Source organism: Gossypium raimondii, chromosome 1 (genome assembly GCF_025698545.1).
Source record: "Gossypium raimondii isolate GPD5lz chromosome 1, ASM2569854v1, whole genome shotgun sequence".
NCBI lineage: Eukaryota > Viridiplantae > Streptophyta > Magnoliopsida > Malvales > Malvaceae > Gossypium > Gossypium raimondii.
Genome location: NC_068565.1, coordinates 5,620,575 through 5,873,678, shown reverse-complemented (window position 1 = coordinate 5,873,678; position 253,104 = coordinate 5,620,575). Strand labels below are relative to the sequence as shown.

Here is a 253,104-nt window from a genome sequence, read left to right as displayed (position 1 = left end):
AAGTTTATAGTTTGATCACTTAATTTTAAAAAAATTATAACTTTGTCACTAAACTATTCAAAACTATTAGGGTTTTGGAGACATCATTTACAATTGCATTCCAGTAATCTCTCCACTATTAAGAAATACACCGAACTAGAGCTTTCTCCCTTCTCTTTCAACTTTATGATTTACTTGTTCTTACAATTGTCTAAAACCTTATCGGTTCAAACTCGAAACCTATTGAAATTGAGTGATCAAATTGTAAATTTACATATCTCCACATCTAACATCATTTAGCAACTTAACAAGCTTGTGACCAACTTGAAACTTTCAAATAGTTTTGTGATCAATTTGTAACTTTTTGGAATTGAGTGACCATACCATAAACTAACTAATCGTTGAATGACCTTAGGTGTAGTTTATCCATAAACAATATATAACACTCTGTTATGTATTACTCACAAATAAGGAAGCAATTTGACATTGTTAAGGAGAAACCTATTGATAATATAAACACTTTGAGCTTTTCAACCAAGCTCTCGAAGATTGCTTTAGTTTGCATAATTCTTTACCTAACTTTGACACAAGTTTTTAACTTTGACTATGTTGTTAATATTTGAAAAATCTCGGTTTGAAAATGGTTTTCTTGCATAGCGAAAAATTAAATTTTAAAAATAGACCAGCTTTGTTATATTTATAGCAATAAACCTTAACCGAATTCGTACATATGTTTTCGGCTTAGCGGACGTTCATTGTTCTCAATTTTCAACCAAATGATCTTCTTTGCTATTCTCGTACCACAAACAGCTTTGAGTGTGAGCCTGGACCAGTTGAATCGAAACACAAAACTAGAAAAAGTTTTCTCTCTTTTTGGGGTGAAAACAAAAATTCACTCTTCTTAATAGAAACCGGTAGAATTTTTATTTTAGAAAAATATATGTAATAGTTGATAATAAATTCTCTCTATTTTTCAGCATAATAACAATCTTTCAAAAGTTGTTTTAATAGCTCTATCAGTGCCATTTATTTATTGGAAGAGAAAGTAAAACACTTGTTGAGTTGCAGTGGTTTATTTAAAATAGAAAAACAACATTCTACTTAGAATAAGACTAGGGTGGACGGCACACCCTAGTATTCCTACTAGGGTTGCCACCCCCCTTTCATGTCCATAAGGGGTTTTTGGGACACTCTCACATCGGGTCTAATTACAGGTATTTCTTAGACGTTTTTGACCCAATACCTTGTAATATGATTCAACTTGATTCAGTTTTTCTATTTCCAAAATAAAATTTAACATTTATATATAAAACAATTCTCTCATCCCTATTTACCCCTAGTAAAATTTTGACGATTTTGCCCTTGGTAAAATTTTCAGAAAAAATGTTCAATATTTCACAACTCAACATGTTTATTATGACTGAATGATTTATTTTAATTTTCGGGCCTCAAAACAGCCCAAAAGTATAAACTCATTCTTCCAATCATGTTTTAAGTAATTAATATAAGATTCCAAATGGATCATTTCCATTTTCATTTCTATTTCCTTTTTTGAAAACCTACATTCATTTTTAAATGATTCCATTTATCCATTTTAAATGAGGAGAATGGTCTACTATTTATAGGATTTTCTGAAGAGGCAAAATGATAAATACACAATAATAGAAAATATATTTTTGAATTTTCTACAACTGAAAATATTCTAAAAATAATTTAAAACAAAGAAAAATAATTAAATTTTATCCAAAAAGGAACACACGCTATACGTGTTGTAGACACGTGTTAACACGAACACGGACATGAATTATGTTAGGCGGCAACGACGCATGTGTGTTGGGCCTTTACCCCAAATTACTTAATAAAGGTAAGAGACAAGGTTATATTTAAACCCTCTTAGACGCCTTTTATTAACTAATGTGAGATTACCCATTTTGCATTACCAACATTCCCCCACTAATGCAAAAGATTTGGAATTTTTTTGTAAATATGAGAAGAGGTAAAACGTGATAAGAGCAACAGCAAAATTAACAACTCAAGCACTAATATCTTGTGGATTTCAACTAGTACGTAGTGAAATGAGTGATTATTCTCTTTAACAAGTGAATGAATCTTAAACTTGTTAAGATAAGGGTTAACTCATGACACACGACTAATCTCAGATTCAATTGATGTTCCATGATAAATCAATAAATTTTAGCCAATAAACCTTAGGACGTTGGTAAGTGCTCTAGAAAAAATTCGCAATGTCTTTTATAGAAGATATCTAGTTCTTCACGCTTACGTAAGTGATTTCATCAAGTCTATCTCAGTATAGACTACCCGCATCATGACTATGAAATCATTAAGAGCATTTATTAAGCTCATCCTCTCAAATTTAAATTGGGTGAATTCATCAAGCCCGTCTCAATAGGACCACCCTAACCTTGGCATATGAATTCATTAAGAGTATAAACTTAACCTTATGCATGTACATTGTTTAACATAGGGATAGGTAGAATGTACATTATAAGTCTTTCCATGGTTTCGTTTAACCACCTTGAACTTAGAAAACTAAGTTAGGTATCCACCATGAATTCCTCAACTATTAGGCTTAAGACTTATCCTCCTCTACAAATCAATAACCATTTTCCTACTTAACTCTTTGGTCAATGGATCAGTTAGGTTCTTGTCAGACCTTACGTATTCCAAAGCAAGTACTCCATTCTTTATTAAATGTCTTATATATTTTTGCCTTATTCAAATATGCCTCTTTTTACCTTTGTAAGCTTGGCTTTTAGTAATGCAAATTACGACTTATAAGTCACATAATAAATATACGAGAGATGTTGGGTTTTCCCATAAAAGAATCTCTGCAAGTAGATTCTTAAGCCACTCGGCTTCTTGCCCAGCTAAGTTAAAAGCTATAAACTATGATTCCATCGTGGAGCGAGCAATACAGATCTATTTAGTAGACTTTCGAGAAATAACTGCTCCACCAAAAGTAAAGACATACCCTTTTGTAGAGCTAACTTCATCATTATCAATTACCTAATTTGCAACACAATATCCTTCTAGGACTGCAAGGTATCCGAAAAATTCCAACTTCCAAGTTATAATATCATTGTTTTGGAGTTTATTTGAGACCATACAAAGATTTTTTGAGTCTACAAACTTTATCTTCCATACCAGGTGCCACAAATCTTAGAGGTTACTCAATGTAGATCTCTCCATCTAAATCACCATTCAAGAAATCTTTGTTCATATCCATTTGATGTACCAACAAATTGTGAATGGAAGCTAAAAGAAACAAACACAAATGCCTGAGATCTTAGTCACAGAAGAGTATGAATCAAAATAATCTACTCTAAATTTTTGAGTGAACCATTTCGCAACTAGTCTTGCCTTATACCTCTATATTACCCATCTTGTCTAAGTTTCTTTCTAAAGATCCATTTATTTCTAATAGGTCTAAAACCTCTAGGCAAGCCTACTAATTCCTAATAGTGATTAGACATAATAGACTCTAGCTTATTTTTAATGGCATCTCTCCAAAAACTAGCATATATTGATTTTATGGATTCATCATAGGTTTTTGAATCCTCATCTATAAAAAATACATGAAAAATAGAATCACTTATCAAAAGTCTATAACACTAATCTCAGTTACAAAGGAAGTAAGGAAATCAAGTCTGAAACTAACAATATTCCTTTGTCTTTTACTCCTCATAAGTTTAATATCATCATTGAGAACATCTCTATGATGTGCAATAGAAGAAGAAACATGCTCATCTAATTGTATATGAATATTTATGTTGGATTTCTTTAGAGGAAAAAAATTCTTAAACAAAACAACATCTCTAGATTCACATATGGGATGATCATACAAACACATAAATCTACATGTAACACTATTTAGAGCATAACCAACAAATACAACATCAACAATTTTAGATCCAATGATGCTTTTTTTTAAAAGACATAACCTTTCCACAACTCATACGAGATACAGTCTAATTTTTTATGAGGCACTCTATTAAGAATATGGTTTGCAGAAAGTATGACCTCCCCCACATACTATCAAGTAAACTAGAACTTAGTAGTAAAACATTCATCCTTTCTTTTAGAGTTTTGTTTTTCCTTTCAACTATGTCAAATTGTTGTGGGAAATAAGGGGCAGAAAACTCATGTATAATGTTGTCTTTCTCACAGACCTCTTTAAGGAAATTTGTTCCATATTCACCACATTTACCGGATTTAAACGTTTTATTCTCCTATCAAACTAGTTTTCTATTTCTGCTTTATAAAGAAGGGAATTTTTATTTGCTTCATCTTTGAATCTTATAAGATAAAATTTTGTATATCTAGAATAATCAACTACAAATGTGATATAGTAGCATTTTCCATTCTTACTTTTTGTGTTTTTAAAGTCTGCTAGATCAGCATAAACTAACTCTAAAAATTCAATCTTCCTGCTAGTAAGACATTTTAATGAAGGTCTAGCATGGTTGGCTTCAACACAAATTTCGCATTTATAAAGCTACTATCATCTAGATTAGGGAGTAGATTCATTTTTATGAGTTTTTTTAGAGAATAAATATTCACATGACCTAATCTAACCTGCCAAATATAAAGGGATTCAACAATATAAGCAAAAGTGGTGGCTTTATTATTATCATTAAACATAGTCTTAATCACAAATATACTTCCATTCAGATAAACTTTCCGAAAATAACCTCCATTATGGGAAAGTACAAGTTTATTAGATTCAAAGACTAATTTTATACATTTCTTATTCAATAATCCACCACTGATCAAATTTCTACACAGTGTAGGTACATAAAGAACATTATTCAATGTTAATGTTCTGCCAGAAGTAAGTTTAAGTAAGATTTTTCCCTTCCCGAGTTTTTCTGAACTGCTAGAATTACCCATGTAGACTTGTTCACCTTCAGCTACACTTTCAAATTCGGCGAACATTTCTTTGTTGGCGCAGAAATGTTTGGAAGCGCATGTGTCTACAATCCACTTGGTATTGTTTTCAACTAGGTTCACTTTGGAAACCACAATAACTATTATCTCATCTGGATTTTCAACTAAATGTGATTGTGGTTTGTTTTCATTCTAGCGGTCAGAGTGCTGGTAGGATTGGTATGCTTTGTGTCCAACTTTGCCACACACGTGGCAATTCACAGAGTTGTTAGATTTATTCTTCCTTGGTTTCTTGAAGTTGATAACCTTCTTGTTATGGAGTTTTGCATTCTTCTTTGAATTTTTAGTGCTTTTTTACATGTTAAACTTGGGACCAGAACCAGATTCCAAAAGATTAGATTTTAAATGAAATTCACTTGAAGTAACTAAAGTATTATCATTAAGATTATTTTAATTTTTGTTACTTGCTTAGAAATTATTTTTACTACACTAATAAATTTTTATAGTAATTAATATTTTAAAAAATATATAAATTATATAACTGTGTAATTTCAATTTCTAATACCAAACATAACATAGGGAATTACAATATGATTACACTCTGTCAGCACGTTTAAGGAATTATAATTCTTTGTAATTACAAGAGAATGTAATTACTGTAATAGGCCATTTTGCCTGGGGCCTCAATAACAATTGATTAAAATGTCCATAGTTCATTACAGCAGGCCTAATAGGGCCCAAAACAGAAAATAAAAAACCCCAAGCCCAAACCTAACCTTAATAGCCCAAAGCCCAATAGGAACTACAACTTTCAACAAACCCTAAGTCCCCTGGCGCCGCAAGCTTCCATACGTGGCCTCATCGTCTGCCACACCTCCAACGCACACCTCCGTACAGCCTTCACACACTGCCATTGCTCCCGTACGACTGTACCTGCAGTGCCACAAACAATCAACAGAGGAAACAAACGAAAAGAGGGGTAGAAATCAGCAGCAAAAAGAAAAAGAACATAAGAAAAAACAAGATACATCTTTTTTGTAATCTTCATTTATTTTTCGGCTATATAAAGCAGTTTTTTAAAATTTGTAAAGGGTTACAAACCCGCAATATCAATACAAAGAAAAGAAGTAAAAAATATTGAAAAAAAAAGGTGATTATGTTCTTCTTCTTTTTTCTGCTCTTCAATCTATCATTTTTTTTATCTACGACTTGAAAGAAAATAAGAGGCGAGGGTTTACCTTTATGCAGGCGTCGGACTCTTGTTCTCTCTGTTGCAATCGGGGTTCGAATAGGAGGACTGAGAATGGCGAAGTGACCGAACGGCTCGAAAGCTTGGTTGATTCGTTGGAAACGACGCTGTGAATAGAGAGCACTTAGGGTTTTTTTTCTTTTAGATTTGTTTTGGAAATTAAATGGCGTCTGATTTAGGGATTTCAGAATAGGCTATATGGGGCAAAGGAAACGGCACCGTTTAGCGGCCTTTGACCCGCGCGATGACCCGACTCGAGGGCAGGATCCGCGCACTTTCGTTCATTGGTCTATTTGCATGACGAGTCCCTCTGGTTTTGTGGAGTTTCGATTTGATTTTCTTCAATTTTTTGAATTTGTATCACATATTTGTTTTTGTTTTCACTTGGATCCAATTTTAAACGGCGCCGTTTTCTGTGTTAGGTTTTGATAATTTATTTTTTACGTTTAATTGCTAATTTAGTCCCGCAAGATTAAGTCAGATTTCAATTTAGTGCATGTTGGTCTTTCTTTTTTTCTTTTTTTTTTTCATATTAGATTTTAAATATATTTAATCCTATTTTGACATATATATCAAACTTTAGTTTTATTTTAGTATTTAGCTTTTGATAGTTTTTTTATTTTACTATTATCATATAACAAGTTAATATTTTGTATTATTGATCATACCATTTAAATTCATCGTGCAATAGTTTATTATTATTATTTTTGTTATACGTTTTAGGAAAATGTTAATATATTATTATTTAATTTATTATTCATTAATACACATTTTGACGATTTGATATAATTTATATGTATATTTTGTTTTATCTTTGTTTAAAAATTATCTTTTAATATATTATATAACTAATATTTACATAATAATATTTTTTACATATAATACAATTCTTCATACACGTGAATTATTAATTATTTTAAAATATGTGTTAACATTATGATATTAGATATTATTAAGATTATGGATTTCAAGAGTTTATATATATATATATATATATATATATATATATATATATGTATGGTATATTTATATGATTATGTTGTATACTATTTTATGAAATTAATAAATGCATATTAGTTGTTACAAATTGTTTCAAAATATTGTTCTATAATGTTATTATCATTTTATGCCAAGTTTATTTTAAGTTCATGTATAATGTAAGTAAAATTATTGTTGCTACTTTATTTGTATTTATTTACTGTTTATTTGGCTACTCCTCGGTCTAAGTCTGAATTATCATTTCTCTTTTACATTACATATTTCTTTTAAAGAATTTTACTTTTATCATTCTATTTCATATTAAAAAGGCCTAGCGTTTATAATTTTCGAGAGAATTGTGCCCTAACTTATTGGGCTCCAATTTTTCTTGATGAATTTAGATAGCCATGTGCTTATTTCATTAAAACCATACAATTTTAAGACTAAGCATCTAGGATATCAAAATGTTGGATCCTAACTTACTGGATGTGACATGCTGTTATCCCCATTTTATAAGAAAGGCAATGTTTAATGTTTAAGACCTTCGAGAAATCGAAACTTAACTTACTGGATTCTGATTTCTCGTTTGATTTAAATGACCAAACAACCTTTTCAAAACTCATGAATTTCAAAATTCAAAAATACTTAATTTTGACGATTGAATTGTTGCACTTTAACTCACAGAGTGTAGCAATTTATTTCTTCGAAATGAGTGCATCTTGTTATTCAATTTGGTTTATTCAAATTTAAACTTTAAAAGGATCGTATTTTTTAAGTCTTTTCAAAATTTCAACCCTAAGACATTAAACAATCGATTCGGTACCAATTTTGGGCGTTACGAGGGTGCTAAACCTTCCTCGTGCGTAACCGACTCTCGGACCTTTTTTCTCAAATCTCGCAGACCTAAAATTTATTTTTAATGGTGAACTGATCACACCTTAATATAAGATCGATGGCGACTTCATTTTAAAAAAGTCGATCCCCGTTTCTTCAAATATATAAAAGGTGGTTTCGACAACTTGGCGACTCCACTGGGGACATTAGTGAGTCAGGCTGTAAAATTAATTATTTTTGTCTTATTGTCGAAAATTGAAAATTGATTTTAAAAATTACGATCCTCCTTTTGCATGTGTTTGTATGATTATTGTAAATTGTGTTTTTATACCTTGGCATCATATTGCACGAAGACTGTTTAGTCTTACCCCTCTAAGTGGGAGTGAGAAGCTACTCCTTCGTGAGGTTTTCAGCTCCGTGCAGGATAGTGGATCACTTTCGGGATACATCCGTACCTATGTATTCGTGAGATCTTCATCTCCGTGTAGCCATAGGGAGATGTATTCCTCTGAACCGAACTCGGTCTGTATGAGTCTATAATGGGTGAAGATTGAGGAACCTGCTGGTTTGGTTACCTCGACTTTAGAGCCAAACTGCATATAGAAGACCTTAGGAGCCCATCCTAGGTAGAGCCACTCCAAACCCCTAGTGGTCACCCGACTAGGTACTTTTGTTTTCCTTGTTTGCTTCTGTTTTGTACTAACCCATCTTGTTTTGTTTTGATTATGATTGCATTGGATTTGCATCTTAGGAAAGAGATATTGATTCAAATCCAATTACTAAATTAGAAAGGTTGTCATGTAATACGGATTCCTTAATAAAGTGGAAAACAATACGGCTGCCTGAATATATTCTGAGAAATACAAGAGGAGGGATGGCAGAGTTCGTGACCTTGCTTCACGGCCTAAGGATTCAAGGCAATTGTCTAAGAGCCTTCGATGATCCGACTCCCTTAAAGAAGCAAACGAGCCTTGTGAGGATGGGCAGATGATAGATCGCGTCCAAGATCAAGAAAAGGGGCTAGCAGTGGCATCTATTGGAAATTGGTGAAATTATCTCAAGCCTGCGAATGAAGAAAAAGATCGATATTGTCTCTTGGAATATAAGGGCGAGGCCGTACATGCATCTGCTTTATGTAAAGGAATTTGTCTTCTAGAAAAGTTTTCTAAATGTAATTGAATCAGAATCAAAGTCTCTTTAGGCATTCATTTCATGCATTTGCATTACATGACATCACATGCATAAATCCATTGAAAGAGTCTAACTGGGTAAATTTATTTCAGCTAATCTAGAAAACCAACCAACCAAACATCCTTACGGTACTCGTCGTAAAACTAAGGAAATGGATCAAAGATTAGATAAATTGGAGCAAATGCAAAAGGATATGCAAGAACGGTTACAAGTACAGATGCAAGAGCGGCTAGATAAAATCCAAGAAGACATGATGGAAAAATTGATCAAGACTCAAAAAGATGCGATGGCTGAATTGACCCATTTACTGACTAAAGGAGTAAATAAGGGTAAAGGTCCTATGGTAAATGATGATAAAGAAGACAAGGATGGACCTATCTATCCTTTAGGCTTTACGCCTCTGCATGCGCAGGTTCAGACCGAGGTACATCCGCGTAGATCCTCTGTTTCAATTGGGCCTCAGCGGTTTCAAACCGATGTTTCAATACTGATAAACTTTCTGACCGGATCAGGTCCTAACCCTGTTGATAATACGGTTAATCTTGTTGTCCCGAATTTTGATGAAATAGCTGAAGAAGGAAAGACGAACGAGGAATTGCCAAAACAGTGAGAAGATAGGTGTAAATGGTTGGAGGAAAAATTCAAAGCCCTGGAAAGCGCCGATAGTCACCATGGAATCAATGCAAAAGATCTGAGCTTGGTTCCAGACGTAGTACTCCCTCATAAGTTCAAGATGCCTAAATTTGAGAAATATAGTGGGACCAGTTGCCCTGAAGCCCATATCACCATGTTCTGTAGGAGAATGACTGAGTATATTAACAATGATCAGCTATTAATACATTGCTTTCAAGATAACCTCATTGGAGCAGCGTCGAAATGGTACAATCAATTGAGCCGCACCATGATTGGTTTATAGAGGGACCTGGCTCAAGCATTCATGAGGTAATACAGTCATGTGACAGATATGGTGCCTGATAGAATCACCTTGCAAAATTTGGGAAAGAAATTGAATGAAAGCTTTAGACAGTATGCACAGAGGTGGAGAGAGGTTGCAGTCCAAGTCCAGGCACCACTCATTGAGAAAGAAACTACGATGCTCTTTATCAACACATTGAAGGCCCCGTTCATCACTCACATATTGGGAAGCGTTTCGAAGATTTTTTTAGATATAATCATGAATGACGAAATAATTGAAAATGCCATAAAAAACAGAAGGATAGATGGTGGAGAGAGTGACAAAAAATCAGTCGCAAGGAGAAAAGAAGATGAGATGAATAACATAAGTTACTCAAGGTCAGTAAGTCGTCTAGGTAAAGGGGTCGCTAGTCAACAAGGTTCATTAATACAAGAATCTGGAGTGAAACAAAATACTGAGAAGCTCCAGTTCATACCAATTCCGATGTCGTATAAAGAACTGTATCAACGCTTATTCGATGCGCACATTGTTGCCCCTTTCTACTCAAAGCCTTTGCAACCTCCGTACCCCTAGTGGTATGATGCTAAGGCACAGTGTGATTATCATGCGGGGATTGGGGGACATTCAATAGAAAATTGCACCGTCTTTAAAAAGCTTATTGAAAGGCTCGTTAACATGGGTGTTGTCAAGTTTGAGGACTCTAGTGCAGAAAATCTGTTACCCAATAATAATTGATAATGGAGTGAAAACAATGCATGAAGAAGAGTGGGAAATGTTCACATCGACGAAAAGCAACTGAAGAAGGGACCTTGTTTGATACCCCCTTGTAAATTTGGGAGTGTTCTAAGCAATTGGGCTGCGGAAGAAAGCCCTGTAGTTTTTAGAACCTATTTAGAGTAATGTTCAGAACATTTTTGTTGTTTTTAGCCTAAAAATGATGGAAATTTCCTTTGTGAAATAGGCTCATGTCTGAACGTTATTATTTTAATGAAATACATCTTTGCAATTGTTACTGAGCTAATATTTTCATTCTTTACAAACAATTCCAGATTCTTTCATTCTTTTAGATTTTCTTCTAAATTATTATTCATTCATTCATAATCATATGGTACAAATAATTATTCATGAATTTATACATTCTTTTGTATACTCTTCGGTACTTATTATGGGTCCCCAGATATCAATTACGTGAATGACTCTGCTACGGACCCAGATTTTCCTTTTGAGCGGGCCATGTGTTTAGAGGGATCTCATGACTTTGAAAATGACAAAGATTGTAGCTTATCTCTGGACTTGTTGAGGATGGTTGAACAAGAGGATAGACAGATCCTACTTCACAAGAAATCATTAGAAATTGTGAGCTTGGTGAAGATTAGAATTGACTTGACCGCTGAGACGAAACAAGACCTTTCTCGTTGACTCAGCATAGCTTTGCCCATTTAAAGTCGAGTTTTCATGTCTTCAAGTTTTGTTGGATCTTATCCTAATGGAAGAGGAAGATCAAAATTTTTCAGTCGTAGTGTCGCCCCAAAAGGCTCTATGAAGGAAATCCGATATCAAAGAAGATTCTTTGAAAGGGATAACGAGGACTTGCCTAACCCCATGAGTTAAAAGTCAAAAACAAAAAAAATAAAAATAAAAATGATCAAAGTCAAAATAAAAAGTCATCCAAATCAAAAATGAAAAAAGAAGACTTCTAATGGGCATTGCTTCATTTTTGAGATCATTAGAGGTTACTTCATACGCCAATGTCATCATATGCTTATTTCAGAGAAAATGGTATTGGAAAATCCATTGAACTGGAACAATAGCACGATAGCTGAGGTCTGAAATCAATTTAGAAGCAGACACCACGATTCGTCACTGAATTGCCTAGAGATGAACATCAAGAAAATTGAAGAAAAATGACTGAGACTTGCAATGACCGGCGTGGGAAATCACTATTTGCCCTCCTTGCTTGTCGAACATCTGTACTGGGTCAACACCTCTCTCTTTGGTTTACAGAATTGAGGTAGTTTTATTTATTGAAATCCCATCTTTCCAGGTATTAGTTGAACGGTTCCTATCGCGATGTGATCAGTGGGACCTAGGAAAAGGGTTAAAAGCTATTCATCAGGGTCAGATGTACCAAGAATCAAATGATACGAGCCCATAATAAATAGGGTCATCTCAGAGAATTCCACGAGAGGGTTGGATGTTGAAAAAGATCATTCCTCTACAAAAGGATTTTAGAGGGAAATGAATGCCAAACCGGGAATGTTCTTATGTTGTAAAGAATACCTTTTTCAGAGGAGCACTGATCCTGAGCGAGATTGCTAATCCTATAAACACGGATCCAGTCAAGAAATACTTCGTTTAAAGAAGAAGAAATGACCAATTCAAAAAAAAAAGAAAAATGAAAAAGAGAGATGAAAAATGAAAAAGAAAAATGAAAAAATGAAAAAGTAAAAATGGAGAGGCTAAGGGGAAAACCCGCAAATGGCACCTTAGGCCAAAGGGGATTTGAGTTGAAAACTCGAAAAGATCGGCTCAAATATTGATCAGAATGGGGCATGAAGTGATCAGAGCAACTCGTATCTTGATCAGATTGGGGCATGTGGTAATCTTGTTATACTTGAATCAACAGGAAAGGGTAGGCGACATCTTGGGGCATCGACAAAGCACTGTAGATCTCCTAAACACATGTCAAACTCAAAATGGCTTTCAGAAAGTTTGTACAGAGAAGTTCAAGCTGCGATATTTGGGGCACCCAATTCTCATATTATTTATATTGAATTTGTTGTTCTTGGAATACTTTTTTCTTTTCCAAGATATACACTCACAATCAATTTCTTTATTATCCTTCTTTTTTGGATAATTTATTCCCTTCGAGCTATACTCAGAACTAACTTCATGCTTATCCATTATTATTATGATCCTCTTTTGCAAGCATGTTACATTGGAATAATGATTAATGAACTAGTAAAACTTTCACAAGGGAAGTTTTGCATATTACTCTGAAAAGTTTCTAAATAATATAGGAACCTGAAACAGGACTATTGTTTAGAACACACCAAATTTAAATGTTGGAAATTTGAGAAGGAAGAGTCTAAAATTAGACTTTCCCTTTGGATTTTTGTTGTCAAATGCATTGATTGACAATATGCCATGTTGGTGACAAAGCTTAAATAAACAAGCAAGCAATGATCATCAGGAAATAAGAAGAGGTTACCTCGGAGAAGAGAGCCTTCATTTACACATGAGTATGACACCTCGGGAATGGTGTGAGGAACTAGAACGATTTAGGTCCTGTATCCTTGATTTGTGATAAGAGAGGATTGAGATAAAAGCTATATATTTCTACAATTGGATTACAGTGGGAGAATGATGGTACAAATTTTATGCCCCAGTGGATTAAACTTTGAGGTTTACAGTGGGAGGCAACCTGGCTAAATGTTTCTTCAGAAAACGCTAGTCGAGAAGGACGATGTTATAGCACTTCAGTGACAAAGCCTTAATAAGCTTCGAGTAATGATAACCTAAGCGGAGTCATTCTTGGAAAAATAAAATTCTGCATTCATGCAAACACCATTCACACATGTCTAGTTAGGAGCATTTGATTCATTTTGATCATGCCATCCTAATTATTAGGCATAATTCGATTCATCATACAGGTCATATTCCCCAAAGAACAGATCAGTGAATATAGCAGATATTGTCTCCCTAAGCAGTAGCGGAGCAGATCGAAGACGACAAATCTTATCTTCAGGTGTAAGGAAACAGATTTAAGCCACAAGTCCTATCTCCCTGGTTAGCAGTGGAGTAGGTTAAAAATTACAGATCTTGTCTCCCTAAGCAGTAGCGGAGAAGATTAAAGCCACATCGGTGAATCTTACTTCCCCGACATTGCAGTAAACAAGATTAAAGCTACAACAGCTAATCTTATCTCCCCAGGCGATGCAGTGGAGCAGATTAAAGCCACATTAGTGAATCTTGCTTCCCCGACATTGCAATTAAAAATATTAAAGCTACAACGGCTATTGAGGTTCATCAGATATGAACTTTTTGGGAAATTTGTAATTATTAGAAGAAGTACTAATAAGATATAGTTAACGGTTCATATTTTGGTTTGATCTCGATATTAATGAATGTTAAGGTTTAATTATTTAATATTAAGTTAGTAGTTATTTTTCATAGGTTAAATTAACTCATTTACTACAAAGAATTTCGAAATCGATTAGTGGTTGGAGGCTATTGATAATAAAAACCATAATCAATGTCACGGTTGGAACTTATTAAAGTCCATTCCAATAAATACTATCTTGTTCTCTTTATTTTCATAAAAATGGTTGCTTTAGAATTTCAATAACAACATATTGCTTTCCACGTCCTAAATATGATAATGTTATCTAGTTAATTTTTTTAATATTATTAGCGTATAGAATAGCCAAGTTTGAAATGGTGTCAAAATTGTTTGGTGCCGTACTGGAAAGGTGGAGCCTTAAAATGCATGCACTTAGTTTTTCATAGAGGGAAGCGATTATAATATTAAAATATGCTATTTAATCATCTATCTTCCAATCAACATATAGACAATAACCAATGATAGTAACATCGATTTGTTACAATTGTGATCACAATTGTTGGGTGCAAGGCTAGATAAGGAGCAGAAAGAATATGATGGGAATAGGATGGAATTCATTTGGTTAAAGACACTTGTCAAATCGATCCCTCTGGCAAATGAAACTATTGAGCAGATAGACCGACACACCAAAGCTTGAATGATTTGTATGATAGGAGAAATTCTATTTCCAAACAAGTTTGGTAACATGGTTCTCGCAATATATCTAGATCTATTGTCAAATTTTGAGTTGGCTTGTACATTCAGCTAGGAGCAATGACTTTAACATACTTGTATAGGGCACTTTGTAGTGCGACACGACACCTAATCCAGAAATTAAATGGTTATTGTTTACTTCTGCAAACATGAGCATGGATATAAATGTCATAATTAACGCCCATCCCTTTCTAGCCTTGAGAGTTCCCTTTTTTGCAAAAGTAAAAGTATGTTTGTACTGAATATCTTACTATGTTTTCAATGATGAATATTTATAATGTCCATTGCATACTATTTGAAAAAATCTATGGATTGCTTATATCATACCAATTATAAAAGTGACCCTACTTGTTTGCAACAAAAAATCAAACGACTAGTTCATACAGAGGTATGTTGATGTTTTATTTGTATTTAATGGAAGTAATTATTCTTGTAAATGAATATAATTGTATTTATTGTTATTTGTCTGGTTGTATTTGGAGAACAAAACTATTAACGTGCTATAATGTCATAGTATGAGTATGTTGTGCTATGGAGGTTGTCGTTATTGATTTTATGCTTCTATATTGTCAAGCGACAACATCTTGACTAGGTGAAACAATAATCTAAGTTGGTGCAAGATATTTTAGACGACCCTAAGAACCTTGGTGACCTTTGTATTATTAATTTAGGGGCTCACGAGTAGTACTGGCCCAAAGAGCATGTAAAACATATACTTCATTAATCCATGGGTCTCAAGCACTTCCAAATTAAACTCTAAACCTTATAAGCTAAATTGTACTCTAAAACCTTCACCGTTATCTATTAGAAGGACCTTGAAACCCATAGATGTTGAGACCTTTCTAAAAAACTCTAAACCTTATAATAAAGCTTTGATATGGAATACTAACCCTACTTTATTTGAAGGACCTTAGCACCCATAGGTGTCGGATATATTTAAATCATATTCCTTGAACCCTTATTTAAGCATTACAACAACATGAAAATTTAATATTATTTCAAGTATACAAGATAATTGAAAACTTATTGCAATTGTAGGTATTCTGCAACATTTATATTCATTTACAGTATATTTAATTTTTTAGATTTAGGGTTTGTTTTCTTATTTTAATTGTTATTGTCATTTTGCAGTTGGATTACATGAAGAAATGAAAGTAGTTCTGATGCGTACTCTTTGAGTTCCAAGAACTTGAGCCTAATTTCAAGAACAAGAAACACTTATGAAAAAATTGATGAAAATCAAGATGAATGCAAATGATAATGATTTGGTTGCTCTTATAATAAGTTTCAATGGTAAAATGTAGGAAGTAATTTGGAAATGTTACATCGAGACTAGAGATGAGCATCGATATAGAACTTGAAGAAGGTCGAGTGCAACCATTAAACAAAAATGCTATGTGGTATGTTCAATGACTAAAGAAGGATAAAAGGAAAAAAAGTTCTAATATCCTTCTATACTTGAAAAATTTATGAAGATATATTATAATGCGGAGATTACGAGAACGATAATCCTCTAGATTGGTCGAACAACACATGCTAAAAATAACTACTGTTTGATTTTTTTTATGGGTTGCCAAATTTTATATAAGATTAAATGAGAAGATTTTTGACAAAATTCCTCAAAATATTAAAATATGGGTGTAGTTGATCATTTCTTATTGCAACTCGATTTTTTGGTGGTGTCGTAAATAGTGGTTCGAGGCCACCAAATCTGACAAGTAAGTTCGTAAATATTATAATTTTATATTTACGAGTCAAATTTGGTTTTTAAAAGGTTTTTGAATTAGTAATTTGTGTTTTATAATGATTTATTAGGTCAAATAATTGTGTTTTATAATGATTTATTAGGTCAAGTGGTTTTAGAATGAGTGGTAAGGTTTAAAGTTATTTAAAATCTTACTATGCTAGGGATGATATGTATAAGTCATGCTGTGGATTTATTCACCATGTGAGTTGTTAAATATAGCTTCATGAATCTTGTGGTATTAATATTTTTGATTGTTCTTGATATGTATAAATTTTAAATTTGAAAAGAATTTATATGATTCAAGTTTATACGAGCTTACTAAGCATTCATTGCTTACGTTAGAAGCTCAATTGAGTTAGAAGCTTGTCGGAGTTATATCACACCATCCATCAGTTCTATCGCTACTTTCGGATGTTTTAATTTTGGTTATAATGGCATGTATAAGTATTTTGTTTAATGTTGACCTATATGTAATTTGTTGAGATTAGCCACTTATTTTGGCTTGTTTTGGTTGCCTAATTATGGCTTGTTGATATACATAATGTTGATTGTAGGTTGACAAAAAATTAGGTGAAAAATATGGCTTGTAAAATGGCTTATTTCCGTCCATACGGGCTGAGACACGGGCATGTGTCCCCTATGTCTTTTAAAGAGTGCAAGTCAGTAAATTCATATGGCCGTGTGACCCCTGCAGTGTAGAAAATTTTAAATGTTTCTGAAAATTTTGAGTTTTTGATTTAGTCCCGATTTGTTTCTAATGCGTAATTTGAGCCTCGAGGGATCGTTTAGGGGACAATATGTACGATTTTGATTGATTTTTGAAATGAATGCTATGTGATATGAAATGTTTGCATTTTCTGCTTGTTTGATTTCTAAACTCTGGTAATGCTCCATAACCCTGTTCCGGGGACGAATTCAGGTTAGGGGTGTTACATTTCTATTATAAGTTTATTCATGTACCTCAAATGTCATGTTATTTTATTGAAATTTCATTCCTAAATGTACCATAGAGTAAGGTTTAATCACCTCAATAAACAACTTTAAACCGGATGCAAATTCTATAAAATTGGTCATGGCTTTATGGACTCATTTTTTTTAAGAGGGGTAACAATACATTAACCTTGAAATCAATGGGTGTTTAGGTCATTGTACTTTCCAATGCAACTTCAACTCTTTCTAAATAAGAAATAATCTTAAACTAAACTCTTACAAAGCCTAACCAATTTTCCTCAACGCTTAACTGTAAATTTTCCAATACACTGACCTTGAAATCAATGGGTGTTTAGGTCAAAATCGAATTCGAATAACAGGTCTTATAATTGAGGGATAGTTGGTGTATGATACCAAGACTATCCATAAGCACATTATGGATTTCTTTAAACACCTCTTTAGATACGTGAGCGTGAGTTTTCTATCTGATAAATATTCCTTTTACTGTCCTAATTTATTGCCGAAAAGTGCGAGAGACTAACCTTGGAAGTTAGTATGGAGAAAGTTAAATCAGCTTTGTTTTGTATGAAAGCCCTTAAAGCCTAGGAACCAGATGGCATACAACCAATTTTTTTGCAGCGAACTAGGATTGTAACGCCCTGAATATTTGAAGTTTGTTTTGTAAAAATTTACATAAATATCTATTTGTTTTAGTGGTTAAGTGTTCTAAGCGTGTGTGTGAAGTCTTGGGTTCAAGTCTCCCTTTTGCCAAAACTTTGTTATTTCTTGATCCAAGCCTTACTCTTTTTGAGTTAGCTTATATTAAATTTTTTGTTAATCCATATCAGAATGAGTCTGCTGGTTTGAGTAGTAAGGAGTTGGTGTGTAGGAGGTCCTGTGTTTAGGTCCATGTGTGAGTGCGGATGTAACAGCCCGGTTTTATCTAAATCGGAACAGTGGTTTTGGAACCATAAATCCGATGTCGTAAAATTACTTTAATATTATTATTGGTGGTTACAACATGTGGTTATATATGTGTGAAAATTTCGTGATTTAATTTTACCGATTGGTTAGTTAATTTGATAAAAGGACTTAATCGCGTAAGGCGTAAAAGTTGTGTTCAATAAGCTAAAGGTGTCTAATAGCTATAGAACATTAAACTAAAGGTTCTTAAGTGATAAATAGGCCATTTGTGAGTTAGTGGATGATAGTGGCTTTGCAATAGTGCAAATAGTAATGATTTTAAATGTTAATTAAGTAATTAGTAAATAATGTTAATATTAAATAAAACAAAAGTTCAAATTATCATCTTTAACCTTTGTTCAACTGAAACTTCAAAGAGAAAAAGAACCATGGAAGTTTAACATTCGGCCAAGCTTTCATTGTCCTATTAGGTATGATTTTTATTCCATTTGGATGATTTTTACGTTTTCGAGATCGTTGCTTCGTATTCTAGCTAGCCCGTGTCTTAATTTTTGAAATTTTTGATGATTTTGTGAAATTTCATTGATGAATATTCAAGCGTTTTTTTGTTTGATGATGAAAAATAAATATTTGTTGATAGATTATCATATTTTGTTAAGTGATTTTTGACAAAAATGTCAAATAAGGATTTATTTGTGAAAATGTGAAAATGTGTGGTTAAATGTGTGAATAAATGATAAATATGAGCTGATATGTGCACTAGGAAAATTCGGCTAGCTTAGGAAGGTATTGAATTGCATGAATTTTGTGTATTTGTGAAATAGGGACTAAATTGAATAAATGTGGAACTTTATGGGTTAAAGTGTAAAAATACCCAAATATGTGTTTGTGGATTGAATTGAATGATTTGATGAATAAATGAGTTAATTTTAAATATATATATATCAGAAGCGAAAGAAATCGGATTTAGATCGGGGAAAATCAAAGTTTATCGAATAGTCGATCCATTCCGTTTATCCCGAAAACAAGGTAAGTTCATAAGTAAATAAATGTTTTTGAATTTAAATGTATATGTTATATACATGGCTGAATTTGATTAATTATAGATATATATATTGTCGAATTTGATTGTTTGATAAGTTGCCAAATTAATTCGTATATAAATTATACATTGCTGAAATTTATTTGTATATGGTTAAACATTATCAAAATTAATTTGTATATGAAGATAAGTTGCCAAATTGATTCGTATATGATTATTGTCGAAACTATTTTTTGAAAAATAAAATAAAATAGTTGTCGACTTAAAAAAAACAAAAATTGGAGTCGCCACTGATCCTTTTTTGAGGTGTGATTGGCTCACCTTAAAAAACGATTCTGGTCTGCGAATTTTAAGAAAACAAGTTCGGGAGTCAGTTACGCACGAGGAAGGGTTAGCACCCTCGTAACGCCCAAAATCGGTACCGAATTGATTATTTTAATGTCTTGATGTCAAAAGTTTGAAAAGATTTTAAAAAAACTCAAATAATGAAATTTAAAATAATATTCAATGATTTAAGTCAAACAAAGAAATTGAGACCCAATACGTTAGAGTACAATTTCTCAAAATCCCTAAACTTTGAATATTGCTTTTGTTTTATAGGAAAAATCCTAATCTCAAGAAAACGATATGCCATACCCAATACGTTAGGACATCACGTGTTGAATTCCCGAAAATGATTTTTAGATTTGTGCGTTTTAAAAAAGATATTCTCGATTATTTAGATTTAACAAGGAAAATTGGAACCCAATACGTTAGGGCTCAATTTTCTCGAAAATCCCAAATATCGAATATTGCACTATCTTAAAAGCCTTTGAACAAAAATGGTTTTAATGCTTTGACGAACCCCAAATATATTTTCTTTAAAAGTATGATAAAATGTTAATGTATAACATGAAACAATAATTAGTAAACTAAATATATACTAATGATCACCAATAACCTATGAATACGAATAAACAACACCATACATACACGAGTAATAATCTCACATCACATGTTATGCAAACATAAATATCAACATTCAAAAATCATAATCATTAATAATCACTTTAAAAGACATATTAAAAACAAGAGAAGGACTGATAATCAATAAATTATAAGCACAAAATTTTAAAATAAATTTATATGAATTGTAATAGATTTAAAATAAAGTTAATAAAACAAATACTATATAAGTAATAGTTTTAAATACATTTTAGAAGAAAATCAAATTTTATAATCATCTTGATACACATATTAATTTAAATAAGTAATAAATATAGAGTGAACAACTGGATATAAATAATATATATGTACAATAATAACAAAAAAGGTTGAAATAAATAAAATATATGATAAAATAGGATTTAAAAAAACATATTTAAAGGGAATTTAAAGGTAATAACTAGAGTAATATGAAATCAATGATAAAATAGGATTAAATAATTTAATATATATGTATATATATAAAATAATAATATTGTATAAAAACATTTTTCTTTGTATGAATCTTTAAAACAAATAAATATATATAAAAATGTGGATTTCAAAATTATCTTGCAAAATAGAAACATCAAAGAATATATACAAAACCTAAAATATATAAAAAGTGATAAATTTAAATAATACCATAGTAATAATAATAAGAATTATAGTAAAAATAATTAATTTAATAATAAATAACTAATAACAAATAGGGGACTAAATTAGAACAAAAATAGAAAGTGTGATTAAATTTAAAAGAAATAAAAAAATTAAACACATTTTTAAAAACTAGGGGGATCAAACGCAATTAGCCCACCAGAGGCCAAAACGCGCAGATCATGGCCATTAAACGACACATTTTTTCCTTCTATAAAAACCAACCCCAAAACCCTAATTAGGAAGCTTCAATTTTCTTTCAAAATAACAGCCGCAACAAACCCTCTCCTGCTCTCTCACACACCAACCTCCCCCAACTTCGATTTAAACGAAATGAAAGAGTATTTTGACACTCTCAAAGGTAAGTTTCTCTTCTTCTCCTTTGTTATTTTCTTTACATTCAACAAGTAAGACCAAAAAAAAAGAAAGAGAAAGAAAAAAGGAAGAAAATACCTCACTTTCCAAAAACTATTTGATTCTTTGTTTTTTCAATAATTTTTCATACAATATTCGTCCCTCTTTTATAAAAAATCAATTGGCTTTTTATAGCCAATCTTTATAGAGAAAACAAAAAAAATCCAATCTTTTACAATTTGTTCCTGTATATTCGGTCATTGCCACTGTTTGTGGTTTGTTGCAGGTAAGGAACGTGCATGATGGGTGTGGGGATTGCTGAACGTGGGTGGAAACGGTTCCCGAAACGTGGGAAGTTGCTGTGGCGCTGATTTGCTTCAATCTGCTTAGGGTTTCTTTGACTGTTATGAGTTTGGGCCATTAGGGTTAGGTCTAGGTGGGCCTGATGTATTGGGTCATTGTTTTATTTTTTGATGTTTATTTATTTGGTCCCGGGTTAAAATTGGGTATTACAATTATACTTTGCTGAAATTAATTTGTACATGGTTATATATTGTTGAAATTGAATTGTATATGGATATAAGTAGCCAAATTAATTCGTATATGGTTATACATTGCCGAATTTGACTTGCATATGATTATACATTGCCGAACTTGATTCATATATGGTTCTACATTGCCAAATTGATTTTTATATGATTATACATTGTCGAATTTGATTCGTATATGAATATGTATATTGTTAAATTGATTTGACCATTGGATGACTCGTTTCATGTATGACATGATTTAATTACGAAGTCGATAGCTGTGAATGAACCTTAGAAAGTGTATTTGATATTGATGACATGATATTAGTACTTCGGAGGTATGATTTCGTGTAAGACTATGTCTGGGACATTGGCATCGTATATGATTCGTATAAGACCCTATCTCGGACAGTGGCATCGATATGCGTTAACATGTAATACCATATCCAGGATATGGCATTATACGAGCTTTATATGATTTTTGTGTGTTCGTAACAAATCCAAATGTGAATTTGAGCTGAATGGTTCAGGTATGTGTAAAGCTATATTTTTATGAAATATAAAGGTAAGTTTAGTACTTAATGTAGTAATATGAATTTATATGAGTTAGTTAAATGTATATGCGTTTGAGATATATTTGAACTCGACCTAGTTGAATTGAATTATAAATATCATTGAAATGATTTATTTTCTTATAGCCTCCTAAGCTTTCTAAGCTTACTTTTTGCATTCTTCCACTGTTTTATAGATTATCATAGCTAGCTCGGACTTGGGGATCGTCAGGAAATGTCATTACACTATCGACCATCTTATTGATACTTTTGAAGCTTTGTATATATGGTATATGGCATGTATAGGCTAGTGAACTTCTGGTATATTTTGAATTATAATTCTAGCCATGTGTGTTGGTTTCGAAATGGTATATATAATGGAGTTGTGTTTAGGATTATGTTATGAGTTAAATTATGGTAATTGAAGTGTATGTATATTAGCTGTGTGTTTAGCATGCTTATTATGATAGGTGATGTTTCGATGATGAAATTATGGCAAAGAATGAATATGTTTTATGATTGATTGGTTGGTTATTTAGGTACTGTTCTAATTGGTAGATAATGACTATGTGATTCAATTTTATGAATTTGACTAGTAGGAATAAGAGGATGGTTATTAGTTGAGTTCGAAAAAAAATTGTAAAGGAGATTATATTATTTTGTGCTTGAATTGTAATGAATTACTGTTCTGAACCGTGTTTTGATCGATAATGCCTCGTAACCCTAATTCAACGACAGATTCGGGTTAGTGGTGTTACAGTGGATATTAGTTTTTGCTTGGTTGTCTGATAGAGTTTCGGTGGGGCTGGAATACTGAAGTTGTAGGTTTGGGTTAGTGAGGAGTTAGAGAGATTTTAGGCATGTGGCTAATAATGTTAGTTTATTTTATTTTTTGGATTTTAATTTTTTTTGCAAATTTTTGCCTTTTCCTAATTTCACGTTCTTTTTCCCCCATCTCCCACATTGTATTCTTCTTCTTTCTTCTCCTTTAGTTTGGTCAAAAGGCGAAGTGGTAAGTCTTGAATTTTGTTTAATCGTTCGGGTGCTTGTAATTGTTGGTTCTACAGTCGGATTTTTTGTAAGTACCATTTCTTTTTCATTGTGCGTTAAGGTTTTTTTTGTTGTGTGTTTTAGGTTGCAATTTTCATGAATGTGGAGTTAAATGTTTGAGTTTGGCTGATTGTGTAGGAGGAGGCTGGAAACGATCGATTCTTCAACAGATTTGGTTTGAGAAGCGTAGTTCGTCAAAGGTGAGCACTTCGGTGAATTAGGGATTTTAGTGCTATAAATCTTTTTTTTTGATTTAGTGTTTTTAATCGAATTATTAGGTTCTGGTGGTCTCAGGATTACAAGTGCTCTGAAAACATACCAGGTGTGTACTCCTAATATGAAAAACTGAGTTTTGGCGAAAGCCGAGAGTGTTGTCTGTCGACGCCACACGGGTGTGTGCCTGGCCGTGTGGAAAAAATGGTCGTGTGTTTGACGAAGGCGTGGCCATGCGCAAGACACGACCAAGTGATAGTATAAGTGTGGTCGTGTGGACCACACGGACTAGGCCATGTTGAGCTTGTGAACCCATACGAACATCTCACAGGGGCGACTGAGTTTTGGGCCAGGCCGTGTGGGCACACGAGCAAAACCAATCTGGGTGTGTGGGCCACACAGGCGTGTAGGCCACACGGGCATATGGGTCACACAGGCGTGTGGGCTCACACGGGTATGTGGGCCCATAAATCTAAAATTTTTTCTAGGGTCACACAGGTCATTTCGATCGACTGTGGGCCTACTGTAGGGTCAGTATGGGCTAACCAAACCCTAAACTATGTGATATAACATTCTGATAGTTTGCTCTGAGTAGGACACCGTTATGAATATATGACTATTCTGCTAAATTTGTATGTTATTTATATACGAGCATGTTAAGTATGATATTTTTGTATCTATATTCTATATTTATGATTGAGGTGGGAACTGTATATGGGAGGAAGTGTATTGTACGGTGACCTTTCGCCTATATTCTGGCAGCTCGACTACATATTATCTTGATGTGTCGTATCGACATTATGTGGTGTATAGGGATGGATGGATGTTTTTAACCCCACATGGTGTGATGGGATGGTCGAAGTTGGTGTGTAGAGAATGGGGGTAGAATTCTGTTGAACTGTTCTGCTTATTTGATTCTGCTATCTATATCTGTAAAAGTCTTAAGTCCGAATCTGAATTTGACTGTATACGTGATTTCTGTATGTATAGCATGTCTATTTCTGTTGAGTTACACATTGAGTTTACGAAAACTCACTTTTGTTTAATGGTTTTGTACAAGTAATCCACAGACTTAAGCGGATCGGTGCAACCGAGTCTCACGGTGACCACGAGTTCATAAACTATTTTACATATTAGTTTTTTTATTTAAATTAAAGACTATTTTTGAAAGTTTTGTAATTATTGGACTCTCTGAACTTTTGGTTTTTAATTTGGTTTTGGATTTGTTTTAATTCTTTTATTGCGAGGCTTGACTGAAATCACGGTTTTACGAAAACTAAAACTAAACTTCTAAAATATAACGGTTTTAAGACTTCCGTTGTAAATTGTGTTTTGGCAAATGAATTAATTAAATAACGCTTTTAGTAATGGCTATAAAACTTGGTTGGTTTATCAAAATAACACTAATTCAAAATCTTTCTACGTAACATTACCAGAGTCTGTCATAACGTCTAGGCCGGGTTTGGGGTGTTACAAGGATATTGTTAAATATACTCTCTTTCAATTTGTACGAGAGGACTTTTCTACAGGTAAGTTCGATAAGAATATTTTGAATGTATTTATTGTCCTTATCCCTTAGGTTATTAATGTTGATAACATGACTCTGTTCAGTCCTATCAGTCTATCTAATAGTTCTTATAATGTGCTTTCTAAGGTGTTGGTTAATAGACTACATCCTATTTTGCAATATGTTGTTGAACCCTTCCAGAATAGTTTCTTGGCAGGAAGATGTAATCTGGATAATATATTGATTACTCAAGAAGCGATTCATTCGATGATGCATTTGCAAGGCCAATAGGGGGCTATGATTTTTAAAATTGATTTACTCAAAGCATATGATAGTGTGAGTTGGGAATTTTTACAAGAATCTTTGGTGGATTTCGGAGTGTTCAGGGGTATCATAGAACTCATAATGTTTTGTGTATGCTCGAGTAAAATAACACCCATTAACGGTCAATGACTGGATGAATTTCAACCTGTGAGGGGTTTGTGTCAGGGAGACCCCTTTTGGCAATATTTATTTATCCTTGCGATGGAAAAATTGTCTCATATGATATTGAAACGGGAAGTCAATTGTTCTTGGCAACCTTTCAAAATTCAAGGCAAGGACCAACTTTGTCCCATCTTTTCTTTGCTGATGATTTCCTACTTTTTGCAAAGGAGATAGAGACACAAGTGCGAATGGTAAAAATTTATCTTAAAGAGTTCAACTTAGCGTCGGGTCTGACTGTTAATTTGGAAAATTCTAAGCTCTTTATCTTGCCTAATATTCGTGAAGCGGTCGCTTCTCATTTAAGTCAAGTTTGTGGCATTCCTTTAACTGATGACTTGAGAAAATATCTAGGGGTGCCCTTCATTCATAAAAGAGTCTCCAAGGAGATGTATTCTTACATTATTGATCGAGTAATGAGAAAGCTTAATGATTGAAAAGGCAAAATTCTTTCACCTGCTGGAAGGAGAATACTTATACAATCTACAATTAGTGTTATTTCATTATATACAATGCAATCGACTATCTTACCTATCTTAGTGTGTAATCAATTAGATCATATTAACAATAATTTTCTTTGGGGAGGGTCTGTCGAAATTTCAAAGAATCACTTTGAGTTGGTCGTCAGTTTGTTGCTTAAAGGAGAAAGGTGATTTTGGGCTGCGACAAGCATGAAAGGTTGGTCGGTGTCTCTTTAACAAGCTGAATTCCTCGTGGTGTGATGTTTTCAAGAAGAAATATTTGCATGGTGCATCCTTTATGGAGGTGGAACAAAAGTCGAATGCTTCTTCTACTTGGCGTGGGAGTTTGTAGACACAATACGTTATCAAATTTGGTTGCAAATGGAAAATAGAAGATGGTCAAAAGGTTCATTTTTAGAGCGATTTGTGGGTGGGTGATGCTTCTTTGTCACGACGATATCACAATAATGAGTGGGATAATCGGAGGAATAAGATCTCGGAGGATATTGATAGTAATACACAATGTGATTTGTGTGTGGTTGAAAGTGACCTTGATTTGACATCGTTGTTCCTTCACTGATTTCTACTGCTGAAATTCAACCTGATGTTTGTTGCTGGGGTCTTGAAAATGAAGGTCAATCTCGGTAGGTTTTGCCTATAACATGCTAATCTCGACGTCTTCTGCTCTTGTTGATGGTGCTAATTTTGCATGGATTTGAAGGTTGCAATGTCCAGAATGACTTGGTTTGTTTATTTAGTTGGCTTATTTGAATCGTCTTAATACTAGTCAAATATGGTGGTTGCAGCAACGTGTTCACTTTGTGGGCATGATACTGAATCTTTTGACCACATTGAAATTTAGTTTCTTTGTTTCCTTCTTTTGTACAAAAAGAAACACTAATATGACACACATCTAAATTTTTATTTAAATATGATTAAAGTATAGATTTAATGCCATTTTTTTATTTGTGTATACGGAAGTAAGTATGGGTTATTTATGACATGGACTATGCGGATTATGTCCTTCCTGCGAAATCATTGTCACTTTTTATCTAAAAAGAATGAATATTGAAAATCTTAAAGTTTCCAACTGCTGTACCAATGAAGAGATTGCAAAGCAGCAGTAGGATTCTACAGCTTATGAATTTTCTTGATTGATTTATTTAACTGTTCTCATGAATTCTCAAATTTTACAAAAAAGTAAAAATATCCGTTGCCCATCATCTTCACCTATCAATCAAAAATAGCAAAAAAATCTCATTTCGACAGTGTGATTTATTTACTTATTTATTTCTTTAAAAATTCAGAAAGAAAAATGTGCCAAGGACATCCCAATCCTCACCTGTATGTATCTACGTTGAAAACCCTATCATGATCAACAATTACTGAAAGTAGGTACTTCTGTAATAAAATAAAAATAGGAACTAAAGGGAAATTAGAAAAAAGCTGAGTGTAGTTGGTGAAGTAGACTAGTTGAAATTACAGCAAGAAGACACTTCATATATGGACAGCCTCCTTGCTTCTGTCCCTTTCTTATTTTCCTTTCTGATTTTGATTTTCATGTTTTTACTTCAAAAATAGGGTTTTTTTTCCTTAATAATATGAAAAAAAGTTATAAAAATAAGGTGAAAAACATATTATCTACGAGAATAATTGTTTTAAATAAAAGAAAATGGTGTCTTCAATGTGTTTGGTAACATCCTATAAAACAAATGTATATATCATATTTTATTAGTTCTATATTTATATTTTATAATTATAAATTTTTAAATTAATTTTTAGTAAAATCAATATAATAAGTTGTTATTATTTCTCTTGACAAAAAAATCTTACCCTATTATGCTACTCTGAATCTATGGATTTAATAAGTTATTATTATTACTATTATTTATCAAATAGCATATTTATTGATGTGAAGAAAGTAGTACACAAATTTCTATTCGAAATAAGATTAAAATATTTGAAATAAATCAAATAAGTTTTATTTATTAAATTATGAGTTATTATTTTTAGATAAATTCTTTGATTTTTCTCTTCAATGAAGAAGTTTTTACTTAAAAGATCGTTTAACCTTAATATTGGATGTGTGCTCTTCAAGTGTTGTTAAGATTTGATTTTGAACACAAATTTGAAGAGATACTTGCTTGAGAATTTGAGTTAGTTTGGATTTAAAGGTCTGTAGACATGATTTTGTATCACTGAAATCTATTTTAAAGATCATTCAGACTTGATTTTGAAAATGGGTCATTCGCTTCATGCACAATCTAGCGTGTCTCGAAGGTTTTCAATGTCATGGCTCTCAAATTTCTTGGATGTCTTACTCAATCTTAGTCTTCAGTTTCCTCCTTAGCTCTTGGCATTAATTAACCCTAGTGTTGATGTAGAACTAAAATAATAATTAAACTAATTAAATTAATTAACCAAAAATAACCTTCTGGAATGTCCTATTCCTAGTGTCAACGATGCAAGTTCCCGGCCTATGATCAATTACATCCCTAATTATCAATTAAATCGCTAATTACCCTTAACTGAGTTATTTACTACCCTTAGCTAAGAATACCCTTTCAGTCTCATCTTCACTAACTCTTGCTGACTTTTACAATCTCGTTCAAGATAGTTGACGATGATATGGTGGTCCTCATGATCAGAGTTAGGAACATCATGTCCTATCTCTTCTAAAGAACTCTGCACCGCCATTTGTTGTTTTAGTAATTTTGTCATTTCTAATATTTGCACGAGCAGTTCTTTTATTTCCACCAAATCTTCGGTATAGGTTGACGCGGTTGTTTTGCACGAGGCTATCTCATGCAAATTAAAAGAAAGCTCTGTTGAATATTCGAATGTCTTTAACTGGTTTGATTGTTTTTGGACTTTCTTTGTTTTAGATTGGGATTCTAGACTGAAACAAAAACACTTATATTCATCCAACTCCGGAGGAAATTTGAATGAATATTTGTAATCTTTGATCATGACTCTGTTGATTCGTCGAGACTACGTTCGACCAACGTGATTTTTTTATTGTTCCTATGTTACTTATACAAATCCCAAAATACATTATCATCCATCATCAAGTCCAATTCTTACTAGGCTGGATATTTGGGAATACCGTACTCTCTGTCATAACTCACCGAAGCTCCGATTACCCAACTTGGCCATCGCTAATGTACCCTTCATCATCGTACCACCCAGACATCTCATGTTCCTCGTCCTAACTGCTATCATCGTCAAATTCAAGATCAAATTCATCTATGATTAAATTAATTATTCAATAAGGTAGTTAAAAATAAAATAAAATAAAATAAAAAATAATTAAAGATATTAGCACACTATCTAACTTGTTTGTCTTTCGAATAGTATTATTTTACAAAGCAATTAAATTAATAACAATTTTTATTGCGCAATCCCTGACAACGACGTCAATGTAACATCCCAGAATAGGGTTTAGGTGTTTAGGACCTGGCGAGCTTGGGTCACCAGTGAGCCTAGCGAGTTGGGGTCGTCAGTGAGCCTAGCAAGTTGGGGTCGCCAATGGGTCTAGTGAGTTGTGGTAGCTGGTTTGGGTCGAGAGTTAAAATGAGGAGTAGCCAAAAGGCAGTTATACCGAAGTTAGGAAGTCAACTTATTTTCCTCTTAATAACACCACTCATGCACATAACTCTTTCCTATTTCTATTGCAAATAGGGAATCTTAAGAACATGAAAACACTTAGTGTCTACAAATTAAGCTATTTTCATTAAAATTTCATATTCTTTTAAATGACAAAACTCTTTCAAATTTCTTCATCGATCACTTCTTTCTCTTGTTGTCAAGTTTCTACAAAAATAAGAACCCAGAACTTAGCTCTTAGAATTTAAGGTAAGACTCTATTTCTCTATTGGGTTAAGACATTTAGAAGTAGTTAAGAAAGCCTGTAACAAAGGAAACTAGGTTCGTCAAAAGACTAACATGTGCAAACCTAGGTTCGCTTGTGTTTGTGTATGAGTCTTAATGTGTTGTTAGTGACTTATGTATGTTTGTGAAATTGCGAACCTAACAGAACCATCTATAAGCAAAAACAAGGGAAATGTGACGCTTGTTTAAAGCTTTTAACAAACTAGTGAGTGTTTAGGGATCGCCACTTGCATGTGCGAATCATAGTGTTAATCAAGAGCTTAGGGTTTTATCCTAAGTTCCGAGAGTAAGTCTTCTCTAAACTCTATTTTGTGTTTGTCTTAAATATATGTTTTTATGAACTTTGATATGCAAGAGCTATGTATTGCAAGCTAATTATAAACAGTATTTTGCAAGCTCTTCATGAATTGAGGAGCTCTATTTTTAAGTAAATGTATTGACACTATAATTTTTTGTAACCGTTGAATATAATGAGATGTCATAGGATTATGAGTACTCACCCTTATGTTTTATGATTTGGTAAGAGGCCTTGGGACATGTTAGGAGAAATAAGGGAATGTTAAGCCAAGCTCTATTCAATGGGATATGCTAGTGTGATAGAGAGCGTTAGGTTAATGCTACACTTATGGGACATGTTGGACTCTTTGAGTCAAGTGAGGAGTTATAATGAGATCCACTTATCCAATAGAAAAGATCATGTGTATAAGATTATGCTTTCCAAATTATTGTGTTTGACTGTTTAAAGCTAACTGACCGTTCATATCCGCGAACCAAGCTTCGTATAAGTATGGCGAACCCAGTTTGCAGTTCAGTAACTTTGTCAAAGCTTTTGTTTAACTTATATTTTGTGAGTGCTATGTGGTTTTTTTGTACATTCACTGGGCTCATAGGAGCTCACACACTCTTTACTAAACATTGCAGATAGCTAGATCGCACGGTGCGTAGCGGGAAGGCAAGTGATCCAGGAGAGACATAACTATTGAATAGGTGGTACAAACGAACTCTAGACATAGAGGCAATGCGGGATTCTGCTTGAGCGATATCTTTCTATCTGTTGGCTTCGCCGATTATTCTCGGGCTTAGTTTTTTTTATGTCTTTTAATTTCTTTATGTTTTATAAGTACCTTTTGCGAATCGATAAAACTATATATATATATATCTGAACTTTAAGTATATGAATATAGTCCAAGCTAGGCTTGATGTTTCCCTAATTTACAAGTTTATGTTTAAGTATTTAATTCCTAATCAGAGTGTTCGCCATAAGATAAAGAATGAATTAATCAAAATTGACTAATTTTTATAGACTTTGCCAAAGTTGCTACAAAGAAACAGGGTTGTCGAACAGTACAAAGTACGAACCCTAACAATTGGTGACACCCTGTGAAACGTGTTCACAGAACCTAGACGCGTAAGGTCGTTCGCGAGACTTACCCTTGTTAGGGAAACTTACTCTGCGAAGACTTACAATGCGTGAGCTATTCAAGGGAATGGGAAGTTAAGCTTTTGCAAATGGAGTAGGTTCGCATATTCCTACTGTTGTGTACCATGAAACAAGTGATGTGAGTTCGTGGGCTTATGCTTTCTCAAATCTGAACATGTTTTGTGTGGTGTTTTTGAGGTTTGGTTCGTGTTCGGTCAAAGAGTCACTTAGGTGGCTAATGCGGTGTTCCATGGCTAAGGTCTGGTGACTAGACCAGGTATGGAGTGTTACAGCCAACAATTTAACCGCCACCAAACGTGCAAACATTTGGATTGGAAATACTTCAGCAAAAATATATAAAATTAAGTAACGGCATTCGCAAGTATACAGGTCAAATTGTAATACAGTTTGTTTATAACAAAATACTTGGAAAGTATTCCGAGTATTGTACCCAAGGGATTGTGGATTGGAGAAATTTATTATTAAATTAATTACAAAAAATAATTACTAATCTAATTGAGTCACAAATTAGTAGTGTTGATGCAAAATTAAAATATTAATTAAACTAATTAAATTAATTAACTAAAAATAACCTAATGGAATTTTCTATTCCTAGTGTCAACGATGCGAGTTCCCGACCTATGATCGATTAAATCCCTAATTATCAATTAAATCGCTAATTACCCTTAATTGAATTATTTACCACCTTATCTATGGATACCCTTTGGTCTCATCTTCACTAGGCATACAAACACCCTAATTAAAGGGACTAAGTTCTCTATTTTGATAAAGTTGAAGGATGAAATTTAGAATTAGATATATTGATATCAACAAATTATTATTAACTACCCTAATTTAATGAAAACATATTACTTTTGGTAAAATTATAAATCGACAAGTGTTGGCATGATAATAAAGTATAGGGTAAATTACACCAACAGTCACTCAACTTTGATGTAGCAAACAAAACAGTCACTTTGGTTTCAATTCAATCACTCAACTTTTGAAAAATAACAAAATAGTCACTAACGTTATCGAAAAGTGACAAATTAGTCATCCATTAACATTTTTCCTCACAGGTTTAACGGTGCAGCTGACGTGGGCAATTAACTGACCTGGCAGGTTGACTTGGAGTTTACCCAAAATTAGAGCCCATTTAAGGTTTTAAGGGTTAGAGAACTCGAGCCACCAATTCGATGATTCGAGTGGTTAAAAGTCATGGTTGGTTGAAGAAAAGTTATGGTCGAAATATGGTGGTGATCCGATGGTGGACAACAGAGATCTGTTGAAGCCCTGTTTGTAGCTTTGAGGTCTTAATCTTGGGATTTTGAAGGCCTATTGGGAAATATAAAGTGAGATTCAATAAGAGGCAAATAGGAGCCATTGGTGATGATGGTTGGCCAGAGAAGGCCATGAACGATGGCAAACAAAGTTAAGAAAAAAAAAGAGAAAAAGGGGACAGAGATTCAATGAATAGCAGCGAACTGAATAGTGGTTCCACCTTGGAGGAACAAAACGGTGGTAACTAAGGTATGTTTATTGCTTCTTTTTCTTCTTCTTCTTATTCTCTTCTTATTTTCTACTACCCAGCTAGGGCTATGTGGTTGTTTAAATGACAACTAACTTTCCGTTAAATGCCATGTCACTTTTCTGTTACGTCTGTAACAGAAAATAGTTAAAATGACTGCTTTGTTATTTCTTTAAAGTTGAGTGACTGAATTAAAATCAGAATGATTATTTTATCAACTGAATCAAAGTTGAATAATTATTGATATAATTTACCCTAAAGTATATTACACTTTTAAAGAAAGAATGTAAATTCAAATCTTGAACACCGGGATTAAGAAAGAAAATTGAAAAGATTTAAAAATGAAAAAAGAAATTGTGCTGTTGGTGTAATCGATGCAGAGAAGATTAGTAGTTATAAATGGGTAGAAATCAACCCAATCAACATAGATAGATGCACAGAAGAAAAAGGTTTATAGATGACAAAAATAAAAAAGATATTAAAATGTTAAAACAGTGATTTCAAATTTCAAGCATAAGTAAACACGTATTGCATCATTAAAGACTAATTATGTATTAACATATTGACTGTTGGTTGCTAAGTGCATTATCTTACGATTGTGTTTTGGAAAAAAGGAGCATCTGGGTTCTTTGATTTTAAAAATAACGGTAATGTGTTTGTGTGCATACTTTTTTTATCTTCTTTTTGGAATTTCATTTGATGAAATGATTAGATTACCATGCATGCATCAATTCAACCAATCCCATCCATCACCATTCACCAACAAAGAGCTACCAGATTTTGACGCGTCATGCTCGGATTTTGAGATTTTACCTTTGCCCACAGGCTTTACATCAAATCATCTCCTCAATCTGCAATTCTGCATGCTTAGGTCTTTCTTCTTTTCTTTTTTATATTTTCATTTGGGCAGTGTGAGCAGCTCCATGATTCTAGTTGTCAAACCAAAACCCAATGCTTCTTTTCCAACAGTCGTTTCCTAAAAAAGCCAAATAATCCCCCCCTTCTTCTTCTCCTATTTTGGCCATTCCCTCCCTTTCTACTCTCAGTTTTGAAACCCCCATTGCCATTTTACGGCTGTGCTGTGCTGTGCTCTTTTATTTCTCTTCTTCGAAATGCTAACCAAACCTTCCTTTGTTTCTTGAGCATTGGCCCTTAGCAAATCCATGCAAGATCTCACTTTCTTTTCTCAAACGGAAAAACAACATTTCCAATGCTCCCCATATTGGTGAAAAATTTAAGTGTATTTCATTGGAATTTGATTCCTGCTTTTCTTCTTTATTGGTTTTGACCTTTTTTCCTCCATCACGTGCTTTAGCTCTCCTCAATTACTTCACTACTTTAATAATATAAATATAATTGGTGGTGTTGAGCTCTAATCATCTTCCCATGATTAACAACATACCTTTTTTCATTCAAGATTTCTTATTTATTCAGGTTGTTGGCACATAAAATTTATGCTAAAATTGATGGTTTTTTAATACAAAAAATTTAGTCACACTTACTATAAACAAAATATCAAATATTGATACGATTTTAGTTCTCTAATTCCATTCCAACCCAACATTTATAAACATACAATAAAACAAAAGATAAAACAAAGGTGAAGAACCGACAGAGGGATAGCGCGAGTGACGACAAGGTGAAGTCAGCCGCGCCGCCCTCCACCTGTGGCCCCTTGTAGTGCGAGTCAGGGCGTATTGGCCCACCCTTAATCTCTTCCACTAAAATGCTAATGGCGTAATAAATTATTAATATTCTACAATGGGGAACCCGTACGCCTTTGATCTTTGACACGTCAACATCCGTTTTAGGATCAGGTCACGTGGCAATATCTTAGGTGGGGTAGTTTTACAACCTGGGATTTATTTGTTTAACTCAATTATTTGTATAATTTTATTTCTTTAGTTTTTACTAATATTATTTATTTCAAAATTTTCTTAGTATTAAATTAAAAATATTTTCTATTTTAATTAATACATATAATTAATCTAAGCATTGCAACAAAATAGTATATATATTGTACTATAAGATAAATACTTGGAGTATTTAAAATTGCAACAAGTGGTAGCTCTTTCTTTGCGACACATCTGAAATTCAGATATTTTATTTATTCCACTATTAATCACATTATTTAATTTTTAATTTAATAATGAATATATATAACAATCAGTATAAATATATATTTTTATTATATATATTAAAATGTTTAATATTATAATTGTTTTAAAATTTATTTAAAGCTGTTAGAAAAAAATCTGTTTCACTTAAACGTTTAAAACTTTAATAATTTTTTAAAATATGTTAAAACTAAAACATTTTAAAAGTTAAAACTATTTAAAATTTTATTTTAATTTGCCAATATTTTAAAATATTTTTATTTAAAAATTTTAAGTTAAGTTAAGTTAAGTTAAGTTAAATTAAATTTTATTTACATAAAGTTAAAAATAAAAATTATTTACAATAATAAGTATCTTAAATTATCATTAAATTAAAAGTTTTTAGCAAATAGTGGCGAATCAAAAAATTTGTTTAGAGGAGGCCGAGATACGTTATAAAATTTGGGGCCAAAGCTAAAAATTTTGTATTAAAATGCTTAAATTAAATTATTAATTTTTCAAAATAATTGAAGTTATATTTTTTCATTTAATAAAAATTAGAAAAACTGAACTGAATCTTTTAATTTTGGGAGGCACTATAAATGTAATTATCCCATTGAGCCAAGGATATTAACGAACGTGTTTTAAAGCAAATTGTTTAAAACAACTTCAACCTTTTTTGTTTGTTTGTTTGAAATTATTGAAAATTTTGCATAAATATTAAAAAATGATTTAAAACGTATTACAATTTTTAATTAAAAATGTATAAAAATTTAAGACTATTAACAATTATGATAAAATTACGACATTTTCAAACTTTTGAAATTATTTATAAAAATAATTATATTTTATGTCAAAAGTTTACAGTTTTATACTTTAAAACTAAAATTTATTTAAAATAATTGACATAATGATTAAATATATTTTAATTGATATAGTGCAGCTTAAATGTAAATAAATTGTTTTCTTAGGTCGCTGTATAATTACTTTTCTACAAAAAAAAATGGTGTGGGACCTTTGATTGATTTCAATACATCATTTTCCTTTCTTCTTTACTTTTTTGGACTCAATATAATGGGTCTTTCAATCATGTATCTACCTTTCTTTATATATTTTCGTTCATTTTATTAGATTAATATTAGGTTTTTTAACTTTTTTAAATTTAATCGTTAATATTTTTTTGTCAAAATTTACTAACATCATTTATCGATTAGCGTGATATATAATTGACGGGAAATAAATGTTATAAATCTGAAATTTTGATAGAAAATATTAATAATATTAATGATTGTGTTAGAATTTTAGATTAGAAAATAAATATTTTAAAAATTTTAAGTATGAAGATTAAATCTCAAATCTTATAAAAATATAAAGTTTGACCTATTTATTATCATTGGTCTTTTACCAATGTTACAAACTTATTGTAATAGGCCAATTTAGCCCGGGCTCGTAAAAAAATAATAAATCCAAAATAATAAAACAAAGTCCAAAATTATATCATTTGGCCTGATCGGGATGGCCCATTACTTGAAAAGGTTGAAGGTCTATCTACAAGCTTGATGCATATGAAAACATAATCTTCAAGGATATGCAATCTTAGATATGATATGTAATCTTAGATATGATATGCAATCTTAGAAGATATGATTTTATAATATTAGAGATTTAATTTGTAGATACCTTTTAATTTTAGCCGTTTATGTAATTAATCTGTACCGTTGGATTTGGGGAGGCTTAACAATAAATAGATGCCTCTCCCTTCATTGTAAAAAGGGACGGAAGTTGGGAGTAATAATAATTTTTAAGAGTATTTCCTCAAATTTCTCTTTCTCTTGCGTTTTTATTTTCTTTGGCGTATTCAATAGGGTCCTTTCGACTTCATTTATTTGCGGATTTAGGCTCAAAATTTACATCAAAACTCGATTTAGTCTTTTTTTATTTATTATTTATTTTTATTAAATTTGATTTTCTTGTTATTAAGTTATTATTATTATTATTACTATATATATACATACGCATATTGTTTTACAATTATATATATATATATATATATATATATATATATATTATTCTATTTGCATAACTTTTATATACATATATATTTACATTTTATATACATATACATTTTTATTTCCTAACTTTTATATGCATATATATATATATACACTTTTATATTTTTTACTTTGATAAATATATATATGCGTATGTTTTCTTATATTATTCTTCATAATTTTATATATATATATATATTTCTAAATTAATTAATTTCAATATATGTAATTATCTTTTTATAATATATATATGTAGATAATTTTTTATATATGTACATGTATATATATATTTTTTTCTAATGAATATTTTTATATTTATATATATACATATATATCTATATTTTTTTATTTTCGAAAATGCTTAAATACATACTTATATTTTTAATGCATATTTTATAATTTATATGTATATATTTATATATTTTTCTTTATTGTATTATGTATTTTGTTTATATAAATTTATAATCCAAAATTTTATATGTAAATCATATGTATGTCTTTTATTCTTCATAATTTCAATGTATATATATTTTATTTCCTTCATTTGTTTATTGATTTATGTTTTCATTTATATATATCTTGTTCATTTATTTGATACTTTGCATGTCATGAATTATTATTTTTTGTATATTAATTTCGTTTATTTATTTGTTTATATTATTTCTATGCCATTTTGTATTTGTTATCGTGACATTTATACATACTTTCAATATAACATTACGTCATCTTTTACTCGAATTTAAAATGGAAAATTTTTAAAATAGAGATAATACTCGTATTTAGGATTTTCAAGAAAATTTAGCCCTAACGTATTGGGTTCCAATTGTCTTTGTTAAATCTAATAATCGAGAATTGCTCTTTAATCAAACAAAATAAAACTTGTCATCGGGAATTTAATATGTTGTGTCCTAACATATTGGATGTGACACGTTGATTTCTCGAGATAAATATTAAAAAAAAAGGAAATATTGAATGTTTGGGATTTTAAGAAATCGTGCCCTAACGTATTGGGCTACGATTTCTTCATAAATTTTGAACAATTAAATATTTTCTTAAATTTTATTACATGAGTTTTTTGGACTAACTCATCTTGAAGAGAATAAAATGTTGTGCCCTACCGCATTGGGTGTGATATTTTTTTTTCAAAATGAGAAAGTCTTAATAAATAATTTAATTTAACTAAGGATAGTATTTATTAACTCTCGACATTAAGACACGAATTAATCAACTTGGTACCAAATTTTGGGCGTTACAAGGGTGCTAATCCTTCCTCGTACGTAACTGACTCCCGAACCTGTTCTTCTAAAACTCGTAGACCAAAGTTATTTTAGGTAATCCAATCACACCTTAATAAAAGATTGGTGGCGACTCCCGTTTTCATCGACAACTAATTTTTGTTTTTTTCCAAAAATAAAAATGGTTTCGACACTTATATTAGTTTTCTTACCCGACGATGAATGAGTTTGATTGTATGTATCAATTAAAATATATTAAAATTATTAATTATAAAAATTTATATTGTTTATCTACATTTTACTTTAATATTTTATTTGATAAAGATATTGTCTTAAATTATTATTATATGCTATATTTAATTTCCTAGATTAAGCATAGAAGAAAATGTGTTTAGGAAATCTATTAAATTTTTATTTATGAAATCTATTTATATTACATGTTTTAAATTTATTTTAATTTTTCTTGAAAAAATCAATCCTATAAATATTAATATAATATATATAATGAATCACCATTAAAAAATCATTTAGCATGAATTATAATAACTTTATTTATTACTCAAAAATTATTTAAAAATTAAAATTTGAGATTTATCTAATTTTAAAATAATAAAATATTAAAACTTTATTAATTTATAGTAATATTTATATATTTTGCAATTAAATTTCAAATAAAACATTTAAAATTTTATTTAAAGAAACCAATTTTAGCATATTTAAATAATTATTTAATTTTGTCATCCATTATTTAAATAATTTGTATTTGTTATTACTTGCAATATTTAAATTTCTTAATATTAATTTCAAAATTTATGCCCTAGAAATTTATAGCATATTTTAATTTTTAAATTATATTAGTATAAAATTGGAAAAAAACCAAGTAAAAGTTAAACATTTTAATTTATTAACAATATCTTAAACTTTTAAATATGTTTTTAAATTGTTAAAAATATTTTAACACTTTCTTTTTATTTTAAATTATTACTTAAAGAATTTTAGTTAACTATTTAAATTTTGTTTTTAATATTTATATTTTTAAAACTATATTTTTAAGAAGTGAATTTTTTAATTAAAGTGGGTTTGATGTTATAAAAATGTTTTTATTTTTTATTTTTATAGTGTATTTTTAAGTAAGTAAAAACGACTTTTTATTTTTAAATTAAAATTTTAATTTTAAAAATTAAGATTAATTTTAAAATTTTAAAAATATTAAATTTAACTATCAAAATTATCGCTAAAAACTATAAAAATTAAATGAAAAACACAAATACGCCACTTATTACATATATAGCCTACGTAACTTGTTATAATATATATATATATATATATGAAAGTTCATAAACCTTGTCCCTAATGGTCCCATCCCAACTAATGTGATTGTTAAATTAAGGGTTTCCTTAATAAGAAGGATGGAAATAGGAATGAATGTAAAATTTATTAAGCTTCAGGTAAATTATGTAATTAGTCATTAAACTATTGATAAGTTTTTTTGGGTCATTCAATTATTTAATTTTATCTTTTGGGTTACCAATTATTAAATGGTTAACGAAAAAGTGAAGAGAAAGCTTTTAAAATTGGTATAATAGCAATTTTAACTCTCAACATTTATATATTGTGTCAATTTAGTCTTGATTCTAAAAATTAATACTAAACATTTACATATTGTGTAATTTGGGTTTGTTTTGCAATTTTACTTTTCTTTGTTCTCTTTTCACTTAAAAGCTAAAATCAAATTTATTACCTAAATTTGATTAAAATATACCAAAAATGGGAACACCCAAAAAACTAAGATAATAAGTTTCATTTTTTTTTCACTCTTTTAGATTTTACTCTCAGTGTCACAAAGAAAAGTAAATTTGTAAAAACAAAAAAAATCAATCTGCACAATGTATAAATGTTGAGAGTTAATTTTTTAGAATCAATACTAAATTGATACAATGTATAAATATTGACAGTTAAAGCTGCTATTATGTCAATTTGGAAGTTTCCAAGTTATCTTCCCGTTAGTAATTTAACGGCGTGTGACCCAGAAAAGAGTCGAATAGTTGGATGGCTTTTTTGTAACTTTTCATTGTTGGGTGACTACCAATATAGTTTGCCCTTAAATTAATAATTAAAATTTAGGGATAAATCTCAAAACTATACATGAACTTTAGTCTAATGTGTAACTTTATACATCAACTTTGATTTGTACACTTTTATACGTGAAATTTTGATTTGATCCAATTATTACAAATTATTAACACAATTATTGATATATCATCACTTTATGGTTATATATTGCATACACTAATAATTATATTTATCCAATATAAAAATAAAATCATATATTTAGTTCTTTAAATATATACGATAATTAAGGTTTCATATATAAATTTGAATCACAATCAAAATTTTATATGTACAATTACGATAATTCAAAATTCATATGTAATTTTGAGATTTATCCCTAAAATTTATAAACACGTTTCTATTTTATAATTTAATCATTAGATTTACAAGTTCTTTTACCAAGTAAGGATTAGGAATTTTGGGTTGGACAAAAAGTTGAATTGGTATTATGGAAGCCCTTTAGGTTAGGCCGAGATCCAATAGTTTGATTGGGTATTGGGCATTCTTCCGAAGATTTATGTTTTGGGTTTTCGATGATTATAAATATATAACTTTAAAAATATTCTAATTAAATCTTAAAAGTATTAATAACAAATTAATCAAGAACCCCGTGGTCTGATGGTCAAAGATGTTCACTGCTTCAGGTGTGGCTTGGTTTGAGCCGTGCTAGTCGCGTTTGTTGTTCGGGATCAAATCAATCAAGTTTTGTTTTAACATAGCCATTATCTCAGTTGTTAAAATGCAATTCAAATTTGATACACATCATATTTAAATACATGGATTAAACTGTAAATATGTGTGTAACTACTTGAATTTGATGTTTTTAAAATTTAAAAAAAAAAAGAGAAAAGAAATGGCCTTTCTAAAATTTATTGACATAGTTTGTTTTTCATATCCAGTATGTTCATGTGATAAGCGTACTTTTTTATATTATAAATTGATATGCATGTTTTAAATATGCTTCATGTAATATTCAAATTGCCATTAACATTTAAATTAATGACTAAGTTGACATATTCCCATGATTGATACATGATTGAACTAGAATATTTTAGAGTTAAAGGACCATTTATAATCTAACTAATAATGTAGAGACATTTAGTTAAAATAATGAAAAGAAGATCATACCTTATGGTTTCAAGCCAACTTTTCTATTCACGGTGTCATCATCTACTTTATGTCCAATTAAGGCTTTGCTTGATAGAGTGAAAAGATGAAAAATAGAAATAGAGAAAATATAATTTTTCTTTCTATAGTTGTGTTTAGTAGAAAAGATGAAAAAATTGAAAGAAAAGTAATTTTTTTCCATCGGTTACTGGGTAAAATTGAAAACGAAAAGAAAGAAAATAAAAATTTAAAAAAATGTATAATTTTTAACTAGGATCTCTCTCATTTCATAGGGTTATGTTTTGAAACAAGACAAATTTAATTTTTCAATTAATCGGAAGAAAAATCCACCCAACCCACTTCACCTTAAGATAATTATCAAAATATTTTTATAATATAATAATAAAATTTATATTAATGTTTGCTGTAGTATAATTATACCTTAAAAACAATTTATATTTATGTTTCTTCTGTCTCTCCTTTTCATTGTAAGTTATACTTTTATTCATTTCCAGATTATTGGAGAGATGGGGATAGTTAATAATTACTCAAGCCTTTAGGTTAATTAGGACAACATCCAATACTTTGATCTGTGTGTTGTGCTGTCAAAGATTACAAGTCAAGTGTGTTGGTCTAATTCATACTTACACACTGTAAGCTGATGGCCCAATTCCAACGCCACATCTAATAAAAAGTGTGTTGTCGTGGAAATTGGATAATATGTTTCATTGTCTCTCTTTTGATCCTTTGCAAGGAAAACACTTGATTAGTTTAATTTATTTGTTATTCTTTTGCCTTTTTCTTATAGCCTCAACAATGGGGGCAAGAATCCAATTTTCTTGCCTAATACTTTGTTCCACCATGGGAATCACTTAAACATGTTCCAAACAAGAAGTCGATATTTCTAAGAATTTAAGTTATTAGAAAACAAAGTTTTCGTAAGATTATTTGTCTTTGTTCACACACAAAAAAATTTGCAGACTCATGGATTTGTCTGCCGTGTCATCTGTTGTCAAAACAATTGGCAATCTAATTACCGAAGAAGCAAGATTATTGGGCGGGAAGGATCAAGTTGAGAGTTCACTGGGGGAGCTCAAATTGATGAGAAGCTTCTTAAAAGAAGCAGATTCAAGGAAAGTTTATAACGATGTTCTTCGTGAATGTGTTGCTGAAATCAGAGAGCTGGCTTATGATGCTGAAGATGTGATCGAGACATTTGCACCCAAAGTTACGTTGAAAAAGAAAGGTGGTATTTCCAATGCCATCAAAAGATCTGCTTGCTTCCTGAAGGAGGGAAGGGTGCTCCATGAAACCAAGTCCAAGATTGAGAAAATCACAGCCAGAATGAAAGAATTGACTCGAGAATTACGGACTTACAACCTAAGACGATTAGGGGAAAGAGGAGACTCAAGTTCTTCAACCGAAAGGTGAGAGGCAAGGTGGCCTTATCCTCATTTATCAATGATAATGTTGTCGGGTTGGATGATGATATTAAGAAATTGGTGTCAATTCTTGTTGATGCGGAAAGTGATTGCAGGGTTGTCTCTGCGGAATGGGAGGTCTAGGCAAGATCACTCTTGCTAAAAAATTATACGGCCATAGCCAGATTATTGGTTCTTTTGTTATATCATGTGTAGCGAACCTCATAAAACACTTACAGAGAACTTGATGCATCTCTCTCAATGGAATCAAAAATATTACGAACCCACAGCTAGTTCGTGAACCACAACTTGACGAACTTCAAAACCATACACATCTGCTAAGTTATATGAGGACTCCATGGAGGTCTAAATAATTGATTGCTAGTCATCCTAACATGTCTCATCTTAAGATGTCACATCACGTCATTGTCATTGTCAAAGGTTAAGTATTGGGGTGTTATATAAGGTTCTTAAAAAGCTTTTACAAATTTAGAATTATTTTTTGAACTTAAAAAAAAAACTTGATTTTTTTTTGAATTATAAGAATTTAATCTTTTAGGTTTTAGGGTTAATTCCGCAAGCTAACTATATGAAGTAATTATAGAGTATGACCTTATAATTTATATTGCTTCTGTAATATTTCTTTGATGCTATTTGGTTTAAGAGATTAATAAATAAACATTGATTGTTTATTGTCGTATCATCGGTTTTAATGGAGAATCAACAGTTGGGGTAAGATTTGAAGTACAAAAAATAATACACAGTTAAATGTGCCTGACACTGGAAACCAAATAAGAATAGACGTAATGATTAACTTGTTGAGTCTAATTAGGATAATAGTTGAGCACACCTTACTTTGTAAGAAATTACATACAATGATCTTTTTATTTATCCATTCAAAGCAATGGAAAAGATGTACATTGTGGCTAGTGATGAATAGTAATTTGGTGTTCTTACAGTACTGCTTATTTTAAAGAAAACAAAGTTGATGCAAAAATGGAAGAGTTAGGGAAGGTAACGGTTCATCGTTGCGCAGTTGGGAGGCATTTTAGAATGGCAAATGGTGTTCGAAAATGTTAAAACATACTTGAAGAGAGGCAAAGGCCTATGCATCGAGGATGTGTTAGCCTTAAGTTATGATGATTTGCCACCCCTATTTGAGATCATGTTTCCTTTATTTAAGTATTTTTCCTGAAGATTATGAAATACCTGTAGAAAGATTGATTCAATTGTGGGTTGCAGAAGGCCTTGTTTCATCAGCAGAGGGGTGAAGGAAATGGAGGGGAAATGATGGAGGATGTTGCAGAAGGTTGCAGAAGGTTGCTTAGTTGAGCTTGTGGAAAGGTGCATGGTTCAAGTTGGAGAAAGAGGGCCAACCTTAAAGATCAAAACTTACCGCATGCATGATCTCATGAGAGGTCTTTGTTTGTCAGTAGCAAAGAAAGAAAATTTTGTCTGCATCATAGATGATCTCCATCCATTGGTCGCGCAGTTCGCAGAATTGTTGCACATCAATCCATTCTTTTTCAAAGCATTAAAAGTTCCCGTCTGAGATCAATATTGTTATTTGATAACCCCTTCACTAAAGATGCAGTAGTTAAAGCATTTCTAAACTCAAAGATGATAAAATACATGAAGAACATCAGGATAATGACGATTGCAGTTTACTTATGGTGGTCTTGGGTGTTTTTCTACTTTGGAAAAGGCAGGGATGTTGGACATACTTGTTCAACAATTTTAAATTGCTTAGAGTCCTGGAATGTGAAGCTTGTGAAAATGTTGCAGGATGTAAGTTGCCCAATGCTATAGGTAATCTCATCCACTAGAGATTCTTGAATCTAAGAGCTTTTGATTTCATTATTCCAAAAATTCCATCATCTCTAGGCAATTTAAGGTGTCTGCAAACCTTGGATTTAAAATATCCAGCTTATTCTGGTTTTTGTTGTGTACCTGATGTGATATGGAAATTGGAACAGCTATATCTCCCAGAGAAGATGAGCGATAAGACCAAGTTGAAGCTGCACACATTGAAAACTTAGAAAGTTCAACACATACAACTGCTTTCTTGCAGATCGTTCCAAGTTCACAAAACTTAGAAAGTTGGAGATATTTGGGTCCTTACATATTGAAGATTGTAAGGAGGGTTTAGACAAGAATCTGTCGATCATCACAAGCAAATATCTTCAGTCCTTGTCTATTGATGGAGGAGGAATAGATCCGAAACTATTAGTGCGCCTCCTTTCAAGCTGCGTTTATTTGTGTGAGTTGATTTTAGATGGGAAGATGAGGAATTGTTACCAGAGTATCACCGTTTCCCTTCAAGTACAGCTTACATATGTTTGAGAAGGTTCAAGCTTGGGGAAGAGATCCCGTGCCAATACTAGAGAAGCTGCCTAACTTAAGGACTCTCTAACCCTTAAAGAGCTTGTGAATTTGGAAGAGTGGAAGGTAGAAGAAGCAGCTATGCCTGCTCTACATCACTTGAAAATTGAATATTGTGAAACCCTGAAGCTTGAATATTGATACTTCTCATTACAGGCCACCGTGGGCGCCTCAGCAGGGGAAGATTTCCACCTAATAGCTTCTATACGTGTGTGTGAATATAATAAATATGTGTTATTCTTGTATCTTTTTTTTTATGGTAATTAAAAGACCTCCATTGTATTTATCATTTCTGGGTTTTTTTTTTTTTTGTGTTTGTTTTTTGGGTTTTTCAATAAATGCATTTTATGTGATTGTTTTGATATCTTCATATATTAGTTAATATAAAAAAGAATGCTTTTATTTTTCTTATGAAATGGGTCTTGTTTGTTTGGTGAGAAAAATGGAGGGGTAATGAGAAATATGGGGGAATGTGGAGGACAAAGGTTTAACAGTTTAGGGAACATCAAAATGGTTGATGTAACTTGTTTTTGTTTTGTTTCATGTGCAGTTCTGTCGGAATGGGTTGTAACTTGTAAGAGACACAGAACAAAGAATGGATTGAAATGAAGATGACTTGATTTTTTGGTGCTTGGATTTTTTTAAACAAGATAACTTTATGTGAATATGGTTGCGTTCATGTTGAATGATTTTTTATACCATATTTATAATTATTTATAATTTTTAAATAAAAGATAAATATATTTCAACACATTTAAATTTATGTTTTTTTTCCTGTCGAATGATAATTAAAAAAATTAAAATAAATATGGTAATTAGCTCAATTGATTTTAATATTTTATTTCATTGATTTAAAAAAATTGAATGGAGTAGCAAACTTCATTTATATTATATATATATATATATATATATATAATTCATACCATATTCAAAAATGACTTTTCAAACTCAGCAAAGATCATCCATATAAATATGGTGAAATGGACACAAAACATATAATTATTTAATCTTACTTTACTAATTTGGACACAAAACATATATGGAGAATAAGAAATTTGCCCCACAATTTTCACCTTTCTCTCAATCTAATCCACAAAAAGAAAGTAAATTCAATCTCTTCTCTTGTGTTTAGTTCTGTACGCTAGCCTGACTTGATCTGAACTTAGAGAAAAAGATTTGCATTTCGGGTAAATCTAGTCTAAATTAAAATTAAATAATTTAAAATGTTTTTTTTTCTTAAAGTAAACAAGATTCATTAATTAAAAGTCACTTACACAAGAGACTTTGGTGAGGATAAACTAATCCAAGTCATTAGGTTTACCCCATACACCCAATCCTAAGTCCCTCATCCCCATGATGCATCAAAGAATTAGAATCAATAATAATCAAAGTGTGAACATTTGTGGGGAGAATATTTCATTTAGTGTGGTTTGCATGGAATAAGGCTACCTTAGCAAGTGCATGAGCTACCTTATTAGCATCCCGGCAAGTCCATTGGAAGGATAGCAATCCAACAAATGATCACAACATAAAACAATCGTGAAGAATCATACCTAACTCAGTGTCCAGAGTATGAGGAGACAATAGCGCTTCAACAACCAATAAGCAATCCGATTTCACAATAACTTGATCCAATTGAAGAGACTTAAGCCAAGAAAAGGATTCTCTAATGTCGATCGCTTCAACTAGTAAAGGATGAACCATCCCCTCTCTCTGACTGGTAGAGTGTTGAACCATATGCCCGTTGGAATCTCAAATAACCATTGCATACCTAATCTCGTGTTGCATCAAAATTACATTTGACCCACCCTATAAGAGGAGTTGACCAAGTCGTAACAGTACCACTGACCACCAGCCCTGGTGTGTGTGCACTGGGACTAGAAGCAACACTAATACGACAATTAAATCAGAATAACTACGTGCGGTGTTTGCAAGTGTGACAGGTCAATTGTAATATAATTTGTACAACGGGGTACAAGAGTACTCTGATGACATAACCTACAGGAGTCAGCGATTGTGAGAATTTTAGCTAAGAACACGCAATTATATTGGTCTCAATAAGATTACTTCTTGGTCTCAATTATCTTGATTTACCCTTAGGAGCGTCAATCTTAAGTTTTGAATTTTGTTCAATTTAGTCCAATATATTGCAATTTAGTCCTTGACCCAAAAATTAGTTTACTCACATCTCCATCAACCAACCTCCTAGGGTTTAATTACCCATTAACATATCTAAGCTAACTAACATTAAATAAACACTCATGAAAGCCATTAATATAAAACTTGAACAAAAAAGATGAAAGCTTTAGTTTTTACTTTACAAGAGTTAAAAGAAAAGCAACTAACAACAAAATAAATGAACAAGAATAATAAAGATGAGATTTTTAATAGATGAAAAGAAAACCAACTGAAATAACATTAATCTAGAGATGAAAATGTCATTACAAGTAAGTTAGAGCTCATAAACATGTAAATAAACCTAAGCTACAATGTTAACTTACTTAACTAACACTAAGAATGTAAAGGAAAACAAAGAAACAAGTAGAAATTTAAATCTAAAATTATGGAGAAGAACTAAAACTCTAGAAAATGAAATAAACTAAGAAGATGACTAAAAATTGTGCCTAATGCATCTTCTCCCTCTTCAGCCAAATTTTGGCTCTCTTTAGCATCTATTTTGACCCCTTTTTCTTGACCAAAATGCCTCTCAACATGTCTTTTTTATTGGTGCTTCGGTTGGATAAGGGCTGCCCTTGATGTCAATTTTTGTCTCCTCACAACAGTGATATCGCGATACCCAAGGTCTGGATATCGCGGTATCGTCGGCAATTTCAAGATGGGGAGTTCCTTTGGAGGCTAGGTATTGCGATACCATTGTCTATGGTCTTCATTCTTCTCTTCATTTAGGACTGTTGAGGGTATCGCGATACCCAATCTTCGGTATCGCGATGCAGTCTTTCTTGGTCATGTTCTCGCCCAATTTTGGGCCACCATCGAATTCCTACAACACTCAATCAATCATTAGGTTCCAAATGGCGCATTTAGCCAATTTGGGTCTCAAAATGAGCATAACATGCAATAAACACTTATTAAAACGAAAGAACTAAAATAAAGCAAAAACTACAAAAAAAGACATTTAAATTGTTTGAGAATAAGCTCTTTTAAGTGTAATAGAGAGCCTAACTTGACATCCGGTTGGCTTTTTTGTTTTTTTGCATTCTTGAAAATAATAGTTAATTTTCAATTTTAGTCCCTTTACTTTTTAATTATATAAAGATAGTTAAATTTCAATTTTGGTCTCTATACCATGTTAAAATTTGAGATTTAATCTTTATACTTGAATTTTTTTAAATTTTGGTGCTTTAACTTTTATAATGTAGTTTAAATATTTTATTCTAATTAAAATGCTGACATAAATTTAAAGAATTATTACGATCATTAAATTTTGTTGTTAAATTCAAGTCCATTATAATGCCATTTTTATGACATGATTATCGAGTGAGTACTTTTTTTTAATTTTAGAATTTCACACTAACAAATTTAACAGAAAAATTTTAATAGTGTTAACAATTAGACTTAAATTTTTAATTGAAAAATAGAATGACTAAATTTTAAAAATAAAAATCGGAGATTAAATTCTAAATATAAAAATCGTACAAAAACTAGGAGCATTTTATAAGCTTATAGTTTAACTATTAGTCCAATATAATTAACCCAACACAAAACATGAATCGAAAACTATACTAATTTAGTTCAATCACGAAATAATTTAAACCCATTTAATAGAAATGGGTTAATTCAATCCATCTTCCCAAATTATTGTAATGGGTTAATTCAATCAAATATCTCCCAACTATCATCTACAATTTGGTTTTAAATTTAAAACATTTTAATTCATTCTTCAAAGTTTTAGTATTATATCAATCATGCCCTTTATTTACACATCTATCAATTTAAATATTAAATGTATAATATATTTTAAAAATTGTGAATATATGTGTCTCTATGCATATTGCATGAACAATTTAGATATAGTTTATTAAAATAAAAATTATGTTAATAAAATTTACAAGGGTTTATAATTTGATCCATTATTTTAAACATATCCACATCATATTAAAGTTATCATTTGGCTGCTGATTGAGTCTTAGCTCGATTGGCATGTGCATTGTTACCGATGCAGGAGGATATGGGTGTGAGTGCGTTGAAACGTATTATCCTCTTATTTATGGGTTAAGAAGGAGTTATTGATACTTTGATGACTCAATTACAATAAAAGATATAATTTTAAAAAATTCCATTATTTCACTGTCAATAAAAGAAAGGTGGGCCTAAGTGTTACAAAGTACATTGTCATGGACTAGAAATTAAAAACCCAACACCTATTTAAAATGTCTTTTCTTTCAGAAGAGTGAGGGTAGTGATTAATTTGGACAAGTCTTTGTCATCAACAAGCGACACATTTTTGGACAGTGAAATCAACTTGGCCTCAGACACAGCTGCTATCTCTCTCAATCTATCCTTTTCAAAACCTTGTCCAATTTCAACCCACCATTAATGCAATTGGGAAAGAAATTTATGATAACAATTTCTACGACAATGAATATCCACTTCAGTCCAGGCTTTTTTTAGAGTCATCTTCACGACGTCGAGATCTTATTTTATAACTCTTGCTCGTAATTTTTTCCCAAATATTTTATTTTCATTTTATATCCAAATATTTTTTTAGTTACGATTGAAACTCTGATATTAGTAATTAAAGATTTCGAATTCAAATCATATTATTGTCGTTCTTTTTTTAAATTGTGACAAATATATTATCTAATTTACTATTATCTAATTTCCACATCTTATTTAAGTTAGCATTTAACGTCCAAACTAATGGCTAAATTGACAAAAACAACTTGATTGATACAATCGACAAAAGAACTTGATTGATACAATACTAATAGTTTAAAATCTAAATTAAATGTTTTAAAATCTGGGGACCAATATGAAATTAACCCGAAGAAAGGGTCTTAGATGCTTCAGGAAAGGAGGAGGCCCCGCGGGCTAACATCACTAATTAGAGGTGCATGTACAGAGTGTTCAACCACCAAATCATCCAAATGCAACTGCGGGGAACCCTGTCGCCCCACAAAACAACACCTTTTTTCAAAATGATTTAACCCCAAACAATGGGGATTTTATCATGGCTTTTTTTTTTTAATTTTATCAATATTTTCACAACCCTCTAATTTCGTGTTATCATAAAATTTTCACACAACCTTGTTTAGTTAAAAAATTCGATCAAATTATTATAATTATAAGGCAGTTGTCTTGTTGTGTGTTGTTTGGAAGGAAAAAAAAACGCTTGATGTTGTCTTTTTAAGGCGACCAAAAGACCAAATTCATGCACTTAAACTGCTACAATGATCTGGTCCCATAACAGAACAAAAAAAGTTGAGCTTTAGGGATACAAAAGTATTGCAGTGTCTGATTGAAAAGATTTAACAATTTCATGAAATTAAAGTTTGCCATATTCATGCATTTAGTCTTATAATATCTCTCTCTCGATCCTCATCCAAAAAAACAATAAAGGGTGACAAAAATTGTTGGAAAGAACAGAGTTTTTTGGGGTTTGAAAAAACTCTCTGAAAATCCCATGCACATGTTATGTCGGCTGTTAATGAACTTATAATATTTTTGTAGGGGTCTATGGAACCCACAGTTAAAATTGCTGAGGCTTTATGGTTATTACTTATTTTTATTTAAATAAAATAATAACAAGGATTCAAATGTTGACTATATATTGTTTTCTTCTTGAAAGGGACATGATTAGGGTATTGTTAATATTGAAGACAATGGTGTTTTAAGTTAAAATTTATCATATGTTTTTTTTAGATTTCACACAAAGTACAAAATTATAGAAATACACGATCATAGTAATGTTTGGTAGTTTATAAAAGAATGAGTTTTGGTAATTTCTTAACGAGTTGGAACTCGATTGATGGACAATATCAACTCGGTTTACTTGTTAAATAATAGTATAATGAGTTTTTTTCTAGATTTTACACAAAATATAAAATGATATAAATATTTTTATAGTAATGTTTGTTATTTTATAAAAAGAATGAGCTTATGGTAAATCTTTAATTGAGTTGGGATTCGATTAATGGGAAATGTCAACACAATCAACTCTTTAAATAATAGTATAGAACTTCAAATTCAATTATTTATAATCAAGTTCAAGTTCAAACTCAATTTTTATTTAAAATGTTTATTATTAATTAAAATATAAAACTTGTTTTCGCTAACTGAAAATATAAAACCTATCAAGCTTATGAATTATTAGAGTCTAACATTAAAATACTTGAAATCAATTTGCTCAATTCAATTAGATAATTAAGGAATAATATTTGATGTGCACCGTTAGTACATAAATTTCATGCATCACCAATGAATAATAATATGACATCTTGTTATTAAAACAACAAAAATAGTTGAGGCTTATAAATAATTATTAATAGTAAATATTAATAAAGTTATTAAAATTTATTTATAAGTCCTCCATTGTTTTTATTTCATTTAAGGTTGATGTGTCATGTTATTATTCACTAATGATGTATGGAATTTAGAGAAATGATTGTACGGAATAGGATATTATCTATTTTCCAATAGTTTAATACCACATCATAATTTCATCCCGAATTTTAAGATTTTCATTTGGATTTGATTTTTTCATGATAAAGTTCTTGATGTGACATTAAACTATCGAAAATGGATACGAGATGATATGACATATTTGTTTCATACAATCCTTTTCTTGAAACTTATGCACTAACAACACATCAAATATTCGTTTATAATAAAGTGAATTAATATTTTAAAGTGGAATCCATATAACTTTGAAGTGTATATATATTCCTATAAGATCATATTTATAATTAATAAAAATATATAATTTTAGCAAATGTGAACATTTTGGAATAATCTTTACCAATTGAATAAGCTTTGATAATATAACTATAAAGTGATGTTGGTGCTTTCCTTATGTCAATATTTTAATGGAATGCGAATTTTAAGGATGTAATTATCAGAAAAGTAATATTATAATATTTGAGATATATATAAAAAATTGTTAATTAAAATTTTAGGAAAATTACAATGGTTTCATTAAATACTTATAGAAAATGTGGGTATAATTTTCAAAATTACCAACTTCAAATAAAATACAAATGATTAATTTTAATGTGTTTCGATAATTTTATTATTAACAAATTATAGTTTATAAATAATAACATGTGTTGCTTAATCTATTTATTTTCTAAATAATATTTATTTATTTTAAATAAAAATAATGCCGCTGCTTTCTTATTTCATTATTTTAATGGAATGTGGTTTTAAGAATGTAATAATCGAATAAGTAATATTATAATATTTGATATATTATAAAAATAAATCATATTTATTTTCTTAATCTACTTATTTTTAAATAATATTTATTTTATTTAAAAAATTAATATATTTATCTCAACATTTTATATGAGTTAATTCCACCAAACATCTCAAACTATGGTCCTCGTTTTAAATTGCTCCTTAAACTTTAAACATTCTATAATTACATCCTCAAACCATTGACGTTATGTCAATAAGGTCATTCCATTACTAAAATTGTCAATTTAACAATTAAATGAGACGCCATATCCTATGTAACACAATTTAAAAATAAAATTTTAAAGAACAATGAATATTGTGAAAATATGTGCTTTAAAAATCTTAGATTTGAGGTTTTTGAAGTTTTTATGAAAACTATATTTTACTCTATTTTTCTACTTTACTTATATTTTTAGTTTTTAGTTTAAAAATTATGCGGCAACATTTTACTTTTATTTAAAAAATATTTTAAATTAAGTCTCATAAGCTTTTATGTGTCATTTAATGGTTTCAATAATGAAAGGACCTAATTGGTATTATATCGATAGTTTAGGGATGTAATTAGAATATTTTGAAGCTTAGGGTCAATTTAGAATGAGTGTCATAATTTGGGGATGTTTGATGTAATTAACTCTTTAATATACATTTATATTATTAGTATATGATTAAATAGAAAATATATTTAGAATATTGAAAATATATTTGAATTAGAATGTAAACTGATTTAATTTGATAGTACTTAAAATAAATTTAAATAAATTATTTTTTATGAATTTACCGTTAAAAAATTATTTTGTAAAAATAATTAAAAATGATAATTTTGTACTATATCTAATTTGTCGAATAATCACATTCCGGAAAAGTAATTCGAAGAAAAGATATGAACAAAAATCTCTTAAAATAAAGTTACATTCTTAAGAATATGAGATAATTGCACTAAACATCCCTAGACTATGATTTTTATTCTAAATTGGTCCTTAAACTTTAAAATATTCTAATTACATTCTCAAACTATCAATGTGATAGCAATAAGGTTATTCTATTATTGAAATCATTAATTTAACAATTAAATGACACATGAAATTTTATGTGAAATAGTTTAAAATGAAAAATTTTTATTGTCACGTAAGATTTGATGTCTTACGGTTAAATTAACGATTTTAGTAATGGAAGAACCTTTTTGATATAACATCGATAGTTTGAGGATGCAATTAGAATATTTTAAAGTTTGAGGACCAGCTTAGAATAAGGCTAATAATTTGGGGATGTCTGGTGCAATTATCTCTAAAAAAATTAATGATTTTTTAGCAATGAGAATATGATTCCCACCAATTAAACCCAGAAAACACATTTTAAAACCAAGTTATTAATATACTATTTAGTACTTAAATTTTGCTTTAATGTTCAATTTGGTATTTGGTACCACAATTTTTTTAACTTGATACTTAAGTTTCCTTTTAACCTCAATTAAGTATCTGAGTTAAGCTTCAATATTCAATGACTTTTTTTTTTTTTATCTCAATTAAGTGCTTATGTTAAAACTTTTTGTTCTTATAAAAATTGAACTCAAAGAGCAGTGTACAGCATCCAGAATATATTCTTAAAAGGAAACGCTATCATACATTTCATCTTCAATTGAGAGAGCATGCATCTAATGGTTTTCGTACCTTCAAGTCCTTTGCAATATTATTACCTATTTTTTTTATGTTGCAATGTCGGCCGCCAGTTCTGATCAAAATGTGACTCTGATAGTCAAAATATATACATATTTTTTGGTTCAATCTTACAGTCAAATATTAACAACTCCAAAATGCAGGTGTGTATATATATATATATTATCTATTTCCAAATGAAGCAAGTTGGTTTGTATGACTTTTACTTTGTTCTATTTATTTTATTTTTCTTTCTTCTTTGAGAAAGTAAAAGGATTCGGTCCATATATGGACACTTGAGTTTGAAACAATTGCTTATGTATAGCTTTCGTTGTAATGGTATGATGAGACTCTATATGTTCCCATTCACTCACGTAAATTTTCTTACAAGTCGTGCATTAAAATATTTATTAAAATAGAGCCTTTTTTATATATATATATTCAAGGGTTTGATTTAATCAATCATCTTATCAAGAATCGATTAAGTAGCTATATATATGTATTTTATTTATTCCCCACTTTTTCACAATTTTTTAAAAAAGATCAGTGGTATGTTGGAGAGATTTATTTTAGATATGTTTTGGATCGATGCAATGAATTTTAAAAAAAAAAGAAAAACAAATAATTAATTTTAATTTTCACCAAATCATATATCTAATCTTTAATACTATAAGATAACATATTATATATATTTGCATGAGTAGGACCAATCCACGTGAAGACCATACCTATGCATGAGTTGAATGCTATATGTAAGCCGCCTAGCCTACTTACTCTCTCTTCTTCTATTTCTTCTTCACATATCCTTTTCATATTTTGGTAGGACCCCCCTTCTTCAATGGCTTAATCAAAACTTGATACATATATATATTTATGTATATATATAGGGTTATCAAGCCACTAGAAAATTCCCAACCCAAATTTACTTTCTTTAGGTCTCTCAAAATTATGGATTTCCAAAGCCAAAGACTATATTCCCCAAAATACAATAAAAAGAGGCTAAACCAAGAGCAAGTAAGGTTGCTAGAGAGAAGTTTCAGTGCCAACAAGAAGCTTGAACCAGAGCTCAAGCTTCAACTCGCTAACCAGCTGGGTGTTCCACCAAGACAAGTGGCGATTTGGTACCAAAACAAGCGAGCCCGATGGAAGACACAGAGCATGGAACTCGATTGCAACACACTTCAAGTGAAACTCGAGAATGCATTGTCTGAAAAAAGAAGGCTCGAGAAAGATGTCAAGTATCTTCAAGAAGAGTTGAGGAAAGCTCAAGAGACTATGTTTGCCATGAATAATAATCAAAGAGCTAATCATCATCACCATCAACAACAACAAGACCAGCCTCTTAACTACTTTGTTTCTTGCAATTCGACAGGGTCTAGTGAAGAAGGGGGAAGCTCGAGCTTTCATGAAGATCATGAAGTGCTGCAAATTGATGAACTCTATGCTTGTTTGATTGGTGGTGATAGGTCAACTTGGAGTTAAGCTTGGTTTATGGGAAATTTGATCTTTTTTTGTTTATTGTATTGATGGTGCAATAACATGTTCCTTGTTGGGTGTCTTAAATTTATAAGAAAATAGTAGAAAGAGTTTCTAGGGTGTGTTTGGTTAGAAGGAAAAAAAAAAGTGTAAGGCAATTATATATATTATTCAATGGCTAAATTATGCAGTGAATCGAAGCTGTGGGGTTCAAGAATCTTTTTTAGGATTTATTTTTAGTGTTAATTTTGTAGAAACCATGCTATATAGATCATCAAAATGTCATCGATATAATTGACAATTGAATTTTTAATTCCCCACAAGTGAAACTAAAAATTATAAAATGTTTCACATAAATTTTCAATTTAAAAAAAAAAAATCATGAAACAAGATTTGGATTTTTTGGGAATGATGATAAATTTGTCCTACATATTGGCAAAATGATTTTTGACCTTCATAATTGCTTGTTTTCATCCAACTTAATGTTCAATGCAAGTGGCATCTTAGACAAATTAAATCCCTTCGACAGTCATGCATGCATCATTCTTTGGTAGTCAATCATTTTCACCTTATAGCAAAATAAAAATAAAAATCAATCATTTTCTGTCTTTTCTCCGTTCTAACACAGTAGAATCTTTCTCTAAATTATCTCCTTTTCTATTTTATACTTTTGCAAATATATTTATATAAGTATAAGTACAAGTAAAAAGATAATTGTAGTTAGAATCAATACATTCAAATAGTTGTAATCATAATTGTTGAGTAGGACCAATTCCTTCGACAGAAGTCTTTGAAGTGTTGTCTATTAGGTAATTGACATTGCTCTCAATAATCGAAAGTATTATCCCTATGTCGGGATTTTGTCCTCAGCCTTTGCGGAAAGTCATCGTACAATTCATGAAGGGGGGTTCCTTGACTAGTGATATTTGCAAGACTCGAGAGAGGTGTTACTATTGTGTAAAATATAAATTATGGAGAGTGCGAGTGCAAAGATTCAAACCACCGACCAACGCATATGTACCATGGTTGCAATGTAAAGGCTACATATACCTCGGTAGGTGGTTCGAATCCCTGTACTTGTCTTCTCCATGATTAATATTGTGCACAATACTAACGCTTCTCCCCTAAGCTCTTGCAGGTCGTATCTCCACCAATCGAGGCAACCCTCTTTGTGAACCATACAACAACTTTTCATGGAGACCGGAGACAAAACCATGACACGAGGACAATACTTTCCATTGAGGGGTTTGTCATCTCCCAAGTTGACGACCCTTCGAAGACTTTTTTCAAGAAAGTCTGACCTCCACTCAACAATAATCAATCTTTACAATACACAATTAGGCTAATGATTAGAAAAATATCTGAACCTAAATTAGAATAAATCTATTGGAAAAAAAAACTAAAATAAATCTAAATAGAATCCACACATCATGAATTGAGTTGTAATATGTGAGTGGGAATAATTTGCTCTTGCTTAAAAAGTGTTTGATTTATATATATATATATATATATATATATATATATATATATATATATATAAACTGTGTAAACTGTAAAATGCTATAATTAGTTGATTAATAGTGGATTTGGATGGACGATGGGGTGCGGTGCGTTTAGTTTATTTTTTATCTCACGTTACAGTATTTAATCTCATTGTCACCGCTGTTTTTACACTAACCATGGATAAACATACCGCCCATCTAAACTCACCCTAAGAAAAAATAATATTTAAAAGTGAACAATTGATAGGTATTAATTGAAGGTAACCAAGTTGGTGGTTTTTGAAAGCTGTCTTAATTTATGATTTCACATAGGTAGTATATGTATCATGTATGGAATTAAATAACTAAATTCAATTTCTTTTCAATAACTAAAAGCTACTTTAAAATTTATTTATTAGTAGAACATTAAATATCAGCCCATAAGTGATTATGTACCTCTTCAAATTCAACATCAAAATTGAAAACCAATGACCCAAGCATTTTAATTCATCATGTTAGGTAACATAATGTAAATTTAATATTGTTTAAATTCTTGACTGCTTCTTTTTAAGAGAGTTATGATTCTAAAGTTTTGAATTTGTTTAATTATTAAATAATTTAATTTAATCAATTCAATAGATGAAGTGTAATGTAATTTTCAAGTTTATATTAATTGTTTCTATATGAGGTTATTGAATAAAGAAAATACTCCACATTAAATGGTACTTGCATTACAGCCTTACACATTCATTAGCTGTGAATATTAAATAAATACACTCTAATAATTAAAACTCTGATTTGGGATTTGAATTTTATAAATGAAATCTTTTTCTTTTGAGTTCCACTCTAATTTTAATCGAAACACTTATTATTTTTGAATATAGAGAATCATAAAAATTAATTTTCTTGACCCAAATGTTTTAAGCTTAAGCTTAATTTGACCCTAACTTTGTAATAAATAGAATATTAGGTAAGTTCTGAACCTGGTAATGTCAGTTTTAACAAATTCATCTATTCAAATGGGGATTTGAGATAAAATTTTTCATATAATATTTAATATTATTCTATCAAAATCGATATAATAATAATTCTAAAGTTCAAACTTAATTCAAATAGATTAGGGTCACCTTTTTCAAGTCAATTGGTGGTGTCTTCAACAAAGTTGACAAAAAAAATACATAATTATTGCCTCACAATCAACAAATAACATGAGGAAGACAACTATCACTTGCATACTCCAATAAAGGTAGGATGGATTCAAAAGAAGAAATCACACATTTACATTCTCAACTTCACTAACAGCAATACAACATCGCCACCCATCCATTGCACCAAAGTTTCACCGTTTCCAAAACTTTACTGTATCACTTAGGGCCAATTGTTATACACAAGTATCTCAGCAAAAGAAGCAGATCTTGTTCTTATAAAAAGTCGTTTAGACCACCACCAAATCTTGAGGAGATCTACTAAAAATATGTCCCAAGTTACATCTCGCCGCATATCATAATTTTAATTCTGATTACATTCATCACATTACTATGATAAAGCATTCATACTAACCTCCAAGATCCTCTTCAGTCTTATATATAGGATATTCCCATTATTATCACAAGATAGAAATTTGCCCAATACACCAAAGCTCTACTCGATTACTTTTAGTACCACCTGTAACCTGTATAAACAAATATGTAATATGTAGTAGAGCTGATCTTAAGTTAGATTCAAAATAACTTACATTTGAGATTCAAAGCTAGGTTAAGTTTGATTGAGCTTCATATTTGAAGCTCAAGTTTAAATAAAAATCAAATTACTCGAATTCACTTAATTAAACTCATTTATTTAGAAAATAAGCTAAACTTTAAATTTGATTATTTGCTTCAATTGTTAAAATAGTTGAATTTTTTTCCATTAAATTCAAATTCATTACAATATTAATTTTTCATTACATGATAACTTAGTTTTTTTTATTTCAAAATGTCACACCAATAAATTTAATAAAATGATTTTAATGGTGTTAACAATTAAACTTAAGTTTTGAAATTTGAAAAGCTGGAAGATTAAATTCTTAAAAATAAAAATAAAGGGACTCAACTCTAAATATACAAAAGTACAGGGACTAGGTTTAGTTTTCACCAAATAAAAATAGAGACGAACAAACGCAGCATTTATTGGCATCGAAACGCAGCGTTTTTCTGTCTAGAATTATATCTTCGACTTCCCTCTCTTTTTCCCTCTCCCTCCAAATCAGTACTCCAAAAACCTCAGTGCCGGGAACCCGCAGAACACTCCGGTCCGATCCATAACCCTAGATGGCGTCGACGTCGGCATCTCGGTCTGATGGCGTTTCTTCCAGAATCAGACGCGCGGCTTCCACTGTTAACTCTGACAATCAATTGCTTGTATCCGTAAGTTTTTTTTTTTTTCATTAAAGTTGAAAATTGTTTTCTGTTTTACAAAGTAAATTTGAAAGCTTGTTTTTTCTTTTCAGGATATAAGGAAAGCTATGAATTTGATGAAGGACATCGCTGTAGACTTGGAGAGAGATAATCAATCTGACATGGTATTGTTATAATGATTTTATTTTCTATGACAACATTTACCCTTTAAAACATAAATTTATCTTTTCCCCCCTTTTTAGTTACTGGAAGTATGTAAAATATAAATCAAGTTATAACTTTTAGCTTGTTTCTGCTTCTTCTTCTTTTGCTTGGTGCTTGATTAGCCTCATCTAATGTGTTAAAAGAAATGGGGAAATTTGGGATTCAAATGGGTTTAAATTTTACACCCATAAATTTAAAACCATTGTACTTGTTAGGTAATAAGAAATTATTATTATTATTTTTTAAAAAGTATTGAACTTTTGCTCTAGTGAAGCCTGAAAGATGATTTAGATTATTAGAATTATTTTGCAAGCATTCTTTTTCTCAAAATTCCCATTTTGATTGATTAATGAGGATGATGAGCGAGGTGGTCAATTATATAACAGCTATCCAGTTTTTGGTTGGGGTTTTAGTTATAGCATTGTTATGGATTCCGTGTTTTTGGACCAATTGCTTTGCTTGACTTTAGCTCTCGAACTGTTTTGTGTGTTTTAATTTCTCTTGTTACTACAGCTTCTGGATTGTGGATCATCGTGTTCTAGAAAGAGGGTAAAAGTAATATTGAAGAATAAAATGAAATAAGCTAAACCAAACATCTAATGCTTTAGAGATATGCAGACTTGAAAACCAAAAGTTTACAGATAATCAGAATTCAAAGTACTTTTTGATGCAGTACGATATTGGGAATTCATTTTGTAGGTGAAGCAGCTAGAAAATGCTGTTGCTGAGCTGGTAGAAGCTCATGAAAACTGTCTACATTATTCATCAGCAATTCATTCTGTTGCAGACGCATACCGACCAGGGCCTGAGGTGCAAGTTTAATGATATTTCTTCTATGCATAATTTTTTGGTTTAATACTGTTTTAAACAGATGTGCCAATATGTATCTAACTAATATCATCTGTTTCTTGCATGTTTTAACTATAGTTAACTGATTTTAAGAAGTTGCTTGACACCGAGTTTGAAAAAGTCAAAGCTGGTTCATCTTCACATCCACAAAATCATCCACTGATGCATCAGTTCCAGCAAGCTGTCTGGGTAGGTTTTTTAAATTCATCAAATCACTTCTAAAATTATTAAGACGGAAGCTTCAAGTCATATGTTATCTTTTGGACTTTAAATAGGACCAGTGTTCTTGGATTTTAGTCTGAAACATCATAGGTTTTATATTACACATGCATTTATATGCATATGTATGCACATATGTAGACAAAAATATTCATGTTTGTTTGTACAGAAATACAAACTAGTAAGGATAATTCAGTTTTCTGAGAATTAGTTCCTTCTGCATATATCTGCATGTTTCAAGTTGGTGTTTGGTTGATGGCGACAAAAAAAAAAGTTGATGTTTGGTTTATCCTAGAATACTGACAAGGGGGGAGAGAGAGAGGTGGAAGAAAAGGAGTAAGAACCTAACATCTATCAAAATGAATGATGGAAAAAATGAATGATGCTGAGCGTGTCAAGAATTTGCTTACAAATGTTTTCTCCTCGTTGAGGATTGTCTCTTGTTCTGAAAGGTTAAGTTCATTGTGGCATTGGTTATGTACTTAAAGAGTTAGATTATAGAATTCATAAATGCATGATGGCCAAAGGAAGCATGTTGAATAACATAGAGTTCTATTGATATAACATGGACCTTTGGTTTGATCTAATGTTAGTACTGGATATGTTTTTCTTTTTGTTGTTGGAGTTTCATGCTTCTTCAGTATGAAAACACCAGATGTCCTACCCAAGCAAAGCTGTAAGTATGGTCATGTGTTATAGTTTTGATTCCTAGGTAATATGGGATGACTGGTCTTCAAAAATGTTGTGATGATATTGTATTGCCTGGTTTGTTCACTACCTCTCCTGTATGAGTTTACTTGAATGGAAGAGTGAACAAAGTATTATCCTATCATATACATTCTACTGGAACTTAGCATCAATTAGAATAGTGGTAGCTAGGTTAGAATCTAAATCACTATGCCAAGGAGGTGCTAATGCCGTGTCAAGAACCACTAAACTAAAAATCTGGAATTATTAGATGTGGTTCCAATAAGAGGCTATATTCTTTAATGAAAGAGACAGTTGGGGGACCATTGTGAAGGTCTGCCTGAGCTGAATAAATACATGCTATGGGAGATTATGGTAAGGGCTGCTGTTCAGTGCATTTATATTGAAATAGGAGTGATTGGTATTGGCATGCAGTTGGTGGGAACTCTGTTGGTCACTAAATGCATGAGGCCCTGGCTCACAGCTGCTATACTTGTGAACTGAGAAAAATATATTCTCATTTTGTCTTTCTCTCTTATGCTAGAATTAGTGAATACTTGATGCTAATGGATATTACGTATCCCTCTATTTACCAACGGCCATCTTTAAGCTTTTTTAGTTTTACTGGTAACATGATTTATAACTATTGTATATCATCATTCAAGTGGGGCTTCTTACATATCCGTTGTTGTTGAATCTTCCACAGAACGTTCATCATGCTGGACAACCAATGCCAGGTGAAGAGCAGGAGGATATTATTATGACCAGTACAGAGAGCAGTATTAAGAATCTTAAATGTCCATTGACTGGAAAGCATATTACTGAACTAACAGAACCAGTTCGCAGGTATTGCGAAGTTAATTTTAAACAGATCTTTCCGGTGAAAATAATATTTTCTTTATATTTTGAGAGATGTATTTGCTCTTAGTGGAAAATTTTATTAATTCTGTTGCCATTCAAACTTTCGAGAAAAGCAACATACGTGGCCCTTTTTTGATACAAATCTATCACAGTTCTTACACTGCAATGTGAATGATAGTAAGGATGGTAGTTCCAATGGCTTCCTCGGTTCAGTTTAGAAAATCCTGAAAATCTACCTCATAGCAAGGTGGCCTTTTAGAGTTGCCAATATGATTGAATTGTTTAGCAACTTGAGCATGCATTGGGATGCATCTGTCTTTTTCCACACTTTTGTTTCAACCTATACTCAATTTGTTTATTCCTATGATGCAGCATGGACTGCAAGCACATTTACGAAAAGAATGCTATCCTGATCTACATAAAATCTCATCATAACAATGCCAAATGCCCCGAATCAGGTACTCAATAATGGTTTCATTATGGGGTTATTGAATCTAAATTTCACTCTCATTCCTGACTGTTTCTTCTTCTATCAGCTTGCCCTAAGATGGTGCATGCAAAAAGAGTTATTTGCGATCCATTGTTACTCGTTGAGATAGAGGAGCAATGCACATTGAGTAGACAGACTGCTAGAACTGATGTGGTAGAAGATTTCACAGAAATGGAGCCTCATGATGAAGATAGTACGTGATGGAAGCAGTTGCTCATGCCCCATTTGACATCTCAGTTTTGAGTCATTGTAGCCTCTCCTAGCTAATTAGAATCCCTGGTTTATATAGCTTTAATGCATATAATTAGAAGTGCAAGTATGCAAACTAAGGAAACCAGTGAGATATATACAGGAAGGAATGTGTATATTGGGGGTGATTGAAGGAGTTGATTTGGATCTATGTTTATTCCTGAAGTGCTTTGACATCATCTATATGGTTTGGTTGTGATGGTAGAAAAGTGAGGCATCTTCTCAATGGTCTATTTTCAGTTGTTTCTCAGACATGTTCATAAAATGTGTTTTTATGATTAAGGTTAGGATGACCAAAAGAAAGAGAGGAAAATGATGTTAATAAAGTAGATTTTTTTTGTCGATTATAATATGATTTAACTCAAAGGTTATTTTAATATTAGTTAGATATGTCAAACTATTTTAGTTTTAATAAGATATTAGGTGAAATGTTTTTATTTTTAGTTCTTACTAAAATAAACTAAATTGAAAATATAAAATATAAACATAAATTTAAAATCCAATAAAATTTAAGTAAAATAACAAAATTTCAATTATTTCCAATATTTTATAGTTCACCATTCTAAGAAAAATGACAAAAAGGAGGAAAATTACATCAAATATTTTACAAAAGTAAAATAATAAAATATCCATTCATAGTCTTAACAGTAGTGCTAAAAGTACTACTATAAAAATCTTGCTCTTGGAACCGAACCTTAGCCGTTTCCGAAAATGGCTTACCTTACTAGGATTCCTGTCGGTCGAATCTTTGGCTTCTGGAGCCGGTCATTTTCTTCTCCAATCAAAAACCCATTCTTCAGTTCCACTCTATCTCATGTTCCTTCATACAAAATTTCTACAACAGCCCATTACTCATCTCCTTCGCCTTCACCTCCTCCTCCTTTGTCTGCTGCAATGAATACCCAAGTCTTTAGCAGCAGTAGTCGTTGGAGGCCCATGTGTTTGTACTTCACTCAAGGCAAGTGTACCCAGGTTTGCCTGCTAGCTTTTTGACACACCTACCCTTCATTACAATCACTAAGACGATGCTACTATTTATTGATTTTCATGCATTTGATTTCACAATTCATCTCTTGCCTACCATCTGTTTGAATTAATTTTAAATGCCTGATGGTTTTGTTATGTGGGTGAAAATTTAACTTTTTGAATAACTAATTAGACGACTTTAGTTTTGCATGCAATTATTATTATTAGGAAGCATATTGCATTTTTCATAAACTCTCTTTGTTTTTCCTTTTAACAACCCCCAAATGTATATACAAATTGCAGGGAACTAGTAAAATAATGATTTGGGAGTGAAGCCTTATTTTATTAGGATAATGTTGATTTGCTTGGTGTTTATTGGTTTCATAAAGTACTAAAAAGTCAGAAATAGCATCCTTTATAGTCAAGTTGAATACCGGTTTAAAGAAAGGTTAGGTTGCAGAGACTTGCAGGTCCTCAGCTGCATTATTTGAGTCTCAAGGCAATGTTGCCATTTCCAGTATAGGGTTTTGTTTTGTTTCTCATTAACCTTGAAATCAAATTGAACATGTAACTTTGGTTGATTATTGTTCTTGAAGTTGAATGTGGCAAATGCAGGGCTCTTGTTTTGAAATATATATGAAAAAAAATAAGATTATGTATTGTTAGTTCTGATGTCTAATTTAGTTACTTTTTCGATTCAGATGGATGATCCTTCCCATCTAGAGAAATTTAATCATGATTGTTCCAAAGATCTTCAAGTTAATGGCACTGACATTGAGAAAAAATGCTCTCAAAATGTGGATTTTCTTTTGGTGATTGATCTGGAAGGGAAAGTCGAGATACTTGAGTTTCCCGTGCTGCTTATAGATGCAAAATCCTTGAGTTTAGTGGATTTCTTTCACAGGTTTCCATTTTCTTTTCTTTTAAGTATGTTTGACACCAGTGCTATTCAATTTTGGCTTTTTCTTGCTATCATATCCGGATGCTATTTTTTATAGTGGTTTAACTTAGATGCAACTGAGCCACTCATAAGAAAGTTAAAACACTGTTACAGGTTTGTGAGGCCGACTAAAATGAGTGAGCAAGCAGTAAACAAATACATTGAAGGAAAATATGGTGAAATTGGGGTTGATAGGTGATACCGAATCTAATTCTATTCTACTGTATCAGTATTGGTCATTTTCAATCTGCGGGCTGATTACGTACTACAATAATTAAGTAGGATATCTATGGCTAATCAAAGTGTAGTTCCGTTGCTAAAGTTGGACTTGATTGCAGAGTCTGGCATGATACGGCTCAGCCATTTAAGGAAGTTATGCAGCAGTTTGAAGCTTGGCTGAGTCAACATAACCTATGGGAAAAGGAAAAGGGCAGCCGCCTTACTCGTGCAGCATTTGTAACTTGGTGAGTCTTGAAACTCCTCAAAAAGTTATATATATTTTTTGTTTTCGTCTGCTGAAGAGTGTTCGCCTCTTTGATATTAGTGGAAACTGGGATTTGAAGACAAAGATCCCTCAGCAATGTGAAGTTTCTGGGATCAAGCTACCTCCATATTTTATGGAATGGATCAATCTAAAGGATGTATATCTAAACTTTTATGGCCGTGAGGTAACTGCGAGCTTTAATTAAACTGATCCATTGCTTTCATCTTTCTTGCGTTTCATGCATCTTGAAGCTTTAAATGGATAATCCATGGCCAATACTCATTTTTTGAAATGATAAATTTTATTTTCGAGCTTAAATGTTACATGCTCAATACAATCCTGGCTGAACCTGCTTCTGTCCCAATAAGATAAAGGTCTGTTGCTTCCATAACTGGTTGTATAGCCATGTTTTTTCTAAGCCTTGAACAAATAATAAAAGTTCCGAAGTTTGAAAGGGTACTGAAATGCAAGATCAGAACCTGAAATCATAATCATGTTTGTACTTATTTATTATAACTAACCTTGCATTATCACTCCTTTCTTTCAATCTATGTTATCCAGACTCTTCATATTCTTAAAATATCCATATCTGGCACATTTTCAAACATGCATATGAGAGTAAGATCCTTCAAATACATGAAAAAACCTAAAGCAAATTGAGTATGCGCTTGTTGGACAATATCTGTATTCAACACTTATCTTGAGTCTTGGTAACATAGCCCTAAACAACAAGAAGAAGGAGATAGATAGATATATAGAGAGTGATCAAGGTTACATTTGGTTTTATTTCACTGATTACTTAAGGATGTTATTCTTCTTTTTTCTTATCATCTGTGTTATGAATTGTTTGATTATGGATGACAGGCCAGAGGAATGATGTCAATGATGAAACAACTCGAAATCCCATTGTTGGGATGTCACCATCTAGGTATTGATGACTCGAAAAATATAGCAAGGGTACTGCAACGCATGCTTGTCGATGGAGCACTTATGCAAGTTACTGCAAAGAGAAATCCTGGATCTCAAAAAGTTGAATTTCTCTTTGAGAACCGTATCCAACATCCATCAAGACAAAGGCGATAACCAGCGTTAAGCTAAATATAAACCTTTAGGTACTTCATTACACATAAAGTATGATCATTTTGAGAAATAGTTATCTGGAATCCTCTGTTTTGATGTTTTCGAGTTTTAATCCAGTTGATGCCTGGTCGAATTCTTCATCGAACAAGCTTTCAGTAGAACATTTAGATTGACCCTTTTTTCCTTTTTGAACTTGTTTGTCACTTTCCTGTAAGATACACAAAATCATAAGCCTGGCGATTCATATATCAATGTTGCGTATTGATTCATATTCTATTCGTATCATGTAATTGTGTTTTTAATGTTGAAGATACTTATGGAAGCCTTTCAAAGGAGCCGTTGAACTTTCAAACCTTATTCCCATTACGCTTAACAAATGACATCAACATATTTTCCCAACCTTTTATTTTTTAATATTTTTTTCATCAAAAACATATAAATCCATCATATTTGGCGGCAACTTTTGCATTTTTGGTAGCAAAAATGAAGCAATTTAACTAAATATCCCCACTCTTCAATTCAGCGCGTGCATTCATTTGCCAAGTTTGGGCAACAATCTCATGTTAATAACTCCAATTACAATGTGTTTGAACAATGTTTTTTAAAAAAGACAATGTAATATTATTTTTTATATATTTTTAAGAAAATAAATCAATGATTTAATATTATTTAGTTTAACCATTTTTAAGTATATTTTGTATTATTAATTTAGATAATTCATATATAGAGATTTTGAAAATATTTGTTTTTTTATATAATGCTTAGAATTATTATAGTCCTTTCCAACCTATAATCGAACTCACGTATTTTTGCATTGATGATAATGCTCATGTTAATCCAAATAAGAATAATCGGCCTAATGAATATATTTTAATTTTAATTAAAGTTGCATATATAATTAAAAATATAATTGTACCTAAGAAATTAATTTATTTTATAAAATACGATTTTTTATATACATTAAAAGGCATTTGTTGGACAAATTTAAAAATAATATGGATTAAGTTTTAATTTAATTAGTTATTATTATAATAAAATGTAGATTTGAGTTAGGTTTGAAAGGGTTATAACTCATTAAAAACCCTAAATAAACCTTTAATATCCCTTGGACTCCCAATTTTTTAAATTAAAATTTCATTCTAATTCACGTGTTTTATACGCGCGTGAAATGAACATGAAATTTATATCACACAAGAGTGTTTTCTTCTCTAAAATCTTATGCCCTAGTTTTTAACCTGAAAAAAGAAATCCAAAACTTGAAGCCACTCGAAATCCAGACTTTTTTTTTTGTCTAAATTGACTTTTAAACGATTTTAACTTGATGGGTTTCTCTCCATTTTCGATTCCCAAGCCAGAACGATCCGACTCAGCGTCTCCGTGGTGAGTCAAGTCCTGAGTTTGATCGTTTTTATATTTGTTCAAAATTGTATTCAATCACCCATTTAAAAAAAAAAAAACTGAAAGATGGATCGTTAGTTGAATACCATTTGCCTGAATCTTTTGAAAGGATATCGTATGCAATAGTTTATAACTTTGGGAGAAAGTTTTATAAATATAAATCAGAGGTATTTATATATGCGGAGGTTTTGGTCATGCAATTATCACCTACCTCGGTTTCTTCATCAAAGCGGAGTGATTTTAGGCGAAAATCGGGCAGTAGGCTTCGACAGAAACATAAGAGATTAGATGCAATATGTGAGGAAGAGTATAATAGGAACCATGGTGAAGGGAATAAGAGGGATGATGTTGACGGGTCGGGAAGTGCGGATTTCGAGCTCCGTAGGAGCTCACGAGTCAGGAAGGCACCGCTTATTCTGGATGTATCACCTCCGCCTCCGAGGAGAAGGCAGAAGATTAGGAAGAATGAGAGGTTTGTTAGGGGGGGTAGGAATTTAGGGAGTGTGAAGCAGGAAGAAGAGGAGGAGACGATCACGGAGGCGCTGACTTTGGGGAGTTGGAGATCAAGATTGAGGACAAGGAGAAAGAATGTGAATGCCAAAGTGAAGGTGGAGGAGAGAGTTTTATCGAGGAGGAAGCTTTTTGAGGATATAGGTGGCAATGAGGATGAAGATGAGGAGGAGGAGGAGGAGGAGGAGGAGTTGGGCGAATCAGATGGAGGGGAAATGGTAGCTTTGAAATCCAGGAGGCTGGGGAGTATTGAGGCTTCAAGTGGTTCACAGAGTGAAGAGAAGGTTGAGATTTGTGGCATGGAAGAAGAAACGGAGTTGGAAAAAGAAGAAATTAAAGGAGATGGGGTAGTGGAGGCTGCACCTGTTTTAGAAAGCAAAACGAATCCTGGAAATAATAGGGGCGATGAGGTTGTGGAGGGTCCAGTAGTTTTAGAGAGTGAAATGAGTCATGGAAATGGGAAGATAATTGATGGCAATGCGGATGAGGTGGATAAAGATGATAGAGAAGTATCAAACTGTATGCAATCAGAGGAGTGCATTGGCCATGAAATTCTCGAGGTAACTGGAGCAATTGAAAGAGTGGAGCTGACAGAAGAACAAGTACAACAGTTAGAATGTCTGAGTGAAGGAGCAAATGAAGAGGATGCTGTAGAAGTGGATAATGGTCCAGAGGAAGTTGAAGATGTTGGTCTTCATGATGCAAAAGAGGATGGCTTGGTAAATGGTGATAAAAAACATTCGGAATTTAAGAACGATATGAAGGTAGAGAAGTCAAATCAAGCAGCTGCATATATGATTGGCAAGTCACGTATCAAACAAGGGAGAAGGTGTGGTTTGTGCGGTGGTGGGACTGATGGAAAACCACCAAAGAAGCTGGTACATGATGCAGGTGATAGTGAAAATGAAGCATATAGCACTTCAGCATCGGAGGAACCAGACTATGACATTTGGGATGGGTTTGGTGACGAACCTGGGTGGCTTGGTCGTCTCCTAGGTCCTATAAATGATCGTTATGGTATTGCCGGAATCTGGGTTCATCAACAATGTGCTGTATGGAGTCCTGAGGTGCAGTGCTGTTTTCTTCTCCTCTTTCGAACTTGTTAATTGCATTTTCCTGGTATTGGTGGATATGTTTGTCTAAGCATCCATTTATACATATACCCATTGATTTTCATCAACAATTTTTTGGATGTCTACTGTTGTTGTGAAAACTTGTTTTCTGCTTTTGACACACCCTGGTCTTTTCCCACAGCTTCTCAACCATTTATACTCTTCTTCATTCCTAGTATATCTTGAACTTTTGCCATTACAACGTTCACTTTTATGCCAAATATGCTCCTAGTCTTTATCCTATATGATTTTAGGCAGTTCAAGAATTCTCCAGAAGTTTACAGTATATATCACCCATTAAGTTCTCCAGAAGTTCTTTTTTTTTCTTCTGCATATCCCCCTTTCATTGATATTCCTGTCTTCAGGTTTATTTTGCCGGCTTGGGTTGCTTAAAAAAAGTTAGGGCAGCACTTTGTAGAGGAAGAGCATTAAAATGCAGTAGATGTGGGAGGCCAGGAGCAACAATTGGATGCCGTGTTGATCGTTGTCCAAAAACATATCACTTGGTTTGTTTCTTGATATCTATGCCCAAAAAAATTATCTCCTTTAAAGCATCCTCCTGTTCCTGCTGCTTCAGTTTTTGTTTGAGAAAAGGAAGAGGTTCATTATACATTTTAATTGATGACATTCATTTTTTGCAGCCTTGTGCAAGAGCTAATGGCTGTATATTTGATCATCGCAAATTTCTCATAGCCTGCACTGATCATCGGTATCTCTTCCAACCTCATGGAATTAAATATTTAGCCCAGATAAAGAAAATGAAAGCTAAGAAAATGAAGTTGGAAATGAGGAAGTTATCAAATGATGCATGGCGAAAGGATATTGAAGCTGAAGAAAAATGGTTGGAGCATTGTGGTGAAGATGAAGAGTTTTTGAAACGTGAGGGCAAGAGACTTCATCGAGATTTGTTAAGATTGGCACCTGTCTACATTGGAGGCTCTGAGTCTGAGAATGGAAAATCTTTTGAGGGCTGGGAATCTGTTGCTGGCTTGCATGATGTTATCCAATGCATGAAGGAAGTTGTCATCTTACCGTTGTTGTATCCTGAGTTCTTTGACAATCTGGGGCTTACACCTCCCAGAGGTGTTCTTTTGCATGGTTATCCTGGAACAGGTAAAACTCTTGTAGTGCGAGCACTGATAGGTTCTTGTGCTCGTGGGGATAAACGGATTGCATATTTTGCCCGCAAAGGTGCTGACTGCTTAGGAAAATATGTTGGTGACGCTGAACGTCAGCTGAGGCTCTTGTTCCAGGTTGCTGAGAGATGTCAACCTTCCATAATATTCTTTGATGAGATAGATGGTTTAGCACCTAGGCGAACAAGGCAGCAAGATCAGACACATAGTTCAGTTGTGTCCACATTACTTGCACTGTTGGATGGTTTAAAGTCTCGAGGTTCAGTGGTGGTGATAGGGGCAACAAACCGCCCTGATGCCGTTGATCCTGCATTGAGGAGACCAGGGAGATTTGATCGAGAAATTTATTTTCCGCTGCCATCAATGGAAGACAGAGCTGCAATCCTTGAACTTCATACTAAACGATGGCCAAAACCAGTTACTGGATCTTTGCTCAAATGGGTTGCAAGAAAGACAGTAGGCTTTGCTGGTGCAGATTTGCAGGCCCTTTGTACTCAAGCAGCTGTTATTTCTTTGAAGAGGAATTTTCCTTTGCAGGAAATTTTGTCAACTGCTGAAGAGAAAACTCCTAGTGCTAAACGTGTTCCTCTCCCTACTGTTACAGTTGAGGAAAGGGATTGGTTGGAGGCTTTGTCATGTTCCCCACCTCCTTGCTCACGTAGAGAAGCTGGAATGGCTACTCAAGATTTAGTTGCCTCTCCTCTCCCTACTCATCTCATTCCTTGTCTATTGGAACCATTATCCACCTTGCTTGTTTCTCTTCATTTGGATGAACGCCTCTGGTTGCCGCCCCTTCTTTCTAAAGGTGGTGCAGTGATTGAGAGTGTGGTTGTTTCAGTATTGCAGGACAAGAGATTGCCCAAGGATCATTGGTGGTTCCATGTTCATGACCTTCTTCAAGACAGCGAGGTTTCTGGGGAGATAGAGAGAAGATTATCTCATGCTGGAATGTTAATTGGAGAGTTTAGCTTTACTGATTATGATATGGGTGATGTTAGTGACAACGGTGGTACATTTGAACCTTCAATTGTGCGTAATAGTGGTACATGCTCTAGTTTGTCACGAAATACCTATTTTACTTCAACAAGGAAAACTGGGTTTCGAATATTAATTGCTGGAAGTCCCAGATCTGGTCAAAAGCATCTTGCTGCTTGTCTTCTTCACTGTTTCATTGGGAACATAGAAATACAGAAATTTGATATATCTACAATTGCACAAGAAGGAAATGGTGACTTAATCTACGGAGTAACTCAAATTTTAAGTATGCTCCTCATGCAATGTCTTTTTGTTGTGGTAGCATTAGTTCTTTGTTAATACCTGTTTACATTTTGAGAAACATGAGATTGATTATAAGTGCAGACTTTCGTCCTTTCATACCATGTGTTTCCCTACCTCCTTTTTTTCATTTATGATTTTTGCTTCTTGGATTATGTTTTTAACTGCTTTGTACTTCTTCAATTTAGGATTAGTTCTTGTCTTTTCTTCCTTGGTTAGTTAGAAATATAAGTTAAAAGGATAATTAAAGGCCTCACTTAAAAAACATCTAATTTGGCATTGACTATTTATCTCTTGAAAATGAAACTAGTGGACCTTAGCTACAACCTAAGTCCAAAATTGGAATTTCCTCATATATCTGTTTCTGGAAAGTTTCATTATGAAGTCAGTATTCGGTAGTACATAGCTAACATATTATTCTACTAAATTAGGACAGACTATGGAGTTTCCTATAGACCCTTTTCTGCAACTTAAGTAATTGGATTTATTTTGATTTTCCTTTTTATCCTGTTGTGGTTAGTAGCTTAATGATAATGGGTTCTGTCAGCATGTATGACATACTAACTGTTTTCGTTCATGTTCTAAGTTTTTTAATCTATTGTGTCCATTCACAGTGTGTTTTAAGCTCAAAAGAAATATCTTGCGTGAAAGTTAGACGACCAGGTTGATAGATCTAATTCATCTGGAAATTCTTACAAAAAGTTAGACGACCAGGTTGATAGATCTAATTCATCTGGAAATTCTTACAAATTATTCAAATTGCATGGCAGTGAAATGTGCAAGCATGGGGTCAAGTGTATTGTTTATGCCAAGAATAGATTTGTGGGTTGTGGAGACCACTAATCAAGTTTCCGAGGAGAGCAGTTCACCGTCAACGTTCCATCAAACTCCCATGGAGGAAGATCCTCAACTTGTTGAGAAGGAAAATGGATCCTCTCTGCAATATGAGTTGGCAGGGACAGCACAGGCTACAGCCTCTGTACAAAGTGTCTCACATGCATGGAGCTCATTTGTTGAGCAAGTGGAATCTATTTGTGTGTCAACGTCCCTGATAATTGTGGTATGAATTATTTCATTTACTTATTTGCATTTCAAGATCTGATAGTTTAGTAGCTAGGTTCTACTTGTAGAGCATAGAAATAAAAGTAGTTTTCGCTTTGATAAAAGCAAATTCATGTGCTTGATCTATAAGGTTATTATTATTATTATTATTATTATTATTATTATTACTATTCAAGAGTTCCTTGGGTAGATGTGATTTGGCTAGTGTCAGGGTAACATAGTAGTGCTTGATTGACAATTTTTAGATCTAAGTGCTTGTACATTCATGACAATGCAATAAATTTTCTGCTGCTTTAGCAATTAAGGTTATTTTGACAGTGCTGCTTATCTGTTTGTTATGAACTGAATGATCTGGTAGAGTTTGACTGACCTTCTTTTGAGAAGCTCTAGGTTAGAGGTTCTTTTCTGTGAACATCACACTCATGTATGACTGATCAAACTAGAATACAAATTTGAAGCCCATGTATAAATTTAGGAAATTATGAACCAATTGTTGTAAATGTGTTAATGTTTCAGTCTGATCCTTATACAACTGAAATTTTCTCTCTTAAGACATGGTCTCCCTTCCCCCGTTTTTTGCTCGACTTGTACTGCCTTTCACATCTCTTGCAAGCTTGATGTCTAAGTCTAAATGCTTCTTATCTCGAAACAGGCTACTTCAGAAGTTCCTTATCTGGAGCTCCCCGAAAGAATAAGGCAATTTTTTCAGAGTGGTCAACCAAATTGCAGTCACAGAACTACAAGAGAGCACACAGTACCCAGATTCACTGTTCATGTTGGCAACAATTTTAACCGTGATATGGTTATCAAACTATCTGCTGCTCAGTTATCAAGGGATATCCTTCAACCATTTGTTCATTTAATTCATCAAAGATCTCATGTCCATAAAGATTCCAGAACAAAAAATTCTGTCCAGACCTCTGGAACTGCAGAAAATGACAATGCATCTCAAGGTTTGGCATGTGAAAAGGGGGTTGCATCAGAGATGTGTGGTGAGTTGTCTGTTACTGTTCCAGCAGCCCCAACAAACAGTAGAAATTTGAAGGGGAAATCAAGCTTGATGCTGGCAATATCTTCATTTGGCTTTCAAATTTTGCGATATCCTCATTTTGCAGAGCTTTGCTGGGTGACATCAAAACTTAAAGAAGGTCCTTCTGCAGATGTGGCTGGTCCCTGGAAGGGCTGGCCATTCAACTCTTGCATCATTCGTCCCACTAACTTATTAGACAAGGCTGCTGTTGCTTGTGGTCCCAGCAGCAGTAAAAGCAAAGGGAAATTTGGGTTGGTCAGAGGTTTGGTTGCTGTTGGTTTATCAGCATACAGAGGTGTGTACACATCACTTAGAGAAGTTTCCTCTGAGGTACGGAAGGTTCTTGAGCTCCTAGTTGGGTGGATTAATGAGAAAGTTAATACTGGGAAAGACAGATATCAGTATGTTCGTATTTTGTCTCAAGTTGCTTATCTGGAAGATATGGTTAACAGCTGGGCATATTCACTGCAGAGGTAACCTTTTTCTCATTACTTACAAACTTTTGGTTCATATGTGGATCTAAAACTAACGTGAGACTTGATTCATTTGCAGCTTAGATCAGGATGTTCAAATAAAAGCAGCAAGCCTCGAACCATATGATTTGGGATCTCCAGATAATCATTTTACATGTGCGAATGATACAGATCAAGTGGAGGAATGCAGGCCCAGAAGTTGCCCGGAAACAGAAGTAGCAAACAATGAGGAATTCACCATGCAAAATACTAATTCCATTGACTTGAACAAAAAGGATGATCATTGTGCTTCTGACCATGAGGGAAAACTTGACCTTTTTGAAGATGCTGCACAGGGAATAGGCATCAGCGGCAATACTACTTCAGAGGAGCATCACAATTCTTCTGTCGCCAACCAACTGATTGTTCATGTTGACAAGCAGAATGGGGCTACTCCTGGACCATGTGGATCAGAAAGTACTAGAAACCCTACGTTTGAGGGAGAATTAACCATGCGAAATATGGATTGGATAGACTTGAACAAGATGGATGCTAATGGAGCTCCTAGTCAGAAGGGAAAAATTGTTGCTGTGGATAAGGCTGTAGACCATATAAGCCTTGGCGGTAATACTATTTCAGTGGAGCATCATAACTATTTTGCAGCCAATGATCCAGTTTTTCTTGTAGACAAGCAGAATGGGAGTAACCCTGGACCAAGTGGGTCAGAAAGTCCTAGAAATCCTGTGGTTGAGGGAGATCCTGAGTCCTCAAAACAATCCAATGGATTTGCACCAAATGGACCTGTTCTTTCTGAGAATGGATTCTGTAGTTCAGATGAACTGGATGGTGCGAAGTTGCCTGCCTCTGCTAAAGCTTGCGACACGGAGACAACTATCACATCTGAAGATGGCAAACCTACAGGTCATGAACGTAAAGAAGTTCCCAATTTCTCTTCAAGCGAAACTGCTCTTCCAACTGAATCAGTGGTTACATGCTTTTATCATTGCTGCTCTGATTGCCTCCATTCCCTCCCTTGTTTGATGCAAAAAGTTCTGCTTAAGGAATGGAAATCAAATGGGAGCGATTTGACAGTAGATGATGTTCACGATACAGTTGCATTATTGTCCGTGGATCTTCTTTCGACAGTTAGGAAGCTTTTTGCTGCCAGATATAGCAGCAATAAATTTGATGAAAACTTGAGAAAGGAAAATCCCAGGAAGTTATCTCACCGTCCAGAGTGGAGCATATGTCAATGCGAAAGCTCAGAAAATAGTTTAGTTATTCCTAAGGAATGTAGCTGTCACACTGTAGGCAACACCTCTCCAAACATCCAATTCGGGTTTGATCCGAAATTTGTTTACAGAGATGGAGTGTTGGTTCCTATAGATTCTAACAAAGAAGTTTCTTTTCACTGTAAATTCGGTACATTATGCCTTTGTTCTCTTATAGAGTCAATACTAATGACAAAGCAGCCTTTTGATTGATCCTGGTTTTTACAGCATGGATTGAGGTGAGAGTTTCTTTGGCTATTAAAAATCAAATTTTGTTGGTTGGCATTGCTTTAAGTCCGTATCGAATCTTCTTCCTCTAGGTATGCTAGAATGGTCTTTATTTTCTTTCCTACTGGAAACTGCTTTGCCAAACTTTTCGGTTCAGCTAGGTTGAAGCTATCCTATATATACCATGTAAATTTCATCATCTGAGTTTATTGCACCTCTTGACTACTGTCAAGTATTTGTCCTTATGGCCATCACATAATGTAAATTAGTATCTATATTGTCTTTTGAAAGCCCTGAGTTTCTACAGTGCTTATCTAAATAGGATACGTATTTGTTTATACATATATCATCCCAAGGTGGGGGTAACTTATGAAAGTATTGGTTTTTCCAAAACTCTATATTTTTATTTTTTAATTTCTGATATTTATGAAGAAATTTTTAGAAAATTCTTCTAAATATCTAATATCACATAATTTTATTTTTGAGAGTGTGTAACTAGCTACACTATCTTGATCTTTTTTATCACAATAACCACAAAATTCTATTTTTAGAATAGAGGTTAAACCTTTTAAAAGGTCTTTAGGAGATCCTATTTGATTTAATAAAAGCTCCTTTTGTTCTTTTCCTTTCTCAGACTCTTCCCATCGTCTAAGAAATTGAAGAACAACACCTTAAAATGTTCCAACAAAATAGTTTAAAAACTTTTCTTTTGACCAAGTGTTGTTGTTTACAACAATAGTCATTGACTGTGCCCAATCATCTATAACTTTCTTATAGTCTGATATAGGAGTATTAGTTAAATCTAAATATATTCCTCCTTGAGCAACATTTCTTTTATTTAAATCATCTATTCTTGGTTGAACAGGTTGATTTGATGTTTCTCCCGGGTATTCAGGTTTTACATCATTAGTAGCTATGTTTTCGATTTTATTACCAAAAACCTTAAATTTTTCATTATCAAATTCAAAATCTTTATTAGAAAATCTAAGATAATCATCTGTTTGACTATCTGATTCTATTTTTCTTTTTCTATATGGATCTGGTGATTCAGTATCCATAGGTTCCGGAATATTAATATTTTCATCTTCAGATGAAGTGGTTTCTTCATCAGAGTTATATGTTGAGACTTTTATGTCTTCATCCTGATCTGTTGAAGTTTTTTCTTCTTCAGATTGTTTCTTTAATAATTCTGTTTGTTCAGAATTACTTGAACTACTGCTATCATCATATTTTAACATATAATGATAATTAAACATACTAAAAAGATCTTTATGTTTTTCATAAAGTTCTTCTATTAGTTTTAAATATTCAACTCTTTCTAGTTGATCATTACTATTAGTAAATTTTTCTTTCCAATGTTCTATAAGAGTTTTATAGGACTGAAAATCATATTGTTTTTGTTTATCATCTTTTTTGCGTTTTTTATGTTTTTTTATAATTTTTTAACATAGAAGTGACTCATCGGAAGAAGTGTTTTCTTCTTAAGATAAAACTAAAATATGATCTTTACCATTACCATAATATAAAGGACCTAAATCTACATCGGACTCAATATTATTATTATTAAAACCTGATCTAATTTATTATTAACATTAGTTAATATTTCTTTAGACTCATGATTTAAGTCTAACACTTTTATATTACTTAAGTTATTTACTTTTTCTTCTACAGAACTGACCTTACTATATAATTTACTGAAATAAAAAGAAGTCATATCAACAAGACTATTAATACCCTTACTCAGAGATGAAATGTTGTTTTCATTTCTAGAGTCTATATGCGTAATATGATCACAAGTTTTATCTTTAAACTGACACTTAATTTGTTCCATAATGTTTGTCTCGGGTACCTAAGACCGGCCTGTTATCCTAACGTCTTCACACAACGCCTAACGTCCTCCCTGGACTCAACGGCAACAAGAAGACAGATAAACAGATATAAGTTTTGAAACAAACAATTGTGAAACAAATAGAAATGTAAATCAAAGATAAAAACTTACAATGAATATTACGATATTATTTCTCCAGAAACTCGTTACACCGGCACCTCTGATACCAAGCGGGGGAGGGGAGAGTAGAGGCTATTTGAGAGTATGAGCGGAAGGGAATATAGACTCTTTTATTACAAAAGGAAAAGTTTACAAGAGAAAACTAAAAAGTAAAGTAGTTGGTAATTTACAAGATACTATACAATTGAGCTTTCCTCCTATTTATAGAGGAATTCTAAAAATTCTATACAATTGTATTTTGAATCCCGTACAGTGTTTCTGATAAGGACTCGGCTTCTTTGTGGATGTGGTTGCTTCCACGTTTCCATCTTTTTGCATGGCTATGGTTGCTTCCATGTGCCATGCTTGCATTTATGACCGATGTTGTCACTGCTTGTGTCACAGCTGCTTTTTGTCATCTCTTACATCATCATTGTTTTAATGATGATTAAGACTTGATTAAGACTTTTTGTCTTTCTTCTAGATATCTTCATCAAGCATTAATGGTTGCTTCCATTTTGCTTGTATGTTACTGTCTTGCTGACATCAACTTTCTTGCATATTATCGAGATTCATTTCTTTGATCTCATCTAAATGTACAGAATCTGATGAGAGTCTTGGTGGTGAGTTCCACATCTCCCATGTATATTTGATTTTTTCTGTGATGTGAGATGGAAATTCTTCTATCTCCATTTCAACAATCTTTTTCAACAGCTTCACAGATTCTTCATTTCTTTCCTCCTGGATGTTTCCATTTGGAAATGCCAATATTCTTCTACCATCCGTCCATAGTTTGTAGACTTCATCATGGAGAAGGCTTGTGATAATAAATCTAATCCTGTTTGGACTTGATAATCTTCAAATTTATTATAACATTTATCAATTGTTTTTGACAAATGTTTTTTATCTTCATTTACAGCAGATAATTGGGGGGTTCCAATCATCTTTTTAATAATCCAAATTTGATACGGCTGATAAAATTTTTCTTATTCAGCTATACCAATTAGGCTACTAATTTCAATATGAAAATAGTAATAAAAATCATCATTGTTTATGATGTTTTGTAAGACAGACTTTACAATGGCTGGAAAATCTTTTAAAAGATGAAAGGAGAGATTTTGCACAACTATTTCTTTAGTAAAACCCCATTCAATATTGGTTATATCAAATGGTTCGTGATCAAGTCTGTATTTTAAAGTAGGAAATTCATTATCTAATTAGTTAGTAAAAACATAAGCTTGTAGAAAATATTCTGAAAAAGCTTTTTGAAATTGAATTTGCTGTCTGCAAATTTCTTTATTTATTTTTGTGAATATTTCTATCGGTAATAATTTCCTAGCTTTGTTATACATACATATTCTAAATACTTTATTCATAATAGAATTATTTTTCCCTTTATGAATAAAATATTGAATGATATCAAGAAGATTGTTTATCTCCTTTGTATCCATGAATTCTAACTGGAATTCATCCCATCCTCTATATAAAATAGATTTTAATAATAAATCTTCAGCTTCATTTTCTTTAGTTGTTTTTTCAACTAAAAATAATGAAAATCTGGTAAGAGCTCTTCGGAAATTAGCTCTTTGGTTTGAAATATGGGTTTTCCATATCTCATTTATAAAATCATAATTTTCTGGTGATAAACCAGGGTTATAAAAATCTTTAATTTTTGAAAGATCTTTTAATTCTTGAATTTGTTGTTGATTCAACAAATTCTCAGCTCCCTTAATGACTTCAGCATAACTTGTTTGTGATACTGAATTCGGATTTTGGGACCATTCTAATTGACTCACCTTGTTTGGGGTCAATGAGAAAGTATTTCCCATTGGTTGGTTTACCATAGGGTAATTTAAAACATTTGATCCAAGTGGTTGGTTTACCATCGGATAAGACACATAATATCCTTGATTAGGATAAAATGGTATTTGTGCAGATACAAATCTTTTTTTGGAGTTTGATTCTGCTTTCCCTTTGTTGGGTTTTTTGTGAACAGTTGTCCATTCACCAACTATTAGAGGTTGTTTACCTCTATCCATGAAACCTGCTCAAGAAATCAGCAAATATTAGTAATTATTTTGCAAATACTAATTAATTTAGATAAGCACTGTAGAAACTCAGGGCTTTCAAAAGACAATATAGATACTATAGGTAATAGAATTAACTTTGCAAAAGAAAGAATAACTTTACATTGTTTGCAAAGTAAAGCGGCTAAACAGGTCAAAAATAAGTTAAGTCATAAATATTGTTCTAAAATTTTAGAAAATGAATGGGAATTTGGGTGTAAACAAATATATCCCAACACTTATAAAAACGTAAAAAATATAAATTAAGAAAATGGAAACCGGTAATAAAAATTTTACGGTAAAAATCAAAAAGTGGTTAGGAAAAGAATTCCAAACCAAAGAAACAAATTTGTAAATGTTTTATATGTGATGAAGAAGGTCATATAGCTAGTAGTTGTCCTAATAAAGGAAAAATGCTAGAAAAATGATAAAAGTCTTGAAGAACAAGATTTAGAAGTATGTTATCAAAAGGAAACAAATCACGAAGAAATTTTATATGAGTTAATATCGAAATGCATTTTGATAGTAACGATGAATATATATTTATGTTTAATATAGGAAGCGTTCTAATAATCAATTAGAAGAAATTCGAATCTGAAAAAGGATATTAAATTAGGCAATTTAATCGGAGAAGAAAAGACTTTTCGATGAAATGATAGAAAAGATAAATAAAAATCATATTTCTAAAGAAGAAATATATAAGATCTCTAAGTTTAAAATATGGACTTAGAGACATATAGAAAAAATTAGCGGTAACACGGTTGCTAAAGATACAAGAGGAGGATTAACAAAATCCTCTCTTTACTAAAGAAAAAATTAAGAGGATTAGAAAAAATATCCTCAAGTTAGATATATACATTTAGGTATAATCATGATTACTATTAGAGCTTTATTTAGAAGAGGTCATGATATTCCTATTATAGTCATCCTTTTAGATAAAAGATTTGAAAATCCAATAAAAGCACTTATTGGAGGTATTCATCTAATTTACATACAAGCGTAATAGGATTTAAAGTTAAACCAAATTACTTTATTTCCATTCTGGATCCTCTAATAGAAGAGTGTCTTTGCCTTAGAATTGGACAAAAATTCGATATTAATGATTTGGCGGAAGATCTAGCAATCATTGGACTTCCATTAATGAATATACAATTACTGCTGAAGTAGAAATAAAAAAGATTAATAATAAAATTATTGAACTCTTTGAACCAAACAGGTTCACTACTGAAATTCAGCCAAGGTTATTAGATATAAGAGATCATCAATTCAAGAGATTGGATGATGGAAAAATTAATAGTTCTAGTACTTCTAAACCTGTTAGTACTATAGAATATATGTCATCGAGCAATAAATTATATTTTAAAAATAATTGTATAACAAATACAAATGAAAATTTAGTTTTACCCTCTAACTCTCAACCGTAAGAAGAGGAGGATAATATTAGTACAAATAGTACACCAATAGGAATAAAAAGCTGTACAAATTCCTATATTTCCCTCTCGAACCTAGTAATAATTCTAGAAAAACTAGAATGGAAGAAATTCAAACTTCAACAATTGATAAAAAGTCAAAAGTTGAAATAACAATTAAAATTACATTTCAATTTAGAAAATATAAAAATATTCTCTAAATGCTTTGATTGATCTTGGAGCTACAATTTGTAGTTGCAGAGAGAATACGATTCTGTAGAAAATGGGAATTAATGAAGAAACCCATAAAAATATTGGGAATAGATGGTAGTAAAAATACAATAAAATACAAAGCTAAAAACATACCAATTTACATAAACAATGTTAAATTTATGATTCCTAAAATAGTATGCTTTCCAAAAATGAAAACAGATTTATTATTAGGGAATAATTTTATTTGTCAAGATTTACCTTTCATTATTGATAAACATTCTATTTGGTTATCAATAAAAGAAGATTTTGTGGAAATTCCACTTGAAGAAAATAATATAAAAGTGTGTAATAAAAAAATTACATTATGTAAATATTACGATATAATGTTATGGAGGTTTGGGTCTTATTGCTTTCTGCAAGTTATCCATTGATCTCTACTAAGATTGCAACTTAGTCCCAGGTACTGCAATTTTCTGGCTCAAGTTTTGAAATGATCAATTGAAGTATTCTTTTTGAGTGTCGTTTACATTGACATCTTCAAACGTGCTTAATATGTTGCCCTCATTGTAAATTGATGTGATGCATATGGTGACAATTATATGGGGTTTCCTTTAGGAATTGTATTTTGTGCTTTGCCTCAGGATTCGTAGCAATCTTTTGTGAAGCTGTGATCATTGGCTATGGGTTCCAAACGTCTAAAAAAAGAAGTAAAAGTAAGAAGAAGCAAGCAGTAAGGGGCGATCCGGACCTGGACTAATTGCCATTCATTTGAAGGCAAGGTGAGGACAAGCCTAAGACCCTGCCAAGAACTTGCAATACGGTACGGGCTAAGCCGTGCCAAGAGCTGGGGTAATAGGGTAGGCTTGAAAATTCCGACTTAAAAGTTCATAATAACTTGTCACATTTTTATGATTTTGTTTATAAAAGATGTCTTACAGGTTGAATGTTACAATTTGTTCAATTCATGTTTGAACAAGCAACTCAGCCTTTATTGTCTACATTAAAACATTGCCTTTTTTTGAATGGATGTTTACTCGAAGAATTCACTTGGGTTTGAGTTTTTGGGAGAGAGTGATAGCTTTTTATTATCTTAATTTTTAATGATTTTTTAGGTCATTGGATTGTTGCTTGGATTGGTGAACTGATTGCCTTATTGGTTCAATCACTAATTCAGTTTAGAAAATATTGGTTATTATTAAAAACATTTATATTTTTTTTTATTTTAAAATCGCATAGATCTGAATTTTAAAATTTGAAAAGTAAAATGATCAATTTTTAAAAATAAAAATATAAGGATTTTATGATATTTTAATCATGTAAAAATATTTTAGAAATAATATAATATATATATAAATAAAAGCTGTTTGAATTGTATTACTGTATTTAAATAAATTTTAGTTTGAAATAAAAACTTAAATAGAAACAAAAATTATGAAATTTTATTTAGATATCATAAAAATTAAAAGAATCTATTTAAAAAATAAAATAATTTAGTAATTTTCTTTTAATAAAAGGTAAGAGAAAAAGTTGTCCCTCCTGATAAGAAAAGCTGTCTGTCTTCACCAATCTTTTGTTCGAAGTTTAAATAATTGCTGCAGGTCAGTCAATTTTCATTCAGTATATTTTCTCATTGGTATACAAACTCATAGATTATTTATATAATTTATAATCGAATCAAGTTTGTCTGATTCTGTTGTCATCTTTGCAATTTGGAAATTTTCTGAGAATAAGATTTGGGTCGTAATCTGTTTTTGCTTTATTCAATCATAGTTACGTACTTCAATAAAAACAAATGAATTTTAAGGCAGAATTCTGTAGTTTTGGCATCTAATTTGGAAGTATGATGAAAATACGATATGGGTTTTAAGTTTTAACTATTAATCTGGTTTTGTTAAGTTTTATGCAATTATAGTTAACATAACTCAGTTTCCATGATATTTAGGGATTTGCTTGATTATCATCTTGATTCAGTTTTTGGCTTTGTAGTTCAATAGCTAGTTGAGAAATTGGGGGAAATGGAAGGGGCAGTAAGGGTTCAAATTCTTTCTCAGGGCATTTCAGAGGTTCCGTCACAATACATTCAACCCCCCAAGAACCGGCCTGGATCTGTAACTGAAAATATAGCTGATTTGAGCTGCAAACATGTTCCTGCCGTTGATCTATCCAGTGAAAAGGAGTCCGTCCTTCCAGCCATTCGAGAGGCTTGTAGAGATTGGGGAGCTTTTCATGTTATCAACCATGGGGTACCTACAAAACTGTTGGATGATTTGAGGAGAGCCTGTTTTTCTTTTTTCAATGATTTCCCGATGGAGGATAAACTTAAATATGCTTGCAATCCGAATTTTGCTGCCTCTGAGGGATACGGTAGTCGTTTGCTAGTAAGCTCTGAAAATGAAACTGTTTTGGATTGGAGGGACTATTTTGATCACCATACGTTACCTCTTTCACGCCGCAATCCTTCAGCTTGGCCTCATTTTCCTCCCGAATACAGGTAGTCTGTTTTATATTGATTAATGTTGTTAAAGGTGTTCTCAACTTGGTTTATGTTTATGTAGGGAATTGATGGCCAATTATAGTGATGAGATGAAAGCGTTGGTTCAGAGACTATTGGCATTAATGTCTGAGAGTTTAGGACTGAAGGCGTCCTGCATTGAAGATGCAGTTGGGGAGTTCTATCAGAACATAACAGCCAGTTATTATCCTCCTTGTCCGCGGCCAGATTTGACGTTGGGCCTGCAATCTCATTCTGATATAGGTGCCATCACGCTTCTAATGCAGGACAATGTTGGTGGCCTTCAAGTGCTCAAGGATGGGGAGTGGCTCTTGGTCGATCCCCTTCCAAATGCCATCCTTGTTCTTGTGGCTGACCAAACTGAGGTGTGTTACTCATCTTTTTAATATTCTATCAATGTATCATACTATGAAAAATGAGTGTTGAGAATCATGCCTTACCTGCAGATTATAACTAATGGGCAATACAAAACCTGTGTGCACCGAGCCGTAACAAATGCAAGCAAAGCCCGTCTCTCAATCGCCACTTTTCATGACCCAGCCAAGACAGTCCGAATATCCCCCGTCTCTGATCTTGTGAGTAAATCTTCCCCACCTCTGTATTCTTCGGTTCTTTACAGAGACTACTTGTCTTCATGGTACTCAAATGCCCCTGAAGGAAAACGAAATCTTGACAAGCTCCTGCTTGACACTTCAAAGTAAATTGAAAACGCCCGTGCTCTCTGCAACTTAACCCTGTAATCAGTTCATGCTCTTTCATTTCATAACTCAAAAACATTTTCAGCTATTGTTCTGCACTGTATGCAATAAAGAAGAGGAATAAGCACAGTCAGGTGTTATTTCATTTGTGGCACTGAGATAAAGTTTGATGTTTGCATTGAAGCTTCAAAAGCATGGGGGGATTAGATGAAGACTACACAATTACAGAAGTTGAGGCCTCATTATACATGAAATGAAAATATGTTGTTTTATAATAATTCCATACACTATGGAAGCTCGGTGCTTGGATCTTTTACAAGCAAAGGATGATTTAAAGTAAAAAACTTTTGCAGATAACTTCTTTTTTCCAATTTATCAAAATTTGCATGGTGGATAGCAATGTGGCAAAAAGTGGGCATAAAAGTTGTTTATAAAAGTAATGTGACATGATTCTAAGTAAAAAGTGTCTTTTGAAAAGTTGTAATTTCATGTTTAAAAAGTTATTTGATTTTCGATTTTTAATTTAAAATATATTTGTATAATAATTAGTTGTGAGAATAAAAGAATTAATTAAATAAAAATGACATTTATTGATGAACCGATTGTTAAACTTACATAAAATAGCTGCAACTAAAAAGATCTATGGTAAACTTACATGAAAATAAATATAGCAGATAATGAACTAAAACACAAGATGAGTGAGCTTCGAGAAAGATATATCCATGGCATTTCAATGCTCAACTAATTCCAAGCTTTTTCCAGCCATATGACATTTGGGGGGGTATCCTCTTTCTTACGATGCTTTCAACTGACAGGTTGACGCATACCTTGCAGAAACTTGTCGATGTAACCATTCATCAAGTTAGGGTTTATTACTTCTCTCCATTTCTTATGATTCTCCATCACCAATTTACCTACTTCACTCTCTTTATCCATCACTGATTTGATAGCTTCACTCAGATTCTCCTTTGAAATCCAACCGTTCTCTTCTTTCTTCACCTCCACTGCAACCTTCATCTCATCGGCCAATAGCCTGGTGTTCAAGATTTGGTCACCCAGGTGTGGAACCAACACTATTTGGCAATCACTAAGCAAAGACTCCCACATGGAACCGAACCCACAATGGCTAACGAAACACCCCACTGATGGGTGAGCTAACACCAACGGTTGCTGCACCCATGCACCATAAACCACTCCTCTCCCTTTAACCCTCTCTTCGAACCCTTCAGGCAATGCTTCTTCCACCTTTTCGGCTCCCAATGGTGGCTTCAGGGCGATAAAAAACGGCAGCCCTGTTAGCTCGAACGCTAATACAAGTTCACGAAACTGAGCCATCTCAAGAATTAATTGGCTCCCGAAAGCACAAAACACCACTGAACCTGGTTCGAACCCAGCTAACCAGTTACTCCATCGTTCATCCAGTGAAGACTTGGAATCTTCGGGTAAAACTGGACCTGTTAAAAGAACTTGTTTCTGGTACTGGCTGCTGATATAATCACACAGCTTCCCTTCAACTTCGTAACAAGTCCTTATGGATATAACATCACAGTTCTTCATTGACAAAGTGATTCTCTCGTAAAACGTCATCTCTTCCCCGAAAGGATTGGTCACAAACAACAGGGTTTCTAGTTCAGTCCCACGCAACACTACGGAAGTTGAAGGGTAACCAGGTGGCGGCGTAGCCAACTCTTCCATAGTTATAGGCCTGTCCTTCGGCACATTACGTGCCGGAACCAAAACAATAGCGATCGATGCGGCGGAAACGACGTTGAAATTAATTGTTTTGATCCCCAATGGTTTGGCTACCTCGGGAATCCAATAAGCAGCGTCGTAAATAATAAACTTGGGTTTAATCGACGTGACGAGGCTCTCGAGTTGGTCCCTGGTGAGGTCCAAGGCTATGGCGAGGAAATGAGTCAAGAAAATGGGGACATCGGAAGCAGTCTCGGCACCGGGAGGGAGACCGGTAACGGAGGGGACGGTAATGACATGGAACGATATGAAATCTGGGAATAGATTCAAATGCCGTAATCGGTTGATAGCCTTTTGGGGTGTTGCGAAAGTGATTCGATAACCCTTTTGAGCTAACTTGTTAGCTAGATGAAGATATGGAGTCATGTGACCAAATGCAAACCACGGAAACATGAGCATACGAAACTCTGAACTATCGGTTTCCGCCATTTTCTTTTTGTTGGTGGTGGTGAAATTGGAGGTATATTTTTGGAAACTCTTAGTTTTCGAAGCGGATATGAATGGATCTCGTTAAATACCGAAATTCAAGGGTAAAATTATTGATCCAGATCTTTAAATTTAACTGAACAGCGAAATCTTTTGCGGCAAACTTCAGTTGCAAAATCTGGAATTTGGAAATGAAAAACAAGTAAATCACTTTTGCTTATAATTTAAAAAGGTTAAAATTTATCATAAGTCCCTGTACTTTTAGAAAACTTGAAATTTACTCTTTCTACTTTTATTCTAGGAATTTAGCCCTCCTACTTTTCAAATTTTAAAATTCATGCCCAACTATTAATACTGTTAAATTTGTTGGTGTGACATTTCAAAATAAAAAAATATTCACTTGATAATCATGCAACTAAAAATGACGTTATAATAAATTTAGATTTAATAAAAAGAATCTAGTAGTGTTAACAGCTATACATGAAATTTAGAATCTAAAAAGTAGAAAAATAAAGTTTCTAAAATAAAAGTATAAAAACTAAATTCTAAAGAGTAAAGAGACTTATGGCATATTTTAACCTTGACATAATCTAGTTTTTTAATGAAAATAAGGTATCTTGGTAAAAACATGCATCTTCAACCCTCTCAATTTCGATATTAAATAAATTAGTCCTTGTCAAAAAATTAGACCAATTTAATTGCCGTTAATTTTAAAAATGAGCAACTCAAGATAATTAATCATGACGTTAATATTTTCCATAAATTATATATAATTTGATTGGTATAAGAACAGATTTTTCCTTAATGTTTATATATTCGTGAAAACATTGACAAAAAGCGTAATATCGTGGGCCAAATTTATTAAATCAGAACTAAATTAACAAAATATGTAACATTTGAGGGTGAATTAATTATAATACCAATAAAAATATTATTTATATTATTATTATTATTTATATTCAATTTTATAAAAAAAGGCTAATAAAAAGATTTTGTGCCATTGAATATTATAATAATATCAGGGTTTAAAAGATGGATACATTGCATCAAACATAATTTGTTTCAACTTGCTAATTAATAATTTCCCAATTAATAAGCACAATGGCCTAAAACTTCTCTCCTTTTCCTCGAAGCCATTTGTTTTTTCTTTCTTATTTTGTTTAGCGATTGTATTAACTTTCGAATTAGTTATTGCTCATATTTTTTTCCTTTCCACCAACAATTTCTTCTTCTCATTCACTTTAAGTGCTTTCTTTTCTTTTAGTTTGCATATTTATTTTACGAGTATTTTGTTATCTTCACAAGTTGTGATAGACATAACGATGGGCATCTTGAAAAATGGGTTGACCACAGATACTCGAATGGTAGCTTTTTAAGAGAGTACGTCAAAATAATAAATAATTTCACGAATTAATTTTGACTCATATTGTCTCAAGTTTGTGTTGAAAAAATTGCATATTATGAGAACTTTGAGGCATATTCTCAATATGTAAAGGTGGAGAGTTAAGTCATAAAATTATGTTTTCATATTCTACTCCATGAGATCTTTACAACGGTATATCATATGCTCAAAATGGTTGAGCGATGAATGAAAAATTAATGCTCAAAGTAAACTATTTGAAAATATTTGTTGAGGAAAAGTAAAAGCTTAGCTCCCACATTGGTTAAATACCAAGTGTGAGATGTGTATATATATGAGAACTCTCTTAAAGAATAATTGAACGATTACAATTGGAATTTTGCCTCGTGCATAGAGGGTGTAGGTCTAAATTTGTTGGGGTTGGAGATGCGAAATGATTAGACTGGTCAGATCCAAAATATGTTTTGGCTATTTTAGCCCAACACAAAATTATTTTTCCTCAGCAGACATAATCCAAAAACTCCATCATCCTAAATGCCTATAAAAAGCTTTGAATTTTAAAGAATTTTTCCCCTCACACTGAATTAATTTTGTTCTCAAAATTCTTTTTTTTCCTCTCCATATTTCCAACGTTCTAGTGATAGAAAAATGTAACTTTTGTTCGTTGATCGTTGCAGATGTGCTACTGCTTTGATCATTGTGTTGTTGTATCATGGGAGACATTCGACTGATGTTTCTCTAAGTACCGTAAGAGCGGCCAAATCTGTCTTAAGGAAACTGTGTTAAACAAGCCTCAACGTTTAGTAAATCTCTATTCTTGTTTTCAATTTCAACTTTTTGTTACGATTTTTATTGGTTTACGTATTTGACAATTTAAATATAAATTATTCTATTTATATTTTATTTATATATATAAATAATTGTTTGTTTATATTTTATATATTTTGTTCGCTAACATGTTTTGTCCAACAGTTTGTATGTTTTTTTTCATTGTTTAATAAATTTTACTTTTAGAAGTTTTTGTCTTGTCTTGTACAAATTTTTTAGGACGCTTTACTGATTTTGTCCGTCGCTTTGGACCATTCGGGGTTGATTTCCCTTGTAATCGCTCTAGATATGTCGTGCTTAAATTGTGGCAAAGTCGATTGTCCATGTGTCGTAATGTTCTATTAATGATGTGGTTGAAGCCTTTGTTATATTGATGGAGTTTCTCCTTCATCGTCGATGATGAGTGTTTGTTGTCTTTTTTTTCCCTCCCCAAATTGTATGGTTCCATTCATGGAATGAATTAATAAATTTACATTTTCAAAAAAAAAAAGAAGTTAAGTACCCATGATTAATTAGTATGATAATGATGTCTAAAATTGTTTCAACTTCTTTATTTATACATGTTTTACAAAAAGCAAATTTTATAATAAAGACAATTTAGTAAAATGTGTTTTAGATAATTTTACATTTCATCTGTCAAATAGCAATACTTTATATTTTAACTAAATGAACCAAATAAAGTAATGTAAACATACTTGGACAATACCTTACATTCTAAGTAAATGAACCAAACAAGGTAATATAACATATTCAATAATATGCTAAATAACATTACATTCTGAGAATCTTATTACCTCTTGCGATTATGATGGACATGCTGCACCAAGATAGAATGTTGTTGAATAACCATTTAACTAATATTGGTTTAGTTGATGCAATTGAATCATTTTAATTACCCCAAAAAAATAGTCCCGTAAATCAAATATTTAACTTCGATTATTACACAATCACAAATTTGTATAAATTTTTTTTAAGAAAAAAGAAAAGAAAAATCTTCTTATTTTTAGTGTCTTTGCTATATAAAAGAACAATTAATATCACATAACTTATGCCAATGAGACATTAACTTATCTGTAAAATAGGAAGTTTGGGGAATTTTGAGGTATGAGTAAGTTATTTGTTGAGTTAGGATCTTTTTATATGCGTTTACTTTCAGTACGGTGCGTTTAATTTTTCTTTTTGTCTCACGTTACAGTATCACTAAAGTGTCTAATCTCACCGTCACTACTGTTTTTACACTAACTGCAAGTAAATATATCACCCATCTAAAAGAATCCTTAGTTTAATTCAATACTTGTAATGGATGCTTTTTATATAATTGTTGATAACGTTGTGAGTTATAAATTTTTAAAAAATAAAATCATATAACTTATATATTCAATATGACACTAAACTCAATCAAGAAACTAATGTATATGCTTTTTTGAAGGTAGAAATAAAATATAAATATGAATAGAGTAGTATCAACTACCATGCACACAGTTATGACATACCGAGCCCATGCAATGCCAACTGAATCCATTGTCTAGAGGTGAGCGTTCGATCAAAACGAATCGAATCGAATGAAAAAATTTCGAGTTAATCAAGTTGACGAATCATATTTTATCATCCTAACTCGATTTGAAATTTTCTCAAATCGAGTCAAGTGAAATGGAATTCGAATCAAATCGAATCGAATATATTTGTTCGAGTTAAATTAAAAAAATTTATTTTAGGCCCTTGTAATCACTGTCATCCACCTTAATCAAATTTCCCCATTGTAATCAAATTTATTATTAACTTTAATCTCCTTATAATTTATTTATTAATCTTTTATATACGGGTTAACTTCTTTGCTTGATTAGTTGCTTCAATTATCTTCGATTCTTGTCACTATATATTTTGAAATTAAAAAATATATTAAATGTAAAAATGTAATTTTTAATAAAAGTTTCTTAAAAGATAAAATGTGAAATTGATACCAACATAAAATTTTAACACAAATATTTTATGACAAGATCAATAATTCAATTTTAGCAAAAATTTATAAATATTCAATATGATAAAACAATTCAATAATATAAATAGTAAAAAATGTGGAATTTAATTTAATAATATAAATAGTAGATATAAATAAAATTATTATTTAGGTTTAAGAATTTTTTTTGGATGATTTTAATTTTTTATTTAGGGGTAAAGGGTGAGAAGTAAAAGTTTAGGGGGAAAATAAAAAGTTTTAGAGGTTGAGGGAGTAAAATTTGGGGGGGGGGGGGGAGAGAATAAATGGGAGGAGTAAATTTTGGAGAGGGAAATATTCAAAAAAAAATGGGGTGTAATATCCCGAAAATTACTACTGTAATACCCCGAAAATTATTACAGTAAAAAAATAGGTATCCTTGATAGTAAAATAAGGAAATAAGGTGACAAAAAGGGAAATTTTGAGTTATGGCAACATTGGGAATTATATTATGGCATATTAATTCAAGAAAGGATTAAATCGCAAAAGTGAGGAAAGTTTTGTTGCCCAAGAGTAAATACTCAAAATTTGAGGGGTTAAAGGGTAAATACAAAAAATTTGAAGGACCAATATTGTAAATATTTTAAGGGTGGAATAATCTAGAAACTAAGGAAAATGGATGAATTAGGACCAAATTGAAAAGATAAAGAATTTTGAGGGACTAAATCACAATTTTACCAAATTAATTGATGACTCAAGGAAGGAATTTTAAAGATTTTGAAGGGTAAAATGGTCAATTAGAAAGAGAGAAATCTAGAAGGCAATGATGATGTTGGTGATATTTTAGATTAATTAATTAAATAAATATTAGTTTATTAATATTTTAATTTGATTTTTAAATAATATTTTATTATTTTATTATTATTCTATTTAGTATATATATGGAAGGAAAGATGAAGAATCTTCATCTTCTTCCATGCAACCAACGTGGGAAGAGAGGAAAAAAAAAAGTTTTACTTTCTTTACAATTTGGTCCTTCCACCAAAAATTTACTATTTTCACTTAGAAATCAAAAGAATTTTTATAGCTTCCAAGAGAGAAAAATAACAAGAAGACAATGGGGAGCTAGAATATCAAGTTAGATTCAAGAAATAGAAGCTGGAGGAGAGAGAAAATCAAGTTAAAGATTGAAATCAATAACATAAGGTAAGAACATCAAGATTTCAATATATTTTTAAGTTTGATATTATTGAAAAGTATGGAAATAATGTTATAGTAGAGTTTTCTTATATAAGGTCTTATGTTCTTGATATATTAGTGAAGAAAAATAAGTGAAAGTGATGGGAAATATTATAGAGAAAGGGAATAAGGGAGTTATACACCTAGTAATCAACATCTTGCACTAAAACAGTTTTGGACAACAGCAGTAGTCTAACTTTGAAAAATCACCATAAATCGTGAAAATTGAATTAGAGGATGAAAAAAATATTGAATTAAATCTTATTGATCCTAGTTTCTCATAGAAGAAACTTTGTAAGCAATGGAATTTTAAATAATGAGTTATAATAAATTTTGTGAGATAAGGTCAGAATGATTTCGGGTTCCCCTGTTCTGACTTTGAAAAATCATCAAAAATTGGAGAAAAATGATTAGGGGCTTAAATTTATATGTTTAAAATATTGAATGAGTATATTTTCAATAGAAATAGACGGTAACATTATCCGAATATTGTACGAGGAGATAATTAATTTTTAGTGAAGAAGGGTCAAAACTGTCAAACAGCAGAATATGGATGAATTTAAAGAATAAACTGTACTTATTGGCTAAACAAAAAATTATAAAAATTTTATGGTAATAAGATATGTGAGTCTAGTTTCAGAAAAAAAAATTTCGGATCTTAATTCGGATTTCTGTAGCTCAAGACATAAATAATTTTGTGACAATGACTCAAGTGGACAGCTTTGAATGAACAAATAAATAGTGAAATTATAGATAATGTTACATATAAGCATGTTATATACATTAAGGATGTGGAATGGAGAGGAGGAGGAGGAAAATATATGATTATTCAACTAGCATGCGTTTTCATTAAAAATGGCTAATTTGCATGCTTTAGGTTCAATGACTAAATTGAATAAAAGTAATATTTTAAAGGTAAATTTGTAAAAATGTCAAAAAGTGACCAAATTGTATGAAATGAATTGTTTTATTATTTAAATTAATAAATTGAATGAAATATTAATTTATATCAAGATTGAGTGGAAATTCGAGGAAAATAGAAAATTACCAAAATGTTCCTGAATTTTGGTATTTCTGTAATTTAGCCTGGTAAGTTCGTGTAACTTGAATTATATTCTTAGATGATTGAAATATATATATTGGATTGAGAAATTGATTTGAATTGTGAACATGAGAAATTGTGAATTGAATGAAATGGAAATGAAGCTTTGAATTACATGTGTAAAAATCGAGTCTCGTAGGCCCTATTTGTTATGAATATAATATTTCGAGGATATGTTGTAAAGAATTATAAAAGAACGTTAATAATTTAAAAGTTTTAATTCAGATGAAATTTTGTAACTCGGTTTAATACGATTGCAAATGTATGTCTTCTAGTAATGCCTCGTACCCTATTCCGGCGTCGAATACGGGTAAGGGGTGTTACAATGTGACTTCGCCAGATTCGGTCATAACATTTAGATCGGGTTTGGGGTGTTACAGGCGGAATGGGTTTGGGATAGAAGGGGGTAGGATGGGAATGGAGCAAAAGTTATCAGGGAAAGTGGGAGGTAGTAAAAGTTTTAGGAGGAAACTGAAGAGGTTTAGGAGTTTGGGATAATAATGTAAATTATTATAGTTTGATATTCGGTTTATTCGAATTATTCGAGTTAATCAAATTTGAAAACCAAACTCGATTCGAACTCGAAATTTGAAAAAAATTTCGAGTTGACTCAAATAACTCGATTCGTTTAACTTGAAATTCAAATTTTTTTTTAATTTTTTCGAGTCGAATCGAGTTTTGCTCACCCCTACCATTGTCTACTCATGAAAATCATGTGAAAAATTTTTAAGGCCAAGTGTTAGTTAAAGAAACTAACGAGTCCAAATATTTCTATTTATTGTCTAAGAAAATAACAAAACGGGTGGTCCAAATATTACTATTTATTGTCCATCTCTATCGTTTTACAACTGGTTTATTGTGCACCATCTATTATCTTGTTGAGTAATTTATCTCGTGTCTCATTAATGGAATATTTGAGTATTTATACATGTTATTATAGTTCACGATATGACTCTACTGTTTTGTCTTGACTTCGTTGTTCTTAGTACTGACAATTCGTGTAGGCTTTAGGCTTGCTGGACACGTGTCTCACTCTGGATCACCTGTGGTGGACGCGGTTCTTTTTGTTCCTAGTGCTGACATTTCGTGCGGGCTTCAGGCCGGCTGGACACATGTCTCACTCTGGGTCACCTGCGGAGCACGTGGTCCTTTCTATTCCTAGTACTGACATCTCGTGCGGGCTTAGGCCTGGTAGATACGTGTTTCACTTTGGGTCGTTGCGGAGCACGCGGTCTCCCTTCTGTGAGCTCCTTGAACGCATGCATGCGAATTGAGACTGTGGCCTTCTCTTGGTTCATGCGAGCTTGCCTTGCGAGCTGGATCCGTGAACTCCCCTTGTTGTTCTCTCGCGGTTCGCCTTGTATTCAATCATCTGGTGGGATCTATCCGAATCACAAATAGGTGACCTGGATCCTATCTAGAACTCGGGTTGGTGATCACCGATGTATAATTTGTCTCTATAAACTATAGCTTGGGTTGGAAACGTAACTCTGGCAAATTAAACATTTGATATAACAGATAAAATAGAAATTTAAATGGACAGAAGTGTTTTGTGGAACTCTTGTTCTCGAAAATGCCATTCATCATATGATGAATTCTCTATACAAGTACTTTTAGAAAGAACGATAATTGGATATTTGAAGTGGAAAACTTTGCAAACTTTAAAAAGCTTAAAAAGCAACAAATTTTAATGAAAACAAAAGTTAAATTTCTCAAACTCTCGACACTCACAAATAAAAATAGATTTCATCCATCAGTGAATAAAAAGGGCGAACGAGATACCTATTTACAAATTGAAATTACAAGTAATTAATATGAAAAATAACTCCTAAAATAATTATCAAACTCAAACATCCTAAATAAATCGTTTTAATCACTTAAAACCAATAAAAGCATTAAAATCACCTATGATTTATTTCAACCAATGATAAATGTGATTTAAGCGAGTAATAAAAAGAAATAAATTTAATTAATTTTGGCGGTACTTATTTTTGGTATAAAAAGATTACAATCTAAAATTAAAATATCAATTCAATAATTGCTTTGATTACATTGATGGTGTTAAAAGATTTATAGATTGTGATGATTTGATTCGACTTGGTGGACTATATTGTTACAATATAATTTAAAATTATTTTCTTTGAATATCTACAAGTTCGAGAGAGAAATGAGGTTGCTTGAGATTAGACTCAAATTCTCATGCCTACAACATACTATTTTTGCCACTAGGTTAAGAGATTGTTGGCAATCTACAGATTCTTTAATAGTGATAATTCTAATTCATCTACTAAATCAATCGCATATATTTTTTTCACTATACACTTATTTGTGTGTTATGTATTAGATTTGAATATGTTGAGGTGCACATAAAAGTAACAAAACTTTGAGGAATTTGTGTGTACTTAAATAAGATAATTCTGAGTTATGTCTCATTACACAATACGACAAATCAAGTTAGATCACGAGATACTTATTATGGGTTTATGTAGAGTGCATGAGGGATTTGTTTTTAAAATTTTAAAAATAGTTTAAGAAAATTATAGAATAAAAGATTGTGTTGGTTGAATTTGTCATCTCTAATAAATAAGTTGGTCATCCACGAGGTATTGGTTCAATAGTAAGATTGTGACCTGAACTTTGAACATTTGCAATTGAATTTTTTTTTATTGTTATATCACCTCCATGGGCCTTACATGTGTCCCTACTAGACAAATTTCACACCAGGAAGACCTCAAAGGATCTCCGCACAAGACTACCTCTGTTGGGAACACATGAAACATTGAGCTCATTGATTACTTTATTGCCTTGATGCATCAGGTTATCAACCTAAAAGGTCACATTGCCACCTTTGCAAAAAGACGTGTAATTTTGTTGCTAATGAGATCTAGATATGTGGCATACCTGATCTCCCATATATAAGCGTACTCACAACACTAAAGAGATAATTGAACACAACATCAAGTACTAAGAGTCTCTCTCTCTCCCCTAACCTCTCTTCATCCTTGAACGTTGCGGCTATTCACCCCATTAGGGTGAACCGTCGTCATCACCATCACCTACTTTTCCTTACTAGCTTCACACGTCAACAATTATAATATTACAAAATAATTTACTCTCAAGTTTTTGTAAGAAGAATCTCAACACTAATAATTATAACTAGTATGGTTTTCAACCCACATTTCAAGTTCAGTTTAATTATTTTTGGCTAACTTATTGAGTTAAATTTTAAATATTACAATATTCTCCAAGTTTATGTACTTTCTTTATATTTGGAACTTAGTCCCTATATCTTTGTTTTCAAGAATTTAGTCCTTTTGAATTTAAAAATTTAGGTTAAGTTGTTAACACCATTAAAATTTTCTATTAAATTCGTTAACTTGACATTCTAATTTTAACGTTGTTATAAAGTATATAATATATTAATAGTTTATATATATTTGTATCAATGGTTAAACATTATAATATTGTGTAATACTATATCTTTTATTATAATCTAAAATATAATAGTAGTACATGATATATTATTGTTTATTATTTACTTTTCATATATTGAAAGTTAACTCTTTTACTATGTTATAGAATGCTATATCATATCATATAGTATATAACATTATGTAATATACTAATAGTTATATATGTATTAATAGTTTTAGTAATAGTTATATGTTATAATATTGTGTATTAGCATATCAATTTCAGTTTAAGGTCGAATTAAGTAATCGGCTAATTTAGGATTATCGATTCGGTTTGATTTCAGTTTTGAAATTCAAAACTGTTTAAACCGAATTAATTAATTCTACACCTATTAAATATAATATATATATTTAAACTCAAACCCAATAATATTGGGGCAATACCAACCAAACCCAAATCTAAACTCAATTTAAAACTCATTCAAAACCAAACTTAAATAAAAATAAAATCAATCCAAATTAAAAATGAATAGAAAATGATAATATTAATAAATTTTTAATATCAATAAAACCAATAAACTTTAATCAATAAAAAGCTAAAAGTAAACCTAAAATCTTAAATCTAAAATGATAAACTCGTGAGTGAATCATGAGCGTAACCCTACCATCCCTCCTTCCTCTACTCTCCAAAATTTTATGAATTTCAGATTTTTTATATATTTGTATAACTTTACATAAGAATTTTAGAACATATTTTTATTAATATATTCTATTTGAATATTTTATTTTTGTTTAATTGTTAAATAAAATTTAAATTTTCTAATTTATATTGTTATAGATAATTTTTTATTAAAAGATATATGATTTAAAATTAAATTTATTAGTAATGTTATTAATATAGCATAATAAATCATGTTTAATCTTTTGTGATAAGTATAACATAGGTTATCGTATTATTAAATTCACATATTTTGTTCTTATATATTTTATATTATCATTAAAGTTAAAACTTTATAGATTTTAATAATTATTAATTTTATATATTTATTATAATTATAGTATTAAAATTTGATTAAATATACAATTTGATACATGAACTTTGATTTGGTGCAATTACACACATGAAACTTTGGTTGTGTTTCAAACTTATATATAAATTTTTAATTTTGATTCAATCATACACATTTAAAGAAATAAATACATCAATTTATTTTTATATTGGATAAATATAATTATTTGTGCATGCAATATATAAATATAAAATGGTGATATATCAATAATTATGTTAATAATTAGTCACTACACCAAAACAGGTCTTTAGCGGCGTTTTTTTAGGCCTTTAGCGGCGCTTTTTAATGCCACTAAATGTATTTGCGGCGCTTCCACAAGCGCCGCAAAAAAGGCTGCTAACGAAAACGTCGCAAACGTTTGCAGCGTTTATAAACAAAAACGCCGCTAAAGAACATATTCTTTAGCGGCGCTTAGTAAAAAACGCCGCTAAAGACCATGTTCTTTAGTGCGCTTAAGAAAAACGCTAAAGAACATGTTATTTAGCGGCGTTTTCTCTAAGCGCCGCTAAAGAACATGGTCTTTAGCGGCGTTTTTTACTAAGCGCCATTAAAGAACATGTTCTTTAGCAGCATTTTTTTCTAAGCGCCGCTAAAGAACATGTTCTTTAGCAGCGTTTTTTTACAAAAACGCCACTATTTTGGGGATTTTTTATATTAAATTTTTTATTTTTCAGCCTCCTATAGCAACAAATCAAAAGCAACCAGATCTAAACCACCAAAAGCAATAAATTTATATAATATTTCAAATTAAGCGAATAAAATAATATTAATATCAATAAATAAAAGTGAATTCATATTATTTTTGCAAAATATTAAATGTTAAAATGATAAAATATTTATGCCATACACTATGATTGGTGGAAATTCTGATGAAACATCTTCATCATAATCTGGGCTACTTCTTTGAGTTCGTCGTACTTTTTGCTCTGCTCTGCTTCTCTCGCTACAGCCTCCGCTTCCCTCGCTGCCGCCTCTTCTTTAAGTTGTAGCTGGAGTTCTTCATATTTCCTTTGAACCTCAACTGTGGTCGCTTGCATCTGAGCCATCTGGTCTTTTAACCTCTGAACTTCAGCTTGAGCCTGACTCCCCGAAGCCATGTATTGGTGCGAGCTGGATCCAAAATATTGGGTTGGGCTAACAAAAGATCCTTGAAATCGAACCCGACCATACCTTTCAGGACCCAAAACTTAAGTAATAATCCGGTTATCAATGTCTTCAAGATGAACAGAACTATCACTAGAAGCAATCGCTTCATACTCCGCATTTTTATCCTTTAGTTTTTCCTAATAAATAAATCACATAGTTAGGAACGCAATATTATATATTAAAAAACATATGCAACATAAAAATAGTCGCATTACAAGCAATGAATTAAACCATTAGAAAATAAACACTATAAATAACTAAATCAAGTCAAATCGTATTAAGTAAACGTACCATTATTTCAGCAGCTTCAGGAGTCATGGGAGATCCATCTTTCTTCCTATGTGTAATTTCAAAAAGTTGAAGGCATCCAACTTTTTGATCGGACGACAGTTCCTACAATATAGTAGTAAAAATATTATTTAATAGAAAGTTATACATATTTGACAATATTAAAAAATTAAAAATACCTCCGCCTCAGCTACACATACAAAACTTCTCGACCCGGTTGTGTGGGAGAATTTTTGTTTCTGCCTGCTGCTTTTTCCAACTTGTTCACGATCCTACGTTATGCAATTCTTAGTACGTAAATAGAAAATACTGTAAACCAAAATAATTACAATAGTTTGGAAGTACGTCATACCTCGCCTTTCTTCGAATGCCAAAATCTAACCGCATCTTCCCATTGGTACCTCAACATACCCGGCGGGACATTTTGCAATTTCTCATCGAGGGTTGTTTTTGTCTTATAATAATTTTTCTTCAAAGTACTTTTATTGTCTCTCCATCTTTTTCCCAATGCCTTCTTTACATAAGCATCCGAGACCTCTAAAGCAAACCTCGCCTACAAAAAACAAAAAACACAAGTTAATAAAGTAAATATAAATGAAACTACTTCCCAAGCATTACAGATGACATTAACATTTTGTGTTACCTTAATATTATCGAGGGCTTGGTTTTTGTTGCTATCGGGCATTTGGTGCCATGACTCATAGTTGATAGGCAACATATTCGGATTTCGTGCTAAAATGTCAGTAAGATGTCTGAAATATTCCACATTTCCCTTGACAGGATTATTGTCCCTAGCACTAGCATAACTTGTAATTGCAGAATTGACAACTATTCCACAATTTTGCGTTCTCCTCAACCTCTCACGATATTTTGTATGAAATCTGAATCCGTTTATAAGGAACGCACTATATCTTTTAACCACTCGATTTGGACCTTGGGAAAGCCGTAGAACTTCGCCGCTTCTTCATTCGGCTCTTCATGAGGTACACTACTTCCCGATTTGGTAAAAACATTTCTCCCAATATTACAATCATCAGAAGGCACAAAGTCCGCTCGGAACGACTGGACACCATGATTGTGCATATTAAATGCATCCCGCAACATACCTTCCATGTCATCCCCTCTATCAGACTGATGGTAAGCAGTGCCAGAATAAAATACATCCATCGTTGAAGAGAAAGTACTAGGCGGGCATTCTCCATGAAATAACCATTGTTTATAACCCCGAACAAACCCATCAACAATTAGATACTCGTATACAACCTCATGATAATGCCAGTTTATGTTGACACACTTCTTACAGGGGCAAAGAATCATGTTCTCTTGGCTTGCATATTGAAATGCAAAATTTAGAAAATACTGTACTCCATTTCGATAATCGTTGCTAACCCTTGACAAATTCATCCAAGACGGGTCCATTTCTTAATTCTTGAAGTCTGACGTTGACAATAATTTGCACGGGTAAGTTAAAACGCCAGTTATAACCATAAATGAATTACGGAAATTTGTGATATGATATATTTTTATGTATTATGTAAGTTATGTATTATGTAAGTACTGTAAGTAATGTAAGTTATGTAAAAAAGTTATTATGTAAGTTGTGTATAATATTAATTATGTGAGTCGTGTATAATGTAAGTTAAGAAGGTTATGTATAATGTAAGTTATGTAAGTAATTTAATTTATGTAAGTTATGTAAGTTATTTAATTTATGTCGGTTTCTATATATGTTTATATATTATGTAAGCTATGTACGTGTATAACCCATGTAAGTTATTTAAGTGGTGTATTAAGTTATGGAAGTTATTATGTAAGTTGTGCAAGATTATAATATAAGTTATGTATTATGTTATTATGTATTATGTAATGTATTATCGATTATATATAAGTTATGAAAGTTATTATGTAAGTTATACAAGCTTATATATAAGTTATGTATTATGTTATTATGTATTATGTAATTTATTATGTTATTATATATACGTTATGGAAGTTATTATGTAAGTTATGCAAGCTTATATACCAATTATGCATTGTGTTATTATGTATTAAGTAAGCAAATGATTGTCAAAGAGTTATGTATGCTGTAAAATTATTTATAAGTTATCGTATGATTGTTAAATTGGAGTTATTTTGGTTATGTATATTAAAACAATATATATCTTATAGAAATAAAATATTTAAATTTAAAAAATATATATAATTATTTACAAAACGTGTAAAATTGATACTTATAAATTTTATTAATAATAAATCTAGAACACTTTTTAGAAAACTTATAAATTTAATACTACTAAATTTTATACTAATAAATTTAGAATAATTATTTACAAAACTTATAAATTTAGAAAACTTATATAGAAAATAAAACAATACTTATGATTATTGGTTTTAATAGAAAATTTAAAATGTTATTATTATGTCAAAATTTAAATACAGGTTACATGTCCATATTAATATATGTAATATGTAAAAAGAATATAAATTATCGTATTTATGATATATATATTTCCGTCCAAATTTTTTATGTTACTTGCACAAATGATTGCGTTTTTATACGAACATATTACATATTCCTTTCTAAGTTGCTGCTAGAAAATATTAACATGGAAAATAAAACCTAACACATGAGGTACATCTTGCGATTTAAGCAAAGCGTAAGCGGACTGATTATGAATCAACTTACAAACCATAAATCGAAAGTTTAAAAGCGGAATTACTAGTTTACAAACCACAAAATGAAATCAGAACCCAACATTATCTTCTAACACACATTATTAAATTAATAAATAGTCATAGTAAGTGGCGAGAAAAACATATGAAAATAGACAATTAAGTAAAATATTAAAATCATATTAGAGGTTGGATTTAATCCATATGAAAATTAAGATAAAAAACCGTCATAATCACTCAAAACAATAATTCAAAATTATGCGTTCCATGCTGGCCTAATTTTGAAATTGAACATGTTAAATCAACACAATGGGATACAATACCATAGCAACATAGTATGGATGGATTACAATTTAGAACAAGAATAGGTAGTAAATCATAACACTGATTCTAGAACAAAATATATATTTTCATTCGCAAATTAAACTATACTTAGAGAGAAATGGGTATTATCTTTACTAATGTATCACTTTGATATTATCTCATTTCGTCACTTATATATATATATGTATATATATGTATAAGAAGGTAAATGACAGTTCCCAATCCAATGTACTTTATATATATATTCCAACAGTACATTAAGAAAATGGATGAAACACAAGTATAACAAACAAACAGAAACTGCTGTACATGGCCTAAAAAAATTTAACAATATATATCCAATTCATTACCTGGGAATGTAATCGGCTGCATCACATTTAATAGAACAATTTTATAAATTATTAAAGTAAACCCTAAAGTAGACATCAAAATTTCATACTAAAAAAATAGCACCAAATTATTTCACCGAAACCAACAGAGAAGAAATGGAATATTGACATTTAGTCCAACCCATTTAACCCGTTACACTGATAATGAAAGCATCTCAAATAAAAAAACCATGAGTTCTGTACCTTCAGCAGGATGAAGAAAAGTGAAACCGTTGAAGACCGATGAAACCAATGAAACCGTTCACACCAGATCTAAACAATCGAAGCAGTAATGTACCTCCAGGAAGATGAACGAAACAGTCGAAGACCGAAAGCCCTAAACACGAAAAATACAATTTTTTTAAATTCCAGTATCCCCAAACAATAAAAAAGCAAAATAAAAATAAAAAATAAGACAAAACCCAATGTATAAAGACCACAATCAGACATTCGAGAACCTTAAATGATGTTCCTCCACGTTCTCCCTCCTCTTTGCCGCAAATAATGTTAAATGATTTCAACAAATACGATGTAATGACCCTTTTTAATGGTTTTTTTGCTAGGAATCGAAACTTAATAACAGAAGTGTGAAAGAGATGAAGAAAGGATGAGGGGAAATCGGAAAGGATGAGGGGAAATCGCAGAAAGACTTAGGGATTTGGCTGAAAAGGGATTTGGGGCTGGTTGCGGGGTATACCCCAAATCTGATATCCCCTCAAAACGACACCGTTTTAATTATTTTTTTTGTGGCGCTTAAAAAAAACGCCACTAATCTTACGGGTTTGCGGCGCGTTGAGCAAAAACGCCACTGAACCCTAAACGCGTCAGTGAAAAGGCCACGTGTCGTTCAATAATTAATTACCGTTTGCGGCATTTTAGTTAAAAACGCCACTAAATATTCACCTTATTTTTAAGCATTTTGAATTTTAATTGATTTTTAAATTGGTTAAATGTTTGGACATTCTTTTAAATTGAAACATTAATATGAAATTATTAATTTTTTTCAATACTATTATTTTAAAATATGGCACAGATTTAATACATGTTTTTCAATTATACAGATTTAATAAATATTTAAATTTATAAATACTCTTAATTTAAATACTATCAATATTGAAATTGATAAATAAGTTTGCGGCGTTTTATCAGAAAACGCCAGTAAAGGAATATAGTTAAAGCAGAACGAAGCCGTTTTGCAAATTTATTTGCGGCGTTTCTAAAATAAACGCCGCTAAAGCCTACCTATTGCGTCGTTTTGAGTGAAAACGCCACTAATTACTCAATTTTAATAATATTTTATATGTCTATATTTATAACTATTTCTTCTTTTAATGGATTTTAAAATTGGATAAATGTTATGACATTTTTTTTAAATTGATGCATTAATATGAAATTATTAATTTCATTTCAATTAAAATAGTTTAAAATTATGACTCAAATTTAACATATTCTTTTTTTTTGTACAAATTTAAAAAAAATTCCATTTTATATATGTAAGTATATATGTATGATTTAAATACTATCAACATTCCAATTTATAAATTATTGACACCATTCCAATAACGTCTTACAATTTTAATTTTATGTTCTCAGTTATGGAAATCTTGATAACGTACGCTACCTTGTACACAATATTAAACTGTTTCATCATACATGATATCGTGCCATGCATATATATATGTTTCCCTAAACCCTGTCGGTTCTGAACCTAATAATGACATAATAAGAAGTAAAAAACATGGTATTCGAATTTTTTTTCACTTTTGTATCAAAATAGTAAAAAACCCTAAAACCGCCACAACATTAAACCCTAAACTGTAAATCGTACAAAATCCTAAATCTGAAACGCAATAATCAACATCATAACCCATAAATAATTAACGCTAAATCATAAACCATAAACATGAAGCCCTAAAACATTAAATTTCATTATCTTATAAGCCGGAAATTGCCTAACCTGATATTAACACTGAAATGTAAACTCTAAACCTTGAACACAAATCCCCGAGCTGTAAACCTAAACTCTAAACCCATATCGTCAAAACTGTAATCCTAAAATAATAAACATTGTGTAACGAACCCTAAAACCCCAAACCACATACAATTATTTATAAATATTAATACGGAAATCGCAATATATTATTTCTTTTTTGCGGCGCTTTTTCAAAAAACGCCGCTAATACCACTAGATCCAATCAAAAGCGGCGTCGTTTTGTCGTCGTATTGCAGACATATTTGCGGCGTTTTATCAGAAAACGCCAGTAAAGGAATATAGTGAAAGCAGAACGAAGCCATTTTGCAAATTTATTTGCGGCGTTTTTAAAAGAAACGCCGCTAAAGCCTACCTATTGCGGCGTTTTGTGTTAAAACGCCACTAGTTATTCATTTTTAATAATATTTTATATGTCTATATTTATAACTATTTCTTTTTTTAGTGGATTTTCAAATTGGATAAATGTTATGACATTATTTTAAATTGATGCATTAATATGAAATTATTAATTTCATTTCAATTAAAATAGTTTAAAATTATGACACAGATCTAACATTTTTTGTACAAATCTTAAAAAAATTACATTTTATATATGTAAGTATATATGTATTATTTAACTACTATCGGCATTCCAATTTATAAATTATTGACACTATTCCAATAATGTCTTACAATTTTAATTTTATGCTCTAAGTTATACATAGAAAAATTTTAGTACCCTTGAGATGTTTGGAAATCAATACATTACTAATTATGCGTTGTTTTTACTTTGAATATTATAAATCCGAATTCAATATCCCATCGATCCTGAAATTTTTCGAATATTAAACCAAATTTTAAAACTCAAAAATATAAATTATAACTTTATAGTCGAAGAAAAAGGCAAATTGCATTTACTCAGGTTTGAAAGGGCGTTTCAACGGAAAGAATGATAAACGACATTGTATCCATTGATTTTAGCAACAATCACCTTAATTATTAATTTTAATGCTGAAATATTGTCTCCTGCAGTTGAAATTTAGTGAAATTGAATTTCATGCGCCTGCTTCTTTTAAACTATGATCAAATACGAGAATAGTAGTGATAGCGCATATATATATTAAACTCGTATAAACCATAAACCCGAAACGCTAAAACTTTTCATCGTAACCCTTAAATCATTAACGCTAAACCGTATACGATAAAACTTAAATATTAAACCGTAAAACCTAAAATTTTAATTGGCTATTTTTGCGGCGGTTTTGCCAAAAACGCTACTAATACCAATACAGAAAATCAAAAGTGGCGTCGTTTTAACGAACATTCCACCACACAAGAAAAGCATCTTGCCGAAATATTTGCGGCGTTTACTTCAAGCGCCACTAAAGCAATATAATGAAACAAAACAAAGCCGTTTTGCTTATTTTTGTTCCGGCTTTTATAAACGAAACACCGCAAATTAGTTACTTATAGTTAACAACAGTCGCGAAATCCGTATCTTTTGTGGCGTTTTTTTACTGAGTGCCACTAAAGCAATAATAGGAAAAAATAAAACGGTACAGTTTTGCTGAAATTTTTTCCTCAAATTACTTACCTCTACCGGCGTTTCTCTCAAAATGCCGCTATATCCCAATATTTTGCGGCGTTTTTCAATAAGCGCCACTAACTCTAATCTACCTCAAGACCAAACGGTGCGTTTTGGTTAAGATATTTGCGGTGCTTTTTGTAATACGCCGCTAATACTGTTCTTTAGCGGCGTTTTCTCGTAAACGCCACTAATACTAATATACCTCAAAACCAAACGCTGCGTTTTGGTTAAGGTATTTTGCGGCGCTTACATATAAAAGTCACTAATGATGTTCTTTTACGGCGTTTTTTAAAAAACGCCACTAAATGTTCAGGTTTTTGCGGCGTTTTAGGATTAGCGCCGCTAATGGTCGATTTTTAGCAGCGTTTGTTTATCAAACGCCACAAAAGATGCCGCTAAAAGCCTATTTTGGTGTAGTGAGTATAGATCAAATCAAAATTTCATGCACAAAATTGCACATTAAACTAAAATTCATATATCATTTATCTTGGTAAAAGTATCATGGAGGCTCTTGTACTAGGAGTCGGATTGCATTTTGTCATTTTACTAAAAAAGGTAAATTAATCCTTATACGTTAGATCAAAAGCAAATTGGTCCTTTTGTTAAAATTTTATCCGTTTTTACTGTTAAAAATTAGTCTCTGTACATCGTCATGATGTACACATGGCATGGCATGTGAAACTATCTAATTATTCCATCAATCACATCAAATTTTAATAGTGAAAATGGATGAAAATTTTAATTGAGTCTGAATGAATTAGTTTGTTTTTTTATTTAAAGTATAGAGACCAAGAGTGTATCCAAGGAGGCTGGCAGGGGGCCCGGCCCCACTAAAATAGAAACTTTTCATTTAGATTCTTTAAAAGTTTAAAAAATAATAAATGTAAAATTATACTTTAGGCTCCCTAAAAATAATAAAATTTTAATTTAATCTTTTAATTTTGACTCCACTTAAAAATATTTTCTAAATTCACCAAACTAATTTATTTATTTTAAAATAAAAGGTAAAATACAATTATGGGTTTTTTACACAAATAATACAAAAAAATTAAAAAAATACCAAAATAATACAAGCAATTTATTATGTGCCAAAATGGTACAAACAATAGTGGAGGGACTGCCATAGGCGGCACCAATGGTGCCAGTGGCAGAGGCGGCACCAAAGGTGCCACGGCCATAGGCGGCACCCCACTTTGTTCGTAGTTTTCTTATTTTTAGATTTTTTATAAAAATAGTATTAAAAATAAAATACCGAAAAAATATGTTTATGGAAAAACAAAATACGAAAATAAATAAATAAAAATAAAAATAGTAAATTTACTGAAAGTAATAAAATCTGAAAAAAAGAGAAAAATACGAACAAATTGCCAAAATAAGGGTTTTTCACTAAATTTATATAAAAACACACAAAAATAATACATTTCAAACATTATGTACTAAAATAATATAAAATAATAAAATACGAAAATATTATATTTTTGAAAGTAATAAAATCCGAAAATAAGAAAATACGAATAAAAGGCCAAAATAAGGGTTTTTTACTAAATTTATATAAAACACACTAAAATAATACATTTCAAACATTATGTACTAAAATAAAATAAAATAAATAGACACGAAAATAATATATTTTTAAAAGTAATAAAAACCGAACAAAGGGTCAAAATGAGAATTTTTACTAAATTTATATAATAAAACACACTAAATTAATACATTTCAAATTTTATGTAACTTTACTAAAAATATTTTCTGAATTCAACAAACTAATTTATTTATTTTTAAAATAAAAAAAGGTAAAATACAATTATAAAGGGTTGAAAACACATCTAATCTTGGTGTCGTGAAAGATGAACCAAAAACCAACAAAATCAAATCCCATGATTGAAGGAGACCTGTGCACGAAAATAACCAACACAAGTCTGAACCCTCCTTCAACTTCTAAATCAACCACCCAAGAAAAAACCAACACATATATCTGCACTTTCAATACGCAATGAGTTGTTTTCCAATTTGTCTGATGAGATGAGAAGACAATTTACAACACATTATTTTATTCTTCATAATTCAATGAACAGTAAGACTTGTCACATGGGAACTGCGCTGTCATTGACAGCAAATCCATACCCTATATCTCAACACTAGCACATCCCCATAATTTGATATCAATTTTTTTTTCCATATTATATTAGATTTAGAATTACTAATTTTTTTTAAATTCACTATATTTATTTACAAATTTTAACTAAATTTTACTTAAAAAATATCAAATATTCGACTTAACCAAAAATATTTATTAGGCTTAACAAATGTACCCACCGAATCTTTCTTCGAATATTAATATGGGTTTTATGAGTTGTGATCTCGAAAAGCACATGGCAACCTTACCCATTTGGCCTTTTTCTAATTAAAATTACAAATTCAATAGATGACATAATATAAAGATCCCTCTTATCTGTCTTTTTTTCTTTTTTCATATTGAGTTTTTGCAGTAATGGAGGAAACCGAAGCTCTTGATCTCTTGGAAGAGTCTTGGTTTTTCGAGAACTTACTCGACAGGAGAAGGAGGATGTCAAGATGTTATTCAGATCCTTGTACATCATCGAATTTCAGACAAGATGTTTTGTCAAATGATTCATGTAATAATAATCAGAGCTCTAATGGTTTGGTCCGTGCACCCTCGTTGCCTCCATGTATAGGGAGGGGAGAACAGGTTGAAGCAAAAAAGAACCATGGTGGGAAGATCAAATTGAACAGGCAATTATCATTGCAAGCATCGAAGACGACGTCGACGACGACAACAACATGTTCTGATCATAAGACAAAGACGCCTGATAGAGAATCATCATCATCGAGACATAGTTTGCAAAGAACACCTTCTTTGCCTTCTTCAATGGAGGCCAAAGTCAGTGATATAAGAATGAGCAAATTGATCCGACAAGCATTGGCTGACTCACCAGATATATTGCCACCAAGGCACAATCATAACAAGGTACTCATCTGATCCTATATACATATAATCTCGAATTGTATATATGAATGTATCATTTGCATTTTGCAGGCAACAAACTTGCCAAGGTGTAGCATTAGACCACCGAGGAACCAAGAGGTGGAAGCCATTAACAACACCAACGAGGCTTCGGTCACGAGGTACCGCCACTCGAACCCGAAGAAGATGCTGCAAAAGAGCTATAGCGATCTTGCATTCCAAGAACTGCAAGGGTTCAAGGATTTAGGATTCACATTCGACAAGGAAGACCTGAGCCCTGATATTGTGAACATATTGCCAGGCTTGCAAGGGGATAAGATAGAAGATGAGTTGCAACCAGATAAGGTGAAGAAGCCATATTTGTCGGAGGCGTGGCTGGTACAAGGCCCTGCACCACCTCCTATTCCAACATGTGTATCCAAGAATTCAGCAAAGGATATGAAGGCACAAATCAAGTTTTGGGCCAGAGCTGTGGCAACTAATGTTCGACAAGAGTGCTGAGAATAGCATTAAAAACATCACCCATTTCTTGTACCAAATTTGACATAAATTTAGCTTTTCTTTTCTATTTCTACTCTCATTTTTCCAATTCCTCGGAATTTATTTTTTTCATTTAGGACTGATATCCTTTCTATTTTACCCGGTGTTCATGTTTCGAAGGCCTATAGAAGCAGAGTCCTTGTCTGATACTATGAAATCTTATGTAAACAAAAATCTTTTTGGCCATTAATGTACAATAATAATTCATTATTGTTTAGTCTTTGTTGGATAGATTACATATAAAATTCTCTCTGACAAAAAAGGGAAGCAAACTAGTAAAGGTTGTAATATTGCTGTAAGTATAAAGCCAACTGTTATCACTTAATTTATTACTCATGTCTTATTAATTTAATTAATTAAAGATAAAATAATCGTATGATATTATCACTTAATTAATTTATTTTAATGAGTGATAATAAAAATTTTAATATTTATCTTTTAATTAATTTAAATTAATTAAATAAAAATATTTGTGACACATATACAATGTCATCATTTTCACCATAATAATTTTGAGTTTCGCTCATGGTAATTTTAGCTTGGCACGTGGTGTTTTCTAATTGGTCCAAAATTTCTTTGTCTATAGTACCAAATGTGTGTAATTTAATAATTGACACTCCTCGCTAGCCATTCATTCATTTACTAAAAATATGCGCATATTTATATTTTAAATTGAGCAAGCAATGTATCTCGACTAACGCCTTGCTCATATGCGAGCAGTCTTATAACTCATCGCCAGTATGAGATTGGTAAAAAAAAAAAAGCTCCAAGCATACAACATAGAGACTTCATTCATATTTTTTTCTCAAATACGATCATTTTATAACTTTTCCAATTGTTATACAAATATAATATTATTATACATATCAAATCTCATCAAGGGATCCACTTACCACATCTCGCACATTCTACAACTACCTAAACAAATAGGCTATCATAACCATAAGCTTGGTGATAAAAAAAGACAAGGAAAACAAGAGAAGGGGCTCCCTCTATGATCTTTCTCATCTTCCTCTCCTTTTCATCTTTTTCTTCTTCTTTTTTTCTCTTTGGAAAAACTCCTCATCAACATACTTTGGGCACCACCATCAACTCTTCACCCTGTCCTAAATAGGGTGAATCGACCAACACCACCACAACCTTCGTCTTGTTCGATCTTTACATCAACAATGTCATTCTAAAGATTTTAAAATCATTGTTTGTGCAATATTAGTGTTTTGGTTTGCATGATTTTAGTATCATAAAGATTTTACACTAATAGCATGATTCAAATATCAAAATGGAACATATTCTAAATTTTATAACATGGAATTTTCAAATAATTAATTTTTAATTATCGGTTCCATCAAATCTCAAATTCAATACCGAAACGAAAATTACATTATAAAATTAATATAAAAATAGGGTAATTATTTGATACATTATTAATGGAGTTCTTTAGACTCCACAAGCAGGCAAACCCTCAACTCGCATGTGGAGTCTAAAAAATCCCACTCGCAATGTATCAAATAATATTTCTAAAAGAATAATTTATTTGTATACTTTATCTAATTTAAGAAACCAATGGACAAAACTAATATACACAAAATCTAAGAAATATTAGGTGAGTATCAAAACACTTAATGGATATCAAAATCACTTATTTAAACTCCTTAAACTAGCCATGAACTTAGCTTATATTTAAGATTGCTAAAATGTATTGGAAACCATATAAATAAACTTATCTCATTTTATAAACCAATCATCCCAAATAACTCAAAACCTTATACGCGATAATTCTACTAACTTAATCAAAACATACTAAATTAATCGTATCTTAAGCTACAAATGTCAAAATCATGATCTGTTTGAATATTTAGAAATTAGACTTAATGATATTTTATCTTTAAAAATCTTAGATTTAGGTAGACTAGATCTTACTTTGGTTGACATTGGCATTGTTGTCAGTATAGGAGGCCAGTATTGGAGGACGTGGGTTTGAGCACTTTGAAGTGTGTTTATCCTCTTATTTTAAGATTGGGGAGAGATTATAGGTAGTTCTAAGCATTTTATAAATAAAACATTATATATATTTTTTAAAAAGGTAAATTACACCAACAGTCACTCAACTTTGATACAACTGATAAAATAGTCACTCTGATTTCAATTCAATCACTTAACTTTCAAAAAATAACAAATCAGTCACTAACATTATTGAAAAGTGACAAATTAGTCATCCGTTAACATCTTCCGTTACAGGCTTAACAAGATGACTGACGTGGCCCGTTAACTAGCTAACATGGCCAGTTAACTAGCCACAGTGAAAACTCAATTTAAGAACCAAACAAAACTGTAAAAAAAGAAGAATAATAAGAAAAAAGAAGAAATGGAAATGCTGAAACAAGTGAGGCGGATCTGAATCAATAAAATGCCATTTTCATTGCTAGCTAGCTTTTCCTATTCTAATATGGCATTCGGTGACAAGAGAGGTGAATTTGTAAGGAAACATCAAAACTAAAACTTTCCTTTCTAAACCCAGGTAAACCCAACCTCCAAAACTCCACTCATCACCAATGGCATATCACCATTACCTCCAAAATCTCATCCGGGTTTCTCAAAATCTCATTCCATCAATCTAAAATCTCATTCGGGTTTCTCAAAATTTTATTTCGTCTATAGAGGAGAAGCGGTGACCAAAGTTTTATCTACATCTGGTAATGGAGATGGTAGATAGGGGTATTTTGATTTCGAATTTTTCTTTGTGTTTCTAATATTTTTAGGAGTTTTCTCTTAAAGTGAAAGTCGATAGATGAAAAGGCATATAGATGGGTAACTTAGTTGCAAAGCACTTAACCTTTGCAAGAGTTCATAAATGGTCATATAGATTGGTAAATTTTTGACACATTTTTTCTCAAATTTTGCAACAATGCCTTTACTTTCGGATTCTTCCAAACAATCCCTTCTCCCAGCCTTCCTTTACTCTTCCTCCAACTCTTTCTCCCTCGATATATTTCATGATGCCAACAACTTTGCCTTTGTTGCTTTGTACGAATCTCCCGTTACACCATCATTACTACTAGAGGCCATACGACCACACTCTTCCGGCATCTACCAATGCACCAACCCACCACCACCATTCGTCCGCCACCCTTATTTGACAATACTAAGATATCTCTGACGGATCTTAAATAAGTGTTTTAATGTTAGGGGGTTTCGGTTTCATCGTTTTATTTGTTTTGTTGATTCAGATTTGAGTCATAAAGATTGAGATTTAAAATTTTTCACTTCTTCTTCTTCTTCTTCACTGTCTAAACCCTAAACTCTTAAATGAGACTGCTTAAACTGATGCTAACCCTCCAATTGGCCGGTTAATGGTAGCAAGGAGTCGATTAAATGCCATGTCACTTTTTCGTTACGTCTGTAACGAAAAAAGGTTAAAAGGACTGATTTGTTATTTTTTAAAAGTTTCTCAAATTTTGATTCCTTGTGAATAAAGTGCAACAAAATTCCAAAATTGTTGTTGTTGTTAGGCAACTTCAACAACATTTACTAAAAATGGCTAATATCATAATTATCATCTCCCAATTGCATAATTCAAATTTTAGCTCCATTTTTTTTTATATTCTTCATGTTCGTTTTACGGTCATATTCAGGGTTCGTGATTGTTCCTCTCAACAATATCGTCTCCAAGATTTGAACTTGAATCCTCCCTTTAGGAATGTAATGTACCTTACTATTATGCCTAATCACTTACTAATAAATTCTAGCTCCATTTAAACCATTGCAAAATAAACTCGATATATTTCCAATCATATATGGCTCATATTCACTTATGTTAATCTCATTAAAAGGAGGACTCAAATACCTTTTCAACTGTATATAATAGGCATACCGAAATTTATAAATTAATATAACTCATTACTGTAGACAACACGTTTTTCTTGAGGACAAATTTCACATATCATTCTTCCATATATTCATACAAAAAAAAATTCAATCTTCATCGATCAGCCCTAGATTCAAACCAAAACCATATTTTTATTATCTCTTAATCGATTATAGAACAAACCCAAAAACTTTAGAATCATCAAAATTTCATATATTTTCTAAGTTTTTTCCTCAAAAAATAGAAATAAAAAGAAAGTATTGGACCATTTTACCAATAAAGGCCCATTTCCAACTTTATTTACGGAAATAGGCTACTTTTTTCATTATTTATCGAAATGGACCAAAAACTCCAAAACACGTCCACGTGGGAGCACTTTAGGGGGAAATTCCAGCAAAACACGTCCCGGAAGGAGTGATTTTGCCATGTCAACACAAAATGTGCTGACATGGACGCACTTTACTGACGTAGCAAAATCGCTCCCTTAGGAACGCGTTTTATCCCGTGTTTTTTACCAAAGGTCATTTGAAATATTGACCATTTGGGGGTCCAACGGTCAAAAGAAAAACTATAAAACCCCCCTCCTATTTTTTTCACACAACATTTCTTCCAAATTTCTCAAAAAAGCTCTCACATTTCTCCCTAAATTTCTCAAAGCTCCCTTTAATTAATTATTTCCTTTAATCTTTTTCTAAATTAGTATTATTTTTTTTATAATTTCAAAAATATTTGATCGTGTTAGCTGTGGCTGAGGAATTAATTCGTCTTGATCATAAACATATCTCCGTCGAACAAATGAAAATGGTAAATGTTAATTTCAATTTTTGAATATTATTTAATATTTTTTTCATTTATGTAATTTTAATTAATTTTTATTTTATAATTTTTTATAACAGCTTGTAGATCGAGTGTTACAATGTTATATTCGTAATATGTCTGGCCCTCCATGACCGTTGATAGAAAAATACTTAAGGGAAGCAGGTTTTTGGCACGTGGCCAATATAGGCCAGGGATGCAAGTTGGACCCGAAACTCATCAGCGCATTCATAGAGAGGTGGAGACCCAAGATGCATACATTTCATCTTCCATGCGGTGCAATGAAAATATCACTTTAGCTTGAATAACAACATCATCCTGGTATAAATACACTACCACTTATCCATTTTCTTTAATTCTTTTGAGTCAATTTGTCACTTACCATCCTTAATCAAATTAGGGAACGGTTACGGAAAAATTGAGTACTTCACTTTCACTTTGCCATAGTATAACTATGGTATTACGTATGATCACTTATCACTTGTCCTTGATCAGATAAGTGTAGCTAAGGCTACCACTTATCACTTTGTCACTTGATCAGATAAGTGTAGCTAAGGCTACCACTTATCACTACCACTTATCACTTTGTCACTTGATCAGATAAGTGTAGCTAAGGCTACCACTTATCACTTTGTCACTTGATCAGATAAGTGTAGCTAAAGCTACCACTTATCACTTTGTCACTTGATCAGATAAGTGTAGCTAAGGCTACCACTTATCACTTTGTTACTGATTTCATGCCTTTGCCGTCCAGCCCAAATAGACCTTGGGTCTATTTGCCTTTTAAGTCCTCTTCCTTTTATCATTTAAGCTATTTAATCATTTCCCATAATTTTTCATTTGTTGCAATTTAGTCCTTTTTGTTCAATTAATTATTGGAACTTTAAAATTTCTTAACGAAACTTTAATACTAACTTTTTAACGCTCCATAAATATTTATAAAAATATTTATGGCTCGATTTAAAATCCTTGAGGTCTCGATACCTTATTTTCGATGCTAATTATTTTAATATTTATTTCTAGTGCACTATTCACTATTTCAAAAATTTTCCTAACTTCACATTTAACTTATACTCACTAAATTAATAATATTTTCTACCCATTTGTCGAATTTAGTGATCTCGAATCACCATTCCGACACCTCTGAAAATTTAGGCCATTACATTTTTCCTCGTCGAATTTGTGGTCCCAAAACTACTGTTCCGACTAGACCCAAAATCGGGCTGTTACAGGATCCATGTGTGAGGAATGAATTAGTGTGAAATTAAGGTTTCGAAATTACCGAATATTTATTCTGAGTAGACAGCAACACCTCAGCAACGAGTAATCTAATCTACTATCGAACCGAGCTGCAATCTATTGTGACTCCGGCCTCTACGTAATCCACCCAGTTGACAATGAACGGAAGGAATCCCCAAAACTGTTTTGGAAAAGACTTTGCTTTAACAGCTGCTAGACCCACCAAGCAAAGAAAAAACGGGATTTTATATATATATTTTAGGGTTTCTAGAAATTAAATAAATATAAAAATATTTTAAACCTAAAATTATAATTACCTTAATTATAATAATGATTTCGGTAAACTATATATTTATTTGAATTTATATACGAACCAAATTCATGTTCTCATTATGCGTACAACAACCTTGTACATATAATGTATTCGATATTTGATTACCCAATTAAATTAATTCTATAATTAATTTAATTCAAGCGACAACCAAACATAATACCAAATATGTTTTATTCCGTTCATTTCAACTATAGGGTGTGACCCTGTAGGTTCTTGTAACATTGGTAGTAATACTAGAACGATTCCAATGTTACAAACAATGAGTGGCACCTAGCAATGCATCATTGCTACCTAAGTCACAAGAAATCATGATTCGACATAACATTTTTATGATTAACCTTTCATGCAATAATCTTTAAGTCCTTTATCTTTGAATTGGACACAAGTCATGAAATAGTCACACTTGCATAGTCCATTCCATGTTCCTTGATATCTTAAGTAGACTATGATATACAAATAAGTATGACATCTCATATCAGCTTATTTGAGCATGACCATGCATTTCTAGTCTCACTCAGTCAAGTGGTCTAAGATATTACTCCCATTATGTAGGAGGGACTTATCCTATATCGATCAACCATATCCCTCTACACAGATCGTGGTATATCCAACATCAGCCTTTATAAAACAACCAGTTACGGTGTACGTTTGGCTGTATCAAAATATGCAACTCACGATGTTGGGATTATGATGATCTCAAGTCTGAGGATCATATACATACCAATCACTATGAGTAATGTTGTGACAATTACATAATAATCCAAGAAACATACTCATAACGGGTCAGTCCAATATGTTGTTCTCTAACACACATATTCGTGTATCAATTTTGACATTCCATATCAAGGACAACTCTTTATCATCAATCAACTACATGTTATTCTTAATGCATTATTGTTGTCCTAGCCAACAATAATACTTGACTAAGGACCTTTTAAGAATAATCATATTATTCTCATGACATTATTATAAAATAGCACACAGAAAAGAAACTGAAATAATAATGGTAACGCCTTATATTAATAAAAATGATAAATCAAGTATGTTATTACAACCATTTCATGATTGATCTTTGGGCATACTCTAACACGAACTTACCTGGATTAAATTGTAGTAATTGTAGAAGTTTAGAGACTATTCTGCTATTTTTCTTTTTTCACGAGTATCTACGGGATCTTGATCTAAAATATAAAATTACTCATCCATTAGCATATATTTCATTTTCAATTCATTTCACAATTAATACCCTTTTATTTTTCAACTTTACACAATTATTCCAAACTTTTACAACTTTTGCAATTTAATCCCTTAACTAGTTAATCTATCAAATTAACAATTTTTCTCAATCAATAATTTATCTAAATATTCTAGGCCATCATACAGCCCTTAATAACCAGAAATTTACTATCAAACCCTAATATTTTAACCTTTTCACAATTTGATCCTAAAATCAATATTTAACAAAATCACTTTATAAAATCATCATACAACTAAATTAAAGTTCTAAATTCATGTTTTCATCAAAAACATCTAATATTCATCAATGGTAACTTCCAAAATTTTTAATAAAATAAAAAAACTAAGGTAAGATTTAGTTAGACCTAATTGTAACAATCTCAATAATATAAAATTTACAAGAAACGGGTAAGAATTGGACTCACATGAAGCAAAAATATGGAAAACCAGCTAAAACTCTCTCTCCCATGGCTGTTTGGCCGAAATTTTGAAGAAGAATGTCTAGAAAACCTTAAAATTTCAATTTGTAATTTTAATTTCATAAAATTTATAAATTTGCCATTAGATGGCTTTATTTTATTATTTTTTCTGCTTATGTCTAATTATTACTTAGGTCTTTCTTTATTTATTATTCAAGCCATTTAATCACTTATTTATTATAATCAGCAAGTTTTATGCATTTTTCAATTTAGTCTTTTTTAATTAATTAACTATCAAAAATTTAAAATTTTTCAGCGAAACTTTAATACTATCTTAATGACACTCTGTAACAGCTCGGTTTATAGAAATGAGGTCTCGATACCTCATTTTTTAAAACCACTTGACCTAGAATTTTACCACTCGAACTTAATAATTTATTATAAAACATAAATTACCAATTCAAAAAATCTTTTAAAAACCACATTTGACTCGTAAATATTAAATAATAAAATTTACGAGCTTACTCGCCGAATTTGTTGGCCTCGAGCCACTGTTTCTGACACTATTGAAAAATCAGGCTGTTACAATACATTTAAGTTGACATTTAAAATCTATTTAGACTGCCACGTAGGACCCCCCGTTAGGGAGGTAATGAAGCTTAATGGTAGGGTGACTATTTCGTAACAAAACGGTAACGTAAATGACTAAAACGTAATATTTCAAATATAAATGAATAAAATATAATCTGAGTCAAACAAAAATAACTATTTTTATAGTTTACTAATTTTTGGCGGGTAAAACAAGATTAAGTTAATATCATCCAAGTTTTTGGATTAAATCAATTATTTATGAAAAATCAACTTAACCTGAGATTTGAGGTTGATGAAAACTCAAAACTCCTTCAAACTGGGACCCAAAATCCAACTTCAACAGCAACAATATCCCACAGATATTTTACTCACTACAATGCTTCTTCACCTTCTCATTTCCAAATCCAATCTTCAAAGAAATACCAGAATCCGTAAAAAGATTTTCATGACAAACAAGCTTCCCTGAAACTAAAACCTTTCTGAAACCCTCTTCTGCAAATGCTTCCATCGTTTCATCTCCTTTCCTCCCCTTCCCTTCTCTCCCTTCCTCCTCTTCACAACCCGTCTTATTCCCCTCTCTTCCTTCTCCGAAAGCCCACTTTTTTGTCTGCCCACTCCAAACCCCACCTTGGGCCATTCTTATCTCATGCTCAAGGACCCATCACCACCATAGCAGAAACCCAAGAGGAAGAAGAGGGACCTTTTGAGCTACCACCATCTTCTACTTCTACTTCAATCTTCGCTACAAATGATGACCCCACTCCTCTCCAAACTGCCACCAGTGTTTTGCTTACTGGTGCCATTGGGGTCTTCCTGTTTCGTTCCCTTAGACGCCGTGCTAAGCGTGCTAAAGAGCTGGTCAGTATCTACTTTGCTTAGCATTAAGAATTGGGTTTTCCTTATCGGGTATATTTGAATTTGAGTTTCAAGTTTAAACTTTCAATCTCCCATTAAAACTTAAAACTTCACTGATATTTGTTGTTGTTGTTTTCCATTTCAAATGCGTGGTTTTGAATTAAGTTAGATATTAAAGAGAACCTTTTCTTGTTACTAGAGATTGAGGTCATCAGATACAAAGAAATCATTGAAGGAAGAGGCACTAGATAACTTGAAAGCAATTAGTTCAGCTTCAATCGACACCAAGTCATCAACACCCTCAGCAGTTCAAGCATTGTTGGGAAGCATAGCTGCGGGTGTCATTACTCTTATTCTTTATAAGTTCACCACTACTATTGAGGCATCTCTTAATCGCCAAACAGTTTCGGATAATTTCTCGGTTTGTCCCTTCAATCCCCTAATCTATGCCTGCATTTACTATTTTCTTTCTTATCTGTTCTAGTTGTTTTAACTCTTTGAACTTTTGAGTAGTCATGTATGTGGTGCCCTTTCCTGTTTGAGAGTGTTTACCATTTTTTTTCTCAAACATTTTTCATCCTTATGCTTTGCAGGTTCGACAAATAACAATTACTATCAGGTACCTTTCAACTAGTACTCCATTTTATGATCCTGGCTATAAACCTTTGTAGTTTTTATCCCTTACATGTTTGTAATTTGCAGGACTATTGTGAATGGATTGTGCTACCTTGCCACATTTGTTTTCGGCATCAATTCTCTAGGCTTATTCCTTTATTCAGGTCAGCTTGCCTTAAATTCCTTCATGGATGGCTCCTCTAGTAAAGAAAATGAGAGTAAAAGTCAGGAGAATGTAGGCTCAGTGAAAGAAGATGTTGCAGAAGGGATGGAATTGACCAGTAGAAGGGAGGATCAGAGTCCTGATGATAAACAATAATGGTAGAGATAATTCAACAATATAGTGGTATATATAAGCTTCTGTAGTTTTAATTCATTTGCAAAGAGGAAATGTTGATGTTTTGCTTTCGCCACATTGTTTCAAATTTATAACCTTCCTTCGTGATAGTTATGCAGTTTCTTAGTCGAAACCTTCCGTTTTGGATGAAATACTGATACAACCATTGTACTTTTTCTAAATAATTACATAAGTTTTTATCCTTTTTATTATACCTAATGAAACCCTTCAAAGTGTAAGGTTCAAAGTATAACCTTTGTGGTAAACATTGTTTCAAATTTATAACCTTCCTTCGTGATAGTTATGCAGTTTCAAAGTGTTTTAGCCTAATGTCAGGGCACCTGAAAGAGAGTAACATAGATCAATGCAGCAGATGCATGTTAGTGGGAAATTTTTGTTTGTTGTTGTTGATTAAACTACTGCTGCATATAGTTGCTTACTGAATATACAATATTCAAGGTTGATCAATGTCCCTTCTCATTTCTTCAAACCTATTAGCCATGGTTCGTTGCTTCTTAAATTTTCATTAGCTGGGTTTCAGATCATTTGATTCATTATATTCACATTGGCATCTAATTCCTTGAAAGGTGGGAGATTAACATCATGAAATCTTGTCCTTTTAGATGTCCTTCTGAGCTGAAATGTTTCTATACAAATAGGAACCAACTTTGAAAGCTGTATTTGTGCTTTGTACTGATAAAATGTGTGTTGATGCCTATGATGTTTCAGAATGTTCAGTTTTTATGACATTTTTTGTGTACCAAGGTTAGTTTGTGGGTTATTATGTCTATCTAACAAAAACCAGATTTGGTAAACAATCAAATATGAAAAGATTCCCAGAGCTTGAAATCCTTATGGCCATGCAGATTAGCAAGTGCAGCACTTACCCATGTTTGATCTTGGAAACCATGAAGATTCCAACACATAATTTTGGAACAAGAACATGAAATAGTGCAGCTTTTGAAGCTGGAAGTTGTGCTGAAATCAGTTCAAGCAGGAATAATGCAAGTAACAAAAACTGGAATATCTGCAGTGGCATGCACTAAAGTGCCTTTAGACCCGACCATTGAAGAAAAGAACCAAAAGCCACTAGGAAACAGATAAGAAAACTGATGCATATATTTGACAGAAAATGCTTCCCAATGAGGCAACTCAGAGCTAGGGATATTGTAACCAGAAAAGATATATATACATGTATAAACTGATATTGTGCAGTGTTCATATTTTGGGGAATTGCAGTATTGAAACATTCTCTGAACACAAGCTTTCTTCAATTGGTGTTTCATAGCCAATGACAGTAGTTCTACTAATAATAGAACCGTTCATTTGCCACATTATGTTATTTGGACTTTGTAAGTATACAAGTGTGTATGTATAAATGTATGTATGTTACACCCAGACAACATAAAATGCAGCTTAGCATGGGTTTTTCGGTCATTACACGTTATTCAAAGATATGATAGAATATAAAAAAAGCATATGGTTTTTTATAGAAAAAGTAAAACAATATCCTAATAAAAAGCAAAAGTCAAAAAAACCCTAGTGAAATCCTCCTCTGTCAGTTTCTTCTTTCTTCCCTTACTTCACTCTTAGTAGTAGCAACCATTGCCGACACTAACAAAGCAAAAGCAAAGCGGAGAACCCAACCATGAGCTGCTGCAAAAGCTTCTCTTCTTCCCGTTTCTCTTCTTTCTCCAAGCCTTTCCTTCCCAAATCCTTCAACTTACCGCCTTTATTCTTCATTTCTTCTTCCAACCCCAAGCCTAACCGCAGCTCTTTCCACCTCCGTTCATGGCCATCACAACGCCACCTCTCTCCTATGGCGGCCAAACGTGTCTCCATCCAAGCGAACTCCAACGCCTCCGCGGAAGAAAAGGGTCCCAAGCAAGGGAAAAGGACGGATTTGAAAAAGATTATGATCCTGGGAGCCGGTCCCATCGTCATCGGCCAAGCTTGTGAATTCGATTACTCGGGTACCCAAGCTTGCAAAGCGTTAAGGGAAGAAGGGTATGAAGTGGTTTTGATAAACTCGAATCCGGCAACCATTATGACTGATCCGGATATGGCTAACCGGACTTACGTAACTCCCATGACACCGGAATTAGTCGAACAAGTCCTCGAGAAAGAACGTCCCGACGCGCTTTTACCCACAATGGGTGGCCAAACAGCCTTAAACCTCGCCGTGGCGTTAGCAGAATCCGGGGTTCTGGAGAAATATAGCGTGGAGTTAATAGGAGCAAAGCTTGACGCCATTAAAAAAGCTGAGGACCGTGACCTGTTCAAGCAAGCTATGAAAACTATAGGTATAAAAACTCCACCTTCAGGGATAGGGAATACGTTAGATGAATGTATTGAAATAGCTAATGAAATCGGGGAGTTCCCATTGATCATTAGGCCGGCGTTTACTTTAGGAGGTACTGGGGGTGGGATAGCTTATAATAAGGAAGAATTTGAGTCTATTTGTAAGGCTGGTTTAGCTGCTAGTTTGACTTCGCAAGTTTTAGTTGAGAAATCATTGTTAGGATGGAAAGAATATGAGTTGGAAGTGATGAGGGACTTGGCCGATAATGTTGTGATCATTTGTTCAATTGAGAACATTGATCCTATGGGAGTGCATACGGGGGATTCAATTACTGTGGCACCTGCACAGACCTTGACTGATAAGGAGTATCAAAGGTTGAGGGATTATAGTGTTAAGATTATTAGGGAGATTGGTGTGGAGTGTGGAGGTTCAAATGTGCAATTTGCGGTTAATCCTGTTGATGGTGAAGTTATGGTCATTGAGATGAATCCAAGGGTTTCGAGAAGTTCAGCTTTGGCTTCAAAAGCTACAGGGTTTCCTATAGCTAAAATGGCTGCAAAGTTGTCGGTTGGGTATACATTAGATCAGATTCCTAATGATATTACCAAGAAGACTCCAGCAAGTTTTGAGCCTTCTATTGATTATGTGGTGACTAAGGTCAGTAACTTGTTTCTTTGGATGGTTTTGTGGGTTTCCACAGTGGTTAAGATTAAGAACAGAGTAGTATATTTAACACCTATAAAAACTGAGAGCAGATTGTGGTTTCTTTATTTAATGCTAGATCATTCATTTATCACATGATGATGCATCTTATAGAAGGAACAGTAGAATAGAAACTGTATCTGTGTGTTTCAATTGGCTTTTTAAGAGGAATAATCTTGTGCCGAGGGTTCAGATAGCATTCATAACTTTGTTTACTTGCATATGATTTTATATTATCAGCTTATGAATATATATATATATTAATATCTTTAATCTATACAAGTGTTGCAGATCCCACGATTTGCATTTGAGAAATTCCCTGGCTCTCCACCAATATTGACAACTCAGATGAAATCTGTTGGCGAATCCATGGCTCTAGGCCGCACATTCCAGGAATCCTTTCAGAAGGCAGTTCGATCACTGGAATGTGGCTACTCTGGATGGGGATGTGCTGAAGTTAAAGAACTCAACTGGGATTGGGATCAATTGAAGTACAGTCTCAGAGTCCCCAGCCCAGATCGAATCCATTCTGTATATGCTGCAATGAAGAAGGGGATGAAAGTGGACGAAATATATGAGCTGAGTTTCATTGACAAATGGTTCCTCACTCAGCTTAAAGAGTTAATTGATGTGGAGCAATATCTTTTGTCCCGAGGTTTGTCTGATCTGACAAAGGAGGAGTTCTATGAGGTCAAAAAGAGAGGCTTTAGTGATAAGCAGATAGCCTTCGCAACTAAGTCCTCTGAGGAAGAGGTCCGGAATAAACGAGTATCTTTGGGAGTTATTCCAGCATATAAGAGGGTAGATACTTGTGCTGCAGAGTTTGAGGCTAATACTCCTTATATGTACTCCTCTTATGATTTTGAGTGTGAATCAGCTCCTACTGAAAAGAAGAAGGTTTTGATTTTGGGTGGTGGACCGAATCGTATTGGTCAGGGGATTGAGTTTGACTACTGCTGTTGCCATACATCATTTGCCCTTCAGGTTTGCGTTCCCTACTTCCTGTTTATGCTTCCCAACATTTAATAATGTCAAGCTGTTTATGTCGATTTCAATGTTTTGATAAATTCGCTGATTTTTCTCTTTTTTGCATTTTTTTTCCTCTTCGCAGAAAGCAGGATTTGAGACAATCATGATGAATTCGAATCCTGAAACTGTATCCACAGATTACGATACCAGTGACCGTCTTTACTTTGAACCCCTTACCGTTGAAGATGTTTTGAACGTTATTGAATTAGAAAGACCTGATGGAATCATTGTCCAGTTTGGAGGTCAAACACCCCTTAAGCTGTCTCTACCCATCCAACGTTACTTAGATAAGCATCGGCCTGCATGTGCTAGTGGGGCTGGGCAAGTTCGCATATGGGGTACCTCACCGGATTCCATTGATGCAGCTGAGGACAGAGAGAGGTTCAATGCAATCCTTAAGGAGTTAAAGATCGAGCAGCCAAAAGGAGGGATTGCCAAGAGTGAAGAGGATGCTCTTGCCATTGCAACAGAGATAGGTTACCCGGTTGTTGTCCGGCCTTCATATGTGTTGGGTGGCCGAGCAATGGAGATTGTATATAATGATGACAAGCTTGTGACATATCTAGAGAATGCTGTTGAGGTGGACCCAGAACGTCCTGTACTGATTGACAAGTATTTATCAGATGCAGTTGAGATTGATGTAGATGCACTTGCTGATTTGCATGGTAATGTGGTGATTGGAGGGATAATGGAGCACATTGAGCAGGCTGGGGTCCATTCTGGTGACTCTGCTTGCTCAATTCCAACACAAACTATCCCATCTTCTTGCTTAGATACCATAAGGTCATGGACAACAAAACTGGCTAATAGGCTAAATGTTTGTGGGCTCATGAACTGTCAGTATGCAATCACAGCTTCTGGTGATGTTTTCTTACTTGAGGCAAATCCCCGTGCTTCACGTACTGTACCATTTGTTTCCAAGGCAATTGGGCACCCACTGGCTAAGTATGCTGCTCTTGTTATGTCAGGGAAGTCACTTTATGATCTAGATTTCACAAAAGAAGTGACTCCAAAACATGTGTCTGTTAAGGAAGCTGTTCTTCCGTTTGAGAAGTTTCAAGGCTGTGATGTGTTGTTAGGTCCTGAAATGAAAAGTACAGGTGAGGTGATGGGCATTGACTTTGAGTTTGCAATAGCATTTGCAAAAGCCCAGATTGCTGCAGGGCAGAAGCTTCCACTTTCCGGCATGGTTTTCCTCAGTTTAAATGACTTGACAAAGCCCTATCTTGAAAGAATCGCAAAAGCTTTCTTGGGGCTGGGATTCCATATTATTTCAACATCTGGGACAGCTCACTTTCTTGAACTAAAAGGTATCCCAGTGGAACGGGTGCTGAAAATGCACGAGGGGCGGCCACATGCTGGTGATATGATTGCTAATGGACAAATCCAGTTGATGGTTATCACAAGCTCTGGTGATGCACTTGATCAGATTGACGGTCGGCAATTGAGGCGAATGGCCCTTGCTTACAAGGTTCCTATAATAACAACCGTCGACGGAGCCTTGGCAAGTGCAGAAGCAATTAGGAGTTTGAAGTCGTGCACCATTAACATGATTGCACTTCAGGACTTCTTCAATACCGAGACAGGGGCAGGGCAGAGCAAAAACCTGCTGTCTACTTCATCCTCTCTATAGATTGAGTAGGCATTTGGGGTAAGCACTTTTGCCTATTTTTTCCCTTCTTTGATGCTTCCTTTAATATGTTTCCATTAGCCTTTGTTGGGGATTGAATTTCTACTTCTAATCTCTTGTTCTGTCGTATGATTTCAAATTTTTTGTGACAATGAATTTTGAGGAATGTAGGGTAGGGAACGTTCAAGCACTGCATTTTATAACATATATATATGTATAATAAGATGATGCAGTTTTCAGGTGCTTGTACCTATGTATTATCTTATGCAGCAGCAAACTTTTTTGTTAATTAAGAATTGCTTTGTCCAAATACATCAATGTGATAAAACTATAACCAAAGATAAAGTCTTGATTTCTTTTCTTGAAACAACTGTGATGACCAACAGATAACTGATTATGAGCTATGACCTATAATCTATTTGACGGCTATGTTTTAAGTCTCAATTGCTATTGAGCTGATAATTGAATTTATTATTTAATGGATGATTGGTATTTGGGAGATAGGTGTAGACTGCAGAAAAAAATATTTATCTCGTTTAAAGGTTCAACTAGGATTTAATTGGAGTCCAATACGATTGCTAGAAACGGGAGGGTTTCAGACAAAAAAAGAAACAGTTTTCAACATATTATATTATTGCCCTTAATCTTACTTTGTTTGGATCCCCACAATTTTGGTCATTTTGTGATCTCGTTACCGCCTATTCTTTAAAGGCCTAATTGCACCAAAACATTCTCAAATTAAATTGGTTCCTATATTTTAAAACTTTTTATGTTATATTAATTAGGTATTTTCGTTCTTTAAATTGTTAATTTAATCACATGTAAAATCATGACATAAAAGTAAAATGTTGCTTAATCTTTAAAATTTATAACTAAAATGAAGTTGACTCAAGAATAAAATTCTCATAATCAAGATTTTCATAACATTCGTATCAATCTTCTTTAAAGCTCTTATTTTAGATTATGCCACATTAACGAAAAGATTTTATTTATATAATATAAATAATTTAAACATGTAATTAGAATGTTTTAAAGGACCAACTTAGAATAAATGTCATGGTTTGAAGATTTCTAGCACAATTAACTCATTCTTTAAGTAATCTTAAATTTTGGATTGATTTAAATTTTTGTTTTATTATTTTAATTAGTTTAGTCTTTATTTTTTTATAAAAAATTTGAAGTACAATAAAAAAACATAAATCTCTTTTGTAATAATGAAACAATAGAGGTCATACATTAAAATTAAAATGATTACATTTACTCTAATAATTTATTATTAGTATGTTAATTATGATTATAGTTACAATTATAGTTGGTGATGCAATCATATTTTCATGAACTAATATAACTATTGTTAATAAATTTATTTCAACACTCTATATTTAGTTATTAATATATAAATTGTAACAAAAAAAATTATACTGTATCAAAAGAAAGGTAGTTTAAGTGTGTAAAAAGCCTTTAAACCTTTTTAAAAAAGCATAAAGTCCATGCTTTCTTTTTATATGCACTTAATTGGGCACCTAAACTGTCAAAGTGCATCAAAAAAAATCTGACAGTTAAAGCTAACAATCCTCTTATTGTAAAAAATTTCAAGCATCTCCACCATGTGTCATGATGTAGTTGTAACATATGACAGAAAATGATAAAAGCCTATTAGAATACAAAAAAATATAGAAAATATTTTAAATTTATAATTATATAAATATATTTTAAATTTAGAAAGTAATTGAAAAAATTGTTAAAAAATATTTAAAATATATAATATTAAAATAATTTTTTAAAATGGTGATTAATTAAATTTTAATCCAACTATAAAATAAACATACTAATACACCTAGCTTAAGGCGGTGACAAATACTAATATAGAGAAAACTCAGATTAGACTCAAAAAATAATTGAAAACTTTGAATTTAATATTTGTTTTAGATATTTTAGCATGCCGTGACGCAACACTAATTCATTGGAGACTCCCCTAAATTCTTTCTACAATAGACACAGACATATTTTAGGATCAGGATTATGAAGCTCTGGGTGATGGTGAAAATGATTATCAATGCTCCACGCTTCATTTCACTTGGTTTCAGAAATATTTTTATGAAATTTCTATATTTTTTCTAAATATTTATATTTGTTATTGATTTTAATAGTTTTTATTTTATTTTTCCATGTCTCAATCACAGCATGATACATGCAAGGGCGAAGCCAAAAGAATTTTCTTAGAGAGGCCAAAATGAAATTTTAATAGTCTATATTTTTATAATTTTTAAAGGATTAAATCAATTTTTTATAATTTTAGGGGTCAAAGTACAATTTTATCTTTACTATTTTAAATTTTTAAATTTTTTAAATGGCCTAAATAACAATTTTCCATTTTAGGGGAGGTCGAGGCCCCTGTCGACCCCCTAAATTCGCCTCTGGACACATGGTAAAGATACCTAAAAAAAAATGGATCGTTAACTTTAACGGTTGACTGGTAAAGTGAACAGTCAAAAGGCTTTCTTGATGAATTTTGATAGTTCAAGTGCTTAATTAAGTAAGAGGAAAAACAGGAGCTTAATTGATTTTTTTTTTTTAAAGTTCAAGATCTTTCTACATCCTTAAGCCAAAAATGAATTATTATAATAATTAAAGAAACTAAAGTTGTCGAAAAAAAATAAATTCTATAACTTTAATAAAATATGCTTCTAAGTTCTAAATAATTTTACATGGGGCGAACGAAACAGTCGAATATTACATTCTAGATAAATAAATGAAACATTTCTCTCTATAATCTTTCATGCATTCCTACAATATTATTACAAAACGTAATTTTAGAATACTTAACTAAACACCAGATAGCAGAGGAATTGGATTTGTGTTGTTGAAATAAAGTAAGGCAATAAAAAAGAAAAAAGGGCAATCCAAGAACACATAACTTCACAATGTTTAGCAGCATCTTTTTTCCATGTTTTGATCTCCTTTTACTTTAAACCTCAATTTTAGAAAACAAAAGAACAACTGCATATAATCCAAGACAGAATATAATATATATATATATATATATATATATATATATATATGTATGTATGCTTTCTTTTCCCATGAAAGCCTCAATACACTAACTTTTGTCTTTATGTTATCTTCTCTTTTAGCATGCTTTTCATATCTTATCATTGACACATTGAATCATTTAGGGCACTATTTTAATTTGGTCACAAAATTTCCCTAACTGATTCTTTTTTCAAGTTTTACATTATTAACTATGCTTTTGAAAGGAGTTATGGCAATAAAGAGGAGAATAGGAAACAAATTTATTCAATTTTTGTTTTAGTTAAGGGTAAACTACATCATTAGTCATTAAACCATGGGTAAGTTTTTTGTTTTAATCACTTAACTAAAAAAAGTTACAATTTGATCATTGAATTGCTTTAAAGTTTTCTTTTAAGTTACTAAATTATTCAAAAGTTTTATTTAAGTCACTAGGCTGTTAATTTTTTTTTAAAGAAGTTTCACCAACAAGCTTCAACCAATGATTCGATGATCAATATGGTGAATTACTACTCATTAATGAGTAGAAGAACATACCTTAAATCCAAGTTGATCCGATGATCAGTGTTGGAGATCGGAGAAAAAGCTATTTGAACTTTGGTTCACAGATTCGTGACATCCAAAGCTATTTCATGAAAAGAAACTGAACTGTAGAAGAGAAGGAGAAAGAGAGAGAGAGCTTTCTATTATTGTAGGTAGCACGAACAAAAAAAGTCATATAGCATCGATTTTAATAGCCCAGTGACTTAAATGAAAACTTATTCATAGCTTAGTAACTAATGGTGTAATTTACCCTTTAGTTAAACAAGCATTTTGAACACATGATTCTACTACATGAAAAAATATCATAAATATATAGTATTGAAATTTTATAAAATATGTAACGACCTAAAAATTAGTGGTGTCGAAAAATACAGTTTTGGAGCCCCATTTTCGATGTTTGAGTTCGTAAATATTAATTTAATTTAATTTTGGTCCTCAAATTTGTCAAATTGATAGTTAATTAAGGTATAAGGACTAAATTATAAAAATTGTAAAAGTTAATCACTATGTATTTTAAATCATTGGAGGACCAATTGGTAATATGCCAAATGGTGGTAGGAATTACTTTTCATCCACTGATTATATTAATTATAATTAAGTTTAGTTAATTATAGTTAATTAGGCTAATTTTGATTAATTTGGAGTTAATCTAATTATAAAAGTAAAAATTAAAAGAAACCAAGCCATTTTTTTCTTTCCCCCACTCATCTTCTCCACCAAAGCAAAAGGAAAGAATAGGTTTTGAGCATTTCAACTTTTGGTCCCTCAAATTGGCAAGTATATAAGTTTTTTTCTAGTAATTTTTATGTTTCTAAAGTCGTGGGAGTTTGATTTAACTAGCCCATGTACCAACTTGCAAAACTATTAAAGTTTTCATTAATGAATTCTTGAAAAATTGATATTTACTTGTTAGATTTTAAGCTTAGAAGTGAAAAAATACTAGTTTATAAAGTTTAATTACTAGTTTTTTAACATAAGGATTAAAGTGTGTAAATTTCAAAATTGATGCTAAATTTATGTAATTATGAATAGTAGAGGGTTATAGAAGGACAATCTCAAAATTGAAACTCAAATTTGAAAGATATTATAATTTTGGTTTTAGAGATTAAATTGAATAACATGCAAAACTTTAAGGGCACTCAAAAGATGCAATTGAACTCATTTATACTTAAATAGGATGTTATAAGATTTTTGAATTGAATTATTATATAGATCAAATATTGGACCAAATCGAAAATAACTAGGGAAAGATAAAATTGTTGAATAGTCCTTAAAGTTCCAACTTGTTTGTTGATTTAACCAGTTAAATTCATATGGAATGATTGTATTTAAATTTTGTATATGTTTGATAGTAATTTGAATTGTTTACAATTTGGTACAAAAGGTGAGATATGGACTAAATTGTAAAGAAATAATAAATTGATTGATAAATTGAATATGATGAATTGAAATTTGATATATTTAATGAATTGATAGTTGATTATCATTTATCAAACCATATTGATGTGAATTTGATTGATTATCGAGATAGATGGTTAAATTGAGTAAAATTAAAAATAATGTATCTTGATGAAATTGTGAAATTGGCTCGGAATTGAGATAATTTATGCTATGTTATGTATGAAATGATATCTTGATTGATGACATTGAGATCGATAGAATGAGAATTGAATTAAAAATGAAATTGGATTATTGGTTACCTTACTAACTGTTCAGGCAAAGTCGAATATAGTTGGCATTTTATAAGATAGATAGAGTACGAGTTACTTCAACTACATGTTGATGAGTGTTAGGCACAACTTTTACTTCGGTTATATTGATGAGCGCTGGGGACAAACTATTTACTTCGGAATTGTCCAATAAGGCATTAGGTGCCAAATTGGTGCGTTGGTTAGATTCGTGTATCCGTTCGGGTCCGAGTCAGGTTAATATGGATATAAAATGTAAAGTTGATAATGGTATACCAATTGAATTGATATTTTGAATTGGTACTATAAAGACGAGTTACGATATACGAATATTGATAACATGTGAAAGATCATACGAACTAATTTAATGAGCCTAAGGGTCAATATGGAAAAATGTTAATGAAACGATTCGATTCGGAAAATGATATGAATATGATATTGAATCGATTAAATGTTGATTGATTATGTGAATGACATGGTAATGTTGATTATAAGAGCATGTTTGGTTGGATGGAATAGCCTATGCATTCCAACTCTATTTAATGGGCCCACTATAAACTATTGTTTGGTTTAAGGTAATAGCCTATTACGGGTCGAATGGAATCAGCCTTTACTACTGGACAACTTGTAATGGCAATTCAGGGGTTAGGGGCCTGAATGACTATTCAAAACCACCCATAATAACATTTTTCCTTTTTTGGACCAAAATAGCTTGCCTCTCTTCTTCATCTTTTTCACTTTCATTTCAGATTTCTTCCTCGACATTTATCCCCAAAGTGAACCTTAGAAATTAACTCCTTAATCGACAACAAATCAAGCATCCATTCGCCATCTTCATCTTCATTCTAGTTGAACCTCCTTATTTACAGTAAGTGCCTTTGATTCCTTTTTTTTCTCTGATTTTTTTAGTTAAAGTTCTTTCACTTCTTTCAACTTTTCTTTTCCCCTTTCGTATTTGGATATAAACTAGCAAAGCAAATTGTAAAACCAGAAAAGCAAATTATGCCTAAATGAAATATTCTGTGTATCAATTGGGCCTGGAATGATTAAGACAATCCTATGTTGGATGCATGAATTGAAGAATCTTGGACTGCCATAATTACCATACAAATTCAAATGATTTCATCTTTTTTCTCCCATTCATTATTTATTAGCTCAAAATTTCCATTCTTCCTTTAACATGGTGGTTTCATATAATTTTTATCTTCTTTTAAATCCCCCTTTCTTTCAACATATATAACTGGTGAAAATTTTATGCTTTGTGTGGCTATGATTAAAAAGCTTATTCATGTGTCACGGGGTAGACCTTTTGTCTCGCAATCCGTGTAGCCTTAGGCGATCCGTTCGTCCCAAACTCGCCTAAGTCAGCCTTTACGCCCAAAAGTGAGGATTCTTTTAAGAACTCCTCCAAGGCACCAATTTGTATAGCGGAAGCGATTGTGCCAAAAGAAGCTACAAGTGAACAACAGAAAGCCAAAGAAAGAATGCACACAAAGTGTTTGAGTAAATGCTCAAGAATTCTATTACTCTTAAGAATTTAGCTTTCAATCGATGAGTACAAATGAGGGGGAGGCTCTCTATTTATAGTTGAGCTCCCCCAAAACCCACGGTCAAGATACATTTACATCGATGGACGAGATTCACTATATCCCTTGATTTTAGGGATTTACAAGATTTGTCATATCAAATCTAATCTAATCTTTACAAGATATGATTCTCTCTATCTTCTAAGATTAGTTACTAAAATTAGCCTAAGTTGCCATGTCTTTATCATCGGGTCAACCAGGCTTCAATCTGACAGGCTTCTTCAATAGTTCTCTGAATCGGGCCAGTTCTCGTAGGCTAAATGTTCCCCATCTAATCGATAGACCTCCATGGGGCGCTTCTTGTACCATGGTCACGGGCTTTGCACTTTGGCCCGTGACACATGCGTATACCAACATACAAAGCGAAAGGCACGTTGAGAGATAGTTGCAAGCAAGCATTGCTTGGGTAACCACTATTTCTGACCCATTAATTTGCTTGATTATAGAATAACCAAATGACACAACAAGACAGCGTGTTTAACTTTTTCATACATTTCTTGAGTAAATGTTGGCAAGTTGGTTTTTATTTTTATGCTCTATTCTTGGCTCTCTTACATGTTTAGATTTAACCTTAAATATCCAAAAATAGATCCCTTTTGAACAACACATATGTATATATAATAAACAGGCGTCTGCAATTGCAAGTTCTATCACAGGTGCAAACACAAGAAGAAACCACAACAGCAAAATAGCATGTAATTGGATAGAAAAACATTTAAAAAGTTGGTCTCACACTTGGTTTACACTTTTGTGTCATGCTTCTTAACATTTTTGTGTCATGCTTCTTTACATGAGGAATTTGTATATAATTTTTAAAATATTTGTTTCTTTAAGGGAACTTAATATAAATGTTTTGACTGTGCAAAATCTTAATTTTATGTCTGTTTTAGGATGAACTTTTTTAATTTCACTTGTCCCTTTGTTTTGCTTGTTGTGTTTCCATGTAAAAAAAGTTTTGGTTGATTAGTCTAGCAAAAGAGGATCATAGACTTTGTAAGAGTCTCCAAGCTTCCAATGTACTCTTTTTCCAAGATTGTTGTAGCTTACTTTAGTGCTAAATCTTCTGTATTTGGACTTTTAAGAGAAAAATGATAAGGTTAATTTTTTGACATCACACCCATTTGGGACTTGTTTGGTTTTATGTGAATGCATTTGATGCATTTATTCTAGTGTTTGAGGAGGTATGTTTGGCAACGGGCTCTTACCAATTTGAGCCTTTTTTCAGCTTCTGTACCATTACCAATTGTGGCAGCTGTATATTGTGTTCTCTTCAACTTTGTCTCTTCTGCTGGTCTTAGCTTTCTTCAGTTTTGTAACTTGAATAGATTCAAAACAAAATTCGTATTAGGCTTCCTTGAAATATCCATATCTGACATTTTTCAACACATGCCCCTAGGTATATATAGAGATATGATGCTCCAAATTGAACAATTTGTAATAAATTAATCACTCTCTGTTTATTAGCAACTGAACAATTTTCTTTCCTAATGAAATGCAATTCAGTGACAAAGTGGTTGTGATCTTTTTATGTCTCATACAACAGTTGCTGCTTTTGTTGTTTTATTCTTTGATTTAACACTTTGTCGAAAAAATGATGAAAGCAGAAAGGACGTTGGATTGAACTGGTGGGAAAAGTTTTGCTTTTACAAATCAAATGTTAGGAATGATGAATTCTATGCACTACCCTTTAGACTTAACAAGCTTTTCCCATCAATTTAACCTTTTGAAAAATAAATATTTACTGTGACAAATTATTTACTTTCCAATTCCATTTCTTAAGTTAGATTTATCTTCCTAATTTTCCTTTTCATCCTACATCTTTATTCAATAAGCTGTTTTTGAGTCACCTTGGCTAATCTAACAATTGCTTTTACCTTATGTTACACTCTCTCTTATTTTTCCTTTATCCATCTGTGGTTCTTTTCTTACTTCTCAGTCCTGTTTTAAGCTTGACGTATTAAATAGGATGACTTTTTAAAAAAATTCATATAATATATGTATATTTCTGTAGAGTTGGAAATTATGTAATTTGGATGTGGATGTATTAAATGGGTATTTTAAAAAATAATTATTAAACATTAGTCATCAATTAATCAAATCCACAAAAACACATTCTTTTCTTTTCTTTCTTTTTTTTCTTTTTTGGGTGATTGATAAAGAAATAAATTTCAAGTTTTTTACTTGCAAAGATAGTTGTAATTTCTATTTTGTGCTTTGTAAAGATTCTTAATGTGTATTGTTCATTTTTCTTTGACAGTTTGTTATTGCTTCCTCTTCTTCTTTGGCTTATTTGTTTGCTTCCTCCATCCACAGTTGAGCATCTTGTATTCACTGAATCACTATAAGTTCTTTGGCAATTAAATTCTTTGATTTTGTTTTACTGTTATTGAAATTAGTATTGGAGAAATGTGACCCTTTTACTACAATTTAAAGATATGTAACACTTTAATATCTTGCAGTAATGGCTCGTCTGCCTTTAATAGTACAAAGTGAGAGGCGTAAAAGAATTGGTCTTGCATTGACAATATGGTTGCAAATGTGTACAGTTGCGAGTTGGTTCTTAGTTACATTGGGTGTCATCCATAGCCTACATACTTATAGACCAAGGATTAGATCCCATATTTTAGATTTTTATGCAAAATGAGATTATGTGAAAAGACTTGTATATGCTAGTGACGAGAGTGTATTGAACATGTTAGGATGAATAGAATTGCTTTTAGGATGAATAGAATTACTTTTTTTAAACTATGTGAGATGCTACAAACTTTAGGGGGATTGAAGTCGTCAAGGAACATACTTGTTGATGAGCAAGTGACAATGTTTTTACATATCATTTCTCATCACTTTAAAAATCGAGTTATCAAACATCACTTTAATAGGCCCGGGGAAACCGTTAGCAGATCATTTCACAATGTTTTAAATGCTGTCATACGCTTACATGATGTGTTATTTAAAAAGGCAAAGCCAATTACAGCTAATTCTACAGACCCAAGGTGGAAATGGTTCATGGTATCAGAGTGAGTTCTATATATAGCTCGTACATAATTTAGTTGATATAGATTCAAATATAGTATCCTAACCCGAGGTTTTATACATGTGATGTAGAATTGCTTAGGTGCTATGGAACCCACATCAAGATTAGGGTTCCAACAGTTGATAAACCTAAATATCAAACGTGAAAATGTGACATAGCAACAAATATGTTAGGTGTTTGTACACCTGATATGGATTTTGTTTATGTTTTTACTGGTTGGGAAGGTTCTATTGTTGATGGACGGGTTCTTCGAGATGCCATTAGTAGGAAACATGGACTAAAAGTTCCTCATGGTAAAGTGCAAAATTAAAGGAATTTAAATTAATTTTTAAGATCATACTTTTTTGGGAAATTAACCATGATAAATAGTTTCTTTTTATAGGTTGTTATTATCTAGTTGATGCTGGATACACAAATTGTGAGGGATTTCTTGCGCCTTTTAGAGCACAAAGATATCATTTGAATGAGTGGCGTCAGGGTTACCAACCAAGTACTCCGGAAGAATTTTTCAATATGAAACATGTTTCAGCGCATAATGTTATTGAAAGATGTTTTGGGTTATTAAAACTTTGATGGGGAATACTTAGGAGTCCATCATTCTATCCTATAGGGGTGCACAATAGAATCATTATTGCATGGTGTTTGCTCCATAATTTTATTTGAACCTATATGAGTCTTGATCCTATTGAAGCAGAGTTGGGAGAAGGATTACCTAGTAATGTGATAGATGACGATGAACCGAATATCGTAAATATTCATCCATCGGATGCATGAGCTACTTGGAGGATGGAACTAGCCAACCAAATGTTCGATGAATGGAAAACATCTAGAAATTAGTTAGGTTTAGGGTAAAAATAGTAAACGTTAATTTGTTTATGTTATTTCATGTATCTAGTTTATAAAACTTTGGTGGTGTTTGAATTGTTTTTTTTTTTGTATTGTACTAGACTTGTTGAATTATAATTTATTTTCTTTTGATTCATCATGTGTTATAATTTTATAAAGTGTTAACCTTTTGATTCATAATATTGAACTTAATTTTAATTTGCATTTTTTCTTAAGATAGTTATGTTAGGTTTTTCACAATCAAGTGTTTCTTCCCAAAATTCTCGAGAAGCCAAAAAGAAATGGGTTCCAGAAAAAGATGCTACGTTGGTTGCTTGTATGGTCGACTTGCACAATGTTGGAACCTTTAATGCAGATATGAGATTCAAAGCTGGTTATTTAAATGAGATGAAAAAAAATGTTAGAAAAATTTTTACCCCATGCCATGTTGAAGGTTAAACCTAATCTTGAATCGAGGATTAGGACATTGAAAAGGGATTGGTTAATCGTTTATGACATGCTTAGTGGAAAAAATAACAACGGCTTTGGTTGGGATGAGCATAGACAACTTGTTGTTGCTGAAGATGCGGTGTGGAACTCATATATAAATATAAGAATTATTAAATTGAATTGGTATGTTTTGGTGTCAATTTGAAGTTATATTGAAATAAATGATTGGAAATGGTTAAAGGAAAATTTTTGGCATGTAGTTGTGTTGATTTTATGAATTTTTAATTGTGCAATATTGCTCCAAACTTAAGGTTTGATAGATGGATATGAAGTAGGTACCAAATGGCCTAATTTGTATCAAAACAGAGTCCACGTCACGACCTTGGGCGATGGTCGTCGTGACAAGCTTTAGATTTTAGGTCACAGCGTGACGAGTAACCTCGTTGTCATAACGAGACCAATCCAGTATGTCACATCACGAGGAGGAACTCCCTCATGTCATGACGTCGACTCGAAATTTTAAAAATTTACAATTTAGTCCTATTTAGTGCTAGGGTCAACAAATGAGCTTTCGTAAGCTCGATTAAGGCTCGAATTTGATTATGTAACATATTGTAAATGTGTTTATAACATGTTTGTATGTTTGAATTATCATTTTACTATATAATTGAGTGTAGTTACTCCGACAACAAATGTAGCATCTTGTTACTCGAACCCGACAATCGGATTACAAAATATGAATTATTAATGTATTTATATTTTATATAAATATAATTATGATTCATAAAAATAATCTACAACTATTTTAATTTCAGTATCACTTTCTTTATTTTAACTTTTTATTCGTTGGATGATGGTAAAAGATATATATCATAGAGCAATACATGTTATATTAAGTGGTAAAAAGTTCGATTCTAGTCTGAGTATTGTGGATGGAGAAAATAATGTTAGAAGATTTTATCTCCCATTTAAGGGTTTAGCCCAGCTCAACTTTAGATTTAGTTGGAGTCCAATATGATTACTAGATATTGGAGGGTTCTGCTCATCCCATAATCTTACATTCTCAAATAGTGTCAAGATGCTATAATATATAGGCTAATCTTATTATCATTTATTTTTTCAAGAAATCTTATATTATGGGTGTAATCTTAAATTTTAAATTTTTATTTTTTCATTATTTTAATCAATTTAGTATTTTTTTATCTCAAATAAAATTTAAGCCTAATTAAAAACAAAATTCTCTTTTTCTTAAAAGTAAAATAGTAAATTATAATTATTATATTTACTTTAATGATTTATTTATTAGTATATTAGTTATGATTATAATTACAACTATAGTTGATAAGCATCCATTTTTATGAATTATTATAATTATAATTTATAAATTTATTTCAACATCATATATTTACTTATTAATATATAAATTGTAATAAAAAGAATTCTAATAATTTATCATAGAAATTTAGACTAATTTTTAAAAAAAAACAAATTTTATAAAAAAATGACAATTTAGCAAAATGTTCAAATCTTATATTCCATCAAAATAACCAAACAAAGTAATGTACATCTAGGATATTCCACTTTGTAAATTTACATCTCCGTAATCTTATTATAAAATAAAATCTTACGTTCTTTGAATCAAACATATTTATATTGGTATAATCATATAAAAATAAATTTTCTTAATCTCATTATGAAATATAATCCCCAAAAAAGTGAGTTTGAAATTTTATGATCTTCAAATGTTGAAATAAAGTAAGGCAATAAAGGAAAAGAAATGAATCAATCCATGATATGACTTTAAAGTTCAATTATTAGAAAACAAAAGAATAATTGCATATAATCCAAGAGAAAAGAAAATATGCTTTCTTTTCCCATGAAAGCCTCCACTCAATGGACTAACTTTTGTCTTCAATGTTATCTTCTCTTTTTTAGCTGCTTTTTCATTTCTTATCATTCACACTAAACCATTTAGGGTATCACTATTTTAATTTGGTCACCCATTTTCCCTAAACTGATTTTTTTTTTTGTAATTTACATTGAAATAATATATGACAATAAAGAGAGGAAATTAGGGGGGGATAACAAAAATAAATGCACAACTACTTTAATTTCAAAATGGCTGGGAAAAATCCCTGTTAAAAAAATTGAGCACTGATTTTGTAGTGTGTGAAGCTTGATGATGACATTGCAATTGCATTGTATTTTGCTTACTTTTTCTGTTCTTTCTTCTTCTTCTTCTTTTAAACTCATGTCCCCATGATTCATTAGCAGTTCAATTATCTTATCTGATGAAGTCCTTTTCAGTTGAAAATCAAGTAATTTCCTAATGCTCCATCATTTGTATTTTTCTTTTGAAATCGTTAAATAACTTGATGAATTTTTTAACTAATTCTCTTGAATTTAATCAAATTTTATATTTTTATTTTTTTATTGAATTATGGTTTCTAATTTTAAAAATTAATCCAATTTTAAACTTTCCTAAACTTTTTTAAATTTTCATTAGTACAAATATTATACAATTACAAGTTCAATAATATATGTCCGACCAACTATAACAAATATTCAATCAGACAAAAATTAAATAAAATCAAAACATTTTTTAAAAAAATCAGATAGACCCAACAACCAAAGTCTTCGTTAAAATGTAAAATCATTTCCATTTCAACCTCCAACCAAATGGAAATTGTAAAATTAATCAAATTGGTAGCCATTAATATGTGATCCATTATTATGAAGCCCCAAAAGGACCATAAATTTGACAGAGATTTATTTTATTTGGACTACGAAAACATCCTTAATCCAATCAAATACATCAAATCTTTGATAATTTTTGTTCCTATCAAATCATATCATTTGTTCTGACCATTGTTTTTCACTGTCTCCCCCATGTTGCCAATCTAACGGCTCAAATTTCATCTTTGGTCTACCCTTTAGCCAGTCCATTGCCTTTTTCAGCCTATCTTTATCAGCTTGTCAATAATTTCATTAACAGTAAAAAAAGAAGAAGATTAAAATCAAAATCACACCCCCAACTATTTTTGAAAAAAGAAGAGCAAATATAACTGTTTTACAGAGTTTACAGTTTTACCGAACCTAAAACAAGGGAGAAAAAACAAAGAAAAGTAACCCCAAAGATTTTTTTTTTTAACTATTCAAAAGGACTAAAAACTACAACATTTACTGATTTTTTTACTCATAAAAAACTTCAAAGTTTACCACAAATATCTTTCTTTTCTTTTCTTTTCTTTTACTTTTTACTGCTTTCTAGCGATCCTGGCTTAAAAACCAACTCCAGCCGCGCCAACTTCAAGTGCAGCCGGCTCGAGCTTCCTATTCTTCCAAAAGCAAGCATCGGGTGCAAGCTTGGTCGATGACCTCCTCGGCTCCGACTTACAGCGCGTGAGAACAAACGACTCATACCCTTTAGCCATAGGCCCACAGCCGCCACCTCCCTTAGCTGCCGTAGCCATTGGTGGAGGAGCCGGGAAAGAACAAGACGACCTAGGTGGGTGTAACAAAATAGGAGCAGGATTACGGTCAATGCTGATCCTTGCTTTGGGTTGATCTCCACCGTCTTTTTGTTTGACTTCTGGCTTCTGCTGCTGCTTCTTCTTCTTCTTCTTCTCTGGTACACACCTTATGAAATCCGTACTGCACACCCAAGTCTCCTTGGATACCTCCATTGACAGCTTTGGCTCACACATCATTAATAGTAAACAATCTGGCAACAAATCCTCTTGACTCTCACTCTCCTTTGACTTACTTTCTGGTTCCGGGCATTCGGATTCGGATCTTCCTTGGGTTGTCTCAGTTTCTTTCTCTTCTATTGTTGAAGTTGTACTCTCTTCTTCTTCAGCTTCTTCTTCAACAGCAGCTTTATATTCTTCTTCCTCCGCTTTAACACTAACAGTTTCATTTTCATCTTCAGCTTCTTGTAGCAGTTCTTCTTCAAGGCCACCTTCATTTTCTTCAACATAAAGCTTGTCAAGATAAAATGAAACATGGGGAGAAGTTTCTTCTTTTATTGTTGACTCTTGCTGGTCGTCTTCTTCTTTTCTTTCAATTTCTTGTTCTTGACATTCTAGAATTGTTTCTTCATTTGAACTTCTTCCTGAACTTTCTTCATTTACTTCAGCATCATCCCTTAGTACCAAAACAGATTCAGCCTCTGTTTCAGCTTCAGCTTCTGGGATTTCTTGTTCCTCAGTTGCTTCACAAGAAACATACATTTCACTGACTTCACTAAACTCTTGGCGTTCAATTCCTTCTCTTTCCACTTCCACAGCACCCTCTTGAACCTCTTCTTTTTCTTCTTCTTCTTGTTCATCTTTTGGCAATGGAGTTTCCAGGAATTTGTTAGCAAGAGCAGCCATTTTAACAGGATCAGATCTACACCTCATCAACAACAAAGCATTCTTGGGTGGTATACAGATACTCACCCTACCTTTTTCTTCTTCTTCTTCATCACCCAAATAATCATTTATTTCAATATCCTCAAACACATGTCTCCTTTGACTGCTCCTCATCATTTCACTGCATTTCCTTCTCTCACCATCATAATCATCATCATCATCATCATCATCATCTTCCCCACCACCAACCACCAACTCAATCTCCCTCCCTTTCCCTTCCCCTTCTTGCACTGCCACCAACCACCTTGCAAATACAGCCCCACAAGAGCTCCCATTCCCATTTCTCTCGTTAGATCCTCTTTTCTCTTCTTTATCCCTTTGGTTAGCCATGCAAGAAGGCCTACAAGGCAAAAAGCAGTTAAACTCAGCCCCGAATGCCCTCAACGCTTCGCAAATAGTCACCGGAAAATGAACCCATTTCTTGCATTCTTGTTGCTGATGATGTTGACTACCGCTGCTCAAAAGATGAAAGCTGCTACTTGCTTCAAGACCATTGCTCCCATTGTTGGCATTGTTAGTATGATCCACTTTCCTGAAACTAACTTCCCCTCTTCTCTTAGATCTGCAACCTCTAAACTTTTTGCCTTGTTTCTTGGTCTTGACCCTAACTTGACCTATACAAGTAACCTTAGGGGAAGAAGGCTCAGGGTTCTCAAAAGCACACCCTCTTTTCTTGCCATTAGTTGGAAACATGGGTGAAGCCTGGCCACCTTTCATGCTACCATTGCTTCTCAACCTCCTAGTGAGCGATGAAGAAAGAGAGATTTGGGAAGGTTCCCTAGCACGACCAGGACTAAGGATGGATTTCGAAGAGATTTTCATTGACGAAGAAGAAAGACGTGAGGTGAAACAAATGAAGAGCTCGCTCGTGGTGCTTGTTGCGTTACTGCTGCTGCTACTGTTGTTGATGCTAGTACTTCGATGGGGTCGCTCAAGATCCATTATTTCTTCAAGTGGTCTTTTTTTTTTTTTACTTTGACGTGACCATTTCAGTAGCAGGAAGAACAAACCCCAAAAAAGAAGAAAAATTCAGAGATTTTTTTGTGTGAGAGATGGTCAATGAATGAAGAAGAGAAATAATGGGGTTTTGTTTGTTTGATTGTAGAGTGGTGGGGTGCAAAGATTTTACAGATAGAAAGATTACTGGAAGAGAGAGAGGGTTTATTATTTAAGGAAGAAGAGGAACTGTTGGTGTTTTGTCTGTAGCAAAGTGTAAGCTTGCTTTACTTTCTGGTTCCAACGGGGGGCATGGGTGTTAGCATGTTCTCTTTTTTGGGGGGATTGTCTTTAAGTTGATGGAATTGACTATTTTAGCCTTGAATTTTCTAGGGAAAATCATTAAGGGAAAGTTTGTTCTTTTAGGGTCATTAAAAGTGGAAGAAACAACCTTCAAACAAGTGGTGGGCTGAGAGTGAAGTCTGCACCAAACTTTGACTGTCTTGATTCTTACACTTACAAAGTTACCTTTAGGATTGGTCAATTGTTTTTATTCTTCTTAAAACGAGTAAAAATGAGAGGGAAATGAATGGTAAAAATTCTATAAAAAAATGTTATATTAATAGTCTGATTGTATTTTATATTTATTAAAAAATAAATAAATTAGTTTTTTCAATGTTAGATTAAACAAATTAAAATTGATACATGTACGTCAACATAAGGTAAATATGGCACTGCACGTGTAATTGTTTGATTATTTTATCATGTCGGTTATTAACATTAAAATAAATGAAATTTTTAACATAAATGATCGGTTTGCCTTTTTATCTAATATACATAGACTAATTTACTCATCTTTTGAGTAAATGAACAAAATGTAATTTGACTCATAGTATAGGGGCTTCCATAATACTTTTTCTCAAAATGAAATTATAAAAAAAATGGTAAATTTAATTTTTTTATTTTTATATGTATTGTGTTTATAATTTTCTTTTGTCATAATAATAGTTTATAAAAGGTTATATATTTATAATATTTTGAAATTATATAAACTTTAAGATATTTATGTATTTGTATTTATACTTGCACACAAGTTCCTTCCAAGGTTTTTTTGTCTAATCATTAAAAAAATAAATTTAATATATTTATATAATTTCTATAATTAAACCTATGAGAAAGGGTAATTTATTTGTATTATGGTATTTGAATCGTCCCATGGGTGAAATTATAAGTGAGGAGATAAAGGCTTTTTTTTATTTTAAAGAAGAAATATTTAAAAAGATGGGAATTATGCATCTTGCATTGGTGTGTTTAGAATCTAAATTGGTGATACATTTTAAGTGTTGAAATTCAATAATTATATAACAAAGCACTAAGATAATTTATATTGCAATCTAGGAAAAGATTGATTGAAAATTGTTGTCTTCTTGTTTATGTCATCACATATCATTGGATGATAGACAGCTATGAGAAAATGGTACCAGTGCAGAAAAATAATAAAATAGCAATTTAAAACGGACATTTGATAGTAGCTAGACCTTAATTGTGAAAATAAAGTTTTTCACTGGCACCAATCAACTTTGAGTATGGTAAAAACATACATTGTAATCTTAAACGAAGGATTCAGATTATTAAAAATGACAATCACAAGTTCAGAAAGAATTAATCTCGATAAAACAGACATAATTAAACATTATAGCAGTGTATGAAATACTATTCTAATATACATGCTCATTTATATGTATGTGGTTACTTCTTATTGTTCCTTTTCTCTACACCATTAAAAACCTAATAATAAAACCATGCATGGCATTTAAGAATAAAAATGAATGAGAGAGTTTGTAGCATATGTCATGTAGTTAGCCAAGGGTGGAGTGGAGGCTTCCCCTCCTCATCAAATGCGGGTTTTTTACTAAAATAGGGTAAAAAAAAATTTGTACTGAAATATGATGTCAGAAAAATTATTTATGAAAATAGGTTACTTTTTTCATTGGTGCCTATCTCAGAGGCGCCAATGAATAAAAAACTAATAATTTTTTTCTTTTTTTGAATAAAATATTATTTTTTATTTTTTAAAAAAATTAAATAAAAATACGGGTCAAAATACGGTCAATAGGTCAAAGGGGAAAATGGGTCGGGTGGCGCCACTAATTGTGCCTCATAGGGAGGCGTCATTAAAAGTGCCTCATAGGGAGGCGACAATGGATAATTTTGTATGAATATTGTAATTTTTTGTATGAATATTGTAATTATTTTATAATTAATTTTGTATTTATAGTTTTTTATTAGTATTTTGTATGAATATTGTAATTATTTCATAATAAATTTTGTATTTATAGTTTTGGATTAGTATTTTGTATGAATATTGTAATTTTTTGTATGAATATTGTAAATATTTTATAATTAATTTTGTATTTATAGTTTTGATTAGTATTTTGTATGAATATTGTAATTTTGTATGAATATTGTAATTATTTTATAATAAATTTTGTATTTATAGTTTTTATTAGTATTTTGTATGAATATTGTAATTATTTTATAATTAATTTTTATTTATAGTTTTGGATTAGTATTTTGTATGAATATTGTAATTTTTGTATGAATATTGTAATTTTGTATGAATATTGTAATTATTTTATAATTAATTTTTAGTAATTTAGGATTATGTTATAAATTTTTGTGTTTGTAATTATTTAAAAATTAATTTATTAGTAATTTAGGATTAAGCTATAAATTGTTGTGTTTAGTTTAGTATTTGGTGAGTTTAACATATAAGTTTATAAAAAATTAAAAATCATTTTATTAAAAGTTTAATTATAACTTCCTTTTTTAATCATATAGTTGTTGTTAACTCATTTAATTTTTATATAATGTAACTTTTATACAATGTAATTTTATTTGATTTTGTATTTATTTAACAATATTTATTGATTTTTTGAAACACATTTTTATATAAAATAAGACCATTGGCGCATCTCAACATGGTACCACTAATGGCCCCTCTCAGATAGGCACCACCATTGTCGCCTCTGATATAGGCGCCACTACTATGTATTATACGAGTCATATATTGACTCGGAAAAATTTTTAATTATATTTTATAAAAAAATTAATATAAAATATTCATTGGCGCCTATCTAATAGGCGTCATTAAAAAAAGAAAAAAAATTAATAGTTTTTTATTTATTAGCGCCTCTGAAATAGACACCAATGAAAAAAATAACTCATTTTCGTAAATAATTTTTTTGACATCCTATTTCAGTACAATTTTTTTTTTTACCATATTTTAGTAAAAAACCCTATCAAATGCACTATATACATACATGTATAAAAATAAACATGGGCAGATCATGTAATAAAATGGCAGACAATAGCAACCAGTCGAGGATCGACAGAAAGATAGAAAAACGTTGGCATGGAAAAAGAAAGAAGAGTGTCTTGGAAATATCAAACACCATCCGTGTGCTGTGCCCATCTATTCTTTTTCTCTTAAATTTTGTTATCAATCCTTCTATTTTGCAAAAGTTATGGATTTAATCATCTATTTTATTTTGATCAATTTTAATCCCTATACTTTATTGCTATTAATTTTAACTCAAACAATAGCAATAAAGTTAGTTTGGTTGAATTCTATTAGTAGTCTTGTACTATGCGTGGTTTACTCTATATTTTTTAATTAAATCATTCTAAATCACTTTCTTGTTTAAACTTTAAAATTTTAGTTTTGACGCAAATAGTATTTGTTAATCCATTAATTAATTTTCTAATCTGCAATATAAAAAATACCAAATTGACATAACGTTACACATGAATATATATTTGTTGCATCAGATTGTAAACAGCAGAACTTAACTTAATGGATTCAACTGTTATCATATTAAAAGTACAGGGACTCTTAACAAAATTTAACCCTTTTTTTTATCAATGGAAATAGCCGTTTTCTGGTGTGGAGTTAAAACAAGGTGGCAATACTAGAAAATATGTGGGGGCAAAAAATGGGTGCTTTTTTTTTTTATGCACATGGAGGAGAGATGGAGGAGGTGAAAATATAAAAAATAATATCATATCATGATAGAATAGAATTTTTAAGATATGAAATAAACATATAATAATATAAACTGTTAAAATGAGCAGATGTGCACGTGGCCTATGACTTGGAGAGAGAGAGGGCGGGGGGGTGAAAATGACTTCCCAATATTTTTTGTTTTCATTAATTATTCTTTTACTATATATTTACCCACTCGCCTTTTATGTTGTTTGTGCATAACCTGTCTTTTAACCCTACACAATATACTTGTACTAAAAGCATTCATATGGTCTCTTGTATGTGATAAACAATCCACTTTTCAAAGCACAAGTTAAGCTTTGGTCACAAGAGGAGCTCACCTTACACATAATCGAGGAATTATCTCGTAACAAATATGTTTTATCGTAATGTCAATAAACATATAAAAGGACATTTCAATAACCAAAATTTCATACTTAAGAAATCATAATCATAAAACCCAATCTTGTTGTCCCTCCCTGCAATGTCCAAATTTTCAAACATGCTTTGTCCACATATAAAGAGTTGCAAGTTTCATCACATTCATATCACTTAAAGAGTAGTTGGGGAGCGCGTGCACAAAAGGCAAAGGCCAAAAGAAAATTGAAAGTTGTGGGTAGGAAAAAGAAAACCATGAGCAGTTGAAAGAATCAAAGAGGCAAAGACCTGGTTGTCGTTTGGCAGTAAAGGCAGGACAGACCCACGCTAGCATTACATTGAGAATCGCACTTAAACAGCGCGTGAGTTTTTTTTTTTAAATGAACATGTACAAGCTTCCATTTGGTGTGGAAAGGACCACCCTAGTTTTCTAACCATTGAGCCAATCCTCACTTGCCACCTCAACATTGACCCTCCTTTACAAAGTTTAGCCAGTTGGGATACCCCATAAGTGATTTTAGCAAAGCTAACAAGGATTATGTATTAAAAAAAGAGAACACTTCGAAGTGAGGAAATAACGAGGGAAGGGTTTTTCTTAAAAAGGAGTGCAGGGTTTTTGACCAAAGAAGAAGGCAAGACATGTATTGAAAGTTAAAGAAAAGGTCACTAAGATTCCTACTTTAATTAAATCAAAGCCCTTAAATAAATTGGGTGATACTGATATTTCAGAATTTGGGATTTTGATCCAAAATCATGACATTTCGATAGATGTGAGGACCCTTACGCCTATGCACTGGAAAACAAAATTGCATATATCATATCACTACCATAAAGAGAGAAAGCTTAAAAGCATTGTTGGCATTAGAGTTGAGGTGTTTGAAGCTTTGAGATTTGAGTTTGTGATTAATTACCAAAGGTTATGTGGTAACCACATAATTATTGTTGGGTTAAAAGTATATCGTTAATTGCTCCCAATGATATAATCAAGATTGATTTGTTAATTATCATCAAGATGATATAATTTACTTTTTGTATTAAGAAATTGGTATTCGTACTTAATTTTATGGAGAGTTGGAGACAATGAAATTGTACCATTATTTACATATTTATATTTTAAAAGAAACTGATTTAATAAAATCAAATATGGTGACATGCCTCATGATAAGGTGGTTCAAGCTTGGACCACTACCATCAGATGGCTAGTTAGATTCCTTAGGAGACATGGCTTGGGCTTCTTAGGCCTATATGTGATTAGACTGGATCCCCATGGCTGATGACCACTAGGTTCCATGGCTCGACAGTCCTAGTCCCTAGTTGTCAACACAAGCAATTTTACATGCTTCAACAAAGCTCCAAATTTTAAATGAATTCCATTTTTCTGATTCAAAGTGTTCAACTGTATAACATTTTCAGTAAAATGAAGGAAGAAAAACGAAACAAAAACGTTGATGCTCAAAGTATTTACAGATTCCGACAGGACACTGAAGGCTAATACCTGAAGAATTCCAACATTATATACAACGTCCTCAGCATCATATATTCTATCAAATTTATGTTGAAAGGAACATTTAGAAGAAAAAAATTCCAAGTTATTTGTGATGTTGTAAAACTTACTTTAGTCAAGTTCCAGCACTACTTTACCAAGGATTTGTTTCTTGTCCTTAGCTTCATGAGCCTCTCTTACTTGTGTTATTGAAAATGTTTTCTCCACCGGTATACTCAGCTTCCCGGCTTCCGATAATCTGCGTATCTCATGTAAACCTTCCGAGTCCGCCCTCATGTATATCCATGAATATTCTGCAAACACCGAATGGTCGAAAGATTCAGCAGCAGATCATTAACATTACGGGATATGAATCTATCGTCAGAAATGCAGCATTTCATGGCAAGGATGAATTGAAATCTTCAAACTACGAGATTAAAATGGCAAAATGCACCGGAAGATGCATAAGGCAACACACATGTTAATGTCTTTTTTCAGACAGCAGAGCCATGTTTCTGTTACCGGTAAGACATACATAAGGAATATGCAAAATCAACAAAATGGGAACTTGCTAACAAGATAGCAACAAACTGAAAATTTTGAAAAATTTTCACATATGCTAATATTATTTCTTCTTAGATCCTCTCTCATATAGATCTTAACTTGAGAAACAGTTTTCTTTTCTAAAAACATGTTTATCGAGAGTAAGATGGCAAATAAACTATGTACCTATTCCGTGAGAAAATTTGCATTGAATCCTTTTCTTGAATAAAACAGCTGTAGCTGCAGGAAGCCCAATCGGTAGTCCATACCTGTCGCTCAGTGCTGCTGCCTCTCCCTACAATGATAGAGTAATAGACGACTAGACATTTGATAATTACATCACAGCATCCATAAAAGCACCTACCAAAATTTCCAGCTAGCAAAGCTGGTATAAATTCTTAAGGGTTTGCACCGGGCCATGACTCTTGTTATGCATGTACCGATAACGTTGAACAGGAAAGGGATTTGAAGAAAAGAGAAGGAAGTACCCTTTTAAGATGACAAGCATTACAAGATTACACCTCTTACCTGAAGTGTCATATAGTGCCCACCCCTATTCAAAAGATTGATGCCTATTCTTTCTGTCTCTGGCACACCAATGGTGTCTAGGACAGCATCGAATTTTTCCTTAATTACTGACTCAATATCCTGAAATAAGCATCTCGTTAAAGCTCAAATCAGTAATCAATATAAGGCAGTGTCAATTAGTAAGCATTCCTAACAGCTATCAATATCAAAATAATAAATCGTTAATTATCACTTGACCACCTCGGAAGTGTAATCAACAGCCTGCTCAGCACCTGCTGCAATTAATCGACTTATACTTTGATTTCCACAAGTAGTTGTAACATGGCACCCTGCAGCAACCGCGATCTGAATGGCAGAAAAACCTACTGCACCTCCGCCACCTATTACTAACAGCCTTTGCCTGTTGAATGAGAATTTGATCATGGGAGGATAATTTGCAACAGTTCCCCAGAAAATTTAGTTGCAAAATTCAGTTGGCAGATTGTATTGTTATACTCTCAACCAAAAATAAGTTTGTTAGAGGCGGCATGGAAATGAGATGGCATACTTCATCAATATCATTATATATTTACTTTAATTTGAAATGCATATATAGAGATTCATCTTTGGACAACTATCCAAAGATAAACAAAATGAAACAAAATAAGTTCAAGCCAAATATAACGAGCATCACAATAATACAAATTTCGGATTGCTACTAGCCAATATAGTCAATGCCCTTCAAACTCTCTGATCTACAATGACAAACCTATGAACCTCAAAGATGATCATAAATTTCCATGAACACAGGCAAACAACTTATCAATGGTAAGACACTATTAACAAGCCATAATATTTAACAACAATTTGTTGAAATCAGGAAATACACGAAAACATTGCTGAAAATGATGGCCATTCCAGTGAAAGAAACATACCCTTCAGTTATCCTTGCAGTACATTTTAAGGCACGCCATGCAGTCAATGCAGCAAATGGAATGGCACTTGCTTCCTACAACACCCAAAAATAATTCTCAGATCCATGCTGTGCGATTATTAGAGAACCACGAATTAGAATCAATGATGATGAAAAGGTTAGTTGGAACAGTAGAAAAAACAGAGTAGATTGTTGGAATCCCTATAATTAAGGATAGAAATCTGATGGTATTGGAATCCCTATAATTAAGGATAGAAATCTGTTGTGATCTCTTGTAAATAGAAACTAATCTCGATTCTTGATTCTTAGGAAATTACGATATCAATTCTCGATTCTTAGGGATTAGGATTTATTTCCTTTAAAATGATTATTTTCTCTTTATAAAGCTGTAAACTAAAGCGGTAGCAATATAACGAATTTTTCCTCCGAGTGTTTTTACATGGTATCGAGCTATAGGATTCACTCGATCCTCTTTTTCTCTAAATTCCCTTACTAAAATTTCGTGGTTTAGTCTTCCAATGGGTGATATCAATGAGAATTTCTCTGGCGAGACATCACAAATAACTCGAATATCAATCGGGAATCACTCAAGGTGAAATTAATTCCTCCCTTATAATCACCAATCATCGGCTAAATGGGAAGAACTTCTTGCAATGGTCTCAATCGGTTCTTATGGTGATTCGTGGTCGTGGCAAATTAGGGTACATCAATGGAGAAATACCACGACCAACCATGGTGATCCTACTTATGCCACTTGGGAACTCAACAATTCAATTGTAATGGCTTGGCTAATCAATTCGATGGAAGGCCATATAAGCCGCACCTATCTTTTTTCAAAGCGCAAAAGACATGTGGGATGCGATCAAAGAAAACTACTCGAGATCTTGGAAACGCCTCCCAAGTATTTGAAATCAAGCTTAAGTTAAAGGACATCCGACAAGGAACACTCGAGGTAACTCACTACTATAACAATTTGAAAATTTTGTGGCAAGAACTGGATATGTATTATGAGGCGATTGGGGTGAAGGCTTAGAACACAACAGTTTATGGTCCATCTCAACAATGAACGTCTTTATGAGTTTTAGCGAGGATGAACCGTGAGTTAGATGAGGTCCGTGGTCGAATTCAGGTAGATCACCTCTTCCAACGATCGGTGAAGCATTTGCGAGAAGTTAGAAGAGAAGAAAAGCGTCGTCTTGTCATGATGGGAGATTCAAAAGAACCTAAACCTATGACTCCAATTTCTAATCGTCCCATCAAAACCTCTGCTCTCATCTCCAAAGGTCCACGACCATAAAAAGCGTCTTTGGAAATGATTACGGATCAACAAGACCATGGTGTAGTCACTTTGCAATCGTGTTGGTCATACAAAGAAAAATGCTTCAAACTCCATGGCTATCCCGAAAAAAGCAGAAGGATAATAAGACGCCATGTTATCCTCCACTCTGCGATGATGTTCTTGATGTTCGCTAACAAAACACGACTTGAGACTCTCCATAAGATACTTGGTACTCCCACTACTCATGGATCTCTAGCAACTCAAGGTCTGCCTCAACATTGCTTTTGAATCTAATAATCAATCTCCTTGGATACTCGATTCGGCGCCTCGATCACATGACGGTGACTCCACGTTGTTTCACACCTACACTCCTTGTCATAACAAATCCGAATCCGCATAGTGACGGTTCTTACTCACCGTGGTTGGAATAGGAGAAGTACAAATGACAGAGAATTTTCTCTCGATAAAGTCCTACAAGTTCCAAACTTGTCCGTAATTTACTTTCAATTAGTAAACTTACTAAGGATGAAAAAGTTCTTGCTGAATTTTACGCAATTGGTTGTGTGATACTGAGAATGTAAATCGGGAGGATGATTGGCACTGCTAAAGTTGATGATGGACTATATATTTGGAATAAAAAGCAATTACACAAGGGGATTGGCTCTATCCATTGCAAAGAGGACACTATTATGTTATGGCACCGTAGGTTAGGACATCAAACTTTGTGTATTTGAAAAACATCTTCCATTGTTATTTGAAATAAAAGTATTAATTCCTTGAAGTGTGAAATTTGCCAATTATCTAAACATACCCGTGTGCCATACCCATTAAAACCACATATTCAGTCCCAACCTTTTTCGTTAATCCATAGTGACCTATGGGGAGCCAGCCGAGTGAAAAATATTACAGGGGCTAGATGGTTTATAACATTCATTGATGATCATACTAGGGTCTGTTGGGTCTATCTACTCAAAGAAAAATCTGAAACACCCAAAGTATTCCAAAATTTTCACTCAATGGTTCGAACCCAATTCAACTCTACCATACATACCCTCCGTACTGACAATGGGAGAGAATACTTCAACTCTGTCTTAAGTCCATACCTTTCTGACCAAGGCATTATACACCAAAGCTCTTGTCCTGACACTCCTCAACAAAACGGGATCTCTGAGAGGAAAAATCGTCATCTTCTTGATGTGGCTCGAGCCATAATGTTCACTATGAATGTTCCAAAATACTTGTGGGGAGAAGCTGTCCTTACTGCCTGCTATCTCATAAACCGAATGCCATCAAAGATCCTCAATTTCCAAACACCTCTAAATACTCTTTTAAAGGCCTTCCCTCTATTTCATGTCCCTAATCTTCCAGCCAAAATATTCTATTTGTAAAGCTTTTGTCCATAACCATCAACCAAATCAATCCAAACTTGATCCTCGAGCCCACACCGTATCTTCATTGGATATTCCCTACACAAAAGGCTATAAGTGTTACTCACCAACATTGCGCCGATGTTTGTCTCTCGAGATGTTACCTTCTTTGAAAATGAACCATACTTTGCAAAGATCTCATCTTGGGGAGATTTTAATGAAGATGAGACCTTAATACTCTCCTCATTATACCGCTTTGATCCTACTACTACTATCCCAGATTTAGTTGTTTCCCTATCTGACAAGAATTTAACACCGTCCTTCCCAATGACAATACCTCCACCAAGTACAACGACCACTTGATCAAGGAAAACAAAAATCTGAGTTTACTCCCGACGGAATCGTTCTCCTGAAACGTCTGTGATTGCCAATTACATCTCCAACCGAGGACTGCTTCAAGCGAAGTCCCACCTCCGTCACCATCCATCTATCTTCCAATTGCGATTCGAAAGGGTACAAGGAGTCGCACTCAACATCCTATTTCTCGGTTTGTATCCTATGGAAATTTATCTAAGTCTTACAAAGCTTTTGTGACTAATGTTGATTCTGTAAAATTCCAAAAAATATAGAAGAGGCTCTTGAATCACCGAGTGGAGACAAGCCGTGATGGAAGAAATGAAGGCCCTCAAAACAATGAAACATGGAAGTCTCGGATCGCCTAAAGGGAAAAAACCGTAGGGTGCAAATGGATTTTCACTACGAAATTTAAACCCGATGGTAGTATTGACCGATACAAAGCTCGACTCGTGGCTAAGGGATTCACCCAAACTTATGGTCTCGACTACAACGAGACGTTTGCACCGGTTGCCAAGCTAAACACCATTCGGGTCCTGCTATCTCTTGCTGCCAACCTTGATTGGCACTTGACTCAATTGGATGTAAAAATGCTTTTCTCAACGGGAATTAAATGAGGAGGTGTATATGGATTTCCACGTGGTTTGAAGAAAACAAGGACCAAGTGTGTAAGTTGAAGAAGTCCTTGTATGGGCTGAAACAATCTCCACGAGCGTGGTTCAGCCGATTTGCAAAAGCTATGACTAGCAGAAATTACATTCAAGGACAGGCACCACACCATGTTCTACAAGCACTCGGAAGAGGGTAAATCTCGCATCCTTATCGTTTATGTTGACGATATAATAATAACAGAAATGACTCGGCGAAATTTTGAGATTGAAAAATTTCTTGGTACGAGTTTGAACTTAAAGACTTGGGGAGTCTTAAATATTTTCTTGGTATGGAGGTAGCAAGGTCGAAAAAGGTATCTTCATTTCCCAAAGGAAATATGTTCTTGATCTCTTGTCGGAAGTTGGTTTCATGGGCGACAAACCGGTAAAACTCCTATGGAGTTTAACCTCAAATTGGGAACTAATGAGGATGGAGAAGAAATCGACGGGGAGATATCAACGTCTAGTAGGAAGGCTCATCTACCTATCTCACACCCGTCCGGACATAGCCTTGATGTGAGTGTTATTAGCCAAGATATGCATGCCCAGGGAGAAGCACTGGAAGTGCATATAGAATACTAAGATACCTAAAAGGAACTCTGGTAAAGGCACAGACTTCAAGAAGACTATCAACCGAAGCGTGAAGTCTACACCGATGCATCAGGCGAGTTACATTAATGATAGGCGCTACAAGCGGCTATTGTAGTTATGTTTGGGGTAATCTCGTGACGTGGAGGAGCAAAAAACAATCTGTGGTAGCACGCAGCAGTGCAGAGGCAGAGTATCGAGCACTATCTCATGGTATATGCGAAGGAGTTTGGATACAAAGACTTATGGGAGAACTAAAAGTGCCTTTTACCAGACCTATGAAGATGTACTGTGACAACCAGGCTGCTGTCAGCATAGCACATAATCCTGTGCATCATGATCGGACCAAACATGTGGAAATAGATCGTCACTTTATAAAAGAAAAAGTACACTCAGGAGAAGTATGCATCATCTACCTACCTACTAGACAACAAGTTGCAGACATGTTAACCAAAAGTTTGAACAGAAACATGTTTGAAGAACTTAGTGGCAAGCTGGGTTTGATTAACATCTACACTCCAACTTGAGGGGGAGTGTTGGAATCCCTATAATTAAGGATAGAAATCTGATGGTATTGGAATCCCTATAATTAAGGATAGAAATCTGTTGTGATCTCTTGTAAATAGAAACTAATCTCAGTTACTGATTCTTAGGAAATTACGATATCAATTACTGATTCTTAGGGATTAGGATTTATTTCCTTTAAAATGATTATTTTTCTCTTTATAAAGCTGTAAACTAAAGCAGTAGCAATATAACAGAATTTTTCCTCTGAGTGTTTTTACATAGATAATATGTGAGTAGAGTGTACTATCATCCACTGCTGCTAAGAATGAACAACCAGTAATCGTAAGTCACAAGTAAATCTATTTCTTTCTGGAAACAATCAAAAGTAACATAAATTTGTTTTTCACCAAAAGAATAACTAAATGTTTGAATAAGTTACCACATGAGTCAATGAAGCTGGTTTCGGAGAAAGCTCGTCCTCGGTAAGAATAGCATAGTCTGTGTATGTACCCCTCAGAGCAGTTGGATGCAGAGCACCAAAAACTTCCTGCCCTACAGTCAGTGACTTCACTGAAGCACCAACAGCTGCAACTTCACCACTAACATCACGACCCAAAATGAGGGGTAGAAGCGGCTCGAATATGGAACGACCATAGCCCGATCGTATCTGCGGAAAGAGATATTCGGAAAATTAAAGCAAAATGATTTTAGCTGCCTGATTTGCAATGTAAACTGAAAGGTTCTTTTTTTCTTCCTAATTTAATTTCAATCCTTTTGCAACTTTTGAAATCAGTCCATAAAATTTACACAGTTTCAAAAATCCCACAACTCAAATTTGCATTAAGAAATTATATAAAAGAAAATCTAGCACCATCCAACATTTTACATTAGTTTTTTTTTTTTCACATTTTTATGGCAAATTAAACAACATTTAAATGAATTAAGCAAATTAAATAGATTCAAACAAATTAAACAAGGAATTAATTTTCTTTTTTTAAAAACCTTCACATGCATAAGGAGATTGATTCATATAGCCAATAATCGACGGGGAAAAAAAAAACCAAAACAGGAACTCATTTCCATCTCATTTCATTTTCTCGCACTTTCCCAGGAACCGAACAATCCAATAAAAAAACAAATAAAACAAACTTTTACGATTCAATTAAACAAGAAAAGTTCAACCAAAAAAAGGGACTTACTCTGGTATCAAGGGGGTTGATAGAAACAGCTCGGGCTCGAACCAGAACTTCATTGGGCTTAAGATCAGGAACAGGCACATCGGGTCGGAGCTGCAACACCTCAGGTCCACCGAACCGAGGCAGCAACACCGCCCTGCAGCTGCTTACGTAGCACCGAATCGAACCCACTTTCATTGATAACTCCGAAATGGGTCTGGGTTTTAGGCTTTGAAGTTTCAAGACAGCCATCCTTTTTTCCCTTTTTTCTGCTCAAATTTTCTGGGTTTCAGCTTCTTTCTTTTGTTAAATGAAGGGAAAGCAAAGGAGAGACGTGGAAGTGTTTTAGTCCGCAGAGAAGAAAAAAGGCAGTTGTGAATTGTGAGTGAGGGCCTAAGGGGCGTGGAAGGAGGTGATGAACAATTTTTAATCGCTTATTACATTAATAAAATAAATAAAATTTTCTAACCTTATCTATTAAATCAAGCTAGAATTTTCAACTTGATTTTATTTTTGATATAAGTATCATATTATTAAATTAACTATTAAAAAATCATTGAATTATTGTTTTCAATTATATCCTCTCATACTAAATTCAGGATTAAAAAATAACATTCACATTACCATTAAAGAGTTCAACTGATACATGCAACACTACTTAGATAACAATTTTTTATTTATTTTTAAAAAATGTTATTTTGATGCAGTTAAAGTTTTTATTTTTTTAAATACATAACAACATTATTTACCAAATATGTTCTATGTTGAAAACAGAAAACACAAATTTCAATCAACCCTAACTTATTCCAGCCACTGCCATGAGTTAGACACAAGCAAGCACCTTTAAGAAAACGAACTCAAATTTCATAGACAAAATTAAAACTTTAATGAACTTGTAATAATTACAGAATAATATCCACAAGAAAAAAAAATCTTAGAGTTTCAGTGGGGAGCTTAGCCCCATTGTAAATCAGTCTCTTAACCTATTACTTTCATTCCTGCATGTTTTGAGCAGGGGTACAGGTAGCAATGGTTGTGGTGAATGCAGCATTTTTAGATTCAGGCTTAGCAGTTTGTGCAGCTATGGAAGAAACATTAGCATGGGAAACTCCTACTGGGGCTGGTGTCCTCGATACATCTCGATTCCGCTGCTTCTGCATCATTTCGGCAGGAGTGGTGGCTGTTGGAGGATTCGTGCTAGGTTTCTGCTCTGTGTTACTTGAGGCATGCAGTTGCTGCAGCCTGTAATCGGTTTCAGGCCGACGGCAAACCTTCCTCAAAGGTACAATTTCCTAAGGGATGGAATATGCAAAAGACTCAAACAATGCAATATATAGTTTGTGCCCTGTGTGTGTGAGTGTGAAAACAATAATCGAGCAATTTAATTAACTAATACCTCAGATTGATCATGATCGTATCGCACCAAAAATCTACAACGACAACCTCTTACATCATGCCTCCGCCTTTGCGCATCAAGGACGTGAGCATCAAAGTAAAGGGCCTGGTCTTTACCTTCCTGAAAATATAGAAATCATTCGAAAAAATGACTTCTGAGAAAAGGTTTGATCAAAAGAAATATATATATACTCTCTCAAGATTGCTTCCATGTCATCTTTGATTGGCAGTTGTAAGCAGAAATCCACCTGAAAACAAAGAATAAGGTCCCCGGGAAGAACTGCAACACACTCGGATGCTTCACATGGGAGGGACCGTTGCCTGAGATGCTTGCGAACTTTAACCCACTCATCCTCCTCAGGTCCAAAGCCAGCAAAACGAACCTGTACTTCCTGCAAAAGACAGCAAAATGATTTTGGAATTCTCTTTCTTGGATGGCAAATTTTGGTATTCTTTAGTTATTCATAAACCTTTAAAATTTTAATAATGAAACAGAAAAAGGTGAAATGATGACAACTTTCAAAAGTATCTAATCAATTTCAGGGGGAAAAAAAAAAGAAAGATGGGATCAGGAAAACATAAGAAATAAGAGGAGAATAGTTAGACTAGGTAATATATGTAACTCGTGCAATATTAAATAAGCACTAGCAGCAGCGTATGCAGTAACATTGAGCTGAAAACCTACCGGATCACCTGTTTCCATATATCTATGGGCCAAAAAGGTTGCAACATCATACCTGAAAAATAGAGATTAAGAAATTGAGTTAATTGAAAATAATTTGTTTACCAGAGAACAAAATTTATATGAGATGAAGGTAATATTCGGCCTCCAAACTTCCCAATCCAAATCGCAAACTTACCACGCACCATCCCTTGAAGATTTAGCTTCAAACTCCATGAAAGATTCTGACATATGCCTTGTGGCAACAGGAACTGGGCAAAGAAAATGAGAGCAATCAGTCTAAAGTGAGATGATACAAAGAGGATAATACGGAAGCCCCAAAATGAAGTAGAACTCTAGTATCTTTAAACACTTATTAATTAGGCTGCTTAATCACTTACATTTGTTTTTCATAAACACAAGCTTCTGAGGTAGAGATTAGTAAAATTCCTCCCTCAAAAGTAAAATTATCAACATATAGTTAGAGATGAGAAAAAAGCACGGCTAATAGTAGAATAAGCAGAATCCTCCCTTAATGTATCTTAAAAATCTAACCTAATGATTAGTAATAAACAGTTTAAGGAACCATTAAACTAACATATATGACGGATGATACAAATACTAGTAATCTTATGCATCACATTTAAAGACATAGGAACACAGCTAAACAATGTGTACTTCTTCCATATTTCAGATAAATAACTAAATGGACTGTGAAGCATCCAATTATTAATCCCAAATTTAGGAAAAAGAAAGGAGGCCTTCAAGACTTCGAAGACAGAATCAAAATCCATTCTACCTGTAGTGGCTGGCATAGCAGTGGACATTGGAGCAGCCATAGGGGGAGGCATGGGAGCAGCAACAGGTTGAAGTACATTTCTCACAGGATTTGAATCATCCCGAGGCATAGATGTAACATTTAACTTCCCAGGAACCTTACTTGATTTTGCCCTAATTGCATAGCGCCTATTTTGGAACCAATTCCATACCTACACAAAACTTTCCAGAGTAAAGGACTTCAAATATTTCCTCAATACACAAAAAATCAAATCAAGTTCTTACTTGCTTAAACTGCACAATAGTCCTCCCTTTCCGTTCTGTTGATTCACTACAACCAAAAGAAATTTCCTTACAGTAAAGAATTATACATCATGCCGCATTACATTATGCTTTCAAGGAAATTAATGCACACCTGAACTTCTCCGCCAGACTTTCAAGGATTTCCCGAGCTGGCATTTGATTATGATGCTCTTGGAGAACAGTCTCCATACCTGCAACCTGGATGTAGAGATTAAGTCACAAACCCATTCTTTAGAGAATGCGGGAGGAATATGATTAACAAACAACTATACTACTTATCTCAAATACACCAGGATTCCAGTATGACCTTCAGTGATAACCAAAGAAGCAGCTGATTAAAAATTACTTTTGCCTCAGAATAGTCAGAATAAATAGACCTCATACCAAAAACTATTTGCAGCGAGCACATGTTTCCCATCCATGCTGTGATTAAAAGGGCATTACACCTTAAAACCAGGAAAATCTTGCTACCAAAATTGCCCCTTTTGATTCTACTGCCATCAAGAACATTACCTACTAGGAATTTTCATTTAATTCCCACATCAGAGTTCCCAATTTGTATACTATTTTTCCAGTTTTGGTGATACTGTCAGGGGATATCCAAAGCCTACTCCGGGGCTAATCCCCTTCCCACACGAAACTAAGAGCACAAGCTAGATTAATAAAGTTGAAAACCTTAAAGAAGCCCAAGGCATTTAGTACATAAGAGTAATTCCAAGCAAGAGCTAATGCTACCATTAACAAAGAAAGATAATACCTAAGCTCACTATTAAACAAACTATCAAGACAACCCCAAGAAATCAAAGATAAAAAATAATAGCAAACAACTTACAAATTAAAAAAACCCAGAACTAAATCGAATAAATCAAGCAATCTAACTAATCCCTTCGACATTTTGAACTAAAAAAAGAAAATCCAAACATCCATATTCAAATACATGCAATGTAATAAATTGAAAAGGAGGGTACCTCAGTTTGGGTGAAACGGAAAGCAGGGCCACCATTACTAGGGGGCCGACCCATCTATTCCAACTCTCAACTCCCCCTTGCGCAGGCTCTTTTTTTTTTTTTTTTCCCTGTTTTTGGGAGTGTGTCTACGAGGTAAAGAAAGGAAGAAGAAAGTCAAGATTTTGTTTTGAAAAAAAAAAATAAGTAGTTGACAAATTGCGATAGAAATTAAAATAAGAAAGAACTACTTCGTTTGGGTTTCGACTTTCGACCCTAATTTTGTCGCCAAATCAGGTGAGTCCCGTGCGTTTTATACTATGTTTATTATCGTTTCATCCAGTAATAAAATCTTAAGAGTTTTAAGTATGGTAAAATATTTTATTTATTAAATTACAAAACGAGTTCGTCTCCTAATTTTTTTTCTTTTTTCCTTGAATGAATATCAAATCATGGTTAAAAAAGGGTTTGTAATTCTTAAATCTCTTCGAGTTATAAATCATGAGGCCACTACAAGAAAATCTTCCCATCCATGTCAACTCCCATTGCTTTTCAAAGTTGGAAAGATAAAACTCTTAAGTCGTTTAATTACTTTACATCTGATCGTATTTTGTTAATGATTCTATTATTAATTGCATTAGTAGGGTCAATCAACATAAAAAAAAAAACGCAAATACAAAATAATTAACTAGATAACTTTCAATACCATGTGAATCACTCGAATCTTATATCAATAATCTCAAATTTTTAAAGATTATAGGATTTGAATTGACAAGCTGCATTGCAAATTACTTGGGGACTTTTCATGCTTAATGAGTTTGAAATTTAAATATAAAATACATATGTGTTGATGGGGTGGATGGATTTAGTGACAAGTGCAGCTGCCATCTTTGTACCTAAAAGAAAAGGAAAAAGATCTAACACTACACAAATGTTCTCGTCTTGATCTCCAATTAGATTTGTCAAGGAACTAGCAGGAAAACATTGCATTGTACATTCAACTTCAACAGTTTCATCAGAAAATAATAACCATGAAGTCGGATTCAAGTATATCCATTCCATTAAAAAGATCTTTTCTTTTGGTTTCATGGACTTTTCTTCCAACAGTGTAGCAAAAACATAGGCACTCAATGTTTCCTAAGCATCGTGGTCTTCAAAGTTGTTGACCTTTTCACATTCATCGATCCATTCACTGTATCTGTAATGAAAGAAGCCAAGTTAGGAACAACAAAGTTGAATGATAATAAGATGAATCACCAACTGGATTCATGTTGATTGTTACTTACATGTCTATAGGTTCTGTCAAAGCTGCAGAACCAGAAGAAAAGAATGACAATATCTTAGATAATTACACAAAATCACAGTAATGGAAGTCAATGTACAACAAAGAGACTTAATAAACCACTAAAACATACTGCAATGGAATCAGCAAACAAATATAAAAGGATCCCTTCACCATCATAACATTCTCAGGACTAATTTCATTCACAAAGAATCCAGAAACCGACCTTCCCAACATGATACATCAGCAAGAACTAGACTATGCTACAGAAAACGAAAACGAAAATGAAAACACAAAAACCGAAACCCCTTCTTCTATTCAGTTTTAATTTGGTAACTTGACGTTCCATAAACCTATTAGAACGCAAAACCATTTTACTTATAACCGGCCATCATTAACTCTAACAATAAAAATCAACATCTAAACCACTCATATCTTTATGATTTATAGTTTGACTAACAGGTGACATATTCATATGCTTCTGAAGTTTTGTTTTGACATCACTTATATAAAGGTTTAGGTGAACCAAATTTTCTTGAAAGTGATAGGTACAAGAGAAACTTTGGGAAAAGATATGAGACATGAACTTTGATGAATGATGATAATGTAAATTGTGGAATCAATGCAGCAGCAAATTAACATACCTGTAATGGTGGTGCAAAAGCTTTCTTGACAAATCCTACAAATTGCTTCACCAATCAAGTTCTTCATATCCCTAAAACCAAACCAAATCAAACCCTAAGTTCCCCAAGAAACAAAAACATAAATTCTAGAAACTAAATCTCACTTAGCACCCCCCCCCCTTATTTTTAGAAATTGAAGTACCAATCCGTTGATTAAAGTGCTAAGGCCCCCATCCCAATTCCACTAATTCCAATTCAAATAGAACAAAATCTGGGTGCAAAGCAATTAATAACATTCACCCTAGCTAAAATCATATGTATGTTTCTTGAAAACATCAAAGCAAGAATCAACAAAGAGTAAAAAAAGTGAAAACCAACAAGCGGCATTCAACACCGGTTCCATGGTTGCAAAAGGGACAACTGAAAACAGTATCAAGCTTGTCCATTCTCTTCTTAGGTGGTGGCTTTGCCCTCGACTTCCTTTTCCCCATTTTTTCAGAGAAAAAAGGAGAACACCTTAAATCTGTTATCAGCAATCAATAAATGATGCGATTAGATTCCAAAACAAGAAAAAAAGCATCAATCCAAAAATTAAGAAAAAAAACCCTAATAAAACTATTCGACTCTGTTACTTGAGTTGATCAAATAATCAACGCGACAATACATAACAAAATATTCAATGTTGTCCAATTTTCTTCAGAAAAAAAAGGAGGGTTTTTTCTTTTACCTTATGAATGAGAGAATAGCTTGAGATTCAAAACCCAGAAATTAAAACTGATTTGGAGAATCGATGAATAAATATTTTAAGGAGAAAGAGAGCAAATTATATGTATATATAATTTTTAAAATATAGATACAGAAAGGTCTAGAAAGGTGATGAGAAAATTATGATTAACGCGGGCTAGAAATAAACGGTAAACGGTTTAAAAAACTAAAGCCAGCAAAGTGGCACCGTTTTTGATCTTTTCTCCTTTTGCTCAAGCTTAAATCAAAATCTTGTACATTCAATTTAAGTGGAACATATTTAAAAGGTTTAATTACTTTTTGACCCTCTAACTTTACAAACAAAATTATTTTAGCTTTTTATTTAATTATTAAGTTTAATTACTTTAAATTATTTAATTTAATTTAATTTAATCCTCCTGTTAACTATAACTAATGAAGTTTGATATCATCATCCATTAACTTTAACTTTGGTTCCATTTTGACCTTTTGGTTAATTGTCATTTAAGTCCTCGAGCCTTTTGTCAATTAAAAATCTATAGCGATTGAACTTTTACGATTTAGTCCTTGAGCCTAAATTAACTATTTAATTGACAAAATTGATTGACCAAACATCAATACATTTTTATATTAATCCCGTAAATATTAATATTTTAATATTTACGGACTCAGTTTATGAAAATGAGATTCCGAAACTGTCTTTTTAGGTATCACTAAAAATCAAGCTGTGATAATGCAAATTGTGTGCGACTTATTTCATTTCTTGTCGAAACTACTTCTAATCCAAAGTTTATAATATAGGCTAAAAAAAGGTGTGATGAAATATAAAACCATTTAGGTTATGGTTATTTTAAATCAACTAAGATGATTCGCATTGTATTAGTGTATCATTCATCAATTAATACACTTAAATAATGTCTCGTAAATAACACTTAAAATCATGATTTGAATAATAAAATTATCAAATATCTCAAGTTCATGAGAAATAATGAAAGCTTTTGTAATGAAAAATTTTAACTTACAATTTGGATGAAATAAATTAATTATTTCAACTCCAACCAAACATCTATATATAATGTACTGATAAGAACATAAGTACCTTTTAAATAGTCATAACCTTTCATATTTAGAAGTTTACCAAATAAACATGATTATTTGGATTTGTAATCACCGAACAAACATATATTTTCGGTTTAACGCACCAACCGTGCTTAAAAATTTCATTAACTTCCTTTCTCATTTTCATGATTGTAAAACATATGCATATCATATATATTATATAATTATGTAGCATGTAAAATATCATGTATATAATAAACTAGAATTTGGCTTTATAAAAATTAATCCATTAATAAACTATTGATTTAGAAGAATGAAGCAAAAAGTATTGTTTCGGTCCATTAATAGTTCCTTTTGCAACCATACATCCATCTATATTATATAATTTTATACAAAAATTATGCATGTTAAAATATCATGCAAATGGTAAATTAGAATTTAGTTTCTATCAAATATATAATAATCCATGAGACAATCATACTTTTCCATAACATAATTAATATTGGTATAATTTAACTATTAAAATCTGACTGTTGCAATATGGGTAAAAAATAATAAACTTAACATACATTTTCTCCTCATAAAAAATCCTTTTTAATAAGATCACCGACATCAATGTGGCTTTATTGTTGATAGTCTTCCTCATGGTACCATGATAGTAGTGGCATGTGAATGCACAATGAACATGCACACCTTTAATTTCTCATAAATTGTGACACTGAACCTTAAAACTATTGGTATGCATAGATAAAAATGGACTTGTGAGAAATTAACAAAGGCGTCAGCGAGTGTATAAATGTCACTTTATTTTAAGTTTTATTCGCTCCCATTTATATTTTGGTGTGCAAAACAAAAGTTTCTATGTTTTGGTGTACCAAACAAATGAATTTTAACTCTTATTTATAAGAGTTCTCATGTCTCTACATAGAGACATAACTATTCAAACGGACAGTCACATATTTTAGTAATAAACATAATAATTTTAATAATAATTATGATATATTATTATTAATTAAGTAATGCAACTTTCACTAACAAAAAAGAAAAGAAACATAACTCATTGCTATGAATAATAATAACTCTTAATTAATAACAAAACGAGTCCAAAATTTAAAAGGGCTTTCATTATAACTTGGAAGCAATATTAAGATAGGGACTTTGAGAAAATAGAACCTTTCAAAGTAAATAACATGTTAATTCTAATTTAATAAGTCTTTCATTTTGATAAATTTACAACTAAATTAATATCAATTAACAAAAAGAAAACAGGAAGTTGATACTGAAACAAAGTGAGATTCTGAAAGGTGAGAATTCCAATTGGCATTTTCTAGGAATTGGAATATTTATGGCCAAAGGAGTCCTTTCTTTTCAAACCATATCTCCATTTTATTCCTCCATATATGCTATTTAGATTTTCAAAGGTTATGAATTTAAAGTGGGTTTTTAAACCAAAATAATTAATTTATATTTCATATACTTAATTCACATTAATAATCTCCCAAAATTATAATTTATATTGGAATAAAATGTTAACATAAAGAAGACATTATTTAAAAAAACAGAAAACAATTTAGTAACATGATTAAAGTATAAGTACATATTTATTAAGAACTAAAACTAATTAAAATGGAACCCCAAGCCTCTTTTAGAAGATATTATGCTGCCACTCGAACTCGAACCGAGATGCTCTAGCATTGCTTCTTAAGAGCAACGTGTCTATCGATTTCACCATAACGGTTTGCTCGAAATAATAACCTAACTAAAATATTGATATAAAGATGTAGTCTAAATTTAATTGACGTTATCAAAAAAGAAAAATTAAAATGAACTACAATTTAATCATAACAACCACAAATAAAACACTTCGACTACAATAATAATCTAACTAAAATATTGATATAAATAGAGATAATAGGAATAGCTAAGGTATCGGCCTTCTGGAAGTGTGCAAAGGCTTGTTTGACAAAAAGGAAAAAAGTTTATATGGGTATATATACAAAAATTGACAGTGGAAAAACAGATTCTGAAGAATCTAATTCAAAAGGCATAAACTTTTATTATAATAATAAAAATGAAATCCTCACTCTCACTTTTAGCTTCTTCTTCCTCCTTCTCTCTGTGATCAAAAAACGACAAAATGGGAAGAGGGAAATTCAAGGGCAAACCAACCGGGCACCGCCATTTCTCTACTCCCGAAGAGCTCCGTGCGCCACTATCTCTTTTGTTCTTTTCCCTTTCTTCGTATTTATTTACTTTTTTGAAGTCCTTTGCATGATATACTTGTACGTATTTTCTATGCGGTTCCCTGGCATCGGATCTAACCAAGCTTTCAGTTGCTGGATTATTAGCTCTACCGTATTGATTTTGATTTTATTTATTTATTTTGTGTGTGTGATCTTTTAGGTGCTACGTAGAGAAAAGAAAAGGGAGAAATTTATACTTTTAAATTTTAAGTTTTAGCTTCGTATGAACTTGGGAATGATTCCGCCTTTAATGCATGAATAACTTGGGAACTTTGAGTCAAATTCTTAGACAAAAATAAGAAACTATATATTTTTCTTTTATAACTTTTATTAATTTCACCTGTTTTGTTTTTTTGTTTTCCTTAAATGTTCTAATGGTTGCAGTTGCTGGTAGCTCTGCTCGTCCCCGTACTTTTAAGAAGGTAAGATTTTTATGCTAATTTTAACAAGTTGATTCACTTATGAATTTTGTTGATTCTTCTTGTAATTTGTTTGTTGTTATCATGTATTATGTATTGTTGCTGTATATTGCCTGAAAAGAAGTGTATATGTATATGTATATGTATCTCAATCTTAATAGTGATTTCTGTGAAGGAGAAAATACTTAAAACTTTACTTTGACAAACCAAAATTGATGATTTGCTTGATTTTTTGTGCAAATTATGTTGGTTGTCTTTTCATGTAGGGTGGATGCAGGGGCGAAGCCAGAAAATTTTTTTAGAGAAGGCCGAAATTAAATTGTAATTTGTACGATAGCAAAAATATAATTTTTAAAGGATTAAATCAAATTTTTTTCATTTTTAGGGGGTCAAAGTGCAATTTTACCTTTAATAATTTAAAATTTTAAAAATTTTAAAGGGCCAAAATGGAAAATTTTCCATTTTGGGGGGCCGGGGCCCCTGCCACCCCCCTAGATTCGCCCCTGGGTGGATGACAGGTTTGACTGTTGTAATTTAATGAGTTTTGGCTGTTTGGGCTATTTTAAGTCACGTAATTTCATCTCTTTTGGAATGTATTCTTAAAGAGATATTGATATGGAATTGGAATTTTTATGTGTGAAGACTTATCTTTTGGTTGTCACATTTAAATTGCTGTAATTGTCAGTAAATCTAAATTTGACATATATAGTGACAGTAAATTAATATTGAATGATTGCAATAAATTTATCACCTAAGTTGATGATGTTTGTTCTGTTATCTTTTTGATGCTTCACAGTCGGTTATGTCGAGTGTTTAATTGGAAATTTTAATTTTCCTTTTTATGCTTTTCTTTCTTCCCTTTTAGGGATGTGTATCCGTTGTAGTACTTCATTTAAACTTGGTAAATGAGATAATATTTATCTTTCATTCTAGGAAGAAGCTGAAGTGGAGGAAGAAGAAGAACGGTCTGAAGAGGAAGTAGAAGAAGAGCCTGAGGTCATTACATTTTGTACCTTTACAGTATAATATAATGGGCACTGTTTCCATTTGCTATGAGTTCTTGTTGTGTTATTTAACTTTTATACTTCCTGTTTGATGTTGGTGACATTATGGCAGAAACGAAAAGGGACCCAAGGGCTTATTGAGATTGAGAATCCAAATTTGGCCAAACGAAAGAATGTCAAAGCTAAAGATCTTGTTGTAAGTTTGACAAATGCTCCTCTGCTGCACAAAATCTGGATTTATATATGAATTTATAACTGTAGAGTAATTGAAATTATATGTTCCAGATGGGCAAAACAACTGAACTATCAAGGCGTGAAAGGTTTGTGATTCTAGTTCTCTCTCTTTATCAAATTTGACTGATCGTTGCTTTATCGTGTGCATCTGGGTCAACTTTTGATTGCTTAAATGCTTTTACTAGTTTATAATAATTGGCATTTTGGTTTAGTAATAGTTATCTGTCATATCACATAAAGGAAAAAAGAAATTATTATCATTGTTGATTCATATATAGTTCAATAATTCACTTTGTTGGACCAGTTTTATTTTGATGAAGCACTGTTAACTCTTTCTGCTTTTGTTGAATCTAGAATTGATATAACATAGTAGTTCTTTTGTTGTGTTAAGTTGCATTTGTGGGATAACTTTGAGGCTGAAAAGGTAATAGACTTTTGGACATTAAATTTTAGTCTCTTTTGGTAAGGGAAAGATTTCCCACAACTAACAAATATATGATGTAGATTTGCTATACGTGTAAATCCTTCTCAGTAACTCTACCAACTGCGGGGTTTAAAATTTGTTACCTCAAAGTTGAAATCATGTCCCATATGCCTATAACTTCCTGGTGTTTACAGACTATATCTTTTATATTAGCATCATGTTGAATTATAACATCAATACCTTATGTCTTTAATTGGTTATTTCCTTTGAGACCAGCTTGGTTGTGCTCTTATTTTAATGTTTATGACTGCAGAGAGGAAATAGAAAAGCAAAAGGCACATGAACGATATATGAAGCTGCAGGAACAAGGGAAAACTGAACAAGCAAGAAAGGATTTAGGTAACTTAAATTGAGTGGTTGTACAGTATTGTAACCTAAATTTAGTGTTTGGCAGCCCTTGCAAATATTATGATACTTCGACATGGCTTTTTCTGTGTCCTCTGTGGGACTGATTTAATTCTTTTTGGTTAACTGAATTCAGACTTGTAGCTGAGGTTGAAATTATGTTCATTGACTATAGTTCATTTGAATCCCTGGTCAAGGCACCCTAGTTTTTAAAAGGCGCCTCATTGCTTAGACAATGACAATTGTCCCTGGACTTAAGTGGTTAGAAATGTTATATGGAGCATTGAGGTGTTGATAAAATACTCATGTTTGATTGCTGAGGTGGGTATGTAAAGGTAACATGATTTTAGTACCAGTCTTAAAGGTTGCAGGAATCTAAGGAAAGGTGTGTAAGAAGAATAAGATCTTTTCCCTGGGATTTTTTTAAAAAAATAAACTGGTTTCTTCCTGCCGTAAGTGCTATAAGTGCTTAAATTCTGAGGTGGTAAATTGTGTAAAACTATTATGATCTGCTAATGGTGATGGAAAGCTGCACCAAACAAAAGCCGAGGATGGAAAGTCTCTTGTATGTTAGATTTTCAAAACTGCTATTTTCTTTAGCAATCTAAACCGTCTCTAATGGATGCATTGAGAAGGAAGAGGTTTAAGAGATAAATATTGCTGGTTTTCATGTATGGTACAAATGAGTTGGTTTCTCCTATTTGGTAAGGGCAAACTCCCCTGCAACTGAGTATATAGTATAATATCACAGTATCACCTTGATGTCTCATAAGCGCTGTTGTGCTTTCGGCTAACAAGCTTAACTCCTTTGTTTTTTCCATTTCCGATGACTGCAGTGATACACGCCTCTTGTACAAATTTTGTTCTATTGTTTTACTGATTTTTACTTAATTACTATTGCAGAGCGCTTAGCCCTGATAAGGAAACAACGGGCAGAGGCTGCTAAGAAGAGAGAGGAAGAGAAGGCTGGTATGGTTCTTGCCAATTGTTGTCTCATCTTTATATTATAATACGAACTTTTTATTCCTCTTTGTTATGCTTCGTTCTGGTTAGTTATTTACTCCCCAAGTTTTCTGATATCAAAAATTGGTATCAGAATAGGCCTGCACTACATCTGTATTTGCAATATCAGTCGAAGCTGATACTATTTCTATTTGCCCTTACAGTGAGAGAACAGAAGAAAGTTGAAGCTCGCAAATAACCAAGCTGAGGAATCAATTATGACAAGGTTACCGTCAGTTTTTCTCTATGGCTTATATATGATATTTACATTTGTATACTGAAGCATTTATCCCATAAAAAATTGCTTTGAAGCTTATACATACAATCAATCTTCTAAACTTAATTGTACCTTATTTAGTTTTGGATCATCTCAATACTTGCTTGTCGTTCATGTTTCATGTCGATGATGATCTGTTTGTGCACAAACATTGAAACATGCTAAAACATATAAGCAAAGAGCATAGATTTGGCTTATGCTTAGTAGGAGGGTACAAAGAAAGTAGAGAAGTTCTTGATCACCTTGTTTGAATTTTGAACATCTAGATTATCAAATCGGTACTGACATCTATTAGTACTTGAACAAAAAATGGTTCATCTATCCATACAGCAGTGATTGCATTTGGTGGCTTGTAGTTGGTTACCTGGTGGCCAAGAAGGGTTTCTGGGAGAGCTTTTACTTGCCCATGCGCTAGTTCAGCCAGGGCCCAGACGTGTAGTTGATTGCTGAAGACCTGATTTATTGAGCTACACAGCTTAGGTTGTAAAAGTATCATGGAAAACTCTAAACTAAAAGTTAGATTATATTTTACTCTTTTTACTAAAAAATAAATAAATTAGTTATGTACATAAGATCAAAGAATAATTTGGTCTTATTTGTTAAAAAATTCATCCATCTAGACCATTAAAAAATGACGTGATTGATGAATAATTAGATAATAACATATGACTACGTGTATCTCATGTTGACATACATACAATGATAAGTTTTTAACAATAGAAATAGATGAAATTTTTAATAAAACGATTTTTATTCTTTGATTTAACGTATAAAATTAATTTACTCATCTTTTGAGTAGAATGAATAAAATATAATATTCAACTCCTAATACATAAATCTTCATGATACTTTTACTAGGATTAATTCTTTTGTTTTGAAAAATAAAACTACTTTGTGATATATTTTATCGATTAAAATAAATTGAGATGAAATTGGACCTAAAGACTAGGTTGAAAGCAGCCGGAGGAATAATCATGACCCTTCTACGTAAGTCACCTAAACTCATTTCAGCACTCGAACTAATGCCCAAGTTCATTGATCCTTACTGAGTAAAGGAATACTAAAATAAATACCATAACAATGTATATAACATAAGATAAAATAAGGGATAGATGAAGGAAAGAGGAAGTTGAAGATGGGGGGTGTAGGTAGCCTTGGGAAATGGACAAAATCCAGCACAATAAATCCAACTTTGGGGTTTTTTTATTAGGCCTTAATAAAGCGAAAGAATCTGGTCTCAACTTTGCACATTGAAGCAAATAATTAGTACTACGAGGTGGAGAAGGAAGAAAGATACCTTGTTAACTACACTTTCTACTATTTCATTTCTTTCGCTTGTATCCTCTTTTATCTCCTTTTCTTTAGCCATTTTCAGCTATTTTTCAATTTAAGCCATTTTAACCTTTCAATTTTTAAAATAACAGGTTTTAATGAGTTCTTTATATCTATTAACACGTGTATACATATTATATTTAAATTTTTTGGTAAGGTGATGAGTTAAATAAAACTCTTCTATTTAAAGAATAATAAATATTATTATATATAAAATCTATAAAAATCAATTTAAACCGAAATAAATTTATAGTAATATAACTTAACCCAGAACATAAAAACCTCAAATTTGTCATTTTAACTAAAATTTCTTTTATAAAATAATATCCATAAAAAGTTTTTCTTAATGCATATAATTTAGATCCAACATTTGTACTGGATAAGGTTGAAATTGATGTAGGATAAAGTTGTGCAACAATAGAGATGAAATTTAGTAGACTTTTTAAAAGGTTGAATGATTATTATGAATATATATATATATATATAAATCTTTCTTGTCTTGTAGGGTTTATAATTAAAAAGAAATATATATATATATATATATATAAAGAACCCATGACCACTTCACCTTTGCTCAAAATGGCTTAGCTTTCTATCTTAAAATAATAATTAAGCAATTAATCTAGGAGTTGAAATTAAATTTATCAAATTAGCTTCTGACTGGTGGTCCAATCAGTTCCCACTCTAATTAACAAATGCATAATAGTTTATTTGATGTTCCCATCATTACTTCATACAATATTAAGACCCCCCCCCCTTTCCCACCTCCTTTTTTTTTTCCTTTAGTATGTTTTTAAATACAGTATAATCATTAAACAAATTATATAATGTTCAAACTATGAAATATATGAAATATATAGGGGAAAGAGTTGAGCTTAAGACTTGACATTCATAAGGACTTGTTTTTGGTTAAAAATATATTTTATAAAAGCAAAAAAAATCGAATATCTTAAGATTTAAATTAAACTAAAATAAGAAACAATTCAGCAATTGAATGAGGTGATAGTTGAGGGTGGACCCCACATCCCAAAAAATGTGCTGAAAATTGAAAGCATAATTGCATGGGGGAATTCAAGAATATGCCTTCTAAATATGCAGCCTTTTCCTCCACTCTACGCCATTTCTCCCTCCCAAAAACCCTGTCCTTTTGCCGCCATTTCTATCCCCTTTTTCTCCACTATTTTTATATTTACTTCTTTTCTACCAACCTATTTATTATAAATACCGCCAAAAAATTTGATGCTTTGTTTCAAATATCAAATAATTATAATCATATCGAATTAAATCTTAAAAAATTCACTCGATTTTTCCGGATAAAATTTAATCTCGTGATTCTTTTTATGCAATACGAATTTTTAGTTATACCTTTTGACCCGAACTCTTAAACCAAAGAAAAAAACGTATTTAAACACGAGTAATTTATGTTCTCCTTATTAGCGTAACAACAATTATATTAATTGAGTTAAAGTCAGGCTCCTTAAAATAAAGTTTTTTATTTAGTTCTTTTAAAATTTTAAATTAGTAAAAGTACAATTGTATTTACCTTTGAAATTATAAAAATTTTATTTAATACTTTAAAAGCTATAAAATTATATACTATTAAAATGGTGAACTTACATTTCAACCCTTCAAAATAATTTTTTAGTCTTACCCCTAGTTAAAGCTAAGCACCCCTTTGGATGGATGTTTACTTCCAGTTACGTTTTAACTTTCTTTTATTTTACACTACACCATTTAATCTCGTGATTATCTCTATTTTTACATTAACTGTAGTTAAACACACCGCGATCAATTAGTCCGGTGACTTCACCACAACCATATGAGGACCAAAGTTGATGAATAATTAAATAAAATAGTAAAAAGCTTTTTAAATTTGGTCAACAACAATGTACTTGACTTATGAGTTAGACCACCTGCAATTTGGACTTGGTCATTCGGTGATTCACGAGCTGTTTTCTTTTTCTATTACCAAAGCTGTCCATTGGTCCAAATTTTTTAAAGGGAAAAAAGTTTTTATTTTATTTAAATATTTTTTAAAAATATTAATAACTTTTTTATATCAAAATTCATAAATATTTATGAAATGTGTGCTTCTCCAAATTAGGACAAATACAATTAATTTGATGAGTTATATTATTGTATTGAATTAATATAAATAATTTAAATTCATTTCGTTATTTTTAAATATTTTAATGTTTTTCTAAATTAATAATATTTAATTTATTATCCAATTAAATACAATATCAATTTGCACCATAGATTTTTTTTGGGTTTAATATCACCTGAATTGCATTTTCTTAATAACAGAATTATCAAATAAATACGAATTTAAAGTTTTAAAAACGTTTAAAGCGTTTAAGAATATTTCTATTTGCAAAATAAATAAATTTATTATTTAATTTAAATTTCTCAGGTGATAAATTGCAATAAAAAACTAAATTCTGTAAATAGAAAAACACCTAATTTAAACATGGTTATTATCATTATTACATATGTGTAATAAAAAAAGGAATTATTACACATGGTATTTTACTATGGCGGTTAAAAATAACCTTAAAAAATTTGTTTATAAAAGTGGAAAATACGTCTTTGTTCCTTTCTCTCTCGCTTTTCCTCTCAAATTTCTCTCCTTTTTTTTTTGTTTTATTTTCCTCTTTATTTTTCGTTCTCAATTATATTAAGTCTCTCAGTTCTCTCCATCTTCCGTTGTTTATTTTCCCTAATTTTGCTTCGATTCGGTTAGTCTCTCTGTTTTTGTTTTTTTAATTTTTATTTTGAAGATTGTACGGAAATCATTGAATTCCTAGGGTTCTGCATTGTCAAAATTTTGATTAATGCGGTTTTAATTAACTAAAAGGTTAACATTATTTTTCTTCCTTTGGATTATTTCAAGGTTGCTTTACTCATTCTGGGCTGTGATTTTTTGGTTCATGATTATAAGGTACGGCAAAGTCAAAAGACCCATCCTTCTTTAGTTTTATTTTTTTCATTAATTTTTTTAATTTTTGAATGCTGTTAAAGAATTTGGGTTGCTAATTGTTTTCTAAATATTGGGTATTAAAAAAATTGACGAATTTGTTGAAATTAATGTGTATATATATATTTTTATTTTTCTTTTGGTTCGTTAGAAGTTCTAATCAAAGGAGGAGCTTGGTAGGATGATTTGTGAGGTTCTCCTTACGATTGGGATAATTGTGAACAAAAACTTGAAAATAATTTTGTGTTTGCTTTTAAATTTAATCAATAATTAGGAATTTTTATGAACAACTTCAATATATTTGTACAGGAGGGTAAATGTTTGAAATTTCCCCATTCTCATAGCTTGATATATACGATACTGGTGGTAGAAAGTTTTTGATGATTGGTAATTATTTTGAGCCTATTTTGATATTGTAGATTTTCTTTTTCCAAATTATCATTCAGGGAAATTTAAGGTTAGATCATGGTGATGATTTTTTTTCTTTTTTCTTTTATTATTGTTGATGATTTGAGGAAAGAGATTTATGATACCTTTAGAAGTTTGAGAGCTGGGGAGTTGTCAAAACACACACTTGTTTTAAGGGAATGCTTGTTTACATGGAATTTAATATTTTTGAGTCACTTGGCAGTGGTGGAAAAATAGTTTTTAGATCATATTAAACTAGTGGATTTGTAATAGCTAAGACAACAATCAAAGCTAGTTTGATTTTCTCGTCTTCCTTTTCATTATGCGAAATTTATGGATTTACTAGCATTTTCATGTCACGTACAATTACATGGTTTATCATTTTGAACCAAGCTGAGTTCTCTTTTTCTTAATTATTTTCACTCTGAAGCTGCAACAAATTACAACAACAATTTATTGAAGCAGCATGGGCCAAAGGAATATGCGAAGCCCTATTGATTTAGAAATCGATCAACAAGGCCAGGAATACCTCCAGCATGAACCTTGCGTCTATTTGGGTGGGACAACGAACTACCCATCACCTGATATCCCAATGACCATCACAGCTCCAGGGAACACAACTAACCTTGATGCGCATCCCTTACCTGAGCATTATGACAACAGTATGTTTTATGGGATCCCCATGTACCCTGGTGTTCAGCATCATCATCATTCCCCAAATCTTGATCTTGGTATCGGGAGTGCCTCGAACTTTTATGGTCCCTATGTGCCTACCCCTTCATCCAGTGTTCCTATAAATCATGGAATCCCAGACCAGATGCCATCATCCAGCAACTATCGTGTCCATGGAGTTTCTGCTGATGAATATGCAAGGAATTGCCACTTCATGGATAACGTTAGAGGCTTGTATAAGAGAAAGAATTCTGAAGGGATCCCAGGAAATTTTCAGCAGTTTAATGCCTCATCAAGCTCTAGCTCCTCTGTTACACCATTAAATACTAGGAACCGTGATGGGGTTGGCACAGTGGATGCTGCATCCTTTACTAGGTCTCAATATAGGGGAAATGGCCTTCCACCAATTAGAGAAGCAGGACCTCAAAGAAGTGTGAGGAACAGATTAGGGGCAAATGCAGTGGATCCTGTTTTGATGCAAAGTGGCAACCCTTATTTTCAAGGAAATTACTTGGGTCAACCTTTTCAGCCGACAATAACAGATGGAGGTGCCTCAGCTTGGACTCAGGCTCCTGGTGTTCCTTATATGCATGGTAGTTTCTCCATCTAAATATGTACTTTTTATTTAAAGCAGCATTCATGTAAATGAGCTTGTGTAGGAATATGTTTTCACCTCGAAACTGATTGCCTTGGACTTGTGGTTTTGTACAGGTAGCAATATTGGTGGACCTATGGAGACTAGGCACAGAAGTTCCTCAAATTTCTCACATTCTCCCCTTGACTTTCGGAACCCAAACTTTCATCATCATGTGCCTCCTATCGAAGGAGCAAGAGGCCATGGCATTAATGTCCATCCGCAAGTAGCACCAGTTCCTTATTGCTTTCCAGCAAGTTATGCTTCACAGAGCACCATGAATCCCTCACAGGATGGTTTGGATGTCGGGCGTAGGCATTTTGGACCAGTTCCACCTACTGGCTTTAGGATATATCATTCTCGCCGGGAAAGTGGTGCTTTACCTGAGTCATCTCTGAGACACCGCAATCTTCCTCACCTGAGAGTTCTCCCACCTGATGTAAGTACTGATTTGTTTTCTTTTCTGAGATAGGAGAAAGGAATTCATATGTATCCGGCTCTTTTTTGGCTATTTTTACAGTTTATAAGTATGCTGATATGTTTTAATTGACTTTGGCAGGGAGTTGCCGTACTTGAGTTCCCAGAATTTTATGAAGAAGTTGGCAATCTTATTGATCATCACAGAGATATGCGCTTGGATATAGAGGATATGTCTTACGAGGTACGATGAAGTCCATCCAATTTTCATCTGCATTAAATTTTGTCTTAATTTTTACCGACCATTTCCTCGAACTTCAAAATGACCACAGGAGTTGCTCGCTCTGGGAGAGCGGATTGGCAATGTGAACACCGGTTTATCAGAAGAAATCATGAGACGTAAATTGAAAACAAGATCGTATTCGACATTCGCTACAAATATTAATCTGGAAGAAGCGGCACCCGTTGAACAGGAACCTGATTTTTGTACAATTTGCCAGGTAATTAAGAAATCTTACAGCTTAGCTCACATTATATCCTTTGTTCAAGTTTGAAGCAAAACTGTTGGTTCATGGCGTCAACATTCACTCCTAACATATGTTATTTTCTATTTCTCTTGTGATTTTGCAGGAGGATTATAAGAACCAAGAGAAAATCGGAACCCTTGATTGTGGACACGAGTACCATGCAAGTTGCTTAAGAAAGTGGCTGCTCGTGAAGAACGTATGCCCCATATGCAAATCACAGGCATTAGCCACATAATCCAAGGATGTATAAAGCATGGGGTTGACTTAAATCCAACAAAAGTAATAAACTACATAAAACGGTTGATGGTCTGTTTTAAATATAAATCGATATTTGTCGAGTATTTTGTACATGAACTTGCAGATATCTAACGGACAATCATTTATTTGTTGGCTCTGTAATTATCAACAATTGTACAGACTCCCATTATGAAGTCTCATGCTATGATATTCAACTTTCAACTATATTGCCTTCATTATTTTTCTTTTTCATGTCGAATTTGTCGTATATGTTGAATATGTGCTTGAGTATTTGCAGGACCAGAGTGCTGTGTTTCTTGATCTGTGTGTTAGTTTGGAAATTAAATTTGCTCTTAGAAAGAAGCAGCAATCTTAGCATGTTTAGAATAACGGTGATGTCAGTTTTCATGGCAGAACATTACATGCAAGAACACCTCAAAACCATCTACCAAACATCATCGGGTTTATTCATTTTGTTTTGCAACTTGGACTTTCTATTTGACAAATCTTGCAGAGCTTGAATGAAATTGTTGATATATCCTTCTTGAAGATCCCTGTTAGATAGCATTTGCTTCAGCTTAGCATGGTTTCTCTTCATCATATTAGCTGTTTCATTGTCCTTGTCCATCACAAACTTGATGGCTTCACTCAATGACTCCTTTGGAACCTCCCTGTTTTTACCTCTCTCCACTTCCACCCCAATCTTGAGTTCATTCGCCATCAACCTGGTGTTCAAAATTTGATCCCCTATTTCAGGTATCAACACCACTTGGCAGTCACTAAGCAAAAACTCCCACATCGTTCCATACCCACAGTGGTTAACGAAACAGCCGATGTTAGGGTGGTGCAATAGCTGCTCTTGTGGAACCCAACCTCCATACACCAACCCTCTTCCTCCAACCCTATCTTGAAACCCCTCCGGCAGTGCTTCTTCAACAGTTGAGCATCCTTGGGGTGGCTTTAAAGCTAACAAAAATGGAAGCCCACATAGCTCAAAGCCAAGCAACAACTCCTGGAACTCGTCCTTCTGTAACACACTCTGGCTTCCTAAAGAGCAAAACACAACAGAACCTGGCTCGAACTGGCTTAACCAGCTAACCCATTTCTCATCAAGCTGTTGGGTCTTTGTTTCAGGCAAGCAAGGCCCTGACAACAAAACAGGCTTCCCAAATCCTCGAGCAACATAGTCGCAAAATGGTCCCTCGGTTTCACGGCAAGTCCTGAAGGCAATGGCATCACTTCCACTCACAGCAGTCCTTATCCGTTCCCCAAACGACAGTCCACTCCCGAAATCCTCAGCCTCAAACAACAGAGCAGCAGCCTCTTCAGCTTTGAATTTCACAGTGGAAGAAGGGTAATCGGGAGGCAATTTCGTCACCTCTTCTACAGTCATTTCTTTGGTTAGCGTCCTGATGTTTGATCCTAACGACATGATCATCGAGGAAACCACTACATAGAATATGGGCTGGATCCCAAGTTGGCGAGCCAAGTCTGGGATCCAAAACCAGAAATCATAAAAAACCATATCAGGTTTTAAAGCCCCTAGGATGCCTTCAACTTGGTCCCTGGTTTGATCTACAGAAAAAGCAAGGTATTTTTGTTGGTTCAGAGGAACAACAGATGTAGTTTCAGCACCTGGAGGGAGGCCATCGACATGAGGTATAACTAGAGGGACGAATTGAATCAAGTTGGGGTATTGGTTCATGTTTTCCAGCTTTGGTTGCACTCCTTTAGGCAAAATGAAGGAAATTTGATGGCCTTTATGAGCCAACTTATTTGAGAGATGAAGGAAGGGGATGAAATGACCATATGCAACCCAGGGAAACATGGCGATGTGAAGCTTTGAGTAGCCTGATTTTCCCATCTTTTTTTTCTTTTGCTTGCACAATGTGATCCGAGAGACGAAAGATTACAGGGATTCTTAGACTACATATGGAATGTGGATTAGTGCATGCTCCCAACGTGGCAAGACACAGAAAACAATCCAATGGCTTTTACATGATGGTGAACTACGCTGCATGCTGACCACGTGGTTAAAAGAAAAAGGAAAAAAAGGAGAAAATTTACTCTGTAAAAACAAACTTGGAGTTCTTTATTTTGTTTCCACCATGATAGTTCAAGTCAAGCTTGAAGACAGGGATGGCTAGAGTGATTATATGATCATTTTCTCTTCTTTTCCATTGAATTTTACATCATGTCTTGCTTGATTATATGTTTTACTTTGGAATAATGAGATATTTGGTCTTTTAGTATGTTACTTAAATTTTAAATAATCAAATTTAGTATTTGAATTTAACATTATTTATCCTGTGACAACTCAAGCTAATGGTGTTAAAATTTGACTTGTAGACATGTGAGTCCATTATAAGTAGTGATTTTGGCCACCAACATAATAATTCTTTTTATCAAATTAAAATAAATATGATAACAAAATTATACTTTTATCTTCTCCAAATAAATTATTCAATTTTGATCTTCTTAAATAATAATCTAATTCTTTTCGCCTTTGTTTCACGTGGCACAATTTGCCATCACATTTGTATAGTCTACCAATTCTAAAGGACTAAAATTAATTTGCTCAATACTTTTTATTAACCAAAATAAAATAATAATTAAATCATTAAAAAGACCCCCAAAATCCTGAACGTTTGAGTCCAAAAATTTTCTAGAAAAAATTCCGTTATTCTTTTTTTCTTTTTTATATTACGTTCTATCTTCTTCATCTAAACTTTTAACTTAAAATTTGGGCGCGCGCGCGCGCACATACACACGCATATATATATATACAAAATTTATTTAATAATAGATTAAAATCAAATATTATATTTTCCTTCACAAATAAATACTCAATATTAGGGGTGTTCAATCGGTTAACCGACTCGAACTAGCATTAACCGAATTAACCAAACTTTTTAAATCCTTAATTGTTAACCAAACTGAAATTTTTTAAAAAGAAATTAACCGAACCGAACTTTTTCGGTTAATTCGATCGATTAACCGAAATTTATATGTTTTTTTTGCTTTTGGGTTTAAAACAAGTATAAAACATATAAAAAATTGACCGAATTAACTGAATTTAATATATGTAAAATGTATATAAAATATAAATTTTCGGTTAATTCGGTTAATTAACCAATTTCGAACCGAATTAACCGTTAACCGAACTTCCAAAAAATTATTAACTGACTCCCGACTAAATTAATTCAGTTAACAGACCGATTAACTGAATTAATTCAGTTTGGTCGGCTAAATCAATTTTACTCGAAATTTGCACACTCCTACTCAACATCAGTGTAAGAATATTTCTAAGACTTTTACTTTTCTTTTTAAATTCTTTTCTCCAAGTCAAACTATTCACACTAGTATTTATTTTATGACTTTCATATTTTAACCTACTTTTACTTCATTTATAAATTTAGTCTATAAGTTTTAAAATTTAACGACTTAAAACAGTGCAATCTGCTGCGCAACAGTCACATTTTTATTTATATCTCATTCATTGGAATTGATAATCAAGTTCCATTGAAAATTTTTGAAACTAGACATCTCGTCCTTAATATAAAAATTATGACAAAATTTTAAATCAAACCAATTAATACAATTTTATTTTTCAAATCTTCAACTTTTACGCTATTAGGCAACTCGACCATTTTCTACTAAAATTATTTATTTTCAGTACAAAATTTGTATAATGTTTTGGTTTCTTCCTATTGAAATTAGACTCATTAAGATTTTTATACATATAAACTTCATCTTCTAATTATTTTTGTATAATTTTAATAATTTTTCAAATTCGAATAGGAGAACCTGAAATCACTTTGATCTTACTTATCTCATACTCCACAATTCTATTACTTACACCATTTCTTCTATACAAAAATAAACTGAATAGTCTTAAGTTTCATGTTTGGTTTAACCTCTAGCTAAATTTCTATAATTTTTGGTGAATTTTCAAAGTTCGAACAAGTTGTTATCCAGAAAACCGTTTAGTAAAACCTTTAACATTTACTCTCTTTTATGACTTCCATTACATACCTCTTTTCGTAAGAAAGATGTCGAAACATACATTTACATGTACTTAACAATTTCATGTAATTATCATGAATAAACTTAGCATTCTTTACAATCTAATCCTTAGGTAACAAATAGAATTCAAGGGTATTTAGCTTTTTCTTACTAAATCTCACTTCTTTTGTTTCCTTTCACTTTCTTTCTCATCTTTATCACTTTCTCTCTTTTTCCTTCATGAACATGTTAAAAACATAATACTTTATATAAGAAAACTCTAACAAGATTAAGCTAAAAAAAATGATAAAATCTTAAGGCTCTTATCTTGTTTTCTTGATTTTAGATCATAACTTAATTTTCTCTATCCTCAAACTTCTGTTTTCTTAGCTATGGAAATTTATTTGAATTTTTTGGTGGAAATGGTGAATTTTGATGGAAAGAACTAAATTGGATAACTTTCAAAACTTCTTCTCTCTTTCATGGTGGTGGTGTGAATGATGGAGAAGATGATGATAATGTATTTTCATCTTTTCCTTTTTATTTAACCATTAATTAATAACAAAATATCTTATAATAAAATAATATTTCAACCAATAATATCTCAACAATAAATATTCACTAAATATTATCATGATAATACATGATAGTCATTTTAATTGAGAAATAACCATTTTGACTCTCTAATTCTTTACAATTCCACTATTGACCAATTTTCACTTTTGGCAAAACTATAACTTAGTCTCTTTCATTTCTCCACTTATTCCACTTAGTCCTCATATACCAATTTATTTCACATTTTGGACTTTCCACCTCTAAGGATTTGCACTTTTGGTCTCTCAACTTTTCTATATTTATGTTTGACCCCATAAATTGTGAATATCCATATTATATCCACAATACTTTTCACATTTTTGTGATGTAGTCCCTACTTTAAACTAATACATCATAATATAATTCTTCGATTGAAGTGACTTTGGGATCCATCTGCTTTTTCTACTGATAATTTCTATTTCTATTTCTTTCGAAAATTCATATTATTTACGATTAAGGGAGTTTTAAAATGTTACATTAACCCTTAATTTTTAATGTCAAAATTTTCCATAACTATAATTAGCCAATTCCATTAATTAAAATTTAGTTCCTCAATTTAACAAAAGCACACATACTCTAGGTAAATAAAATTCAAAGAGTACTTACAACTCCAGCACTTGAATATCACGCTTTCTTTTACTCTATTGCTTTTTCCTTTCATTTTCCACTTGTTCCAACATCAAGCTGCTCCTTTTTTGTCTTCACACACATATATCAATATAGTCCATGAATTAACCTTGTTTCCATAATTTTAAGGGAATGAAAATGTAATTATTAGGATAGTAATTAGATTTTTTGTACTTTAGACGTGTTTAATTGACAAAGTGTAATTATATTATAATTCCTTATGTCATATTTGGTAGTACAAATTGTAATTACAACTGTTACATAATTTATATTTTTAAAAATTTATTACTATCATAAAATAATTTCTACTCAAATAACAAAAATTAAAATCAAACCACCATATGAATTATGTTAGTCTAAAAAATAGTTAATAATACGATTACTAACAAAATAGCAAGAAAAATAAACATCATATGCAATTCTGTCTAATTGTTCTAGTGCGTATTTGTTGGGCTATTCCCTATTTAATATTTAACATATGTTTTTTATTTTGTTGGTCCTTGACTAAGTTCATCATCATTTGAATCAGAATCTAAATCTGCATAATTAAGATTATCAAGATCTCTTTTCTCCATGTACTCATCGAATTATGGATCATCTCAATTCCACTTATGATTAAAGTTATGAAATATGCAACCTGTTAGTATGATCCGATATTGTTTTTTTTATGCTATACTAATGTGATGTTGTTAATATGAGAAAATTATTTTTGAGAACAATAAATGTCTTCTCAACCATATTTCGAAGCTTTGAATGTCTCAAATTAAAGAGTTTGAGAGTTGTCTAAGGTACTTGTGTTTAGCACCATTCTCTCAAATAGTATCATACCTCACGATATGGTGCAAGAAAACATTTTCTATTTGCATAATTAGCATCGATCTTATAATCTTTGAGATCACGGTCCAAATAGTCTATAGCTTTAATTATAAGAACATATATAAACTTAATTTGGAGAAAGACTTATGCTAAGTTATATATCTTTTTATAATACGTAAATTAAGTAAAAAATAATATATAATATGTATAAAAAAGTTTTATAAATTGTCCAAAACTTTTATAACATTTCTTATAAATAATATAATTTTTGACATAACTTTAGAAAGTTATTTTTTTTATAAATAAGTTATGTAACAACCCGATTTTCAGTGATTTTGGAAAAGCGATTCTGAAACCTTATTTTCGTAAATCGAGTCTATAAATATTAAATATAAATATTTACGGAGATGATACAAGAATATATTAAAGTTTGGTCCAGTAATTTTTCCGAATTAATAGTTAGTTAAAACACAAGAACTAAATTGTAAAAGTTCAATCGCTAAGAAATCTTAATTGACAAAAAGCTTGAGGACCTAAATAGCAATTAACCAAAGGCCTAAAATAGCAATTAGCCCATGAATAAACATGAGTTAGTGGATGTTGATGCCATATCCCATTAAGAATTAATAATAAGTAATTTTTAAGTTAATAAAACTAAGTTAAAGTAATTAGTTAGACTATCTTTAGTTAATTAAAAGTATATAAGGTTGAGATAATGGAAAATTCCACTATCTTCTTTTTTCAAATGACCGTCCACCATAGATCCACAAAAGAGAAAAACCCTTCCAAGCATCCAAGCTTTCGGCCAAGGATTTAAGACTTTTTCTTGAAATTTTTATGTATTTGAGGTCGTGGGAGTTTAATTTAGCTAACTCTGTACCAATTTGTAAATTTTTTAAAGTTTCAAAAAGTTGCATTTGTTGATTTCTTGAAGAATTAGGTTTGAATTTAATAGATTTTAAGCTTAGATTATGAAAAGGGACTAGATTGTAAAATTGTTATGAAATTTCGATATGAGTAGGAAGTGGAGGGTCCCTAATGAATATATGTGAAATCAAAATTTTAAATTGAGGCTCAAATTTTGAAGTTATGACTATTTCAATTCAAAGACTAAATTGAATAAAATGTAAAATTTTAGGGTATCAAAAATGAGCTTGTATAGAATATAGATTCATTCATTTCATGGTATAAAATGAGAAGGTTTAATATTTATTGATTTTATGAAATAATTTTATAGATTAAGAATTGGATCAAAGTTGATATGTGTTGTGTTGTGTTGTGTTATAAGTTGATATGTGCTGTGTTTGTTCTGTGTATGAATATTTGAGCTTACATTATTGCTATCGAAAGTGCCATGTTCTAGCTAAATTATGCCAACATATGGTATATAATTTTAAAAATTATATAAAATGATAAATGAAAATTAGAAACCATTTATATATATCTACTACACAAATTTATATAAATGATAAATCAACATTCAAAAATTTTATACGTATGTGCTACACAAATTTTTTTTCTTATATCTCATTGAAAAAAAAAACATTACGCACATGTTTAATCATAATAATATGTGTTGCTTGAAATTGCATTCTTATATCTTGTATTAAAATTAACAGCAGATAAATAAAATGACCTTGAAAGTATAGCAAACACTAAAATTACAATAAACAAATTAAATAATAATAAAACCAACAAGAAGAACTTCAAAATCTTATTAAAATTATATTTATCTCTCGTGAGAAAAGTAAAATCAACGGAATAAATATTAAAATTATACATGAATTTAATATGTAATGCAATGCATGAATATTGACTTTATGCGATTTTATACAAGATATTTCTATTCGATTCAATTTCTTAAATCACTAACAACATTATCGAATTAGTACAATTTTATGTTTATATATTGTGCCGAAACCGTTTTTTTGAAAAACAAAAAATTTTAGGATTTAAGTTGTCGACTTTTAAAAAAAATGAAAATTGAGAGTCGCCACCAATCTTTTATTAAGGTGTGATTGGATCACAAAAAAAAACGGCTTTGGTCTACGAGTTTAAAAAAAATGGGTTCGGGAGTCAGTTACGTACGAGGAAGGATTAGCACCCTCGTAACGCCCAAAATTGGTACCAAATCGATTAATTAATGTCTTGAAGTCGAAGGTTTGAAAATATATAATCCTTAGTAAGAAAACTTAAAACCGTTACGTATTAAGACCCTTCTCAATTTAGAGAAGCAAAAATGTCACACCCAATGCGTTAGGGCACAACATTCTAATTTCCTCCAAAATGAATTGGGCCAAAATACTAGTGCGATAAAAACATTAAAAGAACATCCACTTATCCAAGATTTAAAAAATCACACCCAATACGTTAGGGCACGATTTCTTTAAAATCCCAAACTCGGAATATTTCCTTTATTATTTTTTTTTTAAAGAAAAATCCTCATTTCGAGAAATCAATGTGTCACGTCCAATACATTAGGACACAACGTGTTGAATTCCCAATAATGAGTTCTTATTTTTTTGATTAAAAAGAAATGCTCGATCGTTAGATTTAACGAAGAAAATACCCAATACGTTAGGGCTCAATTTCCTTGTAAATCCTAAATACGAACATTATCTCAATTTTAAAAAGAAAATTCTATTTTTAAATTTGAGTAAAAAAATTGATGCAACATTATTGTATACATACAAATGCTATAATAATAACAATAATAAATACATTAATCGCGTAAGAATAATATAAACAAATAAATAAACGAGATAAAAGCAATAATCCATATCATGCAAAATATTAAATGTAAACACAATTATACCACGAACGAGGAAAGCAAAATAAATAAAAAATCAGAAGACATATAATATACACATGGAAATTAAAATAAATAAATTTTGGGCTATGAAACTTATACATATGTGATGCATTTGTGAAAGTAAAAAAAAAAAAACTATAAAGTGTATAAAAAACATATATTTGCATTTTAAAAAATATAAATATATATTCATATATATATATTAGTTAAAAATATTAATGTATACATACATATATGCACCAATATATATATATATATATATATAGGTTATAAGAAATAATTACGTATAAATAAAAATAAGATAAAAATAATTATACTATTCTGCAAAAATAAATGTGCGTATGTAAAAATACATTACATATATTAAAACAAATTAATATGAAAAAGAATATAAAAAAAAACTATTTAGAAAATATAGAAAATGAAAGAAAACAAGGGCTAATTTGAACTGTAAATAAAAATTCTGAAACAAATCTGTAAATAAATGGAAATTGAAAGATCCTATTGAACACGCTGATAACTCAGAGGGGCTGGAAGGGCAATTTATCCTTCTCCTCAAAACAGCGTCGTTCAAGCAGAGTTAAATTGAAATCGAAAACGAATTAAAGGGCTAATTTTAAAAAATTAAACAAACCTAATTGTAAAACGTTAAAAAGGTGGAGGACTAAAAACGAAATTTTCTCCTCCACATAAAAACGCGCGGATCCTGGGTCCGGGTCGGGTCGATGCGCGGATCCTCCCCTCAAAACGGCGCCGTTTTCAAATGGCTATTTAAGCCAAAAATAAAACAAAAATTTCATTTCAAAACATTTTAAAAAAAAAACAAAAAAACCTTTTAAAAAACTCTCTCAACCTTTCTGTCCTCCGGCCATGGGCCGATCATCAGACGGTCATCGGCCGGTCATCAGCCACCGCGCCGGCCGCCGATCTCCGGCGTCGTCACCACCGTCCACGGTGGCCGGAAAAAGTAAAAAAAATTTCCTTTTCAACCTTCTTGACCCCTGAGCCTAGATCCAGGCTCAAATCCCATGAAAAATTAACAAAAAGGCCCCTAAAAGTATAGAAACTTTTCGGCTTCCGGTCGTCAATCCTCAATGACGACTTCCTCGGCCATCCGCGGCGATTAAGGCTGGTAAACAGGTTTTTCCTTCCTTTTTGTATTTATATAAATAATAACAATAAATAAATATAATAAAAATAAAATAGAAATGCTAGTATCAACCTTTACTTCGATTTTTTGCTCTTGATATTGTGAAAGTTGTAGTTTTATTTTTATTTTTATTTCGAAATCGGATCCTCTTTACAGTGTGTTTATGGCTTTTTTATAGCCATATGAAATAAATCTAAAAAGGAAAGAAATCAGTTCTTGATTTGATTTACAAATATTGTTGATTCCCTTTCCATTTTCGTTTTTCTTGCTATGCAGGTGAATCCATGGAGATTCGGCCAAGATTGGGGTTGCGGCGGCTGGAGCTTTACTCAGAAACCCTAGGGTTTCTTCATCTGTTTCGGGCTATGTTTGTAACTGGGCCACCAATTGAAATTGGGCCATGTAATTTGTCTTGTAATTGGGCTTAAAAATAATGGACTTTGTTTTATTGTAGGCAGGGTAAAAATTTGGGTATTACATATTGCATACACAAACCATTATATTAATCCAATACAAAAATAAATGTATGTATTCCTTTTTTTTAAATGTACATCTGAATCAAAATCAAAGTTTCATGTACATATATGAACCACAATTCAAGTTTTTATGTGTATGATTATACTAAATTAAAGTTCATCTATCAGATTACACATTAGAGCAAAGTTCATGTATAGATTTGATATTTATCTCATAATTTTAATTTTTCAAAATTAAAAAAATATCTAGAATAAATATGAACAAACTGCTGTCAAAATTCAATTGAAAGTGGATGTCCGTTTGTCTAGATATATTTTGAATTTAATTTTTAAATTATTTTTATTTTTAAAATTTTATTTCTCATTTTTACAATTTTTATAATGTTTTTATTTTTAAACTTTTTATAATTTAAAAAACTACATTCAGAATTAATCTAACAAATAAATACGAGACTTCCATTCATTTTGAATTTATATTTTTAAATATTGTATTTTAAAAAATTATTTTTGTTGATGTGGACTTGTCATGTTAGCATCATAATAGTCTATTCAGCTGTCATGAATAGCCACATCAACACATTAACTATCAACAGCGGAAACCATTTGATATGCTTTTATTGTTTGAGAGGTTAATTGAGACTGAATTGAACTTATTTAACCCCTAACGCAAAAAAGAAAGATAAATAAATGATGACATTTTTAAGTGTAGATTAGGAACAACATTCATTCCAAATTACATTACCCTATTGGATGACTTTTTTGCTATTGTTGTTGAAATTGAACATTTTCATAGCACCAGTGATGACATAAAGATGAAGAATGGGTGGGTAATCTTCCACCCACATAGTGGCAGTATTACTATTCAGTCCATTTTTGGCTAGAAAATGAGCAGCATCATTAGATGCCGTTTAACATGGTGAAAGAACCTTGACCAAATCCTTTTGAGAGCTAATCTGCAAGGACTACTCTTCAATTCATTCCAAATAATGAAATGGATATATTCTTCTTGTTTTGCAACTTGGACTCTCTATTTGACAAGATCTTGTAGAGCTTTGATGAAATTGTTGATATATCCTTCTTGAAGATCCCTATTAGATAGTATTTGCTTCAGCTTAGCATGGTTTCTCTTCATCATATTAGCTGTTTCATTGTCCTTGTCCATCACAAACTTGATGGCTTCACTCAATGACTCCTTTGGAACCTCCCTGTTTTTACCTCTCTCCACTTCCACCCCAATCTTGAGTTCATTCGCCATCAACCTGGTGTTCAAAATTTGATCCCCTATTTCAGGTATTAACACGATTTGGCAGTCACTAAGCAAAAACTCCCACATCGTTCCATACCCACAGTGGTTAACGAAACAGCCGATGTTAGGGTGGTGCAATAGCTGCTCTTGTGGAACCCAACCTCCATACACCAACCCTCTTCCTCCAACCCTATCTTGAAACCCCTCCGGCAGTGCTTCTTCAACAGTCGAGAATCCTTGGGGTGGCTTTAAAGCTACCAAAAATGGTAGCCCACATAGCTCAAACCCAAGCACCAACTCCTGGAACTCATCCTTCTGCAACACACTCTGGCTTCCAAATGAGCAAAACACAACAGACCCTGGCTCGAACTGGCTCAACCAACTAACCCATTCCTCATCAAGCTGTTGGGTATTCGTTTCAGGCAAACAAGGCCCTGACAACAAAACAGGCTTCCCAAATCCTTCAGCGACAAAGTCACAAAATGGTTCCTCGATTTCACTGCAAGTCCTGAAGGCAATGGCATCACTTCCTTTCACAGCAGTCCTTATCCGTTCCCGAAACGACAGTCCACTTCCGAAATCCTCAGCCTCAAACAACATTACAGCAGCCTCTTCAGGTTTGAGTTTCACTGTGGAAAGGGGGTAACCAGGAGGCAATTCCATCACCTCTTCTACAGTCATTTCTTTGGTTAGTACCTTGGTGTTTAACCCCATCGACATTGAGGAAACCACTACATAGAATATGGGGAGGATCCCAAGCTGGCGAGCCAAGTCTGGGATCCAAAACCAGAAATCATAAAAAACCATATCAGGTTTTATAACCTTTAAGATTCCTTCAACTTGGTCCCTGGTTTGATCTACGGCAAAAGCAAGGTATTTTTGTTGGTTCATAGGAACAACAGATGTAGTTTCAGCACCTGGAGGGAGGCCATCGACATGGGGTATATGTAGAGGAAAGAACCGAATCAAGTTGGGGTATTGGTTCAGGTTTTCAAGCTTTGGTTGAACTCCTTTGGGCAGAAAGAAGGAAATTTGGTGGCCTTTATGAGCCAGCTTATTAGAAAGATGAAGGAAGGGGATGAAATGACCATAGGCAACCCATGGAAACATGGCGATGTGAAGCTTTGAGTGGCCTGATTTGCTCATCTTTCTTTTTTTGCTTGCACAATGTGATCTGAGAGACAAAAAACCGATCTAATTATAACGCCTACCATTAACAATTGCACAACAAACGCCTTTTTTTTCTTCATCATGTTTGTCCATACTGAAAATATTTTATTATATTTTGTAATCATTACCTCTAAGAAATTAGAGACGCTGACACGAAGGCAATTACGCATGCCAACTCTGTTTTTCCTATTGTAATTATTAAACGGAGTATGTATAACTTCTAATCAACGAATAATCAAATATTCTTGTTTTCTACTTACCCAATAGATATATTATAATCATCTTTTTTAAAAGATTATTATTAAATAATAATTCAGTTCTGATTTCTTTAAAAGGAAAAAAAAATTCAGTCCTAACTCGTACATGTTTACGAAGTTATTTCGTAAATTATAGCTACGAGTTTTTGTACTTTTTTTACAAATTTGCATATGTACGAAGCTAAATGAGTATGACGCTAGAATATGCATGATTTTGGTGTCTTGTTATGGTTTGTGTATATTTGCATTTTTTGTTGTAGGTATATGCCTTGATGGGTGAGAAAAATTGTAACATTTCCTAACCCTAAACCGTCGCCGGAACAGGATTACGAGGCATTATCAGACATCTCGGACAATTCACAAATTATTCTTAATATATCACGAATATATATAAAAGAATCATAAATTCATATAAATTTATGCTAATTGGCTTCATTTTTTTAAAAATTTCGACAGCATTTCTGCTTATTTTTACATAAAACCCCCTGAAAACTTAAAACAAAAAAAACCCAACACCAATATTTCAATCAATAATTTTATACTTTAAAACGCTACTTTATTTATCATTCTAAAGATTATAACCATTTACTTACAACCAAGATCATTTAGCATATATATTTATATATATATGACTCGTGTACAATCACCTAGTACATGCCACTTAAATAAAAGGAAGAAATACATCACCAAAGTTTTCTTGATGGAGTTGGGATCTTTCTGGATGCTAAACTGGACCTTAAACTCTAATGACCTGCTCACGGAAATAACCGTACGCTGAGTATTTCATACTCAGTGGTATTACCATAATTCAAATTATAATATTAATAAGCATGTAATGTATAAAATCATACATACAAATTTAAACTCAAATTTCATGTTTCAACATTAATAATTCATCAATTAATATCATATATCCACAATTTGGAAATTGGACACATTTTGAACCTCAGATTCATTTCTCAATCTCATATCACATTTCAATTCACCATTCAACTTTTCATTTCATTTCAATAGCTCGATTGATCAACTTATTCAGTTTATCATTTCATTATTTACCCTATTAACAAAACTCGGACTTTGGCGGATACACGGATCCAACCAAACACTCCAGTATGGGCATAGTACCCAGTGCCTCATTCGGATAGTTCGAAGCAATAGTTAACACCCAGTGTCTCATCGGCAAAGCCGAAGAAAGTTGGTACCCAGTACCTCATCGAATCTATCCAAAGAAATATAATAACACCCAGTGGCTCATCGACTCGAGGTCGAAGTATCCCTGAACTCTTCCAATCCTATAGCATGCCAACTATGTCCGACTCAGCCCGACTAGTTAATAGGGTCTCCAAATTCACATTTCAATTCAATTCCACTTTTTCACTTTTAATCACAACTCAATTCAAAATTCACCTTTCCATTTTTTTTTCAAGTCAATATTCAATTTCACATTCAAATCAATATACAATTCAATTATACATACACATTCACCTTCCAATCAATTCCCATTCAACTCAAATATTAACACTTACCTTATACTCATTTATTAAATATAAAATTTATATAAAACATTTAATAAAAAGTGATTTGAATTATAGTAATACAAACCATGATTTTCTCGGGTTTACTCCTCGATAATCTTCTCTTTTCCCTTCTGTACCGATGCTTCTGGTTCTTTGCTAGCTACGAAAATAATAATAATTTACACTATTAATTACAACACTAATTATGGTAAATAATTGAATTTCTATTAAATTTCTTCATTATTCTCAATTTGATCCTAACTAAGTTCACTTACTTTCCTAATTCAATTCACACTCTATTTTTATTCAAATTTCATCCAAACTAAAATTTAACTATTAAAATTTGAGCATATTTTCCCAATTTCGAATTTATTTCAATTTAATCCCTAAAACTCAAAACTTATGGCTTAGTTTACAATTCAATCCTTTATTCAATTCCAATCAAAATTTCTATCAACATAAACCCTACTAAAAATCTATTAACTTTCAAAATTTCAACTTAAATCCAAGAGTATTTCACCTCTTGGATTCCAAGAACATCAAATTTATAAGAAAAGCACTTGATTAAACTTACCAATTAAAGTTTCAAGCTTCAAATCCCTAATTTTCTCTTTTATTTTTCTTACCCTTTTCTTTCACTTTTCTCCCCTGCTTCTCGTCTCAATTCTGTTTCTATTCTTTGTTTTTGTTTCTTTTTATATTTTATTTATTTTATTAACATAATATAATGATTATAATAAATATCTATTTTAATAACAATACTTATTTTACATTTGGTCACACCTATATTTCTACATTTGTACCAATGATTTAATTACAATTGTCATATTTAATTTGTTTATCAAATAAAAGTCTCATAGTTTAATTATTTAATTTAATAAATATCTTTAACTTAAAAATAATAATTAGTAAATATCTATTTTAATATCATTTACATTTATTACGATTGTACACATAAATATTATTACATTTGTACCTTATCATCATCATACACTTGTCATGTCTTTAATTTATTTATTATATAAAATATTATAATATAATTAATTCAATTAATAATTATAAAATATCTTCATACTTAAATTATAAGTAATTTGAGTGTTTAGTTTACAAATGTACAAATATAATTTTTACACATGTATATTTTATTACCATACAATTGTCTACTATTTACTTTATTTAATAATAATAATAATAATAATAATAATAATAATAATAATGGTTAATAATTATAATAATAATATATATAATATTTATGTATAACTTAAATAAAATCTTAGATTTTAATGCATATATGCTGCCTCATTTCATATAAATGGCTTAATTGCCATTTTAGCCCTTTTACTTTCTTTTAATCTATAATTAGGCTTTCATTCTTTATTCAACTTGATCCTTTTTCCTTATTACTTTAAATTAGGCTAAATTCACCTAATTAATACCTAATTAAGCACTCCACTAAACTCATAATTGCTTCTAATAATTATTTATGACTCAATTTACTAAGACGGAGGCTCGATATCATATTTTTTTTATGACCTTGAATTTTGGGTCATTACAAAAATGGCTTGTAAAATGGCCTATTTTCGTCCACACATGAGCGTGTCACTGCCGTGTGTGACACACGGTTAGGTGACACGACCGTGTGTACCCTGTAGCTTTCAAAGGGTTGCAAGTCAAGTTGTTACACGGCCTAGCACACGGCCTGACATACGGGCGTGTGAGGTTATTTCGAAGGGTACACGGCCTGGTGGCTTGGCCGTGTGACCCAAGTTAGTGAGTTACACGAGTATGGACACAAGCTAGAACATGATCGTGTGTCCATACTTCGAATGTCCATACGGCCTAAGACATGGTCGTGTCTCTTGGCCGTGTGACCCCTGCAGTGTTGAAAATTTTTAATTTTTTTTGAAAAATTCTCTAAGTTTCTGATTTAGTCCCAACTTGTTTCTAATATGTATTTAAGGCCTCGAAGGCTCGTGTAAGGGACAATATGAATGATTTGGTTTAGATTTAATATGTTCAATGATATGATATGAAATGTTTATAAATATGTGTTCGTAAGATTTGAAAACTTCGGTAATGCTCTGTAACCCTATTCCGACAACAGATACGGGTTAGGAGTGTTACACCCATAGTTTTGGTAGACGGTTTTGTTGCTCGACAAAGCTTGCTGTATAAGCATGCCAATACTGCAGAGCCCCAACTAAATATCTCGGCTTGCTCAAGGTCCTCTAGTAAGAGGAGGTACATGATGTGGACTTTATTTTGACTCACGTCCGACATCAGTACTCCACCTATAAGTTGCAGAATAAACGCTCTTGCAGCGTAGATAATGTCCATTTGCGTTAGACTGCTAGGTAGATTTTGGAAGTTTGTTCTTACCAGGTAAATTTAAGACTGGCCAATCTTCATTCCTCATCATTGGGGGCATTCTTCTAAGTAACCATTCGCAAGTGCCCCACGGAACGAGCAATTTTCTAGGCCCTGTCACTACTTCGTTGTTAATAGACATCCCCAGCTAGACTGCTACGTCTTGCAGTGTAATGGTGACCTCCCCACATGAGAGGTGAAACATGTGTGCCTTTGGGCGTCATATTTCAACTAAGGCCAATATTAAATTGGCCTGTAGATCGGCTATCTGAATGTACATGGCTACCCTAAAACTCACAGCGTTCAAATATGGCAAAACCCTCAGATCGAAAAAATATTCAGGATCATGTAATCGGGGTCTCACAATTCGGTACTAATCCTGCATTTATAATAAATATAAAATGTTATATTTCTCGTTTAAAAACAAGTTATCATAGTTATTCAAAGTAAATGGGTCATTTGGTATAAAATTTACCTTATTCATATTTTTAGCAATGCGGTTGTCGTCATTTAAAAGAGAATTAGGATTAAGACCCATGGAGTGATCAGTGGTGATCAACAGTGATCGACGGCGGTGATCGGTGATTAGCCTTGATCAGCAGTAATAGATGTTGATCGATGACAGTGATCAACCATGAACGACTATGATCAGCGGTGGTGATCGATGGTGAACGATAGTTATGGGCGATGGTGCTCGAATTTTAGGTTGAAGCATGACATTTAAAGTGGGGGACCATAGTGGTTGAGTAGGGGTAAAAAGGGGAAAAAAGAAAAGAAAATTTTGGCCCCTGCCCCGGGACATGTCAGAGCAGGTCTAGTCTACTGATGCCGGCCATTGAGTGGCCGATTTGACACAGATTAGGCCTCATAGGCCTGACAAAATTTAATTTTTTTGAAATCGGCCATTGACAGGCTGATCTGGCACATTGGGCCGCTGGTGCCAACCATTGGGTGGCCTGTTTTGACAAGGCTGTCACAAGTGTGGGCCTGTCATGTATTGGCATTTCGAATTTTTTTTTCATTTGAATTTGATTTCAATTTCATTTCACTTTTTTTTCTTTTTAATTATAACTTCATTTGTCATGTAATTGTTGAATTAAATTTTTATTTATATATTTAAATTATAATTTAATAAATATTGCTTTAAATTGATATTTTATTTGAATTTCATTTCAATTCAATGTAATTTTAATTAAATTTTATTTGAATTTTTATTTATATATTTAAATTGTAATTTAATAAATATTGCTTTCTTTATTTAAATTATATTTATTATAAATTTTATTCATATATTTAAATTGTAATTTGATAAATATTGCTTTAAATTGATATTTTATTTGAATTTTATTTGAATTTCAAATTTTCATTTCATTGGAACTTTCAATTAAAGTTTATTTGAATTTTTATTTATATATTAAAATTGTAATTTAATAAACATTGCTTTATTTGAAATTAATAAAAGCATGGACAATTAGAAAATAAGAATGTGATAAAACAATAATCATACCTATGATTCAGTTTCATTTTCTAACCAATTGCTTGGATTTTGCCACTCTATTTGACAAGATCTTGCAGAGCTTGGATGAAATTGTTGATATATCCTTCTTGAAGATCCCTGTTAGATAGTATTTGCTTCAGCTTAGCATGGTTTCTCTTCATCATATTAGCTGTTTCATTGTCCTTGTCCATCACAAACTTGATGGCTTCACTCAATGACTCCTTTGAAACCTCCCTGTTTTTACCTCTCTCCACTTCAACTCCAATCTTGAGTTCTTCCACCATTAATCTGGTGTTCAAAATTTGATCCCCAATTTCAGGAATCAACACGATTTGGCAGTCACTAAGCAAAAACTCCCACATCGTTCCATACCCACAGTGGTTAACGAAACAGCCGATGTTAGGGTGGTGCAATAGCTGCTCTTGTGGAACCCAACCTCCATACACCAACCCTCTTCCTCCAACCCTATCTTGAAACCCCTCCGGCAGAGCTTCTTCAACAGTCGGGAATCCTTGGGGTGGCTTTAAAGCTACCAAAAATGGTAGCCCACATAGCTCAAACCCAAGCACCAACTCCTGGAACTCGTCCTTCTGTAACACACTCTGGCTTCCAAATGAGCAAAACACAACAGAACCTGGCTCGAACTGGCTTAACCAACTAACCCATTTCTCATCAAGCTGTTGGGTCTTTGTTTCAGGGAAGCAAGGCCCTGATAACAAAACAGGCTTCCCATATCCTCGAGCAACATAGTCGCAAAATGGTCCCTCGGTTTCACGGCAAGTCCTGAAGGCAATAGCATCACTTCCACTCACAGCAGTCCTTATCCGTTCCCCAAACGACAGTTCACTCCCGAAATCCTCAGCCCCAAACAACAATACAGCAGCCTCTTCAGCTTTGAATTTCACAATGGAAGAAGGGTAATCAGGAGGCAATTTCGTCACCTCTTCTACAGTCATTTCTTTGGTTAGAGTCTTGGTGCTTGGCCCAATCGACATGATCATCGAGGAAACCACTACATAGAATATGGGGAGGATCCCAAGCTGGCGAGCCAAGTCTGGGATCCAAAACCAGAAATCATAAAAAACCATATCAGGTTTTATAACCTTTAAGATTCCTTCAACTTGGTCCCTGGTTTGATCTACGGCAAAAGCAAGGTATTTTTGTTGGTTCATAGGAACAACAGATGTAGTTTCAGCACCTGGAGGGAGGCCATCGACATGGGGTATATGTAGAGGAAAGAACCGAATCAAGTTGGGGTATTGGTTCAGGTTTTCAAGCTTTGGTTGAACTCCTTTGGGCAGAAAGAAGGAAATTTTATGGCCTTTATGAGCCAACTTATTTGAGAGATGAAGGTAGGGAATGAAATGACCATATGCAACCCAGGGAAACATGGCGATGTGAAGCTTTGAGCAGCCTGATTTGCTCATCTTTTTTGCTTTGGTTTGGATGAACAAAGTTATCTGACACGAAAATAACTGACATCAAAGTCCACAGTCCACACTGAGACTACCTACGCCATTTATTTTCTAACATGTTTATCAATACAGACAAATAGTTGTCGGCCATAAAATAAATTTCAAGAAAAGCTTTCGTGTCAATCAATTCCTCTCCCTTTCAGGATATTTAAATGATAAATAATTTAAATTCAAATTTTATTATTATTAATACATCAAATATAATCTTAAATTATTTAATAAAATTACGAAAAACAATTTAATTTATTAATAATAAAAAAGTATAGCAAGATTAAGGATCATCTATATCTCACACATATATATATATATATACCATGCTTATATTGAAACAAGTGTCCCTCTTTTATGATATATGGTTATGTTGTTCAACCGTGTGTGATGACTAAAATCATATAAGTAGAGGCACTTAGGGTTCGTTTGTTTGCCAATAGTTGATTTTTCGAAAAGCATTTTTCGAAAATATTCAAGATCATGCAATCAAGGTCTCACAATTCGGTACTGATCCTGCATTTATAATAAATATAAAATGTTATATTTCTTGTTTAAAAAACAAGTTATCATAGTTATTCAAAGTAAATGGGTCATTTGGTATAAAATTTACCTTATTCATATTTTTAGCAATGTTTTTGTCGTCATTTAAAAGAGAATTAGGATTAGGACCCATAGAGTGATCAGTGGTGATCGACAGAGGTGATCGGTGATCAGCCTTGATCAGTAGTAATAGATGTTGATCGATGACAGTGATCAACCATGAACGACTGTGATCAGCGACGGTGATCGACGGTGAACGATAGTTATCGGCGATGGTGCTCGAATTTTGGGACATTTAAAGTGGGGGACCATAGTGGTTGAGTAGGGGTAAAAAGGGGAAAAAAAGAAAATAAAATTTTGGGCCCTACCCCGATACATGTCAGCGCAGGTCTAGTCTACTGATGCCGGCCATTGAGTGGCCGATTTGACACAGATTAGGCCTCATAGGCCTGACAAAATTTAATTTTTTTGAAATCGGCCATTGACAGGCTGATCTGGCACATTGGGCCGCTGGTGCCAACCATTGGGTGGCCTGTTTTGACAAGGCTGTCACAAGTGTGGGCCTGTCATGTATTGGCATTTCGAATTTTTTTTTCATTTGAATTTGATTTCAATTTCATTTCACTTTTTTTTTCTTTTTTAATTATAACTTCATTTGTCATGTAATTGTTGAATTAAATTTTTATTTATATATTTAAATTATAATTTAATAAATATTGCTTTAAATTGATATTTTATTTGAATTTCATTTCAATTCAATGTAATTTTTAATTAAATTTTATTTGAATTTTTATTTATATATTTAAATTGTAATTTAATAAATATTGCTTTCTTTATTTAAATTATATTTATTATAAATTTTATTCATATATTTAAATTGTAATTTGATAAATATTGCTTTAAATTGATATTTTATTTGAATTTTATTTGAATTTCAAATTTTCATTTCATTGGAACTTTCAATTAAAGTTTATTTGAATTTTTATTTATATATTAAAATTGTAATTTAATAAACATTGCTTTATTTGAAATTAATAAAAGCATGGACAATTAGAAAATAAGAATGTGATAAAACAATAATCATACCTATGATTCAGTTTCATTTTCTAACCAATTGCTTGGATTTTGCCACTCTATTTGACAAGATCTTGCAGAGCTTGGATGAAATTGTTGATATATCCTTCTTGAAGATCCCTGTTAGATAGTATTTGCTTCAGCTTAGCATGGTTTCTCTTCATCATATTAGCTGTTTCATTGTCCTTGTCCATCACAAACTTGATGACTTCACTCAATGACTCCTTTGAAACCTCCCTCTTTTTACCTCTCTCCACTTCAACTCCAATCTTGAGTTCTTCCACCATTAATCTGGTGTTCAAAATTTGATCCCCAATTTCAGGAATCAACACGATTTGGCAGTCACTAAGCAAAAACTCCCACATCGTTCCATACCCACAGTGGTTAACGAAACAGCCGATGTTAGGGTGGTGCAATAGCTGCTCTTGTGGAACCCAACCTCCATACACCAACCCTCTTCCTCCAACCCTATCTTGAAACCCCTCCGGCAGAGCTTCTTCAACAGTCGAGAATCCTTGGGGGGGCTTTAAAGCTACCAAAAATGGTAGCCCACATAGCTCAAACCCAAGCACCAACTCCTGGAACTCATCCTTCTGCAACACACTCTGGCTTCCAAAGGAGCAAAACACAACAGACCCTGGCTCGAACTGGCTCAACCAACTAACCCATTTCTCATCAAGCTGTTGGGTATTCGTTTCTGGCAAGCAAGGCCCTGTCAACAAAACAGACTTCCCAATTCCTCGAGCAAAATAGTCGCAAAATGGTCCCTCGGTTTCACGGCAAGTCCTGAAGGCAATGGCATCACTTCCACTCACAGCAGTCCTTGTGCGTTCCCCAAACGACAGTCCACTCCCGAAATCGTTAGCCTCAAACAACAATGCAGCAGCCTCTTCACCTTTGAATTTCACAGTGGAAGAAGGGTAATCAGGAGGCAATTTCGCCACCTCTTCTACAGTCGTTTCTTTGGTTATCGTCCTGATGTTTGATCCTAACGACATGATCATCGAGGAAACCACTACATAGCATATGGAGTGGATCCCAAGTTGGCGAGCCAAGTCTGGGATCCAAAACCAGAAATCATAAAAAACCATATCTGGTTTTAAAGCCCCTAGGATGCCTTCAACTTGGTCCCTGGTTTAATCTACAGCAAAAGCAAGGTATTTTTGTTGGTTCAGAGGAATAACAGATGTAGTTTCAGCACCTGGAGGGAGGCCATCGACATGGGGTATAACTAGAGGAACGAATTGAATCAAGTTGGGGTATTGGTTCATGTTTTCCAGCTTTGGTTGCACTCCTTTAGGCAAAATGAAGGAAATTTTATGGCCTTTATGAGCCAACTTATTTGAGAGATGAAGGAAGGGGATGAAATGACCATATACAACCCAGGGAAACATGGCGATGTGAAGCTTTAAGCAGCCTGATTTGCTCATCTTTTTTGCTTTGGTTTGGATGAACAAATGTGAACTGACCTAAAAGTCCACACTGAGACTACCTACGCCATTTATTTTCTAACATGTTTATCAATACAGACAAAATAGTTGTTGGCCAATCAATTCCTACCCCTTTCAGGATATTTAAATGATAAATAATTTAAATTCAAATTTTTTATTGATTAATACATCAAATATTAATCTTAAATTATTTAATAAAATTACGAAAAATAATTTAATTTATTAATAATAAAAAAGTATAGCAAAAAATGACTAATATGACTAAAATATACTTTGGTTTGGATGAACAAAGGTTATCCGAGACTAAGGTTGGGTTTGAATGGGCGGTGCGTTTACCAGCGGTTAGTATAAAAATAGCGGTGGCGGTGAGATTAGATACTGTAGCGGTACTGTAGCGTGAGACAAAAAGTAAGCTAAACGCACCGCACCGCACCCAACCGCTCATTCAAACCCACCCTAAAATGACTGACCTAACGTTCACACTGGGACTACCTACGCCATTTATGTTCAACACGTTTATCAATACAGACAGAATAGTTTGTAGGCAATAAAGTAACTTTCATTTTATTGATCTCCTTCCCCCTTTCAGGTTATTTAAATGATAAATAATTTAAATTCAAAAAAAATATTGATTAATACATCAAATATTAATCTTAAATTATTTAATAAAATTTAATCTTAAATTATTTAATAAAATTACGAAAAATTTAATTTATTAATAATAAAAAGTATAGCAAAATTAAGAATCATCTATATCATATATATAACAAGCTTATATTGAAATAAGTGTCCCTTTCTCCTTTTTTTCATTTAATTTATATTTTTATCTAATAATTTTTATCCATGGGGCAAATCATCATATTACAATTAACTTTTTTATTTATCTTAATATAATTATATATTTATTTATGAGCGTAGATACAAATTATTTATCAACATAAATTAATTATTATAATAATTATTGTTGGAAAAAATAGATTTTTTAAAGTTTTGAGGCATATTTTCGTCTTTACGGAGTAATGTATACTTATCCTTTGTGGTCACTTTGTTCAGTTGTCTATAATCAATTCAAAGTCTTATAGTTTCATCTTTTTTTTTCACAAATAATATTGGCGTATCCTAAGTTGACATACTCGGTTGAAAGAATCCCCGATCTAATAATTCTTACAACTATGCCTTTACTTCTTTTAGTTTTGTCGGTGATAAGTGATAAAAGTAACATGTTTTAACTTCGTTCTTAATGCGTTTTTGGGTAATTATTTGATGTTAATTGTGAATTTTATGCTCCTAATATTTTGAATTCATGTTTTAATGCTTGAAAACTGGAGTGTCGGAGCAAGCTACAGGAGCCACACGGGCTGAACCATTCCACACAACCAAATCATATGACCGTGTGACCCACACGGACGTATGGTAAGCTATGTCGATTTCGTGGAATTGTGCCTCGAACAGCGGAAAATCATGAGCTAATTTAAGAGTAGATCTTGGATGTTTTTATTTTCAAGAATGAGCTAATTTTCTAAATACCTAGGAGAGATGAACCCTATAATGGATTCTATCATTTGATTTTTATTTTACGCAATAATTATTTAGTTTCTTGTTCTTAATTGTGAGTTCTTAATTCTTGGTTTGATATTTCTAGATTATTGATCCATATTTAATGTGCTTAAATTGGTGGTTGAATAGACCCTGTTTAAAAGTAGATCTTGTGTAATTGAGTGGAGTTACATGCAATTCTAAAAATAGGAGGACATAAATCTACCATATTAGAGTTAAATCTAATAGGGGAATCCATAGCACGAGTTAATGCGATAATAGTGGTTTTAATTAAAAATTTTCAATTAATCAACCTAGAGTTAGTTGCTCTTATGCTCAAAAGAGATATTTTGTAACACCCCTAGCCCGTATCCTTATTTGAATTAGGGTTACGAAGCATTACTAAACAAAATACAACCATTGCAAAATCAAAACATATACATTGTGTATAAATATTTAATATTTAATAAACTTAATTTAACATTAAATATGACATATTATGAACTTCACTTAGATCATTCAAAACAAAATAAAGACATGACAATCCAGCAAAATCCATAAGGAAATAAACCATTTTCGTATGGCTATTAAATTCATATACAATATAACAAAGTACGACCTTCAAAACATTTATCTAGTCTGTACATGCCGTAGTTAAAATTTAAACATTTTAAATACCGAGACAATAGATAGGGTGATGAACTTGCTGACGATCCCCGAGCTTGAAGCTTGATCTTTAAGTCTATAAAACAGAAAGACATAAGTAAACAAAGTAAGCTTTTATAGCTTAGTAAGTCTATAGCATAACAACAAAAATATATATATATAAAAAAATTATAAAATTTCCTGGTACACTTAATGAATTCGCAAACACTATATATATTAACAAATACTTATAGACAAATGCATACATAATTATCAACAATTAAAACCGAATGTATATACACTTTAACGTAAATAACCGATTGCATATATACATATGTTTAACAAATTTTATAACCGAATGTGTATACATCTTTATTACTCACACACATCAAAATGCACATATGTACTTATCATGTGCATATAATTGAGCATACACATATATACCAATCACATTTTATATTCGTTTGTATATATATACTCATTATGAATTTATACTGAATACATAGCTAATACATACATTCAATATATATACATATTCTTCATATACATATAAATGAGTACATTTATATATATATATATATATATATATATATATAAATCTCAAATGCATACATAAATGATTATCAAACACATAGGCTCAACATATATATATATTTAACAACCGCATATCACCATATGCATTTATAAATTCAACAATCGCATATACCTAATGTACATATGCCTTTATTAATTGTATATACCGAATGCATACAATTATGTTTAACCAATGCAAAACCCGAATGTAGGTGTATACTCACCAAGCATGTAAAAACCGAATGTTTATGTATTCATCGATATCATATAATCAAAATCATAGATATATCAATTGCATATTCTCACATAATTTAAACAGATCACTGGCACTTAGCCTACTAGGTTTTAAAACCTGATTCGGTACACCGGCTTTTAGCCTGCTAGACCTATAGTCTGAAATGTATCACCGGCATTAAGCCTGCTAGACGTAAAGTCTGAATCATTTCACCGGCATCAAGCCTGCTAGACGTAAAGTTTGTATTACATTCGATCGCTTTATAATGATCCAAACTAATAATTTCATATATTCACTTCCATTCTAGAACTTTTACATAAATATACATACATAATCGAAACTTTCACATACATATATAAATTTCATACTTAAATTCATTACAAGAACATATACACATAATGTTGCATAATCAAACCTCATATAAACTTATATAAATGTCCTACCTAAATTCAATAAAAGAACATATACATATATGTAAGCATGCTCATTCAATACAACATATACATATAAGTTATAACTCACACATATATATATATATATATATATATATATATATATACCTATTCAAACTATATATATACAATTATAAGTTACATATTTTAATCCAATCCAAGAGTTTATACTTGTATATACTTATGTATATATATACATATATTCGAACCTAATATATAAATGTTATACATACCTTTGATTTATACCAGAATTTATACATTTACAACATTTGTACTTTAACTAAACTCAAAAACTTATATATATATACATATCTTTGTCTAAATTCAAGACTTGTTCATGTATTCACATATATATATTTGATCTATCGTATGTATATATATAACTTTCTTACCTAATTTCAAAAAAAAGAAATTTACATATATATATTCATGCTTATTCGAACATCGCCTATTCTTGATTACATTTCATATCTTCATTTCAAACTGTAACACCCCTTACCCGTGTTCCTTGCCGAAACAGAGTATGAGGTATTACTAGAACTCAAACACTTATAATTTTTTTTTATAAAAATTTCGACAGCATTTCTGCTTGTTTTTACATAAAACCCCCTGCAACTTTCCAAAAACAATTTCAAACAACTTCAATATTTCCAACCAATTACAGATATATGTTCAGACATAATTTTTCCATTAATAATCACCAACATATTAAATCGAACAACACTATATATATATTTATACCACATCACATAAAGTCATCTATACATGCCATATTTCAAAATATTAATTACAAAATACCCAAAAAGTTGATGATAGTGTGGATGATTTCCTGACTTCGTCCAAATTCCGAGCTGGCTGATGTCACAATAATCAAGGGAAAATAAAAACGAGTAAGCATATAGCTTAGTAAGTAAACATATGACAAATAAATAAATTTCCCACATGATTTCATAGCAGCATAATTTTAATCACACATAAATTTCAAGGTTTGTTTAATTTCCAGCAAACTGTCTTTCTGCGTCATGGAGGCTAATTTATTTTTATCTGGAGCTACAGGACTCCAAATTAAGTTCCGTAAATTTTCCCCAAAACTAGACTCATATACCTTTCCACCATAAAATTTTAAGAATTTTTGATTTAGCCAATTAATACAGTTTATTCTTTAAAGATTCCCCTGTTTCACTGCCCAATGGTTCTGACCTCCCTTTACTAAAATTTACTTAACTCTCTGTAAAAAATTCAAACAATGGTCTCGTTTGTTTCTATTAAAAATAGACTCAATAAGGAATCCAAGCATATAAATTTAAGTCCATAATTATATTTTTATAATTTTTGGTGATTTTCTGAAGTTGGAATAGGGGATTTCAAAATCAATCCAGCCCTGTCTCAAATAAATTCAAATATCCCCAAATATACAACTCTTTTGCTTGCTCTGTTTCTTTCATATGAAAATAGACTCACTCAGATTTAATTTAACATATTATTCAACCTCCAATTCATTTTCCACCATTTATGGTGATTTTTCAAAGTTGCCCAACTGCTGTTGTTCAAAATAGTTTTATATTTAATTTGCTCTTTTGTAGTTTTTGATACTTCCTCCCATCTTATACATGGGTTGATTAAGAATCAAACCCACTATTCCTCCCATAAACTTCTCCACCATATATAAATATTCACCTTTCCAATTTTCTCGTTGAACACTCGGAATATCAACCGTTATCGGTGGGTTCAGCACTTAGCAACCACCAGTGATTCGGGGAATCAGCACTTAGCAACCCCTTTCATATTCAAAGATATGGTGGAATCAGCACTTAGCAACCACCAATGATTCGGGGAATCAACACTTAGCAACCCCTTGGAGGAATCAGCACTTAACAACCCCCTTCACATTTAAAATACGGTGGAATCAGCACTTAGCAACCACCAATGAGTCAGGGAATCAACACTTAGCAACCCCTTGGGGGAATCAGCACTTAGCGACCCCTTTCACATTTAAAATACGGTGGAATCAGCACTTAGCAACCCCTTGGGGGAATCAGCACTTAGCAACCCCCTTTATATTCAATGTACTCCGGCTTATTCCGAGTGTTCAACCGGAACCAATATTTTCAACACTTTACCACCTTTCCCAATTTAACCACATTTTTAGAATTTTTATCAAATATTTATTCTATGTTCAAATAAATCTCAACATATATCAAATAATGTCAAAATATTGAATTAAATCACATGTTTACTTACCTCGGTGCAAAATATCGAAATTTTGCAATTTACTCTACTATCTTCTCTTTTCCCCGTTTGAGGTAGTCTTCTCATTTTTCTTGATCTATAATGGAAAATTTAACTCATTTAATGTTCACATTTATTAAAATTTTTGAAAAATTACAATTTTGCCCCCGAACTTTTGCATAATTACACTTTTGTCCCTAAGCTCGGAAATTAAACTTCATCACTTATTCTAATGTTTTATGACATGCTGAACATTTTTCCCTTCTATGACAACATCAAATTCTCACTCTAACACACACTTTTGAACATTAGGTATTTTTACTGATTTTGTCAATTTACCTGTTTTCGTTTAAAATCGCTAAGCAAAAGTTGTTTAACATAATTTCTAGCTTCATATTCCACCATAAAACAGCAAAATAAACACTTTTCACCTATGGGTATTTTTCCAAATATAAACCCTAACATGAATTATTGATAAAATAAGCTAAACCGAGCTACGAGGATTTCAAAAATACGAAAAACATTAAAAACGGGGCTAGGATGCACTTACTATGAGCTTGAGAAAGCAAAGAAACCCTAGCTATGGTGTCTTCCAAAATTTGGCAGCAACTATGGAGATGATGACACCATTTCTCCATCTTTTTCCCATTTTATTTCTTTTTATTACTAAATGACTAAAATGCCCTTACTTAAAAAAATTTATTTCACTAATTCTATGCCCATTTTTGTCCATCAATTAACTAATGGTCTAATTACAACATAAGAACCTCCAATTTAGAATTTCATAACAATTTGACACTTCTAACATGTAGAACTCAACTTTTTCACTTTTTACAATTTAGTCCTTTAGACTAAATTGAGTGCCCAAATGTCGAAATTTTTGAACGAAATTTTTAAGAAATTTTTTTGTAAAATTGTAGACCATAAAAATATAATAATAATCATATTTTCCCTTCTCGGATTTGTGGTCCCGAAACCACTGTTTCACTAGGCCCAGAATCGGGCTGTTACACAAACCATGAATTTATACAAGATCATACTTGTATATTCGAACATGTTATATATATTATCCACACTTCAAAATTTATTCAACTAATATACTTTAAATTATAGCTAAACATAAAATACAATTAGTATGCATATATAAATATTAACTTAATAACTCTTAGTTGCTAATAGACTTACCTCAGACGGTGAAAAATCGAAACCGGACGATTAGTCAACGACTTTAGCTTTTCTCCGATCCAACTCCGATTTCTTTAGTTCTTGATCTAAATATATTCAAAATGAGCTAGTTTAAAAATTATCACATTAAATTTAGTCCAAAAACACATAAATGGGTAAATTACCATTTTGCCCCTGACATTTACACTTTTTGCAATTTAGTCCCTATTGCATAAAACACAAAATAAACAAAATTTGTCCACACCATATAAGGGCCAAATATTACTAGTACTCATACAAGTCCAGACATTTCATTTATTTCACATTTTAGTCCCCAAAAATTTAATTTCACAATTTAACCCTAATTACTCAATTTCACCAAAAATTCAAAGACAAAATATGTTAATCTTTCACATATCTTTCATATTTCATCATCAACTATCACAAAGATCAAGCATTCACTAATGGTATATCTCAAAATCAACATCAAATTCTAAAATTAAAGCATGGGCTAGATAGAACACGAAGCAACGATCACAAAAACGTAAAAATCATAAAAAACCGAGACCAAAACATACCTTAATCAAGCTAAACCATTGCCGAAACCTAAGAAGCCATGGTTGAGTTATTTTCTAACTAATATTCGGCTTGGAGAAGATGAATGAATAAGAAGTTTTTGTTTAATTTTAATTATAAAGTTTAATTTAGCAAATGACCAAATTAACCTTATTAATAATAATTTATAAAAACACATATACTAAGGTCACTAATGTAATATGCCGCCCACTATCTAATTTGTGGGATAATTTCTTCTTAACTACTCCCATTTTAAAAGGCAACAACAATTGGGTGCTTTTAAATTTGACCCCCAAATTTTTATTTTACGCGATTAAGCCATTTTTATCAAATTGAGCACTCAAACGATCAAATTTTCATACGAAATTTTCATACATAGTAATTCACATATTGCAAATACCAAAAATAATTTTAAAAAATTTTTCTGACTCGGATTTGTGGTCCTAAAACCACTTTGTCTGATTAGGGTCAAAATCGGGCTGTTACATATTTGCATAATTTAGGAATTTCTACGGATCAGTGAACTAAGTAAAGAATTTGCGTAATTTAGATTGATAGTGACAAAGGAAATCTAGGCGGATTCTTTCCTGGGTATTGTTTCGCTTCTTGGTTGTTAATCAATTATTTTCGTATTTTGTTCTTTGTCGTGTTCGTTAGTTAATTAATATAGTTAATTTCAATTTTTAATCAATCACTCGAATTATTCGGTTAAAGAAAGATGGTAATTACTTGCATTTTTAGTCTAAGTGAGAACAATATATTTGCTCATTGTAGCAATACTATTAATTGATAATTGCACTTACCTTAGTCAACTTTTTAGTAAGTTTCGTGGACATCAAATTTTTTGAGTTGTTGTCCGAGACTATAATATTAGGAAAACTTTATTTCTATTAATTTAACCATTTTTTATCTTTACTTTAATATTTATTTTATTTTATTTTTTACATTCTAATTTTTCTTTTGTTTAATTCCTACAGGTTCCCTTGGTTTATGACTAAATGCTACATATTGGAACCATTAATTTTTTACAATAAGATCGGAAAAACTACTTGCGTTAATCAGAGAGAAGTTAGAGAAGCAAAGGAAGGTCAACAGATCTTAGTAGACGGTCAATAGCAAAAGGACAGTATAGTGGAGATGGATAATAATCCTAGTAATCAACAACTTCCTATACGTCCTGCTCTTCGGACTATGCATGACTATGCTAAGTCCATTCTAATTAGGGTTGATTCAAGTATTGTCAGATTGACTATTGCTACAAACAATTTTGACATTAAGCCGAACATAATTTAGATGGTGCAACAGTATGTTCAGTTCGATTGGTTGTAAGATGAAGATCCAAATACTCATTTCGCTAGCTTTCTGGATATCTGCGACACATTCAAGATCAATGGCATTACTGATGATGTCAAACGTTTACGGCTATTCTCATTCTCTTTGAGGAACAAGTTTGAGGAACAAGGCAAAACAGTGGTTGAATTCACTTCCACGAGGTTCCATCACCGCTTGGGCTCAAATGATTAAAAAATTTCTGTTGAAGTATTTTCTATTGGCCAAAACAACCAAGTTGAAGAATGATTTCTCTTATTTTGCTCAATTTGAGCTTGAGACATTGTATGATGCAAGAGAGAGATTTAAGGATCTTTTGAGAATGTGTCCTCATCATTGATTACCTTTGTGGTTACAAGTTCAAACATTTTACAACCGTTTGAATCCCTCGACTAAACAGATAACTGATCAAGCAGTTGGTGGAACATTGAATATAATAGACACCTGTGGTAGCCTAAGAATTTATTGAGTAGATGACACTGAATAACTATCAGTGCCAAGTTATGAGAATGAAACCTACAAAGGTAGTTGTACGAAACCTACTACTGTGGCTAGTGTTTTTAATAACTATCAATGGCAAGTTTTTAATAGTATGTATGCCACAGGATCAGTTCTCTCGATAATTTTGTATGGCTCAATAAATCTTGGACTAAACTTTCATTTTCTGTCGAACCGTAGCACTTTTTTCCGCGAGAAGACTTTCAAAAACACTCTATCACTCACTTGAAACTCGATATCTTTCCATTTCAAGTTTGCATATGATTTCTGATAGTCAGAAGCGACTTTCAAACAATCTCAAATAATACAAACTTTATCTTCTATTTCTCTTATCAAATATGTCCCGACTAACTTTCTTTCACTCAATTCTTACCAGTATAACGAAGTTCTGCATTTACGTCTGTATAAAGCCTCGAACGGTGTCATTTTAATGTTGGACTGAAAGTTGTTGTTATAGGTAAACTCATCTAAAGGAAAGAATTTCTCCCAGCGACCTTCAAATTCAATAACACAACATCGCAACATATTTTCTAGGATTTGAATAACTTGTTCTGACTGTACGTTAGTCTGATGATGGAAAGTTATACTGAAGTTCAGTTTCGTGCCCAAAAGTTCTTGTAACTTACCCCAAGACCTAAAAATAAATCTCGGATCACGATCAAAAATTATGAATAGCAGCACACCATGCAATCTAAAAATCTCAACAACATACAATTCAACAAGTTTCTCAAGTGAATAATCTATTCAGATCAGAATAAATTGAGCTGATTTCGTTAATCTGTCAACAATTACCCAGATCGAATCTTTCATTTTCAAAGTTAACAGTATTTCTGATACGAAATCTATTGTAACTCGTTCCCATTTCGACTCAGGGGTCATAATAGGTTCAAGCAATACTGATGGTACTTGGTGTTCAGCCTTAACCTGCTGACATACCAAACATTTCGATACAAACTCTGAAATCTCCCGTTTTATTTTCGGCCACCAATAACTCTATTTCAAGTCATTATATATTTTGATGCTACTAGGATGTATCGAATAAACGCTATTATGAGCCTCCTATAGAATGTTTTGCTTAAAATCAGAGTCATTCGACCCACATATCCGATTTTGGAAATATAGATCATTATCACTACCAACACGGAATTCAATGGTCTAGCTATTCTGAATCTGGTTTTGTTTAGCTAAAAAATTTGGATTCATCTTTTTTGCAACTCTTGAATTCTTTGAAAGAATAGTGGTCTAGCCCTTGGCTCGGTTAGAATAGAACTGTCACGTTCCAAAATTAACTAAGCATTCATCGCCCTCAATGCGAACAAAGATTTCCGACTTAGGCATCAATTACAACATTAGCTTTACTCGGATGGTAGTCAATCACCAAATCATAATCCTTTAACAGTTCAAGCAATCTACGTTGTCTGAAGTTCAATTCTTTCTGAGTCATCAAATATTTCAAAGTTTTATAATCGATATACATGTGACATTTCTCTCCGTACAAGTAGTGTCGTCAGATCTTCAAAAGCAAAGACAACCACTGTCAACTCTAAATCGTGTCTTGGATAGTTTTTCTCATGTGGTTTCAACTACTTAGAAGCATAAGCAATAACCCTACCTTCTTGCATTAAAACGCAACCTAATCCGCTGAGCGAAGCATCACTATAAACAATGAATTCTTTCTCGGATTCTAGTTGTGTTAAAACTGGAGCTTCGATCAACATGACTTTCAACTTATCAAAACTCTGATAACACTTTTCAGACTATAAAAATCTAATATCTTTCTGCAATAATTTTGTTAACGGTGAAGCAATTATTGAAAAATCCTTCACGAATTGTCTGCAAATACCCTGCAGTTGAAAGTTAAAATGTTCATTTTGGATATAATGTTTGAAAGTAAAAAATAATTAATCTAAATGATTTAATATAATGATATATAAATTATAAATTATCTTTTAAATAATTAATATAACTTATTTAAAATATTTAATTTAAATATATAAAACATATTTTAGATATTATTAATAATATAATAACAATTACTTTTAGTAATACAATAACAATAACTATTAAATCAATGCATGTGTGGAATTTAAAGAGTATAAAAATATATCTTACAATTTAAAGGAACTCATTAAACTACAATTTAAAGAGTATTTTTGTTTCCTCAAACCTAAACAAGAAAGAAAGCAGTAAAGTGTTATTAGTTGGGTAAATGAAAATTTGATTATGTACATTTAAGTACTTTTTCGTCCCAAACTCTATAAGCCACCACACCAATTTTCTGGCTTCTCATGATAGGTTCATAAGCACTTTTTAAAAGTGCTTTCGTGTGTTTGGGATTGCTTTTGCTGCCCAAAAGCACTTTTACGTCCTAAATGTAAGAAATATTCACTGTCATATGGTAGTTCCTACTTCCTACTTATAGAATGTTGCCGTTGCTTCTCATTTGTCATATGGATACCTTAACAACTCCAGTTTCTACTTAACTACTGTTGACAATCAAAGATGACCTAATTCTCATACAGAGGTTCCTTCACAAGTAAAGGCTTTAACAATCCCTACTTAACAAATGCTGGTAGTCAAAAATGGCCTATACTCATAAAGAGGTTCCTTCACATGTATAGGTTTTTAACGAACTAGAAGAGAACCAGCTTCAGCCAAGATCTTTCAGTTTATTTCTATGCTCCCTATAGCTAGAACTAATAAAACAAGTAAAATAACATAATTCATCCAAAGAATATTATATTACCTGTTCATACCTTTTTTGGTAAAACCAAACATAGAAATATAGCATAACAAATGTTTAGTATTGATTTCTATTCACGGGATTGTTTGTATAGTTGTCTAAAACCGAAAGAGAAGTAAAACTTCAACTGTTATTATGTTTCACGCTTCATGGTATTTTCGATCATTCTAATTAGATGTTTGTAGATAATGAATATGCACCACCAAAACCAAAATGTAAACAACCCGAAACGTAATTAACTTTTACTATGTGGTTGAAGAAAACTTCAACTCACAATACATAAATTGATACAATCTGATGTATAAAAAGTACGATTAATTCGTTGATATCATTTAAATGGGAGACAAAAAGTGTAAGATCTGTATCTCTCTAAGTAAAATGCCTCACAAAATAATCTCTCTTCAATATTTCTCACAAGAACACAACAAATAATCTCAAGACTGTCCTCTCTCCCGGAGAGGATTTAAATAATTTCTTGAAAATGAAACAAGTAGTGTCTAGAAAAACAATTTTTAGAGACATTATTGCTTCACTTCTTCAAAATGAAGCACTACAATTCAAAAATATATCATTTTAAGAAGTTACAGAATGGGCATGTCTAAAGCTCGTAAGACATCCTTAAACTCAAAATCCCGTGGTTCTTTATTGAAACATTCAACCAGCTTGTACCTCACATCATTAAGATAAAAAGATTGAGTGGTTTCCAAGAGCCACTTTGCTTCCTCATCAGTAAGTTTGCTGGTGAAAACAATATCTCCACGGATAAGTACCAAGTCCTTGCTTTCCGCAAATTCTGTGTAAAAGGATGCAGTGAAGTAAGGAGATGCTTGAGTTCCTCTTGCTTTATAATCTTCGAGACCAGTGAAAAGCATGTATGGCAATTGCACTGCAAGAAAATTTTGAATAAACATTTAAGCAAACAAACAAGTTTGTGGAAGAATGCAAAATTTGATTGTATACTTCAATGGCATATGCCATCAAAAAAATCTAATGGAGAGCCTAATGCATGACAACATTAGTATTTAGCACTGTTCATTATAGCAAATAACCCTAATTGGATTCCTGGTTCCGATCAGCATGTACAAGAATGGCCAATAGATAGAAACTCTTACTCTTTCCCAACTGCAAAAGCCATGATGTTATATAGTATCAAACCAAAAGTATGGTCGAGAATGACGAACTTGTTAACAATTAAGGCTCTAAACTAGCTTGTTTCTTAATAAAAATTTATTGCTATAACAGGCATGATTCAATAAACCATATCATGATTATAAGCATTGTAGTATAGAAAGCATTTTGCCTAAGTTGAATAATCGGTTATATAGATCACAAGCAAGACAAGTCAACCACCGCAAAATAAATCAATTGTCACATAAAAACAATATGAAAAAAGTTCGAAGACTACCGATCAGATAACAAACCTTGACCAAACATTGTTGTATAACCACTTCCTCTCCACAAAGGAACGACAAAATACCGGCTGCAAAGACAGATAGAAGTGAGACTAGTAAGAAGTATGAAACCCAACGTGTATGTAACAACATAAACAATGGAATCAAATGGATTACCAATCTGAGCCTCTTTGTTCCAATAAACGGTAAAGTTTTGCCTTCATGGTCAACCCAATATGACCTCTTCCCAAGTGATACTGAACATAAAAAAAATTGCTTAATCAATTTGTTTTTTCATATTAACGACATAAAAATGAAAAGGGAAAGAAAAAGTCAGTAATTGGGTATATTACATCATCCCAAATAGAAGCAAGGTCCTCAGGTGAACGGTTCTTTGCTCTGTTCAAATCCATGATGGAATACAATGGCTTGGGTTCTAAAGGCTTGAACCCAGATGCAAATCTCGAAGTCCTGCAAAAACCGAGCGAACCCCATTTCAATAAATCTCCTGGGATTGCTTCTTTTTCCGTGACACGTTGCTGCGAGGAGAAGGCAGAGAAGCAGCGAATTGAAAGCCAAGAAGAAGAAGGTGTTTCTTTCAGGATGATAGTTCTTAGTGACGAGGAAACTTTCGCGGTAACGGTGATTCTTGATGCTAACCGTTGCATTTTTTCGAGTTTTCAGGTGCGGAGTATACCCAAGCTCAAGCTCGATTCGCTGGGTGATTTTATCAAACACTCTATGTGCAATGCTACGCGGTAAATTTCGAGCGAGACCAAAGAAATGAGCGCTATGAACAAAACGCAGCGTTGGCGAAATGCCTGGTATGAAATCGGAATTAGTTTGACCCAATAACTCAAACCTGGCCTAAATTCTACTGAAATTATTTCTGGCCCAGTGAAAAAATATTATGAATTGGGCTTCCCTCGAAACTGATATTCCTTTTTATAAGAATACCAGACCGTATTCAAGAATCAAACCATTTTTAATAAACTCCTGTATACACCACAACTCATTTTACTTTGAAATTGAAATACATATATATATATATATAGATGTATATTTTGGATGAAAAAGAAATAGTCAAGTATTTATGCGTTTCGTAATATTGATGATTTTAAGGTAAAATCATAATGCATTAAAAATTGCAACACGAACAAAAGTTAAATGAGGAGGGACAAAAATTAACTCAAGCCAATAGATTTACTCCATATGTTACGAGCGGCGGATGAAAACCCATGATTATTGCGCACCAAAAGCCCCATATGAGATTCATTTAACCCACTACCAAACGCCTCACTACAAAACACCCCAAGCACCAAGGCCACATCCCCAAACCCACCCACACCGCTAAATACTACAACCTCATAACCCACAGTGATAAAACACAACCCCAATCCCCAACCCCCCGACTACACACCACAACCCCAAACTCTAACCCTAACCCCCATCCCTAAACATAAGAATCCAAACAGTGTACTGCTAAGCAAACATTTCAAAGAAATTAGCCACAACCTAAGTTATAATCTTAAAACAGGTGGAAACAAACAATCCGAAAAATAAAAGAACATCATATAGTAGACGACACTCAAACAAAAAGAAGAACTGAACCGAGATCCATAGATTTGAAAGAAGGAACGAAACAGTGATTTCTAAAGCTGAAAAAAAAAACCTTAGCAAAAACCCACAAGTAAAGAAGCAATGATTTGAAACTAAAACAGAGATGAAAAAGGAAAAGTTCAAGTAATGATTCATACCTAAAATTAGTCTCCAATGAAGCAAGGGTTTCAAAAATCACAAACATCACAAACGACAGATAAAAACTTAAGGTTTCTCTCTCACGAAAGTAAACCACAAATAAACAAAAATCACAACCAAACTGAGATCCACATATTTGAAACACAAAATGAAACAATGATTTCTAAACCTGAAACCAAAAACCATAAAATAAACCCACTGAAATACAAGTCAAAAGGCATATATTTGAAACTAAAAACAGAAATGAAAAGGCAAATACAAAGTTTAAGTAATGATTCATACCTGAAATCAATTTCGGATGAAGCAGGGGACTTCAAAAATCACAATAAACAAAAACATTAGAAAAAAACTTACAGCATGTTTGGTTGGCTGTAATACCAATGCATTACAGCTCAATTCAATGGGCCCATCACTAAACCATTGTTTGATTGGTTGTATCTTCTTTCTTTTTTTTTAATTATCTTTCTCGCGTATGTATAAGATCGAACCCATTCGATTTCTAAAATGAATTACTAATTCTTAACTTTTCAATAAATCCTTCATCGGTGGTTGTGAATGACTGATTTTTCTCAATCTTTTCGACTTTGGTTCCGTAAGAGCAAGTCAGAAAGATTGAGAAATAGAACCATCTGATTTGATTCATTCTCAATAGCCATGAGATGATCATCTTGGGGTGATCCTTTTGTCGACGGATGCTCTTCTTACACTCGTATCCTCTAAAGGATGAGAACCAACTATGTAACATCTACATCGAGAATTCAAGTATTGTATACGTCATTAGTCTAATCCTTTGTAGGCTACTCGTAACAACGAACTTGCAAAATAAATCTGTTTATCATAAAGAGAATCGTTATTCCTGACCCTGCTTCACCTTAATTGTTATTTGAACAAGTCAAAGTCAAAGTCAAAGTCAAAGTCAAAGTCAAAGTTATGTCTTGGTCTGAGTGGGGATAACATTTCTCTTCTGCATGTCCATGGATTTTTTGAAAAATCTAAACATCTTAGAGATAGATAGAGAGGTAGGAATTTATCGAACGAACTGCACTCTTTCATATACGTCAGAAGCCCATTGATGAGAAGGGGCTGGGGAAAGCTTGAACCAATTCCTACAGTGATGAATATAAGCGCAATTGAAATTTCTAGGGAGTTATACATTTGTGTATTGATAAGACCATTCACTATTTCTTGAAGCTCGATCTCTCCCCCAGATGAACCATATAGCCAAGAGAAACCATGAACCAAAATAGAAAAGCTGGCTCCACCCATGAGTAAATATTTTGTAATAGCCTCATTAGACCCTACATCTTTCTTAGTATATCCAAATAATAGGTAGGAGCATAAATTGAAACATTCTGGAGCTACAAATATAGCTATTAAATCATTAGCACCGCATAAAAACATTCCTCTTAGAGTAGCTGTTAATACAAATAACAGAAACTCTACTATAGCCATTTCTGTACAATTAATGTACTCTACGGATAGAGGAATACATAGATTTGAACATAGTAAAATAAGAAATTGAAAGATTTCGTTGAAATTGTTCGTTTAGAAATTTCATCATAGGTTCTTCTCTCCATCGGAACAATCGGGCTGTTATGCTCATTACTAAACTTGTTGAAGAGATAAAATATAACCAAAGTATATCTTTTTGATCAGAGGTTGAATCAATCATTAGAAGAAGAATTAGGCCAAAAATTAGGAAACATTCTCGAAAAATAAAACTTCCATCAAAGAGAAGCAAATGAAAGAGTTTCATAAAAATTCTCGTAGAATTGAGAATGAAGATTTCATTCTGTACATGCCAGATCATGAATTAGTGTAACAAATTAGCTAAAGCTTTCAAATTTACCCTCGCCAATATCATTTCTTTCTCACGTCTGAAATCTTTTCCTTTTCTTTTTCATGCTTCTTTCTTCCACTGTAATATCAACAAATTCCCAACTTATCAATTTAAACCTTTTTTTAATCCTATTTCCTCCAAATCCAACATGTGTTTTCTCTTCTTCTTCAACTCTTTTTCTGTTCAATATATTGACAAAATTGGAAATTCTTGATAGCTTAATCCATTGAAAAAAATGAAGTGAAATATTTTTCGGGTAATCTCGCAGGATCCAAGAACTTGTAAGTTTTAATTCGGACCCAAATTTCAAATGCCCTAGATCTGTACAGGTTTTAAGAGGAAAATAAAAGTGGGATTTCAGATAAAACTCTCTCTCGCCTTTTATACGTTCACTATCTAATTAATTTCCAGGAAGGGTTTCTATTTTGTATTTTGGGGTTTGCTTCTATAGTTGGGTATTTTATTATTTTTGTCTTGGCTTTGGTTTTAATGCCCTTTGGCTTTCTTAGAAACTCCGTTTGGTGTCTGCTAACTTAAACTTACTATCATTTTGGATTCACAAGTTCTTCATTTTAGTTTAGTGTATGTTATGACATCGAATTATGTAATTTTAGCTGAAGTTGTTAATGCTTTAATGGGCTTTGTGTGCTTAAAACAGTAATTTGTTCGCTTTAAATTATTGATTCTAAACTCTGTTGATCTTTCTAAGGTTTGATATGTATAATTTTTTTTTACTATATGTTTCATTTATATCATTAATTTCATCTATAGAATTGATGTTTCGTAGTATACATGTTTCCTAGTGTTGGAATCTTGGGTGTTCATTTATACCATTGATTGCATCTAATTTTTTTTTTTTTAATTTTCATTGGTTCAGTTAATTTCTTGTAAGAATGGCTACAGCCAAAATGCAGAGAACAAAATATTAAAACAAGGGTATTTAGTAGCTTTTATTTTACCATTAACTTTACTTAATTTCATAATATCTAACCAATGGCATTTAGTTACTTCTACTTTAGTTTGTGTGGTCCATAGGTCTGATGTAGAGTTTTGTTATATCCTTATCTGAAATGAGTGCGACTTGTGGAGTTTCTACATAATGTGTCTAATCTAGATACCTTTATTCTAGATCTGGTATGAAGAGTTCTCTAAGTGCTCTTATTCATTTACCAATAATTATATAAAAAAATTGCAGCATACAAACTACTAACATTTCTTTTTAATTCTGTGTGGAAGTTTAGGCTAATGGTGAAAAAGGATTGAAGTCACTACCTATACTTTCTTGTTTATCATTTCATGTCAAGGAGACCAAAATTTCTAGAGTTGATGAAAGCAAATATGTGTTTAAAATGATTAGTTATTTCTTGAACCATGTAATGGTTCTGGAGAAGTTCATATTAAGAATGATTAATCTGCTTGAAAAAGATAAATTATGTATCTTCAAAAAGCTATTAAGGTTACCAATGAATCCAAAGAAATGTGATGTCGTCGTACACTAGTATTTCTTATGTTATGGTTGGAACTGTTCACTGTCTCTATAGGTTTGGTTTTGTGTAGCACTTTGGAGAAATTAAATGCCATATGGTGTTATGGTTAGAATTGTTCATTGTCTGCTATTTGTGTATTTGATTTATGTAACAGAGTTAGAACAATTTGTTGAATGTAGTGGGTTTGATTTTGGGTAGCCCTTTTTGTTGATAATAGGATCATTTATTTTGTGGTTTTGATTTTTCCTATAATTGATATTCAATGTTTCACTCAATCATAAAAACATCATATTATATTTGATTTTTTTCGGTCATTTTGTAATCATGGAACACCGTTGATGTATAATAAGTCACATTGGAATGGTATCCCAAATCATAGAGTAGCGGCGCTTACTCTTGGATTCTTTGGTACATTGTTCATCAGCAGATTGAACATTCACATATTATCCTGTGTAATCAAATACATTCAAATGAATGTCAATGATGCTAAAATCATTGTAATTCAGAGAAAGTTCATAACAAAGATTAATTTCTAGTTCATAACAAAGATTAATTTCTTGTCGGCTATTTCTTTGTTCTTCTTAGAATTTTTTTGCTTGTAATAATCATTGATCCCAAGGGTGTTTGTATTATTTAGTATAATATTTTTTTTTGGTGATAAGAAAACATAACATAGGAATCACATAATCCTAAATCAAAACATTTCTTGGAGATTGTTCAAACAATTGTAAAACGTTCTCATTGCTACAAGCAATTTTCACAAGATAATCTGCAACTGGATGTAAAATTTTACGTTTGGATAATCTGCTAGATAATTCGCAAGTTAATATTTGAATATTATGTTTGGATGGAAAATATAATTCTCAAGCTATTTGTTACTTCTAATCTTTTACTTTTTAATTTAAAAGATAATTAAATTATTTATTTTACTAATGATATTTTAATACATTAAATATGCATTGAAGTTTAAAAATAATAAAGTAGGTTATATATTATATTTCTAATATTATATGTTATGATTTTATTAATTCATATTTTAAAAATAATTATATTAAGAATATTATTAAATTATATATTATTTTATTAAATTGTATTTGTTAAGTATGACTCCTATTTTTAGTCAAATTTGAGAAATAATCTTTTAGTTAAACTCTGTTTATTTGTTTCAGTCAAAAATTGATTAGTTTAGATTATTTTATTATTATTTGACATATGAATTTAGCCTATAAATAGGCTCTTTCACAACCTTAGTAAAAACACCCATTAGAGATTAGAACTCATAACACATTTAGAGAATTTTGTGTTTACGTTTTGAGAGTTCTTTGTTTTTGGGTTTTCGGGGTTTAGTTTTTATCTCCATCTTTTGTACTCTTCGTTCTTTTGCCATTATAGTAAAATTATCTTTGCCGGTAGTTTTTTATCCTCTTTGAAGGGGTTTTTCCACGTTAAATTTGTGTGTTCAATTTCTTAATTTATTCCGCTATTTTTGTTACTTGTTGCTTTAATCGGGACAATCCCTAACAAGTGGTATCAGAGCTAGTTCAAAGATCAGCCCATTCAGATATGGCAACAACAAGGTTTAAAATTGAGAAGTTCGATGGTGAGACAAATTTCAATCTGTGGCAAGTTCGGATGATAGCAATTCTAGTTCAATTCGGTTTGAAAAAGGTTGTTACCAGGAAAAAGCTTGAAAATCTAAATAAAACAGAATGGGAAGAGCTTGATGAAAAGGCCTTGTCTGCAATCCAGTTGTGCCTCTCGAATACGGTATTGCAGAAGGTATTGATGGAGAAGACCTCATTCACCTTGTGGAAAAGGTTAGAAACTCTTTATGCGACTAAGTCTCTGGCTAATCATTTAGTGTTGAAACAACATCTATTTACATTTTGCATGAACGAATGTGAGCTTCTTAGAGATCACATCGTCAATTCATTACTCTTTTAAATGATCTAAAGAACGTTGAGGTTCATATTGATGATGAAGATCAAGCTATGCTATTATTGCGCTCTTTACCCCCTTCATACAAGTCTTTTAGGGAGACCTTGATTTATGGCAGAGACAAACTCTCGTTCGAAGATGTGAAGTGTCATTTGTTGAATAGAGACAAACTTGACAATGAGCTTCATTTGGATAGCAAGGCAAATAGACAAGCTTCCGTTTTGATGGCATCAAAGAAACGAGACAAAAGGTGTCGCTATTGTAAAAAGTTAGGTCACGTCAAAGCAGATTGTTATAAACTGCGAAATAAAAAAGCTGCTGAGAGTAACGAGGAAGATGTAGCTGGTGTTAATTTGATTGATGAAAGCCGTGATGATTTCTTGTTAGTGTCAACGAGCGATAACTCCAAGCTCACGTCCGAGTGGATCCTAGATTCGGGATGTTCTTTCCACATGTCTCCCAATAGAGAATGGTTCTCTACATTCAGTTCAATTGAAGGTAGAGTTGTGCGCATTGTGCGCATGGCATGGCATGGGAAACGATTCATCTAGTTAGGTAATTGGTATTGGTACTGTTAAAATTAGGATACACGATGGGACGATTAGGACACTCTCAGATGTAGGTATGTACCTGATTTACGAAAGAATCTCATCTCCTTGAGTATTTTAGACTTGAAAGGATGTAGAATCAACATCGAGCCAAGCGGCATTAAAGTATCTCGTGGAGCTCTCGTTTTGTTAAAAGGTAAAAGAACTGGCAGTCTTTATATTCTGGAAGGTTCTACAGTGACCGGTGAAATCGGACGTCCTCGTCTGCTTCTGAGTCAAGTCAACTCGTTTAGAGCGGAGGCAACTTGGTCATAGGAGGGAAAAATGTATGACCGTTTCGTTGAAGAGAGGTTCTCTTTTGGATGCAGGTTTTGAAAAGTTAGGGCATTGTGTTCGTGAAAATCAGACCCGGGTTAGTTTTGATTTGGCAGTGTACAAGTCGAAGGCTAGAAGTCTTCCAGTTTCTAAGCACAGATTCGACTCAGTTGATTCCCTGCATAGTTCAAGCTAAGCTCGTGGCGAGCTTTGGCAAAAATGGCGTTGTGGAAATATGAGTCAAGGTGGAGATTTGTTAAATATGACTCATATTTTCAGTCAAATTTGAGAAATAATCTTTTAGTTGAATTTTGTTTATTTGTTTCAGTCAAATACTGATTAGTTTAGATTATTTTATTATTATTTGACATATGAATTTAACCTATAAATAGGCTCTTTCACAACCTTAGTAAAAACACCCATTAGAGATTAGAACTCATAACACATTTAGAGAATTTTGTGTTTACGTTTTGAGAGTTCTTTGTTTTTGGGTTTTCAGGGTTTAGTTTTTATCTCCATCTTTTGTACTCTTCGTTCTTTTGCCATTATAGTAAAATTATCTTTGCCCATGGTTTTTTATCCTCTTTGGAGGAGTTTTTCCACGTTAAATTTGTGTGTTCAATTTCTCAATTTATTCCGCTATTTTTGTTACTTGTTGCTTTAATCGGGACGATCCCTAACAGTATTTAATAATAATTATGTTAAAATATGATTAAATTATTTATCATTATTTTTATTAAATTATATTTAGTAATAATCTTATTAAAATTTAATAACAATAACAATAATCATCTATCTAAAAAATTTCTACTAAAGGTAATTTGGTCATTTAAGTCCTTTTTCTTATGTTATTACAATATTTATTCTATTCAACCAAACACAAGAATACTATTACAGCTTTATTCCATTCAACTGAACCAAACACTTGAATTACTAATTACAGCTCTGTTCTAATACATCTCTATTCTATTCACCCCAACCAAACGTGCTCTAAGACTTCTCTCTCGTGCAAAAACTATCTTCTACACTCTAGTGTAGGGTGTGTGTGTTTTTGGCCTTTGGTTACCCAAAACTAGAAAAAAATGAGAGGAAAAAATTGAAGAGAGTGTGTGAGAATCGGGGAAGAAATGTGGGGAGCGATGGATTTGTGTTACGGGATAAAAAGTGTGGGTGGTTAGGGAGAGAAGTTAAGTTTCTGTTATTTCTGTTGCAGAAATAATGGGTAGGAAGTCAAAACGGTGGGTTTAATCAAATAGCTAAAGGGGTCTTTTTGTTCTTTGGTTATACGGTGCGTTTTGTTTTAGTCTTCCAGTGGCTGAAACTAGTTTCTTTTCATTTCAGCTAAAAAAGGGAGGTGGTTGTACACGAGAAAAACAACTCTGAATTTTGATCAATCTATTGACTTTCTCCTAGATTCTTTTCTGCTCTCTGTCTTCTCTCTGCTTTCCTTCTTTTCTATCATATTTCTTCGAGGACAAGAAGAGGAGAAAGACAGACGAGAGAAAACAGAAGACAAAGAAGGAAAATAAACGTTAGAAAAAAAAGGAAATAAACAAAGGAGAAAGAAGGAAAAGAGGGGAAATAAATATAATTTACACATTCATTTCAGATAGCATGCATATTAGATATTACATTGTTAACAAAATTTTGAAGATTACGGGTCTTGGGGAAAAATAGATAAATAATAATTAGGTAATTCAAATTTTATCATCCATGACAAATGAAAATTATTTTAAAGTACAAAACTAAACCTTGTCTGATCAAACTATTCTAAAGTGATCAAATACAACATCAGAACTATGAACTGCAAGATTGCATGAGGAAATAAGATACCCTAAAAGAACCATGAAAAAGGAACTGATATCAAACCTAGTAAGGATTTTCTTTTCTTTTTTTTTTTTTTTGGGGGGGGGGGGGGCTTAATGAGATAAAAATTTTGAGGGGGGAACTTCGACACTCAAAATCATCTGACAGTTAAGCAGAACAGCAGCCGATTTTCTTGAGGGCTGAAACATCGTCCTTGCCGACATTGATGGTTTGTCCCTTTGGCAATGCTGCAGGATCATCCCCTACTTCGAGTGCTTTTCGACTTACCACATGGTATATTTGAGTTAGTACTTCAGTGAATGCATTCTCTACATTCAGGGACTCGAGGGCAGATGTCTCCATAAAGTAGGTTTTCTCTCTCTCGGCGAAGGCCTTAGCTTCCTCGGTGGAAACGGCACGCAAGTGTCGTAGGTCTGCCTTGTTACCAACGAGCATAATCACGATATTGGAGTCCGTGTGATCCCGTAGTTCCTTCAACCATCTCTCGACATTCTCAAATGTGATGTGTCGAGTGACATCATAGACAAGCAATGCACCAACAGCTCCTCGGTAGTACGCACTTGTAATCGCCCGGTATCTTAATTTGGAAAGAATATAACAAGAAAACAAGTCTCAAAAAGCATATAAAACACATCTATTTGTAGCAGAAACTGTATATTAAGCATTCACAATTTAAATGTAGGTAGAAGAACTATTTATATTTCCTTTTCACACCAATAAAACCTTACCCTTGGGCAAGCCTTGTTTAATGCCTCTCAAGCAAAGGCATCGATTTCTTATACTAGGCAATTCACAATCTTCTATCGAGTTCATATCATCATAATCCCCCTTGACTAAGTCATGGCAATAAAAAAGTTTTGATTGCGCAATTAAAATAAAATGTTGCACAGCAACCGGAAACTCAGGCACCAAACATTATCTATGCATCTATCGTAAATCATCAAAGTATGCAACACCAGCCCCTTCTTAGACTCGCGCTTGATACAGAGAGCTAAAGAATAATAGAAAACATGCCCTCTGAAGGCATGTGATGTTTTTCACATAAATCCAAGCTTCAAAGTTCACAGATATTAATTACAACAATGTCCTAAATTTATGGACATCGTAAAGAACTTCAAGACTAGAACAAGGTTAACATATAGAACTGATAACAATCATATCCTTCTAAAATGAATGATGAAAAGTAAAACGATCTATAGATCGGATATACAGATGATATCCTCTTCAATGAACCTATATTCTAAAGATGTATAGTTGATGATTCAACTAGGACTTCTATAAACAGTAGGTTTAATTCCACCTTTTCATCAGTTAATCAAGCTGTAACATTATCACTTAGACCCAAATGTACATATTTTAAGTAGCTTATGGTATATATGCTAACTAATCAAGACAATTCGCCTTTCGCATATGCTTAAAATTTACATCAAATACAGCAATCCAAGGAAAATAAAATATCTACTTTTCACTAAATAACCAAAAGCCAAGACCACATGCTTTAACATTAAAAGGAAATTTTCTGAATGCACCTGGCACCCACATTTTCGTAGCAACCAAGCAATCCAAAACAAAGAAAAAAGAAATCTCATTACTTACTTCACCAAACCAAATACTGTAGTCTAGAAGCAGCTTCTTTTCCTCAAATCACTAAAAAGTTAGAAAAATTACCCCAAAATCCAAAAAGAAAATACAGAAAAAGACAAGCAATAAGATAAGAACTACTTGAATATAATTCTACCACATTTCCTCAGCTACTAAACAGCTCCAAAAATACAAAATCCCAAATACCCATTCTACCAATCCGACGTATCAACTCAAAGAACACTACATTTTTATAAAATGATTTAAAAAAAAAAAGAGTACTAATAAAATGTATAAAAAAAAAGTTGAAAAAAACCATACCTTTCTTGTCCAGCGGTGTCCCAAATCTGGGCCTTAACGACCTTATCATCGACCCGAATACTTCGGGTAGCAAATTCTACTCCGATTGTGGATTTTGACTCCAGATTAAACTCGTTTTTCGTGAATCTCGACAACAAGTTCGATTTCCCAACCCCCGAATCTCCGATCAATACTAGCTTGAACAAATAGTCGTAGTCGTCATCTGCTCTATACGCCGCCATTTCGGATCACCAGGTCGGGTTCTTCTATCGGATCTTGAAAAAAAATAAAGATTTGAATTTATGAGGAAAATTTTATCAAGTGGCAGAGATCGGTGGCATCGATTTTGAAATTGTAATAAGATATTTAAAAAAAGAAAGAAAGAAAAGAAAAAGTGGGCTTAGATTTAGGAGGAGGGCGTACATGTCGGCTCGGGTCGGGTCAGGAAATTGGATTTGTTGTTGGGCCCCTATTTTTGTAACCCGATTTTAAATTTTGTCGATAAAGAAGATAAAAAGTTGGAAAAAGATCGCATCTCACATCTTAATTATTTTAAATTCATCCTCAAATTTTTAAAAAATTGTATATGAGTCCTCAAAGTACTAAGGTTGAAATATTTCATAAATTTATGTACTCTTTGAAAATATAAAATGTAGTCATTGTATTTTTATTTTAAAAATTTTAATCTCTCTGCTTTTCAAATTCAAGTTCAACGGTTAACACTCTCAACTTTTTTCTTGTTAAATTTGTTGGTGTAACATTTTGAAATAAAAATATTCACTTGATAATCATGTAACTAAAATAACAACATTATAATGAGTCTAAATTTAACAAAAAAATTAAAAGTGATAATAGTTGGACTTAAAGTTTGAAAAATAGATTTAACTAAATACTTGAAAATAAAAAGATAAAAACAAAATTCTAATTTTTTGAAAAGTATAGGGAGTTATGGCATATTTTAACCAATAACTAAACTAATGAAAAGATTGAATCAAAAGCATTTTAAAGTTTAGGAAGTAAATGAAATTTGAAGGATAATTTGAGATGTTAATGGAATTGACCTTTGCCAATTATATGTTAATTGACTAACATTCAGTTCTTGAATTATAAGACAAAAAAGGTTGCTTAGGACAGCACGACTCTGCAGCCGATGAAACTGCCACGTCGACCTCTTGATCTCAATCTCTTGCTCTTATATCATTTAGCTCTTTGTCTTTCATAGATTTACCCGTACAAAATAAGGGGGGCAAAATTTTAAAAAAAAAAAAACCGAGAAAGATGGAGAAACCGGCTACGGAAGTTATAAAAGGCGACGGTTGGGGGCGTTTTCCCGATGATTTGGAGTATCATTCAGGATTTGGCAATCATTTTGAATCGGAAGCGATCGCCGGATCTCTGCCACGTGGCCAAAATAGTCCTCTTATTTGCCCATTTGGACTCTATGCTGAGCAGATCTCCGGCACTTCCTTTACTTCTCCTCGGAAGCTTAGTCAACGCAGGTGTTTTTCTTTTTTCAGATTTTTAAATAATTTTTTTAGTAGTGTTAAAAATTTGACTAGCAGTGTATATGATAATTCGGTTGAATTTTTAGTAAATTCAATTTTATTTTAAATTTTGATTAAAGGAAAATTGTTTAGTGTTCCTGTTATTGATTTTGTCTTCTTCTTCTTTCTTTTTTTTTGAATTTTTTGTGTTAATAGTTGGTTCTATAGAATCAAACCATCGGTTACTCACGAGCCGTTTTGGCCTCGTGAACCGAGTCATAAAAAGCTTGTGAGTGAATTTGATGGGTCCAACACGGTAGCAAACCCGACTCAGCTCCGGTGGAAGCCTGTGGATATTCCTGATTCGCCGACGGATTTTATTGATGGTTTATACACTATATGTGGAGCTGGCAGCTCATTCCTTCGCCATGGATTTGCTATTCACATGTAATTGGTATTTTAGTTGTCATTTCATTTTTTACACGAATGATGAATCTGATCATAACTGCTTAATACACCTGCTATCTAAGAATTATGGGCAGGTTACTGTAGTAACTTTTTTCATTACTGAAACGAAAGTAGTGTGAGCTGGGTTTGTTTGCAATTTAAATTTTGGCTCGATATGTTCACCAAATTGTTCATGTGCACGGTTGAGATGAGTTTCACCACCATTACTATCTTGTGTCTCTTTCATGCATTCAGAAAGAACTTTTGTTGCATTGATCCTGTGCTAGGAGAGTCGGGTTGTGCTCAATTGTTTAGCTTAAAGGTATGCATGAAGGAGGTAATAAAATTTTCGTCACATGTAGGTATACTGCCAACAAATCAATGGACAATTGTGCCTTCTGCAATGCAGATGGTGATTTTTTGGTAGTTCCCCAGCAAGGAAGTAAGTTAAAATCCTTTTATCTTTGAAAAAAAGTTTATTTTTTTGCTTGTTTGGAGTCTTAGATTTCCTTTTGGGGCATGGATATGTGTTTTCTTTAAAACTTCTTGTTCATTTATGAGCAAGTATTACATGGAGTACTGGTTAACTTAAAACTCTTTTTGTCACAAAGGAATATGCATACTAAAGAACTGCGTTTCTGATTACAGGGCTATGGATCACTACCGAATGCGGAAGATTGCAGGTGTCTCCTGGTGAAATTGTTGTCTTACCCCAAGGCTTCCGCTTTGTTGTAGATTTGCCTGATGGCCCATCACGTGGTTATGTTGCTGAAGTTTTTGGTACCCATTTTCAACTTCCTGATCTTGGTCCTATAGGTACCTAATCTCTTGTTCAAATGTGGCCTATGAGCGAATGAAGTATAATATTTTGTTGTCCGCGTACCGTTAAAAATAAGTCACTTTATTGATCATGTTGGATAGATATGCCCTTAGCGTATGATTTTCATCTTGTGTAGGTGCTAATGGTCTTGCTGCTTCAAGGGACTTCCTTGCTCCCACAGCCTGGTTTGAGGATTGCCCCCGACCAGGGTTTACTATTATACAAAAGTTTGGAGGAGAACTTTTCAATGCAAGACAAGATTTTTCTCCTTTCAATGTGGTTGCCTGGCATGGTAATTATGTCCCATATAAGGTGGGTGCAATCAACCTTCAAACTAAAATAATTAAAAACTATAAGATTTTGACTATGATCCATTCGAGCAATCTGATTTTATTGAAAATGTTGGATTCAGTATGATCTTAGCAAGTTCTGCCCTTACAATACTGTTTTAATCGATCATGGTGATCCATCAATAAATACAGGTATGCTGCGAGATGATCTCTGTCTTCACATAGTATTTCTCCTAAGACTTTTGGGGTTCAATTGTACTTGTACTTAAATTATCTACATTTTATTTGAGCAATATCTTGCAGTTCTGACGGCACCAACTGATAAACCGGGTGTGGCATTGCTTGATTTTGTCATTTTCCCTCCCCGATGGTTGGTTGCTGAACATACATTCAGACCTCCATATTACCATCGCAATTGCATGAGTGAATTTATGGGCCTAATATATGGTGGATATGAGGTGAGTCCTATCACATTCTGGCTATTTTCTTTTTCGTTGATAAAGTTAAAGCATGTTTCTAGTGGAACACTGAATTATATGGTTGCATCCCCATTGATATCGACGTTGGCTTTGAAAATAAAAATCAGCCTTACTTAAGTTTTCTGATTGAGAATTTTGGCTACCATGTATTGGTTTCAGGCAAAAGCTGATGGTTTTCTGCCTGGTGGTGCTAGCCTTCACAGCTGCATGACTCCTCATGGTCCTGACACCAAGACATATGAGGTAATTATCTTGAGCACAACATTGGGGTCGCAAGTCAATTTCCATTATGCCATTTTTGTTCTTCGGGTTGTCTGATCGGGTAGTCGATTACCATGAAGTTTTAGGGCTAGGAATACCCAAAGCTAATAAGTCTACCCAGTCCTGTTAATTAGTTGACAATGCCCGTTTATTATTCGGAACTGACCCCTCTTAGGATCACTAGTCTGTTCTGACAACTCTTTTGATTTGCAGGCCACTGTTGCACGTGGAAATGAGGCCGGACCTCACAAGATCACTGATACAATGGCCTTTATGTTTGAATCATGTTTAATGCCTAGAACCTGTCCATGGGCTCTTGACTCCCACTTCAGGGATCTCGATTATTACCAGTGTTGGATAGGGCTGAAATCCCATTTTTCTCACGACAAAACGGATGTTAAAAGCAATGATTTGCAGAATGGAAATAAGAGTGGGTGAGAAAGCCACCATGGTTGAGTTGATATTCAAACATTAACCTCGGGCCTCAGCTCTGATATAGTTAGCAAGTAAGTACGTACATACACGGAATACGCAAAAAAAGGTATGTCATCTCACAGGGTTAGGAAAAGGTGGGAGGGGCGATATCATTGTTCCTTAGCTCTTATGAATGTGCTATGGACTATATACGAATGTACAAACTGTGATTGGCATGATATGAAATAATATATGTATATATTATGTAACATAGTCTCTTGGTTTTTCTTAAAATATCCCTGTGATATCTTTGTCCAACATATCTGAGAAAATTAGAAAAGAAAATATATAGAAGCTGGATGAGTTTTAGATAAAGGTGTGGTTGATATTTTAGCAGGTTTAATACAAGAAGACAAGTGCTACATCATCCAAAAATCGATGAAAAAGACAACACAAACAAGTGATATCTACCGGAAAATCTGATTTGCATCTCTATATACATATAAAAACAAGAAAAGAATTGAAAAATTTTTGAACTCGTTTGTTTCACTCTTTAGAAAAATGATTTTCCAGAAATTGATAGGAAAATTTTCTTATATTATAGAACATTTATTACTATATATTTATAATTATTAATATAAATTTTTAATAAAATATTAAGAATATTATTTAAAATTAAAACTATTGTTAATTGAAATCATTTATATAAAACGAATATAAAAATGCAAAAATTAAAAATAAAATTTCGTAATTCATTTTCTTAAATAAACACACCATTAATCTTTTTTCAAACCAGATTTTCATAAGGTTCTCTTTTGATTTTTTGGGGGAAATATTTAAAAGATTTTTTTGAGAAATATAAATCTGGGATGTAAATAAATTTGGTCCAATAGTTGACTTTGACCTCACCCAGTCTCTTAGACAATGCAGAGGTGGATTTGAGCCTTTTAACTCTTGCTAAAAAAAGCCTTGGATCTATTCTACATCTTGAAAGACTTGCCTACCAAACCATATTAACTATGCCCTAACTGTGACCCACCTCGGTCTTCTTTTTTTTAGTTACAAGAGGAAAGTAAAATTTATAGCAACAACGAAATTAGCGTCTTGAATCTAGGCCAAACTTATTGACCTGTTTGGTTTTAATATTCTTGTTGATGCAACTTTTGAAATTAAAAATAAGGGTTAAATCACAATTTAAGCATAAACTCGGCAACAATATTTTTGGGTAACTTTCATATTAGGGTTTAATTTTTTTTGTGTAAGCTAGTCCTTAAACTTGACAATTGTTTCTATATTAGAGCCTAAACTAGACAATTGTACAAAATCCTTGAACTCGATATTATTCTCACATTAAGACTTGAACTTTAAAATTTTAAGAAAATATTAAATACTAACTTAAAAAATTTCCTCTGACAAATAAGCCCAAAAAATATTTAACAAGATTCATAATAAATGTAATACATTAAATATGTAAAATATTTCCATAGTTAAAATCATGATTTACCAAACTTAATTAAAAAAAAAAGCCAACAACTAAACTATTTTTCCTTTTTTTTGGGCTTGCAAGGTGTCTTTTCAATAAAATTGGTTTTATCGTCTTATATAATTAAACTAATTTGCATATTCAACTAATATACGGGTTAATGTATGTATTAATTATACATTTAATTATTATTATGAATTTATTTAATTTTTATAATTTTTACTAATAATTTGATTATAAAATTAAACCATGCTGATGTGTTAGTGATAGGTGACAAATATTTTATAATTAGTTTACAAATAATTGTTATTAAAATTATTCAAAATTTTATTTTAGTATATATATGATATGCATATGCATATGTTATCATATATATATAATAAACAAAAAATAAAATCAGATTACTTTTTTCCTATTTTTAAAAATAAATGTTATATTTATATTTTATTCCTAAATTAATTTAAATGAAATTGTTATATGATGTCAGTGAAATATAATATGGTAATTAAATTAGTTATTATATAATGTGATTAAATTAAATTGAAATCACATAATTAAAATGTTGTATAATGTAATTAAATTAAGTTAAAAATGAATCTCATAAAAACAATTTTTTTTTTCAAATAGTTTGTTTCTTCTCCTTATTTTGCCTAACGGCAGTGTTAGCCTTCAAGCTGGCTATCACTCACATTTTTTCTCTCTCCACAACCAACCCTCTCTTTCTTTCTTTTTTCCCCATTCACTCAATATGTTTTCTCTTTCCAGTTTACAGATCTATTTTGTGAGTATCTTTGTTGTCTTCACAAATTGTGATGGACAAATGATGGTGTCTGTTGTCGCTGAAACTCCACTAGCCACCATCAGTTTCTCTTGGAAAGTGGGTGGGTATTCGTCGACTTCTTAATCTATTTTTATTTTGAAAGTATTTCAGAATAATAAATGATTTCACGAGTCGGTTTAAACCTGTGTCGTCTTGAGTTTTTTTGTTTGTTTATATTTCATTACTTAATAAGTCTTTACTTTTAGAAAGTTTTTTTTTTTTCTGTTCTTGGAGCACATTTTTTAGTCTTGTTTATGCATGTAGTCTTGTTTTTGCATGTGATTTTAGAGATGATTTTGTTTCGTCCTCTCCAATTTGATGTATGCTCGATACTTTTGCCAAATTTGCTCGCCCTCCGCTTTGAACCATCCAAGATTGATTTTTTTTATCATGATAGTTGTTTGCAATCACTCTAGATATATCGTACTTGAGTTGTGACAAAGTTGATTATCAACGTGTCGTAATATTTTAATGATGTTGAGAATAAAGCCTTTGTTATGGAGCTTATGACAAAAAACTTATAGCATATTTTAACATTTTAAATACTTTAACTTAATTTAAAAATGTATTCAATACTCATAGCAAAGATTTTCATAACTTTTAGTCGATTTTGTGGTCTAAATTAGAAAAAAAAAAATTTATATCAATTTTGTATAAATATATTTACTTTATAATTATATTTTTCACCTGCATGCCATAATCTAATTTAATTAAAGACGTACCAATACCAAATACTAGATTCATCTTTTCAACTACAATTACTGAAATGGTTATATATTTGACTCAATCGAGTCCCCCCTATCATAACAAAGCCTACAAGTCGTGGTCCAAGTTGGTTCCTTAGCCTGCTGCACCCTGGCTAAGGATGGTTCCATATTAGGGTCGCCAGAATCCTAAAGCCCCAAGGGGGACCGACCATAAAAATTGGTCAGTGGTCAAGCCCCCAAATATCCATGATGACTCACACACACCCTGGACCATTCATAAAATAATTTCAACTTTTACTGATACATTTCATAAAATCGTTAGTCTTAATCTATTTGTTCTTAGATTCCTACTTTGCCGGTGGGCCTTTTTTCTTATGTATAATTAATGTGATTTCAGACTTCCAAATTCCATCTTTTCATCTTTCAGCTTTCAACTCCTAATTTACCTTTGTTTTTCAGGTTCCACTCAACCATCATAATTTTATCAAATTACTTTGTTTTTAAGAAAAATTTTGATTCACGTGAATTCATTGTTGATATGAATCACTTTGAAAAAAATTATTTTATGAATTATACGTGAATTATTGTACAAGTTATCAAGTCAGTATTGTTAAAATGTTAATAGTTCAGCTAATTTTTCATTAAAAAATAATTTGACTAAAAGTTGAGGACCAAGTAATTAGAAAAGAATTAGGACTAAAGTGACGAAAGAGGTAAATTTTAGAGGCTAAATTTCTTATTATGTTTTTATATTATTATTAAAATTCTTTTATTGAGTTAGTGTCACAAACTAATAAGAATGTTAGAAAAAATAATAGTACATATAAATACAAATAGGACATTTCATTAATTTAAGCTACACTATAAATTATTATAAAATGTTTGACTAAGTTGGTGTCACGAGTTAAACTAGCTCTAACTCAATTAGCAAAACTAGATTTATGGCGCATTGACCGTGTGGGTGAAATGGAATTATGTAACAAATATATTTATTAAAAATTCACGTTAAAATTAATTAATTATCATTTTGTTTAGGGTTCAAATCTCATTATGATCACATTTTTATTGATTTATTATTAATATTATATAAAATAAAACTTAATTTGTATGTGAGAGGACATTTTAGTAATTTCATAAATGAGCCGGTTCTCAATTGACTCGTGGCCAAACTTAATAAAATGCTTAAAATAATTATAAATAATTAAAACCATTTTAAAAATAATAAATATAGTATTAAATATATAAATAAAATAATTTTCTTCAAATAAATCACCCCTATAAAAAACAGTAGTCTCTATTTTTAATTATGCTTGTAATTTAATTTTCTAACTCAGTTTGACTCTTTTTTATTCAAGTTATTTGTGCTCACTTTGACGGTAAATGAATATTTATACATTTTTAAATTACTTTTAAACCCCTCAAACCAATCATTAATGGATAAACTATAAAAAGTGTCACTTTTGTTTGTCTTAGATTACATTTTAGTCATTTATGTTTAAAATGTTACGTTTTAGTCACTTACGTTGTCGTTTTGTTACGATGTGGTCACTCTACCATTAAGCTCCGTTACCTCCCTAATGGCGGTCCTACGTGGCAGTTCAAATTAAATTTATTTGATTAAAAGCATATTTTCATCTCAACTATTGGACATCCAAGTTGGCATTTAAAACCCATTTGGACTGCCAAGTAGGACTGCCGTTAGGGAGGTAATGAAGTTTAACGGTAGAGTGACCACTTCGTGACAAAACAATAACGTAAGTAATTAAAACGTAACATTTCAAACATAAATAACTAAAATGTAATCTGATGCAAACAAAAGTGACTATTTTTATAGTTTACTCATAATTAATTGTAATTACATGAAAAACACATTACACGCCTTATAATGCACCGAACTTACCAGGGATTAGTGACCGAACAAGGAAGAACCATAATATATAATAGTAGGGGTGTGGCCATTAACTCAATGGGGGAGAAAGAAAATTTGATGAACTCTATTGGAGGTAATGTTGGCCCTGAGAAAGGAGGAAGATATTGAGATTCTTGAACTAGATGTCTTAAGAAAGTGATTGGTGGAGTTCTATCGATTGAATTTTGGGGGAATCGAATTCATGGGTTTTATTTGATCAATTATCTAACAGTGCAATCTTGGTTGATGGGTTTCCGAATGGCATAAATGTATCCTATATAATTATTGGTTTAAATTCAATCTATTCTTTTATAATGGATAATTGCAGTTCGAAAGTCAAACCTAAATCATTATAAATCACTCTTTTAAGCATTCTTACGTATAAATAAAAGATTGATCATGAAATATCCCCACATTTACTGCTTAACGAGATTTAATTAAAAGTCAAACATGCTAACAGAAGGACTTTAACAATTCCAAACTAATTTATTCTATTTGTTTTCCAACAAATACAACCGAACTTCTAGGAGGTGTGATTCAAGGTACAATCGAAAATAATATGACAACTCAACTCCAAAAAGTTCGAATCTATTAAAAAATACGTCGTAAATTAACTAATATTTTAAACTTGAAAAACAACCACTTCAATAAATTTAATTTAATAATTTCCATCTTATCATCATTTTTAAAACTTAAATAAATTTACTCTGTTGGTATCATCTTATAGAAATAATTTTTTAAAAAATAAACAGGTTAGAACTCAACATCTATGATTTTTTTAATTTTATAAATAATATAAATGGAATAAAATCACAAGGCTAAACTGCAAATGGATGTAACTGTACAAAAGTGGTCACCACCTCTGAAGTCTTAACTTTTATATTTTTAATTTATTACTTTACTGCAACGTGTTTACGCGTCCCCTTTTCTAAGGCTTTTCATTATTACCTGAAAAGACCAAGTAGGCCCTTACTGTATTTATGTTACACTAATATTACTCACTAATTTATTAAATAATATTTTAAATAATTTAAACAAATAATAAATTAAACTTTTTAAATGTTGAATTTAATTTTATATTATTGAAACAGCAGTAAAAATGTAAATAATTTAAAGCTAATAAACTCGTGATTATGTGTTTAGAAAAATTTGGTCCTATTTAAATCTAAATTTGCTCCATCCACCTACAATAATGCTTGCTTCTCCTTCTCCTTCTCCTTCTCCTTCTCCTTCCTCATCATCTCCATTATAGTAGTCCTTATCTCTCTCCCTCTTCCATCCTCTTCTGTACGGCACTTGAAGAATTTCTGGGATCCCACAATTATATCCAAAATTAATAATTTAGAACCAAAAAAAAAACACCATTTGCTGTTATCCTGTATTAAGTCATGGTTTGCACATGCAAATCCCTTTTTCTTTAAAAAAAAAAATCATGGAATATTTGGTTTTTGTTTATACTTCATGATTGTTTTAAAAAAAGAGCTTGAAAATGATGCCAGATTTTCCCTACCTTTAGAACCTCATATTCATCCATTCATTCTTTTTTCTTATTTAACTCTGTATGTGTGTATATATATATTAAAAGAAATAAATTGGACATAAAATTTAAAGTGTAATAAGAAAAGCAAACATGGTATTTAATTTTGTAGTTGTAATAATGTGAAAAGGCATTCATTTAACTTAATCTCTCACAACACTATTCAATCATTTGATCCAAGCCAGCTGGTCCTCTACTTTTAATTATCTTAATTATTAATTAAAATAATAATAAATTAGGAATCCAGTAAATTTGAGATTCAAATATCAACCTCGATAATTGGTTTTCGTATAATTCTTTTTATATAAATTAAAGTATGATTAAGCGATTATTAAAGTGGTTAAGTTACAAAATTATTTAAAAACAAAGAATTGGATAAAATTAAATAATTGTTAGACAAACTTTTACTTGCCAGAGGGTTTACTGATCATGCCTTATTTATTTAGATTATTATTTTAACTAATCATGATTAGGGTTTCTTCCTTAATTTTTTTTAAAAAAAATCCCAACATAAATGCCAACATGAGATGATGGAAGCTACCAAGAAACCATAGAAAGAGAGAGGAGTGGGGAGTTAATAAATAAATAAATAATGGAAAAACAAATAAGGGTCACATTAGAGACCATGTGAGTCTGATTTGGGGACAAAGCAAAGCAAAGGGAAAGAAAGAGTGGGGGCTCTTACAAACAGTTCACATGGGGAAGAAGAAAGGACATGATTCTTACAAGTTCCCTTTCTTTCACAGCTCATCTCCCTACCCCAATTTCCCTACATCTTCCCACTACTTAAATCTCTATGTATTATTATTTTCCCATATATATTATATGCATATTTTATAATTCACTTAGCTCGGTTTTTGTCTGTTTTTATGTGATGTGTATTCGTTTAAATTAATTATTACATTTTATATTTCATGTAGGTCTATATGCATTAAATTTACCCATATCTCCTCCCTAACCCTTAAATGGGAGGAAAATATATTTCAGCACACTCAAACACACTTTTTCTTGCACTGACAACAATGCCGATGCTAATTGAACTAATACTCAATCGACGACACATAATTTTTTTAAAAAAAACTGCTTTACTACTAATATATTAAATACTAACCCGTATACAAAATTAATTTAAATTCGAAACCAACCATGTAAAACCCCTAAACGAAGAAAAAAAAAGCAATGTATTAAGCATCTTACATTTATATTCATCTCTCCTCCATGAATATTCTTCTATTAGATTTTCTTCCAATGATCTGTAACCAATTTGCCATATACTTAATTATAGGCACATGCATTTACTAACGTAGAGAATATAAATGGAATAAATTAATAATTTTTTTCTTGAAACCCTTTTAATTATAATAATATTTAATATTATTAAAAAATTAAACAACATCAGATTTTTAAAAAAAAATCACATTTATTGTTCATAAAATGTTATTTATTATTTAATATAGTTAACATTTTAAAAATTTTATGATTCTATAAATAAAATATTTTTATTATTTCTTAAACTGTAAATATTAATTTTATTATAAATTAATTTTATTTAATCTTTTAATAGTAAATAGACTAATTTGATCGAATCCACTTAACAAATATTTTCACCATTTAATTATTAGTACTAGCGTGAGCTTCTCTTTTTGTTATTGTTTTCTAATATAGGTATTGTTATAATGTATATATATATTGAAAGGTATATTTATATGAACTTTATACATTATAAAGATGATATTTTCTGTTCTTGTAACCTAAGTTTATCAGCAACTTTAAATAACAATGGTTTACCAACAATTTGGTACCATAATTCATTGAATGGTTCTGAATATGTAAAACTTTTTCCAATCAATATTTTCCTACAAAAGGGACCTATATCTAATTTTTCCTTTAACAAGGACTATATTTGTTGGCTACACTGCTAATGTAAAGTCCCTGTGTAGGCATATTTATAAGTATGATTATCATAATGTAGCAGAGCTCAATTGATATAAATAAAATTGAACACAAAATTTTCCATAAAAAAATATTTTTCAACTTAAATAAATTAGTGAATTCAATCAGAGACATAACCTGATTATGGATTCAAAAATGATGATATATAGAGATATAGAAGCAATATATATATTAAATATGTGTGCAAGTGATATATAGATATCCATCAGCAATGAAAACGAATATCAAAGAACTTGTGGATGTGTAGGGCTCATAATATATATATTTAGAAAAAAAGGGCATATAATACACAAATGCATATACCATATGTTGGAAAGGTTATAAGATAATGTTTGAATATAAAAATATAGAGATAGTTGAGGCCAATGAAAGGGGTCACATCGGCACGTGGTGGTGCTGATTCCACCCAGTTATTAAACTCACGCTGCGACTTTCCCATCGGAAAAAAGCCCCCAGCTGTTGCTAGCTGTCCCTAATCTCCCCCCATGTGACCCACCTCTCTCTGCCCCTCCCCCTTAATAAAAAAATCCCCCCATTGCAAAAAGGAAAAAGAAAGAAGTGCGCAAGTTTATATCATTGGCTTCAAAGGACTTATATCATATGATGTTGGTGTTTGGGTTTGGGGGTTTGAGTTGATAGATGTGTGTGTCGTGTAATATTTTTGTGTGTTTGGTTGTATAGTTAGTTGTTGGTTAGTTTAAGATTAGCTTTGTTTTTCGTGCTCTTTTATTTATTTATATATATTTTTTGAGTTTTTGGGGTTTGTGACATTGGTGTAGAATGGCACAATTACCTCCAAAAGTACCCAACATGACCCAGAATTGGCCTTCTTTTCCACATCAAAGATTGCCTACAATGGCAAACATCATTTCCACCACTGCCAACACCGCCACTATGAATGCCTCCCACCACCACCAGCCTTCTTGGGTCGACGAGTTCCTCGACTTCTCCTCCGCACGCCGCGGGGCCCACCGCCGTTCCATTAGCGACTCCATCGCTTTCCTCGAGCAACCATTGGTGGAGGAATGCAGGGACTCCAACACCAACCACAACAACAATGCCATGATAACGGAAACCAATGTGTTCGATCGTCTCGACGACGAACAGCTCATGTCCATGTTCTCCGACGACGTAGCCGTCACCATGGCTGCTGCACCGACGTTATCCTCGTCCAACCCTTCCACTCCGACGTCCGACCAAAACAGCAACAATGACGAGAAACCAGTGCCGTCCCTGGATCTGCAGCAGCCCAAGAACGAACCAGGAGAAGTGGAGAGCTCATGCAAACCTGAACCACAAGCTGCTCAACCTCCATCAACCTCCAATGGCGACCCCATCGTTGATCCCAAAAGGGTTAAGAGGTAAAACAAATCAAAACCCATTATTATACAACATTTTTTACACCATTATAAATATTTTAATTTTATTTTGGGTGATGAACAGAATTCTGGCAAACCGGCAATCAGCACAAAGATCAAGAGTTAGAAAGCTGCAATATATTTCTGAACTTGAAAGGAGCGTCACAACATTACAGGTGCAAAATTATGATAATATATATCATCAATATGTGTATGATTTTTTTTTCTTCAAATTTGTTTTAATTTTATTTTCTTTGATATACAAAAAAATGAAGACTGAAGTATCAGCATTATCACCAAGGGTTGCATTCTTGGATCATCAAAGACTGATTCTCAATGTTGACAATAGTGCTTTGAAGCAAAGAATTGCAGCTTTGGCTCAAGACAAGATTTTCAAAGATGGTAAGACTTGGTTTTTTCTTTCTTTAATTATAATTAATTAGTACTATAATATGTGTTCAGAATTTAGCTCAATTGGTTTAATATATTTAGGCCACACAATAAATGTTACTTACCATTTTTCACCTCAATCATGATATATTAGTTTGCTAGTTTAAGAAATTATTAGTTAATTATATTTAAATTATTTCAAATAAACCTTTGTTTGCTTTGATAATTAGAATCCCCTCCCTTTAATAGAATGGTAGAATACATTATAATATTAAGCAATAGTTTGTATACATGCCATAACAGTCTATGGCATATTTTATTTTCATATACATGCCAAATTTCCTATTTTTCTTTGTTAATTATTGTGTAGGACATTTTAATTCCTTTTTTAAGTGAAATTATTTTTGGGTTTTTTTATATGTTTATTTTATTATACTTTCAGTAAATGATTCTATACATTGTGAAGCAGTAAAATTTACCTATTGTTGTGACATTTATTTTTCAGCTCATCAAGAAGCACTGAAGAAGGAAATTGAAAGGCTAAGGCAAGTGTACCAGCAACAACAAAGCCTCAAGAAAATGAACAGCAACAATAGCAACAACCACCATGCACCACCACAACAACAACCATCACAGCCGCAGCCGACGAAGAAAGAAGAACAACTATAAGTTGTTCAGAGAAATAGAGAGAGCTAGAGACGGCAGTGAGAAGGTCTTGGTGCAAAAAATAAAAATAAAAATAAAAATAAAAATGCAATAAAGCTATCTAACAAATGGGGGGTTGGGGGGCTAGTTTTTTTCATGTTATGTGTTTCCCAATTGCTGTTTTTTAATAGTGTAGGGTCCCCCTTAAGACAAAAATTTGAAGGGCCAAAGAGAAGGGAACATGTGGGTTGCTAAGATTAGGAGGGTGACAATTTAATTCTTTTTTCAATTTTTTTCTCTTTTAAAAATTGATTAATTAGTATTATTGTGTGGGTTTTATATTGGGAATTTGGTCTTTTTTTCCTTGATGAAAATAATTTAACTTTTCTTTCCTTTAATTTTTTTTGTAATTAAATTTGGGGGGGGGGGATTTTAATGTGTGGGGTTTGTGTTGGGAGGGATGAAATTGAAAAAGAGAGTTAGTATTGTCAGAGACAATGGTGGTTATGTCTGATTTGTTTGTCAAAGAAGAAGAAGAAAAAATTGTTGGTTTCTTCTTTATTTTTATTAATTTTAATCACATTGTTGGTTTAAAATATTAATTGGTGTAGAAATATGGAAATGATAAACTACAAGCAAAGGCAAAGGGTAATTGTCTTTTGTTTTTGTTTTTTAAACCCAACCCACTTATGATTGGCTTAATAAGTCTCTTTCCTTGAGCCCCTTCTATCTTTATTCTCTCTACTTAAACTATGGTTGAAGACATGTATGATGTTTAGAGGGCTTAAACTAATGGATTATTTTTTTCAAACCTGTCTGTTTATTGAGATGAATGAAACTTGTTAGAAATTTGAGATTTATGTTCACTTCAAACAAGGATTCATTTTAGAAGTAGAATAATTGTAAGCTTAAATACAAATTTTTTATCAGATTCCGAAAAGGAAGAAAATGATTGAAAAGGAGTGATTGTCATTTTGTGTTTGATTTAGTAGAGAAGTAAATGGTATAGGTAGTTTTGTGGTGAAAGGTTGATATGTTGATTCCAATGGTGGAAATGTTGTGAGGTTTTTCTTACTATTATTACATTTGTTATATATATATATTTGGTAGATTAAAAGACAAGACTTGTGGCGGTTCTTGGTCTTGTAGAAGTTTAGTCAAGAATTTCAGAGACGAAATTATTAGGAGTGATAATCATAAACTAACCTCGAAAACTAAATGAGCATGTAGAGTATTCCTTCAACATTGTTAACATTCCTTGGGCCAGCTTCTGATTCCAGCCCAATGTTCAAATGTCTTCTGTCACTGAGAAAATGGCCCTAGAACCATGAGGCCCGGTCCAATAAAATTAAGGTAACGTTTAGTGTTTTTTCATAATTTAAATGGTTTGAAATATGAATTCTTAGGAATATGATTTATGGATTGAGTTGGATTCGTGTATGGTATTAATATCATACATGATTGTCTAAATTCAATTTGATCCGGACATGTTTGATCCTTTTAATACCATGATAAAATCTACTTACAAAATAAATACTCGATATATAAATATCAAATATCCGTTAAAACCCAACTATAAAAAATATGTAAGAATACTCGATATATAATTTGGTTCGGTTTAATTAATTTGTATGCTTAATTCAATTTATTATATAAATTCAAACTGAAGAAACACACAGCCCTAAATGGAAATATGTAAAAAATATATAATATAATATAATATAATTGTTAATCTCGTTAATATTTTATTGATGTAATATTTTAAAATTAAAAAAATTAATTAAATAGTTATTGGGTAATAAAAAAACATTTAAACATTTAAATCCAACAAAGTATAAAATTTCAATCAAAATTTAGAAAATTAAAGAAAAGTAGATATGTTTCTAGACATGGGCTGCTATGACAATTAAATCGTGTCTGCCTATTTTAAGTCTAATTAGTAATGCGGCGTATGAAGATGTAGTGCCGACGCCCCCAAACTGTTCTTTTTTTCCCCTTAATTTGGGTCAACATTTTTTAAACCAAATCATATATTTATATGAAATTACAGTCGAAATATTTTTAAACCATTTAAAATCCATTGTGTGTAATTTATATGAATACAAGATTAAATAAAATTTGTTGTATTTATTCTTCAAATTAATGAGTAATGTTATTCCATATATAAAATGTTGGTGTTTTTCCAAATTATTTTCTAAGAAATGGCTTCTGTTCGTCAATTCTCATGTATTACTTTTTCTTCAAGGAAGTGGCAGTTGGAGACTTGGAAATGTGAGGGATCAACCCACCACTATTTCCTTCCAATGGTTGAAGCCCACAAAGTGGACCTTTTTTTTTTAATTATTAGTTGCAATTGAAATTTTTTAAAAAAAAATCACCCACAATCCACACCTACCCATTTCGTCTAATCCTTTTCTTTTTTTTAGGATATTTGCTTGATTTGTATATTTTTTTTCTTTCACTTCTTTTGTGAGATTAATTGACAATAAATTTTAAATGTCTCTCTTGTTAAAAAATGAAAAAAATGATTTTTGTATCTTGTAATTTTAAATTGCTGAAAAAATTTATAAGATAATATTTAAAATATTAAGAAAAATACCAAAAGTAACTACTTAAATATATTCGATCTATACTTATTATAGAATTCTTGATTGAGTTGTTGTTAGAGGTTAATCCTCTACCCTCAATTAGGGAAAAAATAATATTTTATTTCGTATAAATGATAATTAATGTTACTATGATAGTATTTTAATATTTTCATACTTTCATATATTTTTTAAATAAGAGAACTAAAAACCATATAATTACAGGTTGAATATGTGTTTAATAAAATTTATTTTTATTTTTGATATAAATTAGCTGGCTCTCCTTACCACATTCTGTCACGCTCCGCTTTGTCGGCTGTAAAACCAAGGTTTCCTTCCTCCAGATAAGTATTCTCCACTATTCTTATTCATTCTATAGCAAGGAGATGTGCTCAACCATTTGCTTACCTTGATGCATGTTCAAAATTACATCTATCGAACCACCTCTTACTCAGTTCCTTCAAATCCTTGATGTAGGCTCTTATAGTAGATCTATCCTCTTATTCTATTTACAGTTTTCGAATAATCAAACAAGCATCCCTTACAATTACCACTCTTCAAAATCCTAGATTGTGTCCCATTTGCACTACCTAGAGACAACCAATGCTTCAACCGTAAAAGGGAAAAGTATGTATCTATTAAGTCTGATTCTTGAACCCAAAACCTGTCCATCTGAATTCCTACATACCAAACTCGAACATGATTCTTTTGTGTGATTTTAAAATGTTGCATCAAAATTTATTTTAATAGAATCTGGATTTAGTGGGCGCCATCTTTTCGCCACAATCTTTTGACAGGTTAAATGTCTATCAATATCATTTATTTCCTTGCGATATGCCCGTATGAAATAAGTTGATTCATACGAAGATTTTCTTAATCCCCTAATGCACCTTTTTATTCCTTGTTGTCCATATGACCCAAAGAGCACAAAACACTTTCCTACACTTGCGTGTTGAAATGGTATAAATAATATCCATTAACCAATATCTAAAACCAAACCATGTTGTTTCTTGATTCCATGTTATTTCTAACTGTTGCCATATATCTTTTACAGCGATGCAGTCTTGGAAAACATGTTCTACTGTTTCAGTTTCATCTGAGCATCGAGGGCAGACTACTGAACTCTGAAGCCTTCTATAATGAAGATTGATGTGTGTTGGAATGTAGTTATTAAAGAGCCTCCAAATTGTAATCTTTATCTTAGATGGCAAGTCTATCTGCCAGGGTTTCTTATAAAATATGGTGTAATCATTATTGTAGGCCTAGGCTCAGGTGTATCCCCTCCATGTAATAAGCATTTGTATCTACTCCTCACTATATATTCACCAGTCACCTCATTCTAACAAACCATCCTATCTTATTGAGGGTGCCGGGATAGCGGAAAACAATGGATGTGCTTAGCCTAAGATCTTCCTTCCAACATCTTTGTCTTTGATCGATTAGGTCTGAAACTTCATTTAGTTAACTGTTCCTAACACTATTGCGCACTTTAAAATTCACAGATCTCAGTAGCCATAAATCATCCCAAACTGATATGTTGGTCATTGCTCCTACTTGCCAACACATACCCTCTTGCAACACTCATTTGATGGCCCATGTACTCTTCCAAGTATAAGATGGATTGTTCCCTAAAGTCAATCTTATAAAGGTAATTTTTGGGTAATAATTTACCTTTAACATGCGCGCCAATAGAGAATTCGAGTAATTAATCGAATGCCATCATTGCTTCGCAAGTAAAGCAACATTAAACTTCGCTAAATTCCTATAACCTAACTCCTCATCCTCTTTTAACTCACATAAGTTCTTTCATTCACACCACTGTATGCCCCTTTTTCCTTTAAAGTTTTGCCACCAAAATCTACTTATAAGTGTTCTATATTCGTATAAAGAGAAGTAGGCATTAAGAAACATGACATTGAATAAGTTGGTATGGCTTGCAACACACTTTTAATGAACACCTCTTTTCCACCTTGAGAGAGGGGCTTAACACACCAGCTATTAATTCTTTTAATCAATCTATCTTTCAACACCTGAAAAGCAATTTTCTTTTTCTTGCCAATCATGTTCGGAAGCTTAAGATACTTTTTCAGGTTTGATGAGAACCGAACCTTCAACTTTTGTGACACTAAATGTCTGACATTTTCAGTAACATTTCAACTGAAAAATAAAATGGATTTATCAAAATTAACGCACTGTCTAGAACATACCTCGTATTCTTTTAGAACCTCCTGCAAGACACTAACACTTCCCTCAGTTGTTTCATCAAAAAGGATAGAATCGTTTGCAAAAAGTAGGTGAGTAACTTCTAGTCCCCTTCGACATACTTTTGCACCTCTTACTAGACCTTCCTCCTTTGCCAAATACATCAATGATGAAAGCCCTTCATTACAAGTCAAGAAGAGTTAAGGGCTGAGCGGATCTTCCTCTCAAAGACTTCTTTCTGGTTTAAATGAATCACCTTTCTCACCGTTTATTGAAATTGAATAAAACACTATGGTAACAGATTGCATAATTAAATTTTATTGTTAATTCATTTTAGTAATTTTTTTAAATGGTAACATTAGACAAAATTTAACCTACTAGCAATAATTAAGTTGAAACAAAACCAACCTTTTATATAAGTAATAACTTTTCTAATAAACATCAACAATTGAAACGTGATTAAGATGTTTCCTTTAATGTTTGTATTATATTTTACATGATAATTATATTTAAGGTTTTATATTTTTGTATGAATTTTAGCATGCTAATAATTAATTTTATATAAATTTTATTGCATTCATGGTATCATGTTATTATTCTGTATATTCTATACTATTTTATCCTTTTTATTAAAATTTTATGTTGTTTTCAATTATTATTTATAGGCTTAAGGATGCAAAAGCCCTTAAATTTTTTAAAAAAGTAATTAACTCTTTTTTTTTTTACACTCATTTAGGTACTTAAACTTTCAAAATGCATAAAAAAAGCTCTCAAACCTTTTCAAAAAAGCAGTTAAGTCCCTACTTTTTTTTGCACTCAATTGGGTACTTGAACTTTCAAAATGCATCAAAAAGACCGTCAAATTTTTAAAAAAAAAGCAATTAAGCCCCTATTTTTATTAAAAATTAGAAAAAATAAAATTAATGAAAGTTATAAATATTATTAAATTTTAATAAAAAATTTAAATATTAAAATTATAAAAATATAAAATCGTAAAAATATATAAAATTGTAAAATTTTATAAATATTGTAAAAATAAAATATATAAAATAAAAATTTATAAAATTTATAATTTTTTAAATTAAAAAAAATTATACAAAATGTAAAGAAATATAAATTTTGTAAAAAAAAATTATAAAAATTATCGTACCAAAAGAAGCATTTTACAATTTTTCTATAAATTTTATTGATTTGTATTTTTTTTATCATCTTTCGCCACATGTCACGCTGGGTTGCAACACGTGATGACTTTAATGGAAAAAACTTGTGGTCAGTAATTTTTTTATAATTTTTATAAAATTTTATAATTTTACAATTTTTTATGATTTTTATAAAAATTTCTAATTGTTAATAAATTTTATAATTTTTATATTCTTATTAAAATTTAATAATTTTTCTAAAATTTATTGTTTTTTATAATTTTTTATAATTTTAATAAGATCATGGGCTTAATTGCTTTTTTGAAAAATTTTGAGGGTCTTTTTGATGTATTTTAAAAGTAACCCAATTGAGTGGAAAAAAAACAGGGCTTAATTGCCTTTTTGAAGAAGTTTCAAAGGTTTTTTATGCATTTTGAAAGTTTAAGTGTTCAATTGTGTGCAAAAAATAAAAGAAAAAAAACTTAATTATTTTTTAAAAAAAATTTGAGGACTTTTTATACTATCAACCCTTATTTTTATTATAAATATATCATGTAACCATTTAAAATTATCAAACCAATAAAATATAATATTCAAATTTTTTTAATTTATATCAGCTTCAACATTGATTGGGTTAATTGGGGCATAATCTCCCTAAAAAAATTAGGATTAAGATTCACTTAGCCAAACAATCATTATGGACCCCTAAAAAGTTGAAAAAGACATTGAAGAAAGGGAACTCATAGTGGAACATATTTTAAAAGGAACATCTCATTAAAAGTTTGTCCTACTCTCTCATCATTTTAAAAGTGGAACCAAAAAAAGTTAAAAAAAAAAAAACTAACACAAACCTAATATTTTTTTTAATTTTTAAATTAACCATAATTTCGAGATAAAAAAAGTAAATATTAAATCGAGTAAACTACAAAAATAATCACTTTTGTTTGTCTCATATTACATTTTAGTCACTCATGTTTGAAATATTACGTTTTAGTCACTTACGTTATCATTTTGTTACGAAGTGGTCACTCTACCGTTAAACCCCGTTACCTCCCTAACGACGATCCTACGTGACAGTCCAAATGGGTTTTAAATGCCAACTTAGATATACTACGTGGCAATTCAAATTAAATTTATTTAATTAAAAACATATTTTTATCCCTGCAACTGGACATCCAAGTTGCAATTTAAAACCCATTTGGAGTACCACGTAGGACTACCGTTAGGGTGGTAACGAAGTTTAACGATAGAGTGACCACTTTGTAACAAAATGATAACATAAGTGACTAAAACGTAACATTTCAAACATAAGTGACTAAAATGTAATATAAGACAAACAAAAGTGACTATTTTTATAGTTTACCCTATTAAATCTGTTGGATGTGAATATTAAAAGTAATTGTGTAATTTCAATGAATTAAATTAGATTTCAAATCACATTTAAATTAAATTAAATTAATTAAATTTGTATTTGAGTTTTTGGGTTCATATATCATTCCAGAGCTCGTTTTTGCTAAATTTTGTTTAATCATCATCATCGACATGTGACACACTTGTTTATTGTATGAAAGACAATTTGATCATTTTGATTTTCTTTTAGGTTACTTTGGTAATCAATGTGGTATCATACATCCGATCATCTTCCGAGTCGAGTGTAGGGTTATACAAAAGGTCTTTGAGACTTGATCTTGAAAACGTTATTACAAAACTCCGGTAAGGAAAATCTCGAACAAACGATCGGAACTCGAAAAGAAAAAGAAGAAATAGGACAAGGCTCCAAGGCGTGTATCAAGCCACTATCTTTAAGGTTATATTCGCCCCCACTTATCTTCAGTGTGCAAATGAGTTCCAAGCAAATTAACCTCGAGGATACAATGAAGCCAATGACTATTTGCGTTTTGCAATGACGAAGAATAGTCCACTATGCACGGAGTAATGTGTAACAAAACTCAATTTCTACAAAGGATTTCTGCAGTAATACTTTATAGAATAATCTAATAATATTAGAAAATGAAGGAAGAGAAGAAATAATATTAGAATTTGTTGATCTATTTCCAAATGAAAACCCATTCCTATTTATAGGAATTTTCTTGTCTCTTCATAGAGACATCTTTCAATAGGTGTCTTTATGAATAAATATATAATAATAATAATTATTCATTTAATTTTGTAACTATTCAAATGATATTTTTGAATAATTATAATTCTTTTAAAAAATCAAATGATATAACTTTTGACCAATGACCAAAAGATTTATCTTTTGATTAATTACACCCATTCATTTATAGTTATTGGGATACTATAAATATTTGAAAATGTTCCAACAATCTCTCCCTATTTTCAAAATATTTAGATTTTGATATTCTTGGAAATCAATTTGCATAAATAAAGGTGTCTTACGATTGAACCTTCACTTAGTGAAAAAACATGTTAAAGTTAATCGAAATTGCATGGTAGACTAAGCTTTGAACCAACTATTCCATTTGATTAACTGAACACATCTCACACAATGATTTCAACATCAGTCAATGCTTAGTATCTAGGGACACTATTATGGCCATGTGTTTATGTCCTCTTTTCATGAGTGCTGTCAGAGCCAAGCCCTTAAGCTCCTAGAAGCGGCCACACTTCCACTCACATAGGTAGATCCCATCAAAAGTGTTCCCGTAATTATAACACTCTAACATATTTATGTTATGGGTCCATTAAGAGTATATTACTCATCCTTCCATTATCATTACGGGTACCTAGCACTTTAATCTTAGGATGAATTTATTTATAGTGCTAACAGTCACATACTAATGATGTACTTTGTCTCATTGAACTCAAGACTTGACGTTATACTAAGCGTTGAGTCGAGTTTCCATCATGGGTAACTCTAATTAATAGACTTGAGTCCCATCCCTTTTGAGGTCCTTTTTACTGCATCTCTAGCAAGACTTTTTGTCAAAGGATCTGCCAAATTTTCACTTGACCTCACATAATTAATAGTGATCACTCCATCAGAGATTAATTGTCGGACATAACTATGTCTTAATCCAATGTGTCTAGACTTTCCATTATATACTTGGCTATATGCCTTTGCTAGAGTAGCCTCACTATCACAACGGATAGAAATAGGTGAAATTGGCTTAGGCCATAAAGGTACATCATAAAGCAAATTTCTTAACCATTCTGCTTCTTTAGATGCAGCGGGTAATGCAATAAATTCTGCTGCCATGGTGGAATCAGTAATACATGTTTGTTTCTTGGAACCTCAAGAAATGACTCCTCCACCAAGAATGAAGATCCATCCACTAGTAGATGCATGATCTTCCAAACTTGTAATCCAACTAGCATCCGAATACCCTTCTAAAACTGGAGGATATCCATTATAACACAATCCATAGTTAATAGTTTTCTTTAAGTACCTAAGTACTCTATTCAAAGCTTGCCAATGCAAACTACTTGGGTTACTTGTGTACCTACTCAATTTTCCAACAGCATATGCAATATTTGGTCTTGTACAAGTCATTATATACATAAGACAACCAATTAGACTTGCATATTTCAATTGATCAATTTTCCTACCAGCATTAGATACTAATTTTAATTGAGGATTCATGGGTGTAGATGCTGGTATACAGTTGAAGAGATCAAACTTTTTAAGCACATTTTCAATGTAATGTGATTGTGATAAAGCTATAGTGCTTTCATCTCGGGTTATTTTAATCCCAAGAATAACATCTGCTACACCCATATCCTTCATAGCAAAGTTGTTTGACAAGAATTTCTTTGTGTTTTCTATTTGTTCCAAATCCGTGCCAAAAATGAGCATGTCATCTACATATAAGCAAATTATGACACCCTTTCCATTATCAAATTTGCTATATATGCACTTATCGGATTCATTTATTTTATAGCCATTAGCTAAAACAACCTTGTCAAACTTTTGGTGCCATTGTTTTGGTGCTTGTTTAAGCCCATATAAAGATTTAACAAGCTTACATACCTTATGCTCTTGTCCTGAACAACAAATCCTTCCGGTTGCTCCATGTACACTTCCTCTTCCAATTCACCATTTAAAAATGCAGTTTTAACATCCATTTGGTGAACAACCAAATTATATATAGAGGTAAGTGATATTAATAGTCTAATTGTAGCAATTCTTGCTACTGGAGCATAGGTATCAAAGTAATCAATACCTTGTCTTTGTGTAAAACCTTTTGCTACCAACCTTGCTTTAAATTTATCAATGGTTCCATCGACCTTCATTTTCTTTTTGAAGATCCATTTACAACCTATTGGTTTGGAACCTGGTGGAAGATCAACTAAGATCCAAGTTTGATTTCCCATTATTGAATCCATCTCATCATTTATTGCTTCTTTCCAAAAAGCAGAGTCTTGAGATTTCACTGCCTCTTCAAATGTAATAGGATCAGATTCGGTATTATAACAATAAGGTATCTTATTGCATATACTTTCACCTTTTCCGTCTACAAGAAACATAATGAAATCTGGTCCAAAATCTTTTACCTTTTTAATCCTCTTACTTCTTCTTAATTCTTGACAAGATTCATCATTATTATCAATTTGATTCAATGGAATCTCATTCTCATTTGAAGAATGAATCAATTGTTGTGGTTGTAATTGTCTTGATATAGAATTAAATCTATTTTCATCAAAAATAGCATCTCTTGATTCAATAATAGTATTAATTGAAATTGAATCATTTGGTTCAATTACCATGAACCTATATGCCTTGCTATTATGTGCATAACCTATAAATATGCATTCAATTCCTCTTTCACCTAACTTTTACGTTTAGGTGTTGGAACTTTTACAATAGCTCTACAACCTTAAACCTTCAAATAATTAAGGTTTGGTTTCCTTTTCTTCCATTGTTCATAGGGGGTTATTTTAGTTTCCTTATTAGGAACTCTATTCAATATGTGACAAGCTGTTAGAATAGCTTCTCCCCAAAAACCTTGTCCAAGACCTGAATATGATAACATTGAATTTACCATTTCAGTCAAGACTCTATTTTTTCTTTCAGCTACACCATTTTGTTGTGGTGTGTAAGGGGCTGAAACTTGATGGACAATTCTAGTGAGTTCAAAATAACTTGGATTATAGTATTCTCCACCTCTATCCGATCTTAAGCACTTGATAAATGATTCACACTGAAGTTCAACTTCAGATTTATAAACTTTAAATTTATCAAGCGCTTCATCTTTTGAATGCAATAAATATACATAGCAATATCTAGAACAATCATCAATAAAAGTAACAAAATATTTCTTTCCACCTAATGTAGGAGTATTATGCAAGTCACATAAATCACTATGTATCAAATCAAGCAATTTTGTTTTCCTTTTAACCTTAGAGAAAGGATTTCTTGTAATTTTAGTCAACATACGTGTATTGCATTTTCAATATTATTATTAAAAACAGAATTAAATCTAATTTATACATGTCATTCAATTTTCTAGAATTCAAATTACCTAATCTATAATGCCACAAACAAAATGATTCAACCATATAAGCGAAATAGTATTTTATTCTTATTAATAATATTAAGTTTGAACATGCTTTCATACATATACCCTTTTCCCACAAAAATTCTTCCCTTAGACAAAATAAACTTATCTGCCTCAAAAACAAGTTTGAAACCAAACTTATTCAAGACTTCAGACACTAAATTTTTCCTAACTTCGGTACATAATATACATCATTTAAGGTTAAAACCTTTCCGTAGTGAATTGTAGTTCAACAGACCCTTTGCCTTTAATTGTTGCGGTGGAAGAATTTCCCATGTACAAGACATTGTCATTTTCACATTGTGTGAACTTTGTGAACATGCTTTTGTCTTTGCACACATGTTTGGTTGCTCCGGTATCAATCCACCATGTATTATCATCTTGTGCCATATTAATTTCGATATCATTGCAACGAACTTTTCGTTATTATCACCTTAGAAGATGATTTCTTCTTTAAAATCGACATTCATTCTTGAAATGTCCCGGCTTTCCACAATGATAGCATGAGCCCTTTTGTTTCTTTTTGAACTTAGGTGCTCTATCAGCCTGATTGAACTTTCTTTTAAATGGTTTAGTAGTCTGTACTTCCTCTGTAACATGTACTTTGGCATTTTCAGAATTTAGGTTCTGATATTGTTTTCGATACTCTTCTTCAATACGAAGATGATTTGCCAAAGCCTCAAGAGATATTTCCTCTTTCTTATGTTTTAGACTTCTTTTAAAGTCTTTCCAAGATGGAGGAAGTTTGTCTATTATAGAGGATACCACAATCATTTCATCCATTTTCATATCATATTGCTTAAATTGATTCAGCATCTTTTCAATATCACGAAATTGTTCCATAACAGAACGACCATCAACCATTTGATAATTATTGAAACGACTGACAAGAAATTTCTTACTTGTAACATCTTCGGTCATGTATCTTGCCTCCAATTTGTCTCATAATTCTTTAGCGGTGACGTCATTTTGGTAGGTGTCGAACAAACCATCAGATAAACCATTCAATATGTGGCCCA

General features: G+C 32.2%; 22 protein-coding genes, 3 long non-coding RNA genes, 1 other non-coding gene and 1 pseudogene across 33 annotated transcripts; 13 read left to right on the top strand and 14 right to left on the bottom strand.

The window, feature by feature from the left end:
* Positions 1-43,999: 43,999 nt before the first annotated feature.
* LOC128041219 (uncharacterized) lies at positions 44,000-46,162 on the bottom strand. The gene is made up of 2 exons (XR_008195921.1): positions 45,267-46,162; positions 44,000-45,162 (listed from the first exon to the last, which is right to left on the bottom strand). It is a non-coding gene; the product is annotated as an uncharacterized LOC128041219 (long non-coding RNA).
* A 9,328-nt stretch (positions 46,163-55,490) lies between these two features.
* On the top strand, positions 55,491-56,287 carry LOC105778765 (homeobox-leucine zipper protein ATHB-52). The gene has a single exon (XM_012602529.2). It carries the CDS (start codon positions 55,543-55,545, stop codon positions 56,074-56,076), a length of 534 nt encoding a protein of 177 aa, XP_012457983.2. The 5' UTR covers positions 55,491-55,542; the 3' UTR covers positions 56,077-56,287.
* Positions 56,288-59,763: 3,476 nt separating this feature from the next.
* LOC105778750 (E3 SUMO-protein ligase MMS21) lies at positions 59,764-63,856 on the top strand. Its single transcript, XM_012602513.2, has 7 exons — positions 59,764-59,956; positions 60,040-60,111; positions 60,851-60,961; positions 61,079-61,189; positions 62,613-62,752; positions 63,140-63,225; positions 63,304-63,856. Exons 1-7 carry the CDS (start codon positions 59,861-59,863, stop codon positions 63,456-63,458), a joined length of 771 nt encoding a protein of 256 aa, XP_012457967.1. The 5' UTR covers positions 59,764-59,860; the 3' UTR covers positions 63,459-63,856.
* A 305-nt stretch (positions 63,857-64,161) lies between these two features.
* LOC105778733 (uncharacterized exonuclease domain-containing protein At3g15140) lies at positions 64,162-67,245 on the top strand. The gene is made up of 6 exons (XM_012602493.2): positions 64,162-64,478; positions 65,174-65,376; positions 65,527-65,607; positions 65,751-65,876; positions 65,957-66,080; positions 66,761-67,245. Exons 1-6 carry the CDS (start codon positions 64,218-64,220, stop codon positions 66,977-66,979), a joined length of 1,014 nt encoding a protein of 337 aa, XP_012457947.1. The 5' UTR covers positions 64,162-64,217; the 3' UTR covers positions 66,980-67,245.
* A 948-nt stretch (positions 67,246-68,193) lies between these two features.
* On the top strand, positions 68,194-76,693 carry LOC105778719 (hypothetical protein). Its single transcript, XM_012602474.2, has 6 exons — positions 68,194-69,951; positions 70,362-70,502; positions 70,638-72,393; positions 73,178-73,467; positions 74,122-74,972; positions 75,052-76,693. The coding sequence occupies exons 1-6, from the start codon at positions 68,569-68,571 to the stop codon at positions 76,433-76,435; spliced, it is 5,805 nt and encodes a 1,934-aa protein (XP_012457928.1). The 5' UTR covers positions 68,194-68,568; the 3' UTR covers positions 76,436-76,693.
* A 6,886-nt stretch (positions 76,694-83,579) lies between these two features.
* LOC105778722 (jasmonate-induced oxygenase 4) lies at positions 83,580-85,480 on the top strand. Its single transcript, XM_012602476.2, has 4 exons — positions 83,580-83,723; positions 84,112-84,616; positions 84,681-85,002; positions 85,084-85,480. Exons 2-4 carry the CDS (start codon positions 84,141-84,143, stop codon positions 85,336-85,338), a joined length of 1,053 nt encoding a protein of 350 aa, XP_012457930.1. The 5' UTR covers positions 83,580-83,723; positions 84,112-84,140; the 3' UTR covers positions 85,339-85,480.
* Positions 85,481-85,931: 451 nt separating this feature from the next.
* On the bottom strand, positions 85,932-87,576 carry LOC105778720 (UDP-glycosyltransferase 79B6). Its single transcript, XM_012602475.2, has one exon. The coding sequence runs from the start codon at positions 87,514-87,516 to the stop codon at positions 86,140-86,142; it is 1,377 nt and encodes a 458-aa protein (XP_012457929.1). The 5' UTR covers positions 87,517-87,576; the 3' UTR covers positions 85,932-86,139.
* A 21,611-nt stretch (positions 87,577-109,187) lies between these two features.
* Positions 109,188-110,563, top strand: LOC105778718 (hypothetical protein). The gene is made up of 2 exons (XM_012602473.2): positions 109,188-109,809; positions 109,879-110,563. Exons 1-2 carry the CDS (start codon positions 109,312-109,314, stop codon positions 110,305-110,307), a joined length of 927 nt encoding a protein of 308 aa, XP_012457927.1. The 5' UTR covers positions 109,188-109,311; the 3' UTR covers positions 110,308-110,563.
* An 8,591-nt stretch (positions 110,564-119,154) lies between these two features.
* On the top strand, positions 119,155-120,865 carry LOC105778717 (hypothetical protein). Its single transcript, XM_012602472.2, has 4 exons — positions 119,155-119,704; positions 119,901-120,122; positions 120,295-120,320; positions 120,404-120,865. Exons 1-4 carry the CDS (start codon positions 119,345-119,347, stop codon positions 120,633-120,635), a joined length of 840 nt encoding a protein of 279 aa, XP_012457926.1. The 5' UTR covers positions 119,155-119,344; the 3' UTR covers positions 120,636-120,865.
* A 1,283-nt stretch (positions 120,866-122,148) lies between these two features.
* Positions 122,149-126,626, top strand: LOC105778711 (carbamoyl-phosphate synthase large chain, chloroplastic). Its single transcript, XM_012602467.2, has 3 exons — positions 122,149-123,612; positions 123,949-124,641; positions 124,769-126,626. The coding sequence occupies exons 1-3, from the start codon at positions 122,302-122,304 to the stop codon at positions 126,317-126,319; spliced, it is 3,555 nt and encodes a 1,184-aa protein (XP_012457921.1). The 5' UTR covers positions 122,149-122,301; the 3' UTR covers positions 126,320-126,626.
* Positions 126,627-140,483: 13,857 nt separating this feature from the next.
* On the bottom strand, positions 140,484-143,145 carry LOC105778701 (uncharacterized). The gene has a single exon (XM_012602457.2). It carries the CDS (start codon positions 142,827-142,829, stop codon positions 140,754-140,756), a length of 2,076 nt encoding a protein of 691 aa, XP_012457911.1. The 5' UTR covers positions 142,830-143,145; the 3' UTR covers positions 140,484-140,753.
* A 5,458-nt stretch (positions 143,146-148,603) lies between these two features.
* Positions 148,604-157,061, bottom strand: LOC105778682 (uncharacterized). Of its 2 annotated transcripts, XM_012602442.2 has the most exons (8): positions 156,658-157,061; positions 155,898-156,125; positions 150,715-150,788; positions 150,041-150,200; positions 149,801-149,920; positions 149,459-149,567; positions 148,861-149,043; positions 148,604-148,741 (listed from the first exon to the last, which is right to left on the bottom strand). In XM_012602442.2, exons 1-7 carry the CDS (start codon positions 156,883-156,885, stop codon positions 148,862-148,864), a joined length of 1,101 nt encoding a protein of 366 aa, XP_012457896.1. In that variant the 5' UTR covers positions 156,886-157,061; the 3' UTR covers positions 148,604-148,741; position 148,861. The 2 variants fall into 2 exon arrangements, with proteins under 2 accessions (XP_012457896.1, XP_012457886.1); XM_012602432.2 differs by having other exon boundaries at positions 148,604-149,043.
* Positions 157,062-157,475: 414 nt separating this feature from the next.
* On the bottom strand, positions 157,476-160,960 carry LOC105778671 (protein SAWADEE HOMEODOMAIN HOMOLOG 2). 2 transcript variants are annotated; one of them, XM_052630740.1, is made up of 10 exons: positions 160,738-160,960; positions 160,077-160,100; positions 159,882-159,967; positions 159,752-159,797; positions 159,489-159,678; positions 158,889-158,961; positions 158,714-158,765; positions 158,277-158,420; positions 158,030-158,149; positions 157,476-157,925 (listed from the first exon to the last, which is right to left on the bottom strand). In XM_052630740.1, the coding sequence occupies exons 1-10, from the start codon at positions 160,789-160,791 to the stop codon at positions 157,626-157,628; spliced, it is 1,089 nt and encodes a 362-aa protein (XP_052486700.1). In that variant the 5' UTR covers positions 160,792-160,960; the 3' UTR covers positions 157,476-157,625. The 2 variants fall into 2 exon arrangements, with proteins under 2 accessions (XP_052486700.1, XP_052486704.1); XM_052630744.1 differs by lacking the exon at positions 160,077-160,100 and having other exon boundaries at positions 160,738-160,955.
* Positions 160,961-161,467: 507 nt separating this feature from the next.
* On the bottom strand, positions 161,468-163,511 carry LOC105778652 (transcription elongation factor 1 homolog). 2 transcript variants are annotated; one of them, XM_052627584.1, is made up of 5 exons: positions 163,346-163,511; positions 162,997-163,141; positions 162,640-162,710; positions 162,000-162,021; positions 161,468-161,911 (listed from the first exon to the last, which is right to left on the bottom strand). In XM_052627584.1, exons 2-5 carry the CDS (start codon positions 163,107-163,109, stop codon positions 161,851-161,853), a joined length of 267 nt encoding a protein of 88 aa, XP_052483544.1. In that variant the 5' UTR covers positions 163,110-163,141; positions 163,346-163,511; the 3' UTR covers positions 161,468-161,850. The 2 variants fall into 2 exon arrangements, with proteins under 2 accessions (XP_052483544.1, XP_052483549.1); XM_052627589.1 differs by lacking the exon at positions 162,000-162,021.
* A 2,934-nt stretch (positions 163,512-166,445) lies between these two features.
* Positions 166,446-170,992, top strand: LOC105778623 (uncharacterized). Of its 3 annotated transcripts, none has more exons than XM_012602370.2 (9): positions 166,446-166,604; positions 167,028-167,065; positions 167,996-168,058; positions 168,179-168,262; positions 168,352-168,386; positions 169,038-169,123; positions 170,033-170,098; positions 170,296-170,357; positions 170,742-170,992. In XM_012602370.2, the coding sequence occupies exons 1-8, from the start codon at positions 166,538-166,540 to the stop codon at positions 170,328-170,330; spliced, it is 474 nt and encodes a 157-aa protein (XP_012457824.1). In that variant the 5' UTR covers positions 166,446-166,537; the 3' UTR covers positions 170,331-170,357; positions 170,742-170,992. The 3 variants fall into 3 exon arrangements, with proteins under 3 accessions (XP_012457824.1, XP_012457815.1, XP_012457806.1); XM_012602361.2 differs by having other exon boundaries at positions 170,739-170,992; XM_012602352.2 differs by lacking the exon at positions 170,742-170,992 and having other exon boundaries at positions 166,447-166,604; positions 170,296-170,499.
* Positions 170,993-174,328: 3,336 nt separating this feature from the next.
* LOC105778529 (probable E3 ubiquitin-protein ligase ZFP1) lies at positions 174,329-177,837 on the top strand. Its single transcript, XM_012602256.2, has 7 exons — positions 174,329-174,478; positions 174,634-174,681; positions 175,556-176,390; positions 176,509-176,870; positions 176,991-177,092; positions 177,181-177,348; positions 177,479-177,837. The coding sequence occupies exons 3-7, from the start codon at positions 175,592-175,594 to the stop codon at positions 177,608-177,610; spliced, it is 1,563 nt and encodes a 520-aa protein (XP_012457710.1). The 5' UTR covers positions 174,329-174,478; positions 174,634-174,681; positions 175,556-175,591; the 3' UTR covers positions 177,611-177,837.
* Positions 177,838-177,965: 128 nt separating this feature from the next.
* On the bottom strand, positions 177,966-179,632 carry LOC105778551 (UDP-glycosyltransferase 79B2). Its single transcript, XM_052628583.1, has 2 exons — positions 179,543-179,632; positions 177,966-179,491 (listed from the first exon to the last, which is right to left on the bottom strand). Exons 1-2 carry the CDS (start codon positions 179,630-179,632, stop codon positions 178,058-178,060), a joined length of 1,524 nt encoding a protein of 507 aa, XP_052484543.1. The 3' UTR covers positions 177,966-178,057.
* Positions 179,633-187,270: 7,638 nt separating this feature from the next.
* Positions 187,271-188,195, top strand: LOC128041212 (uncharacterized). The gene is made up of 2 exons (XR_008195896.1): positions 187,271-187,598; positions 187,893-188,195. It is a non-coding gene; the product is annotated as an uncharacterized LOC128041212 (long non-coding RNA).
* Positions 188,196-188,766: 571 nt separating this feature from the next.
* On the bottom strand, positions 188,767-196,291 carry LOC105778586 (UDP-glycosyltransferase 79B6). The gene is made up of 2 exons (XM_012602310.2): positions 196,157-196,291; positions 188,767-190,512 (listed from the first exon to the last, which is right to left on the bottom strand). Exons 1-2 carry the CDS (start codon positions 196,171-196,173, stop codon positions 189,120-189,122), a joined length of 1,410 nt encoding a protein of 469 aa, XP_012457764.2. The 5' UTR covers positions 196,174-196,291; the 3' UTR covers positions 188,767-189,119.
* On the bottom strand, positions 192,274-200,718 carry LOC105778578 (UDP-glycosyltransferase 79B2-like; annotated as a pseudogene).
* On the bottom strand, positions 196,028-197,867 carry LOC105778568 (UDP-glycosyltransferase 79B2). Its single transcript, XM_012602293.2, has one exon. The coding sequence runs from the start codon at positions 197,572-197,574 to the stop codon at positions 196,204-196,206; it is 1,371 nt and encodes a 456-aa protein (XP_012457747.1). The 5' UTR covers positions 197,575-197,867; the 3' UTR covers positions 196,028-196,203.
* A 2,110-nt stretch (positions 200,719-202,828) lies between the features above and the next one.
* LOC128039251 (uncharacterized) lies at positions 202,829-206,953 on the bottom strand. The gene is made up of 4 exons (XR_008193751.1): positions 206,899-206,953; positions 206,361-206,445; positions 204,918-204,974; positions 202,829-202,956 (listed from the first exon to the last, which is right to left on the bottom strand). It is a non-coding gene; the product is annotated as an uncharacterized LOC128039251 (long non-coding RNA).
* Positions 206,954-209,653: 2,700 nt separating this feature from the next.
* LOC128032768 (small nucleolar RNA R71) lies at positions 209,654-209,759 on the bottom strand. Its single transcript, XR_008189087.1, has one exon. It is a non-coding gene; the product is annotated as a small nucleolar RNA R71 (small nucleolar RNA).
* Positions 209,760-213,087: 3,328 nt separating this feature from the next.
* On the bottom strand, positions 213,088-216,179 carry LOC105778593 (uncharacterized). Of its 2 annotated transcripts, none has more exons than XM_012602317.2 (5): positions 216,090-216,179; positions 214,403-214,870; positions 214,227-214,306; positions 214,080-214,138; positions 213,088-213,544 (listed from the first exon to the last, which is right to left on the bottom strand). In XM_012602317.2, the coding sequence occupies exons 2-5, from the start codon at positions 214,715-214,717 to the stop codon at positions 213,240-213,242; spliced, it is 759 nt and encodes a 252-aa protein (XP_012457771.1). In that variant the 5' UTR covers positions 214,718-214,870; positions 216,090-216,179; the 3' UTR covers positions 213,088-213,239. The 2 variants fall into 2 exon arrangements, with proteins under 2 accessions (XP_012457771.1, XP_012457779.1); XM_012602325.2 differs by lacking the exon at positions 216,090-216,179 and adding an exon at positions 215,807-215,969.
* Positions 216,180-223,600: 7,421 nt separating this feature from the next.
* LOC105778604 (ras-related protein Rab11B) lies at positions 223,601-226,007 on the bottom strand. Its single transcript, XM_012602337.2, has 2 exons — positions 225,665-226,007; positions 223,601-224,339 (listed from the first exon to the last, which is right to left on the bottom strand). Exons 1-2 carry the CDS (start codon positions 225,883-225,885, stop codon positions 223,910-223,912), a joined length of 651 nt encoding a protein of 216 aa, XP_012457791.1. The 5' UTR covers positions 225,886-226,007; the 3' UTR covers positions 223,601-223,909.
* A 776-nt stretch (positions 226,008-226,783) lies between these two features.
* Positions 226,784-230,107, top strand: LOC105778561 (homogentisate 1,2-dioxygenase). 2 transcript variants are annotated; one of them, XM_012602286.2, is made up of 9 exons: positions 226,790-227,142; positions 227,344-227,574; positions 227,937-228,016; positions 228,223-228,390; positions 228,531-228,706; positions 228,807-228,876; positions 228,988-229,142; positions 229,323-229,406; positions 229,638-230,107. In XM_012602286.2, the coding sequence occupies exons 1-9, from the start codon at positions 226,922-226,924 to the stop codon at positions 229,860-229,862; spliced, it is 1,410 nt and encodes a 469-aa protein (XP_012457740.1). In that variant the 5' UTR covers positions 226,790-226,921; the 3' UTR covers positions 229,863-230,107. The 2 variants fall into 2 exon arrangements, with proteins under 2 accessions (XP_052486671.1, XP_012457740.1); XM_052630711.1 differs by lacking the exon at positions 227,344-227,574 and having other exon boundaries at positions 226,784-227,142.
* Positions 230,108-238,540: 8,433 nt separating this feature from the next.
* LOC105778517 (basic leucine zipper 61) lies at positions 238,541-241,451 on the top strand. Its single transcript, XM_012602246.2, has 4 exons — positions 238,541-239,608; positions 239,691-239,781; positions 239,881-240,007; positions 240,501-241,451. The coding sequence occupies exons 1-4, from the start codon at positions 239,028-239,030 to the stop codon at positions 240,662-240,664; spliced, it is 963 nt and encodes a 320-aa protein (XP_012457700.1). The 5' UTR covers positions 238,541-239,027; the 3' UTR covers positions 240,665-241,451.
* Positions 241,452-253,104: the final 11,653 nt, after the last annotated feature.

Excerpts from the sequence above, each read along its gene's own strand:
- LOC105778671 (XM_052630740.1), bottom strand. The coding sequence starts at position 160,791 with ATGGGTCGGCCCCCTAGTAATGGTGGCCCTGCTTTCCGTTTCACCCAA. Across the intron at positions 160,101-160,737 it reads TCCGTTTCACCCAAACTGAG|CTGCTTCTTTGGTTATCACT; the intron begins GTACCCTCCTTT and ends ATTTTTAATCAG. Across the intron at positions 158,150-158,276 it reads ACCTTATTCTTTGTTTTCAG|GAAGGTAAAGACCAGGCCCT; the intron begins GTGGATTTCTGC and ends CTATATTTTCAG.
- LOC105778722 (XM_012602476.2), top strand. The coding sequence starts at position 84,141 with ATGGAAGGGGCAGTAAGGGTTCAAATTCTTTCTCAGGGCATTTCAGAG. Across the intron at positions 84,617-84,680 it reads CATTTTCCTCCCGAATACAG|GGAATTGATGGCCAATTATA; the intron begins GTAGTCTGTTTT and ends ATGTTTATGTAG. Across the intron at positions 85,003-85,083 it reads TTGTGGCTGACCAAACTGAG|ATTATAACTAATGGGCAATA; the intron begins GTGTGTTACTCA and ends CCTTACCTGCAG.
- LOC105778765 (XM_012602529.2), top strand. The coding sequence starts at position 55,543 with ATGGATTTCCAAAGCCAAAGACTATATTCCCCAAAATACAATAAAAAG.
- LOC105778652 (XM_052627584.1), bottom strand. The coding sequence starts at position 163,109 with ATGGGGAAAAGGAAGTCGAGGGCAAAGCCACCACCTAAGAAGAGAATG. Across the intron at positions 162,022-162,639 it reads CTTTTGCACCACCATTACAG|CTTTGACAGAACCTATAGAC; the intron begins GTATGTTAATTT and ends CTGGTTCTGCAG. Across the intron at positions 161,912-161,999 it reads TTGACAGAACCTATAGACAT|ATACAGTGAATGGATCGATG; the intron begins GTAAGTAACAAT and ends CTTTCATTACAG.
- LOC105778551 (XM_052628583.1), bottom strand. The coding sequence starts at position 179,632 with ATGCAGCGTAGTTCACCATCATGTAAAAGCCATTGGATTGTTTTCTGT. Across the intron at positions 179,492-179,542 it reads CACTAATCCACATTCCATAT|CAAAAGAAAAAAAAGATGGG; the intron begins GTAGTCTAAGAA and ends ACATTGTGCAAG.
- LOC105778517 (XM_012602246.2), top strand. The coding sequence starts at position 239,028 with ATGGCACAATTACCTCCAAAAGTACCCAACATGACCCAGAATTGGCCT. Across the intron at positions 239,609-239,690 it reads GATCCCAAAAGGGTTAAGAG|AATTCTGGCAAACCGGCAAT; the intron begins GTAAAACAAATC and ends GGTGATGAACAG. Across the intron at positions 240,008-240,500 it reads AGACAAGATTTTCAAAGATG|CTCATCAAGAAGCACTGAAG; the intron begins GTAAGACTTGGT and ends TTTATTTTTCAG.
- LOC105778561 (XM_012602286.2), top strand. The coding sequence starts at position 226,922 with ATGGAGAAACCGGCTACGGAAGTTATAAAAGGCGACGGTTGGGGGCGT. Across the intron at positions 227,143-227,343 it reads CGGAAGCTTAGTCAACGCAG|TTGGTTCTATAGAATCAAAC; the intron begins GTGTTTTTCTTT and ends TTGTGTTAATAG. Across the intron at positions 227,575-227,936 it reads CATGGATTTGCTATTCACAT|GTATACTGCCAACAAATCAA; the intron begins GTAATTGGTATT and ends CGTCACATGTAG.
- LOC105778593 (XM_012602317.2), bottom strand. The coding sequence starts at position 214,717 with ATGCAACGGTTAGCATCAAGAATCACCGTTACCGCGAAAGTTTCCTCG. Across the intron at positions 214,307-214,402 it reads TTGCTTCTATTTGGGATGAT|TATCACTTGGGAAGAGGTCA; the intron begins GTAATATACCCA and ends TTTTATGTTCAG. Across the intron at positions 213,545-214,079 it reads TACAACAATGTTTGGTCAAG|TGCAATTGCCATACATGCTT; the intron begins GTTTGTTATCTG and ends ATTTTCTTGCAG.
- LOC105778750 (XM_012602513.2), top strand. The coding sequence starts at position 59,861 with ATGGCGTCGACGTCGGCATCTCGGTCTGATGGCGTTTCTTCCAGAATC. Across the intron at positions 61,190-62,612 it reads AGTTCCAGCAAGCTGTCTGG|AACGTTCATCATGCTGGACA; the intron begins GTAGGTTTTTTA and ends AATCTTCCACAG. Across the intron at positions 62,753-63,139 it reads CTAACAGAACCAGTTCGCAG|CATGGACTGCAAGCACATTT; the intron begins GTATTGCGAAGT and ends CCTATGATGCAG.
- LOC105778568 (XM_012602293.2), bottom strand. The coding sequence starts at position 197,574 with ATGAGCAAATCAGGCTGCTCAAAGCTTCACATCGCCATGTTTCCCTGG.
- LOC105778529 (XM_012602256.2), top strand. The coding sequence starts at position 175,592 with ATGGGCCAAAGGAATATGCGAAGCCCTATTGATTTAGAAATCGATCAA. Across the intron at positions 176,871-176,990 it reads TGAGAGTTCTCCCACCTGAT|GGAGTTGCCGTACTTGAGTT; the intron begins GTAAGTACTGAT and ends TGACTTTGGCAG. Across the intron at positions 177,093-177,180 it reads TAGAGGATATGTCTTACGAG|GAGTTGCTCGCTCTGGGAGA; the intron begins GTACGATGAAGT and ends AAATGACCACAG.
- LOC105778701 (XM_012602457.2), bottom strand. The coding sequence starts at position 142,829 with ATGGATCTTGAGCGACCCCATCGAAGTACTAGCATCAACAACAGTAGC.
- LOC105778718 (XM_012602473.2), top strand. The coding sequence starts at position 109,312 with ATGGAGGAAACCGAAGCTCTTGATCTCTTGGAAGAGTCTTGGTTTTTC. Across the intron at positions 109,810-109,878 it reads CAAGGCACAATCATAACAAG|GCAACAAACTTGCCAAGGTG; the intron begins GTACTCATCTGA and ends TGCATTTTGCAG.
- LOC105778623 (XM_012602370.2), top strand. The coding sequence starts at position 166,538 with ATGGGAAGAGGGAAATTCAAGGGCAAACCAACCGGGCACCGCCATTTC. Across the intron at positions 166,605-167,027 it reads CTCTACTCCCGAAGAGCTCC|TTGCTGGTAGCTCTGCTCGT; the intron begins GTGCGCCACTAT and ends TAATGGTTGCAG. Across the intron at positions 167,066-167,995 it reads GTCCCCGTACTTTTAAGAAG|GAAGAAGCTGAAGTGGAGGA; the intron begins GTAAGATTTTTA and ends CTTTCATTCTAG.
- LOC105778682 (XM_012602432.2), bottom strand. The coding sequence starts at position 156,885 with ATGGCTGTCTTGAAACTTCAAAGCCTAAAACCCAGACCCATTTCGGAG. Across the intron at positions 156,126-156,657 it reads TCAACCCCCTTGATACCAGA|ATACGATCGGGCTATGGTCG; the intron begins GTAAGTCCCTTT and ends CTCTTTCCGCAG. Across the intron at positions 149,921-150,040 it reads CTGTTGATTACACTTCCGAG|GATATTGAGTCAGTAATTAA; the intron begins GTGGTCAAGTGA and ends TGCTTATTTCAG.
- LOC105778720 (XM_012602475.2), bottom strand. The coding sequence starts at position 87,516 with ATGGCGGAAACCGATAGTTCAGAGTTTCGTATGCTCATGTTTCCGTGG.
- LOC105778711 (XM_012602467.2), top strand. The coding sequence starts at position 122,302 with ATGAGCTGCTGCAAAAGCTTCTCTTCTTCCCGTTTCTCTTCTTTCTCC. Across the intron at positions 123,613-123,948 it reads TTGATTATGTGGTGACTAAG|ATCCCACGATTTGCATTTGA; the intron begins GTCAGTAACTTG and ends CAAGTGTTGCAG. Across the intron at positions 124,642-124,768 it reads ATACATCATTTGCCCTTCAG|AAAGCAGGATTTGAGACAAT; the intron begins GTTTGCGTTCCC and ends TCCTCTTCGCAG.
- LOC105778733 (XM_012602493.2), top strand. The coding sequence starts at position 64,218 with ATGGCTTACCTTACTAGGATTCCTGTCGGTCGAATCTTTGGCTTCTGG. Across the intron at positions 65,877-65,956 it reads CGTGCAGCATTTGTAACTTG|TGGAAACTGGGATTTGAAGA; the intron begins GTGAGTCTTGAA and ends CTTTGATATTAG. Across the intron at positions 66,081-66,760 it reads TAAACTTTTATGGCCGTGAG|GCCAGAGGAATGATGTCAAT; the intron begins GTAACTGCGAGC and ends TATGGATGACAG.
- LOC105778719 (XM_012602474.2), top strand. The coding sequence starts at position 68,569 with ATGCAATTATCACCTACCTCGGTTTCTTCATCAAAGCGGAGTGATTTT. Across the intron at positions 69,952-70,361 it reads GTGCTGTATGGAGTCCTGAG|GTTTATTTTGCCGGCTTGGG; the intron begins GTGCAGTGCTGT and ends TCCTGTCTTCAG. Across the intron at positions 74,973-75,051 it reads TGGGCATATTCACTGCAGAG|CTTAGATCAGGATGTTCAAA; the intron begins GTAACCTTTTTC and ends ATTCATTTGCAG.
- LOC105778717 (XM_012602472.2), top strand. The coding sequence starts at position 119,345 with ATGCTTCCATCGTTTCATCTCCTTTCCTCCCCTTCCCTTCTCTCCCTT. Across the intron at positions 120,123-120,294 it reads CAGTTTCGGATAATTTCTCG|GTTCGACAAATAACAATTAC; the intron begins GTTTGTCCCTTC and ends TATGCTTTGCAG. Across the intron at positions 120,321-120,403 it reads CAAATAACAATTACTATCAG|GACTATTGTGAATGGATTGT; the intron begins GTACCTTTCAAC and ends TGTAATTTGCAG.
- LOC105778604 (XM_012602337.2), bottom strand. The coding sequence starts at position 225,885 with ATGGCGGCGTATAGAGCAGATGACGACTACGACTATTTGTTCAAGCTA. Across the intron at positions 224,340-225,664 it reads GACACCGCTGGACAAGAAAG|ATACCGGGCGATTACAAGTG; the intron begins GTATGGTTTTTT and ends TTCCAAATTAAG.